Consider the following 216,111-nt stretch of genomic DNA (forward strand, 5'->3'; position numbering starts at 1 on the left):
ACCTGAAAGAAACTGGAACAAATGACAGTAAGCTCGGGGGTGATTGCTGGACCTGGACTAGAAGGAGACTAGTCTGTAAAAGAAGGTTACTGGAACATCTGAGGGTGAGGCTTCATCTGTAATCACTTTTTTTAACCTATTAATTAACCCAGAGTATATATTAATACCTGGGGGGGGGGGCAAACAGCTGTGCATACCTCTCTATTCAAGTTATAGAGGGCAGACAATTTGAGTTTACTCTGTGTAAGCTTTAAAATGGCTTTATTTGGGGTTTGGCCCCCATTGGGAGCTGGGCATCTGAGTGTCAGACAAGAACACTTCTTAAGCTGTTTTTTTTTTTTTTTTTTTTCAGTTAAGCCTGCAGCTGTTGGGGGACGTGGTTCAGACTTGGGTCTGGGTTTGCAGCAGATAAGCGTGTCTGGCTCAAACAAGGCAGGGCACTAAGTCCTAAGCTGCCAGGGAAACAGGCTCAGGGGTAGTCTTAGCACATCAGGTGGTAGTCTCCAAGGGGGTTTCTGTGATCCAACTTGTCACAGAGCAGCCCAGGGAAAATGCTGAGGCATTGACGGAACAGGTCTTAGCCACATAAACAGGGTCTCTGGGTTGGAAGCCAGAGGAGAAGGTGGGTCTTCCCCAGAGGTGAAAGTGGACTAGTACGGCATACCGGCAAGAGCCAGTACACAGTCGACCATACTGGCAGGGAGCAGCTTCCCCAGGCCCACGGTTTAAAGGGCCCAGGGCTCCCGTCAGTGGCTGGAGCCCCAGGCCTTTAAAATCACCGCAGGAGCCCCGGGGTAGCAGAGGTGGCCTGGGGCTCTGGCCACCACTACCACAGCGGAGCCCCAGGCCCTTTAAATCGTCGCCGGATCCCCAGGGCTCCTGGCCGTCGCTGCTACCCCATGGCTCCAGCAGCAGGGCTCTGGTGGTGATTTAAAGGGCCCAGGGCTCCGGCCACCGCTACCGCAGTGGAGCTCCAGGCCCTTTAAATCTGAATTTAAAGGGCCTGGGAATTTAAAGGCCCTGCCTCTTTCAGTTGAGGCCCCGCCCCTTGCTCAGGACTCCAGCGTACCCGTAAGTCCTTTAAGTTACTTTCACCCCTGGTCTTCCCCTGCCTCTCCCGAGACCAGGAGGGGAAGCATGAATGTCAAGAATAAAAAGCCAAGAATGACAAATGTCAGAGACTGAGAGCCAGGCCTGGAAGTTGTTAGATTTTGAGTTTATTTTCTGGACCTCTCTGTTAATCCCCAGCAGGGGGTATGGACTGAGTGGTGACTTGGCGTGAGGGCTAGGCCATGTACAACACTTGACACCAGAATGACCACAGGCGGTGCTTGACCAGAAAAAGCCTGGCAACACCAAACCCAGGCACAGGGAGGTACTCTGGAGGTGAGAGGCATGGTGACTTCCCCTCAGGGACACCTTCAATGCAAATGATTTGGAGCTTATTAAATGATTCTGCTGCTAGAAGGGATAGATGGTGACTCACTGTTGCTTAGCTGGGCTGGCCCTGCAGGGCTCACAGGAGTAAAAAGCAGCAAAAGTGGACTTTTGTCACTAAAGTCAGCTATAGGGCTTGAATACAAGCAGCTGATCTGCTAGGTTAGATGGTGCCATTTTCCCACTTCAGAATAGAAGCACACTTTTAGGCCTTCTTAGCAAGGTTGTTGTGGGGCTAGATGAGAGAGAGAAGCATTTTGCTTGGATGTATAAGTGGATAACTAGAGCGATTACAGTACATGGATAATTCAGTGCACAGCCTGGCTCAGAATGGCGATTGGGCTAAAGGGCAATGAGCCATGATACTGATGGGGCTTCTAGGGAAATAATTGCCTCATTCAGCTGAATGAGGCAATAACCCCAGACTGCTATTGAGAATGGAGCCTAAAATCAGGATTGTTCAGAATGGGCTTCTCCGCAGAAGGCGTAATTCAGTTTGAGATTGTACTCGAGTCAGGCCACCATTAGAAGACAACAGGAGTAGGGCCTGAGTAACGCCCCAGGGTGAACTGGTGACTGCTCTCCTTGTCAATGAGGTGGAGGGTTGTAAAACCCCACATGAGAGGTCCCAGAGGATGTATGCCACAGGGGGAAGCACTCCGCACCACACCCTGAGGAAGAAAATGGATTCAGCACACAACCCCAGCAGACTTCAGGGAGCAGGAGTCCAGCCCTTTGTCTCCTTTGCTGTGGCACCATCTCCCAGCTCCTTGGCAGTTCCCGTCCACTGAAGCTGTCCTGCCGGGAGCTTCCTAGCCAATGCCTACCCAATGGAACTTCCTGGAAAACTGCAGGGTGGAGCAGCTCAGCAGAAAGCTAATACAGAGTACAGAGAGCCACTGTCGCAGAAACAGCTTTCCTACCTCTCCTTTGCTGGGGAGGGGAAGATCCATGTGAGGAAGGTGCTCATGGCATATCCAGGCCCTAAGTAAATGCTCTGGATCTGTCCCTATACACATCTGAATGTGATGATGGCAAAATGTTTATCCTGGAAAATAAACAGAAGTCTCCTAATCAGTGACTTGAGCCCTACAAGTCCAGAATTTCATACACTCACAACTTCTTAGGAAGTTGTTTACTCGCTTGCTTGCTTGTTTATTACACACTGAGTGGACTCTGACCCAGACTCCAAAAGACTGGGTTTGGTATAATTTTAATGGCATTCCGAGCAGTTGAAAATGTCTTTTACTGTGTTCCAGCAGCTGAAATGAAACTGATTAATACTGTTCACAGCTGGTAATAATTTACTGGTGATCAAAGGTCAGCTCAGTCATTTTTTCTGTACCTGGCAGAAGCCAAGTGAGCAAGTAACAAAGGAGTAGGGAGAGAGGTAGACACTATTAATATGTCACATTTGGCTTACACATACCTGCTATTTAACTACAGTCCTCTTCTGTCTCGCACCCTGAGGCAGCAGAAAACTAATAGGCCTGTCATCTGGGGAGATAACACAACACTGATCATTACAACTTCACTAAATGGGTCATTTGAAATTAATTATATTGCACCCTAGTAAGATTAGCTCTGGTTGACTCTTTACTCCTCGTAGATCATGTCAGGGTTGAATACAGTAGTTCTAACCTTGTGCCAGCTTGCAGACGTGCAGCATATAACTAGGGTAGGAAATGGATGAACACTGAGTCCGTGCCTGTCGTACCACCGTGTCACGCTGCAAAGTGCAGCATCTACTGCCCAGAGTGGAGAGAATTTAAAACCCTGGCACCTCTGCAAACTGGCTGAAATCTAGGCAATGATGCCAGTTTATCTAGAGGCCTGAAGGATAATTTAGAGGCGGCATAATCCAAATACAACTCCAGAGTTTGCTACATCCCTCTTCTATGGGTAGGTGGACTCAGCCCCTGTGACAAGTCCGGGGTCTCTTTAATCATGTCTGAGCAGCCCATGCGTGCTGGGGGGAAGAATGGCTCCAGAGGGAGGAGGCCACAGTGCTGAGGCTGGAAGTGGTCTAAAGGGGTGGAAACGAAGTAGCAAAAGCAGATCTTGGAAGGCGCCACGCCATCCCCCACCAGTGTGCTGCAAATGGCAAGTTAACTCTATATCCACCATTTCTACTTCAGAGCTATAGAGTCACATGTGACTGTCCAAGACCCTAAATGTGGCTATCATGGCATCCATTGGTCTGATCAGAACTCTTCTCACTCTGCCCAGAAGAAGACCAGGACACCAGTCACTGCAGAGCTCCCTTAAATATGTGAGAATGCAGAGCAAATTGGACGGCCTCTGGCTAAGGCTTCCATCCAAGAAGAGGGGTGGAGGGGAGCAATGCCTTACCCTATGCATCCTTGAAGGGAACAAGAGGCAGAGAAGAAATGTACTGAATGGAGTTTCAGAGGGTCCCAAACAACCTCAGCTTGGTATTCCAGTTCTGCTGGGTGATGGCTTCATTACTGTTGCATCAGTAGATTATATCATTGAGTCAAGGTGATGCAGAGTCAGAACACCTTACTGCAACGACTCTGTGTCTCTCTGCAAGCACGTTCAGCAATGATATGGCCCAGCAGCTGTTCAAGGCTGGGCACCTCTGCTCTAAACAATAGTGAGAAACTGCTGAGCACAGGCATGTTCTAAAGGATGCTTTCAGATTTGTTCTTTTACCCTGCGGCTACATGGTGCAAGCACTGCACTGGCTGCAAGCAATGCTTCCGCTTTTCTCCCTGGGAGCTGCTGTAGAACTTGCAATATTGCTGAGATAAACGCCTGACCTGGTGTGCTTGAACTGTCTCCTCTCCACTTCAGCTGTTACAGAGGGCAGCATTTCCCTTTTGGATATTCTCCTGGGGAGTCTGTCCTGCCTAACTGAGCCCTACTTTCTTGTCCTCCCTCCCTGTCCTTTTGGGAGGTGGGAAGGTGTTAAACACTGAGCCAGCAGGGGAGGGGAGGGGAGGGGGGGAAAAAAGACCTTGTCCACAAAGATGCAGCTTGAACTCCAGCTACTTTAGTAAACTTTAGCAAAGCCTTTGATACTGTCTCACATGACTTTCTCATAAACAAACTAGGGAAATGCAACCTAGATAGAGCTACTATAAGGTGGGTGCAAAACTGGTGGGAAAACTGTTCCCAGAGAGTAGTTATCAGTGTTATCAGTCATGCTGAAAGGGCATATAGAGTGGGGTCCTGCAGGGATCAGTTCTGGGTCCAGTTCTATTCATCAATGATTTAGATAATGGCATAGAGAGTACACTGAAAGTTTGCGGACGATACCTTTGCAAGTCCTTTGGAGGATAGGATTAAAATTCAGAATGTCTGGAGAAATGGTCTGAAGTATATAGGATGAAATTCAATAAGGACAAATGCAAAGTGTTCGTTCCTAAGTGGACTAATCAGTTGCACATCCAAAAAATGGGGAAATGACTGCCTAGGAAGGAGTACTGTGGAAAGGGTCTGGGGATCATAATGGACCACAAGCTAAATATGAGTCAACAGTGTAATGCTGTTGCAAAAAAAAAAAGTGAACATCCTTCTGGGATGTTCTAGCAGGAGTGTTGTAAGCAAGACACAAGAAGTAATTCTTCCTCTCTCCTCTGTGCTGATAGGGCTCAACTGGAGTATTGTGTCCAGTTCTGGGCACCACATTTCAGGAAGGATGTGCACACATTGGGGAGAGTCCAGAGAAGAGTGGCATCGTTAAAGGTCTAGAAAACATGACCTATGAGGGAAGATTGAAAAAATTGGTTTTGTTTAGTCTGGAAAAGAGAAGATTGAGAGGGGACATGATACGTTTTCAAGTATGTAAAAGGTTAGAGTGAGGAAGAAAAATTTGTTTTTCTTAACCTCTGAGGATAGGACAAGAAGCAATGGGCTTAAATTGCAGCAAGGGAAGTCTAGGTTGGACATTAGGAAAAAAAATCCCAACTGTCAGGGTAGTTAAGCACTGGAATAAATTGCCTTGGGAGGTTGTAGAATTTCCATCATTGGACATTTTTAAGAACAGGTTAGACAAACACCTGTCAGGAATGGTCTAGACAATGCTTAGTCCTGCCACAAGAGCAGAGGACTGGACTAGATGATCTCTCGAGGTCCCTTCCAGTTCTATGATTTCTATAAAACTATTTATAGATGGGCTTTTCCAAGCAGCCCATGGGATTTATCAGAGGTGGGAGGAAATGCGGTGGGGGAAGCAGACTTGACCCATTGCAACTAGATCTGGGCCCAAGACTCTAGATACAAACACCCTAGATCCAAGGGCCTGGACCCAAACTTTATGCTTGGTTCTTGTCTCTAATTAGGCAAATCAAAATGCCAAATCTGAAGAGCTGAGACTCCCAGCATAGAAAAAATTCCAGGCTGGATCCAGTCTTCGCAGTTTGGGTCCTCACACTTGTTCTTGGTTTCTCCTCAGACATCGATATTGACAGCCCTCTGCTAAGCTGGAAGTAGAGTTGTTACTAGAATGGGGTTCTAGACTGGACACTGAAATGATGACTCCATGCTGCAGCAAGCGTTACTGAAGCAGCTGTTACTGTCCCTACTACAGCAGAGAGCCTCTGATATTTGAGTGGGGCTATAGGTTCACATGTGGCTACTGAGCTGATTGGGGGAGAGGGAATGCTGTTAAAGAGCAAAACGTTTTGGGTGTTGTGCTTATTAAGGCCTGAGTGAGAACACTAGTGCTCAATGCACTATATAGACCAGCATATGGTCATGAAGAGAAAGATGGCCTTGGAATTAAGGCACTAGATTAGGTGTCGAGATGTAGCAGTGAGGAGGTTTAGGTTCAGTTCTCCTCTTTGCACAGGCTTCGTATGTGAGTCTGGCCAGGTCACTTAGGCCCAGATTTTTAAAGCTATTTAGGTGTCCCTGCTCTCAGAGTTTCTACACTTAACTGATTCAGGAGCCTCAGTCTCTCTTTCAAAAGGGATTTAGTCACTTAAGAGACAATCCCATTGACAGTCAAATCTGGGCCTTAATCTGTGGGCCTCCTCAGTAAGATGGCAATAATAATATTCCCTTTCACCCGCTCTTCCCTTTCTTGTCTTTTTTTTTTAGTTTGTAAGCTCTGCAGAACAGGGACTGTCTCTTCCTACATGCATGGTCCGTACTATATCCAAAGTGGCCTCTAGGCATGGCTGTAATACAGATAATAGCTGGAATTCATGCAGGTGTTCAGTTTTCAAGAGTACATAAAGCAGAGCAAGGAAGAGGGAGGAGAGCTTAGGACACATTAATTGGGAGGCTGTTCCAGGTGTATAGGGCAACCTGAAAAAGGCCTGGAGTGGGCGAAGAAGATAATGGTACTAATGTTTAGCTGTTTTATAGCACTTAACATTTAAATATCTCCACGTGCTTTACAAACTGGGCAATTCTCATTGCTCCCATTTTACATACATGGAAATTGAAATAGAGAGGTGAAGTAACTTTCTCAAGGTTGCACAGCAAGTCTGTGTCTGGGTCAGGACTAGAGCCCTGGGAATCTCTGCTTTGGTCCCCTGTACACCTGGTAAAGGAGTCGAAGTGACATAAAGGGGCTCTAAAAGCCCCAGATCTGACCCAGGTTGAAGTTCTCTGGTGCTAGAACTTCCTGTGGCTGGCTTGTGAAAACCCCTCATAAGTCCCAGGAGCAGGGGCATCTTGGGGATGAGGCTGGGGATGGAAGGGGTGTGCCGGGGGGGAGGGAAATGTGATGCAGAGATTCTGGGCAGCACTGCTGCCCCAGGACAGCCAAGAACAGATTGCCATAACAGGTTGCATAACATATCAGTTATGCTTGTGCCAGGGAAGTCTGCTTAGGCCCTGGAGCAATGCAGAATTGGGAGAGCACAACAATGGTTTAAAGCCACCGTAGCCCTCCTCCCCCTGCACTACTCCCCCATCCCTTGAAGTAGTACAGCATAGAATCTCGCCCCAGGCCTCCTGAATCTTTTATTGATGGGTTCCAGCTACTAGTCCTACCGCCTCTCTGGTCTAGTGGTGAGAGCAACTGTGCCTTCTCACTCTGCTGGCTGAAAGTTTTGAAAATATCCTGGTGGTTCTTGTTTCTCACTAAGTTGTGAGGCTAAGTGACTTAATGTTTGTAAAGTGTGCCGTGATGTGTACCTGGTAGTGTACCTGGCTAGCTCAGTTGGTAGAACATCAGACTTTTAATTTGAGGGTCCAGGGTTCAAGTCCCTGGTCAGGTATAGAGGGGATTGTATTCCCCCAAGAGCTTCAAAAGGCAGCTCTTCCATACCCTCCTTGACATCTGACAGAACGAGGAGCAGTGGTCTCAAGTTGCAGTGGGGGAGGTTTAGGTTGGATATTAGGAAAAACTTTTTCACTAGGAGGGTGGTGAAGCACTGGAATGTGTTATCTAGAGAGGTGGTTGAATCTCCTTCCTTTGAGGTTTTTAAGGTCCAAGCCCTGGCAGGGATGATTTAGTTGGGAATTGGCCCTGCTTTGAGCAGGGGGTTGGACTAGATGACCTCCTGAGGTCCCTTCCAACCCTGATCTTCTATGATCCTTGGGAGGTGCCATGGAAGTGCAGAGAGTTATGATGTTTGGAAACACTTTATAAATGCAAATTATGAAGAGGCAGAATGTTGGTGTAATAGTTGAACAGAAATAGGGGGGAAACCCAGAATGGTTACGAAGGGTCATAACAAAGTGTTCGGCCTCTTTTACAGATTCAAGAATTCTTTGATTAGGCACGCTTCTTCCCAAAAGGACCTTTTCTTTGCAAATGAAACTGGTGCTCTGTCAGCATGTTACTTGCAAAACAAACACACTGCTGGGAAGGAAGCAGGAGTGAGTTATGGACTTGGGGTGCAATCCTTCCCCAGAGGAAAACTGTTTGTGGTCAGTGTGGGCATGGAGACAGCTAAAAGAGTTGAAAGGTGCAAGGGCTAGTTACAATATGTAAAGGTAGTCGCATGCTCAAATTAAATTACTCTACCTTTATTGCCCAGACCAAGTACAGAAACTTGTATGCCTTACACAGACACATATAATTGAGAGATGCATGATGCCCTCTATGGCAATAGGAAATATAGATACTGGACCTTTATGGTATGACTGGCCTTCTCCAGGCAAGGCACCTCTTACACTTCCCATTAACTGTCACATTTCACGTCTCTGTGTTATCTTAGTGGCGAGGCACAGACAGGGAGGCGTTCCAGGGCTGGCTAAACCCACATGCTGTAATAAAGCTTATAGTGGTGGTGCTGTGAAATAGGGTGGGAGGAGGATTTCTAAGGTGCTGTACTTTCATCGCAGCCCTCTAGTTATGTGGCACCGTGGCTAGGCTAGGAGAACTCTACAGCAGGCCAAGGTGAATTCGCAGGTACTTAAGCCTATGTCTCAAATGTCACCCAGATTCTGGGGCGGCTCAGACCAGTTCAGTCCCTGGCAGAAGATAGAGAAGTCCTCAGAGCTGCCTTAATTTGTGCCCCCACTGACAAGGTCCCATGGGCTTTATGCATCTGCATAATAGTTGAGATGTAGAGATGCCAGGGTCACAGATCTCACTACTCCCCTCTAATTCCCAACACGTTCCTGGAATGCCTCCTGCACAAAAGGTTTCCTTTGCACGAGGAATTCAGCAGAGGGCTGATGCTTTGTGGCTGGTGGAAAGGTGCTTCAGGGCAGCCATGAATGAGACCCATAGATTTTAAGCTTGATCTCGGGCAGTCATTCACTCCACAGAAGGGCAGGCAGGGGGGAAGCGGGCAGGAAACCTTGTCATTGCTCATCTCCTCCCTAAACTGAATGGTACAAATGTTCTTACTCTCTCTGCAGATGGAATTCTTCCCATGCCTTTGATAATCCGCCTAGGATGTAAGAGATGCACAGTGGTGATTAGAGACGTGTGAGTCATGTAGTTTGGATCTGGATGCAGGTCTCAATGGTCTTGTGAAGAATTTGAAAAGTACAGTGCTATGCAATAGCTTCCTCTCGATTGGAGGCCTATATTGGGAAGCAAGTAATCTAATAATACTTTGCAAGTGTATAGTGCTCTGAATCAGAAGAACTCAAAGCTCTTTAGAAATGTCCCATATCTTTGGGGTTTTTTCCCCTGTAAAGCTACACTGTGTACAAGTGCCAGGGGTTGGACTACTATGCAGAATAGCTCTAGCTGGCCACATTCATTCCTAAAGGGATTGGTATTCTGGAAAGGTCTGTGATAGGTCCCAATGCCTCATGTACCAGACAGATTATGACAACCTAGTTGCAAACAAAACAATACACAGTAGGAAGAACTGGTTATTTAAATGGCTTTGTACAAAGGGCTGTATTCACCCTCTGAGACCTCATGAGCTTGTCTAAAAAGAGTGACTGGACTTGTATCTTGTAATATGGAGAGGTAATTGTGGTGAGATTAGTGCAGACTTGTGCTCCTAAACCCCAGAGGACCATAGCATGAGAGCATTATTCCTGGGAGACGTTTTTGTAGTGCAGAGAAGGAGAGTGTAATGAATAAATGGCAGTGGAAAAAACTGAAGAGAGAGGGGAAAGTGTAAGGAATAACAATCAGGAATTGAATTCCTTAAAGGAATAGCTACTTCAGTGCCCTAAAGTACAGCACCCTGTTTAAGGTCACAGTAATTATTCTTTTTTCAAGCAATGTCTTTGCCAATAAAAAGAGGCAACCAAAGTATTCTTGACATAATGAGCCCATTTCAGACCTGGCATAAGCAGTTTCAATTCCACTGATGTCAGAGTCCCACCTGCATATATCAGGTCAGAATTTGTCCCATTATTTCTATGTGGCCCTCCTCTGCCACAGAATTCTGGTGTGATCTTGAGCAAGTCACGTAATTTCTCTCTGCCTCCATTTCCCCCATCTGTAAAATGGGCACTTCATCCCCTTCAGCCAGACTCAATCCATCTTGTTTTGGTTGGGCTATCAGTTTTATTCCTTCCCCCAGCAAAAGGAACAAAATGTTAACCCGGGAGGGGAGGGGGGGAAGTCTACTCTCTTTCTCATCAAGGCATGAGAATTTCATGATATTGGCCCAGTTTAACTGCAAAGAAACAATGACCCAGAATTATTAGGTCTTGGACCAGAATCTTTCAGAGACCTAGTCATAGTGATCATCATTTCAGTCTTCTAAAATATTTAATGAAATTAATTCTTAGCCAATATAGGGAAGAATGTTGCCCAACTCAGTAAATTAGGCTTCTGTTAGAGATGTCCTTTCCAAGAGCTATGGTGCAATGCCTAGTTTCCAGCGCAAATAGAGGTGACATCCACAATGACTACAAATGGTTCTTCTGTCCTTCCTTGGAACATTGGGAATTGCATACCAGAACCATGCATAATACTTAGTTACAATCAAGCAACCTTGTCAGGATACAAGCCTAAAAATGATCATCCAGAGCAAGAGATGGACCAAAACCTTAATGCTTTGAAGAAATTGGACCTGGTTCCAGTTCTAAATTTTTTTTGTCTTTGCCTATGTGTCTTTATCCCTCTGTTTCTATCTCGCATATTGTATCGAGGATCTTAGACACCTGTTGTCATAGTAGCTAAGAGCAGACTTACAGTATTCATCCACATATTTACTGGTTCTTATGGGCTTAGGAAAAGATTTTTTCAAAAGTAACTAGTGATTTTTGGGTGACCAGCTGGAGACATCTGAAAGGAATCTGATTTTAAGATATTGCGTAGTATTTAAATAGGTCTGATTTCAAGAGGGTGAATACTGAGCAATGTCGGAAAATCAGGCCCCTTTAAGATGTCTCCAGCTGGTGACCCAAAATCACTAATTACTTTTCAAAATCTTGGCATTAGGACTGCACCTCTCAGCTTACTCCTTTATCTTTACTTTGCTGCAGAAGAGGAGAGAGGCAACACTGATAAGAAAAAGATTCTCTTGGAATCAAGGTCCAAGTTTTCTACTTCTTACCCTGGAATATGTTGGGACAAGGCAAGAGAAATGGATTTTTCACAGCATCTCACAAGCTTTATGAAGTATAGAGATGGAGCCATATCCTAGAACTTGATGCCCCCAAACTCTGAGTGGGGCTGGGGTTCAAAATCTGAAGCCAGATTGGATCCAAATTTTGTAAATGACCCCTATTTTTTTTTATAATGGGCTAAACAAAAATCCCAAGCCCAAGCACCTCCAGATTTTGGGGTGTTCAAAATTTAGACTCAGATCAGACATTTCATGGGAAGTCCAAATTGAAAAGTCCAGGGGGACTCATTACTGCAATATGCCTGAACTCTCTCACATGCTGTGCACTTAATTTGTGCTTAGTTGAAGGGATCCTTTAGCTGGCAACCAGCCCTACATTCTTAAGTTCATGTTAATCAGCAGCCACTCCGCATGTCGCTGCTGCTTCTCCCATATTTAGACTAACGAGGGCAGAGTTTGCATGGCTTATTAAATGCTTGTTGTCATGTTCACATTCATGTTCTTAGAGAATTTAAAAAAAGAGGCCAAGCAGAGAAGCATTCCGTTAAAAGCTTATGACCTGGACAGGTGCTTTGGACCTGTATTTGACCTGGAAAGGTGAATCTGTGGCTAAATAGCTGCTGGGAACACTAGTCCCAGAAAGAAAGAGGTCACATTCTCTTCTATTATAATGGTGCAACCCTCTCCTGAATTCAATGGGGCTGCAAGCAGCAGCAGGAGGATTTGGTTCATGGTGTGCACAGAATGCTCCAACTGTGGAAATTTCATTTAAAAAAAGAACCAAAAAAATCCCCCTCAGAGCAAGACTGGGTGCAGCATGTCTGTTTTAACTGTTCACATGCTGGGGATGAGAAATGAAAATCCTTTGATTGATCTAGTGCTGTAAGTGTCACATGGTCTCTCTGCCCCCAGGATCTTACAATCAAATCTAGACAAGACAGGACAACAGCTGTGAGGACACTGAGGGGCTTGATTCTCCATTACTCCGCACCTCATGCAGTCACTTACATCATTGCACAGAAAGTGTAAAAAGCCAGCATTCTGACTGGTTAATATTTCACACCCAAATTGCATTGATGCAAATGACACCCCTAGGTTTAGCGCGGTGGAGAGCTGGGCCCCAAGAGTGAGGTGACTGAGACAGGAAGGATTTCTGGCTGGGAAGCAGCTTGACAGAAAAGGAAGATTCGGAGGTGCTTGACAGAAAAGTGGGAGAGAGTCCCAGGCCTAGGGGGAAGCAAAAGTATGAATGAAGGCGTCATTGCTGAGAATGGATGGAAGACTAATGCAAAGAGCAAGCGGTAAGGAGGGAGAACTGGGCGCAATGTAGCGAGAGAGTGGGAGGGAATAAGAGGAGAAATATGACAGTGGGAGGGAATAAGAGGAGAAACGTGGCAGTGACAAAGTCTATGTAGGGCCTCTGAAAGTAATCATGAGGCTCTTGAATTTCTTCAAGTAAGAAATGAGGATGCCAATGAAGGGGCTCAAAGGAGTGGTGATGTGGGTGGAGCAGTGGGAGAGGCAGAGAACTTTAGCAGCAGCCCTTTGGTGAGGAGGGAGGACGCAGAGGAGAAGGGGGAGGATGGAGTGGAGAAGGTAATTTGCTCTCTAAGTCATTCTTCTCTCCATCAAATTCAGGTACTTCTGTCTTCACTTCAGAGGGTGCAATAAGGCTGCACTGTCCAAACCTGCAAGGATTTTCCGTGAAAATACCACATGCCAAACACCTTTTGTGAAGGGAGGCCAAAGAACAGTCTCCAATGTCCAGACTTGCTACAATATATAGCAATAACCCTGACCTTGTAGGATGGTTCTTGAGGTAGCCAGGACTGCGTGTAACCTTCTCTCCTGCCTCCAGCATGAGGGAGTCTTGCTTGTGTTAGTTTGGTGTTTGCACCAGCTTGTTAGGCACTCTCCTCTAGGCAATGCCAGTCCTGTCTTTGCCCAGCAGGTTAACAAGAGGTGCCTCCCAGTCCTAGTGTTCCCCTGAAGCATTCCACTCTGTTGTCCAGCCCCTGACACTGGTGCTCACAGAAATCCCAGATACTCTGCCCCCAAAGGAGCAGTGTGCCCCAGTTTTACCTTCATTCACTGTTCCTGTATAATGTATAGTACTCTGAGCACTTATAATAAAAGAATCTATTTAAGAAAGACTAGAGATTCAATTAGAAACAGGAGAAAGTGATGGAAGCAAATGGTTACAATACAGAACAAAATAATAAAATGTGAACTGCAGCGTACACTTTATCAATCATTACCCTTTCCTCTCTAATAAAGTAGGTTTTCCCCCAAAGTTTGCTCTGTTGCAGAGCTGGCTGGCTTCACGGGAACCAGGATCCAATCTTTAGGGAAACTCCCCTGCTCAACAAGCTGGCTTCTCAGCAAATGGATGCAAAGTGTCTTTTGTGATGGACTGAATCAGTCTTTTGTCTTTATTCACAAACAGGGCAAATCCCTCGTCTGTTATAATGTTCCATTTTATTTCCAAGTGGTTTTGATTGTTTGCAGTTGTCTTTGGTGATTTTTTCCATTGGCTGTTCTGAACCTTGCATTTCATCACTAGCTAACCAGGAAGGGATGACCACTCCCTCCTACTCACCAAGACATATGAGTCAGGTGACCCTTTTACTCCAAGACCATAAGGCATAGTTTCCAGTATAGTCACAATATTCCTTAAATATTACCCATTCACACATCTCACAATGACTGAGTATTGATAAGTTACAAGCTTTCAGTAGAGACCTCACATGCTACCCTTCATGGATAAAAACCATGAAAGTGGTAGTAGGTATAGTGAGTTTGTCCGGTCTAAGACAGGAGTTCTTTGTTAAGAACATAAGAATGGCCATACTGGGTCAGACCAAAGGTCCATCTAGCGCAGTATCCTGTCTTCCGACAGTGGCCAGTGCCAGGTGCCCCAGAGGGAATGAATGGAACAGGTAATCATCAACTGATCCATCCCCTGTTGCCCATTCCCAGCTTCTGGCAAACAGAGACTAGGGACACCACCCCTGACCATCCTGCCTAATAGCCATTGATAGATCTATCCTCCATGAACTTACTTAGTTTTTGGTGAGCACTTTGCTGGCCAGTACCAATGGCCTCTGTGTCCCACTTGGGAGTAGGAGTAACCAGACAAGATACAAAGAAAGTCTGAGTCTCAGTAGCCCAGTGTCTAATTATATTGGAGGTGGGCTCAAGCTGCAACTTGCATCCATAGTTTGAATACTCCAAAGTGCTAGTTGTTTGGATCTGGGGTTCTGGGCAGGCCCATTATAAAGCAGGGGCTATTTACAAACTGTGGCTCCATTCCTATCACCCATAAGGTATGGGATGCTTTCTCTAAATACACTGGATTTAAACAGTTTCAATATAAAATATGAATGCAATTCACCCTTATGTTGTGCTTCAAGTGATCTGAAAAAAGTAGGATCGATCATAATCTGAGAGCAGCAGTTTTGGTAAGACCGTGCTTAAATCGTGCCCCTCAGCGACCCTGCTTTTTGTTTTTTGCTGGGTCTGCAATCCCTTTGCAAAATCTGACCCTCCCCCACTTTAAGCAGTATCTTTATCCAAAAGATCAGCTCAAGGCCTATACAACTAGGGTTTAACTAGGTCTAGATGTAAGTGGTGCACATACCTCATGCTGGCGTCTTCACAGGGAAGCAGTTCTTCCTCTATAAATTACTTAACAGTGTCACTTTGCATGAATGTTCTTGGCTCAGATTTAATGTGTTACACAATGGTCTCTGTGTGATGCAACAATCATCTCTGGCACTTTAAAGCAATATTTCAAGGCCTTCAAAGCTTCATATTTTATTTCACACTGTAACACCTGAAACTATAAACTGTGGGGCTTACTTTCTTATTTCTAAATCAAAAAGCTTTTCTCCTGTTATGCCCATCTGCTCCACTCTTGTGAACCATCAGCACTGTATGATGGAATGGGAATATCAGGATTCAAACCATAGGATTCCTGTAAATTTTTGTAGACTTGTCTGATTGAAAGAAAGGAATGGACAGGCTCAGCAGGGCATTACTGCATGCAGCAGCTGCAATCCAGTCCACACATGGTACTGTGTCTAGATCACAGGTTTAACTTGCCAGCACTGAGAGGAGAGAGAGAGAGATAAGGTGGGTGAGATAATATCTTTTATTGAACCAACTTCTGTTGGTGAGAGAAACAAGCTTTCAAGTTACTGAGAGCTCTTCTTTAGGGCTTGAGAGTAGTCCTAAACTTTATGCAAATGATATGTAAATTATTCAATGTGTTCTGTTTGAGTTACATGAAACCCATTTCTTAATGTTTAATATATGGACTAAATTCTGCTCTCTTACGCTCATGTAAAATCACTGACTCCAATGGTGTAGCTAAGAGCAGGATTTGGCCTTATAAAACCAATGTTTGCTATTGGAATTGTTTCTATAGCTTCATATTTACTCCGAGTCCCGCTCATCTGCCATTTACACTTGCTAATCAGGACACAATGCAACAGTCCTTACTCAGGCAAGCTTCCCTCTGAACTCTAGGGGAACTCTGTATGAGTAAGGATGGATACATTTGTCCCTAAATTTTGCAACCTGCAGAAAACACCCCTACCTCACCTAGACTATAAAACAACACTAACAGAAATCCCTGAAAATAACCAAAGTGGCTGCAGTACAATGACTAATTCCCCTTCATATTGATCACATACAGTAGTAATTTTAATTTGAAGTCACTCTGAAAATCACAGGCAACTCTAGTAAAATGCAGATGCTGAAATAAGATCCACCTCTTACAGCACACGGAAGTCGGAGCTGAACAGGGAATTTGCTCTGGACATCTCTTCCTACACAAAGAACAACTATATACTTTCAGTCTGAATGGCTAGATATTTGTTTCGTTGGTGGTTTTAGATTTAGGAAACCAATAACTAGTAAAATCGTTATGAGAGCAGTGAGTGTGTGTGCGTGTGTGCGCGCGCGCACGCCTCTTCTGTACCAGGCTGCAGTGCCTCTGAGAACAAAAGGGCAGGCAGAGTTCTTAAAACTTTTAAAATTCAATATATGTAAAACAGAGACATTAGTTTTCCAGTTATATGTGCTACAGCATCTTTGCTGCCAGAGAGAAGAAGGGGAAAGGAAAAGGCCAGTGTTAGTTCTGAATTGATCTTGCTTTCATGGTGGTTGGGCTACCTGTGGAGAGGGGCAGCTGGACTCTGTAGGGAAGGCAATTCCAGGGTTAATGGGCTACTAGCCTCTTCCTTACTGAGAATCTCTGGTGCAGCATAGCCTGCTGGCATATGCCTCCTCATGAATAGCTGATTATCACTGCAAGTCCTGGTCAGAAACTGCTGCTTGTTGTTGTTACAATTCAGTGTGTTTTTGTGACAACAGCCCATGTGCTGGAGTGTTATGGGGACTGTTTTTCTTAGCTTTGTAATGCCCTATAGTTGTGCTCTAGAAACAACTGGCTATCAGCAGTCTGAGTAATTAGACCCCTGCTAGGTTTACTCTGAACTAACTAACTCTCTTCTCCTGAAATTACTCCCAGCCCATCTGATCACCTAAAGACCTACAAATTTTGTTTAGCTGCTATAGTCCATTCTTGGTGAGCTGATATATGGAATATTCTCATCCTGAGATCTCTTACCAGACAGAACTAGTGCTGGGATGTTGTACAAAACAGTGAAAGAACTGGATTTTTCTGCATTCAGCCTAAATTCTCCCCTCTCCTGCCAGTACACAGATACCCGTCCGGCTAGACGCACTGTGGTTCTGCTGCATGGGGTGAGGTGTCATGTCAGGAACATGGCAGAGCTGTTGCCTCTTTGTAGAGGTGTTGGGGGCTCACACTGATCCACCCCTCTTCATATCTACTAGCCATTGACCTGTAACTGTGTGAAGAGTTGTAGTGCTCCAGAGGCTATTTTAGTCCTGAGGTATGGGACTCTCTGTAAACCTGCTTCAAAGCACTTTACAAATATTCATAAACTAATCCACACGGCACCTCTACTCAGTCTTACAAATGAGGGATCTGAGGCTCAGAGGTTCAGAAACTGGCTTGTGGTCACAGAGGGAGTTCTAACACTGGCTCAGATTCCAGTGCAGGAGGAAGAGTGGCTCTAGCCATTTTGCTGGCCAGGGAGGATACATTAGCTGGAGAAATTTAGTGATTGTCAAGAGGGCCAGGGACATCACCACATGGAGTGACTCAGCTTCCCATCACAGTCAACCCACCCCAGGGGATCCTCTGTTCTCCCTCAAAAAGAAAAGGAGTACTTGTGGCACCTTAGAGACTAACCAATTTATTTGAGCATAAGCTTTCGTGAGCTACAGCTCACTTCATTGGATGCATACTGTGGAAAATACAGAAGATGTTTTTATACACACAGACCATGAAAAAATGGGTGTTTATCACTACAAAAGGTTTTCTCTCCTCCCACCCCACTCTCCTGCTGGTAATAGCTTATGTAAAGTGATCACTCTCCTTACAATGTGTATGATAATCAAGGTGGGCCATTTCCAGCACAAATCCAGGGTTTAACAAGAACATCTGAGGAACAGTGGGCGGGGGGGGGGGGGGGGGAGAGGAATAAACAAGGGGAAATAGGTTACTTTTTATAATGAATCAACCATTCCCAGTCTCTATTCAAGCCTAAGTTAATTGTATCCAATTTGCAAATTAATTCCAATTCAGCCCCCAACTAAAACCCCTCCAACGCATTATCAAGGATCTACAACCTATCCTGAAGGACGACCCAACACTCTCACAAATCTTGGGAGACAGGCCAGTCCTTGCCTACAGACAGCCCCCCAACCTGAAGCAAATACTCACCAGCAACCACATACCACACAATAGAACCACTAACCCAGGAACCTATCCTTGCAACAAAGCCTGTTGCCAACTGTGCCCACATATCTATTCAGGGGACACCATCACAGGGCCTAATAACATCAGCCACACTATCAGAGGCTCATTCACCTGCACATCTACCAATGTGATATATGCCATCATGTGCCAGCAATGCACCTCTGCCATGTACATTGGGCAAACTGGACAGTCTCTATGTAAAAGAATAAATGGACACAAATCAGATGTCAAGAATTATAACATTCATAAACCAGTCGGAGAACACTTCAGTCTCTCTGGTCACTTGATTTCTGATCTCAAAGTGACTATCCTTCAACAAAAAAAACTTCGAAAACAGACTCCAACGAGAGACTGCTGAATTGGAATTAATTTGCAAATTGGATACAGTTAACTTAGGCTTGAATAGAGACTGGGAATGGTTGATTCATTATAAAAAGTAACCTATTTCCCCTTGTTTATTCCTTTTCCCCCCGCCACTGTTCCTCAGACATTCTTGTTAAACCCTGGATTTGTGCTGGAAATGGCCCACCTTGATTATCATACACATTGTAAGGAGAGTGATCACTTTAGATAAGCTATTACCAACAGGAGAGTGGGGTGGTGTGGGGGAGAAAACCTGGATTTGTGCTGGAAATGGCCCACCTTGATTATCATACAAATTGTAAGGAGAGTGATCACTTTAGATAAGCTATTACCAGCAGGAGAGTGGGGTGGGGGGAGAGAAAATCTTTTGTAGTGATAAACACCCATTTTTTCATGGTCTGTGTGTATAAAAAAATCTTCTGTATTTTCCACAATATGCATCCGATGAAGTGAGCTGTAGCTCACGAAAGCTTATGCTCACATAAATTGATTAGTCTCTAAGGTGCCACAAGTACTCCTGTTCTTTTTGCGAATACAGACTAACCAGGCTGTTACTCTGAAATCTGTTCTCCCTCAGTTATCCTTGGTCATTACTCATGTAGCAATCACTTTTAGTAGCAGAGTCAGTTTCCACAGGCCCCCAACACCCAATCACAGGTCAGAGTCTGGACCTACATCTGAATTTCACTAAGGGTCCCTTTCTCTGTAATGGGCTGGGCCAAACCAAACCACCAATCCAAACACACACCCCATCTCCAGACTTTAGAGTGTTTGGAATCCTGAATGTCGCAGCTAGGGCCTGTCTACCCTGAAAATATCTACTGCTTCTTGTTCCTCTGGGAGGCAAGGCTGGGGAGACAAGGAGTGACAGATGGATGTGCAGTGAAATTTAACAAATGGTCACTGACCTTTAGGAGCCAGGATGCTGTGAAAGGTCTAGCAACCTTGGTGAAATGATAGGCATCCTGCATCTCCTGGGTAATCCTATACAGCGGCCTGTGTGCCAGCTGTTGCCTTTGTCTGGAGCTGAGTGTTTTTTCATTAGATTTTATCTGAATATTCCAGCCTTGATGTCTTGTTTGTCTGCTTCTTCCTCAACCATTATCTCACTTCTTTCCACACCATATTTTACACTTGGAATGCCCTCTCCATAAAATCCTTCAGATACCTTCACCAGACCCACTTCCCCCAGGATGCGCCTATGAAATTAACCAACTAATAAAAGCTGCTGACCACACAGGAGCTTAGTGTAGGAGGAAGAGGGAAATCCCTTTCATTATATGTTTCTCCACTCCTCCTCCCCCCCATCCTTGTGTTACTGTCTTCTTAGGCGCCAATCCTTCAAGTTACTCTGTGCAGGTAAACCCCTGCATCTACCGAGAGCCCCACTGAAGTGAGTGGGGTCTTGTTGTTATGGCCACCTATCCTTTCCATTTCTAAAGCATCCATAACCATGGGATCTTGGCGGCATGGAGGAACTGGGGCCAGAACAAGAAGTTCATCTAACAAAGGGAGCCCAAGCTACTGTAACTGGGTAATGATTTTCAACTCGGATCCTACTGATCTTTGCACTGGTGACCTTCAGGCAAGTTTTTGTATCCCTTGATCTCCTCTGGCATCTGATTTGTGAATTCCCATATGCTCAGGAGCCTTCCAAAGCAGCACACTAGAGTATTTCCATGGGCATGCATGGTATACAATTAGTAGGTTGTCCCAGGGTTCTTGTTTGGGGATGAGAGGGAACTGACACTTTAGCTGAGGTTGATATGGCTATCGTAGATGGGCTGGAGAGGAGGAGCAGACTGGGTTGACCCCATGTCCTGCCTCATCCCACATAATTATCTCTGGATACAGATGTGTTTCTATGGCGCAGCTGCTGCCCTTCTTTGTACTTTCACACAGTATGTACAGTTACTTCTCAGTTTTTCAGGCCCCACTGGATCAGAGCAATCTGGCAGCTGCAGCATACACTGAAGTGAATGCGTTTTTTAGGGATTGTTGCAATTACTCTGACATGCCCAAGTTAGTGGGTGGTCCACAAAGAGGCAAAACAGTGTCGGAGGCCTAGATCCCTGGTTCCAGCATGGCTGCTTTGTGCTGCTGGCAGCACAAAGCACCCTCCAAGCCAATTTAGCTGCAGGTGGAGCAGTTCCCATGCACAGGGGAAACCCCAGGTGGTACAGACTAACTGTAATAGCCCTTACACCACTCCCTTCTGGGCCATCAGCAGAGGTGGTGGGTCCCAAGGAAACAGGAGCATGTCCAGGTCATTTCTGTGCCACAGTGATCCCCAGCTGCAAACAGCCCTGTGGGGCCATCGGCAGCTGGTGTAATAAAGAGCAGTTCTGAGGCTTCTCTACTTTACACCAGGCCAGGGAGGGGCAGAGTGGCCAGACGGCCCCTAGATCAGGAAGCATAACGTTGACATAAAGCTGCCTTTGTCCACATTTCAAGATGCACCAACGACAGGATCTTGGGTTTGAGAATTTTAACACTTTCCTAGGTTAATGCCTCTGTTCCAAATTACCTGGCAGAGGGAGTTGGAAACAAATAGCTGCAGCCAATCCTGCCCCTGAGGTTTTAGTTCCACGTCAGCCCCCAGACTGGAAGGTGCCTCTCTCCTGAACAGGGAGCAATGTCAGGAAGGGGCAAGAATGAATATCAGCAGTGGGCTGCAGCTAGAAGGCACTCAGCTCCTCGAAGGATCAGCTCCCACTGAACAGCTGTGGTAACTTGACTTACCTTGGGCATTGGTTAGATGACCTTAGAATGCACTGTTATACAGATGTGATATTTTTAAATACTTCCTTCCAGGTAGTTACAAGTTTCTGGACTAAAGTAGACAAGCTGTGTAATGCTGCAATATATAATGGCCACTTATTAGGATCACCTCTGTTTCCTATGAAATCACCGGAGGCTGTGTAAAACATGCAGCTCGGGTCCATTATTTGCTCCCCTGGGCAGCAACTAGCTAGAGGTATCGGAATAGCAAAGATTTCTGTATTCATTTAGTCATGCTCATCAGCCTTTACCCAGAGAGACTTGATCTGTGGTGAGGGCCAGGGGATAATTAGATTTCTGCCTGTTCAGGTTTAGGATCTTTATGATTCAGCAGAGTCTGTTCAATTGAGTTGTGTTCGCCTGCTGTTTAGGGACTTCACTAAAGAAAACGCAAGTTTATTATATGAGTGCAAAGTAAAGTATATTACTGAGTGATAGGCTGGGTTTTTCTGCAGTGAAAAGGAATGAAATACCATTGCTCATCACTCAACTATCCCTGTGTTTAGATGTCTGCAATAATCTTGTTTTAAAAGCAACGTTCACTTAACTAGAAAAGCAGGACTTGTGGCACCTTAGAGACTAACAAATTTATTTGAGCATAAGCTTTTGTGAGCTACAGCTCACTTCATCGGATGCATTCACTTAACTGGATCCCAGTGGCTCTGGCTATTCTATTTATCAAGTGATGTGTGCCCTGGGCCATGGGATTTAGTTGTACGTATTTTGACAGAAAATAAATTGGGAGGCAAACCAATGCAGTGGAGGGCGGGAATATTACACTGGAAGAATTTGATGACCTTGAGGACAGGAGTAACAGAAACGGAACAAAATTCAATAATACAAAGTGCAAGATCATGCCTTTAGGGGTGAATAAAAAGAATTTCAGCTACAAGGTGCGGGAGTTATCAGTTGGAAACAACACAAGATCCTAAAGATCTGGATGTATTAGTCAATTAGAAGATGACGATGAGCTGCCAACGTGATGTGATCCTAGGATTGCATCAGATGAGGTATTTCCAATAGAGATAGGAAAGTATTAATGCATTGTACAAGGCACTGGTAAGAACTAGAAATGTGATCCTAGGATTGCATCAGATGAGGTATTTCCAATAGAGATAGGAAAGTATTAATGCATTGTACAAGGCACTGGTAAGAACTCATTCGGAATACTGTGTACATCTTTCTTAAACATGGGTGACCAGAACTGAATTCAAACTAGACCAGGCATGGAGAACATCTACTATGATGATCAGAGGAATGGAGACCCTATCTTATCAGAGGAGGATAAAGGTGGCTTGTTTAACCTAGCAAAACTAAGGCCATGGGGACTATTATGTGTCTCAATAAATAGATTGTGAAGTTTGTAAAACTATTTCACAATCAAACATACCCTTCAATATAGCTTGTCCATTTTCTCCAGGGGTCAAAACACTTCCAGATCCATCTGAAGCTTCATATGTTAGTAGAAAAGCCTGGAAAAAGAGATGTTGAAAGGTGTGATGCCACTGTTGGCATCTTTATGGAGATCTTCTGTGGCGTTTTCTTCAGAAACAAGTGGGTCACTTCAATGATACATAGGCACATAATCCTTCCCCATTGCATCTTTCCTTCTCATCACAGCCAAACTTTTTGCAAAGAGTGCCCCTTATACAAGGCTCAGCCATGCACACCTTGGTCTGGTTCCACTTTGAATAATTTCCTTACAGTTTTTAATATAAATCCAGTCTCCTTTTTCAATGCTTACTGGACAGTGGTAAAATAGTTGTTCTGAGGAACATGGAGCCTTAAATTCTTGCTGTGAGTATAGTATTTAATTTCCAAGCTTATGATTCTAGGAAATTAAAGACATCATGGAGTAATCTTTCCTCCTTGGCTTTCATGTGCACTTCCCAGGAAATATCAGTTCAGATTCTCTGAGCAGCTTTCTTGGTATTGTCTCTGGGGCAATGCTTGCTTTTTTTTTTTCCCCCTTTCTTTCTCTCCTCCTTGCAGATGGAACTCTTCCCTCAGGTCCTTAAATAGGCTAATCCTTCCTTACAGGAAAGTAATGAGAAATTAATTACTGTAGTCTTTGATAAACCAGGCTAGCAGCAAACTTTAGACTGGCGGTGGATACGGCTACACTAAAAGTAGCAGAAGTCAGACTTCCTGTGTACAGTATTAGAGCAGCTTCTCCTCTTACAGTGGCGAAGATCATCCCTTTTTCCTATAACTAATGATCCATGTCACACTTAAAATTCAAACCACAAGGTTTGACCACTGCTAGGTTGGTTTTCAAAATGACTGTTTATTGCAAACAGCTTTGAGGAGGAAGGTAAATTTTGGATAGGAGGGTGGTGACCTTCTCTAGTATTCTCCTCTCCCATGCCAAGGGATTTACATGTAAAGTACCAGTTTTAGCCCATGTTTAAAGCCTTGACCAGGGCAGTGAGAATCCATTTTTTTACCCAGAGTAGATTGTTAGCTGGAAAGCAGGGAGAAGTGACTACTTTTCCTGCTGATGGCATATAGTTTTCAGAGCCTCCGAAGCTTCCTCCTGGCCTGGACCTCTGCAGAGGTTCTCATTGCTGCTCCTGCCTTATGTGACTGTGAGATCTTTACTCACTGTGATTAGCATCGGATGCCGCAAGTAATTCCATTGACTTCAGTAGGACTGCTGATCTCTTGTGTAAGATGTAACACAATGTAATGGTATCAGTTTGGCTCAAAGTAAGTTAACTCAGGGTTTTGGGGGAAGCGGGAGTGGGAATGTCAAAATAGCTAATGGGCAGATCTGCACTTCCATTGGTGGCAAGTATTGCTCTAGGTGCATGACTGGAGGACAGAATTGTTGGCCTGATTCCACTCCCACTTACAGTGGTGCAAATCAGGAATAGCTCCACCGAAGCCAATGGAGTTACATCAGTGTACCAGGAGGGCAAGATTAGCATTAAGCCTGGAATTTGCATGTATATTTTGGAACAGGAACAGTGAGGATAGAAGCATGGACAAGTTTGGGTTGTGGGGTTAATTGTTCAACCCTAGGGACTGTGGGGAAAGGAGCTGAGATGAAATCAATGGGACTACTCACTAATGTAAGTACTTCCCAGTCTGGCCCTAAGTGAACATTACCGAGTCCTGTCTTGGGCATGATTAGAGTAACCCTGGCTATTGTAAATCCAGCCATGGACAGTAATGGACCATCTCTTCACACACTTTCCCCACTGGTAAAGTGAAATTAAAGTCCCCATCTTACTAACACTGCAGGGATGGGAGTATTACAGACTATATCTGGCACCCAGCCAGTGTCCGATACCAAACAAACTGACCCTCTTAACATTCCCATGACATAGTAACACTAGTAAGACCCAGTTCTCCTCTCGCTTAGACCAGTGTGAATCAGGGGTAACTCTAATGGAGTCAGTGGAGTTACACCTTTGTAGTGCTTGCACAAGCAAGAGGAAAATCAATCCTACAGAGAACAAACAAAGAAAAAAGCAAAGATGAAAGCCTGTTAAGAGGAAAGTACTAAGTCACTGCCTCTTCCCGCCTCTGGAAAACAGTTCTTGTAGCTATGATTCACTGTGGAGAGCTAGAACAGCTCAAGTCCCCCTTGAGTTAATTCACAACTGTCTACTGAAAAACATGTTATGTCAACCATACAACAGTGCATCTTTCAGGCTTGTGTGGCATTTGGCCTGGTCTTCTGTCTGCGGCATGTTGGCTGGGCGGAATTAAAAATCAAAAACACCTCAGGCTCTGGGCATTCTCCAAAGCAGCATCACAACTGGCAGTCTCCCAGTAACACCTGCCAAATGAGGTTCTGAATGTCCGTTAAAGAAACCAGAGCAAAACTTAATGGGCCTCATTCTGATTTTAGGCTCACCAGTGTGAATCTGTAGCAACTTTCCTGAAGTAGAAGTATGACCAATGCAAACCCAGTTGAGAGCAGCATCAGTCCTTATAGCTATTTTTTCATGAAGAGGAATTTTTCCTCTGATATTCACAAGTTTTATTTCAACCATCTTCAAACTAAGTGTCCATATTATATTTTTCTAATATCACAGGTTTATAGACATTAGAGATAGAAAAGACCTGGTAAGTCACCCATTCTTTCTTCCTCCCAGTGTACGATTATTACTAGCATTTTAATCAGCCTATCTTTTAAAAGTCCCATGCTATGGAGCTTCCATCATTGCCCCTGAAAGATTATTCCTCAGCCTATTAGATTTTACTGTCAAGAACGTTTTCTGATATTCGTCTTATATTTTTCACTTCATCCCACTGCTCCTAATGATGTTCTCTGGACCACCATAAATTGTTCTCTCTACTGTCTTATAGGCATTACCATGTCCTGCCCTGGGCCAATACCCTGCAACAGCTCAACATGGATGAACCCCCAGTGGGGACAGGGTTTTCCTGTATAGATCCAACTGCAGGATCAGGGCCATAGTCTTCATTAGATAAGTTATATATGTTTGATGGTCTTTACCCTTCCCTCAGGTCCTGCTGCCCTGTTGTAATTTACAGTAGTACTTTAAATTGTGGAAATCCTGCCAGGTTGGTTGGATTATTCCCTTGCAATTCTTTCCAGCTGATGATGCCAGAGAACAGGCACTGCGTGGATCTGAGAAGGGAGAGCGGATCTGAGTAACACCTCACCCTGATTCTTTCTGACTTACGCCTTGGAAATGGATCTTGCCTGAATCTGTTGTGGGGTTTTGTGTTTTTTTTGGAAGTTTCTTCCAAACTTTCCAGCTACACAATTACTGGCTTATACTTATTTTCTGCGGTGGATGACTTCTACCTCTAATACTTTGTATTTATGTAGCACTGTTCAGCCTATAACACCTATACATATATAATATGACAGAGCCAGAAGAGTACCCAGAAGTCGCCTACTACAAGACAGGCCCAACAAAGAAAGTAACAGAACGCCACTAGCCGTCACCTTCAGCCCTCAACTAAAACCTCTCCAGCGCATCAAGGATCTACAACCTATCCTGAAGGACGATCCCTCACTCTCACAGATCTTGGGAGACAGGCCAGGCCTTGCTTACAGACAGCCCCCCAGTCTGAAGCAAATACTCACCAGCAACCACACCAGAAAAACACTAACCCAGGAACCTATCCTTGCAACAAAGCCCGTTGCCAAATCTGTCCACATATCTATTCAAAGGACACCATCATAGGACCTAATCACATCAGCCACACTATCAGAGGCTCATTCACCTGCTCATCTACCAATGTGATATGTCATCATGTGCCAGCAATGCCCCTCTGCCACGTACATTGGCCAAACCAGACAGTCTCTATGCAAAAGAATAAATGGACACAAATCAGACGTCAAGAATTATAATATTCAAAAACCAGTCAGAGAATACTTCAACCTCCCTGGACACTCAATTACAGACCTAAAAGTTGCAATTCTTTAACAAAAAAACTTCAAAAACAGACTCCAATGAGAAACTGCAGAACTGGAATTCATTTGCAAACTGGACACCATTAAATTAGGCTTGAATAAAGACTGGGAGTGGATGAGTCATTACACAAACAAAAAACTATTTGCCCTTGCTAATTTTCCCCCTACTGTTACTCTCACCACCTTGTCAACTGTCTGAAATGGGCCATCCTGATTATCACGACAAACGTTTTTTTTTCTCCTGCTGATAATAGCCCACCTTAATTGATTACTCTTGTTAGAGTTGGTATAGCAACCCCCATTTTTTCATGTTCTCTGTGTGTATGTAATATATATAATCTTCCTACTGTATTTTCTAGTACATGCATCTGATGAAGTAGGCTTTAGCCCATGAAAGCTTATGCTCAAATAAAATTGTTAGTCTCTCAGGTGCCACAAGTACTCCTGTTCTTTTTGCTGATACAGACTAACACGGCTACTGCTCTGAAACCTATAATCTCAGAGTGTTTCACAACCAATTAAGGGTCCCTTCTGAGGTATATATTACAAGTCCAGTTTTACTGAGATTGTTACTTACCCAAGTGAGATAAATAATAACCAATATTGTCTCATTATTTCCTTGCACTCCCCTATTGGTCTATATCTATCTGTTGTCTCTTTAGGGCAGGGACCATCTTTTTGTTCTGTTTTGTACAGCACCTAGCACACTGAGATCCTGGTCCATGACTCAAGACTTTAGGCACTATGGTAATACAAATTAATATGTCCCTCAAAACTGGGACTAAAACCTAAAACTTGTGACTAACAGTCCTATGCTCTAACTAGTAGACAATTTTTTCTCTAACTCTGGAATACTAGACATTAGAATATCCTGCCTGGTTTTCCCCCTTACAATACAAACACAACAGAAACTTGACAGACCACTTCCTCTTTTTAACTCTCCAATTTCATGCAGCTTTAAATTTCCCCTGGTACCTGATTCTGCCCGCTTGAATTTTTATCTTTGCACACTTCCCCCCTAGCAACTATTATTGTACATTAATCTAACCCCCTCAAGAGCAAAGATTGATGCTTTATGTGAATCAAAGCATCTTTTTCATATGGCCAACCTCCACCCCTGTGATTATCCCAAAGACCATGACATCTATGGCTCAACTCTGCTCTCACACTGTTTAACTCCAATAACGTTACTGCTGATTTGCTCCAGTGCCGTGGTCCCCTAGTGTCCAGCAGAAGACTGTCAATGACAATGAAAAATAAACTTCCATTGCCTCCTAAGTTGAGATTGACCTGGGAACGTATTGCTAAATTCTATACTTGCAGCACACTTTTAAACAATATCTACTGTCAATGTTCAACCATGACACTGATGAGACAAGAGGCAGATGCTGGTTACAATCAGTGGGCTAAATCTGGTCCAATTTACACTGGTGTAAATTCACTTACACTGGTGGAGTTCTCCAAATTGCCATCGGTGTCATTGAGAACAGAATCTAGTCTCTTTTATTTCTTTGTTACATCTTGCAGTCTGGTGGGCACATCAAAGGATGGACTAAGTGGAAATGGAAATTGGATATTCTCAGCAGGGACTTTTCTGTTTGTAACCCCAATGCAGGCTCTTATCTATGTTCACTTGCAAAAGTCACAAGCACCAGTATCTGTCATGTGACTACAGAAATCAGTGATAGAAAATTCTAAAGAGTTTAAGACTGATTCTGTTCCTGCTGAAGTCAATGGAAAACACCACCAACTTCAATGGGGGCAGGATCACAGCCCCTGACTGGTAGGCAGAGCAGACAAAGGCAGAATGAAAAGACCTTTGAAAGTGGCTGAAAAGGGAAGCATCTCTCCACCAGAGTAATTAACCAAATGTTTTTCTTTGTATGTGTCTGGTTTTTTTTTTACATCAGGATCAGCTGCGATGTTGATATTTTAAACTAATTAATTTCCCAGTTCTGGACAGAGCTCTGAGCAGCCAATAAACTGGTTTATATAATTTATGATTTATTATATATGAAATTGCCCCTGTCACCACAGCAATCTGTTAGAATTAAATCAGTTTATGTAATCTACAAAGTAAAATCTGTAAATTGTGTGAAAGGTTTGCTTTTCTAACTAGAAATTTAACTCTCCTGAAAAAAGCAGAGATGATAAAATTTTCTGCCAGAGAAAGAGACAGTGTAATGAAAAATGTGCCATGCATCTTTCTAGCTGAACTTTCTATTTTTAAATACTTTTGACAGAGGGGTTTTTTTTCCCCTCATTTTTTACTGTTAGGCCTGGGTCCTGCAATTAGATCTGTGTGGCCAGACCCCTATTCCCTCCCAGAACCCCAACAATACCCACATCCCCCTGCTCAGCTCCAAATACAGAATTGGAGGTTTTAAATGTCTTCACTAGCAGGAAACTAAAACCTCAGATCTATTTTAGTGTAATGATTTCTGAATCTTAGCTTCAGAAGATTTAGAAATAAATCATATTTTGTAATAAACATACTTTATCATATTCATTTCTGAAGGTCCCATCACGTACTAATTGACATGCCTGGGATTCTTATTAACCTTTGAGTAACAATTTTAAAAAAATGTTCCTTGTCTATAAATGTCCTTTGGGTTCTCACCCCTTCCAAAAATCATGCCCTAAGAGTCTGATCCAAAACCCAGTGAAGTCCATCAGAATCTCTGACTTCAAGATCAGCCCTAAGTGAGTGGCTCAAGGCCAAGTCAATGGGACTGATTCTTCATTGCCCTGCACCTTTTGGGTCCTGACTTCCGTACCATGTCTTTGGCTTGCTTTCCCTAACCTGAAATCTTTCCTCAAATACCCTAAGTGCTGCCTAAAAATGTACACGTCTCAAACGTCTGGAGTGCAGTAAATATGGCTGAAGAATCGGATCTATGCAAAAAGCAATGCCAATTCCCTCCAAACTGAACTTTGGGAGAAAAAGGCCATGCACTCCAACATGTTTACATTCGAAGTACAATGAATTAGTGTAATATTCTTCCCACTTCTGAATTGATATAAGTAAAGGTTTTAATTACCGAAATTATGCAGTTGTAAAAAATGATTTAATGAAATTATTCCTCTCATTTACATTCATGGGCTCCCTGCATTCAGACAGTATGACACATGGTAAATTACACTGAAGTGTGGTAGAATAATTACCAATGTTGTAATTCTGCCTGAGGACCCTGCACTTAAATCATTTCAATTCCAAGTGAAATCAAACTGCAGGAAAATAGATCCAACATCTTCTAAGGAGGATTAAATGTGACACCTGGCTTTGAAATTCCTACCCCCTTACTTTTATTGAACTAGGACCTAGACTCAGATTTAATAATGTCAATGGGATGTTCTTGTAGAACTGAATTCTGCTTCCATTGAATTCAATGGCAAAATGTCTATTGAGTTCCATGATGCAGGAATCAGGCCCTAAGCAATCAATATTTCTGGCTAATACATTAATTAAGGTGCCTAATTTGTGTTCTGAAGTGATAGCTGATTTTGCAGCAAAGCCACTTATTTCATTGCTCTTTTTAGTGTTCATCCTCTAGTCTTTTGTGCCTGGATGAGACTGTAAGCTGCTTGGAAGGACTGTGTTTTAGTATAGCACCAAGATCGCTGTCAGTGCTCACTAAGCCATGCATCTGAAGAAGTGGGTTTTTTACCCACAAAAGCTTATGCCCAAATAAATCCGTTAGCCTTTAAGGTGTCACCAGACTCCTTGTTGTTTTAGTGCTCACTAAATAAGCCTCAGGGATGGTGAAATTAATGAAAATACTGTATCGGAGGACCCATGAACTTTGGATCGGGATCAAACTTCACTGTTCATCTCCTGTTACTAATCATGAGCAGAACTAAACGCACTCAACCAAGTACTCCCAACCCTGGGGAAAGTTTAACTCTGAATAGAGCTATGATAGGTTGGACCAAAATTCAGGATTCAAATGTCCCATACTAAAACTTCAAGTGTTCTGTCATTCCTTAAACAATGTGAGAGGAACTTCAATTTGGGAGACACATGCTGGAATTCTCTTTCATCCAGTAGTAACACATCATTAGATTTTCTAAAAGTTAAACTGTGACCAGATAACAGGGAAATGAATGCAAGCCAATATAAGGAAACCAACGGTTAAAGAATATTCAGATAAGTTAGATGTATCCAACACAGCAGGGCCTGATGAAATTCATCCTAGGGTACTTAAGGAACTAGTTGAAGCAATCTCAGAATCATTAGCTATTCTCTTTGAAAATTCATGGAGAATGGGTGAGGTTCCAGAGGCCTCCCCCAGCCCTGATCCTCCTCCTGCCCTCCAAACCTCTTGGTCCCAGCCTGGAGCACCTTCCTACACCTCAAACCCCTCATCCCCATCCCAGAGCCCCCTCCCACACTCCAAACCCCTCAGCCTGGAGCCCCCTCCTGCACTCCAAATCCCTCATCCTCGGCCCCACATCGGAGCCCTCACCCATACCCTGAACCCTGCATTTCAGGCCCAACCCCAGAACCTGCACCCCCAGCCCAGAGCCCGTAACTCCTCCCAACCCCTTGCCTCAGCCCAGAGCCCCCTCCCATACTCTGAACCCCTCAGCTCCACCCCTCAGCCCAGAGCCCCCTCCCACACTCTGAACTCCTCATTTCTGGCCCCACCCTGGAGCCTACACCCCCTCCCACACCCAGGCACTCTGAGCCAGCTTGGTGAAAATGAGCGAGTGAGTGAGGGTGGGGAGAGCAAGCAACAGAGGGAAGGGGGATGGAGTGAGTGGGGGCAGGGCCTTGGAGAAGGGGTTGGGGCCCGGAAGGGGGCCAGGGGCGCTTACCTCAAGCAGCTCCCAGAAGCAGCGGCATGTCCCCCCTCTGGCTCCTACATGGAGGCGCAGCCAGGCAGCTCTGCATGCCGCCGCTGTCCCATCTGTAGGTGCCACCCCTGCAGCTCCCATTGGTCGGGAACCACTTGGGGTGGGGGCATTGTGCCCCCTGGCTGCCCCTATGTGTAGGAGCTGGAGGAGGGACATGCTGCTGCTTCCCAGGAGCTGCGCGGCACAGAGGCTAGCCGGGAGCCTGCCAGCCCCGCTGCGTGGTGCTGCCAACAGGACAATCAATGACCTGGTCAGCGGTGCTGACCGGAGCCACCAGGATCCCTTTTCAACTGGGTATTCTGGTCAAAAATCAGACACCTAGTCACCCTAAGTGAAGACTGAAGAAAAATAGATATTAAACTCCTCAGCTTTCTTGATGCTGTCCTTTATTAGTTCTCCTTCCCTGCTAAGTAGAGGCCCTACACTTTACTTTCTTACACCTAATGTATTTAAAGAACCTCTTATTGCCTTTTATGTGACTCATTTTATGCTGTAGTCTTTCTGATTTTTGTCCCTACATGCTTGTGCTATTGTACTCATCTTTAGCAATTTGTCCATGTGTCCACTTTTTGTAGGATTTTGTTACGATTTTCACGTCATTAAAGAGCTCCTGGTGGAACCATATTGGCCTCTTCTAGTTTTACTTCGCATCAGGATTGTTTGCTGTTGTGTCTTTAATATTATCTCCAAGAAACTGCTAGCTCTCCTGAACTCATTTTTCCCTTAGATTTTCTTCCCATGAGATTTTATCTACTAATTCTGAGTTTTAGTCTGCTTTCTTGAAGTCCGTTGTCCTTATTCTCCTGCTCTCACTCCTTCCTTTCTTTATCATTTCATGATCACTTCATCCAAATTGCATTCAACCTTCAAATTTGCAACCAATTCCTCCCTGTTGTCAGAATTATGTCTAAAATGGCTGCCTTCGTGGTGTTACACTAATAAAAATGATACCAACAGGATCTTGTAAGAGGGACAAGGCAAATTGCCATATTTATTGTAAATACAACAAAATATTCCTATATGCAATTTCTATATAGATCCATTCACACACACAGACATTCACACACAGGTTCTACATAAAGGTTGTTATATTTACCAGCCCAGATGTTGCTCATGCCAAGTCACTGGCCAGGTGGCCTGGATACGAGAGTGCAGCCGAGTCGTTGTCAGATGCGCATCCGATGCTCCTGGAGGGTGGTCGTAGAACCAGACTCAAAGAACACACTCCCTGGACCCAATTTTTATAGGTCTCTGGTTCAATACAAGTCTATGGAAGTTGCTTCATCATGCTGAATTTACAATTGAGATGACCATCAATCAGCTCAATCAGCAGGTGGTACATCCATGACGGCTCCATGATGGCTAGGTGTTATCTTCTTGTTCTTCCTTGATGCGTTTTGGGTGGATTCCGGTTCACCCTCCGGGGGTCATCCAGTTATCTCCACTTTGCATATTCTTCGGCCCATCGATATCAAGGTTGAAATTCTTAGGATTAGGCTGGCAAGAAATACCTCATCTATCTCCTCCTCCTGATTTGGTGGTCTATCATAGATCCCACCTTGCTATGACATCACCACTGTTTTCCACCCCTTTTATATTCACCCAGAGTCTTTCAATGGGTTTCTCTCTCACATCCTTCTGGATCTCAAAACAAGTGCATACATTTTTGTGATCCCAATTAAGTCATAAGATAAATTATGTACTAATACTACCAGTTCTTCCTGTTCAATCCCCATAATCCTTGCATTTGTATATAGACATCTAAGATGTTGAGCAGATTCCCCCACTGATTTTCCTCTTGTTGCTCCTATGACCCTATTGTAATTTTTCATCTCCCTCCCAACATTTAGCACTCTAAGGTCACCTTTTTTTATACCTACATGTGGGCTTTTGTCACCTCTCTCTTCTGATTCTAGTTTAAAACCCTCCTCCCTAGGCTGATGAGTCCATGTGTGAACATGCTCTTCCCCTTCCTGATCAGGTGAACCCCATCTCTTCCCAGAAGTCTTCCTTCCTGGAACAGCATCTTCTGGTCAAGGAAGCCAAAGCCCTGTTGACCCCATCTGTGCAGCCATGCATTCATCTCCACAATGCGTGTGTTCCTGCCTGGGCCCTTATCCTCATCTGGACGGCACCTGTGCCCTCAACTCCTTCAACCTCGCTCCCAGAGTGCTGTAGTCACGCTAATCTGCTCAGCGCAATACCTGGTGTCTACATGGATGAGCAGCATGGGGTAGTGTCAGAGGGACAGATGAGTCTCAGCAACCTTTCTGTAACATTTCCGATGTGGGCTCCAGGCAGGCAGTGTACTACCTGGGACATCATGTCGGACAGCAGAGAGATGCCTCCATCCCCCTCAGGAGGGAGTCCCTGTCCACCACCACCACCACCCTACAAGGGAGGGTGTGCGCACATGCATACTGTGCAGTAACTCTTATCAAACCTGATTTCGTTCTTTGAGATTACAGATTTGGTTGATAAAGGCCACTGCATAGATGTAATATTCTTAGACTTCTGTAAGCCATTTGACATACAATGTGCTGATTAAAAGAATAGCACTATGCAATATCAATTGAACACACATTAAAAGGATTAAGAACTGGCTAACCAGATCTCATATGGGGAGTCACCCTTGAAAGGGGGTGTTTGTACTGGGGCTCTGCAGAGATCTGTACTAGGGCTGACACTAGTCAATATTTTCATCAATGATTTGGCAGTAACTATAAAATTACTGCTGCTAAAATTTGCAGATGACACACAGATTGGCAGAGTGCTAAATAATGATGAGCTCAGGGCAGTCGTACAGAGCAATCTGGATCCCTTGGTAACCTGGGCCCGTTCAAACAAAATATGTTTTAATATAGCCAAATGCAAAGTTATACATTTAGGAACAAGGAATACAGGCCATAATGATACAATGGGGTGAGGGGGCGGGTATCTCTTGGAAAACAGAGACTCTGAAAAGAATTTAGGGATCATAGGGGACAAACTGAACATGAACTCCCCAGGTGATGCTGTGGTAAAAGGACTAATGCGATCCTTAGGTGTATAAACAGGTAAGCAGTGAGTGGGAGGTGACTTTACCTCTGTATACGGCATTAGTCAGACTGTTACTGGAATACTGCGTACACTTCTAGTGTCCACGTTTTAAAAAGGATGATGAAAAATTGGGGAGGATGTAGAAAAGAACCACAGAAATGGTTGGCGGGCTGGAAAAAATGTCTTACAGGGAGAGACTTAAAGAGATTGCTTCGTTTAGCTTATCAAAAAGATTGAGGGTATGTCTACACTGCAATTAAAAATCCCTGGCTGGCCTATTCCAGCTGACTGGGGCTTGCAGGTCTGGGCCTAAGGGGCTGTTTAACTGTGGTATAGAGGTTCTGACTTGGGCTGCAGCCTGAGCTGTGGGACTCCCACATCTTGCAGGGCCCTATATCCTGGGCATCCACACTGCAATTAAACAGTCTGTGACAGGGTGCTATCAGCTGCATCATGATCACTGACAGAGCTGTAGCCTGGAGAAGGCTGCAGGCCCAGCTAAGGGAAATTATATGCTTTCTGGTGGGGGATTGTGAACACCTGTGTGGCAATCACTGGGTTAACAAGGTAATTGGGGAGAATATAAGGAGAGGAAACAGGCTACAAAGGTAGCAGAGGAGGGAGGAAGCCTGGGTTGAGCAGAGAAGGCTGTAGGGAAGCCTGTCCTTTTTATGAGCCTGTGTTATGGGGATGTAAGAGGGAAATAAAAGCACACCTTGGTGAAGAATAAACAGACAAGCCTGTGTTTGTGACTACGGCTAGGGGCTGACGCTGTGGGTGCCCTCCGGGGCTAGAGCACCCATGGGGAAAAAATAGTGAGTGTTCAGCACCAACCAGCCACAGCTGATCAGCTGTGGGGGCCTGGTGTGGGGCGGGGGGAGCAGTCCTGGGGAAAACTAGAAGTCCGTGCTTATGGACTCTGGAACCATCTGAATTGGCCAGATGGTGAGGTTAACCAGGTAGTGACGGCGGCACCCTGTGACACAGCCTCTTATCATGAGACCTGCAAGCCTGAGTCAGTTGGCACAGGCCAGTCACAGGGTTTTAACTGCAGTGCAAACATATGCGGAGTGGGGACCTGATTACAGTATATATAAATACCTTAACAGGGAGAAAATACTGGCTACTAAAGGGCTATTTAGTCTAGCAGAGAAATGCATAATAACAAATGCCTGGAAGCTGAAGCCAGACTAATTCAAACTAGTCTTATTGGGATCCAGGAAGTGCTAAAGGATCCCCCCCCAGCCTTAGAGGGGGGTCCACAGGACCTGGAAAACCAAATGATTACAGGGGACAACTAATGAACAACAGGGACAGGAGTGCGGTCAAAGGGTCAAACAAAGGGAACCGGATGGGGACACCGAGCAGAGAACCTCAGACAGCGCCCACTGCTCCTCAAAGTAGTAACGGGCACAAATTCTTAACAGTGAGGATTAGCCACTGTCACAAATTCCCCAGGTAAGGGTAGGGATTGCCATCTCTTGGTGTCTTCAGATCAAGCCTGGGTGCCCTTCTGGAAGATATGCTTTAGCCAAAAATGTTACGTTTCAGTCATATGTAAGTTATTGAGCTCAATTCAGGTTTAACTGTGAAATTTAATGGCCTTTGATATACAGGAAGTCAGACTAGATTTAATGGTCCTTTCTGGCACTAAACTCTCAATCTATTATCTTAAAAATTTTTCTTGGTCCTATCTCTATAAATCATCATCCTTCCTATATATGCCAAAAATGTGTTTTGTTTGAATATTCTGGGTATATTTATTTCAGTTTCACTTTGTTCTATAGCTGCATCTGAAAAATGTAAAAAAGTAAAACTCCAGTGTAATATAAACAATATTATAGTCCTGGCACCTAATTACAAAAAAATGAAGCACTGAAAATAGCATTCAGTATAATAAAAGGGGAATAAATTAATACTGCAGCAGGAACCTGACAGCTAACTTGTTAGTGAAACTTTAACAGGAAGGATTGGTTTTTCATTAGCAAGCGTAGGCAATGAGGAGGGCGGCTTCTGTGGGAACCTGAATATCTAAAAATTGGGTTATTCAGGAAAAGCCACAACTGGCTCCTTTGGGCAGCTCATGCAACAGTCATATGGATTCCACTGAAGTCTCACGGGATCCACATTCATTGGAGGGTATAATGGGTCTCCTGTAGAGTGAACAGGGAAGCAACAAGCAGGCAAAGGTAGCAGAGCTCCAGCTGCTTTACAGCCTCTATGCAGTAGTGAGTGCTGCTGGCCTTGACTCTTCAAGCTACCCTGAAGTGCTGCTGTCAGATGGCTGCCTTTCTCTCCTTCCCTCTAGCCTAGGGAATGCTGGTTCCTTTCTTACCCTGACTCTCTTTCCTCTGTTAGTGAATGGACTTTCATATTGTAACTGGCTAGGTTATATGCTGCTCTCTACTGCATGGAATCAGAAATACACAACTGTGCGCTGTTGCCATTGGCCCTATATGATTATCTGCTAATGGTGATTCCCTTTTCATTCAAGCTGTGTTTCTGGAGCAGCAGGCTCAACATGCAAGCCCTGCTATTGCTCAGAAGTTCAAAGTGGCCATGGTGTAGTATAGCGATGACAGGTAGGTTCCTAGGTGGCTATGGATTTGTTACAATATCACCTTTATGATAGCTTAATTCTTTCAGGGAAGGCATAAAGGTCGCAGGTGGGAAAACCTAAGCTTATACATACCTCCAGTGAAATGAACAGCTGATGTAATTGGCATAACTCCATTGTAACTAGGCTGTGGATTAACTTAATTCCTTTTATGGCTAGAAGAAAGAAAATGGCTACAGCTGGAGGATAAATAATTTACTGGAAACTAGAAATGGACAAAGATCTGATACTTAATTTCTCCAAAGGTTTGGGGATGTGTGGATCTGGCCGTAATGTTTGCTGTATGCTATTTTTCTTGATGTTTGTTAGAACAACCACTGAAGGAAGTTGCAATGACGCTAGTGTAACACTGATGAAATCACACTTTCATAGTGCTTTGATTGCTCTGCTATAAAATGAAGTCAAATATAAACAAATGTATATGACTCTAGAAATGTACAAATAGATAATTCTGGCATAAGTGAGAGAAACTCCATTGCCTGTAATGCAATTACATCAATTTGCAACAGGTTTGAATTTGACCCATGTGTTTAGAAGTCTGGAGTCTTGGTAATCAATAGGGTAAATTTGACACAGTCCATGCTTTGTTTCATTTCAAAAATGTATCTCTGCTTCTATTTTTATTGTGTAGAAATGAAGTTTTCCCACCAATTCAAATTGTGGAAATAGACTATAACCAAAATGCTGATTTAAAGTTATGTTGATAGAATCAAATCCAAAATCTTAATTATTTGGAATATAATTAGGTGGTGCTATAAAATTATGATACCTTGTGTTATGCTCAAATAAATTGGTTAGTCTCTAAGGTGCCACAAGTACTCCTTTTCCTTTTGCGAATACAGACTAACAAGGCTGTTACTCTGAAACCTGTGTTATCTAGGTATTACATCTTTAAATTTCTAAGAACCCTTGCTATATGCAGACTTAAACAGCCATTTTGTTCTCATAATTGTTGCGACCTGTTGCAGAGAAGGCACATGCTCACTTTGTTCCTTCATGGAGACTTTATCTTAGATCTTCCTTACTGTTTTCCCTTGATCTACAAGTCATTTAGGATGGAATGTACGTGGTTGCTGTTTATGAATGTAAGCTCCTTTTGGGCAGGGATTTTTTTTTTTTGGTCTGTGTTTTTACGGAGTCTAGGAGCTCCTAGGCATTACTGTAATACAAATAATAATGAATGTAAAAATGTAGCATATTGAGCATGGATTTTGTGTTCTCTCTCTCTCTCTCTAGATATAGATATAGATAGATAATTAAAAGCTTTGGAACACACACACAAACTCCCTAACCACTGATGATTTGGTGAAGTTACCAGATTAGACAGCTCTGGAAATGAAGCTCTTCTAGTTATCCATATCATGGGTATAGAATGGGCACTGACAGGGCAAGCTTTCACATTCTGCTCTACCAATACATAGTTTCGTTTATTATTAATGAGAACTTGGAGCATTTCTCACCCAGGGAACTCAAAGTACTTTCCAAAAGAGGATAAGCATTATTACCTCCGTAATCGATGAGGGAAAGTAAGGCACAGACTCAGTCACATGCTGAGTCAGTAGCAGAGCCAGAAATTAAATTCAGGGGTGACATCCTGGCCCTATTGAAGTTAATAGCAAAACTCTCATTAACTTCTCTGGCAGTCAAGATTTCCCCTGCAGTCTACTGGCTCCCAGTCTAGTTTCCTATCCAATGGCTTGTGCTGCCTGATTTCAAGGGACCATCTCTAGGGATAAATGTCTGATTTGGATTATATCCCATTCCATGCTTAGCCATCTGTCCTGAGATGGCAAACAAGGTTGCTGGTTGTGACACAGCCACTTGTCTCCATCCATTTCCTAGTAGACACTCTCATTTTTCCACAAGCCAGCCCTCAGTTAGTAATGAGATTCAATAAGTAATGAACTGGAAACCATGACTTGGAAGTGAAAGGTACTCTATCCTACTAAATATATCCTGAGGTATCCTACACCCCGTGACTTTCACTTAAAAGTTTACTGTGAATCCTAGAAACCTTCATTGTGGGTTCCTACATAATGTTGATAGTTTTCATATTTAGAGTGGTGTTGCAAATCCAATACTGTATATTAAAAAGCATACATACTGAACTGTCTTGTGGGAGTATGAGAGAGGCAGGTATTAATAACCTCTTAAAATGCTTTAATACTGGAATTGGTTTTAAAATGGTGTTTGTTTGTGTGACTGATGAATACTTCAACTGGAAATAACCAAGTAAGGGCTTGCTGTCTCTTCTCACAAAAGTAACTACATCAGTGGGATAACTCCTGCGAGTAGGATTTAATTCTCATCAATAAAGTACAAAATGTAATGTTTTGCTTCTCCAGCTAAAGGAACAGACCTCCTGTTTTAAGCGGTTCAGTTTGCAGTCTGTGCAGGATTCATTTTTGTTTAATTTCTTCTGGGTTTTGTTGAATGAAATAAGAGAATAAAGAATGCTTCGTGTTTACTGAACCTCTCTGTGGCATCAAGATGCTCTCTCAGTTAGGCTTTTATTTAATTATTTAAAAAAACACCAAAGCAAAAGCAGGAACGTAAGTCATTAGTTTAAAAAAAAAAAAGTAGCTCAATCTTGGAGCACAGTCTTCCCTGTGCCCCAAGTCTTTATAATAAAGCTTATTTAGCACTAACTGATAAACACTATCCTGATGCCTAGTTACTCATGCTTGTAGATTGGTCCTAGACCGGGCTGCTTATCTGTAAGTGCTGATGATTCACTGATGAAAAGAGAACCATCCTTTCAAGACTCCTGTGATTACCTTCAAGGACTGAGCACACTCATGGTCCAACCACTATGAATTATATTAATAAAGGGGAGGCCTCTACTAAAGCCCTTTCCTTGTAGGAAAACTGAACACCCTGAACTCCCATTTAAAATTGGTGGGAGCTGAGGTTACCCAGCACTCAGCACCTCTGCAGGATCAGACTCAGCAACTGCAAAACTGCTATTCTTTAACCTTGGTGTTAGTGATTCAAAATTTGTTATAAGTAATAATTGTTGCACTAATTACATACTTATGCTTGAAACCAGGCTTATTAGGCAAGCATCTGTTCCAAGTGACCACCTTAAATGTGCCTGCTTGGAACGATTGCTTTCCATGCAATCACGGTGATTACGGCGACAGCAATCCTCTAAGGAAGAATAAAACAAGAGAACAGGCCTTGCAGGACAGTGGTGAAATCAAGATGGGCAATGAGGAGGAAAAGCCTTTTAGATGACTGCTGTTTTTTAAATTGTACATATGGCACCAAGATATATTATAATTGTATTATAAATGAAATTGATAAGATAAATAGGATGGAAAGGAGATCTCAGAAGGTATGATAAACTTTGAAACCCCTGAATTTCTCAGAGTTTACCCTAATCTTCTGAGGGTTACCTATTACTAATTAGGCTAGCTGGGTTGTTTGAAGGATAGGATAGATACTGGTTTTTTAATGTTTATATAATACCTAAAACTGCTCTAGGCACTTCCGACATTTAAGAATAGAAGGCCTTTTCCTGAAAAGCTTCCATGTATTATTATATGGATTCATAAAGTGCTCATCAGCATAGTATTTGGACACAATTTGCATCACTGAGATTTGGGACTATTAACATTTCCAAGTAAGAGCCGAAAAACATCACACTGCAGATATGAGGATTTTTCTGGAAAATTCTCTGTATATTGAGCTTATAAACAGGTTGAAATAAACTACCAAACCCAGCAACTGACCACAAATTTGTGTGGAAATGCTCAGTCTATTACAAATATAAGAAAATACCTACCATAAGGACGTGACAAGGTGTGTTTTATAGGTCATTAAGCTGACTTGGGGCTTAATGGTCTAGTCTTAGAAATCATTCAGGACTCATATCACCACCCCATTAAACATCAGCTGGATTAATTTAATTTTGTTTTAAATTGTTTCCTTATTTTTACATCTAGGTTTATTTTTTATAGTATTGTCTTTGTTTTTTTTTCCTTGTGGCTCATTTTTTTTTTAAAAAAGGAAGTTGGTTTGTGGCTACAAAGGTCTGAATGGTGTTTGAAATGATGTGTATTTACAGCTTGAAATGATTTTCTGTTGGCCATGGACTAGGAAAGAGATTGGGCTCTTTTTATATTTTAAAATAATTCATCACAGAGGTGACTTCTGAGTGAAACTCTTCGCTTCTCTATTAGATTTACCATCCCTTTACACCAGGAGCGGGCAAACTTTTTGGCCTGAGGGCCACATTGGGGTATGGAACTTGTATGGCGGATTATGAATGCTCATGAAATTGGGGGTAGGAGTGCAGAAGGGTTCTGGCTGGGGATGAGGGGTTTAGGGTGCAGGAGTGGGCTCTGGGTTGGGGTGCGGGGGGGCGATGAGGGCTCTGGGGTGGGGCTGGGGATGAGGGGTTTGAGGTGCAGGAGGGTGCTCTGGGCTGGGATCAAGGGCTTTGGAGGCGGGAGGGGGATTAGGCCTGTGGCAGGGGATTGGGGCATGGAGGGGGCTCAGGGGTGCAGGCTCTGGCTGGCGCTTACTGCAAGCAGCTCCCAGAAGCATGTCCGCCCTCTGGCTCCGAGTCACGGCCAGGCAGCTCTGCGCCCTGCCCCGTCCACAGGCACCACCCCTGCAGCTCTGATTGGCTGGGAATTACAGCCAATGGGAGCTGCAGGGGCAGTGCCTGTGGATGGGGCAGCACGCAGAGCTGGAGAGGGATCATGCTGGCTGCTTCCTAGGAACCATGCTGAGTGGGGCAAGCCCCCAACCCTAGTCCCCAGCTGGAGCGCCGGAGCAGGGCAAACCCCCGAGCCCGCTCTCCGGAGGGAGCTGAGGGATGAATTAATTGGTCTGACAGGCCAGATGCGGCCTGCGGACCGTAGTTTGCCCACCATTGCTTTACACCCATGCCCAGCTGGAACTAGCCTGCAATATTCCCTTCCCTACAATGCTCACATTAGCTCTAACCAAACCGTGTATATATCCAGGAAGGAGTTCAGAAGCATTTGATCAAATAAAAGGTCTGTTTTCAAGCAGTAATCATGCACAGGTATGATATTGTACCACAGATAAAACTGTGTGAGCACACACACGTGTGCTGGAAAGGAGGAGGGAAGAGCCCTTAACAGGGAGCTTCACACAGCATTTTTCGATGAGTTGGCCTATATTTTCTTGAAATGTAGGTGGTCACCATTAATGGATTCCCCTACTTGCAAATGAGCTGGGAGTAAGCAGGAAACAACTCCTCAAATTAAAGCTAAACTGTAATTAAACCAAGACACCTCTGTGTGTTAGAAAAAAGCCAAAAACTACCTGCTCACACCAGCTAGGACAGAGCTGAAAAGCTCCCCCTCCTATCTGGAACGGAGCCAGAACTGCCTCTCACCAGATGGAATCAAACCCAAGCTGCTGCAATTAAGCAAGAATCTCCCTCGGCCTTATTTTATGCATGTTCCTAAATAACAGGAATGTGTTTCTGGGGCAATCAGGCGTGGTACTGTCATTGTTTATCTTGGGTCTGGATGGAGGTGGGTGGCTTTGGTTCGTGGGATGTGGTCCAGCTAAGTCACAAAAGTTCATCCCTTCCAGCATTAAAGTCCAAAAGGAAACAAAACCATTCTTCCATCCCATTCTTGTTAAGAACAGCCCTTCCTCTCAGGGTCCTCTTCCTCCAGCTGTTAGCTCAGATTCTAGCTCTCCTGGGTTCCAGTCAATTCCTTCTTTCCCTTGTTGTCAGGAGCCCACCTCACAAAGTGGTAGCATGCAGGAAACCCAACCCACCCTCTATTACAGGTCTGCAGCCTTGAGACACTAAACAATTGGGTTCTCTGCCATGTGAAATGCCTCCTCTTCTTCCCAGAACTGCTTCCTATATACCCAGCCTAGGCCTCCTCACTGGCCTTTTTATGTCTATTCTGTCATTTTTCAACAGAGTGCTCATTCCTATGTTTGATCTCCCTAGAACCTCACTGAACTTAGGCTTGCACTTGTATCTCCCCCAGCAGCCTCTTTAGTTACATGCTCCCCCTGTGATGTGACCCTTGTACACCTGCTAAGGGGGTTAAATCTGGCACAAGAGAGACTGGTCCCCAACTTCCTTAAAGGGCCCTTTCAGCCAATGACAGGGAGATTCTGGGCTGATTAAAAGTGAATCCAGAAGGATACGTGAGTATTTTGTTTGGACAGCGTTGGTGGATTCATTGACCTGGAATGCCTTCCCTTCCCTAACTTGGTGAACCATATAGCCATCCTCACCTCTTTCCAGCCCTGACTCTAAACATGCATGTGCCATGAAGGCAGTTAGTGTTGTTATGCCACTCACCAAAGGATTTGCTATTTTTAATTTATTAATAAGATACAAAATAAATAGCTGTATCATTGAGTGATAAATCCACTTCCTGATTACCTAGTGCTTTGTGTATGCGATGGGGGTTGTTTGTCTACTTAGGGCTTGATCCCTTAGCCCTGTGCACATGGTACTCTGACACTGAGGGTAGTTGGCTTTTCACAGGATTAGACTTTAAGACTGTGTGTTCCTTGGGGAAAGGACTGTGTATTCTCTGCATTCTGTACAGACATAAGAATACTGGGAGATTCAATAGCAGCTGCCAATGATTAAGCAATAACTGTTTATCAAAAGGGACACTCTTTTCCATTTGTCCCCTCTCCATCCAGAAGGGAACTGTGTTTCTGGGCACCCACCCCAACATGTTGAACTCAGGGATGGAAAAAAAGGGTCTCCTGAATAGAGATAACATAGGAATTGCCATACTGCATCAGAACATTGCTCAAACTACTTAGATATTCTGCCAACTGTATTGGCCAGCACTTGATTGCTTCAGAGGAAGAAGCAACTCCACTGCATTTGTAAGTTACACTTTCACGATTGCACTTCAGTACTTGTATGAGGTGAATTGAAAAATATTTCTTTTATCATTTTTACAGTACATATAAAGTGAGCACTGTGCACTTTGTATTCGGTGTTGTAATTGAAATCAATATTGAAAATGTAGGAAAACATCCAAAAATATTTAATACATTTCAATTGGTATTCTATTGTTATAAGTGTGATTAATTTTTTTTTAATCGTGATTAATTTTTTGGAGTTAATCATGTGATATACTGTGATTAATTGACAGTCCTAATCAATATAGATTCTCTGTTTCGGTAGAAATTGGGGTGAGGAGCACCGGGGATGTACTGCTACCCAATCCCTGCACTATACCCCAATGCATATAGTTGGGTTTGGCTGGCTAGGGCCCCGCTTGGAGAGAGAAACTCCTTCCAGATATGTTTCTTCTTTTGCCCCATTTTCTTCCACTTGCTGTGTCCTGTTACCACCACATAATTTCCAGACTTGTGAGAAAACCCATCAAAATGGGTGAGCTCTGCTACTCTGGTCTACTCTAACTATAGCTTCCTATCTTACCTTAACATGAATGCATTTGTTCAAGAACTTTAGTTGCCCATATGTGCACCATAATCTGCTTCAAAAGCATAGGCTTCCTACCACCTGAGTTGAAGGAGAATCTCTCTTAGTTTGTTAGCAATATGGGGCCTGACACTCAGTTGAGCAGTTCTGACTCTACTCAGTAGAAGGCAGTGTGCACATCAACACTAGCTAACTCAATAAATGTCATCAGAAGATATACAGTTTTCCAATCCTTATTTAAATCCAGACACTATATTTGATTCAGTGATATCCCGTAGTGGTGAGTTCTCCAGACTGACTAAATCCTGCTGGGTACGGCTTCCTAACAGGCAAACTGCTTCAACCAACAGTCCTGATTGCTCTTCCCTCACCCCCCGAGGCAAATACCAGAATAAAGAGCTTTGTAATACACCTTCTCCTTGCCCACACAATCTGTGAGGAATGTCAGGAATGTTATAATATGAATTAATCATGTCTCACATAGGATGTTACATATAATTGGTCAAACATCCCACAGGCTAAACGATATTAAACCCTCAAGGCTGCCTATGTATTTGCCCTGTTTTGAAGCACAAACCAGGTGGAAGAAGACTCTTTGGTTGATATTTAGCAGTCTTTGGAAGTGGCTCATAATAACAGGGATTTCATAAAACTCTGGTCATGCACACAGAAATTGCTACATGACTGTACTAGGCTCCTGTCATGAATGCACGTGCCGCAGAAACTCAGGCCTGGTCTATACTACAGTTAGTGTAAGAGTCGGGGTAAGGCATCTTACACCTATCTAATTACGTCAGCATACACACTACAGCCTTGCTCCCACCAATGTAAGTGCCCTACTATGCCGACATAATAACTGCACCTCCACAAGAGGCGGAGGGATTATGTTGGTGAAGTTAGGGAAATGTAGTGTCCCTGTAGACACTGTGTTACTTACATCTATTGACTGTCATTCTGTAATTACTGTAGTTGCTTGTAAATCGACTTAACATACATAGGTCGACTTAAGTTTATGTGTAGACATGCCCTCGGGCTTCTATGCCTCATGCTGGATGGGGAACATTGGAAGATTTGCAGCAGATTCTCGCTAGCTCTTGATATGCCTGTAGCAAGTGGCACAAGTAAGTGTATTTACTGCATGCTCTGGCCTAATCCTGACATATATTAAGCGTGAGGCAAAGGAACATTTACAGCAGACTCTTGCCTGTCCCTCCTGTACATGCAGCCCAGGGGACACGAGCATAATGGCAACAAATTCGTGTCAGCGCCTGCCCTGCATGCAGCACAGTGTATTACCAAAAAAAAAAAAAAAGCAGAAGACTTTGTCCACTGCTGTCATGTATGCATAATAGGGCGCCCAGGAGGGCTGGCACCCCAGGCTCTTGCTTTCTCCCGCAGTGCCTGCAGAAGCGGAGACCCAGCAGATTTTGCAGCAGCAACCCCTGCTTGCTCCACGCAGCACTGGGGAATGCGGAATGGGTGGGGGCTGCGCGCGCTCTGGGTGGGCGAGGGGATAGAAGGCGGCTCGTGCAGCGGGCAGGTGCAGGCTCGGGCACGGGCTTCCCATTGGCAGCTACCGCAGCCGCTGTAGCCTTGGCTCTGGGGCCGCCCGCCTTCTCCCCCTCCCGCCAGACACAGGTGGGATGAGCGCGAGCGGCGGCGCGCGCTGCGTGTGTGGCTCAGCCCGTCCCCTCCAGCGGGCGGGGGAGCTGCCGCGGCTTACGGCGGCTGTGGTGGCGGCGGCGGCGGCGGCGGCGGCAGCAGCGGGTCGTGCCCAGCTGGGGGCTCGCCCGGGGGAGGCAGGCAAGGAGGCTCCATGCAGGCGGGCAGCGCTCAGGTAAGGGCGCAGTGCGCACCTGGCTCCGTGCGCCGGGGAAGCAGCCTCAAGGGGGAAGGCAGTAAATGGGGGAGTGTAAAGGGGAGCAGCGCTAGAAGCGGGCGCCAGGGGGAAGCCGGGGTGGGGAGTTAAAGGGGGAACCGTGTATTTGCCCCTGGCAGAATTAACAGAACCTGGGGCCTGCATTCAGTAACTCCCCTCCCCCCCACCACCCCTCAGCAGTTCGCTCCTGGGTGGAAATGGGAGCGTTGCAATATTTATAAGATGAGAGATCTAAGTCCGGGGTGGTCTTGGCAAACCGGAGACCCTCGGTGGTTATAATACTTTATCACGGCAGCAAGCTGTGAATTGCATGGAGCAGCACAGTGAAGGTGGCTTCAGTGCTGCGTCTTTGCGTTGAGGCTGATTTGCTGTTGGGAAACTGCATCCCATTCCCAGGGAGTCTTGGCTATTGCAGGGGGTAGAAGGAGAGTTCAGAATGGCACAGGGGTTTCATGTGTATGCAGCATGCAGGCAGGGGATTGCATATTAGGAGAGGGCATTTGGGGGAGTGTGGTTTGCATGTCAGGGAACAGACAGTGGAGGGCGGGATGGACAAAGATGATTATAATAATAATTATTTTATATCCTGTCTTTGGTGTCCATAGCCCTGTCCAGATGTGTAGGTGGCAAGATCCTTGCCCCAAAGAGGTTTCTGTTGCATGTCGGAGCTAGGAGTGGGATTGTACCTTGGAGAAGAGTGGGCAGAGATTTCATCTGGAGGAAGGGAGAGATTGATGCTCTGCTCTGAGATCGCTGGGAGATGGCAAGATAATATTCTCTTTCTTGTTGCAGATTATTGCCCTCTGTGGATAAAAGATGTATCATGGAATGAACCCGAGCAGCGGGGATCCATTCCTAGAGAAGCAGCAGCAGTACCCGTCCCCCCGGAGACTCTTCGTGGTGGTCTTGTGGCTTCAGCTGGTGCTGTGCTTCGGCCCTGCACAGATCACGGGCGGTGAGTGACTAACTCATGTGACTGACCAGCAGCAGCAGCAGTGCCCCTGCAAGCTAGCCAGCGAGAGACGAAGAGAGAGAGAGGCTCTGGCAGGCTGCAGGCAAGCGGGTTCCCCAGTGACGGGGTGCTGGGCCCCCTTGCTGTGTTTAAAGGCTAACTCACTTCTGTCTTATAGCCTCCCCCCCCCCCCTTACTTCTCACTTCTGTTTACATTAAAGCAAGCCACTTGACATTCAGGGCCCCCCTGCGTTTTTCCCATAATTTGAGCACTGGAGACATTCCTAATTTGACCCCATATGCACAAATGCCAGTGTGAGAGACTGTCCTGAACCCCACTGCATACAGACACCTCCTTGCATGAAAGCCTCCCTCTGCATGTGCCTATGCACACACAGATACTGAGATACAAGAACCCCTTCTCTCCCTTCCTGCTCCCCAACACTCAGGCATGCTGACAGGACCCACCCCTGTATGCACATATAGACACCCTCTGCCCACCACCCTTCTAGACAGATGCACACAGAAGTGCTGCCAGGAGAGACTCCCTCCTTATCCCCCTCTTATCTCATCCCCAAAGCCAAACCATGGATACTAATAGGAGAAGATCCTCACACTTCTCTCTCTCCACCTCTCCCCCCCTCCCCTCTTCCCTTTCATAGACACAGACTAGGGAACTGAATCCCCTTTCTCCTGTAAAAATCCCACACATAGATGCTGGCAGGCAAAACACCCCTCCCCACATGCTGAAAGGAGAGGAGAAACTTCCCTCACATGTACACACATGGATGCTGATAGGGTAACCCTCCCACACTCATCTACACCCTGCTTCCCCATCTATACATGTATACAAAAACGGAGAGGAGAGAGCATTCCCTGCTGCCTGCAGGAAAGAATAACCATGTAGGTTGATGTGGAGAAAACTACCCCAGGCACTAAAGTGGTGACAGGAGACAGCCTTGCCCAAATGCTGTCTGGAGAGAAGAAAGTAGTAATAAATATTTCCAGTATAATCACACATTCATTTTTATTTAAAAATAATGTAATGCTTTAATAATGAATAGCAAGAATCCTCTTCTGTTAGCTCTCTTGCTATTCTTAACCTAGGCATCTGGGGAAGCATAGGTTCAGTGTTTTGGGGGAAAAAGCATCTAATGTGGGGCTAAAGAAAGAGACATTAAAATTCAGTTCCATTGCATCCACTTTGAAAAAGGACCAGTTCATGTTTGTCCTTTTTATGATTTTAATTACAATTTTTACACCTTTTTTTATTTTATTGATGCTTTTGAGATATTTTAAGCAGATGTGTTTAATTACCAAATTGCTTGAAACTGATTCCCTAATTAGGTCTGGATTGCAGGAAAAGTCTTCAGTTAAACTGCTGTACTGCAAAGTGAACTTAGTTGGAATAACATTAGCAGCTTCAAAGGATTTCCACCCTAAAATGGTGTTATATTCTTGAGGGGGGAAAATATGCTGATTTGCGATTGGATCACACAATTAATGGCAGACTGAGAGGCAGTGTAAGAGTAGTGTGGGGTTCTTTTCATGCCTCTGAATTACATCAAACTGTTCAAACTTCGGTGCTTGCAGTTAAGCTCATAAATCCACTGTTACTCACCCCACTTCTACTTTTGGTGTTTATGTGCTGCTCCCATTGTCTTCAGAAAAGCTGCCTTATTTTCAGAAATGTATTTTAGGTGCCTAATGATGGATTTAAGAGCCAAATTTAGATACCCAAGTTTGAACATTTTGGCCTGAGTTAACAGGCATGAGAAGAAACTGAAGAATCTCCTACACTGACACACTTTCTCTCATTAATTATGTGGTCCATTTGTAAGCTGGCTTATCTTTTTCTCCTCTCAAGAATATAATGTCATTTTAGAGTAGAAATCCCTTGAAGTTGCTAATATTCCAGCTAAATTCACTTTGCAGTCATACCTCATGTGCTATAAGAGACCCTGTGTTTTTTGGAAGTGCTGCCTTTCTGATGAGACTTAAAAAAAAAATTAATTAGTGTGGTCATTAAACACTGTGCGTCGGTGGCATATTTCACGAGAATAAAGTGTTCACTTTAAGAGCTGGTCAGGACATCAAAGTTTAATTATGTTCTGCCCTCCTATGTTTCCCTTGCAGTTTAAGTTGGACAGGCCAACGTTCATTTTGTGGGCCACCTCCTAAGAGAGAGAATGCCTCATGGATCCACCTCCTATCCCAAACCCCATATCCTACTGCTTAATTAACTGCTGATTAACGGAAGGTGTGTGGTGGTGGATGTTAATAAACAGCTGCTGCATTTCACTTCAGTAGTGAAACCTGATATTGTTTCTATGTCAAACTACATTTGTAAAGCACTTCGGGATCCTTCAGGATGAAAGGTTCAAAGGAATGATATAAATCCAATATATTGTTTCTTAATATGAAGAGCTTTTGTTATAGGCCAGCTTGAGGCAAAAGAGAAATTCTTGTCCAGATTCCAGTGAAAGTTAATGCATTAAATAACTTTCATTAAAAGAACCAGTGAAAAATATAGATTGTATTTCTAAGCAGTATTATTTTCCAATGCATTGTATTGAGAAGTACTGTATATACACAGTCTGCTAAATCAACAAAACTTTCATGTAGTAGAATACATATACCTGTTTTTCTGAAGCGTGGAAGTGGTGAGACAATGGGATTTTATAATTAAAGAAGTGGACTGTGAGCCAGGACTCATCATCTTTATTTCCCACTCTGTTACGGTCTTGGGCGAGCCACTTCGGCCACTTGTTTTGCATGCTTCAGTTTTTTGACTGCTCAACTTGAGACACAGGGTGTGATTCTGAGAAGTGCTGAGCACCGGCTGGACTTTAGTTGGAGTTGTGCTTGCTCAGCACTTTTGAAAATCTGGCTTCAATAGTACTCTAACGTTGAATATCCAGATATTAAGGCATGCAAGATCAGTGAATACTGTTGAAAATTTGGCCATTAATCTCTCTGTATCTTAGTTTTCCCAATCTGTAAAATAGGATCGTCACCAAGGAGGGTGTTGAAACATAACTAATAGTTTGTAAAGAGCTTTGATGATTTTAAATTAAAGATGCTATGCAAGTGGAAAGTATTTATTATTTTGTTTCAGTAGTGGTTCATCTTTAACAACATCAATGTGCTATAAGACAAAAATAAAAACTAACAAACATGTTGAAAAGGGGGAAAATGATGATAGGTTAGACCAGGGGTCTCAAACATGCGGCTGGCCTGTGGAATTATTTCCTTCAGCCCACCATAGCTCCCCTCACCCTCCGCCCCACCGAGCGCACTGTGTCCCCGCTCCTCTGCCTACCTCCCAGCGCTTCCCGCCGCCAAACAGGGGAGGAGGCAATGATGCGGCCCTCAGGCCAATGTAATAGTCCTCATGTGGCCCTCGTGGTGATTTGAGTTTGAGATCCTTGGGTTAGATTTTGCCATAGAAAACTGTTTTCATTTATAGGATGAAAATACATTCTTCCCTTTCTTACCTGAGGGCAGAATTTGGCCCTAAGTAATAATCTTGTCATGACTTGTGTAGCTCCTTCTATTTTATATCTGACTGTTCTATAAACTATATTGATTTTAAGGTTCTGCCAGTTCACCCCAAATCAATATTATTTATAACCCTTCTTTTTTTTTTTCTTGTCAGTGATTTTTACAGCGAATAAATCTGCCTGTAGTATTTTTACCCTCTCAAAAGTGGTTCCTGGAATGATCCATGAGAAAAATCACTCCACAAATGAAATCAAAAGAACAAACTCTTCAAAGCTCAGTAGGCCTAATTCCTCCCTGGTGTATGTAACTACATTCACATCAGAGATGAATTAAACCCCCTTGATGTAAGCTTGGGACTTTCTTCTAGTCACCTGGTATCTTTGCTCATCTTGCGCGTTTTACTGTTAGTCTATAATGAAGAAGTGTTTTTAATAATAGAAATAACCAGTGTTAAGACCTTCAGACACACTAAATGCATAGCTGGTGCTAAAGGCAAGATATTCATTGCACATAAACAATTTACAGAGTTCATGGCTGTACATGTATCATTTTGAGGGGATATTACATATATATTTTTTCCAAATGTTGCAGATCTCAAAGTATTTTTAATTTTTCCAGGAATTCTGAATTTTCTAATAACTGTGGGCAAAGAATTCACCATGTGAAGATTTATTTTAGTCAGTTTCTGAGTTTGGACGTGGGCTTTGGATTTTGCTGTTGTAACAGGAGAGGCACTTGAGCTAATTTCTCTTTTTTGTTTTCTTGGTTGGCTCTGAAGTATTTCTAGTCCTTTGGAATGTTGCCCCCCCCCCCTTTTGGATAGCCCTTTGAGGAAGCTCACTACTGCAATTTGATGGAGTATTTCTGGCGTGTTTGAATGAATGTCAGCTTGTTTGTTTTTTAGTGGTTGATACTTTCTTTGAGCCAGATTATGATACCTTTGCTCACACTGAGTAATCCCATACTGTACAAATAGTCCCCATTGAGAGTACTTATGATATGTATGTAAGGTACTATTAGTTGTGAAGAAGGGTGTTGCATTCTGGCTTCTTGTGCGGTACCCAAACATGCTTTGGAGTCTGTTGAAACCACGAAGAGTAGTGTTTTTGCTTGTAAATATAGGCTGAATTTTTATTGCTCTGTTTTATTGTATTGCAGCCTGGACTGTGCCTGATTCTGGATTTGATGATTCCATAAGAAATCTTTCTCAGGTTGCCAAGCAAAGTAGCCAGATGGAACAGTTCTAAGTCAGATCTTTTGCATGCAGATGACTTGTGTTCGCATTAGGGATGTGCATTGCTTTTGTTTTGACAACCTACTGTCTGTCTTTGGTGGTTTTTGGAGACACAAAACTGTTTGAGATTGTCTTTTTAATTGGTGCATGCAAACTCTTAGATCTTATAAAGAGTCTTTTCTGAACAGACTCCTATTTGACTGACACCCCAATAAATATATCTGTAGCCAGCATATTTTGCTTCTCCCCTTTCAGTATGGCTGCTTCAGCTGACAAGCAAAACAGACAGCACCCTTCTTTTCAACCTGGAATATGTAACTGAGGTTGGTGAAATCATTAATTAGCTTTACAGTATCAGCCTTGGCTTGTTACTTTGTAAGAGCTGGTTTAGGCATTGTCATATCTTTTAATGTATCTGCAGTATAGCTTCCTTTCATATATCTGCTGAGATATGTTCTAAATTCGTTCCACTGAGTAATTCTGATTTAAAATGACAAATTCTTCTACATACCTTGGTAAGACAACAGATAGTTTGCTTAGTGGTGTGTCCACCCACATCCTTGTGAGATGTGGACTTATTTGATAGGCTAATACTGTAGCAGTTCCTCCTCGCAAAGTCCCTTAGCGCTTCATGAGAAGGAGCTTGATCTTGTTGCTAAGGCATGGGAATAAGAATTAAGATCTGCGTTCTGTTCCCAGCTCTACCCCTGACTTGCACTATAACCTTTGGCAAATCATTTAGCACATCCTTACAAAATGATCCAAATTTGCTTTCTTTGCCATGATGATTGGTAGTAATGAAAAAATGAACAATGCTTGGCTAGACTGTAAAATATGATGATTATCCTTCATCCCATGTGAGTGGGTGAGTAGAATTTTGCAAAGATAATTTGATTTTTCTCTGCAGTTTCCTCATTTGTAAAATGGGCATAATAATCTCATATGGAAGATGCTGTGACATGAAAAGTATTTATTATTACATAAAGTAAAAGATTAATCTTTAACATTGTTTGTTTCCCTCAAAGGTTAGAACAGGGATGGCCAACCTGGGGCTCCTGAGCTGCATGCGGCTCTTCAGAGGTTAATATGCGGCTCCTTACTTAGGCACTGATTCCGGGGCTGGAGCAATAGATGCTAACTTTCCAGCGTGTGTGTGTGTGCGCGCGCTCACTGCTCAACCCCCTGCTTTGCCCCAAGCCCTGCCCGCACTCCAACCCTTCCACCAAGGCCCCTGCCCCTTCCCCTGAGCCTGCCATGCCCTCGCTCCTCCCCGCTCTCCCCCCCCCCCCCCCGTAGCCTCCTGATTGCGGTGAGCGGGGGAGGGGAAGTAGGCGCTGATTGGTGGGGGCAGGTGGGAGGCACTGGGGAGCAGATGGGGGGCTGCTGACGTATTGCCGTGGCTCTTTGGCAATGTACGTTGGTAAATTCTGGCTCAGGTTGGCCGCCCCTGGGTTAGTAAGTAAAGATCCCTAATGAAGGTAGAAAGATTTCATCCCTTTTGATTTCTATGGCTTTTCTTATGGATATTTCTCTGTATAGAGCTTTGATCACACACTTTGAATTTTTTTCAAGTATCTACCACCTCTGCCTCTCTGATATTCATATGTTCCTTGTAACAAAATAAACCTTACTAGAAACCATGACTGTTGCACCCTTACAACTCCACTGATGTAAAAAATGTATGGGGTGGTTTTTGGTAGGGCCAAAGAGGGCAGAATGTGACCCCAATTCAGATCTGATGTAAGCGAATGCAACACCCATGAAAGACTCTGAGCCAAATTCAGTGGTGAACATAGGCTACATATCATATGTAAATTGGTCAGAAAATATGTGTAAAGGGTAAAATGGTGGGACTTGCACAAATGTCTTGTTTGGTACACTAATTTTATGTGAAACTTCCACACTGAGGAGGCTGAAGGTTTATGTGTTGCAGGAAATCCAGCTAATTACGGTGCCCAGCTAATTACGGTGCGAGATAAAGTAGCCTGCCTACTTCATTTCACATCTTCCTATTTCTTACTTTCCTTGCCATGTTATATATTCATCAACATGTTAATTACACTTGGTTTACACACCCAGTGGATGTATGCGGTATTGTTGTAGTCGTGTTGGTCCCAGGGAATTAGGAACATTACCGTACCCACCTTGTAGCATTTATTGGACCAACTTCTGTTGGGAGAGTCAAGCTTACACAGAACAACTAGATGTCAGATTGGAGCAAATTGCGGTACTGACACTTAACATTTATTTATACTAGTTTTCTAACCACCTTACACCACTGTTTATGTTGGTGCTAATTTGGCCCCCTGTGTTTGCAGAAGGGGTTCTTGATGCCTTTTCCCCAAACAGCTAGTTGACTCATATGATTAGTCTAAATTGGGGCATTTCTTTTTCATGTATTGAAAACATTAGAACAGTTTGTTAATACCATCTGTGCACACCAAGCACATGCTGACAAAACGTGTCAGACATATTTTCACACTCACGAAGAGTGACCCTGGAATCACTTTTTTCCCTTTATTTAGTCATATCTTCTTAATGATGTAGTGTCCATATTGAGTTGGATTTCTGCTTCTTATTAAGGAATGATACAAAGCGTCCACTCCGTGAGGAAGTTCAAGACTTTATTAAGAGAATTTTTTGGTTGAACAGTTCTCTCGATTGTCAAAATTACTGGCCTTAGAAAGATAATATGTGGAGTTAGTCTGCCAACATCACTACTGACACATTGCTAGGAGCATCAAATTAAAAGAAAAGATTAAACATATTCTAGCAAAAATTGTTGCCTGTTAATAATAATTTAATAATTCATAGCTCTTTGTATAGCCCTTTTTGTCCCTAGATCGCAAAACATTTTACAAAGGAAGTTAAGTATCCTTATCTTCTCTTTGTAGTTGGGAAAATGGGCACAGAAAAGTGAAGTGACTTTGCTTAAGGTCACATTACATTGTCAGTGGCAGAACTGGTAATAGAACTGTAGGAATAGATCTCCTGGCCCAGTGCCCTGTTCATTGGACTGTATTTTTTCCATGACAATTCAAAGGAAAAAATGACTTGCAATTGCAATTTAAAATGGAGGAGCTGGGGGGTGGGCAACATCTATAATTTTCTTTTGATGCCACATTTGTATGGTAAAAATCTCTGATGTATCTTTTTGAACTCAATTCTCTCATCACTGAAGTCAGTGACACAAATCCCATTCACTTTACCGGGAGCAAGTTCAGGCCCTATGTGTTGCCTAAAGAAACTACACAAGCAGACTGTTAATCTGATCTTTCCAGGTGAGATTTATCTGTCATAATACTTCCGAACAGGAGTAGGTATGTGGGGGTGTGTATATCTCAGGTGGCACATGGCATTTTTCCAATATCAGAAGTATCTTTATTTGAATAATATACAATACAAAAGTATTACCCTTGGAAAACCAGCTCGTGCACATGCGCGTGCGCTCTCTCTCTCACTCTCTCACTATTAATGTATTCCTTACTATGAAAAAGTTTAAGAACCCCATCCCGCAGACCATCAGCTCGTTCTAAGGAAAGAGAGAGAGAGAATCTCATGGATATCCCATAGATGTCACTCCCAGTTACGATCACAGGACTTTTCACTGTCATATAACAGTCCTGGAGCAACTACAACAATTGCTTACATGGAAAGATAACATAAGCAAAGTATTGAATGTGTTTGCAGGTAATTTTAATGTGCTTTAGTAGCTGGAAATAAGGAGAGCCAGTTCCATGTGAACAGCCAGCTCTCTGCAAGCCATTGTCAGAAAACAGTACCACCCTTCTCATTTGTTTTGGGATCAGTGGAAATTCAATGGCTGCACTCAAAAACTTCTTCTCTTTCTACAACTGTTTTCTTCCTGCAAATAATGCTGATGTGTGTTCCTTGCATGAAGGGAAAGAAACTGATGAAACAGTTCAATTTAGTTCCTCCCTGTTTCACTTGTTTACACCAGATGGCCATGCTGCTGTCACATTTTGCATATTCTCCTGCTGTAGGAAATGTCCCATCCCAGCCAGGAAGAGGTTAATGATCTCCTCTGGGCACAGTCAGCTGTGGAGCAGGGTGGCTACTTAAAAAGCATGATCCAAACACAGTGAGGGGAGGCACTCCGAGGGAAGCAGAGCTCCCTGAAACCACAGAGCGGAACTGCTAACCTGGAAACTTTCTGAAGGGCCTCTACCGCCTGGAGCGTCTGGACAAATGAAGGGACCTTCTTTATTTTGTTTTCTCTTTCCTTAAAGCCTAGAACACTCAGCCTGCGCCTCACAGACTGATAAGGGGTTAGAGACCCAGCCCTTGCTAAGAGATTAATAGCCCGTTTGCCTTGCAATCATAGTAGGGCAAACCCAGACCGTTTGTGGACTACCAGACTGTTATATTTTGCCTCGATCACTGGGACTGCCGAAGGACTTTAAAAAGAGGGGGAACTGCCTCCCTGGGATGTGTAGCTGGAAGGACATAGCCTTGTGGCAGACAGACTTTACAGTAATTACTCGCAGCCAAGTAAAGGCCTCTGGGACAGAGGAGGTGCCCCACCATGCACTGCGGAGGTGCTCTAGGTTCAGAAGCACAGCCTCCGACATCTCCATTGAGCTGTGTGTGTTATGGAGAGGTGGTAGGTTTAACATAGTTGAGGTTGCATGTGAGATTCTGTTTATAGCCAAATTTTCCATTTTTGGAAAAGCCTACAAAAAAGAGTCAGATCAGCTTGGAAGCTTTGCAGAGAGGACAGGAGTTACAGTAGACTGGGGGAAGTGAAGGTTAGATGATACAAAATTACTAAAGATAGTTAAGATACAGGCAGACTGCGAAGAGCTACAAAAGGATCTCTCAAAACTGGGTGACTGGGCAACAAAATGGCAGATGAAATTTAATGTTGATAAATGCAAAGTAATGCACATTAGAAAGCATAATCCCAACAATACATATAATATGATGGAGTCTAAATTAGCTGTTACCGCTCAAGAAAGAGATCTTGGAGTCATTGTGGATAGTTCTCTGAAAACATCTACTCAATGTGCAGCGGCAGTCAAAAAAGCGAACAGAATGCTCGGAATAATTAAGAAGGGGATAGATAATAGGATAGAAAGTATCATGTTGCCTCTATATAAATCCATGGAATGCCCACATCTTGAATACTGTGTGCAGATGTGGTCGTCCTATCTCAAAAAAGATATATTGGAATTGGAAAAGGTCAGAAAAGGGCAACAAAAATGGTTAGGGATGTGGAACGGCTTCTGTATGAGGAGAGATTAATAAGACTGGGACTTTTCAGCTTGGAAAAGAGACCGCTAAGGGGAGATATGATTGAGGTCTATAAAATCATGACTGGTATAGAGAAAGTAGATAAGGAAGTGGTATTTACTACTTCTCATAACACAAGAACTAGGGGTCACCAAACGAAATTAATAGGCAGCAGATTTAAAACAAACAAAAGGAAGTATTTCTTCACACAACGCAGAGTCAACCTGTGGAACTCCTTGCCAGAGGATGTTGTGAAGCCAAGACCATAACAGGATTCAAAAAAGAACTAGATAAATTCATGGAGGATAGGTCCATCAATGGCTATTAGCCAGGATGGGCAGGAATGATGTCCCTAGCCTCTGTTTGCCAGAAACTGGGAATGAGCGATGGGGGATGGATCACTTGATGATTACCAGTTCTGTTCATTCCCTCTGGCAATGGCCATGTTGGAAGACAGGATACTGAGCTAGATGGACCTTTGGTCTGACCCAGTAGGGCCATTCTTACATTATTATGATCAAGGGGATCCTGAAGTACTGCATCCCAACAATGAGTTGTTTACAAAGATGCTAAATTCTTCTAATGTTGTTTTGCACACATGCAGGAGACACATGAAGCTGGATTCTCTTTGCTGAGATCTCAGACAAAGAACTGAAAAGAAGATCTATGAAATCTAAAAAGGTTTTTCAGACTTTGTTTTTGGAATTAGAGTGGTTAAAATGCAGTGTTGAGGAGATTGTGCAAACTCAACACCAAGGCTCTCCAGTATACTGTGTGTGTGGGGGAGAGTGCGTCGACCATGGGTTCTAGTCTCATCTCTTTCACTGATTGACACTAGCGATTGTATATACTTGACAACTCTTTGTATAAAGACACATACCTTCCTGCCTTCTAAATAGGGGTATCTTTTCCTGAATTTTACAGATACTGTAATGAAAGAGAGAACTGGGAATAGGACCCAGGTCTCTAATGTGGCAAACAAGTTTCATTCGTTTAGCTATATTGCCTTTCAGAATGAATGTGCTAAGTATGTGTCCTTGACTATACTGCCTGCTCTAACCACTAGATTACACTTCATTCCCAAGATCAGGAACAGAAAGAATCCTGATTCCCAATATTCTACTGCTGTCTAACAAATAGTTTTGTAACTCGCTGGCAAAGTGTTCGTTCAAGTGGCAAAGGTCCATGGTATGGATCTAAAAGTTCTGCATTCAAACCTTGCTGCCAACCCATGAAGGAGTCATTAAGGTGATGAAAAAATTTTTTTTTTGAGGTCACTGCTAAGTTTGTTTTAAAGCTAGATTATGTATCCTCCCCAACAGCGATCAAAAGAGACAGATTGGCCTGGTTAGGTCAGGGGGCTGGCAGAGATTCTGCAAGGCAGAGCCAGGAATAGAACCAGGTCCCTTGTATACCAGAGCCAACCCTTATCCCCGTAGGCTGGTGCCTCTCACTAAGTATACATATTTGGCCTAATTTTCCTATGCTGTCTGTACAAAGAGGCTACTCCTGCATACTGACCTCTGAAAGGCACTGTGAACCACACTGATGAATTTGCGTAGTAAATAGTTTCACATGATGGCATTTCTATGTAATGAATGAGGCTGCAGGGGAAAAAACGGATGGTCCTGTGGCGAAGATAATAGACTGGACCACAGGTGAACTGGCTTTTATGTATAGACATCCTTGGCAAGCATTGTACACCAGAATTTCTGGAGGTAGTTACTAATTAATGTCCTTGTGCCTTAGCTCCTTCTCTGTCTAAAATGGAGGTGGTTATTATCTAGGAATGTTTGTCATGCAATAGTCTGGAGCTATGCTAGAAGTGTATTAGAAAGGTGTCTGGAGCATTTCTAGGTGGGGACAAAATGTGGAGGACGTAGAGGTGTATTGGGAGCTTGCAGTCTAATCAAGAATAGTGGGTTTGTAATGGTGGTGAAGTCAATGGAACTAATCACTTGAGAAAATGGTACTCAACATAAGTTCAGCATCAGACCCTCTGACTGTAAGCACTTCATGGCAAGGAATGAGCCTTTTTATGTATGGTTTTTAAAGTTCTGTGTAAACTTACAGTGCTACACCAATGTTTTTGTAATACTAATTAGTATTCAGGAAGCATGGTACTTATGAGTGAAACAGGCATATTTCTCTGCATCACATCTCTCACACAATTGCTACAATATTTGTAAAGATATTGTATGAATACCACACAGTTCAGAGAATATGCAAATGACCCACTCCAAAAGGAAAATAAATAGTAGTTAATTTGGTTGCACATAAATTGGAATTATGAGTACATTTTAAAATAGCTTAATTGGAACTAATTCTTGCTTTAACCTTAAAGATGGTGACCTGAGAACACAAGGGGAAGTACAACAAAATGATGACTATCATGGGGAAACAATAAATGTAGGAATGCACAGGCTATTGGCCTTATCTTGCAAAATTTTCAGCATCTGTCCCTCGTGTTGAGGGCTCTCAGTACCGCTCAGAAGGTGCTCAGTGTCCGAAACTTGCCCACTCCCCCTCTGGAAGGACACCAAATGTCTACACTGCAATTTTATCATACCCCTTGCCCCAGGCTGAGCCCTTGCGAGCCAGTCAGCGGACATGGGCTAGCCACAGGTGTTTTATTGCAGTGTAGACATACTCTATGGCACGCTCCCAGGTGTAGACCTCACATCTGTACCCCTTTCTTGAGATACGGTGCTCTGCTGTGCTGGCTACCTTAAATCTTGGAACCAGCCCTCCTGAGCCCATGGTAGCTTATGCACACTCCCTTGGAGTCCACCTGACTCTGGGTCTGGGCACTCTGAGCTTCTCGATTAACCCCTTCAGGGACAACAATGGTAGGCACGTGGAACGCAGACTTAGCAAGGGAATTGCTTAAAATCACAGGTACTTTTATTCTTGAAACACTTGATAGTTACAAATCTTTGGAAAACCACACAATCCTGAATATGCAGCCCCTTTAGTGTGATCTCACCCCTCTTGTGAGTCCTGGGTTTGGTATGGGTTCATAGGCTAGATGGCCCTTCCACCGGCCTTCTCTCTCCTTAGCCTGGCCTCCTTGCATGTATCGGTGATCTGGCTCCCTGCTCAGACAAAAGCTCACCTTTTAAAACAGTCTGTCCCCCTTTTTCCCATGTGCTTCAGCTGGGGAAATTCCAGAGTACAGCACTTCATGGCAAGGAGTAATTCAAAAATCAGTGGCCCTACCAGTAGAAAATCCATGGTTCCAGAAGAGAAGAGTCAGTCACCATTAATGATCCTTGATGGCTTTCTCACTGTTAGTTCTCTCCAAAGTGTCCCACACCCCTGCATGAGCACTGTTCAGAAGAGACTGGCTGTGTCAGGGCCACGCTGATTTTTGACTATAAACTGGATATCTTATTCCAGCATGGTGAGTACAATTTAGGGTGACCAGATGTCCTGATTTTTGGGTCTTTTTCTTATATAGGTGCCTATTACCCCCCACCCTGTCCCGATTTTTTACATTTGCTGTCTGGTCACGCTAGTACAATCAAAAGTGACCGTCACAATGAAGGTTACAGTCGACAATGGCATTCACAAAATAAAATGGAAAGTTTATGGTTTGACACACAGACGTACCCCCCCAGTCTGTCACACTCAGCATCTCAGAGGAGCTGGGCTCTTTATCACCGGACATGCTGCTTTGTACTAACTGTGAAGGATTTAGGAGGAAGAAACTAAATAAATGGGCACACAGATGAGGAGACGGGTGTGGAGAAAGAGAGAGACTAATAATTACATACGCAAATTACTTTTATGTACACGTGCATGCACGTTAGTCTTAATCTTATGCGCACACGCATGCATGCACACTTGCCATGAAAGTAAAATAATAAACAATGTGGGAGTTGGAAAAAATTTGCTGCTCTCATTAGCAGTCATTTCAAGGTTATCTTCAAGTAAATTAAGCTGCTTTAGTAAGGCTAGGGAGGAATAAAAAGAGGAGAGCAGCAGAGCGGTGAGGGATGGGCATTGCATTCAACGTTTCTATTGGAGTGCCGTCTGTGTGGGTGATGGAGAGGAGCACTGGGGTTGGCATATCCATTTAATTTTTATGTAATACACAGCACTTTATTTCCTCAAATAGATTCCAAATGAAAGAGAAATAGATCAGATAAATTGGGCTCATTGGGGGAGAGAGAGGGATGTCACAAATAGGCTGAAAAATATCTATTTACAGAGACTTGATTTGATGTGTAATCTGTTTTGGATGCTATTGATCCATGCAGTTTCCAAATCCAGGTTCTCTGTGTGTGAAAGTTTTACTCAATTCCCCTAATGGATTCTCTGGAAAATCCTCTGGATAGAACAAGTAAATCCATGGTGTTCAAAAATATCATCAGTCAGCCTTGGTGGGTAAGGGTATCAATCAATAAATGAAGGTAAAATTATTTAAAACATATATGGTTTATAAAAGATAGTAAAATCACTGTTCAGTATTAATACAGTGTAAAAAATTAAGTCAAGAGCATGCTGTTTACTATATAATATTATAAATTAGCCCTGGATTATATTAACTGTTTTTTTCCCCATGGTACATTAGCATCTCAGATCTGAGAATCATATTCTCTTAGAAATGTGCTTTAAAAATGTCTTCATTTTTATACAACATTGTTCTAAATATGGTCTAAAGCATGATCTTATTATGCCAAGGAAACTTTAAAGCAGTAGGTGCTAGATGTCACCAAGCAGTCTACCATCTGATGTTTGTAGTAATTGTATAGGTTCGTTATTCTCAACTTAATTTCTGAAGTTGATTGGATGGGGAGAAAAAATAACCTTGCCACCATAGCAAACAAGGCATATTATAAAAAGCTTTTGTTCGATATGTAGTGGTATTTTTTGTAGCTTTTTATTCTGGTGATCATGTGGTCACAATATTTCTTTTGAAATGCAAAACTAAAGCATTTCAGGCAGCTGAACCACAACTTTGTAGATTTAGTAAGCCCTTCAGTAAATGGCCCCATGTTGTATATGTTAAACTGAAAACTGTGTGTTGGTTTTTGTCACTTTTTTTTTTTTTAAATTAATTTTTGGAATAGGGTTTGGGGATTTTCCTACTGATCATCTTTCCATTCCCCTGCAAGTGTTCTTTCCTCACTCTCAATGGCTTGCATCACAGTGACCTTCCCTCTGGTTGAGAAGCCTAGGATTACGAGAACTACTATCATAGCTGAGGGCTGCAAGGGCAAATTTGGATCTTATGTGCTGTCTGCAAAGACTACCAGATAGCACTCAAAGACTTCATTCTAAGTGTCAGACCTTATCCAAATTGCACAAGAGTTGGCGCTATGTGAAGTATTTATATAATAAGCCAAACAATGAGATTGTGATTCAGGGATACCATTCCTCAGCAGTCTGATCAGAGTAGACGGAGATTTACTTGCTTCCCCACTTCATGAGGTGATGTTAAAGCTGTCTTTCTGAGCATATTATTTTGACTCCACTTCCCTATCTCAATCTGGTAAATCCCTGACTTTTGTAGCATTGTTTTTGCAACTTGAAGAACTGCTCCTGTGTAGCAGAATGAAATCTTCCAGTCTGTTCTGTCTTCCTTGAATAAACCTGCCTGGTACTGTGAAAGGACTAAAAGATGAGAGAGGAACTTCACTGGGAAGGTTGGCCCCAAGCCTAGCCAGTTATTTTTAAATGTAAGTGAAATCATCCTTGGGTTCTTACACTTCTCCCCTTGGACACCCTACCCTACTCCTTTGCAGCACACCTTATTGGGGGATTAGGTTCCAGAAACTCCTTTTTGCTCTCTTTACTTCCCTTAGAGACTGAAGACCTTTTCTGCCTTTTAGAGGCAGCTTGTGTGAAACACTCACATAGTAGAAGTTTTATTGGAAACAAGATTTATTAAAAATAGAAAATCAGATTAAAATGTCATTTAAAATAGATGAAAATAAAAGAAACTGCATAACATACCTCATTTCAGTACTTTCCAAAATCCCATAGAAGCCGGCTCCTCTTCATTTAGCTGTAAGCTCTGTAATGTAGCTGTTCTAAGCTGATGGGAGAGAGCTCTCCTGTCAGCTTAATTAATCCAGTCCCCGTGAGTGATAGTAGGTATGTTGGCAGGAAAAGCTCTCCCACCGACATAGCGCTGTCCACACCAGTGCTTAAATTGGCATAAATTATGTTGCTGGGGGGAGGCTAATTCACACTTAAGCTGTAGTGTAGCCATAGCCTTAGGTATAGGTAGGGCCCTACCAAATTCATGGTCATGGAAAAACGCATCATGGACTGTGACGTTATCTAATTAAAATATGACCATGCAAATCATTGTTGCTACCACTGTTGTATAATTGCAACGATTCTTATACAAAGTGTGACGCATTGCCAGAAAGGGTTAAGCAGGATAAATGACCCAGATTCAACCTTTAGAGGCCTGGTAGAAAAGTATAGAAATGGTAATTAGGACCATTCCTTGGTAGATAGGCTAGAACTTTGAAATGCAAACCTATATTGTTACAATTAGTATCACCTCTAATTTCTATGTGTACTCATATTTTGTTAAATGTTAGCCATGTAAACAGTTCCTGTCTGTCACTATAGCTGTTGATTCAAAGATCGAAACATATTTGGTAATATTAACATTTAGATGAATCTTTTGTGAAATAATGTCATTGTCTATATGTCTCTTTAAAGTTTGTGATAGACTGCCTAATGGATAAATTGCCTTATGTTAATTTGTGTCGCTAATTACTGGTGATGCTTAGGAAATAGGTCTGTTTCAAAGTATCCATAATTGCCTATTGCTCGCCTAAGGACTCTGAGCTGTTAAGGAGGAATGTCTGGGGTCCTGATCCTTTTTATCTCAGATCTGCTTCATGCAGGGGAAGCTTAAGTCTAAGACTGAGATCTCCAGTCCAAAGCTGGAACATCCTGAATATGATCATTGGACAATAACCCATGGACTAATTATGAAAGAACTCTTTGCAACTACAAAGCTTACCATCTATACTATGAATCTAAATCTCAAGAACTGTACTCGTGTCTGTATGTATACTGATCTTTTAACCAATACACTCTTTCCTTTTTTTTTTTTTTAATAATTTTTAGTTTAGTTAATAAGAATTGGCTGTAAGTGTGTATTTGGGTAAAATTTGAAATATTCATTAATTATGGGAGATAATGTGTCTGATCCTCTGGGATTGATAGAACTCTTGTATATGGTGAATAGGATTTTCAGTAATCCTCATCATATTTGACTTGGGTATCTGGGTGGAGGCCTAAGGTTGGGTTACTTTAAAGAACTGTGGTGTTGGCTTCTGGGTAACTAGTGAGGTATTATAGAAGCTGTTTTGTGCTGGCGTGGTAAATCTAAGTATTGGAATATCCACCAGCTTTGGGGATTGTCTGCCCCATTCTTTGCAGTTTACCCTAATTGAGTGACCTCAGTTGGCTCCCCGGGACCCCGGTCATACGAACTGTGAAATCTGGCCTTTTGTGTGCTTTTACCCTATACTGTATAGATTTCATGGGGGAGACCAGCGTTTCTCAAATTGGGGGTTCTGACCCAAAAGGGAGTTGCAGGGGGGTCACAAGGTTATTTTCCAAAACTGTTATTTGAATATAAAACACACAGTTAGGGTTGGTACCTTCCCCAGAAGATTATCTGAGGATGGGGTAAGGTCCTTTTAACAATGCTTAGTATTAATGCAGCCTGCTCAACTACCAAACTCAAGTATAGCATTTCTCAGATCATTTAGTCTGGCTATCTCCAGATTATCCAGGCCTCTTTTTAAAACCTTTTTCAAATGTTTCCTTTGCCATGAAATATAAATGACTGACAGACATTCTGTCACAGGAGGTGAAATGGGACATTTATCTTAGTGATAAGAACTTTCAAAGGTTCGGGTGTAGCTTTGCTTCCCAGGTGGTGAGTAGGTCTGGGCTTGTTTGTCTTACCTGACTCAAGTTGGCATTTATACCAGGTTTATCTGGTGGGCAAGATGCTATACCTGGATGCTGATATTTGAATCGAAGGGTCAATAGATGCCTCTTTTAAAAATGTTCATGTTCTCACTATAATACTGTATATTTGTAAGGGAATGAGTCTGCATATCTAGGCCTGATTGCCCAGGATTTGTAAAGCTAAACAGCAGCAGTTTGATGCTGACATGAGTCACTATTATTTTTAGCTCTAAAGAGAAGACAGTTGGTCCGAGGGCTTTACTTGTCTTGCCACACCAGCTGTCGTTTCCTAAGGATGATCAGCCACCACTGATGTTTTTAACTCCAGGGCTCCCTCTTTAATCAAACTTTTGCAGGATGTACTAATAGCTGTTCAATTTTTTCTTATTACAGTGTCAGTCCTTGAAAGAATGGCTCAGTGAAGTTGGTAGGTGATCTGTTGGTATTTTTTTGCAAAAGGTACTTTTTTATGGTTCTCAAGGATCAAGACTTAGAAACTTGAGCTGCTGTAGTACCTGGAAACAACGTAGGAGTAGCAGAGGCAGGAATTTACCTACAGTAGCAATATAGCAAACATTGCAATAGGTTGGATCATTTCTTTTCTCAGTTCCCATTTTGAAAGTTTATTCCAAATAATAATAATTTCAGGGGTCAAAATTTGTGTAATGATGCTAAAATAAATAGATCGGGGTCAATTTTTTCTCTTTGTGGTCACTGATCCAAGACCAGAGTTTGGAAAATTATACTGGTTCTGAAAGCACTTTAGTAGTCTGCTAAAGCACTCATAGCCCTGGCAAGTTGCATTATATTTAACATACATTTAAGTTAATATTCATACTAGCATTCTCATTACTTCTCCCAGTGAAGTTTGAACAGCCATTATTATTCTAGTCTATTCTGTTCAAGTTTTTTTACTGTGCATGATATGGGGGGGGGGGGGAAGAAGAGCGGTTCAGAATGGATTGGAAGTTCTAAGTCAGTGAAGAGAGAAGGAAATGGGCAATAGAGTAACAGAAATGTCTTAACTGAGTGTGTCTGTACTCTTATGTTCACCCTTTTTACAAGACGATGATAAAGTACAAAGTACACCTTGTGAACTATCATTTGAAAACTCATAATCTACTGAACATTATTGTCCTGGTAAAATGTGTGTAGCAACATTGTATATAAAGTTATAAGATTATACTGTATGACATTGTTGAGACATGCTCCAAGTTTAGAAAAGCAGCCCAAACCAGTTCCTCGGGGACAAAAGGTTAGCCAGCACCTCAGCCAGATGTCAGCATAATCAAGTAGACTATCACCTAGGTAAATAGTCATTCTTTGGCAGGAAGAAGAGTGTGAACAAGACATTTACATTTTGGGCAATGTAACAGTTGGGGTTCCCCATGTGACAGACTGGCTGTCACCTGTACCACAGCTGGGGTCAATCCTTAAAGAGAAGAGAAAGGTATAAGAATAAAGGACACTCAACACAGATTACTGTTCTCCTCCACTCTTCTCCGCTCTCGGCAGCAACAATACCTGAAAAAACCCTGAACTGGGGGAGAGGTCCTGCTGGGAGGCTTTCAGCCAGTAAAGACAGCAAAAACCATGTGGTGAGAAAAACCTTTGCTTTTAATTCATTTAGTTTGCCAAGTTAGATATTAGTGGTGGTTTATCTTTTATTTTCTTTGAAACCAATTCTGACTTTTATGCCTCATTACTTGTAATCACGTAAAAACTTTTTCTGTAGTTAATAAACTTGTTTTATTGTTTTATGTAAACTAGTGTGCTTGGATTGTAGTGTTTGGGAACATCCATTTGGAAGTTTTGTGCATATCATTTTCTATTAATGAAATGACAGACTTTCTAGAAGCGTGTACTGCACAGAATGAAAGAGCTGGGCAGTGCAAGACACGCATTTCTGGGGACAAGTCTGAGACTGGGAATTTGCTAGTGTTGCCCTGTAATGTAATTTGAGTGGTTAGGTATAACACTCTTTCAGTTCAGGAGGGAGTGACTTTGCATGTTAGTGGCTGTGTGAGAGCAGAACCAGGAGTGGTTGCTTTCACAGCGAAGCAGGGTAAAAGACATCCCAGGTTGGTGATTTGAGGCGACGCAGTTGTCCATCTGTCCAGATAGTACCCTGGGGAATTTCACACTCAAGGCGGCCTGTTGGAACAATCATAATCAATGGTGGAATAGTATGGCACAGTGCATTGAGGAAGCTTCTGAAAGACATGATCAGAAATGTGTGTTTGAGATGTCCATTTTTGTGGCTTCCTCCAGTTAAAGATAAAAATGGAGAATACCACCAGGATATCGATGCACAACTTGAGCTTTGGCCTGAGCATTTTTTTTTATTAATGAACTGATCCCTCACCAAGATGAAAATTACAACTTAATCCAAAAGCGAACCCAGCAGAAAACATGCCAGTGACATTAGAAGAAATGATGATAAAGTACCTTGTCATGACCATATTTCATCAGAATGCTAAAGAGTGGGTGCCCAGATTTAGTTAACTGGTTTCATACAGTTGTGTTAAAAGTTTGAGGAAACTGGTCACATTCTAGAAGGCTGGAAAAGGGGCTGCATCATCCCTTGTTTCAAAAAGGAGAGTAATTAGCTTGCGCAAGTTACAGGGGAATAAACCCTGCTATCAGCCTCAGGTATTACTGTAAATACCATACTACTGAATCGACTGAAATATTGTCGGGTTTCAGAGTAGCAGCCGTGTTAGTCTGTATCCGCAAAAAGAACAGGAGTACTTGTGGCACCTTAGAGACTAACCAATTTATTTGAGCATAAGCTTTCGTGAGCTACAGCTCACTTCATCAGATGCATGCAGTGGAAAATACAGTAGAGGGATTTTATGTACACAGAGAACATGAAACAATGGGTGTTACCATACACACTGTAACGAGAGTGATCAGGTAAGGTGAGCTATTACCAGCAGGAGAGGGGAAAAAAAAAACCTTTTTGTAGTGATTATCAGTTTTTTTTTCTCTCCTGCTGGTAATAGCCCACATTACCTGATCATACACATTGTAACGAGAGTGGTAACACCCATTGTTTCATGTTCTCTGTGTATATAAAATCCCCCTACTGTATTTTCCACTGCATGCATCCGATGAAGTGAGCTGTAGCTCACGAAAGCTTATGCTCAAATAAACTCGTTAGCCTCTAAAGTACCACAAGTACTCCTTTTCTTTTTGTGAAATATTATCTTAACCCAAAAGTGAGAGACAACTAATGTGGTTTCCTTACAGACTGATCTACAATCCCTGCTATATATGCTCTGTGGAATGTTATTGAACAACATTTAGAGCAACAAAAGGAAGTTAACGTTGCATTTATAGACTTTACTGCCGATTTTTGGCTCTGTGCATTTATCAGCACTGTGGATACTGCTAGGCCAATGTGGGGTATCTGAGGACTTAGTATGCTGAGGGGAGGAACTGTACCATGGTACTTTTAGCTGCGTGAGGGTCAACGGTTGTATTATCGACTGGTTTTCATTAGGATCAGGAGTACACCAGGGATGTGTTGTCACCTATGTTTTTTAAATATTTTAATAGACTGATGACAAAGCTGATTGAGGCCAAAGTATGGGGTGTGAAATTTAAAGATCTCAAGTATGTGGATAATACTGTCTGTCTTGGAGAGACTACTGACCAACTGATTTTGTCACAAATCGGGAGATACTGAAACGATCCCAGTGAGTTGCAATCTTGCATCAGTTGACATCAAGATGACTGCATTGGGGGGGTCATGTCCAATGTGCAGAAGAAGGTATGCTTTTACAGAAGATTTATAGAGCTGAGATTGAGGGAAGTAGAGCATGGGGCCAACCATGAGTGAAGTTGGACGATGCAGTTCTGAGGGATTTAAGAAGTCTAAACCGTCCCATATTGACTATTGCCAAAGGAAGAAAAGATGGAAGGAACCATTCAAGATGGAAATCCATTCTGTGTGCCACCGTCACTACATCATATCCATGTAAATCTGCTGCAGCTGCTGCTCTTCTACCACACTCATCACCATAGTATCTGAACTCCTTCCAGTAGTGCATTAAGCAGTGTGACTACACATCTGTCACATGTTTGTTCTCTTCTCTTCTCCCCAGAGAGTGTGGAGTGTCTTGTTTTGGTAGTGTTTAATAAATATATCTGTTGCTACATGTGTTCATTAGAGAAGGCAAGGTCTAAGAAATGTGCCTCACACTTGGAATGAAAGTCGGCAGGTTTGTGTTCCTTTGGGAATTCATTCCACAGTCTCGGTCCACCCTCGAAGTTCTGTGTCCCGCACAAATGAGCTTTACTCTTATTGTTGAGAGTTCCATTGTGCCAGAGGAGCGAAGTTGTCAACCACAGTCTTTGTCCTGAAGCTTCAGTCGGTGTTCTAGATATCATGGCCACAGGCTATGAAGTGTTTTAAAGATAAGGACTGAGATCTTGAAGTCTATAGGAAGCCAATGTAGAGGCCAGAGGAAAGGTTCCAGTAGTCCCGTGCTGCCTCAGCTGTCTTAAGCAGTTCTCGTTTCCATTTTAAAGAGGAGCTATTGTAACCCATGCCAGCTTGGCATGGTGCTCTGTCCCCCTCTAGTGGCATCTAGCCCAATTAGAGATTGATGAGTCTGCTGCAGCCTTGGCTAAGAGACATGTGGCTTTTAGCTCATGCAATAGGGACTCGTACACTGAGTTTCAGAGGCCCCAGGTTCGATCCCGCCAACAACCGGGGTCTGTTGCTGTTACACTATGATGGCAAAAATCAACAAAAGTCAGTGGAGAAAATATTGGACTTGGAAAAAAGATCAAAGGTTTAACATTTTAAAAGTACGTGTGGGTATGTCCACACTGCCAAAACAAAAACCCCATTGCAGCAAGCCTTGGCGCCTGGGCCTACAGACTCAGGCTTGCACTAAAAATAGCCCTGTAGACCTTTCAGGCTTCAGAGCCTGCCCAGAAAGTCTACATAGCTATTTTTGGTGCTGTAATATGAGCCTGAGTCTGTAGGCCCAGTCTCTGAGACTTGCTGCCATGGTTTTTCTTTTTTGTTTTGTTTTGTTTTTGCAGTGTAGACATACCCTAAGTGACTTTATTCAGCATTGACCTGTGCACTTGGGACCAGATCCACAAAGGGAGTTAGCTGCCTAAGTAAATGCCACTGTGACCACAAAACCCCTGCTGAGCTGCTGCCTGATCTCAGCCAGTGCCTCAATTTTTGCTGTAAAAGTTCCCTAGACACCTCCTAAATTTCTGTCTCTGGGCATGCAAAATGCTGCCTTGCTCTAGGTTCTGGATGTCTGAGACCTAATGGGATCCTCAAACCAGGTGAAGAACAGCATTTCCCCACTTATCTTTTTGGTGGGGCCCAATCCACATACTGCAATAGTTGTTGGCATTGCAACACCTAAGTTCCTGTGTGGATCTGGGCCTTAGTACCTAAGTCATGTTGACTTTCAGTGAGACTTAGGAGCCTAAATGCCTATGTGACTTTTGAAGATAGATCTTTGGCTCCTGAGTCACTTAGGCACTTTTACAAATTTAACCCAAAGTTCAATTTTTTCCTCGGTGTTCACCACGACCTAGGCTGAAGCTTTCCTGCTTTCATTCTGAAGGACCTTGCATTTGGCCAGGGCAGTTCAGAAGGCTGTAGAGCTGCCAAATTTACCACTGAAGATATATATATGGCAAATAGTTTTGACAGTTCACATCTCATTAGAAAAATGAAACGTCTTAGGTGCTCAAAGCAGCATGTAGAGATTTATCTCTCTAACCTCAGTGTGACTTTACAACTAATTTTACAACAAGCTTTACCTGCATCCGATGAAGTGAGCTGTAGCTCACGAAAGCTTATGCGCAAATAAATTGGTTAGTCTCTAAGGTGCCACAAGTACTCCTTTTCTTTTTGCAAATACAGACTAACACGGCCTTTACCTGTTGAGTAGACCTAAAACCATAATCAACTCTGAAAGTGTAGGGGAAAGCAGCTAAAGCAAGGGTCTACACCAAACAGGTAGACCAACCCCACTACATCACTCAGGGTGGGTTTTTTTGTTTTGTTTTAAATTCCACACCCCTGCGCAAAGTAGTTAAGCCAGCCTAACCCCTGGTGTAGATAGTGTTAGGTCGACGGAAGAAGACTTCTGTTGACATAGCTACCGCCTCTCAGGGAGGTCGGTTAACTACAGTGATAGGCGAACCCTCTCCTGTTGCTGTAGTGAATGTAGTGTGCCGCTGTAGTGGTTTGTGTAGATATAGCCTAAGTTGCTGCTAAATGCTCTTCAGATCCTTGATAACAGTATAACCAAAGCAAAATAGCTTCATTCCGAATACAAGTGTGCTGTGTCTTTGTGCTTCAGAGATAGTAGCTCATGCAGCATATTTGATGAGAAGATTACATCATGTGCATGAAGGTGAAGGAAAGGAGATTTTTTTTTTTTTAGTTTTTCTGAGAGCGTGTATGCACAGCCCCTTTACTGGAAAGACTTAGCCTTGTGTAAGTCTAATTTGAATTTAATTTATAAGGAAAACCTATGGATCAAGAATCTCGTTGAGCAATACTTAGTTCTCTATAATGGGGTTTCATCCTGCTGCATGTGGAAGGTTAATGTGAGTCAAAAAGGGAGGAAGGGGCAGAGAAGGAGGAATAAGGGGAGAATGTGCCCTGTGTAAACAGGGAATCGCAAGTTTACAGAAAGTAAGACAGACATTTTTCAAAGAAGCTTGAAGCTTGCTCCAGGCAGTTTTAACTTTCTCAGCTAGCACTTACAGTGGCTGATAACTCATACTGACAGTCGCACAAGGGTAAGCTCCCCAGAAGGATGAACTATTCTTGAACCGTTTCTCCAGTATACCAGGCACAATCCTGCATTCCTTCAGCATTGATTATGGATGTCTGTTTTATTCCAGGGTCAACATATTGATTGCAGATAATATGTTTGAGCACCCTTGCATCCATTATGTAGTACCGCAGGGCAGCGTGGCGCAGTAGAGCCTCTTGCACCACCCTTATTCTCTTAAATTTTTTCCCTCCGCCATTCCCCTTCAAAGTGCTGTAAAGAGTATTGTTTTGTTTAGTAACCATCTGCCCTATGGTGTTCTGTCTTTGGGGTAATTTAATAATTTCTTCCAGTCTTGTATTAATATCTAGTGAGTGCCAAGTAATCTTTTACATGTACAGTTTCACTTGCACAGGCAGTTTTCAAACATCATAAGTGGCAGCTTTGAGCTGATCAGCATTAGGAGACACAGTCAAGGCAGTTATATTATTTTTAAGCCATCCTCTGTGCATTGGAGGGGGCTGCCTCTTTGCTGCTGAATCACTGTACCTCTTGCTAAATATGCCAGGTTCCGTGGGTGTTGAATGCCGCCTGAATGTAAATCCTTTCTCTTGTAGAGAGCCCTCCAGACTCAAGAATAAAGTGCCACAGTAGGAATGAGGCTTATTTGCATCCTCTCCTTGCAGATCACTGCAGCTTCTGTATACTGAAAGGTCAGCTGGGGACTCGAGACCTATCACGAGTCCTATCCTGTAACATGGAAGGTTATGAATTATGGTCTATTGGAGGGAGACTTTAGTTGTTAGGTTTTAGGAATTAGAGGGACCCTGTTAGGGTTTACAGGCCTTAAATGGCTCTCTACTGTAAAAAAGAGTTGTTGTTTTTTAATATTACTGTGTCCATGATACAGAAAAAAACTTCTTAGGCTATTCAGGACTGTGACTGCAGCAGTGTTAAAATTCTAGGTCCTTTGCTAAGTGATCTACCAACAGCACATAGGGTCAGGGATGCTTTTGTGCATGTTACATTGTTGGTCTGTCTACCTGCTTTCTCTGATCCCCTGAGCTGGCAGAGGAGTGAAATTGACAAGACTTCTGCTCTCCCAGCTCTTCAGGGAGGAGGAGGAATCTTGTCAATTTCAGGACCATGCCTGCTTACAAGAATTCAGCTGGCAAGGAAAAACAGATAGTATCATGGGCATGTGTGTGACTGCAGCTGCAGAAAAACTCTATTACCCAGGTTTTACCAACAGTCCTCAGGCTAGAGAATGGGATTTTAACATTCTTGGACAGCTGCTAATTTTTTTCTGTATCAAGGAGGCATCTAAACAGAAAAAGAATACTCTGGTGGGAGGATTTCATTTTATTGCATCCACCTGACTACTGTGACATATTAAGGATATGATGTGCTAAGAGGCTCTTTCAGAGTGTCTCTCTGTTAACAGCACATGTCACAGTTTCAGGGAAACCACATTTATATTTTCCTCTCCCTGGTCCACTCCAGGAGTTCCTAGTCAGGTCTCCAGCTGTCATCTGTCTGGAACCTTTGTCCCATTCCCTTCTGACTGGGGTGTTAAGGCTGCACAGCTCCCTGCCTTACATTATGGCATCCTCAGCAAACTAGTGTGCCTAAAGGCCAGTGCCTGTGCATTGTTTTCTCTCTCTGGGCTATGAACAGTATATTGCCAGCAGTTCCAAGTGACCACAGAGCTCCTTCTAAGCAAGCACCTTTATTTTAAGGTAAAAACATTACAGAAAAAACATAATAAAAATAGACTGATTTGAACACATACAAAACATACCAGGAGTCACCCATCAGTCTAGTGGAGCCCTAGTAAGCCAAAATCTTTCCAACCTTTGGGTAAGTGTTGGGGCTCCCACTGGACAGAAGGTTCAGTCCGTTTGCAGGATCAGAAAGAGGACCCTGAGTTGGTTCAGATTCAGCCTTTTGATGTCAAAAGCTCTCTTTGTCTATTGGTCTCTGAAAACCTAATTTGAACGGGTATATGCTAACCGCCCCAAGGGTGATATCTTCCTGGAGGTACGCGCAACCTAAGTGATTTACTTTAGTTATCACCCCTTTGTTTTTGATTTCTGGAGGAGTTGTGGTGACCCTCCCCATGGAGTTGTGTTTAATCCCTGGCCCACAGCGATACATAAACTAATACAATATAGTCCTCAAAGATATTGCATGAGATTGCAATATCTGTCACAATTGATTTTTATTTCACAGATGGGACCAATTTCCTTATTGGAACTCAGCCTGAGTTCTGGTTGCTTGCATGTAGTGGGGACTACCACTTAATCAACCACAATGATAAATTACTTAGCACCCAAGGGGTAGGGTGTGGGTGTTTTGCATACAAATGGACCTGCACACATAAAGGCTGTAATCTGTATGCATGTGGTCGTGTGCAAAAATAGTACATGCAGAGTTCTGCAACCACAAATAGAAGCAGTGCTTTGAAAGTTTGGTCCTTAATAAATAAGGGATGAACGCAGATTTGACATGCATATAAGAGTCTCTCAGTCTTTAAATTGATTATAAGAGGGCCAAGTGGAATGGGGATTTGTAATGGGATATGGAGCCTTCCTCCTGCTAAAGGTCATTCCCTGCCAGAGCCATTCCCTGTCAGACCATCCCACTGATGGTGTTTATTGACCTGTGGTCCTAGTGGGTAGGTGTTTATCTTGTGCCCCTTTTGCAATTGACACTAATTTAGCTAGCTTGTTGTCAGTCTTGAGAGAGTGGCTGTGTACTGAATGGGCATGGAGAATGAGTTACCTTCTTGACCTTAGAAGTTGTCAACCTAGAACAGGGTTGTCATAAATTGATAGGGCAGTATAAGGAAGGTAGAAGCTGCTGGTAGGCCATGCTATGTTGCTTCTGGATCCTGTCCTGCTCCATTGAAGTCCATGGGAGTTTTGCCATAGGTTTCAGTGGGAGCAAGATCAGGTCCTGAGTGAATAGGTAGAAGAATTCAGGCACCAGGGCTGCTTGTACGGTACCTTCTAACTTGAAGGTTATTTAGAAATATATAGTTAACTTCATTTGAATTTATTTTAAATCCTAATTCGTACCATTTTTTAATAAAGCGGCATGCTCTTCTATGGAGCAATCTCCTGTATAATTGGCTGACCTGCCATCAGAAATTATTGCCTGTCAGCTCTACATGTGTAACTCACAAAATCAAAATAGGAGGACTTAGGCTTTTAGTCTTTTGAGGAGCTGTATTGTGATGGCTAATCTGTGTGAGCAGATGGCATCTTGCACCGTTCTTAAGACTGCATCATAGTATCTGTCATAAACTCCTATTAGTCAGGAACTTATAAGTCAATTGTACAATTTTTGCTTGGAGCTAAAACTTGACCTGCAAGGTCACAGCCTAAGTGCAACGTCGCTGACCCTCTGAGGTAGAAAAGAAACTCTGGAAGCCACAGCTTTATTGTCAGAGGGACCTGATTTTCCAAGGTGCTGGGCCCTGTAACTCCTGCTGAAATCAATAGGAGTTGCAATATCACAGCTCCTTTGAAAATTGGACCCCAAATCAAGAGACTTACTCATTCGGACTACAGGTCATTTGAATACCATCAGATGGGAACAAGCCCTTACCACTATATTAGGGTCCCTGAATAGTATCCATCTGGCCACTACTCTCCTATGGTAAAATATATTGGCCTTGTTATAAATTAACTTTAATGGCCCAGTATGTTGGCAGTATTCTTGCTAAAGTTGGTCAGCAGAAGTACTGTAAAATAAAAGAGGCTAATTGATTTGGTACTTCATTTTTTGAAACATTTCACTTCTCAATAAAGAGACAGAACCACATATTTAAAAATACATGTTTATATGAACAAAAATATTATTCCTAAAGGGGCATTTATAATTAGGGTCCTACCAATTTCACAGCCATGAAAAATGCATCACGGACCATGAAATCTGGTCTCTCTGCTGTGAAATCTGGTCTTGTGTGCTTTTACCCTATACTATACAGATTTAATGGGGGAGATCAGCGTTTCTCAAATGGGGGGGTCCTGACTCAAAAGGGAGTTGCAGGGGGGGGGTCACAAGTTTATTTTAGGGGGGGGTCGTGGAATTGCTACCCTTACTTATGCACTGCCTTCAGAGCTGTGTGGCCAGAGAGTGGTGGCTGCTGACTGGGGGCCCAGCTCTGCAGGCAGCAGCGCAGAAGGAAGGGTGGCAGTACCACAGCATGCCAGTCTTACTTCTGTGCTGCTACTGGATGCGGCGCTGCCTTCAGAGCTGGGCTCCTGGCCAGCAGCCGCCGCTCTGCAGCTGCTCAGCTCTGAAGGCAGCGCCGCCGCCAGCAGCTGCGTAGAAGTAAGAGTAGTAGTACCTCAGCCCCCCTACAATAACCTTGCGACCCCCAACCCTCTCCCCCACAACTCCTTTTTGGGTCAGGACCCCTACAATTACAACACCATGAAATTTCAGATTTTAATAGCTGAAATCATTCCATTTACGGTTTTTAAAATCTTGTGACTGTGAAATTGACCAAAATGGACTGTGAATTTGGCAGGGCCCTATTTATAATCTATTGTGTAAATCTGCATTTTAAATAGCCCCTAAACACATTTACACAATGAATAGTTCATAAAAGCTGTCAATATGTATTTCATCAGAGAAAATAGTCTCTTGTATATTCTCATGCATTTATATGGCAGAACACTTCATGATAACATATGTTAAAAAACAAAGCAGACCCACACATCATGCACACAAATAATGTTTAAATGAAGTTCAAGTTGCAAAATAAATCTGTTAAAACCAGGAAATTAGTTAAGGCTGACACATTATTAGTAAGTGTTCTGCTGTGCCTAGCTATTACGGACGTCTCAGATTAGTAGATAATTCTATATACTCTGAGATGCAATAAACAGGTAAGACCAAGAGGTTTCTAGATGGAGGGAAATGCATCACTTCAGTGAATTTACTTCTGCTTATGCCACTATTCAAGCTGGCCCTGAGTATCAGGTTTCATTGTGAAATTCCGGGTTTTAATGAATTGTGACACAATCTTTACGTTGCTTTAAGCTTTGTGGTGTTTGTGGGCTTTTTTTAATACATCTTAAATCTGAGGATATAGGAAGTGTTTTTGCATTGTATTCTAGCTACTAATTCTTTTCCAAAGCAAGTGTTAGCGCGCGCACGCTCTCTCTCTCTCTCTATAAAAAATATGGAAGTGATGGGTTGTGGAGGTGGTTTCTTAAATAAAACAAATAACATCAATTTTATATGTTTGCATAAAATATTTTATTAACTCTTCCACCTCTACCGATGAAATGGCTATTCCTGCGACTAAATATTAAGGGTGAAAATCTCCTCCAATGTGCAAGGCCTGAGTAAATGTGAGTATATGGTAGAATTCTCCCCACTCACTCCATAGTTGATATTATAGCTTGCTAAGCTCCACCACTGTGGGTTTTCAGGCAGTGAACCTGTGTAGTTTATGGACTCGCTAGCCATGCTGTTGTCTTTTGCCTGGCCTGCAGTCGGTTGTGTTGCTGCAGAGAACTCCTCTATGACACAAGGAGGATGCCTGTTTGCAGCCTACACACCGGCTTAGTTGAGCCACTGTGTTCTGCTGCATTTTGGGCTTTGCATTCCCACAAAAGAAAGGTAAGTTTTCTCCTTCAAGCAAATGAGTTGGGACCTAATGATGGGCGTACTCTTTACTCCATCGTTATAAACGATGGGTGAGTCTGAATTAGGAGTGCAGTAGCATTTAAATAGCTTATTTAAAATTGAAGTCCTATAGTTGAAACACTTCTCTACCAAGATTTATTTCTATTCACTTTTTTGAAATGGGAGTGTATTATTTCAATGGTGTGTTTCCATTGCCAACTCAGAAGACACGCAAGAGAAGGAACTTTCTGATTAACAGCAGGGATTTTGTGTGTGTGAGATGCTAATCTCAGTCTCTGGCAATTGTGTGTGTGGCGAATGGGTGAGGGGAGTTGGTCTCCTGCCTTCTGTTCTTTGTACCCCATTATAGCTGCAACACCCCCAGTGTCTTTTTCTCTTACTTATTAACCCCCTAAAATTCTGTGCTGTGTAAATCCATCTTGACTTGCTATGGGTTTGAAGGTGGTGGTGGGGGCTTTAATTTATTAAAATCTAAGAGAACATTTGTTGCTCATGGGGGTACTCTTAAAATGCAAAGGAGACTAAAAGCAATCTCAGCCTTTGAGGTGACCTTTCATGAGAATCCCTTCCCACGCTTTTCTCCTCAGTTGCTTCTGCAGGAAGAGAGGCAGAGAAAGCTCTGCCAGCTTCCAGCATTTTCTTTTACTATACTAGATACTGCCTCAACAGTGTGTATACCGAGCCTGTATGTCATTTGGGATCAAATCCTGCAACTTTTTATTTAGCCAGAAAAGGCTTACCGATGTCCATGGAACTCAGTGAGTAAAGGCTAGTGAATTTGATTTGACCCATGTGTTTTAACTGTTGATTTTTAAGCCCCCGCCAACCCATGCATTTCTGTCAAACCTAATCTACAGATAACGTGCTGATATTTTGAGATCTCAGTGCAACCAAAGTCACAAAAAGCAATCAGCTAAAAGTCGCTATTCTCTCCCTTGTTTTAATGATGCACTGAGGGAGGGTCATGTTGGGTAAATTTCCTCCTGCTCCTCCTTGTATTTGTTTACCCTAGAATGTTCAAAGCTGGCACAGTGCAATCCACCCACCCTGCTCTGTCTCTCAGCAATCTGAATGTGCAGGAAGTTATTGTAGGAAAGCTAACTTAATGAAACAGGTCTTACATTTTGTTCTGATGGGGATAACATTAATGATCATCCTGATAGCCTGTGTATGGGAGCTCTACAGAAGTGGGCCATGTGCTGAGACAGCTGCATCCCCAGCATCTTGCAAGTATCACCCTAGACAAGGTGGGTTATAGAATCATTGCGGGGAATGCAGCTCTCATGATTACAAACAGGGAGTAGCTGGGGGTGGTTTCGGAGATAATTGTGGGGCATCCTATTGAAAGTTTTTGACGATGAAAATCCAGACCTTGAATTGGATTTCTGGGCCAGGTGCCAGTGCAGTATGTAGAGCAGTAGGGGTAATGTGTCCTCAGCACGCTTTGCTGGTTAGAAGGGAAGCCGTTACACGTTGGACCCTCTGGAGCTCCTTTGTTCCTCCCCAGGTGCAGTGAGTTCTGGTAGTGGAGCCTTGAGGTGATGCAGATTGTGGCCACCTCTGTTACAAATGGATGTGATTTTCTAGCCTGCTGAAGGGCCACTTAGATGTCCAGGAGCAGTAAAGAATCCAGAAGGACCTCAAGACTGCACATTCAGGATGGGAAGGCATTTACCCTTGATTGAGGGTGGTGTTATGGCTTGGCTGGTTCTCCAGAACACTTTTGTCTTCCTATTAACATCACCTCTGTCTTGGCTTGCGTTTAGTTTCCGACAGCAGCCCTTCATGCAGGTGCATTATTCACTGAAGCACCAAGACTGCTGTGTGAGCGTGCTGCCTGTATTTGATGTGAAGGACATAGATAACACCCATCTTTACATCTACAGCTGGCATTGGAGTCAATAGCACCTCTCAGCCTCCTGTAGGGGTTTACATAGCATGGTATGGGATGGGAGGAAATGATTGAGCCTTGTGGAACTTCACAGATGAGTGATCTCAAAGCAAAAGAACAGCTGCCTGCAGTAATCTGCTTTGATCTATCCTAGAGGAGTGTTCAAAGCCAGCATAGTGCAAGTCCAACCACCCTGTTACAAGGTGTTTCAGCAATCTGAATATAAATATCTATCCATAGCTAAGAGTGCCATCCAGCTGCCATATCCTGGCTTTGAGGAGTCTAGTATTTACTGCTGGAGATGGTTCTTTACCTGCTCCTCAGTTACGTTGCTCAGGAATGGTAGATTTGATACAGGCTGACACATGAAAAATTTTAACACCCGAGCATTAGAATTTGCAGCTACAAAAGCTAGCATTTTTGAACACTTGTGTATGTAGACATTTAAATTCTGAATGTGCATTTGCAGAGGTTTGCACCTGCAAGGTGCAGGTACATATGTGTGTGTGCTATTTTGTATATTGTACATGCAAAATTGTATATTGTGCTGAGTGGACACCTATTTGAAAATTTGGCCTTAAAAATGTTACATCTATGTATAATGGCACCTATCCTCTTGCCCTCCTTGGCTCCCCTCAAGAGTTGCTGTTGGATTGGATCAAGATGAAGCAATTTAGCAACCCTTCCAAGTACAAATTACAAGTGCAACAGAAGGAATTTTGCACTAAGTATAATGAGATAAAAGTAGAGGGACTGAACTTAAGAAATCAAAAGGCCACTTCAGGCTTTATGTAGGGCAATGCTTGTGCATCTGGTCTATTATTTATTATAATTATTATGGCAGACACATTTGCCTTTGTCTGGAACTGTACATCAGCTGAAATTTGGAACAGTTTACTGCATTGTGTCTTTATGAACATGCAACATGACTGTGTGCTGTCTTGGCACAACTAGGACCAAACCATTCGGGGGATAGCTCACATTCTTCAGTTTCCTTGTGTTACAGCTTTTTTACAGAGCAGAGGTAACCTTGGTTGGTTAAATCAAAGATGTGAAAGGTCATATGAACTGGCTTTTATTGGAATGTGCTAGTTATCTCGGCTAGTGGTTGTTTAACCATCAATCTTTGAGAATACCTTTCATCCATTGCACAGATAGGATCAAAGGTCTGGTAGTGCAGGAAGGGAATACAACAGAAAATAAATTGAATGCTTTTAAGTAAGCAGTTCAAAATGACTGTAAATTCAGCACCATATTTGTCTATGCATTTTGAGACATTTCTTGCTTGCTCTGATTCTGATCACGTAGCGACAACATTTTGGTTGAATAATAAAATGACTCTGATGTAGTGGCACCATTTCAGAGCTAGTTTACTTAAAAATTCTGGGGGGTTGGGTAATGGGCTGTAGAAACGTACTGTTTAAGCCGGTTCAGATTCTGCTCCGGTGAATAGTGACCAAGAATTATTGTTAACTGACATCGGATGATCTAGCATGTAAAATAAGTTGGTGCTTCTCAGTTTGGTTTCAGTTGCTCAAGTGTCCACACCTCAGAAGCCATCCTAATTGGCCCTTTGCAGTCTCTGTACGGAGGCCAAGTATGGAATGGACCCTAGAAGCTGTACTCTCACCTTTAAAAGTGCTCTGTCCAGGCCAGGGTTGAAGTGCACTGGGGTGGGGGGACATAAGAGGAAGCTCACGTTGCCAGTGTCTATGCAGTTGCTGAAGGGCATGTCTAGGCAAACACTGCACAGCAAGCTGGGGTTTAAATCTATAGCACTCCAGTGTGCCAACGCACTGTCTGTGTGGACCCTGCTGCCATGCATTAAAATTTCCCTAGTATGCTTTGACTGACTACTCTTTGTTAGTCTCCAGGAGTGTTGATCCAGCACCAGCACAAAATTCACTCTCTTGTACCTAAAGTTTATTTTCTTGATTTTTCACTGCATTTGTACTTGGTACCCTTGTCTATACTATGTGGGATGCAGGGTGCTCTGTAACAAGAACTGTGGTGCATGTGCCAGGAGGTGTCAAGAAAAAGCAAATGATAAGAGCAGATTGTGACGGGTTGGATCACAGAAACCCCCTTGGGGCTGCCAACTGATGTGCCAAGACTGCTTCTGCCCCTGCTTTCCCTGCCAGCTTGGGACTCCAGCACCCAGTCTTCCTGAGCCAGACACGCCAGTCTGCTCCAACACAGACCCAGGGTCTGAACCACGTGCCCCAAAGCTGCAGACTTAACTGAAAGCAACTTAAGAAGTGTTCCTGTCTTTAACACTCAGATGCCCAACTCCCAATGGGATCCAAACCCCAAATAAATCGGTTTTACCTTGTATAAAGCTTATACAGGGTAAACTCATAAGTTGTTTGCCCTCTATAACACTGATAGAGATGCACACCTGTTTGCCCCCCAGGTATTAATACATACTCTGGGTTAATTAATAAGTAAAAAGTGATTTTTATTAAATACAGAAAGTAGGATTTAAGTAGTTCCAAGTAGTAACAGACAGAACAAAGTGAATTACCAAGCAAAATAAAATAGAACACGCAAGTCTATGCCTAAGAAAACTAACGGAGATAAAACCTTACCCTTAGAGGAATTCTAGTCAGCTTCCTTTTACAGACTAGTCTCCTTCTAGTCTGGGTCCAGCAATCACTCACACCTCCCTGTAGTTACTGTCCTTTGTTCCAGTTTCTTTCAGGTATCCGTGGGGGTGGAGAGGCTATCTCCTTAGCCAGCTGAAGACAAAATGGAGGGGTCTCCCAGGGGTTTAAATAGACTTTCTCTTGTGGGTGGATACCCCTCCTTCCCCCTGTGTAGAAGTCCAGCTACAAGATGGAGTTTTGGAGTCACATGGGCAAGTCACATGTCCATGCATGACTCAGAACTTACAGGTAGCAGCCATGGTTTACACGCTACCTTGAACGTCCTCAGGTAGACTTGTTATGTGGATTGGAGCCTTCCAAGATCCATTGTGTGTTAAGTGCTTCTTGATTGGGCGGTTAACTTGCAAATTCCTTTCTAGAGAACCTGACCAAATGCTTTACTAAGGCTACTAAAAAGTCAGGCAAGTACACAGCAAGTATTCATAACTTTTTAAATACAAAAATGATACATGGGTACAAATAGGATTAATAGATTCAGTAGATCATAACCTTTACAGAGATATGTCACATGGAATATGTAGCATAAAACATATTCCAGTTATGTCATATATACATTCATAAGCATATTTCCATAATGCCTTATGGGGGGCACCGTCACACAGATTTTTAAAGGGAGCCACTTCCTCTGCTTTCTCTTTTATTGACCTAGCACCAAATTTGTCTATATTCTTATCTCATTCTGGCATTTATTTCTTGATCACTTGAATGTCTTTTCGTTTTCTGTATAAAACTTGAATAACCGCTTTCATACCTGTGGGTTTTAAGAAAGGTGGGAAATATATCCATAGGGCTCCAAACACATGGGGAAAATCTCATGTAGGGCTGGGAGCCTTTATACCTAAGATAACATTTTTGAAAACATGTTTCTATTTTGATGATTTTGGTCTTGTTTCTGAATCTAAAATTGGTGTCAGTTTTCCACTGATGCCATGTTAAACTGCATTTTCTGCATACAGAATATTTTGCCCATTGTGCCACAGGTGGTGGTTTCTTTCATTTCACAATGGTAGTAAAGCAATGCAAAAGAGTCCGTGTTTTAAAAAATCACAGTTGAAGACATAGGCGTTATTTAAAGTGAAAGGCGCAGCAGAAGTGTAAAGTTTTATTTATTTTATTTTATTTATTTTATTCTGATATAAATTCTTCGCAGAATCTTGTGATCTGAGAAGTGGATCACAGTCACCTGCAGGGAAAGTTTGAGACAAAACCTTGATATAAATGCTATTTCTCAGTTTCCCTCTGACATCAAGGTTGATTCTATAACAAATGACTGTTAGGTCTGAGCTGTGTTGTAGAAGGGAGAGCTGGTAGCAGTACCTATAGTTAAAATTACTAACACCTTCCCATTTAAGAGCCTCTGTTTTCAGTTGCTTATACTTTTGCCAGATTATAAACATTTAGGGGAAAATGTCTGTGCATGCTCTTTGTCTGTGGCTGAACAGTTTTGAAAAGTTTCAGCAAAAAGGACAGCGGCGAGGGGAAAATAGGTAGTTTTGCCAATGTTAAATTATTTTCACAACTGTTACTTTGAAGAGCTCCAGATCTCTTAAAGGTTTGGATCAGGAACTTGAAATTTGCCAGGAGTAAGAGGTGCTTTTTGCTATCCCTATGAAAATCTATCATGATTTGGTCAAGCTATGGGACTTAGAAAAGCACTATCTGTACACGCTCAATAGAGTTTGTCAGAGGCTTGATAAAATCTCTGGACATTCTTTCTGCATGCTTCCACTGACCTTGATCTGCACTGAGCATGCTCCATGGCTTCCATGGGCTTTCCTCTTCTTAGAGACGCGCCATGTTCCCACATATTTTGAGCTTCAGGTGTTGCAAAATAGCAACTGCTCCTTCAGCCTACAGGAAGAGGATATTGGGCTGTAATCCTGGAGGAGATCATGAGTTCTAATCTCAGCTCTTCTGTTGACTGGGAGGGAGGATGGTCAATATGGTTCCACCTGATGGAATTTGTTTCACTTTTTTCCTTTTTAGAAACCTAGAAAATTACATGTAATAACACTAGGTTAAAAGAGCAATAAGGTTGCAAAGTCAAACACACCAAAATTAGGAAGTGCTGGCATTAAGATTGTCTCTGCAAGCTTAATTCTAGCTCCCTTATCCTTTATTCTAACCTAGGTTTTTTGCATGTAGTGTTATATAAAATATGTGGGGAGGGGAAGAACTTTTTAAAAATTATTTTTATGCATGTGATTTCCAGATAGGGGCTATGAGCCCAATTACACAAGAGATGAGAAACCCACATGGGAAATCTCCCATCACAAAGGGCAGGGTTGATGTGTAAAAATGATGCTTTCACCATCTGAAGAGGATCTGGTGAATGCCAGTTGTCTGCATCATCTAGTGAACAATCCAGTGATGCCAGTTGACCATCCCTCCCTGTTTATAGGATGAGAAACGGAAAATTCCCTCATTCTACTCCAAGCAGACCAAAACATGGGTTGTTGTTACTATGGCATGGAAGTCATATTGGCAGTATCCTCCAGGTTAGGGGGATGATAGTTGAGAATGACTGTTCATATACTTTAAATGCCTAACATCCTCTCATAAAAACAGTGTGAACAAGACGCAGAGTAAGCAATTCAGATGTAGGCCAGAGAGTAAGAACAAATTATCATTATTTCAATAAATGTGCTATAAGATAGAACAGTTACTACCTGCTGTCTTGATTGCAAACCATTTTACACTTTAAGGCAAATTCACTTTGAAGGACTGTGCAAGGAATGGGATGCAAAGCATGATAGAGCTACCTTAGTGTTGTTTGTTAGTGACATTTTGAAGGTCAGTAGTCCAGAGAATTAAGGGGAAGATGGTGCAAGATGGTAACAAAAACTGGGAAAGTTCCCTATGAAGAGTCTTCTTTCTTTTCTTCCTTTCCATCCATCTACAGAGCCTTGTATGTAGTTTATCCATGGTGTGTGTTTGCATGTGTAAAAATTTTTTTTTGTTTCATTACAAGTTTGTGTCAGGAGAACTGAAAATTTGGATTCTGTTCTAATATTTATAGTTGCACATTAAATATCTGTGTGTTAGAGGCTGACATTGCTTGTTTGATCTAAATTGGTTCTATTTAGTCCCCTTAAGCTAATTCTTTTTGTTGTGTAGTTAGAACATAAGAATGGCCATACTGGGTCAGACCAAAGGTCCATCCAGCCCGGTATCCTGTCTGCCGACAGTGGTCAATGCCAGGTGCCCCAGAGGGAGTGAACCTAACAGGTAATGATCAAGTGATCTCTCTCCTGCCATCCGTCTCCACCCTTTGACAAACAGAGGCTAGGGACACCATCCTTGCCCATCCTGGCTAATAGCCATTAATGGACTTAACCTCCATGAATTTATCCAGTTCTCTTTTAAACCCTGTTATAGTCCTAGCCTTCACAACCTCCTCAGGCAAGGAGTTCCACGGGTTGACTGTGCACTCCGTGAAGAAGAACTTCCTTTTGTTTTAAACCTGCTGCCCATTAATTTCATTTGGTGGCCCCTAGTTCTTATATTATGGGAACAAGTAAATAACTTTTTCCTTATTCACTTTCTCCACACTACTCATGATTTTATATACCTCTATCATATCCCCCCTTAGTCTTCTCTTTTCCAAGCTGAAAAGTCCTAGCCTCTTTAATCTCTCCTCATATGGGACCCGTTCCAACCTGCTAATCATTTTAGTTGCCCTTTTCTGAACCTTTTCTAATGCCAATATATCTTTTTTGAGATGAGGGGACCACATCTGTACGCAGTATTCAAGATGTGAGTGTACCATGGATTTATATAAGGGCAATAAGATATTCTCCGTCTTATTCTCTATCCCTTTTATAATGATTCATAACATCCCGTTTGCTTTTTTGACTGCTACTGCACACTGCGTGGAGTCTTCAGAGAACTATCCACGATGACTCCGAGATCTTTCTCCTAATTAGTTGTAGCTAAATTAGCCCCCATCAATATTGTATGTATAGTTGGGGTTATTTTTCCAATGTGCATTACTTTACGTTTATCCATATTAAATTTCATTTGCCATTTTGTTGCCCAATCACTTAGTTTTGTGAGATCTTTTTGAAGTTCTTCAGTCTGCTTTGGTCTTAGCTATCTTGAGCAGTTTAGTATCATCTGCAAACTTTGCACCTCACTGTTTATCCCTTTCTCCAGATCATTTATGAATATGTTGAATAGGATTGGTCCTAGGACTGACCCTTGGGGAACAACACCAGTTACCCCTCTCCATTCTGAAAATTTACCGTTTATTCCTACCCTTTGTTCCGTGTCTTTTAACCAGTTCTCAATCCATGAAAGAGTCTTCCCTCTTATCCCATGATAACTTAATTTACTTAAGAGCCTTTGGTGAGGGACCTTATCAAAGGCTTTCTGGAAATGTAAATACACTATGTCCACTGGATCCCCTTTGTCCACATGTTGACCCCTTCAAAGAACTCTGATAGATTAGTAAGACATGATCTCCCTTTTACAGAAACCATGTTGCCTTTTGCACAAGAATTTGTTTGTCTACGTGTCTGACAATTTTATTCTTTACTATTGTTTCAAGTAATTTGCCCGATACTGACGTTAGACTTACTGGTCTGTAATTGCCAGGATCACCTCTAGAGCCCTTCTTAAATATTGGCATTACATTAGCTATCTTCCAGTCATTGAGTACAGAAGCTGATTTAAAGGACAGGTTACAAACCGTAGTTAATAGTTCCTCAATTTCACATTTGAGTTCTTTCAGAACTCTTGGGGGAATGCCATCTGGTCCTGGTGACTTGTTACTGTTAAGTTTCTCAATTAATTCCAAAACCTCCTCTAGTGACACTTCAGTCTGTGACAATTCCTCAGATTTGTCACCTACAAAAGACGGCTCAGGTTTGGGAATCTCCCTAACATCCTCAGCCGTGAAGACTGAAGCAAAGAATTCATTTAGTTTCTCTGCGATGACTTTATCGTCTTTTGTATCTCGATCGTCCAGGGGCCCCACTGGTTGTTTAGCAGGCTTCCTGCTTCTGATGTACTTAAACATTTTATTACCTTTTGAGTTTTTGGCTAGCTGTTCTTCAAACTCCTTTTTGGCTTTTCTTATTACATTTTTACATTTAATTTGGCAGTGTTTAAGCTCCTTTCTATTTACCTCACTAGGCTTTGATTTCCACTTTTTAAAAGATGCCTTTTTATCTCTCACTGCTTCTTTTACATGGTTGTTAAGCCACGGTGGCTCTCTTTTAGTTCTTTTACTGTGTTTTTTAATTTGGGGTATACATTTAAGTTGAGCCTCTATTATGGAGTCTTTGAAAAGCATCCATGCAGCTTGCAGGGATTTCACTCTAGTCACTGTACCTTTTAATTTCTGTTTAACTAACCTCCTCATTTTTTGCATAGTTCCCCTTTCTGAAATTAAATGCCTCGGTGTTGGGCTCTTGAGGTGTTCTTCCCACCACAGGAATGTTAAATGTTGTTATACTATCTATGGTCACTATTTCCAAGCGGTCCTGTTATAGTTACCTCTTGGACCAGATCCTGCGCTCCATTCAGGACTTGATCGAGAGTTGCCTCTCCCCTTGTGGGTTCCTGTACCAGCTGCTCCAAGAAGCAGTCATTTAAAGTATAGAAAAATTTTGTCTCTGCATTTCAAACAGTTGAATCTGTTTGCTCTAGTGTCCTGTGCAAAACTCGACTGGACATGCAGCTATCTGACAGCTTAAAGAAGAAAAATCCTTGTTCTTTTTCTCCTCAACTTTGTTGAAAGGAGCAAATCATACAATAAATTACATCTGCTTTTTCACAAACCCGTGCATGTTAGTAGAACTTGGTCTGAAGTAATAACTGCCCTTTCATAGAATCATAGAATATCAGGGTTGGAAGGGACCTCAGGAGGTCATCTAGTCCAACCCCCTGCTCAAAGCAGGACCAATCCCCAACTAAATCATTTCTTGGAACTTAATTAAAACAATTATAGTTGAGAAGTTATTTTCCCTCTGTCATAATATCTTTCTGTTATATTGAGATTTCAGGGACTCTCTTGTGGCTATTTTAACTTAATATGGTTCAAAAAAACCCCACGCACATGCATGCGGGGGCACACACACTCACAGGACCAGCCTGATTCAGGGGGCACAAACCAAAAAACCAGTGTTCTCATAATTCCAGTCTTTTTGAGGGGAGGAAAGAGATGGCCAGTGATGCAGGTTCATTCAGAATGGGGGTGAGGAAATGCTTTCTGGCAAGAACAGCTGAAGGAATTGCAGCCTGGCCTGACTGTTGGTAATGCACATTCAGATACTGTAATTTATTGATCAGGCACACACAGATAGGATTAGAACTTGGGACCTCCCATTTCAAAGCATAGCTTCTCTATTTGATAAGCTAAAGGAACAGCCTCGTCTTCTCAACTAACAGGAACTATTGTACTTTGTGTCCATTGTGCAGAGTCCAGCTCCCACGTTGGTATGCACTTTAACAACAGATGAGTCGGGCATAGAGCCTTGTTCATATTTATAATGAGAGTGTGTTGGGCACAAAAATATGCCCCTCAGTTTATCAGATTTGTAAATTATTTTTGGAGGTAATTCTTCCAAGTACTCAAACCCTACATAAAATCATTCAATACTTCATTTTAGTCATTAGTATTATCTAAGGAATATCTCTTTGTGCCTCATTATCCCATGCCCACTGCAGCTGGATGGAAGCAGTGTATTAGAGCTATCACAACTGTATTGCGACTCCCACGCTATTTTTCTCTGAGTGACCGGATTGATCGGACCTCACACAGCTGCCGGAACTTGAATTCATTCTTTTCCAACTGAAGAAATGACAAATGCTAGTCCAGTTATCCTCATCTACAACTGTAACACTCTTTTGTGTGGTGCTAGAGATCTGGAAACTTGTTCACGGTGCAATAAAGAGTCTGGATAATTCTCTTGCGAGTCATGTGCTGACCCATATCTTTTTGTTACCAAAAAGATGATGGGTTTTAACTGCTCTTTTCTTTGTCACCATTTCCTTTTAAATAACACCTCGACAGCACAAGAACAAGGCTTCTCCAACTTTTTCATAGAATGGAGTATGTCTTCATGGTGAGCCATGTTCTTTCTACATCCTCTCCCAATCATAACCCCATTTGCAATCATACAGCAAAACTATGTGTCCACAAACACAGGAACTGGGACACTGAGTCCAGGGAGCAGAAACCAGCAAATGAATAGGAACAGGAACAGGGAGCAGGAAGCAATAAGCCAGAGAGCAGCACCCATACCAGTCATCACATTAATGGAATCACTGTATAAAAAGCCCTGGGTGAAAAAGGTATGCTCCCATGCTCTTATAAGACCCACTTATGTGCCTAATAAACACTGAGGATTTCATAGTTCTGCTGAAATAGCATATCAAACAGACTAAAAAGCTACAAGCTTTCAATATGAAAGGAAAGCATGTACTTCACAATGTACTTACCAGGGAGAATATAGTTCTTCACTGTTCTAAATCAAACTAAAACAATTTTCTCCTCCATTTGTGTAAAGTACATTTTGAAATGGGTGTACCCATGTGTGTTTTTTTTTTAGCTGTCAGAGTAAATATGAACCAGAAGCTTTACTGGCACTGATTGGATGACATTCAGTAAATGCTGAGTTCATTCCAGTTTGGAGTGGTTGTGTTTGCTAGGGATGTTAGAACATCACTACCATTCATCGTAAAACAGTTTATAGAGTCAAGACCGAATTTTTAGTGACCCAAGGGATAGCTGATGCAGATCAGATCGAAAATACTTCTAGAAGTAAATGTATTTCTTTGCTGTACTGGAACAATTAGTTCTTACCTTGGAAGTCAGATAAAGCATGGTGTCCCTGTGGTGAATTATGGTACTGTATACAGAGAATATTAGGTGCAGGCAAGGGAAATTCTGCAAAGTACCTGCAGGATTTTTCAAGAAGACAAAACATAATTAAAAGATAAAAAATTTATCAGGGCCATCTTTAAGTATAATCTATGTAGGAGGCCATATAGGGTGCTACATTTAAGTAAAAGGCAAGATCCTTGGTGCCCACCCACCCCTTTCCTCTCCCCCCAGGCCTTACCATCTAACTCACAGGCAACATTTATCTTCACATGAAAAAGTCAGTCCAGTACTTAGTAAAAACAATATGGGAACTGAAAAGGAAAGACTTGGGACAGGCAACCCATTATGCACATGGCTGCAGGCTGCAGCATAAGGATGTAGGTTCTTGCACTTTTTTAAACCCCCTTGCTACATAATTCAGGATAGTGAGGTTTGCTGAGGATGAAGCATGAGTCTGTTTGGAATTTTTGGTCTGATCACTGCAGCATGAAGTTACTGAAAGAACAATCCCAGGTGACCTGCACACAAACAGATCTCGGTATGTGGCCTTTCTCTAGCACAGCATATGTATAGATCTGACTGCATGCACTCTTTTAAAAATGTATGTATGTAAAATAAATCTGATGTAGCTGTTGCGTCAGAAAGAAATACAGCACTGAGGGAGAAGAGGCAGGGGAAATACTTACCTTAAACCCGACAAAGGAAAATAACATTTAAATAAGTTGCTTGTTTAGGTGTCTAAAATTCTTATCAGTACTACTTGAATAAGAACAGTGGACTATATCATTGCTACTTTCAGACCCTTCCTAACTCCTAGCTAATCAGACAAATGATGTAAGCCATAAAAAATTATATAACAGCTGTTTCTTTTTCCACCTCCAGTACTTTGAAATGATGAGAATCTATTTGCATGGCAGCTTAGGATATGAATATCTCTAGAAGAACAGGACAGACGTCTAAAATATTTTGAGCATCGGATATCACGATTAACTGTTTTTTGTGCACATGATGAATCCCATAGTTCCTGATCACTCAGTAGACTAATCATGGTGTGTGTATTTTTGTTACTATATAAATTTTGATTACCTAGGTCTTCACCACTGTCATTGTGCTGCATATGATGGCCACCTCAGTGCTCATTCATGGCAGAAGTGTGCAGTGCAGTGCTGCTGGCTGCAGATGCTCTGCCTCTCTTCAGTTCTCTTCTGGCACCAATGCCACCTCTGCCCCCTAGCTCTACTTCACATCTGTGTCTCTGTCAACATGTCTCTTCCCCACTGGTTCCATGCTACTACCCCAGCCTGCTGCTGTTCCCCATCCTAGAATCCCTCCCCACACTTCCTACTGCCCTGACTCCTCCTCACTCCTTCCCGGCTTCTAATGATGGCTGCACCCAAACTGCTCTCATCGAGCCTGAGGTTTTACTTCACCTGCCCTTTCCAGTGCACCAAGCCTCTCTACTGCTGCTCCAGCTCCTCCCATTGTCATTGCTTCCCCTTCTGCAGCTATCACTTCAACCCCCACCTCCGCCTCCTGCTCTGTGCTGTTCTAGATAGGTTTTTATGCCACTCTCATCATGGGCGGTGGGTTTAATAGGCCAGAGGAGGCTCTGCCTCCCCCGGTGCTGCCACGACCGCCGGACCCCCAGTTGCGGGGTTTGGCAGTGAAGTTTTTGCTTTATCGTGCCCCATGCAGGTTTCAGGGTGGCTGAGGAAGCACATACCGCCTCCTCAGCCAGGGACCTGTATGGAGCATATCAAAAGCATCTTCTAACAGACTCTTTTCTCCTGGGCAGATTGGGTTTGGGGAGGGGAGGCATGGGGCTTCAGCCAGCCCGGGGCTCCTCCAAGCTGGCGGGACCGGAGAGGCTTGGGTCTTCGGCCAGCCCGGGGCTCTTCTGGGTGGGGGGAGGGCCTCGGGGCTTTGGCCAGCCCGGGGCTCCTCCAGCCAAGGGGGGGCACTCTGGGTTGCAGCTGCCCCGGGGCTCCTCGGGGGAGGTGGAGGGGGGCGCTCAGGGCTTCGGCCAGCCCAGGACTCCTGTGGCTGGGGGGAGGGGTTCCAGTCATGGGGAGGGTGCGGGCAGAAGGGGTGGAGCCGGGGGCTAGTCTCTCCAAAGTGGGGCTTCAACCACCACCCATGACTCTCATCACTGTCATATCTGAGTGCCTTGCATTAGTGTACTAAACAGTGTGACTAACATCTGTCATGTGAGGTCTGTTGCTCATTTTCTCCCAGGGGGAGAAATGTGAACACTAGACTGTTTTGTTTTGGTAAGTGTTTTTTTTTAATATATCTGAATATGATTCCTCCCCTCGCTGTCAGACATCCCTTTTAGGGTATGACCAAGGCTCCACCATACCTGGCTATGCTGGGCCGCTCTTTGCATGTTCTCTCTGTTAAGTCCAATAAGTTTTTCCTGTCTAAGTACTGTTCAATGAAGGAATTATTTCAGTCGGCCCCTTCTGAGCACTCCTCCAGCTATGTCTACAATGGCAGATGTTCTGGCTTCATTGTTACCTCATGTCCCAGGTATTTCCATCTTCTTTTCTGGATCATTTGGAGAAAAGGAATTGTTGAACTCTCTGAATCTCGGCATTTGTTAAAAATGTGTTCCATTTCACACCAAGTACTTCCTGAGGAGGGCCGTCCCTACCCATACGCAAAGTATGCAGCTGCACCAAATTTCCTGGTGCCCTACGCAGCTGCGTGCTGTTCTAGCACCTGCTCTGCTCCAGCCCTTCCCCTAAGGAGTGCCGCAGGGGTGGGGTGCCCTGCACTCACCAGGTGCTGGTAAGTGGAGGAGCGAACCGGCCCCAGCCCCCTCCGCACTGCCTCCTAATACTGGGGGGTGGTTCCTCCCTTTCCCCCCCAAGCCTGCTCTATCCCCACCCTGCGGAGGCCTGTTGCCACCCCTCTCCCCCCCGTGGGGTTGCTGCATAGGGCACCAAAATGGTTAGGGATGGCCCTGTTATGGAGCGCTTGCTTTTGAAGGCATTTAGACATCTGTCTATACTTTTTGATGGATTTCCAGTTTTCACATCCACATGTTAAGGTGGAAATAACATTAGAGTAGAAAATGTGTAGTTTGGTCTGTGAGTTGTAGTTTTTTGTTTTTGTTTTTGTTTTTTGTTCTTGTAGCTGCTGCCTTGCCAATTCATGACATTTTCCCCTTCTGGATATCCCATTTACCTTGCAAGTTACTGCTGTGATATGTAAATCGACTCACCTTTGCCGTCTAACATAATGCTTGAATTGGAAGTTGCTGAGGTTCTCGTTAAAATTGTCTTTTTCCGTAACTCATTATTAACCCTGTCTTTCACTCTTTGCCTGCATGCTGGTTCAGCTGTCACTTAGAAGAGCTGTGTTGTCCACAAAATCTAAATCTTCTAGTGTACTGTTGTGAAGCAATGCGTTGCCTGTATGTACCCATGTTGCTATGTGTTTGTTTAGAGCAGGCAAGTCAAAGAAAAGTGCCTTGTACTTGGAGTGGAAGGTGGTGAGGTTATAATGATTCTTAGTTCCTGTGGGTTTTGAGTCGACATAGTACAACTAGCTCCCGAGAAGTCTCTGTCTCCTGCACAGAGAAGCTTTATCCTTATTGTAGAAAATTCCATTTTGTGCTGGAGGAGTGGAGTTGTCCACCACAGTCTGCATACAGGAGCATTAGTTGATCTTTGAAGTACCATTGTCCCAGTTCTATGGAGCACCTTGAAGACCGTGATCTAGAACTAGAATTTGACTCAATATTTATGGGAAACCAGTATAGAGAGCAGAAGACAGATCTGATGTGCTCACAGTAGCCAGTGTAATAGAGGAGATGTGCTGCAGCATTCTGTACCAGTTGGAGTTTCCTAAGTGCTGGAAGGTGCATGCGCAGGTATATCTCGTTGGTCTAGTCCATCTGAGAAGTGATGAAAGCACGAACAACAGAGGCAAATCAACCTCATGGATGGGATGGAGTCTAACCAATCAGAGATGGTAGAAAGCATTACACTCAGATTCTGCTGTGAGAGAGCTTAGCATTGATGAGGAATCCAAGAGCACTTCTAAACTGAATTAACCAATTGTGGGTGCATGCCATTAACCAAAGGAGACGCTTCATGGCTGCAAACTCTTTAAAGTGTTTCTTTGTGCGCAAGCGTCACTTCTCTTTTGCTCGGTTCACCTTCAGCTGGGTATTTTTCATCCATGAGCAGATGTTGTCCAGACACTGGGCCATCTTGATTGCAGTGGTATGTGGTGATAAGTAGAGCTGTATGTCATCTGCATATTTCTGGAACTTGAGTCCATGTTGTCTGATCACTTCATCTGGTGGCTGCATGTTAAGTATTGGATGGGACTGGAGAGAGAATTGAACCTTGTAAGACTCCACAAGTGACGGGTGTAGAGGTGGAGGTGCAGTTTCTCATCACTAGTCATAGGATGTGTCCCTCCAGGAAAAAACACAATCCATTTTATTGCATTATCCAGGGCCCCTATCACGTCTCTCAGGTAAGGCAGCAATATGATGGCTGATATTGTTAAATGCTTCAGAGAAGTCTAGGAGGATGAGAATGGATGTCTGCTCTCCATCTGTTGACAGCATGAGGTCATCCATCTATGCCACTAAAAGTAGTTTCAATTCCATGTCCTGTCTTGAATACAGATTGTTCTGGGTCTGCAATATTAACCTCAATTAGATTTGCTTCAAATTGGCCTTTGGCTAGCTTCTCTATGAACTTGCTCAGGAATGGGTGCTCCAGCCACCCTTTCTGCCAACAGCTGCTGCTGCTCCCCACTGCCATCTGCTTTTTCCATACACTTCCCGCATCAACCACCTTCCTTCAGCACCCAGATGGAATCACAGGTGTTTCCATCTTGTGCAAATTATTTCTGGAACGGGGTTAAATATGAATCTCTTTTGTGACTGGCATGATACAGCTATTCAAAACAATTTCCATGATGCTCAAAAGCTCTTTCTTTCCTGATTTAATGTCTTAACTTGCTTGTTTCCTGATTATATGAAGCATTGTTGTAGCAGTGTTGGTGTCAGGATATTCGAGAGACAAGGTAGGTGAGATAATAATTTTTTTTTATTGGACCAACTTCTGTTAGTGAGAGACACACACTTTCGAGCTTACTCAGAGCTCTTTTTTGGTCTGGGAAATGTACTCAAGAGTGTCACTGCTAAATACAATGTGAAACAGATTATTTAGCCTAAGTAGTTAACACACATTTCAAGGGACCATTCAAGGTGAAGTGGCCCATTAACACTCTCCAGTCATGGGGGGGGGGGGATTAATGGGTATAGGTTCTGTCAATAAGTCATAAACCCAGTGTATCTGTTCAGTCCATGATTTATATTGTCTAGCAAATTTATGAGTTTAAGCTCCCAGGCTTGTCTTTTGAAGTTGTTGTACAGAGTTCTTTTGAGGATGAGCACTGAGAGGTTGGATATGGAGTGATCACTTTGTGAAAAGTGTTCCGCCATAGGTGATGTGCTGTTTTTGTTTTACCATTTTTCTGTGTGATTGTCTGGTTTCACCCACATCGTTGTTGTTGGAGCATTACGTGCACTGGATGAGGTATACCACATATTATGATAGGCATGTGTAAGACCCATGGATCTTGAAAGGTGTGTTGTGGGGGGGTGTTGATCATTGTAGCAGTGAAGAGATGGCTGCAGCTTTTGCATCTGTTGTTCTGGCAGGGTCTGGTACCGCTTTGAGTGTTTGTATCCTGGTTTGTGGAGAGCTTGTTTCTCATGATAAGCTTGAAGAGGTAGGGGGGCTGTTTGAAGGCCAGAAGTGGGGATTCAGGAAAGATCTTTCAGGAGGGAACCCCATCAAGCATGGGTTGCAGTTGTCTGATTATACTCCATAAGGGTTCCAGTGTGGGGTGGTAAGTGACAACCAGGGGTGTGTGGTCAGAGGGGGTTTTTATTTCTGTATTGACGCAGGTTCTCTCAGGGTAGTTAAGTGGCCCCATTCCATGATGCAGACTACTTCTCTGGTGGAGTACCCTTGTTTGATTAAGGCAGTTTTAAGTGTATTAAGGTCTATATCCTGGACTTTCTCCTTGGAGCATATTCTGTGGTATCTGCAGATAACAGATTTCTTGGTGTGTTTGGAGTGATTACTGGATCTGTGAAGGTAGGTGTGGTGATCCCTGGGTTTCTTGTTTATGGTTGTCTGTAGGGTTCCATTGCTGAAGCTGAATGTGGTGACCTGGAAGCTGATGCTAGTGTGGGAGTGTTCTGGAAGGAGTTTAATGGACAGGTATTGATGGTTGAATTTGTGGTGGAAATATGAGGAAGTTTAGGTTATTTGTCCAGAATCAAAGCGGCGCCAGACCCTGCCAGAACAACAAGATGCAAAACCTGTAGACCATATCTCCACTGTCTGCTATGATGATCAACACCCCCACAACACACTTTTTGAGATCCATGGGACCTACACTTGCTTATCACATGTGGTACACCTCATCTAGGGCACTAAATGCCCCAGCAACAACAATGTGAATTAAACCAGACAATCGCTCCGCACTCAAATGAACTCTCACAGAAAAGTGATAAAACACAAAATCAGCATATCACCTGTGGGTGAACGCTTTTCACAAAGTGATCGCTCTGTCTGACCTCTGTCCTCGTCCTCAAAGGAAATCTGCACAATGCCTTCAAAAGACTAACCTTCTAACTTTTAGACTCTAAATGTCATGGACTGAATAAAGACACTGGATTAATCGCTATTTACACAATCTGAAACCCGCTACTCCCCCCCCCCCCCAGCTGCCTTCCCTCCCCCTTAATTTCCTCCTATGACTGAAGAGTGTTAGTGGGCCACTTCACCTTGAATGGTCCCTTGAAATATGTGTTAACTACTTATGCTAAACAATCTGTTCCACCTTGTATTTAGCTGTGACACTCTGTGTACATTTCCCTGACCTGAAGAAAAACTCTGGGTAAGCTCAAAAAGTTGTCTCTCTCTCACCAACAGAAATTGGTCGGATAAAAGATACTACCTCACCCACCTAGTTTCTTGATAGTCTCACTCCTGGGTCATTGATGAGTTACTATTTGTCACTTTAAAAAAAGGAGGACTTGTGGCACCTTAGAGACTAACAAATTTATTTGAGCATAAGCTTTCGTGAGCAGTGAGCTGTAGCTCATGAAAGCTTATGCTCAAATAAATTTGTTAGTCTCTAAGGTGCCACAAGTCCTCCTTTTCTTATTGCGGACACAGACTAACACGGCTGCTACTCTGAAACCTGTCATTATTTGTCACTTTGACAGCCTCCTTGTTCAAAAACAGAGGTTCACAGATTTTAGAGAGGTGCTTATAAGAGTATTTTAATAGTGACTTCCCTAGAATGGAATGCTTTCCTAAGAGGTTTGAGGTCTTTACTAAGCTGTCTAGACTGTATCTGGAAGGAGTATAGAAGCTTTAGGGGCATTTCCCTTCCGTATTGTGGAAACTGTATTGGAAGCAATTTTGATTCTAAAGGACAGGAAGAAACAAGGGTTAGAAACCCACTTCTGCATTTTGTTATCGTAACCTACTTCTGATTTTTACAGCCTTTTCTTCATGAATAAGATGACTCATTATATGACAGAGTATTTATAATGTATAATTTCACTAATACAGCCATTTCATTTTGATGATGGTTGTTCATTATCTACGCTCAAATAGATCTCTGCTTCCTTTGTATTCAGTTGTTTCATTTTGTATCTATTTCTGAAAATAGCAAGCAAACTTGTCATTTGTCTCCAAGGAATGTACACTTGCTAAGGGAAACCACAAACTGAAACCTGTGCTGGATGTTAATATTAGTGAAGCGTAGGAATATATGGTCAGTTCTCAGCATGGAAGGAGGTTAGTAGAAGAGTGCCCCAAAGATCCATATTAGGACTAAAATATTGTTTAATGTATTCCTTCAGTGACATGGAAAAGGGGATGAACAGTCAGGTGTCAAACTTACATAAAATACACAATTTTTAACAGTAAGTTAGTCAAGTTCAGAAAAGACATTAAGGAACTCTATTAACAAAGCTAGATGGCTGGGCTAGATGATGGTTGCATTATGAACTACATCCACTCCGGAAAAGAAAAGAAAACTCTGGGTGTTTTAAGCAGCTCAATAAAAGCTTTTGCTCATTGTGCATCAGTAATAAAAGAAGCAAAAAAAGTTAGCTTGTGTTAAAGTTATAGAGAATAATCTGAAAATAGGATAGTGCTTATTATATACATTGATGGTATGCCATCATTTCAAATACTGTGTTTAGTTCTGGTACCCCATCTCATAAAGCATATAGCAGAAATGGAAAATACCAAGCAACAGCAAAGAGAATGATTTAGAGCCCTGGAAAGACTTTGATATAAGGAGTGATTACAAAGATGAGGAGCTATTTAGCTTAGAGAAGAGACTAAGAGGGGACTTGTTTTAAAGAAGGTCAAGTTTGTGATCATAGTTCTCCTCTGGGGAATGACACCCAATGAAATTAAAAGGCAACAAATATAAAACGAATAAAAAGGAAACTCTCTCTTTCAAATGCAGTGCATAGTTAACCTATGGAGCTCATTGCCACAAGATATTACCAAAGCAGGTAGCTTAATAGGATTCATATATTTTATATTTATATGGATACTAAGAATATATGTGGTTACATTGGATAGGATAAAAATGTGTTGAGGTATTAACCTTCCAGCTTCAAGATGTAAGCCAGACTTTAAGTGCCTGGTCTTAAGAAGAAAGTCCTCCTATTGTCAGGTTAGACCATAAATGTCTGTTAAGAGATGATGCTTCCACCTTTCTTGGAAGAATCTGGCTACTGTCAGACAGGATGCTGGACTTGGTGGGGTCTTGGTCCAATTTGGTACTTTTTCTTTATCTAATCCTTTTTAGGGGAATACTTATACCAAGGGGTAGATACTCAGGTTCTGGAAGTTACTTCATTGATGTCAATGGAGCTATGATAATTTACACCAGCTGAGGATCTGGCCCACATCTTTGAAAGCACTCTTTGCTGGGAGGGAATATTTCACTTTTAAAGTTGTGCGAATGGTATGTTAAATCACTCCTACAGATTTCAGCTTTGGCAATTTTTAAATCTAAACTCCTGAATGATAATAGTAGTTATTTTTTTTCCATACAGCTGAAAAATGTATGATAAACACAACAGCAACACTGAAATGAATATGAAATATTTTTTAAAAAATACCGTAGAAGAAGTAACATTCTGATTTTCTTTATTTTACTTCATGTTGCATACCTAAGGGTATATTCTCACAGCAAGAATGTAGAAAACTCCCTGTTAAGCCCATGAGAGCTTGTGTAAAATTCCAGCTCGGACATAAAAGATGGAAAATATACTCCTTTGACAGCTATGCTGAGTTTTTATAACTGAAACATAAGCTGTGTTGGTGTGAGCTAAATGCTGTCAGAACTACTACTGGCAGATTTACTTTCTAAATTTTGTCTTTTATTTAATTGATGCAAAGTTCAGAGAATCACACAGTAGCATGTAACATTTGTCATTTCATAGGGATTAATAAATTATGCAGTCAAACTTGTTAGCTTTAAAAACAAAAAGAGGCTGGAAACAAATGCCTCTGGCATTATAAATGAAATGGCTTATTTGTAAAGAGGCATATATATACTTTAATTGTAGGAGGAATTTATGATTAGGGAGACAGACTGATGCTCTTTAAGATATTTATTAGAATAAACATACTGCTCCAGGAAGAAACAATTGCATCTTTTAAAATTTTGTTTTGGCCATATACGTAAATTAAAGATTTGATGATGATGGTCTGAATTGGACCTGATATGTATGTGAATCTACTCGAAATCTGCATATTTGGATTTGACAGTTCCTGACCCAGCTGTCACTTTGTCCCTCAGATTTCACAAAATGCAGACAAAAGTATAAATAGCAGATAAATTAACAAGATTTAGGAACTGATCCTGCAACAAATTTTGCTTGGGTAGACCCCTGCACCTGTGCAGAGTTGATTGAAGATACAGGCCTTAATTTTTCATATTATTTATATGGATTCAAATACACAAATGTCCTTCAGTATGGAGGGTAGTTTTTTGAGAAAAGACCCTTCTTTCTGCCCCTATTCAGCCTTTGTGGAATCTTTTTGAAGGGTTAAAATGTTTCTTGAAAATTGTTTGAACCCAAAATCCTCCCAAACCTTACACCCCCTTTCCTGGGGAAGGTTTGATAAAAATCCTCACCAATTTGCCTAGGTGAACACAGACCCAAACCCTTGGAGCTTAAGAACAATGAAAAAGCATTCAGATTCTTAAAAGAAGAATTTTAATAGAAGAAAAAGTAAAAAGAATCACCTCTGTAAAATCAGGATGGTAAATACCTTACAGGGTAATCAGATTCAAAACATAGAGAATCCCTCTAGGCAAAACCTTAAGTTACAAAAAGACACAAACAGGAATCTACATTCCATTCAGCACAGCTTATTTTCTCAGCCATTTTAAAGGAATCAGAATTTAACGCATATCTAGCTAGATTACTTACTAAACTCTGAGATTCCATTCCTGTTCTGTCCCTGGCAAAAGCATCACACAGACAGAGAGAGACTTTGTTTCTCCCCCTGCTCCAGCTTTTGAACGTATCTTGTCTCCTTATTGGTCATTTTGGTCAGGTGCCAGCGAGATTATCCTAGCTTCTTAACCCTTTACAGGTGAAAGGGTTTTTCCTCTGGCCAGGAGGGATTTTAAAGGTGTTTACCTTTTCCTTTATATTTGACATACCCTAAGAGTTATCTTCTTGTCACATAGGTGCGGGTCTTCGATTGTCTAAGTATACTTGAGGGTTCTCTTTGCCTACGAACCTTTAGGAACTGCCACATTGGATTAAGCCAGTGGTCTCTAGTCCTGTATCCTGTCTCTGATATGGGCAGCACTAGATGCATCTGAGGAAAGTGCAAGAAACCTGCATTAGGCAGTTATGGGATAACCTGCCCACAGGATTTACTGGAGCCCCTAAACCCCCCAGATCCCTACTCTAGTCTTTTACTAGAACAAAGGGGGATGGGAGGCTGCACTGAAGGAGGTCCCTTTAAACAGCCACATAGTCACCCAACATTCAACTCTGTGCACATTCACGTACACACACACTTGATTTCTGTCTAAAACTCACCCCTACGTGGGATTTTCTTTTATACTTAATTTAAGAATAGCAGATCTAAATACTACCATACTACCTCATCCCTTGCCTTCAGACTCTCCCTCAGCCTTTTTTCCTTCTGAGTTGGTGGTGATGAGACCCAGCTGGTCTGCCTGACAGATGTGTCAGCAGAATAATCCTGTATCTCTATTTATTTTACTTTATATTTTATTTAAATTTAAAATAATTAAATAGATGCCTATCCAAGGCTCTCAGCACCCTAGCATATTAATAATATAGGAACATCCCAGCAACATTAGTGTAATCGTTACAACTGGAATTCGACCAGCCAAGCATCTTCAGAGACTTATTTCTACCCCTTTGGCATTGTAGGAACTATGCCCTTAATGCTTTACAAACGTCCTATCGAACAGGTGCCTGTTGCAGAGTGCCTGGAAGGTCATCAAATTCGGGCTATTTTGAACCAAGTTGGGAAGAGAGTTGCAGAGTCATAAAAACATAAGATTAAGTGTGCTGTGTCAGACCCAGGGTCCATCTAGCCCAGTATCCTGTCTTCTGACGGTGGCCAATGCCAGATGCGGCAGAGGGAATGAACAGAACAGGGAAATTATCAAGTAATCCATCCACTGATGTCCAGTCCCAGCTTCTAGCAGTTAGAGGTTTAAGGACACCCAGACAATGGGGTTGTGTCCCTGACCATCTGGGCTAATACCCATTGGTGGAGCTATCCTCTGTGAACTTATCTAATTCTTTTTGAACTCAGTTATACTTTTGGCCTTCACAACATCCCTGGCAGCGTGTTCCACAGTGTTCCATGCGTTGTGTGAAGAAGTACCTCCTTATGTTTGTTCTTAAACCTATTACCTATTCATTTCATTGGGTGACCTCTGGTTCTTCTGTTATGTGAAGCGGTAAATAACACGTCCTTATTCGCTTTCTCCACAGCATTCATGATTTTATAGACCTCTATCCTATCCCTCTTACCTCTCTTTTTTCCTAAGCTGAGCAGTCCCCTTCTTTTTAAATCTCTCACATCTTTTTAATATGGAAACTGTTCCATACTCAAAATCATTTTTGTTGCCCTTCTCTGTACCTTTTCCAGTTCTAATATCTTTTTCTGAAATGGAGCAACCAGAGCTGCATGCAGTATTCAAAGTGTAGGCATACCGTGGATTTATATAGTGGCATTATGATATTTTCTCTTATTATCTATCCCTTTCCTAATAGGAGTCTCTGGGATGGCCATTGGGATAGTTGATTCCATTTTAATGGGCCATAAACACATGTCTGGCTGGTCCTGATGTAAATCTGTCTTACTGGGTGCTCCTTTGCTGCCACTGAAAGACTGGCTATGGACATCTTCCACTCTCCCAACATATTTCAGTCACACATACGGAGTAATACTTCATAACTTCAGATACAATGGTAACACACACAATTCAACAGGATAGTAATGTTCAGCAATCATGACTTTTCAAATGATACCTCACAAGGCATACCTTGTACAAAACATACCATATCACAGTGGTGAATATGGGGGTTTTAGGATGCTATTTTGAGGTAGTATCTCAGTGGTAACAGCTAACTTAGACCCCATCGTTGTATAGTTAGAATTATTTTTTCCAATATGCATTACTTTGCACTTATTAACATTGAATTTAATCTGCCATTTTGTTTCCTAGTTACCCAGTTTGGTGAGATCCCTTTGTATCTCTTTACAGTCAGATTTGGACTTAACTAGCTTGAGTAAATTTGTATCATCTGCAAAGTTTGCCACCTCACTGTTCACTCCCTTTTCTGAATCATTTATGAGTATGTTGAACAGCACAGGCCCAGTAAGGGTCCTTGGAGGACCCCACTATTTACCTCTTTCCAGTGTGAAAACTGACCATTTATTCCTATCTTTTGTTTCTTATCTTTTTGCCAGTTACTGAACTATGAGAGGACCTTCCCTCTTATCCCGTGAATGCTTACTTTGCTTAAGAGCCTTTCTCAAAGGCTTTCTGAAAGTTCAGTACCATATATTAACTGGATGACCCTGGTCCAATGCTTGTTGACACCCTAAAATAATTCTAATAGATTAGCGACGCATGATTTCCCTTTACAAAAGCTGTGTGGACTGTTCCCTAACATATCGTGTTCATCTGTGTGTCTGATAATTCTGTTCTTTACTGTACTTTCAGCCAATTTGCCTGGTACTGAAGTTAGGCTTACCAGCCTGTAATTGCCAGGATCACCTCTGGAATCTTTTTTAAAAATCAGCATTACATTAGCTATTTTCCAGTCACTTGGTACAGAGGCTGATTTAAGCGGTAGGTTACATACCGCAGTTAATTGTTCTGCAATTTCATAGTTGAGTTTCTTCAGAACTGTTGGGTGAGTACCATCTGGTCCTGGTGACTTATTACTGTTTAATTTTTCAGTTTGTTCACAAACCTCCTCTACTGACACCTCAGTCTGGATCAGTTCCTCAGATTTGCCCCCTAAAAAGAATGCCTCAGGTGTGGGAATTGCTCTCAGATCCTCTGCAGTGAAGACTAATGCAAAGAATTCATTTAGTTTCTCTGCAATTACCTTGTCTTCCTTGAGATGTTCCTTTAGCACCTCAATTGTCCAGTGACCCCACTGATTAGCAGGCTTCCTTCTTCTGGCGTACTTACAAAAATTGAATTTTTTTTTAATCTTTTGTTTGTTGCTCTGCCTAATTATATTTTTACACTGGACTTGCCAGAGTTTATGCTCCTTTCTATTCTCCTCAGTAAGTTTAGACTTCTTCCAATTTTTAAAGGATGCCTTTTTGCCTCTAACTGCTTCTTTTGACTCTGCTCCTTTTTTGATTTTTTGATCTTTTTTCCTGTTTTTTTTTCTTTTTATTTGGGGTATAAATTTAGTTTGTTTCTATTATGGTGGGTTTTAAAAAGTTTCTATGCAGTTTGCACTTATTTTCACTCTTGTAACTCTTCCTTTTAATTTCCATTTAACTAGCTTCCTCATTTTTGTGTAGTTCTGCTTTTTGAAATTAAATGCCATTGGGGCAGGTTTCTTTGGTATTTTCCCCCTACAGGGATGTTAAATGTAATTACATTATGAGCGCTGTTACTGAGCGGTTCAGTTATATTCATCGATGTGACCAGATCCTGTTCTTCACTTGGGATTAAATCACAAATGGGCCTTTCCCCTTATGGGTTCCAGGACAAGCTGCTCCAAGAAGCAGTCATTAACAGTGCAGTAGAAATTTTATCTCTGTGTCCCATCCTGAGGTGACCTGTATCCTGCCAATATGGGTATAGTTGACATCCCTATTATTACTGGGTTTTCTGATTTTATTTGTAGCCTCTCTGATCTCCCTGAGTATTTCACTGTCATGATTTAAATCACTAGTCAGGAAAACTCAATTTAATCATGGATTTCTACATAAAAGTGCATTCTTGTTGGTTGTTATAACCTTAATACATATTCTTCACAACTCAGTGATAGATGAGATAGATGAGGCCCAAACTAGGTCTCTTTTATGGCCTGCTGCCATTATAGGTTTTCCCTTCTAATGAGAGAATCTTATGGTAGCTCTCAAATCAGTGAAGGCTACACTCAAAAAGACTTCAAGACTTCTGGAATATGCTGCTCAAACAGCTTCACTTTTTTGTTTCTACTGCCCGTCCCTCCCTTCTCACATTTATCTCCAGACTTCTCCTTTTCCAGATCTGTTCCGCCCCCAACAATCTTCTATTCATTGAACTTCTTGAAACTTTTTTTAGAGAGAGGTAAGGGATTGACTCTATGTACACAAATTTGCAGAGGGACAATAGAGTTGAGAGCTGTTATTTCTCACTTCTATATATTTATTTAAAAACATTTTTGCTGTTAACAAGCATGTTACCTCTGGAGACACAAATCCACAATTTGAGAACTGCAAAACTAAGCGCATCTGGTGGTATCTTCTAGACTGAGCACTGAGTCCCATTGGGTAGATAGAAAGATTAACTGAAATAATCTATACAGAAGCCTCTGGAACCCCATAAGATTGGGTCCCTAATCCATGAACTATTGGAACTCATTTACAAAACTTTTCTTAAACATTACATGAATATATTGTCTCCTACTATAAAATTAGAATTTATAATCCCTATTCTATGATGAGATATCTTTGAGCTATAATGTATCTTAATTAAGGCTATCTTTAGATAGGTTTTTTCCCTCAAAAAGCATTTTATAAAAAAAATCTGATTTAAATAAAAACATTTTTTTTTAATTTAATTTAATTTTTTTTTAAAATAATTGATTTTTACCCACCCTGGGAAGGAGAGTCCCAACTATGGGATCATTTCCCTCTGTTCCAGCTTGATGATCTTCTTCCCCGAGACTTCATCCTGTTGAACAGCACAGAGGCTGTCAGATTGTGTGTAGGACTGCTCTATGTGTCCGAGAAAGCTCTCTCAGAGAACATCCTGCCAGCTGCCCCTTCTCTTTTGTAATGAGGGGAGAATCCAGCTTGGGTGTCCCTGTTGATTGCAGCTGTGGCAGTGTGGCCTGGGAAGAGAGGCAATCTCTCAGGTAAACTGATCACAGACCATTTAAGTACATGTAACTATCTTGCAAGGCCAGCTACAAGAGTGCCATGCAAATGCCTGTTTTCACTTTCAGGTGACATTGTAATTAAGAAGTGGGCAGCAGTATCTCCCGTAAATGTAAACAAACTTGTTTCTCTTAGTGATTGGCTGAACAAGAAGTAGGACTGAGTGGACTTGTAGGCGCTCAAGTTTTACATGGTTTTGTTTTTGAGTATAGTAATGTAACAAAAACCCCTACGTTTGTAAGTTTCACTTTCATGACAAAGAAATCACACTACAGTATTTGAATGAGGTGAATTGAAAAATACTATTTCTTTTATCATTTTTACAGTGCAAATATATGTAATAAATACTAAAGTGAGCACTGTACACTTTGTATTCTGTGTTGTAATTGAAATCGATATATTTGAAAATGTAGAAAAACATCCAAAATATTTAATAAATTTCAGTTGGTATTCTGTTGTTTAACAGTGTGATTAATTTTTTTAATCACTATTTTTTTAAGTTAATCACGTGAGTTAACTGCAATTAATTGACGGCCCTAATAATGATTACTATATCCCCAGTCCATTTAAGGATCAGACATTCTCTCGTGGCTTATTGCCTCACATCTGCAGTTCTTGTATCTTCGTTTTGTGTTGTGCTTGGGAGGTTTTGGTGCCTGTGGATTGCAGTGCACAGTGGTTCCTTATTTTTCTGCCACCCCACTGTAGGGTTAGGTGAAGGAAATTGTTGCTTAATAATCTTGGTTTCACGGATCAGTTTGTGGTTTAAGCCCTCTCTCTCACACACACTCTCACACACCCCGCCGAGTGTGTTTGCTATTCTGCTTCTCCTGCGTAGTAATTGGAACACCAGCCTTTTTTTCAGTGGCTTGTTACGCTGTTCTCGATAAAGTTGTACAGTGTGAGAAGCAGGAGCCCTCAACAACGTCGTGAGCTGGGAAGCACTCTGGAAAAATAGCAGATGAGATTGGGAATCATGTCTCAAGCAGGGCTGGGTTTCACAGAGCTGCTGGTGCCTTGAGGAAGCCCAAATAATAGTGATTTAAAGGGATTAGAGAGAGGCTACAATTTTAGCAGGGATTTCACTTATGAAATTACAGGTTTATAATTCATTTCACTTCTTCCAAGGGAAGATGCTATAAGCAGATCCTTCTTTTTCTGTAGTGTTAAGCAGATGATTCAATTAACGTCACTGATTATGAAGAAGCATAAATAGCCCGAGGCACAGAACTCTGCATGGTAAAACAGAGGCACTTAGGGTACTGATTGTTAAAGGGACAGAAATGACTTTTTTTTCTTTGCAAGAGACAAACAAGCCCTCAGCATGTTTGCACTTGTGGCCTCTTCTTGTCGTTTGACTTAAGGTAATGCTGCAGCACACACAGATTGCTTTTCAGAAGTGTGAGCTGGGGATCCAGTCCCACTGTAAGCCACAAAGTCTCTGCTTCCTGACACTGTAGAAAGACAGAAAAGACCAGCCAATTTGGTAAACCCAAAGATTAACATACTGGGTTGAGGGAAACCCACATTCCAACCTAATGTTACAGCCAAAGAGAAACACTGCAAATACATTATAATGTTAACAATACCGTACATTTACATAGCACCCCTCCATCCCTCTAAAATCATAACAAATTTGAAATACAAGCTTTGACAAGGGATTGCTTCATCCAGCACTGAAATGCAGCCACCTTTGGGATGACCTGCATCAGATGTTTAACAATGTAATATTACACAGCAGTTTGGAAGGGAAGGAATCTGCCATCTGCAGATTAGAAATCGGATCATCAGTAGCATGAGCTAGAAATCTTGAGTTCCTGGGATCGGGGATGGATGGACTCTAATTTAGAGCTGTGGAATATGGGAGGGGAGAAAATGGAAGAAACCAGATGAGGAAGGGTGACTGCAGAAAGGAACATTCAGAAAAGAAGGATGAAATGAAGTGTGAGGAAACATTCTTTAGACATCTGACATTTTAGGTCTTATCTAAAATTCAGCCATGTTGAAAATAATTTTCTTTGATCATTGATTTATTCTTGATTTTGCTCCCTAACTTACGCGAGTACTTGGGTGCTACCTGGAATGTTCCTAGCAGTTGAGATAAAATTAGGGTTGCCAACATTATATTTCAAAAATAAGGGACTGTTTTCTTAGCATCCCCACCTCAGCCCGCCTCCCCATATTGTCACAAATGTAATTAATGCATTCTTTTTTTAATGAGCGTTATCAGTATGTATAGAAGCATGTCCTCTGGAATGGTAGCCAAAGCATCCAAGGGCATACAAATGTTTAGCATATCTGGCATGTAAATACCTTGCAGTGCTGGCTACACAAGTGCCATGCCAATGCCTGTTCTCACTTTCTGGTGGCATTGTAAATAAGAAGAGGGCAGCATTATCTCCTGTAAATGTAAACAACCTTGTTTGTCTTAGCAATCGGCTGAACAAGAAATAGGACTGAGAGGACTTGTAGGCTCTGAAGTTTCACATTGTTTTGTTTTTGAGCTCAGTTATTTAACAAAAAAAAATTTGACATTTGTAAATTGTATTTTCACAACCAAGAGATTGCACTACAGTACTTGTATGAGGTGAATTGAAAAAATACTATTTCTTTTGTTTATCATTTTTACAGTGCAAATATATGTAATCTAAAATAATATACACTTTGATTTCAATTACAACACCAAACACAATATATATGAAAATATAGAAAATATTTAATAAATTTCAATTGGTATTCTATTGTTTAATAGTGCGATTAAAACTGCGATTAATCATGATTACTTTTTTTGAGTTAATTGCATGAGTTAACTGTGATTAATCGACAGCCCTAACAATATTATTGTGATAAGGGACGTCCCTTGTGATAAGGGACTGTTGACAATCCTAGATTAAATGTCCCAGGATATACTAATAGTTTACTCCAGTGGGGACATGTGCTACATTTATTTTTATCAAGGAGTAATCTGCCATTTTTACAGGCCTCATAAAGTCTGCATTAGGAAGCAATTGCCTGTGAATGGAGATGTCTATGTTAAGGAGTGTTTTATTAGGGTTGTCCCTATAAAAAGCTTTAAAACGTGGAGCAAATCCTATCCTGAGGTGTCCTAACAATATGTGGCAGAGGGACTTCCAGAAGGTGAGTAATTTTGAGGGTAGCTAAAATTCTGGTTCAAAATTGAACTTGGTTTGGAAACCTCCAGACCTCTGTGAGATAATTGACTTCTGCTTTTTCAGGCTTTTCATCATGAACAAGATGAATCATTGTATAACAGACAATTTAAAATGTAGAATTTCAGTAGCACAATCATTTCAAATGGATTATAATGGCTCATTATCTACCCAAAACAGAGCTGCTTTTTTTAGTCTTCTGATTGATTTTTTTCATCATATATTTACCCTGACAATACAAAAGTAATTTAGATAGAATGAACCTGAATAAAATGCTCTCTCAATCATGCTGTCTTATCCATGTTGGGAGAACTGCTATATCTCTGTGATCACAGTTTGGTCCAGTAGTAAAATGCAGCCTATAGCAAAAACCCCTTCTGCATCAGGGACACATCTTGTTGCTGCCAAGTAACTTCCTCACCCCTGAGCTACAGCAGAATGTGTTGTTACAGGGCTGTCAATTAATTGCAGTTAACTCAGCTGATTAACTCAAAAAAATTAATCACAAATAAAAAATTAATCATGATTAATTTCAATTGCAATTAATCAAATATTTTTGTTTTCTACATTTTCAAATATATTGATTTCTATTACAACACAGAATATGAAGTGTACAGTGCTCACTTTATATTTTTTATTAAATATTTGCAATGTAAAAATGATAAACAAAAGAAATAGTACTTTTCAATTCACCTCGTACAAGTACTGTAGTGCAATCTATTTGTCATGAAAGAGTAAGTTACAAATGTAGATTTTTTGTTTGTTACATAAACAAAACAAAACAAGGTAAAACTTTAGAGCCTACAAGTCCACACAGTCCTACTTCATTTTCAGCCAATCGCTAAGACAAGCAAGTTTGTTTACATTTACGGAAGATAATGCTGGCTGCTTCTTATTTACAATGTCACTTGAAAGTGAGAACCGGCATTTGCATGGCACTTTTGTAGCTGGCATTGCAAGGTGTTTACGTGCCAGATATGCTAGACATTCATATGCCCCTTCATGCTTCGGCCACCATTCCAGAGGACATGCTTTCATGCTGATGATGCTCGTTTAAAAAAAAAAAGTGTTAATTAAATTGGTGATTGAACTCCTTGGGGGAGAATTGTATGTCTCCTGCTCTGTTTTACCCGCATTCTGCCATATATTTCATATTATAGCCATCTCGGATGATGACCCAGCACATGTTCGTTTTAAGAACACTTTCACAGCAGATTTGACAAAACACAAAGAAGGTACCAATGTGAGATTTCTGAAAATAGCTACAGCACTGGTTCCAAGGTTTAAGAATCTGAAGTGCTGTCCAAAACCTGAGAGGGACGAGGCCTGGAGCATGCTTTCAGAAGTCTTTTTAAAAGAGCAACACGCAGATGCGGAAACTACAGAACCTGAACCACCAAAAAAGAAAATCAACCTTCTACTGGTGGTATCTGACTCAGATGATGAAAACAAACATGCATCGATTGGCTCTGCATTTGATCATTATCAAGCAGAACCCGTCAGCAGCATGGACACGTGTCCCATGGAATGGTGGTTGAAGCATCAAGGGACATATGAATCTTCAGCACATCTGGCACGTAAATATCTTGCAATGTCTGCTGTAATAGTGCCGTACAAATGCCTGTTCTCACTTTCAGATGATGTAAACAAGAAGCGGGCAGCATTATCTCCCGCAAATCGTAACCAAACTTGTTTGTCTGAGCGATTGGCTGAAGTTGGACTGAGTGGACTTGTAGGCTCTGAAGTTTTACATTGATTTATTTTTTAATGTAGTTATTTTTTGGTTCACAGATCTACATTTGTAAATTCAACTTTTATGATAGAGATTACACTACAGGACTTGTATTAGGTGAATTGAAAAATACTATTTCTCGTTTTTTACAGTGCAAATATTTGTAATAAAAATAAATATAAAGTGAGCACTGTACAGTTTGTGTTCTGTGTTGTAATTGAAATCAATATATTTGAAAATGTAGAAAACATCCAAAAATTTAAATAAATGGTATTCTGTTATTGTTTAACAGCATGATTAATCGTGATTAATTTTTTTAATTGCTTGACAGTCCTATTATTACAGATAACTCTACAGGATAGGCCGTAGAGGTGAAACAGTACATAGACCTAACAAGTTGGATTAAGGATGGAGTTTTGATCCTGAGAGTGAAGGGTGGCTAGAATTTCATCCTTAATTCTGCAGTCTTTACTTCTGTGGGTTTAAATCAGAATAGTAACAACATTTAACGTCGTTATAGATGGTCCAACTTTACTGTTTACGCTTTGGATTTCCCAAAAAACTGGTGGAGATACCCTGGTGTAATTGAGATCAGAATCTGGCTCTGCATCTTACAATCATAACATAAGAATTGGACATCTTAATTTTTTCCCCTATAATGGTGGTATGATGTTGCTCCCCATAATGCTTTATAGAAATATGCTTATGAGTGTAAATATGACATAACTGGAATATGTTTTATGCTAGATATGCCGTGTAACATATCTTTGCAAAAGTTATGATCTACTGAATATATTCATCCTATTTGTATGCAGGTATCATTTTTATATCTGAGGTTATGAGCGTTGGCTCTACGCTTGTATTTCAAGTGTTTGCTGTAGGAAGCATGTAAGACAGATTTGGTCAACATAGTGTGAAGGGGTTATTCAAGTAATTGGGAGTACTTAACTAACAATGGACTTTGGGAGATGCCAGTTCACATCTGAGCTTTCCTGGGAATGTTCAAACTAACATAAAGAATGGTGTTGGCCTGCAAAAAGGTGAATCATTCATAGACATGTGACTTGCCCAGGTGGCTAGAGACCCCATTTTGTGGCTGGGATGTTGCACAAGAGAGAAAATATAAAAGGCCCTGGGAAACCCCTCCATTTTGTCTTCAGCTGGCTCAAAAGATAGCCTCTCCACCCCAAAGAGATGCCTGAAAGAAACTGGAACAAAGGACAATAACTACCGGGGGTGGGGGTGGGGGTGGGGGTGGGGGTGGGGCGGGGAAGTGAGCGATTGCTGGACCCAGACTAGGAAGGAGTCTAGTGTGTCAAAGAAGCTTATTGGAACATCTCTGAGGGGGAGATTTACCTGCATTTAGTTTCCTACTGTATTAGGCTTAGACTTGTGTGTTTTATTTTATTTTGCATGGTAACTTACTTCGTTCTGTCTGTTGTTACTTGGAACCACTTAAATCAGAGGTGGGCAAACTATGGCGCAGGCCACATCCGGCCCATGGGACCGTTCTGCCCGGCTCCTGAGCTCCTGGCCCGGGGGTCTGTCCCCTGGCCCCTCCCCCGCAGCCTGAACTCACTGCGCTGCCAGCACAATGCTCTGGGTGGGGAGGCTGCCTATATTACTGTGTAGCTTGTGGGAAACGCTTCGAAGCAGGGGTTTGGGAAAGTTTCAGGGAATATAATTCCGCTTTCTCCTTGCTCTTCCAGTTCCCTCCTGGAAATTGCAGTGTGCGCGCATTGTCTTCACACACACATTGTGTCTGAGGTGTGGACATAGATTAAGAGATCAACATTTTGCCAAAAGTTCCTTGAGAGGAGTGAGAACCTTGAGTTGCAAGAGGTCATTGGAAAGGCGGCAGCAGACAGAGTACGTAATTAGACTGCAGAAGAAGAAAACATTCCTGCCCCTTGTACTCCAGAGTTTCATGATAAGAGGCCAGGGCAGCTGTAACTTTGTATACTTGGCTTTAACCAGTTCAGGAATATGCTTAAATTGCTTTTTCCTCTATAAGTTGCATATGATCTGGGCACCATTGTATCCTTTGTCGCATGATTTCTGAACCAGACAGTGTGCACCTCTCTCCCTTGTGCAGTTAGGAAGCTCCTTCAGGAGATGGCAGACCTTCTGCAACACTACCATTCACATTTAAATGATGCTAAAATTCAAGATATCCTTGGGTTTGGATGGAGTGTAAGGGCAGATTCTTTGAGTATCCAATTGTATTTGGCCAGTTCTGCCTTCACAGATGCAATGTGTCACCAACCAGTCTAGGGTTTAAATGAGCTTCTTCTCCCTGAGCAGATCTGCTGTTCCTGCGTGCAGACTGGGATATTTGTTTAGAGGTTGTTTTTACGCTCCCCTGCCCTTCAGTAGGTTGGTTCTATGTGCAGGAGGCTGACACGCCCGTGAAAATGGCATGACTTTTCTGGTCAGGGCCCAAAGAGAGACAAGACTACCTTCTTCCCCTCTGTATTGTCCAAGATAGCTTCCAAGCCCCTCATCCTTTACTGAGAGAGACCACGACTGGCCTCAGTTGGAGGGTTTTGCTTCTGTGGCTGGCAACATAAGGAGCTCTCTTTGAATCTCAGGTAATGAGTTTAACCCCCTCTCCATAACTAAGACTTGTATGAGGTATATAACCCCGCCAGTGTAATGAATCCATGACTGCACAATGGTCGCATTTGTTAAAGTGGTGGAGGCATGTGTACTGTATTTTGTGCACTAGGTTCTGAGTTATATGATGTCTGTACTGTGTGTAGTTGTGGGAAGGGAGCCAGCCATGGATTTGTTTCACGGTATCATCACAGACGAGACTTAAACTCCTGTGAATCTTTGATGCTCAGGATGAGCTTAATGTAACGGGGGGTGGGAATATGTAGGGTGAGAGTCTGTGGCTTGTTCTGCTCCCCTTATGCTTCTCCAGCAATGCAAAAGAAGTGGGGACTGGCTGCATCCCTCTAGCTGGGGTTCTTCATGGCATAGGAGAACCCCCCAGGGTGTAGATCTAGTTGAGCCAGTTCCTACACAATTCCTATTGCAGCCCCTGGCAGATGGGGTCTGTTGGGAGTAGGGAAGTGGCTCCTGGGGGTGTTATCAGCTGGTGGAGTTCAGAGCAGCCATGGAGCCTGGACTGACTGTACAGTGGAGGCACTTGAGGCTTACCGTACAGGAAATTACTGAGGCCCTACGATACTTTCCTTTTAAAATCAAAACATTAAATCTATAGTTTGATGGTTTTCAAATTTTTCCAAGCATCCCTCCCATTGGCTGATTGCTCCCCTGCTGATCTTGTTGCAGAGCTGTTTGCTTTTTCATAGCATATTCATATTCAGTACCACATTAAACCTTAGTTGTTTTTCAGCACAAAAAAAGCAACATTTTGTGTAAGACACTGTATACATTGTAGTGAGCTTGAAAAAGTGCTGGACACTCATTTTGTGATTCCTGGCTGTTTGTTTTTGTTAGTTAGTTCTCTAAAAGCAAATGTCTTAACATAGTTCCTCCCGGTGGCAACTCCTGCTAGTGGTCCTCCACCAGGGTTTTACCAATATGTGAACTGACCCACAAGTCAGCTTCATTGTGACATCTCATTTACCTAACATAGAAAGTCACTTTTCCCTATGTACTGACACTCCCCAAAATGCCCATCCTGTCCCCAGCCAGCTCAGCTCCTAGATTGGCACCTGATTCCTTGGATTGCAGCTAGACTTCATGCCCTCTACGCTTTCCTTTTCACTCTCCCTTCCCATTCTCCCCCCTTTCTCTTTTTCTGTTTCTTCCTCCCTGCTTTCTTTTGGCTCTTCCAAATCACTCTGGTCCCCCAGCGCCTGTAATGAGCTACAGATATGTTACCCTGCTTTGTTCCCTGCAGACATGTGAGTCAGGTCTTTATTGACTTTGATTAGATATTGAGTGGCTAGGCTGACATCGTTTCTACTTCTAGTTCAATAAGTGTGTGGCTGGGGGTATGAGAAGGGGCAGAGTACCTCAGCACCTGGAATTTCCTACTGGAGATTGGGGGTGGGTCATTTCCAGTGGAGATGGGTGCCCTAGAATGCCCCTAGTGATGAGCTTACTGCCCGGCATTAATAGGAGGCTTATGGGTTCCCATACGCTACAGGGATTGCAGTGGGTGATTGTTGTGTCACTATCCTCCACTGGCTGTTGCTGTTTTCCAGAGCCTGTCAACATGGTGAATCCTAGAAAAAGGAAGACTGCAATTATTTGAGTAATAAATGAACATAATTGACTTACATGTTTGTTGACATAGGATTTGATGACCTCCATGCTTGTGCTGATCCTGGAGTCCCTGAACACGGATACAAGACACCCAGTGCAGGTGTTTTCTTTGAAAGCGCTGTAGTCCAGCTTCACTGTCGAGAAGGATACAGGCTTAAGGGTCCTTCAAAAAAGATTTGTGTGAGACGTTTTAATGGCTCCTTGAGCTGGAAACCAAGCGATAAACCTGTGTGCCTACAAGAAGGTAAGTTAATTTTGTTTAAACATTTCACGAACCTAAATTGTGATCACTTACTTACATACATACCATTATGTCTCCCTGCAGAGTGCAAAAGTCTGGAACCCGTTTCATAGGATTACATTCAATATGTGTTTTAATTTCTGAAAAGTTTTTATCCAGATAAATTAGCTAGAACATGCCTGTGTGTGTTGTCAGGGCAGGAACAGGGGAAGTAAATGAATCCTAGCCATGAAAGGAATAATGTCCCATTACAAATAGATTTATCACTGCTTTTGTCAAAACAGAGAGAATACTGCCACTGATAATAGTAACATTATTTATTACCATTACCGTTCACTTAGTGATCCTTTCTGTCATATCTTACTATAAAAATATAATTAATTTCTAATGATACTAAAGATGTATTTTAATCAGAGGCTTAAATCAATTATTATTTATTACATGTACATAGTTCATAATTAGAGGATGAAATAGGCAGAGCAATCAGTAGTTTATTGGTACTGTATATGTTTACTTTTACGTAATTCAGACATTCATGGGGTAAAACCAACATGATTTTTGTTATATGTAAATATGGTCTGTTTAAAAATGTATTTGGTTTTAAGTATTTGAGAAACTGCTACTTTTTCTTCTAAGATGTTTGATGGAAGCAGGATTAGACTATCAAACCGCAAACATTAATTCTGGCCAAAAATGTGTCCAAGTAGTGCATACTATTCATTTCACCAAGTATATTAAAACTATCACTTCTTTCTACAATTGATTTATTTTTGTTCAGCAGAGATACTATAATCAAGAGACATAAAAAGTATCAGCCGGACTTAGTGTGAATGCTTTACCTCTGTGAAGCTTTATAAATAATATTTAGCTGGGAGTGTTATCTCTCTATTATATTAAAAACCGTGCGGCAGATCCTCAGCTGGTAGAGTCATGCTGATTGACTCCCACTGAACAACTAGTCCTGTGTATCTGAGAAGAATTTTTCTTCTGCTGTTTGTTATTTTTAATCTAACTGTATACCTGTTGTGTTTTAGGGCCTGCTTTTGCCCCCCCTTAAAGTCGGTAGCAAATTAGCCATTGACTTCAGTGAGATCAGGGTCAAATTTTATTTGTTAAGGCTCCCTTCATGTAAAAAGATAAAATACCATTAGCTAGATCTACACAAGGGTGTAGAGTTGACTCAAAAGAAACAACTGAAGGCTATGTGACTAAGACTTAGCCCAATGTGTATAATAACTGCAAATATATTGTGAGGGAAAACCCCTTTTATATTTTGTCAGTTGTTATGAATCACATCTTCTAAGCATGAAATGTACAGAGGCCTTTGGGTTTGGATGGTAAAATTGTATCCTGGTGGCATGTTCTTTCTGAATCATGATAACTGAACCTTTTGCAGTCATAGTCTGTTTCTGGTACTTTTTCTTTCAGTAAATCTCATTAATAGTATTGCTTGTTTGTTTTGTTTTAATTTTTAACAGGGTGACATGAGAGTTTTGCTTTGTTCCATTCCATTGGCAAAGCAGGAAATTACCACCTTCCCAGGACAATTCAATCCCATTTTGCTGTTCCTGACAGCGATGCTTCTATTATACAATGCTTTGCACATTTCATGCTGTGGCACTAATAATCTGTAGATCGGGGCGGACAAATTTTTTGGCCTGAGGGCCACATCGGGTTTCAGAAATTTTATGGAGGGCCAGTTAGGGGAGGCTGTGCCTCCCCAAACAGCCAGGCGTGCTCCGGCCCCCGCCCTCTATCTGACCCCCCCTGCTTCTCGCCCTCGACGGCTCCCCCGGGATCCCTTCCCCATCCACCCCCCCCCCCCCCCCGCTCTCAGTCCCCTGACTGCCCCCGGAACCCCCACCCCGACTGCCCCCTGCTGCCCCATCTAAGCCCTCCTCTCATTCCTGACTGCCCCCCCGGGACCCCTGCTCCATTTCCCCCCCCCCTCCAGCCTGACCCCCCCCCCCAACTGCCGCCTGCCACCCCATCCAACCCTCCTCCCCCCGCCCTTCCTGGCTGCCCCCCGGGACTGTTGCCCCCAATCAACCCTCCTGTTCCCCACCTTCTGACCACCCCGATCCCTGTCTACACCCCTAGCTGCTGACCATGCCCCGAACTCCCCTGCCCTCTATCCAACCCCCCTGCCCTCTTACCGCGCTGCTTGGAGCACTGGTGGCTGGCAGCACTCCAGTGGAGCCAGCCACGCACTGCGCAGTACAGAGCGTCGGGTCAGGCCAGGCTCTGCAACTGCACTGCCCCCGGAGCTCGCAGCCCTGCCGCCCAGAGCATTGCGCCCACAGCGCAGTGAGCTGAGGCTGCAGGGGAGGAAGGATAGCGGGGGAGGGGCCGGAGCTAGCCTCCTGGGCCAGGAGCTCAGGGGCCGAGCAGAATGGTCCCGCGGGCCGTAGTTTACCCACCTCTGCTGTAGATATAGCACAGTAAAATAGTAACTTTTTTGTTTTAACTTTACTGTCTTATCACCAGCAAAATAGTTACAAAGAAAAAATCTGCCACATTTTAACAGCACGTGTGTGTAATGTTCACATGCTTACGTATTCCATTCACCTGGCATTGACATCCATACTCTCTAACCAAATGAGTGTTGGTGAAAAAATGAAAATGGAACGACAATGGAAACTATTATGTTTAAAATAAGCAGTAAAACTAGGGGAAAAAGACAAGTTCTTGTAAAAACTTATTTTCTTTTAGACATTGCTAAGTGTTTGCTTGGGGGCTTTTGCATATCTCTGAGCAAATATATGTGTCACTTGTTGCAACTGTTACAATGAGCATTAATGTGTTTTTATTGTGTTCACACAAAAACAGTTTGTTAGAATCCATGGATGAAATTCTGCCCCCATAGAAGTCAATGGCAAAACTCCCATTAAGTTTATTGGGGGGTCAAGATTTCACCCCATGTGTAAGGGATGGTAATGTGATGGGCTGAGTGCCCAACAATCTAACCAGAGGCGATCATTAACTTGCACCGTTGGGCATTGCATAGCTTTGCCTGTCAAGGCCTTAATCCAGCAAAACACTTAAGCATAAGATTCACTGTGAACACGTGACTACTCATGTGTTTAAAGCATGTGCTTAAGTGCTTTTTTGGATTGGGACCCAAGAGAGTAAGGCCCTGATTCAGGAAAGCAGCTAAACATATGCTTAAATACTTCACTGGTTAGGGATGCTTTCCTGAATTGGGGTCTAAATACCGTACTACCAAAAAAAAAAAAAAAAAAAAAATTAGCAATAGAAAAGTGATTTAGATCATATAGTTCATCCCCCTGCTAATGTATAATATAGCCCCTGGTTCAGAAAAGCACTTAAGCGCATGCCTAACTTGAATCGGTGGGATTTAAGCAGTTGTATACATGCTTTCCTGAATAGGAGCCTTTGTCATGAAGCAGGAGAATTATAGATTGATGGGCGATATAGAAGCATGGCACATTCGAAGTGTAGTTGGGAAGGAGTTGGAACACCTTTTTGGGTTCTCCTGGCATCTGTCAGAGGTTTAGTGACTTACATAAGTCTGCATCTCAGACAATTTCTTCTTTAATGATATGTGTAGAAATTTGGAGCAATTAGTGGTGAAGCAGGCTTTTAATATTTTAACATACATCATAACCCATCAGAAGGTGAAATAATCTTTGTGTTACAAGCACTACTTGACTTTTAAAGACAGACGTTTGTTATATTTGCCACTATGCCTTATGTAAATTTCAGGTACTACCAATTGGATCATTAAAGTAGCTGTTTTTAATATGACGAACATTAGAAAACTTGAGCATTAAAAACCATTAACATACCACAGTTATTTGCTAGAACAATCTAAAATTTATGTTTGCTCTATAATTTCAGGGTATTAATGCTATTTAAAAGACTATGAAATGTCCATCTATATAAAAAGTTCTTAATTTAAAAATGAATAAGATTACCAGGAGATTTTCAGTCAGTTGATTTGATTCCATTTCCTGTTAAGGTGCAGATGACTTAAGTGTCAATGCAAGGACAAAGTCACACAGCACAACTATATACATGATAAATGTACTTGTCAAAAATCTGTTTACTTACAGTTATAGTCTCATATTGCTCTACAGTGTGTGATGCATGTAACTTCTAATGGGGTTATGCACGTAAATCCTGAGGCATCAAGGTGAGAATTCCGTATTTACTGTTTAAGAATAAGTGCCATGTTTTCTACACCATAATCTTCTCCCGCTGCAATATGTGGCTGCTGAAACTACCAGACTACTTGGAACAAGAGCTGCCTCCTTTCAGGCTGAGTCTACAGTTACGTAGTCCACTTCAGGATGCTCTATTGTCCTATGGGCTGAACTCTCTCACTCCCACTCTCCAAGGCTGTTTGTTACTGTTGAGTTCTTTCACTGCCCAGCTGTCCCAAGGGGAGAAAGGATGGCCTTGTGGTTAACTCAGGAAATATAAGTTCAGTTTCCACCTTTACCACAGACTTCCTGTGTGACCTTGGACAAATGATTTTAGTCTCTCTGTGCCTCTGTTCCCCATCTGTGAAATAAAGATATGTTCTTCCTCCCATCTTTTTTCTGTTTTGTCTATTTAAATTGCAAGGTTTTCAGATCTGGGACTGTCTCACTGTTGGTCATATTAAAAACAGCTATTTTAATGATCAGATGGCAGTATCTGAAATTTACATAAGGCAGAGTGGCAAATATAACAATCAACATCTGTCTTAAACAGTCAAGTAGTACTTGTAACACAAAGATTGTTTCATCTTTTGATGGGTTATAATGTATGTTAAAATATTAAAAGCCTGCGTCACCACTAATTGCTCCAAATTTCTATACATATTATTAAAGAAGAAAATGTCTGTCTGTACAGTGCTTACCTCTATGGGGCACCAGTCTCAGTTAGCACCTCTAGGCACTGTTGTTATATAACTAGTAACAATAATTAACAAAGAGCAGGAATCCTGATGTCTCCAGAAATATAATCTTTTTGCCGTCCGCAGAATTATCATACCAGCCTAATTCTGCCAACTTTATTTTATAGCACTCGCAGACCAAGTTTTTCCATAGATTACAAAAGTACAACTTAACGAATGGGAAAATATAGATTCTTATATTTGTTTTTAAGAGGACACTGTCAAGATCAATTAACCCAAAACTGAGCACCATCTTAATAATACCATTCCTGTTATATTTCCCTCCTAATCCTGGAAGACCTATATGTGCCCCTTAACAAGCACTGCAGCATAGATAAAATCCAAGCCACTCTGGTGGGCAACTCTACAGTAACACACCTGGAGCACTGTATTTCTTCACTGTTGTGTGCATGTCCTGTCATCCCTCTGAGCTGCCTTTGTGCACTCTTGTAAACAGGAAGCAGTTAAGAAATAATCCCTGAAATCTTAATTCAGAAGAGGTCGTGTATGTTTCAGTGTCACAACAGAATGGAACAGACAAACATGGGCCTCAGTATGAAAGATGAGCTCCATTTACTGCCATTGAGCCTCTGGAAGTTCACACAGGTGTCTCACAGGGAATGGTTTGGGCTCCCCTTCTTTCACATTGACATATTGAATCTAAGTGGAGCAGGCAAGTAGAATCCTTTGCTCTGTAATGCTGGTAAAAGATCACTTATTACATGCTATGTGGTTTACATGTTCCAGAAGATTTGCTGAAGAGTGCCTAGAAAAAGAGTGCCTAGTGACGAACACATTTTATTTTGTCTGATGAAGAAGTCTTTCAATTCGGTCACTTACTCTCAGCTATTCCAGGTGGAATCTGTGCCAGCTCATCCAGTTAATGGAGGGGAAGACTACAGCAGTTTATTCTTTTATTTAAGCCAGCCAGGGTGTAGTGGGCTAATAATGGTACAGTGAGCAACTGTCACTGTATTCTGATAACATCCATCTGAGTAAAATGATTCAGTCTGCAGCCATCATTTGCGATAATAGGAACAAAGTCACTGTAATAGATCATAGTTACAGGATCAATTTTCTCTGCTTTGAAAATTTCATATTTCATCTCCGTGTATAGTTTGCTCCTTTGTTTATGTAGCAGCAGGACACCATTATCCCGAGAGTAAGCTTTTCATCAACATGATCTCTTGCCATCTGTCCTGAGCTTCCATCTGCCTCAGGCTAGGACTCGAGATCCCTGTCAATCATTCCATCCCTGAAGACTTCAACTGAAGCCCCTTCACAGCAATATTCAAGACTTGGCGTAAGGCTTTTCTGTTGAGTCAGGACACCATTTTTTCACTCCCATGTTCACTAGCTCTCCCTTTTATTTTTTGGGGGGAGGTGTGGGGGAAGGTTTGGCCAGTTTTTTGAGGGAATGTCTAGGTTTTGAATATGGCGTGGGTTTAACTTTTTGTTAGTGTACACATCATCTGAGATCTGGGTGCTCTGTACATTAATAATCCCTCTTGCTGCTGTTCCCCTGCAACACCTGCCATCATCCATTAACACTCCAGTGGACAGCTGGTGCGCTCTGCCAAATTCAGCAGTAATGAAATAGTTAAAGGTACTGGGAAATTGTCAAATCTTTGACTACTAATTGTTTCCAGATGACATTATAAAGTCTACTAAGTAAAATGTAATCCAGAAAGGACAGGTATAAATTGAAAACACAGAGGGATGCGTTTTTAAATTGGGGCAAGGCACAAAACTCCAATTTAAAGTCAGTGAGATCTGGTGGCTGAAAGGATCATCGAACAGAAGATCGTCTGGTTCATCTGCGTGCCACTGCTAGAGCTTTATCTAGTCTAGTTCTAAATGTTTAGGCCTTGCTTAGAAATTGTGCCCCTAGTAAACAAACAGCTTGAAAGCAAGATGTTGCCATTTTTCTTCTTTGTGGATGATAGATTGATTTATAAATTGTAAATTTTAAAATATACTATCAGTGAAAGTGGCAGAAGATTTCTCTTGGTTCCCTAAAATTTGCAGCTCCCAAGTGTTTTTCAAAACATGGTAGTGAGGCTCTTTGTGTAATAGGGTTGGTGATTGTCTCTTGGGGGAGAGATGTTTGTAAAGCAGCACAAAGATTTTTTTTTTTGAGCCCTTTATTCTCCTTATGTTTTCTGGTGTCTAGAGATTCTTAACTGGTGTCTCTGACACGAACTGGTTACTGGCATTCAGACAGATGATTACGTGGACATATTTCTCCAAGATTTCCTTTATTCCTCTTTCTAATCTTATTTTATATTTATGAGGAGGATGAACTATCTGAGTCATATATACAGTTCTCTCATTAATTTACCTGGCTGTTAACTGTTAGTGTTAGTAGAATTTTTCTGAATCTCTTTGTCCTCCCTCACTTTCCAGCCTATGTTTCATCTATTTGTGTATTTTTTCACTTTTGCTGCTTTGGCACCAGTGTGTGTCTGTGCCTGCATATCAGTTCTCCACCATTCTTCCTCATATTTCATATAGTGAACACAGGATTTTCAAAAGTGGCTATCTGATTTTGGGTCAGCTCAGTTTTTGGGTACCTATATGGAGGGCCTGATTTTTCAGAGGGAAGTTTCAGACAGTACTGAGCAAATCCCTTTTAAGGCATATCAGTTGGGGCACCAAAAAACTGAAGCATCCAAAATCGCTAGTAACTTTTGAAAATCTTGGCCAATGATCACACACTCGGCCTGAGTCTCTACTCCTGTCAGGGTTCCCTCCCCACTCTGAACTTTGGGGTACAGATGTAGGGACCCGCATGAAAGACCCCCTAAGCTTATTTCTACCAGCTTAGGTTAAAAACTTCCCCAAGGCACAAATTCTTTCTTGTCCTTGGACGGTATTGCTCCCACCACCAAGTGAGTTAGACAAAGATTTAGGAAAAAGACCACTTGGAGTTCCTGTTTCTCCAAAATATCCCCCCAAGCCTCTTCACCCCCTTTCCTGGGGAGGCTTAAAAATAATATACCAACCAAATAGGTAAACAAGGTGAGCACAGACCAGACCCTTGGGTTTTTATGACACGAAAAACCAATTAGGTTCTTAAAAACAGAACTTTATTATAAAGAAAAAAGTAAAAGAAGCACCTCTGTAAAATCAGGATGGAAGGTAATTTTACAGGGTAATAAGATTTAAAGACACAGAGGATTCCCCTCTAGGCAAAACTTCAAAGTTACAAAAACAGGAATAAACCTCCCTCTTAGCATAGGGAAAATACACAAGCTAAAACAAAAGATAAGCTAATGCATTTCCGTGCTATTACTTACAATTTTTGTAATCTTGGATGCTTATTTCAGTTAAGGTTTTAGGAGATGGCTTTCTCCTGCCCTGGTCCCTCTCTGTCCTGGAGAAAACAGCAAAAGACCACACAAATAAAACCTCCCTCCACAGATTTGAAAGGAGGTTCTTCCCTTATTGGTCCTTTTGGTCAGGTGCCAACCGGGTTATTTGAGCTTCTTAAACCCTTACAGGTAAAGGAGGGATTTTATGCTACCCTTAGTTGTATGGTTATGACAGCTCCTTTACACCGTTTTACATTGCTGTGACTCCATTGACTTCAGCGGAGGCACACTGATGTAAAACGGGTGTAATGCATGCAGCAGAGAATTAGCTCCATCCTCTCTGGAAAGAGGGAATTTTTCTTATCCTTTGAACTAATGCCTCACATGCAGTTTACACGTTTTTACAAATAGACATTATCAGGGCTTAAATTCTCATAGAGTATTTCTGGGAGGCCCCCCCACCCTTGCTATAAAAACTCCAGAGGGTTGAAAATATTTATTGGAACTCTGATTCAGACAGCTCCGACCGAATTTAAGCCCTGGACATCATCCTCAATTGACAGATTTCAGAGTAACAGCCGTGTTAGTCTGTATTTGCAATTGATTTACCTTATTCAGCATCTCTGCATTATATACACAGTATGCAGCCTGGGAAGGTTAAGTATGCATGTGAATTACAACTTCGTGGCCTCTTTATGGCCAGCCTGTGGACAGATGTCTGCAAATGGATAACATGATATGATCTCTTCAGCTATGTGTTTTTTCTGTTTTACTGTCTGTGAGTGATCGTAATGTAAATCACTAAAATGAGCAAACTGAACGCTAGTAATGTGGGACTTGCTATTGGCTAAACACTGACCGTGTGTAAGGACAAGTATATCCATATGCAAACCCCATCCTACAGCTAGATTCATAGCAAGTAGATATGAAAGGCAAGCAGAGTGGGATGATAGTGTGGGGTTAAATTAAGTCTCCTGCCCTGCTGGTATACAGATTCACAGGCAATGGGCAGATGTGCCACTGACCACAGAAATGTAGTCATTAATACTGTAGCGGAGGACTTAGGGTATGTCTACACTATGAAATTAGGTCGAATTTATAGAAGTCAGTTTTTTTAGAAATCGTTTTTATATAGTCGATTGTGTGTGTCCCCACACAAAATGCTCTAAGTGCATTAACTCGGTGGAGTGCTTCCACAGTACTGAGGCTAGCATCGACTTCCGGAGCGTTGCACTGTGGGTAGCTATCCCACAGTTCCTGCAGTCTCTGCCGCCCATTGGAATTCTGGGTTGAGATCCCAGTGCCTGATGGGACAAAAAACATTGTTGCGGGTGGTTCTCGGTACATGTCGTCAGGCCCTCCCTCCCTCCGTGAAAGCAATGGCAGACAATTGTTTTGCCCCTTTTTGCCTGAGTTACTTGTGCAGATGCCATACCACAGCAAGCATGGAGCCCGCTCAGCTCACTGTCACCCTGTGTGTCCTGGCTGCTGGCAGACACAGTACTGCATTGCTACACTGCAGCAGCAACCCATTGCCTTGTGGCAGCAGATGGTGCAATAGGCCTGATGACCATCGTCATCGTGTCCGAGGTGCTCCTGGCCGCCTCGGTAAGGTCGGTCAGGAGCACCTGGGCAGACATGGGCGCAGGAACTAAATTAAGAGTGACTCGACCAGGTCATTTTCTTTAGTCCTGCCGGCAGTTCTGTTGTACCATCTTCTGCCGGGCAGGCAGGAGATGAGGATGGCTAGTAGTCCTACTGCACCGTCTGCTGCCAGCCAAAGATGTAAAAGATAGATGGAGTGGATCAAAACAAGAAATACACCAGATTTGTTTTGTATTCATTTGCTCCCCCCTCCCTCCCTCCCTCCATGAAATCAACGGCCAGCAATCGTTTCGGTGTGGTCTGTCGGGGCACCTTGAAAAGTTTAATGGAGATTCAGTCCTGCCTGAAATACCAGGGGAAGGGATAGCTCAGAGGGTTGAGCATTGGCCTGCTAAACCCAGGGTTTTGAGTTCAATCCTTGAGGGGGCCATTCTGTGTGATAGTTGTTTTTCTTTCTCCTTGATGTAAAGCCACCCCCTTTGTTGCTGCTAGGCAGCAGTTCTGCAGAAAAGGACCTAGGGGTTACAGTGGACGAGAAGCTGGGTATGAGTCAACAGTGTGCCCTTGTTGCCAAGAAGGCCAATGGCATTTTGGGATGTATAGGTAGGGGCATTGCCAGCAGATCGAGGGACATGATCGTTCCCCTCTATTCGACATTGGTGAGGCCTCATCTGGAGTACTGTGTCCAGTTTTGGGCCCCACACTCCAATTTTTCCACTTCCTTCTTGTAAAGAGTCCAGCGGAGGGCAACAAAAATGATTAGGGGACTGGAACACATGACTTATGAGGAGAGGCTGAGGGAACTGGGATTGTTTAGTTTGCGGAAGAGAAGAATGAGGGGGGATTTGATAGCTGCTTTCAACTACCTGAAAGGGGTTTCCAAAGAGGATGGATCTAGACTGTTCTCAGTGGTAGCAGATGACAGAACAAGGAGTAATGGTCTCAAGTTGCAGTGGGGTAGGTTTAGGTTGGATATTAGGAAAAACTTTTCCACTAGGAGGGTGGTGAAACACTGGAATGCGTTACCTAGGCAGGTGGTGGAATCTCGTTCCTTAGAAGTATTTAAGGTCAGGCTTGACACAGCCCTGGCTGGGATGATTTAGTTGGGGATTGGTCCTGCTTTGAGCAGGGGGTTGGACTAGATGACCTCCTGAGGTCCCTTCAAAGCCTGATATTTTATGATTCTATGATTAGTTTGATCCTCCAGCAGCCTTAGCATTGAATCCTGCTTCCTCTCATCACACTGCCACCATCTTTCAGCTTCAGCCCGCCACTTACTCTCTTCAGCCCGCCACCTCTCCTCCCGGTCATTTTGTGCTTTCCTGCACTCTGACATTGTCTGAGCATTCGTCTGTGCTCTGTCAGTGTGGGAGGAGAGCATGAGCTCAGAGTGCGTTTTTTTTCACCTTCTAATCTTCACTAGCCTCTGGGAAGGAGAAGATCCTGTGATCCTTGAAACACATGCAGCTGGTGGAGGAAAAAAAAAGGGACAGTGGTATTTAAAAAGACACATTTTATAGAACAATGGGTACACTCTTTCATGGTAAACCTTGCTGTTAACATTACATACATAGCAGATGTGCTTTCGTTACAAGGCCGCATTTTGCCTCCCCTTCCCCCCTCCCCGTGGCTAACAGCGGGGAACATTTCTGTTCAGCCACAGGCAAACAGCCCAGCAGGAACGGCCACCTCTGAATGTCCCCGTTAAGAAAAGCACCCTATTTCAACCAGGTGACCATGAATGATATCACTCTCCTGAGGATAACTCTGAGAGATAAAGAACGGATGTTGTTTGAATGCCAGCAAACATGTTCTGCAATGATTCCTGAGTACGTGCGACTGGCCTGGAGTGGTAAAGTGTCCTACCATGGTGGACAGAATAAGGCTGCCCTCCACAGAAACCTTGTGCAAAGGCTTTGGGAGTACATCCAGGAGAGCCACGAATGCCAGGGCAAATTAATCATTAAACACGCTTGCTTTTAAACCATGTATACTATTTTAAAAGGTACACTCACCAGAGGTCCCTTCTCCACCTGGCGGGTCTGGGAGGCAGCCTTGGGTGGGTTCGGGGGGGTACTGGCTCCAGGTCCAGGGTGAGAAACAGTTCCTGGCTGTCGGGAAAACTGGTTTCTCCGCTTGCTTGCTGTGAGCTATCTACAAGCTCATCATCGTCATCATCTTCCTTGTCCCCAAAACCTGCTTCCGGGTTGCCTCCATCTCCATTGAAGGAGTCAAACAACACGGCTGGGGTAGTGGTGGCTGAACCCCCTAAAATGGCATGCAGCTCATCATAGAAGCGGCATGTTTTGCGCTCTGACCTGAAGCGGCCATTTGCCTCTCTGGTTTTCTGGTAGGCTTGCCTCAGCTCCTTAAGTTTCACGCGGCACTGCTTCGGGTCCCTGTTATGGCCTCTGTCCTTCATGCCCTGGGAGATTTTGACAAATGTTTTGGCATTTTGAAAATTGGAACGGAGTTCTGATAGCACGGATTCCTCTCCCCATACAGCGATCAGATCCCGTACCTCCCGTTCGGTCCATGCTGGAGCTCTTTTGCAATTCTGGGACTTCATCATGGTCACCTCTGCTGATGAGCTCTGCACTCACCTGCAGCTCGCCACGCTGGCCAAATAGGAAATGAAATTCAAAAGTTCGCTGGCCTTTTCCTGTCTACCTGGCCAGTGCATCTGAGTTGAAAGTGCTGTCCAGAGTGGTCACAATGGAGCACTCTGGGATAGCTCCCGGAGGCCAATACCGTCTAATTGCCTCCACAGTACCCCAAATTCGACCCGGCAAGGCCGATATCAGCGCTAATCCCCTTGTCGGGGGTGGAGTAAGGAAATCAATTTTAAGAGCCCTTTAAGTAGGGAAAAAAGGGCTTCGTCGTGTGGACGGATGCAGGGTTAAATCGATTTAATGCTGCTAAATTCGACCTCAACTCCTAGTGTAGACCAGGGCTTACTGTACCTGCAGTTTAACTTGTGCTGAGATGGAAGGGGAATATTAAAAGCAATCTAGCTATGCTCTCCATCTGCTTGTATACAACAATTGGAAATACATACTCTCATTATAACACACCAGACTCTACTGTCATACAATGGATTATGGTACTGATGAGTGACTAGGAAAATGTATATTAACTGAATTGCATTTTGTGCTGTGCAGACTGCAAACTGTTTAACCAGAACAGATGTATTATGGGTTAACTTTGCTTAAGAGCTTGACTACTGAGCAGCTGGCCACAGTTTTTTTTTGTAACTAAATTAATAATACACAATTTTTTATTAAGTCACAGATTGCCTCGTTCCACATGTTGAAGATGCAGAGGTTCATAACAAGACATACAGGACTGGAGATAAGTTAATAATCAGTTGTCATGAAGGATTCCAGATCCGTTACCCTGACTTAGACAACATGGTTTCAATATGTCAAGATGATGGAATGTGGGATAATCTGCCCATTTGTCAAGGTATAGTGCACCAGAATATCTTACTGTATAGCTCTTACACCTTGTAATCATTTACCAACACTTTTTTCTGCAGCTAAAGAGAATAGCAATAAGATGATAGATCCAGCTGTATGGTATTTCTGCAAAGGCTTTTGGATTTGCTTGGCCCCATTATTCACTTTTGGAAGTAAAATTCCACATTTCAGCATAGCTTTATTTTAAAATATTATGTTAAATGGTTTTTTGTTGTTGTTGTTTTTTGCTAGTTTAAAATCTGAGGTGAGCATGTCTTCTCTTTTAATGAAACAGGTTGAAATTCACCTGTTAGGTCAGCACAAGGCCCTTTGGACGACCTAAATCTGTGCACTACTTCATTTAGTGAAAGAATTAGGTTTTTTACTGCTTTTCACTTCGTTAGCCCTGCAGAGCTCATGCAACTAAGAGAGAGCAAGTTAGTCTATTCCATCTTGTTCATTATCAGCTGAATGGTGTACCATGTTTTAAATCAGTTACACCCATGGATACTGACTGAACACTGTGTAGTTGCACGGGGCCTAATTTGGCCAGCAGAGCCATTAGGGCTAGTGACGGTGTATGAGAAGGAAACAGCTTGAGTTTGTCTAGACTTGAGAAGAGTGATTGAGGCTAGGCTGCCATTAGTGGACATGTGTTAAATACCCTGATCTAACCACAACCCTTTTCTCTTGCATGGGCACAGATTAGCACCTTTAACCTCAATTTAGCTAGTTGAGATTGATCCTAGGCTCCCCTGGGGTTAGTCTTGACCATTTTAGTCAAGACAAAAGGTGTTAACCTGCATCTGCACAAAGGGAAAGATTAGGATTGGCTAACCTTGACCTCTTTTCCTTATCTAGACAGGTCTTCTGTGTATAATACAATTTAGGAAGTATGCTGTCATTTGGGGCTTGGATGTGAGAGTGCTGAGCCCCCTTTGAGTTGAAATCCAGTGTGAATCACAGATGCCCAGCCCCTTTCAGGTTATTTGCATAAATTTGGAACACATCTGGGAATGCAGTGATGAACTATTGTATTTTTAATGGCGTTGGGGATTGTAGAAAGCATTGAACATTATGACTTGTCAGCATGGTGCAAATGTATTTTATGTCAGTTTGATAGTTCCTATTATTCTGTAAATCTTTTAAAATTCAGGGAGAGCAGAAAAATAATCAAATTTCACTTAAAACAGACAGTTCCTAAATATGCTGTGGCCAAATAGAAATAAAAACAACCTTTGAGTGATTAATTTTGGCTTTATTTTTTTTTTAATTTAACATGCTGCAGAGTCTCTACATATTTCACAAAGAAAGGTCTTATAGCTGCCATGTGGCACCGGCATGTTGAAGTTAGGCAACTGTCATAGCCCAGTATTGCTTTGTACATATCTTAGAGATTAAATAAATTGTATCTGTAGATGCTAGCAGAAAAAGCAGAGCCCTTCAGAAAATATCTTTTCCAGTCAAAATGGTGAATGCACTTTGCACCATTGCATGCCGGTGCAAAGGGCATTTGTGTGTAGTGGTTTTAAGTGCCCCTGCCATTTTTAAACAAACAATGACAGACTCAAACACTTTTGCACTTAGCGGACGTCCTCGCACAGTTTACAGGTGGAATTTTTCTGGGCTATTATTCAGATGAGCAGTACTATCCCTTGCTTTCCTCCAGTGTGATATCAAAGCCATGGAACAGAAGACAACTGCTGCTACACGCACCTCAGCTGCAGTGGATTGATATTGCCTCCTAAACACAAACCTCAGTTCTCCTCCTGCTTAATTCAACATTAACCACATTTTAAAAGTAAATTTAGTGCAAGTAAGTGGTACGAGATCAACAGCATTAGTGTGAAATCTGGTATCTACGAAACAGGTACAGTTCAGGCAATTACAGTGCAGGTTTCCTTACATTGCCCTCCAGTGGTTCTCAAGTCTTGTTGTGGAGTTAGCAGCTGTTCCGGGTCCGGCTGGTCTGTTAGGATTGCAATCACAAGTGCTAAATATGAGGTGGGCACTTGTCCACTAGGACATAGACCACCAACTCATTTTACATAGCCCACCACTTACTGTGGACCTGATTCTCATTATGCTAAGGCCCCTTTCAAGTTGTCAGAGCCGTGTAAAGAGGTCTTGGTGTAAATGAGAAACGAGTCCAATGATTTGAGGCTTTAGACAGTACTGACAGTAACGGACCTGGGATGGATCTAAGTTAATTAGACGTGAATGGCATTGTTTCCTAATACCAACCCCCTCTACACCTCTATTTGTTTGCCAAATTAGCAATTTTAGCAAAGGAAAAAACAGTGAAAAATTGTTAGAGTAGATAAACTTAATTTGTTTAAAAATAGGGGGAAATGTATATGATCTTCTAATTGTATTTTTGGGTGAGAGAAGGTGAGCCTGGTAACTAAGGCCAAGATCCTCAGAGGTATTTCAGTGCCCAACTCCCATAGATTTCAGTTAGGTGCCTAAATACCTTTGAAGATCAGGGCCTAGATGACAACAATCCTTGAGTGCAACGCATAAGTGTGGCCCATAAATCTGATCACATCTGACTTTGAGGATACCTACCCTGGAGCTGGAGGTGTAACTGTCAGTTCAAGTAGACATACCTGCACTAGCTCTGATTGATTGAGCACGCTAAAAATAGAAGCGTCGCTGTGATGGTAGAAGCGGTAAGATAGGCTAGCCACCTGAGTACAAACACATCCAAGATGTGTCCTCAGGGCAGCCAGCACCTCCCACCACATGCGCTGCTCTGGCTACACTTCTATTTTTAGGGTGCTAGTATCGGTATGTCTACTCAAGCTGCAATGACACCTTCAGCTCCAAAGTAAACATACCCTTCAAGAGTGCATTTGTCTGATGATTAATAACACAGACTATATTTTTGGGTTGATTTTGGAATTACATACTCCTAGTTGCTGAATGACAGGATTTTAGTTATGTATTAAAGGGGAAAAAAGGTTTTCTGGATCACTAAGAATTGTGAACCACTGGAAGATGCCACGAAAGCTTATGCTCAAATAAATTGGTTAGTCTCTAAGGTGCCACAAGTACTCCTTTTCTTTTTGTGGAATTAAAGTTTCCAAGCTCCTGGTGAAAATGGGAAGGTCCTTGTTTCTGGATAGACCTTCATTTTACTGTATCAGAAGATTGATTTTTTTTTTCATACTTTTTTACATATGTGAAACTTACATATTGGAGGGGTCCTCCCTCCAAACTCTCTTACCTCCAGAAATGGGAGACCATCTTTCTGTGAACCCAGTTTAAATATCTGAGGAAAGGGCAGGTTAGATTTACTATAGCGCTGTGAACTGGGTGCTTGTATGTAATATGATTTTCTGCACGTCATGTACAATCACACAAGGAATTGTAACCAGGCTTTAATACTACATTTCATAATGTACTTTTTAAATTTGCATTTATGCAGTTGTCCGTTGGGGCCTGTGCATCAGAGCTCTGTCATCTTTATCTGGAAATCCAGACAAAACCTTGTCTGAACTTAGTCACGTAGGACCAGATTGTCAAAGGTATTTATTTAGGTGTCTGATGCATATAGGCACTTAGCGGGATTTTTAAAGCACCTATTGAAAATCTCACTAGATGCCTACCTTCTTTAGGGACATAAATACCTTTAGAAATCTGTCCAGGAGGCCAAATTCACTCTGGTATAATTCCATTGAAGGTAAACTTGCCCCATTTATATAGTCTGTACTCTTTGTCTGCAGAAGTACATGTGTTTTATATTTGGTACAGAAGAGGAGGTAATAGCCAATAAATAGGGCCATTGTGGCTTTATTTGAGCGAAGGGGATTCATGAACTAGTAAAACTACTATTAAAAGCCGTTGTGCTGAACGTGATGCAACAGATTTCCATCCCCTCTCCCCCTCCCCCAATAGCTGGAGCCCTGAATTATTCTCCTGCCTTTGGACTAGTTAGAAGCTGTTTCTTTAAAATGGTGGCTGAACATCTCAAGAAAAGGGAGTTGCAGGACATACTCAAATTGGAATATCTGGCCTGTAGCTTTTATTTTGATAAAGTAAGACTCTCTAATTTTTTACAGTTTGTATAACAAGGCTTGAAATTATGGGAATCCACGTGACCTTCCTTCTGGAATTCCTGATAGTGACAAGAGCCTATTAATGATGGTTGTTGCCACAACAAACAGCTTATGTTAGTCTCATAAATTTTCATAAAGCTTTTTTCATTCCCAGATTGCTAATCATCATTCCTCAAAATCATTGCAAGCTAAAAATCAGCACCATTAGTCATTACCAAGAGGGTCATTTTTAAGGCGGTGAGCAAAATAATTCTAGTTTATTTCAGTACACAACTTGAAATCTCAAGTCTCAATATCCACTCAGAACATTGTTTGCATACATGTGAATCAAATATTAGAAAGTCGTGAGTGATTATGTAGTGAATTTCCTTTTATTCCAAATGTCATCTCATTTGTGAAGCCAACTGCTGTCAATTCCCCCTCTAGGGTGCCAAAATTACAAAGTCTGCCTGGAGTTAATCACTCTGGGCCAAACTCATCTCTGGTGTAACTCTACTGAAGGTAAATTTGTCCCTTTCTCGATCAGCTGTGGCCACTGTTCTCAAAAATGACTGATGAGTTTACGTGCCTCCATTTTTGGGTGCCCAATCTGAAACCCCTTGAAGGGCCTGATTTCCGGAAGGTGAGCGCACTGAGCACTTTCTGAAAATCAGGCTCCTCTAAACGATCTCAAATTGGGCTCCCAAAATCACTACTCATTTTTGAAATCTTGGCCTCTTTTGCTGCTGTGCATATCTTGTAACAGCATCAATTTCAGTATTAAACATAACCTCTGTGACTGCCTGTTTGAGGAGAAGAATAAAACCCAGGGTTTTGTATAGGTGACCGTCTTTATTTATTAAGAATTCCACCTCGTAATAAGTGACAACTGCTAAACTGGTGAATGTGTGGGTGTGCAAAACGAAACATTACAATTGTCATTAATGCTATTTTGGGTTTGCAGATGATAATATATTATCTTAGCAGAATGTGTGGGCTAAGCAATAAAAGAACTTGAAATGAGGTAATGACACTTGAGCATCTAAGAGAAAGATTAAGCAGGAATGCCATTCACTGTGGGGAGGATGGGAAATATTGTGCTTCTCAACTTGGGAACCATAATCAAGATGTGTTACAATGACTAAGACAAGCGCCTCATAATAAAAGATACCTTCCTCTTCTTAATTTGCAGGTTGCCTGAGGCCATTGGTTCTTCCTCATAGTTACATTAACATATCTGAGTTCGAGTCCTCCTTCCCAGTAGGAACAGTGGTATATTATCAGTGCTTTCCTGGATATAAAGTAAAGGGGACAAAGTTCCTTGAGTGCATGTATAACCTTATCTGGTCACATAGCTCACCTAGGTGCCTTGATGTGGAAGGTAAAACAGCTTATTTGTTTTTAATTTTGGACAATTAACATGATATATTTTAATTGAACTTAGGGCTACAATTTTTAGCTCCATTTTGCCCACTGCCTCCTGAGGACGTACAAAGTGCATCCATTCAAGCTCCTGTTTTGTTGTACGTATACTGTGTAATCTGGAACATCGCATAGCTTAATTGTTAAAGTTACTTACATAATGTTTGCTCTGTCAGTATCGTAATCATACTAGCTGAAGTTTGTAACAACAAAGACTGTTTATACTTAAAATCTAAAAACTATGTAATCTGCTGTCTTTCTAATGAAATGCTGAGAAAGTTAATGAATCTATATTCACATAAGGACAACCTGAGTAGCTGAAGATTTCAGCAACATACCATTCTGAACTAAAAGCATTTGTAAATACTATTAAGTATCAAGTTTCATTTCAGCCTGCATGCCAGGTGTATGCACAATCTAATACTGCATGATTCTGCATTAAAAATTATTGGATGTTGTACCCAAAAGTACTGGAGTGTTTCTTATTTTTAATTAACAGTCCAGTTTTCAAAATTCTAAAAGGTCTTTGCAGTGTAAGCGTTCCACCTTCAGGAACTGACTTTCTGATCTAACATCCTAGAAATTTAACCACAAAACAGCCCTGCATAAATCATCTTTCTTTTTATTTTTTGTAGTACATGAAATACATGTTACAGATAAAATTATTAGAAAGAGACTGCCTGTCGGATGTCATAAAAGAAATTACAAAATGAAGCAGGATTAGCCAGAAGTAAGTCTTTAATGTGTTAGATAGGAGCATTAAAACCGACAAACACAAATGTATGAAACCTGAAAATTTTGTATGTGTCATTTCCCTGTGCTCACTTAACACAGATGACAGTCTGAACTACCTGTTCCAGCTCTTGTCGACGTACATAGCAAAACTCCCATTGACTTTAATGGGGGCATGTATCATTTGTATTATATTAGCACCTAGAGCTCCATTGTGGTAGGCTTCTTAAAAATATACAGAGAGTAAGAGAGAATCCCTGCCCTGAAGATTTTGCAGTCTAAATAGACACGTCAAAGAAAGGGTAGGAGAGGCAAAGAAGTAGTCTGCCCAATTCACAGATGGGGAACTGAGACAGCGATTAAGTCCCTTGCCCAAGGTCACACTGGACGTTTGTGGCAGAGTGGGGAATTGAACCTAAACCTCCTGAGTCCTGATCCAGTCCCTTAATCACAAGCTCATCCTTCCTTATGATCGCTTTTGGCACAGGGCTTGTTCTGTTGTAACATTAAGACCAATTTTTTCCCTGGTGATTACTTGGAGAAACCCTGTATATACAGGTGATGGACAAACCACAAATGTTTCAGATAGTACAAGAATGGGTTATCTTGAGATTTTAGATCCTTTCTTTTTCCATATGGGTAGGACAGAGTCTTATAGCTGAAAACTCCATGTCTCAGGTGTCATGTGGGACCGGTGTAACTGGAACACACAGAACTTGTAAAGTTCCATCCAGCACCTGTAAAACAACTTAGGTATTCACATTTGAAAATGACAGGTTTCAGAGTAGCAGCCGTGTTAGTCTGTATCCGCAAAAAGAAAAGGAGTACTTGTGGCACCTTAGAGACTAAACACATTTATTAGAGCATAAGCTTTCGTGAGCTACAGCTGAAGTGAGCTGAAGCTGTAGCTCACGAAAGCTTATGCTCTAATAAATGTGTTTAGTCTCTAAGGTGCTACAAGTACTCCTTTTCTTTTTACATTTGAAAATGTTGGCCTAAGTGACTTATTCAAGAAGAGTCAGACTCCAGGGGTCCTGTCTCCCATCTAATTCTCCAACCACTGAACAGCACTCCCACCCTTTTTATCCAGTATTATAGAATAATAGAAGTATAGGGCTGGAGGGAACCTCAGTCATCAAGTCCAGTCCCTTGCTCTGAGGCAGGACTGAGTAAACCTAGACCATCCCTGACAGGTGTTTGTCCAACCTGTTCTTAAAAACCTCCCATGATGGGGATTCCACATCCTCTGTTGGAAGCCCATTCCAGAGCTTAACTATCCTTATGGTTACAAATCTTTTCCTAATAGCTAATCTAAATCTCCCTTACTGCAGATTAAGACTATTACTTCTTATCCTATTTTTAGTGGATATAGAGAACAATTGCTCATAGTCCTCTTTAGTACAGCCCATAATAATGTGTTGAAATATTGAAGACTCTTAGCCAGTCCCCTTTCAGTAGTCTTTTCTCAATACTAAACATGCCCAGTTTTTTTAACTTTTCCTCACTGGTCAAGTTTTCTATGATTTGTATCTCTCTTTTGTTGCTCTCTTCTGGACTCTCTCCAATTGGTCCACATCTTTCCTTAAGCATGGTGCCCAGAATTGGACACGATACTCCAGCAGAGGCCTCACCAGTGCCACATGGAGTGGGACAGTTACCTCCCGTGTATTACATACAACATTCCTGTTAATACACCACAGAATGATAATGAGCTTTTTTTGCAACTGCATCACATTGTTGACTCTCATTCAGTTTGTGATCCATTATAACTGCCAGATCCTTTCCAGCAGTACAGCCACTTAGCCAGTTATTCCCCATTTTGTAGCTATGCATTTGATCTTTTCTTCCAGAGTGAAATACTTTGCACTTGTCTTTATTGACTTTCATGTTATTGATTTCAGACCAATTCTCCAGTTTTGTCAAGGTCCTTTTGAATTCTAATCCTGTCGTCCAAAGTGCTTGCAAACCCCCCCGCTTGGTTTCATTTGCACATTTTATAAGCATATTCTCCACTCCATTATCCAAGTCATTTAATGAAAATATTGAATAGTACCAGACCCAGGACAGACACATGCAGGACCCCAGTAGAGATCCCTCCCAGTTTGACAGCAAACTATTGATAACTACTTCGAGTACAGTCTTTCAACAAGTTGAGCACCCACTTTATAGTAATTTAATCTAGACCACACTTCCCTAATTCACTTACAAGAATGTCATGTGGGACTGTGTCAAAAGCCTTACTAAAATAAGATACCTCACATCTATTGTTCTTCCCCTCCTCTACTAGGCCAGTAACCCTGATGAAGGAAATTAGGTTGATTTTTGTCATGATTTGTTTTTGACAAATCCATGCTGGCTCTTCCTTATAATCCTGTTATCCTCCAGATGCTTACAAATTGATTGTTTAATAATTTGTTCCAGTATCTTTCCAGATATCGAAGTTTAAGCTGATTGGTCTATACTTACTGGGGTCCTCTTTGTACCCCTTTTTAGAGATAGATATTATATTTACCCTTTTTCAGTCCTCTGGAACCTCATCTGTCCTCCGTGAGTTCTCAAAGACAATTGCTAGTGGTTCCAAGATTGCTTCAGTACCTTAAATACCCTATGATGGTTCCTAAAGTACCATATGATGAATTTCATCAGGCCTTGCTGACTTGAATGCATACAACTCATTTAAATATCCTTTAACCTGTGCTTTCCTTATATTGGCTTGTGTTCCTTCCCCCATGTTGTTAATATTAGTTGAGTTGAGTATCTGTCACTATTACCGTTTTTAGTGAAGACTCAAGCAAAATAGGCATTAAACACATCAGCCTTCTTGATGTCATCAGTTATTAGCTCTCCTTCCCCGTTAAGTAGAGGGCTTGTGCTTTCCTTTGTCTTTCTCTTGGTCCTAATGTATTTTTAAAATCTCTTATTCCCTTTGATGTCCCTTGCTGGGCGTAACTCATTTTGTGCCTTTCTGATTTTCTCCTTACATGCTTGTGCTATTCTTTTGTTGCTCCTCCTTCTGCACCTTGCAGTTGAACTTAGCAATGTCAGCTCCGCTTTACAGATGCCTATCATATATCACAACTGTATTCATATTGCAGTATTACCCACCAGCATTTTTCATAGAGGGGATATTCAAATAGCAAATTAGTCTCTTTATTTATTTCCATGATCAATATTAAATGTATTCTCATAACATTACCTGTTCTGGTCTTTTAATGAGAGATTGATTAAAAGCAAATAGTTGTTAGGAACTTTTACCAAATCTTTATAGTGCTCATATTTTGCTGTAAGCAGTTTTGCCTGTAGCTTCCTGTTTTTGACATACATTCTTCTCTAGACTCCAACAATATGCAGATTGAATTTAAAAAAAGAAAAGCTATGGGCTCTTTAGTAAACCTTTCTCCACAGTGGTACCAGACTTCATAACGATGATTGTTTCTAATTTTGGAAAATATTGATGTAGAAGTGTTCCAGGAGGGCACCAAAAATTGCTCTTTCTGCTGCACACTTGCCTGGGCAGTTTCTGTGGTTGCATTATATTTGATTCTCCATCTGAACATCAAATTTCAGATCATATGGAGCCTGGCATCAGAGTAATCACACAGATGATATCTGTGAATCTTATGAATTTTGCCTCTTTCTAAACTGTTTAGTCCGAATGCATTGCTGGTGTAACTCCAGTGAAGTCGGTGGAGTTACACAGGGAAATATTTGGCTTTTTCTTTCCTTTCTGCTGCTATAACTGTAGCATGAACATTTCTAATTAATACTACACTATAAAATTTACTTAGTGCTATAGCTGTGGGAATCTCAAAGCATTTTAGATACTTTACATATAGAATCAAAGTAACTGGAAATGGAAAGAAACTATTAGTTCATCTAATCTATCTTCATACTGCTAGTGCAGGATTATTCCCTACAATACACTTTTCCAATGCTTAATCCAGTCTAGTTTTAAATGTTTCCAGCGGAGCTTCCACCACATCCCTTGGGACACAGTTTCACGGCTCTGGCTGTCGGAGGGAGATTTTTCTTATAATTAACCTAATTGTTCCTTTTCATATATATTGTATGGTAATTCCTTTATCCAGTGTTGACATGCAGCCACCTCTGTGGAGGGATGCAGCAGCTGTTTAGGAACTGTTTTGTATTTTACACACACACTGTTCATCTGATCTGGAAACTTGTTATAGGCAGAGCAGGGTGGTAATGCCATAGTTAAGGTTGCTCAACACTCGCCATTATAAGATTCTATTTTCAGTTGCTTATAATTCTTCTTCAAGTAATGGCCCTATGTGGTCCCACTTCAGGTGCACATGTGTCTCTCAAGCCCTTGATTGAAGATTTCTAGCTAGCAATGTCCGTTTGGCCTGCGTAATCGTCTTATGCCTCTTTATGGCAGACACTGAGGCTATATAGGGGTGCGCAGGGGAACTGCCCTCACTTCCTTCTCTGCTGCCTCACCAGTGTGCAAAAGGACAGATAAGTACTACGTACCCCTTAAGGATTATGACTTTTTATTTTCCCATCCCCCACCTAACTCCCTAGTGGTGGATGCAATGAATGAACGGGGTAGGCAGTACTTTTTGAGATATGACAAGGAACAAAAGTGGCTAAATCTCTTTGGAGGAAAGTCTTACTCATCTGCAACCCTGCAGCTCCGGATCGCAAACTATCAAGCAGTCACCAAATACAACCTTACTAATTACAACAAGCTCACAGCCTTTATTGAATAGCTGCCATATGACTGCAGGGAGCAATTCCAGTCTGTAGTTGAGGAGGGTCAGCTACTAGCCTGAATGGCTCTCCAGACATCCCTAGATGCTGCTGCCAGATCCATCTCTGCGGTGGTAGTTATGTGCAGGGTGTCATGGCTCTAACTTTTGTGGTTTCTGAGGGAGGTTCAGAACGCTGTAGAGGGCCTCCCCTTTGATGGTCATAGGCTTTTCTCGGAGAACAAGAATGATGCCCTGCACACATTGAAGGACTTCAGGGTTACCCTATGTTCCTTGGGCATTTACACAGCTACGAGCAAGAAGTGTTTTAGTAGCTCATGCCCTGTTCAGTTCTTGGGGTACCACAGATCTGCAGAACCCTCCAGAAAGAGACACAGGTTTCAGAGGATGAGGGCCCCCCAACCACCCACATGACCACCCAGGTGTCATCTAAACTGCAGTTTTGATAGGCTGGTCAAGAGTTTGAATTCTCCCACTTTTCTGGATTTACAGTTGTAAATCTCCCTCGCTTTGGAGACTGCCGTATCCATTTCGTCCAGGCTTGGGAGCAAATCACCATGGACCAATAGGTCTTGGAGGTCATGACATCAGGCTATACCATCCAGTTTATGTCGCTCCCTACCTTCCACTCCCCTTCCCCAGCCTTCTTTAGGGACCCCTCTTACAAGCTTCCACTAAGGCAAGAGGTGGAGTCTCTCCTCCAACTAGGAGCAATAGAACTGGTCCCTTTCCAGGGCAGGAGTTTCTACTCAAAATACTTCCTGGCACCCAAGAAGGATGGAAGTTGGAGGCCAATCTTAGATCTAAGACAACTGAATAAGTTTGTGATGCCTCAGAGGTTCAGGGTGGTAACTCTGGCAACTATAATTCCTTTACTAGAGAAAGGGGATTAGTTTTCAGCCCATGACCTACAAGAAGTCTGCTTCTATACATCCATCACACAGGAAGTACCGATGATTCGCTACAGGCAAAGATAGTTTCCAGTACCATGTGCTCCCCTTCGGCCTATCCTCAGCCCCAGGGGTGTTTTCAAAGGCTCTAGCAGTAATGGCAGTTTACTTTTGGCAGGTAGAGATCCTGGTCTTCCTGTACCTTGATGAACGGCTACTCAAGGGCTGTTCCTTTGAAGCAATGTTATTGTCTACCCAGAAGGCCCTCGCTCTGTTCCAAGAGTTGGGCCTCCAGCTGAACGTAAAGAAATCCACAATAGTACCGGTACAAAGGGATGCAGTTTATAGGGGTGTTCTTGGACTCAGTGACAGCCAGAGCATATCTCCCTTTAGACAGATTTGTGACCTTGTCAGGACTGGTAGCGACAATTCAGGGAAGCTCTCGGACCACAATAAAAAGCTGTCTTGAGCCATGTGGCAGCTTTTACCTTTGTGACCAATTACACAAGGCTATGGCTCTGCTGCTTCCAGGGTTGGCTCAGAACTGCCTATGCTCCAAACAGGGACACCTTGGACAGGGCAGTGATGGTCCCTTTGCATGCACAGAACTCCATATCTGTGCAGGTGTTCCTTTCTGTCACCCAAGCCCATCAATGACTCCAGCAATCTCATTGTTAAGATTGGGTGCCCATCGCAATACCCTCAGGGATCAGGGCAGATGGACAGTCCATGAAACCAATCTCCACATCAACGTGTTGGAAGTCAGGGTGGTCAGGAACTCTTGCCTCCATTTCCTAATGACAAAGCATTCAGGGTCATGATGGACAATGTTAGGATATAGATATTCAGGCCTGTCTGTAAAGGCCTGTACTCTAAGAATTTAGGTGTATTCTTATCACTTGGCTAGTTCTAGAAGTATAAAAGAAAGAATCAAAATCACTGTCTGCTGGTGTAAGGGCCTTCTCTTACTGTGACAGTCTGAGGCCCTGTGCTTAGGCTAAGGCCTTTGGCTAAGCAGCAGAGGCAGCCATAAGCTGGGAAGCGAACGGTCACATCCTCACATTCCAAACTAGTCACATTGAAATAAGGTGCTATTGGGCTGTTAGGAATACAATCCTGTCCTGAATACAATCCTGTCCTGATAATGCCTATCACCTCCAGAGAAAGGGAAGTGCCTAGAAAATGTAAAAGGAAACAGCATCCTGTCTGGCAAGAACTCACTTATCAATACTGGGATGTGAAATCCTCACTTCTGTATTGTTTTGTCATTACAGTTCCCACTTTGCTATTGTTTGTCTGTATAATCTCTGTCTGGTTCTGTGATTGTTCCTGTCTGCTGTATAATTAATTTTGCTGGGTGTAAACTAATTAAGGTGGTGGGATATAATTGGTTACATAATCATGTTACAATATGTTAGGATTGGTTAGTTAAATTTCAGGAAAATGATTGGTTAAGGTATAGCTAAGCCGAACTCAAGTTTTACTATATAATCTGTAGTCAATGAGGAAGTGGGGGGGCCTTGGTGGGAGGGGGTGGGTGTGTGTAAAGGGGGAAATGGGAACAGGGAATGAGGGTAAGGAAATTGGAACCATGTTTTGCTAAAGGGGGAAATGGGAACAGGGAATGGGAGTAAGGAAACTGGAATCCTGTTTGGTTAAAGGGAGAAATGGGAACAGGGACACAGGTGTAAGGCTCTGTGGTGTCAGAGCTGGGAAGGAGGATACTAAGGAAGGAAACTGGAATCATGCTTGCTGGAAGTTCACCCCAATAAACATCGAATTGTTTGCACCTTTGGACTTCGGGTATTGTTGCTCTCTGTTCATGCGAGAAGAACCAGGGAAGTAAGTGGGTGAAGGAATAAGCCCCCTAACAGACACAGTGTCCTGCATGTTTTACATCAACAAGCAAAGAGGAACAAAATCCCCTTCCTTGTGCACCAAAGCTATAAAGCTCTGGAACTGGTGCATAGCCCACCATATCCAGATTTCAGTGATCTACCTCGACTATGACTTGGAGCTGGACACTCAGGTTCTCCACAGCATATGCCAGAGATAGATATTTTCACCACCTCCGAGAACAGGAAGTGTCCCCTCTTCTGGTCAAGGTCAGGGGGCCTGGTTCACCACTCCCTGCGGGACGGCCTTTTTCTACCTTGGAGGAAGGGTCTGTTCTATGCCTTTCCCCCAATGCCCCTAATTCTAAGGGTATTGAACAAGATCAGGCAGGACAAAGCCAGAGTTATTCTCAGAGTACCTACCTGGCCGAGACAAGCTTATTACCCTTACCTGCTTCAACAAAATATCCAACCGTTAATCAAGCTCCCAACCATTCCTCTTCTCCTGTCTCAGGATGTGGGTTGCATGCTTCGCCCCGGCTTGGTGGTTCTACACCTCAGGGTGTGACTCCTGGATGGCTCTCAGGAACAGAGGTTTCCTGCTCTATGGATGTGCAGCAGGAGTTATTAAACAGCAGAAAAACGTCAACCTGCACTTCTTCCCTGCAGAAATTTTTTTTAAAAATTGTCCAATGGTGCAATCCATTTGTCCATTGCACCTCTAGCTGGAATTGGTTCCCCTTTCCCTCATCCTAGATTACCCATTGGATCTGAAGACATCTAGGTTGTGCATCAGTTCAGCCAAGGTACACCTGGCTGCCATATCAACCTTTCATCCCCCAGTAAAGGGATTCTCCATTTTTGCTTACCTGGTATTGTCCAGAATTATTAAAGGTCTGGGTAATCTCTTCTCCCACATTAGACATACCACCCTGTCTTGCGACCTCAACCTGATTCCCAACCACCCAGCAAGGCTTCCATTCACACCAATGGCGACCTGATCCCTACTTCATTTATCTAGGAAGATGGCCTGGTTAGTTGAAAAACGTAAAGGAAATGGTGCTTCTTATTTTTAAATTAACTGAATCTACAATCCTAATTTGGGGAAAATGATTAATCTGTGAAACAATGTTATTACATTTCAAATGACTGCACGTTCTTCGCATTGAAGAAATGTTTTTTCATCTTCATTGTCTTGAAGTTGATGCACCCTGCATTGTTCGTAGCATTGCAAGAAAGGCAAAAGAACAACTTATTCATAGATTCATAGATCCATAGATATTTAGATCAGAGGGGACCATTATGATCATCTAGTCTGACCTCCAGCACAATGCAGGCTACAGAATTTCACCCACCACTCCTACAAAAAACCTCACACCTATATCTGTGCTATTGAAGTCCTCAAATCATAGTTTAAAGACTTTAAGGAGCAGAGAATCCTCCAGCAAGTGACCCGTGCCCCATGCTATAGAGGAAGGCGAAAAACCTCCAGGGCCTCTTCCAATCTGCCCTGGAGGAAAATTCCTTCCCGACCCCAAATATGGCGATCAGCTAAACCCTGAGCATATGGGCAAGATTCATCAGCCAGATACTACAGAAAATTCTTTCCTGGGTAACTCAGATCCCACCCCATCTAATATCCCATCACAGGCCATTGGGCCTATTTACCATGAATATTTAATTACCAAAACCATGTTATCTCATCATACCATCTCCTCCATAAACTTATCGAGTTTAATCTTAAAGCCAGATAGATCTTTTGCCCCCACTGCTTCCCTTGTAAGGCTATTCCAAAACTTCACTCCTCTGATGGTTAGAAACCTTCGTCTAATTTCTAGTCTAAATTTCCTGGTGGCCTGTTTATATCCATTTGTTCCTTTTTTGGTCTTTTACTATGACATTCCTATGGATCAAGTTGAAACAAATCACCATTTTACACCTGCTGTGTCACCTGCATTCTTTGCAGAAACTCCTTAGCCTTTCCCAAATCAGCTAGACATCAGAATTTTCATGAAACCATAATTTCCTGCCCTCATAATTCACATTTGTCCACAGATGGATGATACATTTTATCCATGGTGTTGCAAATGTGTGAAGGATTAGACAGGGGAAAGCAGATCAAGTTTCTCCCTCAAGGCGGTCTTATATTGAACTTTTAAATGTTATCTGACAGTGCACCTCTAACAGAACAAGAGCACTACGCTATGTCACTGGAGAGAGAAATATTACTTTGTGCATCAAGGACATATTTATTGATTTACAGTCCACTTACTGCCATCACTGGGCCTGCTCCTCAGCTAGTGGAAATCGGTGCAGCCCCTTTGACTGCAAGTCATTGAAGTTATGCTGATTAGCACTAGCTGAAGATCTGGCCCTCTCACTATGCCTATAGAATCTAAAATATATATTGCATGCTAAATTGGTTTGTTCGCTTTTCAGGCAGGAGTCAAAGGTTCAAACTCAACTAGTTAATAGAGGAGACTATAAGCAAACAAAGGGCTGGAATTAGAATTATGTCACTAGAACTCTGATATTACCCTGGCCTTGTGTGGTGATGTCACATAGAGATTACTGCATTAGTCTGCTCTGGTCTAATTCTAAAGCCCAAGCCAAGCACAGCCGACCCAAGAGTACCCAGGTCGTTTTCAGAACTGACCCAAACCTGACATCTTCCCCAAATTTGTGTCAGAGCCACCACCTCATCCTAGAGGCTCAGCCTGGTGGGGACTTCCCATGCCCGCAGTCTGTCTCTGACCCACTTCTGCCTGTGGAATTGGCACAGCAGTGGCTGTGTGCCCCACTCCTGCCTTGCTGCATTGCATATATTGTGGAGTGACTGGCACTGCGTCAACACTGTGCTCCACAGTGCAGGAAGGCAGTGGCAGCCAGCAGAAGCAAGGCACTTAACCTCTGCCACCCAAACCCCACAGGCAGGCGGAGGTGATCGGAGCCTACCTGACCCAAGTCCAAGAGGTTCAGGTTGTTTTCAGACCCAACACTTGTAGTCAGATTCCGTCAGGTTGCAAGGCTCTGAGCTGCACCTCTCTTTCCTTCCTGGTGTCTCTGAGTGCATTCCTCAGGCCTTGTGCATTTACCTCTCCTGAGGCAGAATCATGCAGTCCTCTACTCTTTGATCAGATCCTGGACTACAGTACCCTGTGCCTGAGTCATGCTTACTCAGCAGATCTGGCTGGGTTCAGCACCTGTGGTCCTTCCCTTAGGAACTCTGACCACTAAGGTATATAGTGACCGGTAGGTTTCTTAAAACTAAAGCACTGTTTATTTCACTAGGTAGGAACAACGCATTTAGAGGAAAAAGGATTTAAAACCACAGTCTGCACAGGTCAATATTCAGCATTCATAAATTATTTCAGCTCCACATCAATCACGCATGGCAGAAAGCACTGGCCCAGAAAGATGGGCTTCCTGGAATATCCTTTTTGACATCAGTAGCAAATTAAAGGCCTGATTTGGAACAGGGCTCCAGTCTAGACTCCTGCCTATGATTGTGGATGCAATTGATGTTGTTTGGACACCTAAGTACGGTAGCTGATTGTAGCTGCAATTCAGGTAGTGAGATGCCTAAATGACATCAATTACACATGCAAATAATTATGAATATCCAGTTAAACTCAAACCCACAAATTATTTGCACCAACACATTTTGAGCCTGAATAGCAAGACCAGGTATTGAATGTCTGGCCCTGGAGGTTTTAAAGAGACCATTAATGCATCATCGTTCGGAGAGGTACTGAGTTCATTGGGGTACATGTTTAAAGAAGGGAAAAAAACCCACAGAAGGTAAGTAATGTTGTGACCAACTAACACAGTACTTACTGTAATTGCAACCCCAGTGCTCCAAACAGCCATGCGCTCCTAGCACAGCATAAATGTATTCAAACATGATTCAGCTCATTTCTCTTAAATAAATAAATGGGCCCCATCTTGCAAAGTGTTGTCATCAACTCCCTAGCACCTCAGCAAGATCATGACAAAAATTTGTTGTTTAAATGAAAGCTGCACTTGTTTAGGTTATCACCTCTGTGCAAAATATCAGGAGGAGTGTGCCTTGCCATGTATAAACTGAAATGTATTTGAAACTACAGAGTTTGTTTAAGATCAGCATTTCTCTGGTTGCTCTTCTGTAAATGGTTGTATTACTAATGATTGTGTCATAACCATACAGCTAAGGGTAGCCTAGAATTCCTCCTTACTTGTAAGGAGTTAAGAAGCTCAAATAACCTGGTTGGCAACTGACCAAAAGGACCAAGGGGGAAAGAAGATACTTTCAAATCTGGGGAGGGAGAGGCTTTGTTTGTGCTTTTTGTTGGGTGTTCTCTCTCCTGGGACTGAGAGAGGCCAGGCCGAAATTCATCTCCTCCAGCCAATCCTGAACCAGTCTCTAATATTACAAAAATAGTAAGTAAAGCCAGACAAGGTGTATTAGATTATCTTTTGTTTTAGCATGTGAATTTTCTTGCAGGAAGTTAACTACCCTGCCCTCAGGCAGAGAAAAAGAACAACTCCAGCTGCTCTCAGCTTAAAACCTCCTTGCTTCCAAGCAGCCAAAAGGAAAAAAAAATTTTTTTGTCCTTTTAAAATCCTAAGCTCTGTGCTTTTGGTTCAAAATGATCCCACTGCGCTGCCACCAGGTCAGGGTTCCCTCCCCACTCTGAAATCTGGGGTACAGATGTGGGGACCTGCATGAATGACCCCCTGAGTTTATTTCTACCAGTTTAGGTTAAAAATTCCCCAAGGCACAAATCCCTTTTGTCCTTGGGCGGTATGCTGCCACCACCAAGTGATTTAAACAAACATTCAGGAAGGGCCACTTGGAGCCCTATCTCCCCCCAAAATATCCCCCCAAGCCCTTACACTCCCTTTCCTGGGGAGGCTTGAGAATAATATCCTAACTAATTGGTTACAAAGTGAGCACAGATTTATTCCTCCCCCCCCCCCCCCCCCCGGTCTTAGGACACTGAAAATCAATCAGGTTCTTAAAAGAAGAATTTTATTTAAAGTAAAGGTAAAAGAATCACCTCTGTAAAATCAAGATGGAAGATAACTTTACAGGGTGACAAAAGATTCACAAACACAGAGGAACTCCCTCTAGGCTTAGTTCAAAGTTACAAAAAACAGGAACAAACCTCGTTCTAGCAAAGGGAAAACTCACAAGCTAACACAAAATATAATCTAACACGCCTTGTCTGGCTTTACTTACTATTTTTGTAATATTAGAGACTGGTTCAGGATTGGTTGGAGGAGATGGATTTCGGCCTGGCCTCTCTGTCCCAGGAGAGAGAACACCCAACAAAAAGCACAAACAAAGTCTCCCCCTCCCCAGATTGGAAAGTGTCTTCTTTCCCCCTTGGTCCTTTTGGTCAGGCGCCAACCAGGTTATTTGAGCTTCTTAACTCCTTACAAGTAAAGAGGAATTCTAGGCTACCCTTAGCTGTATGGTTATGACAGACGACCATAGAGGCCAGTCTGAAAGTTCAGTGGGAGTTTTGCCTGAGTGGGGACTTGCAGAACTGAACCCATTATTTGTACCTCCAGTCACAGGGAAGGGGAGTGATTGTTAAAGGAGGACTGAAAGTTATTTCAGTGTGAAACTATTATAAAAACACAATGGGAACCGGTTTTGTAATCTTTCACTTAATCTCATACCGTTGGTGTCACATTGATACCAATTTTCAACAAGAAATTTGTTGGAGGCAAACCAGAAAAGCAGGTTTTCATTAAAAACTTAATTATTCAACTCATTTCGCAGTTCCTGCAAGGTGAAAAATGCTGCTCACCATGTGAACTCTCAACTTGCTGTGCTGTATTAATGTAGCTAGTTTTTCTCCGAATCTTACAATTTGTACTCAAACAGATGTTCTTGGAGATTACACAGAATTAAGACATTTTGGTCTAGTGCCTAGAGGAAATAGCTGGGTGTCAAGAGACCAGGATTCTACCACTGATTTGCTGTGTAACCCTCAACCAGTCGCTTAACTCTTCTGTGTTTCTTTTATTCAACTGTAAAATATACACACAATGTTGTAAGGCTTAATTGGCTGGTGTTTGTAGGCGCTAGAGAGATCTTAGGATGAAAGGTGCTATCCAATTGCATATTATTCTTGCATGTTCAGCCTTCTGTGATGGAATTTACTACTCACTGCTGCGGTGCCTTCTTGTGGCTCATCGGGGGATTAGCTGTTGACCAGTCTGACACCCCCTCCTTCAGTTGCCCATCTGTAGAGTGAGTGTGTGTGTGTGTGTGTGTGTGTGTGTGTCTCTCTCTCTCTCTCTCTCTCTCTCTCTCTGGATTTGGGGTGCTCTCTCTTTGTGGCTTTGTCCTGGGGGTAGGTCACTATAGAGTGCCCCTTCCGGTGTATCCCTCTGGACAAACGGTCTCAGGCAGTCTTCTGATCTGCTGGTCAGACTGTGTCACTTCCTCAGTGGCTCATAGGGGAACCCAGACCCCCCCAACACTATTCCGCATTCCAGCCCAGGGACTCTATGCCCAGCAACCACTGTCTGCTCCTGCTCCGACTTGTTGCTGTTTCCCTGGGCTCTTTCCTACTTTTCTTTTCAAACTCTGGCTCCCAGGGGTTACCAGTGGAGCTTCCTCTACTCCTTGTGGCTATTTCACCCCCTTTCGGGTTCTTGCCAGAGTCTATAGTCCAAGGGAGGATTCCAGGGTTTATTCTCCTCCTAGACCTTCTCCTTGTCTTCTGCCAACTCCCCTCCCCTGCAGGTAGTGACTGCAGAGCCTCTCCCTGCCATCCTCTTTCTTTATGAGCCTTGCCCAGCTCCTCCCCTAAGTGAGCTTCATCAGTCCCTGGCTCTCCTCTAGGTGCAGCCTTTCAGGTTAATTGGCCCTTTTTAACCTGCTCAGGCCTTGTCTGGGGTGGAGACGCCATCATACACTCTGCAAGATTCTTCTTGGTGCCTGTTAACTGCTTCCCATGATCAGTGTGATCACCTCATACCTCTGTCACTTTAAGTTGTATCTGAAGTCTTTATGCTATAGCCTTTACTGTTTGTGGTGATTTATTTGTTGTTAGGGATTAGTTTCATTCAGTGTTGTTTTTGCTCTGTCGGGGACGGACAATCTGAAAAATTCCTTGAAAGCACCTCTTCAGTGTCAAAGCACGAATTCCACAGGCACAAGAACTTTTCAGTTTGTCCCGTTGTAGCTATTACACAGCTGTGTGTACACTGGAAATGCATTCTGGGTACTGGAATGCAAATGAGCCCCACTTTGCATCTGGAATGCCTACTCTTAGTAGAGACTCTTTTTGTGACCCTGGCAGTGTTTTCCATTTGCAAATAGGAAATTGTTAATTTATTGTCATGATTAATAGGAACTTTAATAAATCTTCCTGCTCTAATCCTGTTTCATGAGAGACTGATTAGAAGTAAATTATGGTTTATGAAGCTGTTCTAGATCATTGTGGTTTTATAGTACTTGTTTTTTAAGCAGTTGGGCCTGCGGTTTCCTCTGTTCTCCAGCTCTCAACAAGTTGCAGACCAGCTGAGTCTGAGAATAAATCTGCTCTCCTACCAGTGTCAGACTATGTAGTGAGTTGGGGAGGGACTTGTATATAATTTGAGATATTTTTATTTTGCAGGTGAGAATGAAAGATGTTTTAAATTTTAATTAATTAAATCAAGCGGAGTGCCCCAAGTGTCGGTCCTGGGGCTGGTTTTGTACAATATCTTCATAAATGATCTGGAGGATGGTGTGGATTGCACCCTCAGCAAGTTTGCAGATGACACTAAACTGGGAGGAGTGGTAGATACGCTGGAGGGTAGGGAAAGGATACAAAGGGCCCTAGACAAATTAGAGGATTGGAACAACAGAAATCTGATGAGGTTCAACAAGTGAGAGTCCTGCACTTAAGACAGAAGAATCCCATGCACTGCCACAGACTAGGGACCAAGTGGATAAGCAGCAGTTCTGCAGAAAAGGTCCTAGGGGTTACCGTGGACGAGAAGCTGGATATGAGTCAACAGTGTGCACCTGTTGCCAAGAAGTTAACGGTATTTTGGGCTGTATAAGTAGGAGCACTGCCAGCAGATCGAGAGACGTGATCATTCCCCTCTATTCAGCATTGGTGAGGCCTCATCTGGAGTACTGTATCCAGTTTTGGGCCCCACACTACAAGAAGGATGTGGAAAAATTGGAAAGAGTCCAGTGGAGGGCAACAAAAATGATTAGGGGGCTGGTGCACATGACTTATGAAGAGAGGCTGAGGGAACTGGGATTGTTTAGTCTGCGGAAGAGAAGAAATGAGGGGGGATTTGATAGCTGCTTTCAACTACCTGAAAGAGGTTTCCAAAGAGGATGGATATAGACAGTTCTCAGTGGTACCAGATGACCGAACAAGGAATAATGGTCTCAAGTTGCAGTGGGGGAGGTTTAGGTTGGATATTAGGAAAAACTTTTTCACTAGGAGGGTGGTGAAGCACTGGAATGGGTTACCTAGGGAGGTGGTGGAATCTCCTTCCTTAGGTTTTTAAGGAGAGGCTTGACAAAGCCCTGGCTGGGATGATTTAGTTCGGGATTAGCCCTGCTTCGAGCAGGGGGTTGGACTAGATGACCTCCTGAGGTCCCTTCAAACCCTGATATTCTATGATTCTATGATTTTCATGATCCTATAACTTAAGTGGTGCAAAATAATAGAAATAGTGCACTTTTTTGCTTATTTATACTGCATAAAGAATTTCCGTTCCTCCCCTTTCCAGCTCTGAAAAAAGATATTTTTTCATGCTTGTTTTTGCATTAGACATATTAGTTCTTGGCTACTGATTTTTCTCCAGAAGTCTTTGTGGAGAACTGGTTGAATGATATCATGAGACTAAAGACTAAAATTGAAGTAACTGGCTGTTTTATTTTTTGTTTAAAGCACATATCTTTTTTTTTTTTTGTTCTTGTTACCACATACTCCTGACAAATTCTTAGAAGCAAAAAGGCTCTTTATGAAAGATTGACACCTATGCCCCTTCCATTAAATATGAAGATATAGGTACTGCAGTAATTTCTGTAGTGATATGTTATAATAGGGGAATATGAGGTTGGAGTTAAGGCTTCGTGTTGTAGTGCAAGTGTGAGTAATACGATGTGTGTGGGGGGGGGGGCACATGTTGGAGGTTCATGGTAGTTATTTGTGGAGTAGCCGAGTCTGTCAGATAGACTAGATACTGGATTGTGCAGATTTGTTAAAGAATGATCCCTTCACTGGGCGTTTGACTGAGTGGAGGTGGCACTGTTGTTAGTGAAATGTTTTTTAGTGGCAATATTCATAAAGAAGCAGAAATGGGCACAAACATCATATTTTGTTTCCTTTATAGGTTACCTTTAAAACCTTATTTTTCAAATTGTGCAGATGTTTACACTGTGATGTGGGGTAATTGCCTTTGAGTCAGTATTTAAGAGACACTTTGCTCTACCAGCATCCTGGAGCCAACCAAAAGTGGGTGGGGCCATTCTGGAGTAATTGGATCAGGCCACCCGGGAGAGAGAAGCTCCTTCAGCATCACTCCTGGGTAGATTGTATCGGCACTGCTCCCCACCCCAGCCACCCTTTCCGGGCAGAACCCCAAGGGGAGAGCAGCAATGGCAGCACCATCTGCCCTCTCTTGAGTGAATGCCTCTTTGGAGCAGCTGCACTCTACGCTCACTAGAGCCAATCCACCCCTACATTGAAGTCTGATATGCAGGGAGGCTGGGATGGGGCAAAACTTCACACTGGCAGTAATGGTTCTGAGTATCCTGGTGAAAAATGACTAGATCTCCTGGCTCAAGTCTCCTCTCTAGTGGCCAGCCGGGGTATTGCTAACACTAACCTTTCAAGGGGCCACCTGCTTCTTGTCTGCTGGGGACTATCATTAGAGAGAGAATTAATGGGCCAGGATGAAGAAGATGGGAAAGATTAGCACATTGCCTCTCAAATGCTCCTCTCAGGGAGGTCAGAGTCCCTCTTTCAGGATGGTAGATTAGAGGAAGTCTGTATTGAATAGCCCGCTCTCATTTCCTGTGAATGGGGAACTAATAACTTCCATTACACTCTGGTAATGTGGACCAATCTGGAAGGTAAGTAATGCTCTTCCTCCTTGGTTTCCAAAGCCTATGACAGGATGATAAGCCTTGGGGAAGGTAATGGAACATATGTTTAGGAGACTGAGGTTTTCTGTGTGCCTCCTTCGCGATAAAATAAATAGTGATTATCTGGTCATTGCGGAACAAATGTGAAAATCACCTTGTTTTTCTGTTGCCATCTGCTTCACATTAATTATAGAGAGGGAAGGAGTTTTGCTGACAATACAGTAGTAGAGTAGTATCTAACATCAATTTAGTTAACATGAAGTCTGGTTGCCTTTCCCGTACACTGGGGAAGACTAAGACTGCTCGTGGAAGGGAAGAAATGCAGATGGCTGGATTTCAAGTATCCAGCTTGTTGGTGTGGCACAGTGTGTATGAGCATGACAAACAGGAGGGGCAGGAGAGGTTCTTCTCTCTCCTGATTTGTGCACAGATGGTATGCACTTTGCAGGCATGCCAGGATGTTTCAGATCTCCATTATTATCTAAGCGAAATGCGAAAAAGTGCTTTCCCTGCTCTTTGCCCACTGCAGCTTTTACTTGCACTGGCCTCGTTATAAAGACTGATCTTAATTCTTTTTCATCCTTTAAAAAAAAAAAGCAGGGATGCACAGCACATCTAGAACAAATGCTATTTTTGTTAAAAGCACCTACGTTTTGATGATGTGCCCCATATGAAACATTAAAAATCAGGCCATGCGCAGGGATGTTCAGAAGGTAACCTAGCACAGACAGAAAAGCAGCTGGTAGTCTGACACAGGAGCCAGGCTGCTAACTAGAGGAAAAACATATTATTTGATTCAGATTCTGATTTGAAGGCAGAAGATGGGCTTCTGAAATGCCCTGGATCAACAGATAATAGTGCTCTTTTTGTCAGTCTCGAGTGTGAAAGTCAAGGCAAAGCTTGAATAATTTTTCTGCCATTTAGCAGTAGCCCAAAGACTAAGCATACCAGCCAGGATGAAAAATAACTGCGTGATCATGCCCACAAAACTCTGACCCCTGCAGTTTAAGGAACTAAATTGTTGTGTTCTGTTAATTGTAACATGTCAGCTTCCAGTCTGTAACTTTAAAAAACGTAACACTACATCTCTCTTGCTTCCCCGTTAAGGTTACTTGGAGTTATGTGAATGCCCAGAATCCCTCCTGAAGTTAGCAATGCCAAAACATAGGAATAGGTTAACATCCTGTGGGCAAATCCACTTGTCCACAATGAGTAGGAAGCTGTTCTGAGTTAATACCATCAACTTCTGTAGCGTCTAAGCCAGGGGTGGGCAAACTTTTTGGCCTGAGGGCCACATCGGGTTTCCGAAATTGTATGGAGGGCCAGTTATGGGAGGCTGTGCCTCCCCAAACAGCCAGGCATGGCCTGGACCCTCCTCCTTGTCCCCTGACCACACCCGGACATCCCGCCCCTGACTGCCCCCCCGGAACCCCTGCCCCATCCAACCACCCCTTCTCCCTGACTGCCCCCAGAATCCCTGCCCCTGACTGCACCCCGCCGCACCATCCAACACCCCCCCTCCTTCCTGACTGCCCCCCAGGGACCCCTGCTCCCATTCAACCCCCCTGTTCCCTGCCCTTTGACCGCCCAGACCCCTGTCCACACCCCCACGCCCTGACCACCACCCCAAACTCCCCTGCCCTCTATCCAACCCCCCCCCCTGCTCCCTGCCCCCTTACCGTGCTGCTTGGAGCACCAATGGCTGGCGGCGCTACAGCCGCGCTGCCCAGAGCACCAGGACAGGCAGCCGTGCTGCCCGGCTGGAGCCAGCCCCGCCACCGCGCAGCACAGAGCACCAGGTCAGGCCACAGCTCTGCAGCTGCACTGCCCAGCAAGAGCTCGCAGCCCTGCCGCCCAGAGCATTGCGCCGACGGCGCAGTGAGCTGAGGCTGTGGGGGAGGGGGAACAGCAGGGGAGGAGCCGGGGGCTAGCCTCCGGGGCCAGGAGCTCAGGGGCCGGGCAGGAGGGTCATGCCCCCCTCTGGTCTAAGCTGTAAGTGGCCCCATGCTGCAGCTGCTCCTTGGAAGGCCCTGAGGTGGGGGAGAGGGGTGCAGTTGAGAGCAGGCATGGTTTTTGTGTACACTTTAAAGTGAGATATATATTCTGCCCTCTTTCTTAAAGGGGTGCTCTGCCCAGAGCCAGCGTATGAGTCTCAAGCATAGATGCCAACTCCCATGGGTGTTCTGGGGCTGGAGCACCCAGGGGAAAAAAATAGTGGTTGCTTAGCCAATCAGCTCCTCCTTCTCCCCCCAGCACCTTCTGCCCACCAATGGGCCGCACGGATCAGCTCCTCCCCCACCCCCACCCCAGTGCCTCCCATCCACCAATGATGCTCAGCGGCGTGCAGGAGGCACTGGAGGGGGAGGAGCGGGGGCAGGAAGAGGTGGAGTGAGGGTGGGGCGCACTCAGGGGAGGGGTGGGGTGGGGATGGAGTAGGGGTGGGAAGAGGCAGGGCAGGGGTGGGGTCTTGGGGGAAGGAGTGGAGTGGGGGCGGGGCCTGAGCAACCCCCAGGGAAACAAGAAAGTCCGTGCCTCTGGTCTTTAAGTACTTCCTATGAGTTGCTGAACACCCTCATTGAAATCAATGGGAGTTGGGGGCACTCAGCATATCTCAGTTTATGGCCAATTTCATTTTGTTGGATCTCTGCTACACTAGTCCCAAGGCTTCAGTCTGTGGATTACAAACATAGCAGTAACGGGTTTTTGTTTTCTTTTAATGTGCAATGGAATTTTTCGTTTTAGTTTCATGGAAACATTGCTATTTGTCTTCAGTTTGGTAACCTAAATTTGGGGCCATATTTGATCTGGTAGTGTCTGTTTAATCTGTAGAACACCGGTGTGATATACTGTACTAGTTTCTAACACACATGAGAGCCTACAAGAAACAGAATTTGAATAGCTGCAGAGTTTCATAGTGTTTTAATTATAATTAAGGTGTCAGAAATTTAGGGCCCAATCCTGTGAGGTGTCTAGTGCCTCCTGCTGCATTCAGCTCTCTCTTCATTGGGAGGCAAGTGTGTTCAGCAGCTTCCATGGTCAGACCCTTAAAAATAGTGCTGTTTTAGGGCCTGCTCTAATGCACATTTGTAGTTCCTGGGAATCTTTCCATTGACTTGGATGAAGCTTTTAGTTATTTTTTATACAAGGTGGCTTGTGGAGAGAACTGGGAGTATGACAGGCTGCTCCGTACTCCATAACTAATTGATTGAAAGGGGTTGCTTGTAATGTAGTTTGCTTGCTTTGATTTGATAAAGACTTTATAAATATGAAGGGTTTCAGAGTAGCAGCCATGTTAGTCTGTATCCGCAAAAAGAAAAGGAGTTACTTGTGGCACCTTAGAGGCTAACCAATTTATTTGAGCATAAGCTTTCGTGAGCTACAGCTCACTTCGTCGGATGCATTCAGTGGAAAATACAATGGGGAGATTTAAATTTAAATTTTCCACTGAATGCATCCGATGAAGGGAGCTGTAGCTCACAAAAGCTTATGCTCAAATAAATTTGTTAGTCTCTAAGGTGCCACAAGTACTCCTTTTCTTTTTATAAATCTGAAGGTTATTGATTACACCAGGGGTAGTCAATAGGTGGACCGTGGGCAAATCCAGACCACTGGATGCTTTTGAACGGACCACAAAATCTTTGTTTACTTATTATCGTTGTTGTTGGTTTTTATATTCTTTTTTCTGGAGTCTGGACCTTGACTATACCTTGACCAAGAAATTTGGACCTTGACAAAAGTAATTAATTACCCCTGGATTACAAGTATCAATATCTTAGTTTACAGACTTAAATATAACCATAGGCCTGTGTGCTATGCAAATTTTGAAGTGCATTGAAGATTCTTTAGACTGGATTAGCATAAAATTCATTAGTGAGACATGCCTGAAGTGAGGGAAAAGCCCTTATTCTCTTGGGTAACTGAAATAAGAATAGAGTACTGCCTAAATTAAGTTTAACTTGCTCATTTTCTGCTCCACTCTTTCCCCATCTGTTGCCCATAATAAGTATTTTAATAAAAAGAGCCATTGGCAGGCAAGAGTGTTTAAAACAGGTTCGTTTCGTTTCATTTATTACCCAAGACACATTTTCCACAAAGATAAAAAGAGGATTGTTTACAAAAGCTCTCGGGCAGCAGCAATATGAGTTTCCCTTGAAACGTGGAGGATGTTTACAATGGATGTGACACCGGCTTCAATTTTATCATTAGGAAAATAGAACACACTAAGATTAATGCTCCTGTTTTCAGGATTTAATAAAATATGTCTCCAATATAAGCAGGCAGTGACAGTATCATAGCTGAGTTGAGCCAGCAATGTACTCTTTTTAATCTTGCTGTTGAAAAATGCTTGGTTACTGGGCCAACACAGAACGCTAGAAAGCCAGTATTGTGCCTCCTGCATTCAGAAGATTGATGCAGCCCCTAATGTCATGGACTGGGGATTCTGAGTACCAGGAGAGGCAGCAGGTGTCATTACTTTAGATTAGAAATTTTCTTCTCAAAACAGTTGATCCCTGTGATGAGAAGCTTTTTATTTTGCACATTGCTGGAGCAGTACTTTATATTGACATATCTCTGGCAGCCTGTTACAGCTTGCAAAGCTTGCTTTGAAACCAGCTCTAAAGAAGTTTAGATAGCAGGGGACTATCGAAAGATGGCAATAAATGTATGTAATAAAACATACCATGTCTCATGGTAGTGGACTGGGATTGTTGCTTTCATAGATTGGTGCAGTGAGATTGTCCATGACATAGATAATAGGCATCTTCCCTTGCCATCTTGGTGTCCCTCCTTTGAGCCACACTTAGAAGAATTGTTTTAGGCAGAAGAAGAGAGAGCTCTTCAGACCTTTTCTGAAGTTCCTAATAAACATTCCTGCTTCCCCTAGGTTTAGTCCACTTTGGAAAGTATGCAAAGTATTGCCTTTGGTGTGAATCACTTGTTCTGGGTTTCACATTATTATTAAGCCTTGCTAGCGAAAATGCAAACAAAGCTTGTCTTCAGGGTATGGGGAGTAGACAGTGCTGCGCATTGTAATCAGCCGCTCTTGAAGTTTCGTTTAATATCTCGTTGTGGGCTTTCTTTCTTTTTTTGTTTAAGCGTTTAAATCCATTATTCATGTAACAAGATTCACAGAGAGAAGCAACTGAATTGTGATTTCAGTGGAGATTCTGTTTTAGAGAAATGGCATTTTCATTATTTAAATCTATGCAGTGAGTCTTTACTGCATAGCAGATGCATGAAATTAACAAAACAGCCTGTTCATGGGGCACTGATCCTGTTGGTTATTTCCTCTGAAGGGAAATAAACTGACCCTTTTAGCTAATTCAGACGCTTTAGGCTCTCAGAATGCTCAGTTCAATATTGTAGTCATTTTATTAATCACAACAGCAACTTTGAGAAACAGTGACCAAACCAGTGGTCAACTAATCTTATTTCTCATTTTTGGTAAAGAGGCTTCCTCTGCTATACAAAAAAGCAATGCATTCAAACACTTCAGCTACTGCTATTTTCTAAAAATGTTCCTTCATTTAATTCGTCCACCCAACAAAGTGATTTTTTTCTTTCAATGTCTGTTTTAAAGCATGTTTATATTGCAATTCTTTCTTATTTGCATAGCCCTTTGTAGTCTGCTTTATTAATACAGGGCCAGATTCTATCACTGTTGCATTTAATTCCTTACTTCCTGAGCAGGCGATTGAAATCAAAGGGGCTGCTCACAAAGTGAGGTGCTACTTGACTCGAGTAAAGTCATCAGACTCTGACACCGGCTTTAAAATAATATATTTTAGGGGCTTTAATTGCTTTAGCAATATTACCTGTATTGTATCTATTACAGTATACTTTACAACAACTGGTTTCGTAGCATAAGCTGTTTAAGAATGGAATTATTGTTTTTAACTATTTCATAGTGTTAATGCTATATGTATTAACAGGACCTTAGGACTGAATTCCAGCTGCCTAGTAAAGGTGTTTGGCACAAAACCTCAGGGTAGAGGGGGATTACAGAGTGGTAGGTTTCTGCTGTAATTAGGATTTGCCTCCTTTCACTTTTATCATCCCCCCACACACAAAAAAAAAAGGTCCCACAGAAAGACCACATCTTAGGCCACATCATCATGATAAATGCCACTGAGTTCTCGGGAGGAGGTCTTGAGGTATGGCCTGCACATTTCTACACATTTTCTGACCTAGCTATGGACATCACATTCCTTCCCCCACACTGCACCAGAGACTTGTGACAATGGTCATTCATGGTCAGAATTCAGGCTTCTAGTAGCTTTAATATGGTTTGGGGTTCAGTTATATAGGGGGACAGTATTTGGTCCTGTGTAGAGTGTTGTATCAAATCCATACACTGAAGATACTCTGTATGAAATGGTTGCTGCTGTTGTTGAGTCTCTTTTTTTCTTTTTGCCCAAGTTTGTCCACTACCTCCAATGGTGATTCATGGAGATTATATTTGCCATCCGCGGCCTTGTGAGCGTTATAACCATGGAACTGTCGTTGAATTCTATTGTGATCCTGGTTATACTCTTACCAATGACTACAAATACATCACGTGCCAAAAAGGAGAATGGTTTCCCTCAGCTCAAGTATACTGTGTCAAAACAGGTAAAAATAGCACTAAGATCACAACTTCTGAGGGAGTTTACCCTTTATTTTAACAGTATAATCACAGGCTGACATTGCCTGTCAAACTACATTTGTGTCATGTTTTAAATTTTACAGGTTCATTTTGAAACATTAGTAAGATGTAGTTATTTTCTGCTTTTATGATCTTGAATTTTCAGTGGCTAGCTCCACAAATGCTAAAAGGTGCATATTAAATGTCTGCTAGATCTTTATTTTGTTTGTAAATAAATCCAGATTATAAACACATTAATAAAAATAGCATGGAAGACCCTGAAAGTAGGGATTTTGTCTCTGTATTTATACAAAACCTACGGCCCTGATCCTGATTGGGGTCTCTGAACATTACTGCAATATAAATATGAAACAACAATAATAATCTAATGCAACTATTTTATTGCCCTTTTGCTACAGAGCAAACCTGGCCAAATACACAGGAAACCCTCCTGACTACATGGAAAATAGTGGCATTTACTGCTACCAGCGTTCTACTGGTACTTCTGTTGGTTATTCTAGCCAGGATGTTCCAGACCAAATTTAAGACGCATTTCCTTCCAAGGTTGGTACTGTAGATGGAGGGCTTTAATTTAGTTATTTCACTGAATGGAGAGGAAATAAAATGACATTGCAAATATCTTCTTTTCTTGCGTTGAACAATAAATAACAGAGGGAATTGGGGGGGGGGAATAGCTAGACAACCCATGGAGTTGGGACCCCTGGAATTCCATAGTACTGTTCTGGCCTTTTCTAGGGCAAAGAGGAGAGGCAAAGTTTGCCAGATTCACTTTGGGTGCGATTATAATAATCGCTAAACTGATACTGAGAGTATTGTCTTTGATCGGATATACTTACAGGTAGAAGCCACATATTTTAATGTGTCCATTTTGGGAGTTGGGGAGTAGGTTCTTTTAAATATATTGGGCTTAGTAGTGTAAACTTCAAAAACACTTTTTTTTCCCTCAATGGAAATATTTTTTTAAAACTTCATTGAGGTCTCCATTGAAACCCCTCCAGGATGTTCATTAACTAACTCTCTCTCTCACTCACCACTGTGCAGACGTCACTTACCTGCTATTAATGCTCATGCTATTCCTTGAAAGACAGGGAGGTAAATATTACCCTTCCTTTACAAATGGGAAAACAAAGGTTAGTGGGTTAAGTGACTAGACAGGTCTACATAAGTGAGTTGGTGTCATACCTTAGTTCAGAATTTCTGGGCCCAGGCCTGTGCTTAGACTGCTAGACAACATGTTTGTCTGTCTGTCTTTCTCTGTGTGTGTTTCTTTTTTACATCATCTATAGGAATGAGAGATGGGAAATATATATTAGGTCAACTAGTCTGTCCCTGTTCCAGTGTAGGTGATGGACTAGTTAGCCTGAATTATACATACGCAAGCAAGAGAGCCTCTAGATTTAAGAGGCTGCTCCAGTGGCAGGTGTCCTGGCCTGTATTCCTCTGACTTGCTGAAATAGGCTTCTGTCTTCCTCTTTCAGATGTTCCCATATCCTAAAAACACGTGGGATCCTGGTGGGACTCCATTGTAATCTAATTCACATTTTTGAGATTAACAGATCCAAAATTGTATAGCCTGAAAAAAGTGGTTTGCTTGAAAATATCCTCTTAGTAGTGCCGGGGGGTGTTGGGGAATGTGCATCATTCCAAACTGAGGGCAAAGCGAGCTCAAAATCTCAACCCCAAAGCTTGTGTCATCCAGCAATTATCAGCTCAGTATAGTTTTGCATGTGCTGCAAGTACCCTACCCCTTTAGCTCCAGTGCTGATCTCTTTAGGGATTCACACACTTATTGATTCACCCCGATTCTATAGGATTCTATATCCCTGGTATTTACTCTGCATGGGACAACAGAGAATGCTCCTTATCGCTGCCTCAGACCTGTTTTCCTTTCCTTCTCTAAACAATGTCTTGGTTCTGGCTTTGTTTATCTCATCATAACAAATTGCACACACCTATCAGTCTGAGCGGATTTCTGCAGATCTGTGAAGCGGATATTCCCGTGAATGTTAACGACCTTGTATAGCTCCATTTCATGCGATTAGAAAATATTACATCTTGAAGCGGTTGCTTCAAGATGCTATTGAAATGTTCAAAGACTCCATGATGATCTGTCTTTGTTTGATGTAGAGGTGCCCAGGAGAGTTCCACCAGCGACCCCGACTTTGTGGTAGTGGATGGTGTTCCTGTCATGCTCCCTTCCTATGATGAAGCTGTGAGCAGTGGTTTGAATGCCTTGGCACCGGGATACTCGTCTTCTGCAGCCCAGGGGCATGTTTTCCAGGCAGAAGATCAGAACCCTCCAGCTTATCCTGGCCCAGGAGAGACAGACACATTACCTGCTGAATTTGAGAGCTGTGATAGCATATCAGGCTCCTCCGAACTTCTCCAAAGTTTATATTCATCTTCTGTGTGCCAAATGTGCGTGCATCCTATTTCAGATAGAACTGAGGTGATCAATAGCACCACTGGGGAGGCTGCATCCACAAGCCCAAGTATCGATATTGCAGATGGTAAGTTTTGCTTGGATATGTTACGTGGGATGTGTGTCAAAGGTAATGGTCAATAAATACAATCCATGTGCTTGTGCTTCAGAGCAGGAATTAAGCAGGAATTTTTTGCAGTATACATGTTATTCTTTATGCTTTCTTCAAAACAAATTCTTCAGTACTTTTAGGATCTCATCTCCCCTACCCCACCAGGCTAAGCCCTAGCCAGGTTTGTGGCAAGGGGGGTTGGCTCTCCAGGAATGGAACAGGGAGGAATCTTCACCCCCAAATCACACATTGGCAACAAAGCCACTCCTTGGAGAGTTTTTCCTTGTTTGTTTTGGAGTGAATGGAGGTTTAGTTGGCTAATTCCAGGCATCACAATAGAAGCGGGTCTTGAGGAGGGATTAGACTGGGGATAATATTGTATATTTTGCTCAGGTACAGCCTTTCATCATGCACTATTTGTATGACAGATATCGTCAACTGGTAGGTGTGAGATGGCATTCTGCAGGCAAATAAATTGACCTATGCAGTCTACAAGCTAAAGCCAATAATTCTTTTTTTTTTCCCCTAGAAATTCCATTGATGGAAGAAGACCCTTAACCAGCACAAATTTTGTTCATTATATGATCACACTGGGCAAAATGAATCATGCACATATATATACATACAGATAGAGAGAGAAAAAGACTATTTAAAGATTGGAAGGAGGGTATTTTTCCTATTTTTTGATCTTCCGTGTGATGATGTCACCAGATTGTGTGCACATCTCAATCAACTGTGTGGTTAACAGCATCAGCAATTGAACAGCAGGTTTGTGAAATGAATCCTGGGGATTTGATGAGACCATTTGCCGAAAAAGAAACATTAATTTCAGTTCCAAGAATTCATAGATCTCTGCATTGCAGGAAGTTGGATAATTCTGTAGAAACACTGTTGAATTTTGATACAAGTACTTACTGCCTCATAAAAGCATGTCAGATTGTGTAGATTTGCTTACAAAGGCTGCTCTATACTATCTGTGGACCCTGGTTTGTGAAGGATTATTATAATTTTTTAAAAAATCAGTGTTGAAATCTGAAAAAAGAAAACAATCTCCTTTGAATATCCTGTATTAACCAGGCTTTTAAGAGGAAGCCATTGTTTTTTCTTCCTAACATCATTTCAGACCTTGTCTGCAGAAAACATAACAGAAGAGATGGGACTCATATAAATTTTGACATTATGATAACAAATATAAATATATGTGTATATATATATACACACTCTTTTAAAGAAAATTAAAAAGAAAGGGAAAGACATGATCTGGAGATTTTTTTAAAGTAAAGTAGGATTTATATAATATATAATGTACAAGGTAAAGTATCAATATTTGTATTTATGCAGCACTTATATGTTACATTTGATAAACCCTGTTATGTTATGAATGGATTTAGAAAGTGTTAAAATAACAAGGTCATGATGAAGGAGGTGTTGAACTACTGTCTTGTTTCCCCATTTCTTACACCATCCCATACATATATATATATAGGTTATTCTACGGCCAAAGCACTACAGTGTCCCTACTGTATGGGGTAGTACTCTGGGTCATTACTGTAGAATACTATAGTACTTTTTTTTTCTTTTAAAGGGGCATTACCTGTATTTCAGTCCTTTTTTTTTTTTTATTTACCAGCTTGTATCCAGTTGACCTTCATAGAGCTTGTTATTACTAACCAAGTGCTCTGCTACCATGTTAGCTTCCCTGCAGGAATATTTGAAAAGAAGGAAGGACAACGCAGTCAGCTTGAAATGCACTCATCACGGATACAAATAGACAGAGTGATATTGTTTTAAAGAAAATGCACAGTGCTCAGAGTGCTGTTGAAATTTGATTTCCTCCTTTGCAAGAATGGAATACCATGCCTCATGGTCCACTTGTGGCTCCATTTCTCTCCTCCTCCTCCTCATGTGGAGCTGGGGCACAATCTAACCACTGCAAACAAATCCTGTATCTACGGTATGTTCCTGGGAGGATTATTACATTATTTGTAAGGAATATTCCTCCCTGCTTCAACTTGGCTATTCATTTGCCAAGCAAATTTTCCATCTCGTTTCGAGCATTGCACACTTGAAATAAGAACCTTTTGTTAAGTTTACAGTGGTTTAAACCAGGGGTCTCCAAACTACGGCCCATGGGCCGGATCCAGCCCGGGGCTTCCATTTGTCCAGCCCTCCAACCAACGGGGAGAGGCGGCGAACAGCTGAGTAGGCACTCCGAACAGGCAGGGGGAGGGCCGCCAGCAGCAGCTCACGTGGGGCGGCAGCACATCTGAGCTGTGGGGAGGGGTGAGTGTCTCTGGGAGCCAGTGTCCCCCCAAAAGGGGAGACAACTTAGGGGAGAGTCGTTCCTGCAGCTGAGCAGGCACAGACCCCTGCCTTAGAGTAAAAATACAAGCCAGATGCTTGGAGTAAAGAAGATGGATAATTTCATAATGGTTAAATTTTAACTACAGCACTAATAGAACCAAACAGTCCCAACCAACAATGGGAACCTGGAGCTTCTCTTACCAAAGTACAGCCAAACTTTCAATCCTTTTGTCATTTTCTTCAGCAGAGCAGGCACGCCTAGCAGGCACAGGGAGAAGGGAGCAGGCAGGGGGCACAGCAGACCCAAAAAGGGGAGCCAACTTACAGTACCTGCATCGATTAACTTTTATACCTGATTTAGAATTTAATACAACACTGACACAGTAGAGTAGTGTTGTTTTTTTAACAATTTTGCATATATTTAATTTCTTTCACAGTTGCTTCGGCCCACGAAGCCCCTTCAAAAATCTAATATGGCCCTCATCTCATAAAGTTTGGAGACCCCTGGTTTAAACAATAACTCACTGTTGTCTTGACTGAGACAGATTATCTGTGTGGGCTAGTTGAAAGAAAGAAAGCAATATAGCAATAGATTCTAGTTTCAACTGCAGTAGAACATATCAGGAGTATTTCTGTTATCATTAGTCACTCCATATTATACTGTTGTTTTTGTTCATTTATTTATTTGTGTTGTGAGAGCAGCTAGAGGCCCCAGACATCAATCAGAGCCCTATTGTGCCAGGCACTGTACAAACATAGAAGGAGGAGATGGTCCCTGCCCTGAAGAGCTTACAGTCTAAGTATATGATGAGACAATAGGTGGATACAACAAACAGGGAGAGGCAGCAGAGTGTAAGATTGAGACAATGATTGTTATGATCTCGGTTGCCCCAGTCTGAGATCAGAATCTCTAAAGTATGATGTTGAAAGGTAAGATGCATACAGTATCATCTTTCATTGTTGCTTAAATGAGACCTGCAAATTGCTTTGACGGAGTTCTCTCAGTTGTATCAATATCTGAGATTTCCCCCATGCGCAGGCCATGAGGACATTCCCACCATGTCCAGCTGTGCTTGTATTGCCAATTCCTGGTTCAGTTTGCCATCCCAGCATATATACTGTGTGGGTGATGTGATATCAAGCAAGGAAGACCCTCTGGAACACAGGGTTAATTAAATGATTTCGTTTTATAGTATTGTTGCACAGATTTGCAAAATATTAACCATATTACAATTATCCTATAAAATATAGTGAAATCTGTTCTTGCTGCTATCCACAGTCCCCTGTGTTAACAGTTTGCAAAATCTCAATCCTTGTGAAATTATTTACTTCCTGTATGTTAACTCCTACTGTGGTAGCTGCCTGGTTAATGTATGTCTGCTTGTCCGCAGACTGCCATTGCTCTGTCCATTGTATTGCAGTCAGCCTGCTGAGGTGGTCAGAAAGGGCAGCTGGTTCCAAACTTGAAAATTTATTTTTCAAATAAAGAATTTAGCTCAAAACACTTTCAAAGTATCAATAGAGAGTTATGGTTTATTGGACCATTTTTCTTTATAGACCTGAAAATGCAATAGAAAACATGTATAAGTGAAAGCTGCCAGTTAGTCTTTTGGTAGTGGTGCTGTGCTGTATTAAATGTGGCCCAAAAGAGAAAAAAAATTGAGTTTGTCCCCCGTTTAATTCTTTATGATATACAAGATAGCCTGAAGGATTTTTCCAGATGTTTTGTTGCTTGCTTGCTTAACATTTTGTTCTTATTGTTTACATTGGAGTGGAATTGTAAAGAGAGTTATATGCAGCAGTGTTGAGCATGTTTGAAAATTCCCCCCTAGAAATCCAGGTCTTATGTTTTTTCTTGAAGACACGTTAGGTCACTGGAGAACTGGTAAGATGATACTATGCTTACCTGGCAAGTGAAAGCAGATTGGGAGGGTAAGGTATTCTTATTGTGGTTAAAGATTCTGCACGCGAGCTCCTTCATTTAAGGGTTAAGAGCTCACAACCTACGTTTCTGAGATCTCCAGGAAAACCAAGAAAGAGCAGACTTGACATTCCTGAAATTTCTAAGGTGAAAAATAAGCAGGAAAAAATATATGTTGTAGAGAGGGCGAGAGACAATCATTTCTTCTTTGAGGTGTGTCCCTATGGGTGCTCCGCTGTAGGTGTCTGCGCCCCTGCGACTTTAGTCGGAGATTTTTGGTAGCACTGTCCGTTGAGCCCGCACATGTGTTCTTCCCCCCCCACCCGCCAGGCTATCTAGCACTGCACCGGCGAACCCCCCTCTTACTTCCTTCTCAGCTGCTGGCACTGGAAAAACATGGGCTCCCAGTCGTTGGCCAGGCCAGCCAGAGGGGTTCCCCGGTGCAGCCACGTCGGTAAGGCACCAGCAGCTCCGAAGTATGGTACTCAGAAGAGCTCTGCTGTGAGCTCTACTCTCTGCCACATCGGCTGCACCACCTGGAGACAGACAATTACCGTACCATCTCTAAAAGAGCAGCACAGAAAAAACCTTTGGTACCAGGTGCGACAAAACTCCATCATCGTGGACGTGGTTAATGCACGAAGCAAGCAACATCATGCCAAGTCGACTCCATATGATTGGGCTTGGCAGGATGGCATATTTGTCGGCAACATTACCATTTAGAGTCACGAATTACCAAACTCTCATGGCCAAATACAATTTTATTAATTATGGGAAACTAAATGCGTTTCTGGGACATTTACTGGAGACACAAAATTAGCAGTTCCAGACCATTCTTAGAGAGGGTCATTTATTAGCCAGACTGGTGCTAGAGGCAGCACTGGATGTAGCTGATACAGTGGCCTGCCCGGTCTCCTTGACAGTGGTACTGAGGCAGGCTTCTTGGCTACACTTTTCTGGGTTGCCCAAAGAGATGCAGAAGACTTCCAGTTTGAAGGGCCGAAACTCTTCATGGAGAAGACAGATACTTCCCTCCACATCCTGAAGGATTCCCAGGCCACATCACACTCCCTAGGAATCTGTACTGTGAGACAGAAGAGAAGATATACCTCTCAGCCACAGCACAGGTCACAACCTCCTCAATACCCACCATCTCAGCACTGTTAGGACCTGCAGCGTAAGAAGACGAGGGCTCAAAAACAGAAGCATTTCGCACCCCAATCCATGACTGCCTCTCAATCCGCCTCCTTAAGCACTTTTGACAGGCTGATTGAGGGCCTGAACAATTATATCTTGCAACATCAGCTGCCATCTACACACCTGTCACGCCCCTTCAGAAATTGCCTGGCCCTTTTTCACAGCAGTTGGGAGAATATCACCTCTGACAGATGGGTCCTGGAGATTATTTCAAAGAGTTACACCATTCAATTCATGTCCTGCCCCCATTCCAACCCTCCTTCCCCGTCCCCCTTCCGTTCTGAGAAACCCTTTTTCACGAGAACCTACGTCATCAGGAAATATATAATTTGTTATGCCTAGGGCCACAGAACCAGTCTCAGTGCAATTCAGGAGCAAGGGGTTTTACTCTCATTTATTTCCTGATCCTCAAGGCGAAGAGAGGTTGGAGGCCCATTCTAGTTATAAGGGCATTAAACACTGGAAGGCACAGACGTTCAAGATAGTGATGCTAACCACCATTATTCCAGCTCTAGAGCAAGGAGATTGATTTCTAGCTCTCAACCTACAAGATGTCTACTTCCATATCTCAATATAGCCATCGTACAGGAGATTTCCTACAGTACACCTGCTCTGCCTGGAACTGCTCCCTTGATGCTGGAGACACTAGTTCCTTGCTGGGTTGTGGACTTGGGCTTAGTCCTGCTGGAAGTGATGCAGGTGATAAGGGTGTCTCTGTCGACTGTGAACCACTCTCCGCTGGTGCACTAGGTGGTATTTGAGGCTCCAGTTGAGCCTCTTGCACCAGTTTAGCTGCTGCTGCAGGTGCTGGCTCCCCTGACTCTGGTGGGGTTGCAAGCACGGACTCTGGTGCTGACTGCTCCGCCAGGTCTGATCCTTGGACTGGCTCTGGCTGGGTCCCACAAACTGGATCTACAACCTCTGCTATAGACTCTGGTCTGGGGTCTGGTTCTACCAATTCTGGCTGGGTCCCCGGGCCTATAGTATCAGGGGACACAAACTGGGTCCCTTTAGGAGGCTCAGGAATGGAGTTAGGTGTGGAGGCCTGTTTAGCCTGGCTGCGGGTGACCATCTGTACCCTTTTTGTTAGCCTCACATGGTTAGTTAAGTCTTCTCCCAGCAGCATGGGAATGGGATAATCATCATAGACTGCAAAGGTCCACATTCCTGACCAGTCCTTGTCTGTAGGCAAGTTAAGAGTTGGCCTTAAAGGGTTGCACTGTCACTTGGGCCTCTGGGTTGATGAATTTGGGGTCCACCAGGGATTGGTGGCTAGCTGACATGTGTGCTCCAGTTTCTCTCCACGCTGTAATCTTCCTCCGACCCACACTCAGTTTCCCTTCGGTCTGGGGGTATTTGCGAGACATCTGGGCCTGAAGGCTCTTGGTGATGAGTTGCAGTCAGCTAGTGCTCTTGGGGCAGTAGGCCTTCACATGCCCCAGCTCGTTACATTTAAAGCATTGCCCAGCTGAGTGTGGGCTGGGGCGAGGTGGGTGATTGGAGAGTGGGGTGGTAGGACGATAGGGCATCTGGGGTCTCCCTGGCTGTGTGGAGGGCTTCTCCTTGTGAGATGGGGCCTTGGGCTCATTCCGATGGTGGGTGTCGTCTTGGGTTGCCCCTTCTGGTACCCCCACCAACTGCTACTAGTTATCTTCTTCTCTGCCACCTCCACCCATTTGGTTCCGATCTCCCCCACCTCGATTACAGTTTTGTGCTTCCCATCTAGGATGTACCTTTCTATTTCCTCAGGAACACCCTCTAAGAACTGCTCCATTTCCATTAGGAGAGCCAGATCTTCCTGAGACTTAACACTTGCTCCTGATATCCAGGCATCCCAATTTTTTACAATGTGGTAGGCGTATCAGGAAAATGCCCTATCTGGCTTCCACCTTAGGGCTCTGAACCACCGACGGGCATGCTTGGGGGTTAGCCCCATCCTAATTCTGGCCTTGTGTTTAAAAAGTTTGTACTCGTTCATGTGTTTTTTAGGCATTTCAGCTGCCACCTCTGCTAAGGGTCCACTGAGTTGTGGCCTTAGCTCCACCATATACTGGTCTGTCGGGATGTTGTACCCAAGGCAGGCCCTTTCGAAATTTTCTAAGGCCTCTGTATCATCGCCTACCTTGCATGTGGGGAATTTCTTGGAATGGGGAGCGGTACCTGGAGGAGGACTATTAAGGCTACTTGGCTGACCCAGCTTAGCCCTTTCCAGCTCTAAGTGCTTCAGCTCTGTCTCCGCTTCTAAACGCTTTGCCTCCATTTCCACCTCCAAGCGCTTCATCTGTAGGAAGAAATTCCTGTCTTCCGTAGTTAGAACTCAGTCTGGGTTAAGGGCATCCCTCCATCTTGGCACCTGGATCTCGAGTTGGGGAGGGCTGACCATTCCCTCTGGGGAAAACTCCAGTCCCCCATCCCCTCCCTGCATTTCTGTCATGGAGCTGGATGTCTGGGCTTGATCTGGGTCTGTCTTCTCTGTGGCGTGCCGGTTTGGGAAGACTGGTTGCTGTAGGGTTTCAGTGCCTGACTGCAACCTCATGCACAGGGCTGCCCTACTCTAGCCTAGCTATTTCGTTGCCACAAAGCTAGGGAAAAAAAATAAACTGCTTGTTGGACTCCCTGGCTTTGCAGGCTGAACCCTTTGCATGCCTGTTCCCCCTCAGGCAGCAAAGAAAAGAGGAAAAAAACTCCCTGGTTTTGCAGGCTGCCAAAAGGAAAAATGTGTCCTTTTAAAATCCTGAGGTCTGTGCCTCTGGTTCAAAATGATCCCACGACTGCAACCATGTCAAGGCTAATTCCCCACTCTGGCACTATGAGTGCAGAAGGTGGGGGTCCACAAGGATTCTAAAAATTAATAAAAATAACGAGGAGTCCTTGTGGGACCTTAGAGACTAACAAATTTATTTGGGCATAAGCTTTCATGGTTTAGAACCCACTTCATCAGATGAAGGGAGTGAAAATATAGGAGCAGGTATAAATACATGAAAGGATGGGGGTTGCTTTATCAAGTGTGAGGTCAGTCTAACGAGATAAATCAATTAACAGCAGGATACCAAGGGAGGAGAAATAAATTTTGAAGTGGTAAGAGAGTGGCCCATTACAGAGAGTTGACAAGAAGGTGTGAGTAACAGTAGGGAGAAATTAGTATTGGGGAAATTAAGTTTAGGTTTTGTAATGACCACTAGAGGTTCCCAGAGGCTTTGGGGCAGAGATGCACTATAAGTAAGTATTGTTTTGGTACAGGTGTGGGAATTTTGCAAACTCAATTTTATACTCACTTTAAAGAAATAACATCAATGTTGAAATCTAGCCAGTTTCAAAAACTAGTTAAAAGTAGTTCCAGAAGCTACAGCTCCTCTGCAGTCCCTCTGCCAGCTTCCATGGTTTGATGATGTCCTGTTTTGAAAAAAATATGTTTCTCTCCTGTGTCCATATGTGAAAGACCCACCTAGCGGGAGGAGGAATGCTGGAGCAGATGGCACACACAGTGCTGCCAAATGTAGACTGAAAAAACAGAAACGTGTTACTGTCATCTCCAGTATCGTCCTCTTGAGTGGTAGTTGCTAACCATTTGGAGACAGAAGTGTAGTTGCCTATAGCAGACAAACCTCTCTGTAAGGATGGTGGGTTACTCCTCTCATATTGCAGCGTACATTGGTACTGATGTGTTAAATGAGATGCCGACCTTTAACATAGAAGTATGAACAGGAGATCCAACAGGTTTGGTCAGAAAAATGTAAACAGAGGTGTTCTGAGGCCTCATTCTGAACCAGTGGGCATCTGTATCTTTGCTGATGTCACATCTGCCCCTGAAAAAAAAAATCTCAAAAATAACAGTGTCAGGCAAATTTGACTGGCCAACTCTCAGACGTTTCCAGAAGTGTGTCAGATGCACTGGCTCAAAGGATTTAGGAGAAATAACTGGGCTTAGCCCAGTTCCCATCATTTCAGCCTGTTTTCAGTGTTGTTTGTATAGGAATGTATCCTGTGCATTGTCTTCTGGCATGTTCACCATCCCTTTGGTGTTTATACAGATTCCAGCCAGAGCTGTACTCCAGTTCAGCAATGGAAGTATTCCATAGACCTGGACTCCACTAAGAGCCTCTGAGTGTAACCCGAGCCCCACTGCTGCCAACGGGAGCTTTGCCATTGACTTCAGTGGGACCAGACTTTCACCCTAAATCAAATCTGAGATTGTGTTAATCTGCTCTTCACTTTCAGTTTTGGTTGTTCAATAGGTGCAGGGCTCTTTACTGGAAACTCCCTGTGCACTTTGTGAGGTTATTCACCCTCCGCATTTAGCTGAAGACAACAGTTTCAGAGTGCAGAGCCACAGTGAAGACAGCAGTTAGATTACTGAAGTGGTCAGATTATTGTCAGGTTTGTGCAGAATGTTCCTCCCCTCAGCATTGTTCTGGTTCCAGAAAAGGAGTTTCATAAGGCTGCCCAATCCTCTCTGCTTCCTTATGCAGAGGTTAGCCAGTATGCCACATTAAAGCCAAACCTGGACCGAGGGGAGAGCAGCACACCTGTGGCTTTCTAAACATGGATCTCCTGTCTTTTGGTCTCTTTTGGATTCTGGGGAGCAGACAGGGAGGAACCAGAGAGCAGCTTCTCTGGATCTCCAAGGGCACATCTGCTCCAAAACTAATACTGGTTGAACCAGTAGCAAATCCCACTGTGCATCTGTAATACCCACCCCTTGCAGGCTGCTTCTGGGGGAGTTATGCTTCCATGGCAGAAAGACGGGCCTTGCTTTGCCCTGTCCTGTTTCAGGTCATTTTATGCATGCTCCTTCCCTCTGCAGGTAACATGAGGGAGCTAACCTAGAGTAACAGCCTCGTCCTTCCGCTTTCCCATCTGTGCCCCAGAATAATTGGTAGAAAACTCCTCAGTAGGAACTCCTGTAGTATCCTTCATGCTCGTTAGGGTTTTCCCTATATGGAAGCAATGTGGCCCAGACTTTCCAGATACACCTTTTCCATGAGTGGAAGAGACAATATTTAACAATAACAGAAAATGCCCCCACCTGCTGGCTAGACTCTGTGTGTGTGTGTGTGTGTGTGTGTGTCCTGCACATTAACACAGCTGAGACTCAAACTAGGACCCTTGTGATCTGATGGTGGCAGCTTTCCTTTGCGAGTCAGAAAGAAATCCCCTAATGGACAAGGCAGAATGAGCTGGGCTAAGATCCATGTAGTGATTATTTGATAACTACAGGAACAAGAGATCCATACAATAACTTATTTGAAGCAGAAGCCTGCAGAATAGATGGGTTAAAAGCAAAGAAGACCAGTGGAAACACCCTAGCAGGGCGCTATGGGAAGGCCTTGGGACTGATTCAAAATGAAATAAAGGCACAAAGAGAAAGAGATTCTATGAGAATATGCTTCAGGTACCTTGGGCGGATTCAGTTCTTCACTCTTGCCTCTGCACTTCATGGTGCATGAATTAGCTGTGCTTGCAGCAGTGATTCTTGTCTGCCATGGATGAGACTTTCTTTGTGCTCAGATGAATTTCCTCCATCTTTCTAGATTTGCTTTTTCCTTCCCCTCTGCTTTTTTCTTCTTCTTAGTCTTTCCTCTTTGCTTTCTCTATCCCCTCTTCACAGTGTTACTTCTCTTTCTCAGACAAGATGCTGGGATGTGAAATTAGTTTGTTGATATCAGGCCGTTTCTAGAGGCAGAGTTTCCCCATCACAGCACCTCATTGACATTCTCAGAAGAGAAGACTGAATAGGTCATGGAGACTGAATGACCCACTGCCCGAAGAAATGCGCCATGGAGATCATGGTTGAAGCACAGTGAGGGTTGCTTGTGTTACGGCAGCCCATGCTTTATCTGGTCTGATGCTGTCAGTCCCCTGGCCCATCAATCCATGTGAACGTATACGCACAAAGAAGTATTGGCCAAGATTTTCAAAGAGTGACCAGTGCTTTTTGGGTGCCCAACGTGAGACACTTTTCAAGGGGTTGATCTTCAGAAATCTGCAAATCAGGCTTGAAAAGCTTGGCCACTGGACACAGCAGAACAGTCCATCCAGCTATATCCTATTGCTGCTTGGTTCGTTTCTTAATAGAAGAATAATTGTGCTTTTATTACAACAAGCAGCTGAGAATTTGTTAGTTACTATGTTGTTACGTTTACATCCAACTTTTGCCAAAACAAGACTAGGTTAGTTTTCTACTGCTCCTTGCCCTCAGCCTCTGGCTTCTGAGAGTCTAGTGCTGGATGAATGCCACTCTTAACTCTGTGTCTCAGAACCCACACCTGTTCTCTCTAGAGTATTTACACTTCTCACCTTTGTCCTTGTGTTATCTCTCTGGCAGCACATTTGCCCATCTTGATCTTGCTGCTATCTGATATTTTAGTGGGAATGCAATGTCAACTGATGTATTTTTTTATAACCATATAATTACTGCCTCTCAACAAGGTGCTTGGGGCAAAAGGTCTTTCTTAGAACATTGGGATGATGCAACAGTCAAGAATTTCAGAGTTAGCATTCCAAAGGGCTGGGCAGTTTCTATTACAAATATGTTTCACTGGTGGTTTGTGGTATGGGTGGCTCTCTCTTTTATGGGGTGGGGAAAGAATTGCTGAGCAAAGCTGTGCTGGTCTGCATCCACACCACTAGGACACAGCTTGATACCACAAGAAATACCATTAACGGTGCATCTTCACGCAATAGATTTCATTAGTCTGTAGATCTGATAATACCTGCAATTTTAAATCCAGTTTTTATAGGAAACAGAATTGCTACAGTCTATGGCTCCACTAGGAGGAAACCAAACAGGGGCTGAGTGCCGTTCTCCACTGACCATGTGCTGCTCTATACTGTGTCACTAACACTGCTTGTTTAATAAATGGAGTGTTACAATCCCCAGTGAAATTGTTCATTTACATTATAGTCTATGGCTGAATTGCCCTCCCCATTCTGTGATTCCTTCTAGATCCTTTTTCCTGTGCTGCCTGTTTAAATCTTGCATCAGAAGTTCACTGCACCCTCATCAACAAATATGCTATGAAGGATTCTTCAGGCCAGTCCTACAAGGTGCTGAACGCCTTCAGCTCCCATTGGTTTCTCAGCACCTCTAAGGAGGGCCCTGAAATTGTTACTTCATTTAAAAAAAACTAAACTGCACATTAGACATTGAGATTGAGCCTGATCTTCTTCCTATTCTTTTTCATTTGTTGTTTAATTTTAAATTTAAAAATTAATATCAACACATTCAAGAAGTAGCTAAGGAAGCCAACTTTAAAGCAGATCAGACTCATGGTCAAAATTAGAGCCCAGAAAGAAAGAGTCACTCGTTAAGAAGAGTCAATACTAGCCCATAACTACTGAAATCTGAAAGCTTAATGCAAGCTGTATCCCTACATTAATTGCTAGTGTTTATAAGTGCTTTTGCTGGAAAGATACAACTTCTGCAATGTAGTTACATATTTATACTCTGTACAATAGATCTGTACGCTTACAAAGGTGGGCCTGTGTCTTTGGCCACCAGTCAGAAGGGAGCTGTGTGTAATATTCACAAGTGCAATACAAATAAAACACATTTGTGAACTTTGACATTTGGTGAATTTTTTTTCTTTTACAGAATGACAAGAATGACTTAGATCTTAGAGGAAAATGAGTCAAGGCATTAGTAGTGTCAGAGAGAGAGGGTGGAAATAAGAGCAACTGTGTGGAGGGTGGTAGGTATGTTTTGAAGGATGTTAGAGGTTCTGTCAACTTGGATTTTTTTTTAACTACATAATTTTAAAAGCTGGGTTTATGATAGAGCACACTTTAAATGGCTTGTTTAGTTTCTTTAAAAGAAATTACTTGATTCATCTGCATCCCTGCAGATCCGTATCACTTACAACAATCTTTGTTACATTGGTGTTAAAGTTGCTGCCATACAACCGTGCCTTCTGTTCCCTATATCATTCTGGAACATGGGACTTCTAAATCCCAAACCAAACAAGCTAAGGTCTCCCCACATATTCTGAAAAGAATATTTAGTTACATAAGAACAAAAGAACGGCCATACTGAGTCAGACCAATGGTCCATCTAGCGCAGTATCCTGTCTTCTGACAGTGGCCAATGCAAGGTGCTTCAGAGGGAATGAACAGAACAGATAATCCTCAAGTGATCCATCCCGTCGCCCATTCCCAGCTTCTGGCAAACAGAGACTAGGGACACCATCCCTGTCCATCCTGGCTAATAGCCATTGATGGACCTAGCCTCCATGAACTTCTCCGGTTCTTTTTGGAACCCTGTTGTAGTCTTGGTCTTCACAACATCCTCTAGCAAAGAGTTCGACAGGCTGACTGTGAGTTGTATGAAGAAATACTTCCTTTTGTTTGTTTTAAACATGCTGCTTATTAATTTCATTTGGTGACCCCTAGTTCTTATGAGAAGGAGTTAATAATGTTTCCTTATTTACTTTCTCCACACAAGTCATGATTTTATAGACCTCTATCTTATTCCTCCATAGTCTCTTTTCCAAGCTGAAAAGTCCCAGTCTTATTAATCTTTTGCACTGGTTTTACACTATTGCAGCTCACATGCACTGGGGGTTGCACTGTGTAGCAACATCAGTGCAAAAATTTCAATGTAGACAGACCTTAAGGGTCTTTTGCCAGGAGAGAAAAATGGGTGGGCTGAGAGTAACACCACCAAATGTGTTTGCCCCACTCCCACCTTCCCCTCTGTGCACTCCTCTGGCTGCGGCCTCTTCTCTTTCAGCTTTGCTGCTGCAATTAGTTGTAATCCACCCTTGTACAGAGTAGTTGCATGAGGCAGGGAGGGCAACTAAGCATCAACATCACAATGAAAGTGACTCTACTCAAGCTCTCAAATGCACACAGTAAAGAAACAAGTAGCCACCCAGATCGCTAATTTAGTAATAGCAGGCACATAATTTTCAGGCAAGTATGATTTCCAAGTTGATGCTGACTTTTAAAATGATAGTAGTTATCTGTCCAGCGGAACTTGGGCTCCATGGTATCTCTCATGACCCCAGTCAAGCCTCTACAAGGCAACAGGAGGAAATGGAACAGATGTGAGCAGTGTTTGTGGGGCTTAGACTCATTGCACAAAGGGTATGTCTACACTGCAATAAATCACCAATGGCTGACCCATGTCAGGCTCGGGCTGTGGGGCTATAAAATTGTAGCGTAGACAATCCGGGTTTGGGCTGGAGCCTGGGCTTTGGGACCCTCCTCCCCTCCAAGGACATCTACGCTACAGTTTTATAGCCTTGCAGCACAAGTCAGCTGACATGGACCAGCCGTGGGTGTTTTATTGCAGTGTAAATATACCCAGAATCTTCTGAGACTGGCAGCAAGCCCCAGACAGAGTCGACCTCACTCTACAGTGTAGGGCAGTTGCTGGAGCATGCTCCAGTCTGGCTCCTTGGAAACCATCACTTGGGGGCAAAGTTTACAACAGCTTCCAGGCTACTCTAAACTCAGATGTAAGACTGGCTCCAGGATCAGGGAAACGACCACCTTGGTGCCCCAGCCCACCCCCCACGTCCTGTTCCCAGCAGAGATCTGGACCACCATCTTCATTTTACAGTCTCATGAGCTCTTGCTCTAAGTATACCTGATCAGTGATCACTCACTAAAATATCAGAACCTCCGGAAGGGAGAGGGTTGGTGTTTGCAAAGGTGGTGCTTAGTGGAGGGATCAAATGGACACTGGATGGCATGGAAGGAAGTGAAGCCCCAGAAGGGAGAGGGCTGAATACAAAAGCCACAAAAGTGGACATGAGGCAGTGCTGTCCTTCCTGCTGAACTTTTGCGTGTAAATCCTGCTTGCTTATGGATGGAAATGTGGTTTGGGAGCTACACAAGGGAACTGGCAGCCAGGACTCCAAGCCTCTATTCTGAACTTTGCCAATGTGATCCTTGGCAAGTCCCTGTGCCTCAGTTTCCTCAGCTCTAAAACTGGGATAATGATACTTAAGTCACTGCAGTGTTATGAGGCTTCATTAATTAGAATTTGTAAAGCACTAGATAAAAAAGAGGAACTGACGTGCCAAATATGACCAGCTCTGCAATTTTTGTACTTTTTGTACTTTACATGTATTTCGTACATGTACAAAATGTTACTACTTCTGCTAAAGTACAGCGTCTCCTCCACTATTTCCACACTTGAGGAAGTTGTCTGAGTGAAGCAATACAGCCTTACCAGTGGGCTGTTTTTCATAATTACAGCTCTCCTCAGTGACCCATGAGGCACAAGGCTGTCTTGAAGGTGCTGAGTTTAAGCCACAATTGCACTGGAGTTCAGCATGTGCCAGTGTGTGCAATTTATAATTTGTTTCACAGGGCATTTCTTTTGGTGTTACTGGCAGGTTGGCTTTGATCTTCATCCTTCCTTTTATTTGCACGCTGCTAATGTCACTAGCTGGCTTATTGATACTACATAAAATGGGAGATTCAGAGAGATGCAATGTTCAGGGACCAACAGGTCAGTCTAGCAAGCTGCTAGACACACCGATATGATGAAGGCTGTTCCAGGCAGATTTAATAAAGGTTAATCAAGCTTGTATGTTTAGAGTAGTTTAAAAATAGATATAAGCCTGAGCCGCCAACTTTTAATCACAGGAGTAATTCCACGGAGACCATTTTAAGTTGGGAGTATTGGGCCCTCCAACGTTAATCCTTATCATTTCCCTCCCTCTTTCTTAGTCATAAGGATAGTCTTTAAAGCATGATGACTAAATTCTGAGCCATTTTGCCAGGATCTGATGGTAACTCAAGTAGCTGAAACTTTGGTCAACCAGTTGCTGCTTCAGTTTTCCATAATCATAATGTAGGTATTTGCAAGTCAAAATAAAACATGTTGAATTATTCCAGTGTCCAGTGCTGGGAGCTCCAAGTCTGATGGAATGCTGTACTTTTTGATCAGTGAGGTTATTTGGTTTAATCAGACTGCACTGTCCGACTGTCGTAACTTTTCTGTTCCTTTGTTCATATTGCCATTGAGCCAGATAAATCCCCAGTGTAACTTCATTGTGCTGTGGTTGCAAGATTTTTGACCACATAAGAATGAGAAAATACATTCCTTGCAGTTTTGGATTTGATTCAGAACAAAGCTCACAGAAACCCATTTGGAGCTGAATCTAAGCCATCTGAAATTGGAAGGTGTTGGCTTGGAGGATCATCTTTGGGCTCACCTCTACTTTCTAAGGGAAGAAAAGATGTCCAAGCGCATACTGTAATTTCTTTTTTGTCACTCCATCATTTTGGTGAACAAACTGTTCAGTGTGTAGCTTTAATAAAAGCTTTCCAAAAAGCAGTGAAGGATATCCAGGAGTCACCTTCCATTCCCCTCCCAGCTGCTGTGTACACGTCTGGGTTCTTTAGAATTTGTGACTTTATTGAAAAGTGAACAGATTTGTCCATACATCCTGTGAAAATCAGCTGGAAAAATTCAAATACTTGGTATTTTAAAACCTTTTCCAGGCTGGTCTTTTAAATGCTGAGACTCAAGGAATAACAGGAACTGTGCCTTATTATTACTGGAACATATCCAAATGAACACAATTCTTTGCTTCTGGTGTCCTCTCTAGGGCTGCACCATAATAATGGCTTTGATCTTGCATGGTTGGGGGCCTATTATAGATGAGATCACTGTGTCCCACAAGAACATTTTACCCGTCTGTTGTACAGTATGCGAGAGTCCAAAGGTGCAATAAGAAATACATTCAGTCAGTGCAATACATGAAATAAATTATCAATTTAATTTATGAATCACCAAAGTGCAATTAGGGGACTTCACTTAGAAAGTATTAGTCGTTCACCTTAGATCTCATCCATGGCTATTCACATTTCGTGGATTCTGTTTGGTTCATTTTGGCCTGATCTCAGCTGAGGACAAATCCTTTTTGCAGTATAAGTCCAGCACTAGTCCTAGTTAATAACTTTTTTTTTTTTTCATGCATGCATGGGTCGTCTTTTTGGGTTGTCTTTCAGCAACTCTTATGGTCACACTTTTTATATGAAGGTTCCATTTATAAACGGCTTAGCAAGGCTTTGTACATTATTGATGCATGTTATAGTCATATTACAGACCTGAGCAGTATCAACAGTCAGCGTTATAAGCCATGGTAATAAACAACCTATTGACCTGTTGGAGACTATAACAATATATATAAACAATTGGTTAACCAGTCATTAATCGTTTATTGACTCTTTATAAACATGCAACCAATAGCCTTAATGTGGTTTTCCTCCTAAATTACAAATAATTATGTATCTTATTGTTGTACCTCAATGCTTTAATTGATCAATGCTTCAACCAGGGACACACAAGCTTAATAAAGGAAACTCCACAAATAGGCTTCCTCTTTAAGCTTTTCAGTGTTTTTCACTGGTGTGGGGGAAGTACCCGTGGTATTTCTGCTGTAGTTGCAGTGGAAACCACAATATGGCATTTTAGAAGTGGCAGATTTGTGGTCACAAAAATGTGCCTGTAACTGCATGTGAAAAGCAGGGAGTCGCATGCAAGAACAGCCAGCCAGGGGTCTAACTCACCATTTGTGTGGGCCACTGCTTGAGATGCACAGATAAATGTAGCAACTGAAACTACACGGTGGTTGTCCAGTCACTGCCACAAAGGCAGCTTCTGGTTTAGCTGCCACCATCTCATGTGTATCCTTGGAGAATGACAAATTAATACAAGTAAGTGATTTTTCTTCTTTGTCAAATACAGCAGCTGCAATATAGCCTGAGGTGATGGTGCAAGTGTTAGTTTGGTCATCAGTGTGCATCTTCTCCTACAGTAATCTGGCACTAATCACCCTGGATTTATCTTGAGGCCAGCAGAAACTTTCTATTGAAGTGTCCCATATTCATAACCTAACATCATCCCAAAATAATTATCATGTTAGAAGCATCTCCTTTAAAAAATGCTCAGATGCAAACTTTAGGAGGGCGTCAACTATGTTATACGAGGGATATAATTCAAGGTGAATTTAGAATAGGATCAGAAACCGCAATGATATTCAAGGAGTATGTCCCAGCCTGGCTTGTAAACAGCATCCATACAACAGATAAGGAAAAGATAATGGACTAATATTCAGAAGTGCTGAGCACCTTCAACTCCCATTGGTTTCAATCCCACATCAGTTTCAGTAGTCATTGTGAGTGCTTTGCATTTGTAGGTGAAATGCAAATCCATTTATCAAACACCTTTCATGTAAGTATTTTAAAATACTTCACAAAGAGGCAAGGAGAGGTCAAGTAACTTGTTCAAAGCCATAGATCAAGTCTGTGGCAAAGCGCAGCATAGAAACCAGGTGTGCCAATTCACAGTCCCCAATTATTGCAACTAGCTCACAGTGCGTCTCCTACGCAGTGTAGCAGTTAGTAGTTTCTCCTTTGTAGCATGTTTATACAATCACATTGTTAGGATGGGGTGCTTCTATTATACCTTGATATGCTGGTACCCGTGTACTGAAAGCACTGTTATGTATGTATTTTAAAGATGGAGCTGCTTAATAATTAATTATAAAGTTTTTATTCAGCAGAGGCTTTTCAGCTGTAATAATAGTTTGTGTGGCTGCTGAATATCTTCTGTTTATTGTTCAGCGACAACCTGATATCTTTGATTTATATATGGCAGGTTTACACACACACACACAACCAACAAAGGCTTCAGATTGAATGTGCTGTCATAATCTGGGAAAGGCTTTTATAAAAATCACTTCTGTCAAGTAGAGTTCCTTTGTTAGACATTGGAAACTGATCATGCAACTGGAGACTCATGCTCTTCTTTCCTTTCTGAGTCAGAACTCTGTGTCCTGTACAGGATGTTGCTTAATGCTGTCTTGTAGGGGAAAAAAAAGTCCAGCTATAACTGATATTTGCAACAGCACCTGATGCAGAAGGCTGTACTCAAAGGCAAACGGTGACATTTTAAAAATCTCTCCTTTTGCAATGACAAATTAGCTCTCGCCTTTGCTCAGGTCCTCATCACCAGGTGATTTATGATCAGAATCATGTCAGCCTGCAACAAGTCAGCCTTGTTTGTTAGCCTTCACCAAGTAAGTAAATAAAAGTAATAATTTACATGTATTATAGCACTTTTTATCTCTGGGTCTGAAAGAAATATACAAAGGTTGATTATTTGGAAGCGATTGTTGGCCAGAACCTTAAGCTAATGTAAATCAATGTAGCTTTGTTGACATGGCAGTCTTGTACTTAGAGGTGATATTCATAGCGCAGCAAGCCCCATAGTAGGTGAGCCGCCCTGGATTTAAAATCACCACCTGCTGACAACCCTGGTGAGAGCCTGAGGGCAGGGAAGTTGGGGATAGTTGACGTGTGAGGGAGTGTGCTGGGAAGTGTAATGTGCATATAGCTACAGCAAAACTACTTGCTGGGAAGTGTGTGTGTGTGTGTGTGTGTGTGTGTGCGCCATCACTCCTATCTTGCCTTACTGCCTGCTCCCCCTGGCTTGTATACATCTCCAAGGCCTCCTAAGGGCTGTCACAGCCTGCCCCTGCCTCCTGCCTGGCCTGTGGATCAGTGGGACCTCCCTTAGTCTCTGCTGCTGTCTACTCTCTCCTGGCTGAGGCTGCATGTCCAGACTCTGTGTGCATATGTGTGAGGCCAGGTCTACACTACAAACCTTTGACGGCATAGGTATGTTAGGAATGTGATTCCCTGACTGACATACCTGTGCCAGCCAAAGCCTCTAACATAGACACACCAGTTTATACTGTCAAAATTGTGCTTTTAGCAGTATAGCTGCAGTTTTGCCAGTATAAACTGCATCAACACGAGCATCACTTGGCTGGTTTAAACTTGTCTGAGTGTGTAAATGTAAGTAATTTAGTGATTATGGGAGGGTCAACAGTGGGCCATGGATAAACCTGAACTGGCCCTGCTCCCATCTACTCTTACCTACGATTTTCTTAGACCAGGAATAAATCCCACAGGAGCAGAAACCATATTCCATCTGCTAATCCTAATGATCTATTAATTAATCAGTAACTAATCTAAATCATGCTAGTGCTCTGAAATAGCACAGGCTGCCAACTGAACCAAACCCACATTTCACGGGTACAGATGTGCTGCTAGTTTTCGCTATTTCTGATCTGAAATATTTTGTGTTCACATAAACTCACCAAATTCTCTTGGACCTCATATTCCCCCAGTGTGAAACTACCCTGGGGGTTGGGGGAGAGGGAGTATTAGCAGCAGGATCAAAAACTAAGGTAGCAGAAATGATCAAAGGCAAGCCTCTGATGAAAAGAGGACACTGCAGGAGTCATTGAAGATACTTTTCTGCTGAACATTTACACTGAACAATCTGGAGTATTTTCAACAAAACAGCTGGTATCCTAGTGTGGCAAGACAGGTGAGGTAATATTGTTTATTGGCCCAACTTCTGTAGGGGGAAGAGACCAGCTTTCGCTACACCGAGCTCTTGCTGTGTGTTGGTCCAGTAAAAGATATTACCGTATGGTCCGTACTCGCCTTGTCTCGCTTTAATATCCTGGGACCAACAGAGCTACACCACTGCAAACAACAGGCGGTATTGTACCCAGATGTATACATTGACACGGCTGAGTCACCAACTATTTGCAGTGATATCTGGCTTGTAACCAAGATTGAGATAGCTACACAATGGCCACACTTTTCAAAAGTGTCTACTAATTTTGAGTGCCCTAGTTAAACTGACACCGCTCCCCCGCCCCCAAAAGGAGACCCCTAAAATTAAGGGACACTTGAAAAGGCAGGGGTTAAACGGCTCTAACCCTGGCAGGCTCTAGCGCACCAATCAGCCTAGGAGCCGCTCCTGCTAGCTCAGCCGTCTGCTCCAAGGGGGGTGCCATGTCGTTTTAGCCCTGTCAGCCCCGGGATCTTAGCCAGCCAAAGCGAGGGAGACAGCTTTGGCGCCACACGGAGGCGACTCTTCGCTGGCAAGCGTGTCCCGCACCACCCGACCCTGGGTCAGCAAAGGCTAGTCCCGCGCCCGCCTTGTCTCGCTCCTAGGACTGGGGCTCTTTCCCGGGGGCTCGATTGGCTGAGCTGCCCGCGGAGCAGGACCCGGGCGGAGGTAAGCGGGAGGGAGGCGCTGGACGCCTCGGACCCCAGGGGCAGGAGGGGATGGGCGCGGGGACGCCTGAGCTCTGTGCCAGCCCTGCCACGGACTCCCCGCCGGCAAGCGGCTGCGCCCCGCGCGAATGCTCCTGCTGGGCGCGGCGCAGGGGCTGGGGCCGGGCGGCTCTGCGTCCACAGGGGAGCGAGGGGGCTCCCCGCGCTCTTGAAGCATCGTTACTCCCGTGCCAGGTGTTGGCTCCGCCGGGTACTACCGGGCCTGGCAGGCGGACAGCTGGAGCCTGATGCAGCTGGTCTGAGTGCCAGCTCCGGTCTCTGGGCAGGTGCAGGTTCAGCTGGGCTCTGGCTGAAGCTGACAGCGTCCTGGGAAGTCAAAGGAACATATTTGGGCACCTTCCAGCCACAGCACCTTTAAAAGAGGCAGGCTGAGATTTTTCAAACGCAGGTTCTGTCTGGACAAATTTGTTCACCTGACCTCAAGAGTCAACCCCTGTTGCCAGGGGAGCAGAGGGAGCCTAACACTACTTGCTTTTGGAAATTCCAGCAGAATTATTTAGTCCGATTTAAATTAAAAAAATCAGATTTTTAAAAAAATTTTTAAAAAATAATTGATTTTTATCCACCCTGGCATCTGGGCATGGAAGAATTCTGGGCACTCTGCTAGCTCTTTACTAAATAATGCTTGTACATTGCTTTGAAAAATGTAATCACTCCTTCCTCCACCAATGTAAATATTATTATCCACCTTTTACAGAGGAGCAAACCCAAACCCAGAGTGCCAGTCCTAGAAATCAAACCCAGGCGTTCCTGTGTCTTAGTCCTGCTCTTATTCTACCATACTGCCTTTTTAAATCTTTGTTTGTTTATCCCATTTTTAATCTAGTAAATAAAGCCAATTAGAATATATGGTTTAGCTAAGAAAGGCATGACAAACCATTATTCACATTATAAACACTGAGGGAAGCATTCTTAAAAGCACTCAGCATTGGTCAAACCCTGCTTCCACTGACACCAATGATAAATCTCCCATTAATTTTAATGGGAATAGTTAACCCATCACTTCATGCTTTCAAAAATTCCACTCTTAATTTACTTTTTCTTTATTTACAGACTGGGAACGGTTAGGTGAACCTTCCTCCTCTCTGCCCCTACTCCTGGGAATGCTGGGGCTTCATGTAAGATGGAATCTGGTTTGAAACCAGCTCAGGTATGAGCATTACTGAGAGGAGTCCAAACTAAAATTTTACAGCCATTGATTAACCTTTAATTGGATTAAAGATGATATCTAATTGACCTTCACTATTGGCTCCCTTTCATATGCAAAGCTGCCTTTCATCCTGGTTATTCAACTATCATGTACAGCAGCTGCCTGTTATAGTAAAAGCAAGTAAGTTACATGTACATAAACAACTGATACTATAAATTCTGTAGATAATTGGGATTGGGAAGATTTCAAATCTAGACAAAAGCCTCATTGTTTTAGTAAATTGATTATGATGTTTAGTGGAAGCTAGAAAGTATAATGAATAGGGAATGAAACATACAGATAATCCTGAGAAGCTTGTCTATCAACTCACTGGGGAGATAATTCAGGGGAATGCATACTTTTAATTCTAGAAGTTTAATTTTCAGTTATATGTTAATTACAGCCTCCAACTGCACATTTTATTTGATGAAGAAACTATAATAAACTTATTTTTATAGACAGCCATTTTTCAAGTCATCATTGCTGAGGTGTAAGTGGAGGATTTGATGTCAAAAAGATTTATTGATGCAAAGTCATCTTCAGGGTACCTTGGCTATCTCTGAGGCAGAAACTGTTGAAACTGAGTTTTCTGTATGCAGTCTTATTCAAGGGCTGAGAAAAGAGCTAGGGAGGTTATCTGGTGCCGGCTCTTTGCTTTAGAGAAGGGGTTTTCAAACTGGGGGTTGGGACCCCTCGGGGGTCACGAGATTATTATGTGGGAGGTCGCGGGCTGTCAGCCTCCACCTCAAACCCCACTTTGCCTTCAGCATTTATAGTGGTGTTAAATATGTAAAGAATTGTTTTTAATTTTAAAGGGGGGTCGCACACAGAGGCTTGCTATGTGAATGGGGTCACCAATATAAAAGTTTGGGAACCACTGCTTTAGAGATCGACTACATGAGGGACAGGCTCAAGTGGTCATAAGTGGATGATAAACAATAACAGTCTGTCTCCAGTGGATGAAGGCATAGCCTGTAAAAAGGAACTTATGTCAACATCAGTAAGCGTTCAGGCAATATTGCTCTGAAAGAGAATTAGTTGGTTTTGAGGATAGGCTCAGTTAGAATGGCTTTGCAGGGGTAGTACTGGTTCTCAATTAACTCAGGTTAAAGCAGAAACATACATGTGAGTCCTCTGGGCATGCCCTGTGTTGTGGCAGGAGAAGAGTGCAATGTGCTTCACCTAGCCCAGCCAGATAGCTTCCAGCTGCTGGAGTGAGCACTGGGGAGCCTCCTGCAGCCACCACCACCGCCCCAAAGTCAGAACATTTCCCTAAAATGTCTCATCTTGGTGGGGGGCAGCAGTTTTGACAAAGGCTTAAGGTTTGGCCAGGGTTTTCTGTGAACTCCCTGGAATCTAGTGGCCCTGTTTGTAATTTGGTGCAAGACTTCGGAACCTGTAGAAAATTGGCTACTCCCCAAGCCTATTGCGCTCCTTCATTTCTTTTGTCTGGCATCTTCCTTATATCAGCTAGTTGAATTTCTTGCAGTGAGTCTATACTGCCACAAATATCTTTTTATAGCATGTGAGTTGACTTCCTTTTGCAGAGGGTGAGTAGAGATACATGTTTATCTGTCTCTGTAGTTAAGATTTATAAACTGATTGGCTTAAAAATAATCAATTTTTTAAAAATAAGACCTTTTGGGTCTTTTTATTTGAATTGTAAAGTTGGAACCTTTGGGTGGGGGGATGTCCCAGTTCTTCAAGTGCTGGTCCCTGTGTGTATCCCATACATGGCTATGAATGTGCATCATGCGCCTGAGTCTGGAAATTCTTCAGAGCAGTATCCATTGACCCGCACATGTGCAGTAGTTTCACTCGTGCTCTTGACCGAGGGTATACAAAGCAGCGCAGGTCAATGCCTCTCCAGTTCCTTCTTTCTGCTGCATGGCCTGAGTCGGAATTGTGTCCTTCTGTGCATAACCTGTAAACTCAACTCTTTGTAAATAGCTTTATATCTAGTTTAGTAGGTTTAGTTAGCATAAATTTATAGTTAGCATAGGATAAGTCCCCCTTACCCCTTATTTGGGGGACAATCCTCCCCAGTCCCAGGACTATGCCCAGAGTCCCAGGATTCAAGAATTGTCTCCTGCTCTTGCTCCTTCTCCATCAGTGACGGGCATCAACGGTGCCTGTATTGCCTGGGTGAAGCACGTATATCTGCAAAGTGCTGTATCTGCTGATCTTTTCCACCCAGCGAGGCATGAGAGCTCTGTCTTAGGAAGTTTCCGATGGAGGAGGCTATAAGGCCTCACTCCAACCCTGGGAATCACCCCTGTATAGTGGCCTCAACTGACTAACAGCGGCCCTCCAAGCATGGGCCTTGGAGCAGGGCCGTTACCACCAAAGCCCAAAGACTCCTCCTACAGGGCTTCCCATGAGAGTAAGGGGAACTCTCATGGGCACAAGGATAGATCCCCACAGAGGATAGATCCCCACAGTCGTTCATAAGAAATGCATTTCCTCCCCGAGCCGGTCCAGGTCAGGTGAGATGTCACAGATGGAACCCACAGAACATGCTACACCAAAGACCACCCAAGGTTGGAGGCATGAAAAAAACGGGATTGAGATAGTTCAGGTAGTTACAGTTGGACCAAAGTGAAAAGACAGATACTTGCCAGTCCATCAATGAATGCAAGTCCAGACCCATCATCAATGCAGAGCCATTTATCCAAAGACTGAACAATAGCATAGACAATAACAAAGATAGATCCCCACAGTCGTTCATAAGAAATGCATTTCCTCCCCGAGCCGGTCCAGGTCAGGTGAGATGTCACAGATGGAACCCACAGAACATGCTACACCAAAGACCACCCAAGGTTGGAGGCATGAAAAAAACGGGATTGAGATAGTTCAGGTAGTTACAGTTGGACCAAAGTGAAAAGACAGATACTTGCCAGTCCATCAATGAATGCAAGTCCAGACCCATCATCAATGCAGAGCCATTTATCCAAAGACTGAACAATAGCAACAGATGAGCCAGGTTCTTCAGGCATCCCAGCTGGAATTCACTGGACCCTTGGCCCTACAGAGACCTTCATAACCCCGAAGGATATATTTGTCCATTATCCACTGTCTCCGCTCTTCTTGGGCTTTGCTCTCCTGAGTGACATCCTTAAGCCTGGAGGAGGAATTGTGCCACCGCTACCAGTGGAATTGGAATCAGAAGAGCTAGAGGAGATGGAGGCATGAGTATCTCAGAGAAAGCACAGGAGTCCTGACAGGCACTCAAGAGGCTACCTACCAGCACTCTGGATATGAACCCCCAGAGAGATCTGTTACAGATTGGGACCACCAAGGCTGATGGACCTAGGGTGACCAGACAGCAAGTGTGAAAAATCGGGACGGGGATGGGGGGTAATAGGAGCCTATATAAGAAAAAGCCCCAAATGTCAGGACTGTCCCTATAAAATCAGGACATCTGGTCACCCTAGATGGACCCCTCCTTCTGGCCTTATTGGGGCCCTTGGGACCTTATGGCAGACACCCAGACCCCTCTCAGGTGTCATACCACTCCTCTCCCTCTCAGCAGCTGGCTCCGTTGGTGTGTGAGGAGGAAGAGCCGGAACTGGTTCCAACAGTACCAACAGTTCTGACGGGGACTTCCTTATCATCCCTGGACGATGCTGTCACTCCTTTGTTGTCCTCTCTGCCGGATAACCATCAGCAATACCAGGAGCTATTGCAAAGGGTTGCTAGTGATCTACAGATCCCATTGGAATTGGTCCAGGACCCTCAACACTGGCTCTTGGACATTTTACAACCACAAGACCCAACGAGAATAGCTCTTCCAATTAATGAGGCTATATTAGATCTGGCCAGAGTAGTTTGGCGCATACCTGCATCTTGTGCTCCTATGCCAAAAAGATGCTACTTTGTTCCTGCAAATGGAGCTGACTTTATATTTTTCCATACTACCCCTAACTTGCTGTTGATACAGGTAGACATGGAAAGAACTAGGTCACAGAAATCCATTCTGGCAGAGTAGGGCCCAAAGAGACTAGACCTCCTAGGTAAGAAGGTCTTCTCTGTAGGTCTGGAATTTCATATAGCTAATTACCAAGCCTTATTAGCAAAATATGATTTCAGCACTGAAGAGACTATAGGAGCATCTCCCAACCGTCTCCCACGAGTTCCTAGTTTAAAACTCTTTTAATCAATTGTGCCAGCCTCCATCCCAGAAGTCTATTTCCCTCCCTCCTCAGGTAGAGTCCATCTCATGAGAACAGTCCTCTGTCTGTGAATACTTCCCAGTGGTCAAACATCCCAAAGCCTTCTTTATAGCACCGCTGCCTGAGCCATCTATTGATCATCATAATCTTGTTGCTTTCGTTCTTCTCCTCTAGGGACAGGCTGAATCCCACTGAAGATCACCTGAGCCTCCATTTCCTTAAGCATCTTCCCCAGTCTGGCATAGTTTCCCATGATGCATTTCAGCGAGAATCTAGCTGTGTCATTTGTTCCCACATAAAGGACAATCAATGGATTCTTTCCTGCTCCCATTAGGATCCTCTTCAGCCTCAGGTCCACATCCGCTATCTTAGCTCCTGTCAGACAGCACACCCTTCTGTTCTCCAGATCAGCTCTGGTGACAGGCCTGTCTGTTCTTCTTAGTAGGAATTCACCAGTCATGTAGACCTACCTCTTCCTGGTGTAATTCTCCAGGTTTCCTCCTGTTCTTTCTGACTGAAAGTCCTCTTGTCTTTTGTTCTTATTTGCAATCTCTGCAAGTTCACCTGCATCCTCCTGGGGCTCTGAACTTTTCCCATCTTTGACGCTTCAACTCTTCTTGTAAGCCTAGGCATTCTTCTCTTCTTCCCTGTCCTTCCACCTTCTGTTATGGCCTGCTGTGCCCCTTCTTCATTTTCCAACTCCGAAAATCTGTTCCTGAGCTCTATTTCTCCTTCAGTAGCTAGTCTTTTTCTCTACCTGGTTCTTATAGTCATGTGCTTCCATTGGCCACTTTTCTCACCCAGCAATCTGTTTCCCCATAGAGTTCTTCAGTCCAGCTTGCATCTGCAAGTCTTGATTTTTCCCTTCAGTCTCCTCTTGCCTTCCCTCCATCATCTGTTCAAATCTCCTTTGAAACTCAACCAGAATTTCCACCTGCATCTCTAGACCTTGGATCTTCTCTTCCATCAGCTCTATCAGGCACCACTTCATACAAACGAAGCTACCACAGGGTAAAAACACACCTAGTTTTGTCAGGGAAGACCAGACACTCACTGCTTTGAAGAATTTCCGCACTTGGGTGCGTGGTGCGCATGTGTACCCACGTGTGGAATACAGATGGGGACCACACATCTCGAAGAACCTTCAGTTACAGTAAGTAACCTCTCATTTCAAGTTTTTCTCTGCAAGCATGAGAGAACGAAATTTAGGGTGGTGGGGTTTTTTACCCTTTTCTGTACTCTCTCAGTATTTCTTAGCCTCACAACTGTGCACCATGCTACAGGGGTCATCCTGTCAGCTCCTTGTGCTCTTTTTCTGTGAGTGATACAAACCTCTGTTCTCTTTGCACTCTTAACTTCTCCCAGACATTGAGAAAATGGGGTTTAAGCACCTCTTCTCTATCAGTCCCCAGCCTTTTTTCTCATCAGGGTCTTGCAATCTTTTATTACCTTGAATATCTCTCTTTTGCTGTTTTGCTGTCCTCTCCTAACTGCTTTGCATTGAGTTGCATGAGCCTCCTCAACCCCATTTTTCCTCTTTACCTGTAGAAGTAGATACCTTCCCCCTTGGGTATTAGATGTCACTCTTAGTTCTAGGCGCTGGCCTGCCTATTCCTTTTGCCAGTTCCTTGATGTATACCATGAACAAGATAAGCTCCAAGGAGTGAGTGTTGGTCCTAACATGTCACTTACCTCCTATCTGATCTGTAGCCATTCAATGCTGGTCTTCCCTGACAAAACCAGGTGTGTTTTTTACCTTGTGGTAGCTAATGCACATTAGCTATCCCACTGTAAAAACATAGAGGAGACGGGGCACTTTCATTTTATTGAGGTAAACTAGGCAAAGTCAACCATGGGTCAGGCAGGTGCCTTGTCTCCATTTAGACTTTTACAGCAAATTATCTGTTGCATGTTGGTTATCTTGCTGTAAAACATCACTTTGTTAAGCAGTGAAGACAAAGCCTTAGCCAATGTTCTCTGGCTTCTGTTACCAAGCCAAGTTGGTTAGGGTTTTTTTTAAGTCAACTCATTTCACCATTATACTTGTGAGTTATAAGTTATACTTAACTTTTTACGAACTGTAACCTTGACGACAATACTCTGTTGAAACTCTGCTTGAAGCTCTTGCGTACATTCTTTACATTACTCACCATCTACTCTTCACTGCCATTTCCTCAAAGATTTTAATCAGTTTTGTCAACCCTGACCTCCCTTTTGTAAATAACGGCTGTCTCTAGCCAGCCTGTAATTGTCCAAGTTCTTTCCTGTTACTTTTCTGATCCTTTCAGGTCAGAGTTTAGGTCTTGGCTGCATTTCTTATTAACTTGTGAGAGTACCTAGCGACCCCTCATCTCTGTTCTAAATGCTGCTTTGTTGGAGACATGGTTCAGAATAACTACTAATGTTCTTGGTTGTTCAATGACTAGATAAGAAAACATATTTAAAAATACAGACTCTTTCTTGTGGCAATTCCTATTCTAAACAGAGCAATTAAAATTCTTCTCATGTGAGAGTTTTCAAGGAATATTGAGAGTCAACACAGAATTAGTTTGGGCTTGTGAGCCTGGAGCAACTGAGCGCTAATCCTGGTTCTGTGGCTTTGGGCAGAGGTAAAATGAGGGTAATACTTGTCTGCACAGGAGTGTTGTGGGGATCAATTAGTTGCCTTAAAGGGCTTCAAATGAATCACACTGATACTATTAGCCCTTTTTAAAAAGGCCAGATTCTCTTTGACTTCATTGCTCCTTTGAGAAACACTAGCAACACAAAGGGGCCGTAAACTGACCCATCTGGTCTCCTGAGAAATTTCCGCACTGTGGCAGAATCCTCAGCTGGACTAACCAGAAGAACCAGCTCCTTCATCCAGTAGAGGGGACATGCCAGTGATGGGAAGGGGCTGGTTTGTGGTTGGAACACTCAGACTATGTTCAAATGGTGGATAACTCATCGGCAGCTGTAAACAGCCGGTATGGCTTAGAGCAGTGGTTCTCAACGTTTTTTGGGCTCAGGACCCAAATGTTTATGGCATGTCGCAACCCAGTAAATAGTCAGGGAGTTGAGGCCCTGGGGTGGTTTCAGGCAGGTCCTGCCCCCCATGGAAGGGTTGGGTCCTGCCCTGCACTCACCCCACAGTGGCAGCTCCTGTGCTGTGGGGCTGGCTGGGGTTGGCTCTCCACTCTGGGCGTTGCACCTCCGGGGTTGCAGCGCTGCTCAGATTTGGCCTCGCCCCCCTGACTGGACTAAATTTGTGTGAGTGGAGTTGTGACCTGGCTCATGGGGTTTCAGTGCCACTCACTCAAATTTGGTCTACTTGGACTTCCATCACGATGGCTGGGCCAAACCTGAGTGGCTCTGGGACCCCCAAATTTTGCAGTGGTTGCAGTGTCTGTAGCAGGGCGGCGAGCCCAGCTGGCCCCGTGGGACAGGAGCCACAGGAGCTGCCATGGAACTGTTTGAAACATTCTGGTGACCCAATTTTGGGTCCCAACCCAACAGTTGAGAAACCCTGGTTTAGAGCATCCACCAGTCTGGGACCAGCCTGAGAATCAGGGAGCCAGGACCAACCGTCTTATGCTTATTCCCAGCTTTTCTGCTGTCCCCAGTTGTAGCAACCAGGCAAGGTACTAACAAACTTCAACAGGACTTTATTTTTAAAGTGGTAACCTCTTTACCAAGCTGCTGCTGCACCCTCAGTAGCTCTCACTCCTCCTCCTCAACTCCCCCCCTCCCCTTCCTGTTTCCTGTGCTTTCAGACTCCCAACAGCCAGTGCTCTGGTTCTAATAATTACAAGCAGCATCTGAACACTACATTCCCTCCTCTCTTAAGAAACTCTCCCAATTAAAATAAACATTGTTGTTCTAACCACAGGAACAAATATGAAACAAGACACTATACTGTTGGCAGAAATATTACACAGAAAACACTGTAGATACTACATAACATAGTCTCTAGTCCAGACAGGTGGTCATCTGGGTCTGACAGGCCGTCTCTCAAGCCCCGGTTCCAGTGCAATGTCTTGTGTTGATACCATGGTGAAGTCATCCAATGAAGACTGGGTGTTGGCATAATTTCCTCTTGGTGCATAGGCAGGTGCAAGATAAGAAGCATTTCATACCCACCCATCAGAAAGTTGATAGGTGTAAGGTCCCTTCTTCTCTATGATTTTAAGAGGAGCTGTGAATTTATGGTCCCCTTTGCGTAAAATTCCAGGTTTTCATATTGTAATGAAGGAACAACACTCAAACTTTGGTTCCTTAGCACCCTGCCGCTTGTCTGTGAAAGCCTTATACTTTGCTTGGTTCTGTTCAACTATATTTCTCACATCATCCTCGGCTGGGGCATCAGGTCGTGCATTTAACAATCCAGCAATGTTCAGTTTAGTAGTCATCTGTTTCCCATGCAGTAACTCTGCAGGTGATCTTTGCATTGTGGCATGTCATGTAGCCTGGTATGCTTGCAAGAAATCAATAGTGAAGGTTATCCACAATCGCCCTTCCAGTTTAGCCGTTTGCAAACTCTCTTTCAAACTTCTGTTAAACCGTTTGATTTCCCCATTGGCTTGAGGGTAATATAGGGATGACCTTCTGTGTAAAATGTTCCTCTCTGCTAGAAAAGTTTCAAACTCCAGGGAAGAAAATTGGTTACAATTATCTGAAATCAGTTCTTTGGGGTTACCTTCCCTGCTAAAAACTAAAGAGAGGAACTTAATTACTGTAGCAGAAGAGATTTGCGATGTAAGCGCTACCTCGGGCCTGTCAAGGTTCCTTCCCCACTCTGAACTGTAGGGTACAGATGTGGGGACCTGCATGAAAACCCCCTAAGCTTATTTTTACCAGCTTAGGTTAAAACTTCCCCAAGGTACAAACTATTTTACCTTTTGCCCTTGGACTTTATTGCTGCCACCACCAAGCGTCTAACAAATATATAACAGGCAAAGAGCCCGCTTGGAAACGTCTTTCCCCCCAAAATCCTCCCAAACCCTACACCCCCTTTCCTGGGGAAGGCTTGATAAAAATCCTCACCAATTTGCATCGGTGAACACAGACCCAAGCCCTTGGAGCTTAAGAACAATGAAAAAGCAATCAGGTTCTTAAAAGAAGAATTTTAATTGAAGAAATAGTAAAAGAATCACCTCTGTAAAATCAGGATGGTAAATACCTTACAGGGTAATCAGATTCAAAACACAGAGAATCCCTCTAGGCAAAACCTTAAGTTACAAAAAGACACAAAAACAGGAATATACATTCCATTCAGCACAGCTTATTTTATCAGCCATTTAAACAAAACCGAATCTAAAGCATATCTAGCTAGATTACTTACTAAGTTCTAAGACTCCATTCCTTTTCTGTTCCCGGCAAAAGCATCACACAGGCAGAGAGAACCTTTGTTTCTCCCCTCTCCGGCTTTAAAGTATCTTGTCTCCTCATTGGTCATTTTGGTCAGGTGCCAGCGAGGTTATCCTAGTTTCTTAACCCTTTACAGGTGAAAGGGTTTTTCCTCTGGCCAGGAGGGATTTTAAAGGTGTTTACCCTTCCCTTTATATTTATGACAGGGCCATTTACTGAAATAGTCTATTAAAGTAATGGCATAACGGCAGTCACTTGGAGCATTATCAAAGGGTCCTACAATGTCAATCGCCACTTTTTCCCATGCAGATTCAGGAAGAGGAACAGGCTGTAATGGAGGGGTACATGTCACTGCTGTCTTATCATGCATTTGGCAAGTGACACAGGATTTTATGAGTACTTCAGATTGAGAGTCCATCCCTGGCCACCAATACAGATCCCATAGTCGTTGTTTGGTTCTGACAATTCCTTGATGAGTATCGTGTGCCAGGTGTATGAGTTTTGACTGTAATTCTTCTGGCACAAGTGGCCGGTGTGTACCTCGTAGCACACAGCCATCAAGCAAAGAAAGTTCATCCTGAACTCTAAAATAAGGCAGCAAAACTGGGTCAAGGTTTTTAGGGTTACTGGACCATCTCTTTGTCAGAAATTCCCATAGTTTCTGTTGAATTGGACACGCTGAATAAGCAGCTTGAAATTGTTCTTTTGTAACTGCAGTAAGAGTGCTTGTAATAAGCTCAACTACTACATCCTCATCCTCCGGTGGACCATCTGGTGAAGGCAAAGGCAGGCGAGAAAGGCAATCAGCTACCACATTTTGGTTTCCAGGCTTATATTCCAGTTCATGATTGAAAGAGAGTAGTCTTGCAGACGATCTAGCAATATGATATTCTGCTCTTCCAAGTCCTTTCGTGGCGAGCAACGTTGTTAAAGGGCTGTGGTCTGTGTGCAACTTGAACATGCTGCCCCACAGGTAAGTTCTCCATTTTTGAGTAGCCCAGACACAAGCAAGTGCTTCTTTTTCAACTGTAGAATATTTCCTCTTATCATTACTTAGTGTCCTTGAAGCAAATGCAACAGTCCTCTCTGTGTTGTCCTCATGAAGTTGTGTGAGGACAGCCCCAAGTCCATAATCAGAAGCATCAGTAGTTACAATTGTGGGCAATGCAGGAGTGAATAGTGCAAGTACTGGACTATGTACAATTAAGTCTTTCACTGTTTCGAAACTAGCTTGTGCATCCGTTGTCCACACTAAGGTTGAACTTCTCTGTAGTAATTCTTGTAACGGTTCAATGACAGAAGCATAATCGGGAATGAATTTTGCATACCAGGAGGTAAGACCCAAGAAGGAACATGAGGTTTGCAAATCTGTTGGAGGAGGAGCATTTGAAATTGCCAGGATATGATCTGGATCCGGTTTTAGTCCAGCCTGTGAAATTGTATGCCCCAGAAAGGAGAGTTCAGTTTGTCTAAATTTGCTATTGGGCTAGAGGTCTGCTTTGCTGATGCAGTTTAGTACAGACTTCAGGTTATTGTCATGCTCCTCAAAAGTATTTCCAAACACGATAATATCATCGAGATAGCACTGAACTCCATGTTGATTCTTCAGAATCAATTACATCATTTTTGGAAGGCACTTGGGGCAGATGTGAGACCGTATGGAACATGTTTAAAATGAAATAGTCCCTCATGTGTAATAAATGCTGTGAGGTCTCTGCTATCTTCATGCAACATAACCTGGTAGTATGCAGTCTGCAAATCAAGAGTAGAAAACATCTTTGCTCCATGGAGTTCTGCAAATACTTCTTCTATGTGAGGAAGAGGATGGCTGTCAATCACAATAGCTTTATTTGGCTCCCTTAAGTCCACAGAAAGGCGAATGCCTCCACCCTTCTTCTGCGTCACTACTATAGTTGAAACCCATTCCAAGGAGTCAATCTCTTCAATAATGTCCTTTTGAACAAGTTTTCTAAGTTCCTCTGAAACAGCTTCCCTGACTGAAAATGGTAAGCACCGTAACTTCTGTCATACAGGCATCACGTTATTCCACATTTTAACTTTATGCGAAACCCCATAAGCACAACTGAGTTTCTCCTCAACCTGTTGGATCACAGCTGAAACTGGTGTGTGTACCGCAAGAGTGCTTTGCTGAGGAAGATCAATTTGTTCATTAACTACCCTGAGATTTAAAGCAGCCAATAAATTTCTGCCAAGGATAGGAGTGCCTTTGTGGACAATGTAGAACTCTGCAATTACACAGCAATCACCAAAAGTAACTATTGCTGGCAGGCAGCCATGTAGTGGAATATGGTTTTTCAAATAGCATACCAAGAGACATTTGGGTTCAGTAAGAGGCACATCTTTAAAGTAATGCAAATAGATGGAATCAGGTAGTATAGATACTGTTGAGCCAGTGTTCAACATTAGCTGAATAGAGTGTGATTTGCCTGAGGGTTTGGCAGAAATGTTTGCAGTGCACTTTATTTGTTCTGGAATATGTGCAATAGTGGTTTTGTCCACGCTTAGCACAGTAACATCTGGTATTGTAACTGCATGCACCTGTTGATTGAACTGGCTGCTGCGACATACTTTAGCAAAATGCCCAATCTTTTTGCAATGATTGCACTGAGCTACTTTTGCTGGGCATCCTGTGTAGCTCGCAAGGTATTGTGGGGATCCACAGTGAAAGCATGCTTTTACTGTATTTTGAATTTGCTGATTCGGTGGTTTTCTATTAGTTTTCCTCTTGTAATCATTTTTCTGCAGCGATAGTGAACTTTTCTGCAAAGGAGTCACAGCCTGGACAGTGCCTCCTGTATCCATGCTTATTATTTTGGCTTCAGCTGTAGCTGACTCAATCTGAGTAGCAATGGTTATTGCTTTTTCTAGTGTAAGCTGTGGTTCTAGAAGTAAGCGTTCTCTTACACGAAGCATGGTTTTTTTCTCAATGAGCTGGTCTCTAATCATCTCATCTGCCATATTCCCAAAGTCACAAGTTACAATCAGACTCCTCAGGGAAGCAATATACTGCATTATCGTCTCCCCTGTTTTCTGCTCACGCTGGCGAAATCTGTAGCGATTAGCTACTACGTTCACTTTGGGCACAAAAAAGTTCTTTAATGCAGTGAGTGCTGTCTCCATATTTATCATCTGCAAGGGGAAAAGTGTAAAATATATGCTACCCTTCTGCTCCAAGGCAGTGGATTAGCAGAGCATGCTTTCTTACTTCAGAAATCTCTGTAGCACTGATTGCAAGCAGATAAGTCTCAAACATATGGATCCAGGCAGTAAAAGCAATTGGAGGCTCACCTGGGCTTTGCAGAAAGGGTGCAGGTGGGTTCAGAGGCAGAAGATCCATCCTTGTCGCCAAAATGTTGTAGCAACCAGGCAAGGTACTAACAAACTTCAACAGGACTTTGTTTTTAAAGTGGAAACCTCTTTACCAAGCTGCTGCTGCACCCTCAGTAACTCTCACTCCGCCTCCTCAACTTCCACCCCCCCCTTCCTGTTTCCTGTCCTTTCAGACTCCCAACAGTCAGTGCTCCCAATTCTAATAATTCCAAACAGCATCTAAACACCAAACCAGTGCCCCCTGAATTTCCTGGTGCCCTGCACAGCTGCATGCTGCTCCAGGCCCTGCTCCAGCCCCTTCCGCGCCCTAGCCCCACTCCCAGCACTCACCAGCAGTGTGGCTGAGGCTGGGTCACTGCACTCCTGCTGCCAGTGAGTGCAGGCCCAGCCCTGCCCATGCTCCACCCCAGCTCCGCCCCCACTCCCCCGCGCTCTGCAGCCGGACTGGGCCTGCACTCACCGGCCGCAGGAGTGCAGCGACCCGACCTCAGCCATGCCAGTAGTGCTAGGGGGTGGTTCCCCACGCGGAGGCCTGGGGTCCACCCCCCCGCTCGTCCCGTGCAGAGGCCTGGCCCGCCCCCCGCAGGGGGGCTGCATAGAGCCACAGAATTGCTAGGGACGGCCCTGCTAATGGGGCATTAGCCCTGTCTGGCTTTTCCATTGCTGTATCTGAAGGACTAGTTGTGGGTGACATCCAGAGTAGCACATTTGAAATAGATACATCTAACTTCAGATACAGAAATGATACAGGCATACAAATTGGATAATTAAATTCAGTAAATCATAACCTTTGCAATGATATCTTACATGAGTTATCTTGCATGAAGTAGATCTGTTATGTCATATCCATATCATAAGCATATTTTCATAAAGAATATGGAGTGAAACATCACACCTTCTGCCTGAGTTTACTGCCAGAGGGTTGGTCACTGACCAATGCGGAGGCAGTATATCTAAAATCCCTTTTCGGCTTTGGCTATTGTTGACCTGAATTTAATGGGTTAGTTTAATGGCTCGCATCTGACCAGAAGATTTATAGGTATCCAATTCAGGCTACAGAGTTCGAGAACTCAATGAGTTCTATAACAGGAGAGGATTCTCGGGGTGCTTAACAAGAACAAGTACACTGAGGACAATACCAAATTGATAAAACCTTTATTGAAATTAACATAAAAATAAGAAATGCAATGAAACTTATAACTGCAAAACAGTAAAAGAATTCCAGAACTCCTGGTGGTACCATTTCTATTATTAACCTTAACCTAACATACTCACACCCTTCCTTGAGGACACGGTAATAGGAGATGAAGGACCAGCCTCGCTCCTGGCATGCCCAATTACGCGATGGTGCTGGCTTCCCCAATGGTTAGGAATGTTGAGTAGTTATACAATACTGCGCAAGCTAAGCTAATAGCGTGATAGACGATTGAATAGATAGCTAGATGAGAAGATAGTCTATAGAGTATAGGAGAACTGAATGGAATGAATGAATGAATCAAAGGAAGAATTTTAGAATAGAGTCAACTCCCAAAGAGCTCTCTTACAAGGTATTTTATAGGATCCTGACCTATGTAATTTAGGCCCAACCTACTATACCCAAATCTTATTTCCATACCCTAAGAATTTTATGGGTACCCTTCTCCTATAGGTTAGTGGATTATGACACTTACTTACTTTCTAAATATATTAATAAGGATTATCTCATTCCCCAAACTGCCAGCCTAGGCTCTCTTGATGACCTCCAAGTTGTGGTGTACCCTGTGATTACCAACCAGTTGTAGAAGTCAGATAAACCTATGATGTGATGTGGATAGTTCCTCCCTTGGGTTCCCCAAAGTTCAGAGACCATTCTTATCTGTGCCAAAGGTTGCCAACTTTTATGCTGACATATTTATAACTGATTATACTTTTTGCTATATAGCAGATCAGGATCTTACAGACCGGTAGGCTTCTTGCATTTCAGCAAAACTTATTAGGAAATACATGCCTCAACATATCCTAAATTCCAAGGAATTAATACTGATAAAATAAAATGGATTAATTTCAGAAAAAGAAATATGTTAATTGATACTGCCAGCTGGATTAGTAAACTATAATAGCTAGCAAAATAATCCTATGGACTACAATATACAACCTCCAAGTGTTACCAAACACTGTAATGTTATCCATCGGCATTTTTGCAAAGTTCTGGGTTTCTGTTCCCAGGTTGCCTGAAAACATTGTGGTGTATAGCATTGTGTAAATAATGCAGATATCAATATCTTTTAAAATGTCTTGGCATTTAGCCGTTAATACCATGAGGCGATGTGCCTCAGTTTCCCCTTCCACACAGCAGTCAAGACTGGTTATGCTTTCTTTACTGTTCCAGGCTCTAAGCCTGTCTACAGGTACTAGCTGAGAAGTAGACTCCAACGAGAAACTGCTGAGCTTGAATTAATATGCAAACTAGATACCATTAACTTGGGTTTGAATAGAGACGGGGAGTGGCTGGGTCATTACATATATTGAATCTATTTCCCCACGTTAAGTATCCTCACACCTTCTTGTCAACTGTCTAAATGGGCCATCTTGCTTATCACTACAAAAGTTTTTTCTCCTGCTGATAATAGCTCGTCTTAATTAATTAGCCTCTTACTCCACCTTTTCATGTTCTCTGCATGTATATATCTATCTTTCTATCTTCTTACTATTTGTTCCATTCTATACATCTGATGAAGTGGGCTTCAGGAGTACAGGGGTACTTGTGGCACCTTAGAAACTAACAACTTTATTTGAGCATAAGCTTTCGTGAGCTACAGCTCACTTGCTCAAATAAATGCCTTAGTCTCTAAGATGCCACAAGTACTCCTTTTCTTTTTACAATACAGTACTGTATTTGCTTTTCCCCCCAGCTCTGCTGTTGCCTGATTGCGTACGTCCAATTCCAAATGAGGTGTGTGATTATCCGATCAGTTCGTAACTCTGGTGTTCATAATGCTGAGGTTCTACTGTATAATAGAGCTAATCTCAGTATTATGATGCCCATTTAAGAAGAGAGTAGGGGATCACATTCAGTACATAGCCCAAAACACTGTTAAGGCCAATATTTTTTTTCAGATTGTAATTATTGGGATGAAATTCAGCTCCAGAATATTCAGAGCAATTTAACAATGTTAATGCATAGGTGACAGCTCAGAGGGGGGAAAAGAATCTTGGCACTTTATTTTTGTTAATAAATAATTGAATCTGGCCTAATCCAGATGAAAGCAGCAATGCAATTAGTCATGAGGGCAAAGGTGTCGACAATCAGGCTTTTCTTATCTGGCCAATATAACAACCATGCTTTTACTGTAAATTGTACCTTATTTTCAAGAGCTTTACTAGAATCATAGAATAATAGAATACCAGGGTTGGAAGGGACCTCAGGAGGTCCTCTAGTCCAAGCCCCTGCTCAAAGCAGGACCAATCCCCAACTAAATCATCCCAGCCAGGACTTTGTCAAGCCTGACCTTAAAAACTTCTAAGGAAGGAGATTCCACCACCTCCCTAGGTAACACATTCCAGTGTTTCACCACCCTCCTAGTGAAAAAGTTTTTCCTAATATCCAACCTAAACCTCCCTCACTGCAACTTGAGACCATTACTCCTTGTTCTGTCATCTGCTACCACTGAGAACAGTCTAGATCCATCCTCTTTGGAACCCCCTTTCAGGTAGTTGAAAGCAGCTATCAAATCCCCCCTCATTCTTCTCTTCCGCAGACTAAATGATCCCAGTTCCCTCAGCTTCTCCTCATAAGTCATGTGTTCCAGTCCCCTAATCATTTTTGTTGCCCTCCACTGGATGTTTTCCAATTTTTCCACATCCTTCTTGTAGTGTGGGGCCCAAAACTGGACACAGTACTCCAGATGAGGCCTCACCAATGTCGAATAGAGGGGAACGATCACGTCCCTCGATCTGCTGGCAATGCCCCTATGTATACATCCCAAAATGCCATTGGCCTTCTTGGCAACAAGGGCACACTGTTGACTCATATCCAGCTTCTCGTCCACTGTCACCCCTAGGTCCTTTTCTGCAGAACTGCTGCCTAGCCATTCAGTCCCTAGTCTGTAGCGGTGCATGGGATTCTTCTGTCCTAAGTGCAGGACTCTGCACTAGTCCTTATTGAACCTCATCAGATTTCTTTTGGCCCAATCCTCTAATTTGTCTAGGGCCCTCTGTATCCTATCCCTACCCTCCAGCGTATCTACCTCTCCTCCCAGTTTAGTGTCATCTGCAAACTTGCTGAGGGTGCAATCCACACCATCCTCCAAATCATTTATGAAGATATTGAACAAAACTGGCCCCAGGACCGACCCTTGGGGCACTCCACTTGATACCGGCTGCTAACTAGACATGGAGCCATTGATCACTACCCGTTGAGCCCGACAATCTAGCCAACTTTCTATCCACCTTATAGTCCATTCATCTAGCCCATACTTCTTTAACTTGCTGGCAAGAATACTGTGGGAGACCATGTCAAAAGCTTTGCTAAAGTCAAGGAACAACATGTCCACTGCTTTCCCCTCATCCACAGAGCCAGTTATCTCGTCATAGAAGGCAATTAGATTAGTCAGGCATGACTTGCCCTTGGTGAATCCATGCTGACTGTTCCTGATCACTTTCCTCTCCTCTAAGTGCTTCAGAATTGATTCCTTGAGGACCTGCTCCATGATTTTTCCAGGGACTGAGGTGAGGCTGACTGGCCTGTAGTTCCTAGGATCCTCCTCCTTCCCTTTTTTAAAGATGGGCACTACATTAGCCTTTTTCCAGTCATCCGGGACTTCCCCCAATCACCATGAGTTTTCAAAGATAATGGCCAATGGCTCTGCAATCACATCCGCCAACTCCTTTAGTGCTCTTGGATGCAGCGCATCTGGCCCCATGGACTTGCTCGTCCAGCTTTTCTAAATAATCCCGAACCACTTCTTTCTCCACAGAGGGCTGGTCACCTCCTCTCCATGCTGTGCTGCCCAGTGCAGTAGTCTGGGAGCTGACCTTGTTCATGAAGACAGAGGCAAAAAAAGCATTGAGTACATTAGCTTTTTCCACATCCTCTGTCACTAGGTTGCCTCCCTCATTCAGTAAGGGGCCCACACTTTCCTTGACTTTCTTCTTGTTGCTAACATACCTGAAGAAACCCTTCTTGTTACTCTTAACATCTCTTGCTAGCTGCAACTCCAGGTGTGATTTGGCCTTCCTGATTTCACTCCTGCATGCCCGAGCAATATTTTTATACTCTTCCCTGGTCATTTGTCCAATCTTCCACTTCTTGTAAACTTCTTTTTTGTGTTTAAGATCAGCAAGGATTTCACTGTTAAGCCAAGCTGGTCGCCTGCCATATTCACTATTCTTTCTACACATCGGGATAGTTTGTCTCTGTAACCTCAATAAGGATTCTTTAAAATACAGCCAACTCTCCTGGACTCCTTTCCTCCTCATGTTATTCTCCCAGGGGATCCGCCCATCAGTTCCCTATGGCCTAGATCAACATAATAAACAATCTCCTTGTCAATAGCCTTACTAGCCATTTAAAAAAAGAGAGATTAGGTTAGTCTGGCATGGTCTGTTCTCTGAGAAGCTTTGCATACTTCCTTATTACATATAATGCCGTTGTCAGCTTTTGTCATCAATGTCTTATCAAGTTCTCCAGAATTTTTTTTGGGAGTGGAGTTAGATTAATTATATTATAATTTCCTGGTTCTCCATTTTCTCTCTTTTTTTTTTTTTAAGCAATGGGAGTGTCCTCCAGTCCCACACTGAACAGCAAGATGACGTTGACTATATAGTGGTAGCAGAATAGGAAGATCCTTTAATATTCTGAAAAATAAAGCAGCCAGGATTAGGAACTGAGTCAGATTCAAGTTCTGTGAGCACAGTGCTGGTGAGGATGCTATCATTACCCTCTCCTGGTACATTCGTGACATTGATTTGGAGACATTCACCGTCTGGTCACAGCATCGTAGAATTTGAGAACTTTATTTAATTCCCCTCAGTTCTCCCTCCCTCCTGCTTTGGCTCAGAGCTTCTTTGATTCACTAGCCTCGGAGGTCACGTGACTTGGTCTCACCAGGTCTGTTCCGCTCTCAAAATAACTCACCAGCACAGCAATGAATCTGTCCCTCTGTTTTAGGTACTTTTAGGGTGATCATCATGGAAGTATTAAGTAACTCAGTTTTGCATAGGGTTGTCCACCGTGAACTCAGCTCTTTGCCTCTTGTAGCTTTTGCAGCTCTGCTTCAATGTTTTTGGGCTTGTCCACTCAGACTCAATAGAGAGAGAAGAGGGAGCAGGAGTGGTTTGAGAAGTAAGGCCTGGAAGCAGGCTGCGGGGAAGAACATTGGGGACTGAGTTTATTTATCTTCCATCTCAGTCTCAGTTTAGGAGCTCAAAGGTGAGAATACATAGCCTAAGCTGTGTATGAACTCATGCAACATACTCCTGGACCACTTCTGAGTTTGTCTGTCAGCCTTCATTGCCCATCACAGTTTAGCCGTGTGGGGATTTCTAACCATTTCTAATTTACAGCACAATGCCAGTAATCTTTACTGCGCTAGCACGGTGCGTGGATTGTTTCTTTCTTCTTTGTTATTGCCCAACTCTTGCATGTTACCACAGCCCCTGCCAGGCTGCTGCAACTGACCTTTCTTCCTTCAGCTCAAACATCTTCCTAGCAATTTTAAGTTCCTTATACCCAAGTTAGCCCAATATGTTAAAGATGAAAAAAACACCTGAAACATCGTCCCCTATCTCCCCTTTATCTGTAACAACCTGGGATGTTTTTCATACAAATGCCCCAGTTACAGCAGCATTCATGCAGCTTCAGGACAAACTCACAATGTGTCTAGCATTGGAACTAAAGAAAAATCTTCCAAGCCGACAGTAGGGCTAGGGAGACAAGGTTGGTGAGGGAATATCTTTTATTGGACCCACTGGTGTTGGTGAGAGAGACACATTTTTTGAGTTACACAGAGCTCTTCTTCGGGTCTGGGAAAGGTACTGAGAGTTTCAGAGCTAAATACAAGATTGAACAGATAGTTTAGCATAAGTAGTTAGGTTTCAGAGTAACAGCCGTGTTAGTCTGTATTCGCAAAAAGAAAAGGAGTACTTGTGGCACCTTAGAGACTAACCAATTTATTTGAGCATAAGCTTTCGTGAGCTACAGCTCACTTCATCGGATGCATACTGTGGAAAGTGTAGAAGATCTTTTATACACACAAAGCATGACAAAATACCTCCCCCCACCCCACTCTCCTGCTGGCAATAGCTTATCTAAAGTGATCACTCTCCTTACAATGTGTATGATAATCAAGTTGGGCCATTTCCAGCACAAATCCAGGTTTTCTCAGCCCCCGCCCCCACACACACACAAACCCACTCTCCTGCAAACTTTTGAACAAATGCTTTGGTTATAAATAAGATGCTTTTTTAAAAGAAGGGAATGATGAGTGCTTTGCTTCAGCGAATCTAAACCTTTTTTTAGATTAGCTAGTGCTCCTCTCAGTGTCCCTGCCCTTCTCCCCCCAGTGGGATTTCTTCATTCATCAGATGCCCTTAGGAGAACACTGAGGTTCTACAAAGCGCCCAGCATACTGCAAAATTCACCCTAAAACAACAGTCAGCAAGAGTGTTTCCTTCTGTCTACACTGGGAAATCTTCTAATCAGTTTTAAAACCAGTTCACCTAAAATGAGGGTTTATCTACACCACTGTGGGGGGGATCTACACCCCTCACTCAGGGGTGTGAAAAAACACCCCCCTGAGCACAGCAAGTTACAGCGCTGTAAAGCACCAGTGTAAACAGTGCCCTCCCAGCAGTCTAAGCTAATCCCCTCATGGAGGTGACCACACTCACAATTCAAAGCGCTGCCATGGGAATGCTCCCGCGGCAGTGCTTTGAAGTTTTGAGTGTAGCCATGCCCTAAGATATGCAACTTCAGCTACATGAATAGCGTAGCTGAAGTCGATGTACTTAGATCTACTTACGTCACTGCGGTAAGTCGACAGCTGATCCGCTCCTGTCGACTCCACTTGCGCTGCTTGTTCTGATGGAGTACCGGAGTCGACTGGAGAGCGCTCAGCAGTCGATTTATTGTGTCTATACTAGGCATGATAAATGGACCCCCGCTGGATTGATCGCTACCCACCAATCCGGTGGGTAATGTAGACAAGCCCTGAGTTTCAAAAACTGCTTAGAGCTGTAGAGTAGGCCAGTTTTAGGCTAAGGCAACCTGATCTGTTTTTACTGAGCCAGTTTAACCCCTGCTGAGAGGGAACTCAGAGCCTGGAGCCGGAATACTGAGATGAAGCCTCAACCTACACACTCATTGGTTGGTCATAGGGGCAGGGGTAGGTGAAGCTCCACTTCTCATTATAGAAGCTCCCTTCCTGTTACACGGAGAGCAGTATGGTGGGAGGACCCATCTGTTATAGCTAAGGGTACATTGCTCACTACAGCATGGCCTGGGAGTCACATGAACCTCCCCATTCCCAACTCCCCTGGTCTCAGTTTTTTCTTTATTTCCTTCTGATGCCTAGGCAGGAAAACAAAATGAAGTTTGGATTCAAGTCTCTAAATCCTGCAGCCATGGATCTGGAATGTTCAATGCCATGGGTCTCAATAATATATTAATCCCTCTTCTCAATAAGGCTGGTGTGGATATATAGCCCAAGTAACTGTCCCAAGTACTGAGGATTTCTGCAAGGTTATTTTGGCGCAGGCACATGTTTGCCCAAAACATCTTGGGTGCTCAGATACTATCCTGATGGGGTCATATAAGCGCCCAAATGGATTTTTTTAGGTTAAAATTCCATCTGTTTTCAAATCTCACTTTAGAGACATGATGGGTCCCTGGCTTCCTTCTAGCCCTGTGTAACCTCATTATACGGATTGGTGTGGTGAGCATTGGTCTGTCAGTAAGTTCTACATACACTAAATCTTCGGTCAGTTCACATTGCGCCAGTAAAGGGCAAAGAATGGATTCTTGTTTCTGCTTCAACAACAGAAAGAGTAGCCTGGTTTACATTTGGAAGTTGCACCAGTATAACTAGCTCAGTTAAGGGTGAGATTTTTTTTTCAGACATAGTTATACTGGTATATCCCATATTCTGGACACAGTCATACTGCTATAAAGGTACTTTACACTGGTAGAACTTATTCCCCTTCCACTATGGGAATTTATTCCCCTTCCAGTATGCTATATCAGGGTATGACTATACTGCAAGTGCTGCAGCATAGACACTAGCTACAGCAATGGAAGGGTTTCCCATCGCTGTAGTAAACCCACTCCTTTGAAAGGCTGGAGCTAGGATGATGGAAGAATTCTTCCATCAACCTTGTGATGTCTATACCAGGGCTTAAGTTGGCTTAACTGTGTCTCTCGGATTGTGAATTTTTCACACCCCTGAGCAGAATAACTAAGTTGATCTACGTTTTAGGTGTAGATCAGGCCTCAGTATATGCACATACATGCTAGGATGTCGTACCAATTTAACTATCACAGTATAGTTAAAGCAATACAAGTTTTATCTGTAGACAAGCCCAGAGAGACAGAACTTCCCATGCTGTGCTATCTTATTTCCACTCCCCCCCGACCCCACTCATGCATACTTTTCAGCTCCCTATGGAGATAAAGCTGATGCTGCCATTCATTTAAAAATAGTTGGACTCCTAGTGGAATTTGCAAAACGCTGTGGATTTTCAATTAAACTTGCTCCAGCAACACACAACCCCAGTCAGTTTTATGGCTAAACAAATATATTTTTACTGATCCTCTGTGCAGTTTTCCATGTTATATTGTGTTAAAGAAATGCTATCAGCTACTTCTAGATTTAGATTATGTAGATTGTTTTGCTAATAGAAAGAACCTCTGGTGCAAGGAGTGGTTCTGAACTGCTCCCTGTGACAAGAGTGAATGGAAAGGTCGCTTATTGTCATCACTCTTGCAATTCCACACAAAGGTCCAAGTTTTCAGGAGGACACTGGTCCCATGAAAATATTGAAGGAGCAAACAGTTTATCCATTAGCCCCTCACTGCAAGCAGACTCAAGATAAAGGCATGATTGTATGAGGACACATGGCCTGATGGATACCTCCTTAACGTCTGATAGCTTGGATAAGCAGCCAAACTATAAAGGGTTGGAAAATTTTTCTGATGTAAAAATGAGATTTCTTTTTCCATCAAAAATTGCCCCAGTTTCCCTCCATTTTCTGAGATCCTCAATCTGAACCTGTTGCAATTCACCTATTGCTAGGTTCAGCATAGAATCTTGAAATAATTTACTCTCCCTGTGATGCTTCTGGGCAATCTGTGCCATTAGTGAAACAGTACAGTCAATCGATAATAACAATTAATGGGATTGATCTACTTGTTAATTACTGGCTCAGGGCCTCCTTTTTCTCTATAAAGTAAATTTATTTAGCAACCACTAGATGGCCAGGAGGGATTTGGTTTGACAAAAACTTATGCTTATTAAGTTTGAACACATTAGGCTGTAGGGTACAAAAATTCTTACTCTGGTTGTCAGCCAAGCAAACATTTCAGTGAATGCTTTTAGAAAGGAGAGGCAGGTAGTTGCAATCTTAGTAAATATATATTTTAAAAAAGCATGCAAGTAATCCTTTTAGTGCAGACAACTTGCTCTGTCTTATGCAGCAGGCAACAATAAGGACAGTGATTGCTCTGAAGAGATTACAGTTTAAAAGAGAGATGTTTAGATGACAGGATGCATGAAGAAATCCAGAGTGGGGAAAACCTCGAAGTATACATCAGTTAGATGCATTCGTTACATTCACGCATTGCTATGCAAAATCTGACTGTCCACAGTACATCAAATGTAACCTTTTAATAAGCAGTAGGCTATAAAGAGTAGATTTGTCTCACACAATAAATCAGTGACATTAATACCATATGCTAGATCTCTTGTGAGCTTCATCTGTACTGGAGAATATTTTAAGATGACTAATAGCAATAAGAATGATTTGATTACTAAGGACTATTTAATTACGATATCCTCCTCATCAATCTCTTTCCTGTGTATGCTTTTAAAGCATTGCTCCCACCATAAAAAACAACTTCACATTACTAGAATAGTCCCAGAGATTCTGAAACTCCAAATGGGCCTTTTCCTTTTAAACCTCCATGGCTGAATCAAACTCTCCTGTGTTAAATTCAGAGTAACTCCACTGATGACCAGAAATCTCATGGGTGCTCCAAAAAGAAAGCACACCATTTTTTAAAATACTATTTCTGGAAGGGCCTTGTCTGTGACACTATTGTGACATGTCATTGTTAGCCACTGGAATTGTCTGACCTAGCCCTGCTAGCAATGAGGAGTGGGGAGGAACATGGCAGTGATTACACTGTTCAGAAGAGTAGGTGGATATCTCAATACTTGTGTTAACCTAAAGCCTCTGACCATACAATCCAAACTTTTAAAAAACAGTCTGGCTAACTTCGAATAAGGAATGAGTTTCAGGCTAATGTACCATTGTTGTCACATCAGTGGTGCAACTGTTAAATATTTGGACCAAGATTTTCAAAAGTGACCAATGATTTTTGGGTGCCCAACTTAAAATACTTTGCATGGAACTTGATTTTCAGAGTGGGTTGCTCACCATTTTCTGGAGCCCATCCACTGAGCATCAGATCCCTTGAAGGTGTTTCAGACTGTATACTCAAAAACACATGCACCCAAAATCCCTCATCATTTGAAAATCTTGGCCTTGGTCTTTTATTCTGTTGCATTAAAACTTTGCTACAAAAGTTTATTGGTCAGACAGCCAATTTTATATTTTGTTCTTACAACTTTCTCTCTCTCTTTTCATGCAGCATCACAATGTTACATCATCTAGTATTTCTCTTAGGAATGTCGCTGGTAGCCAAAGAAATATTTGCTACAAGCTGCTGTTCCCAAGGCCTAAATGCTTTATGTTATTTTTGTAACCTCACCGAGGTTCCACCTGTGCTCAGTGATACAGTTGCACTCCTGCTAAGTTTCAACAAAATCAGGCAAGTGAATGCATCCTCTTTCCCTCTGCTGGAACAGTTGCAGATTTTGGAAATTGGAACCCAGTTTGTCTTTCCTGTTACCATAGGGAAAGCAGCTTTTAGGAACCTGCCAAACCTTCGACTCTTAGATTTAGGAGACAATAAGATACTTCATCTGGATCCTGATGCTTTTGTGGAGTTGTCAAATGTACATACACTCCGGCTATATCACAACAGTCTTGAGGAGTCCATTCTGGAAGAAGACTATCTTCGAGATATGATCTCCTTAGAATATTTGGATCTTTCTGGAAACAAGATCAAAAGCCTTCGCCCTCATCGCTTATTTTACCATCTAAAATCCTTGCAAATTGTGGACCTGAAAAACAACAGGATATCCAGCTTATGTGAAGGAAACCTTGATAGCTTCCAGGGAAAATTCTTCATACTGTTTATTCTTAATTCTAATAAGTTATATTACTCAATTTCTATGGACTGGGCCAAGTGTGGAAATCCTTTCAAAAACATAGCCCTGGACACCCTGGATCTTGGCGGTAATGGCTGGGGTGTAGATATAATGCAACACTTCTGCACAGCTGTGAATGGGACTTCAATTGTTTTTCTGAAGCTTAGCTATCACATAATGGGTCCAGGATTTGGCTTTAAGAACCTCCAAGATCCAGACCAAGATACATTTGCAGGGCTAGCAAGAAGTAGCGTTCGCTTACTGGATATTTCACATGGTTCTATTTTCTCTCTCAATCCTTATGTATTTCAGAGCCTTGGTGATCTGGAATTGCTGAATCTTCACAATAACAAGATAAATCAGATCCAAAAGCAAGCATTTTTTGGCCTGGGAAACCTAGGAACTCTCAACCTGTCATATAACATTCTGGGGGAGCTGTACGATTACACTTTTGAGGGGCTTCAGAATGTGATGCATATTGATTTGCAACAAAATCATATTGGAGTAATTGCTGGGAATTCGTTCAGGGATTTAAGAAGGTTAAAGATGGTGGATCTCCGGGACAATGCCATTAAAACTCTCCCTTCTTTCCCAGCCATGTTCACTCTTCATTTAAGTGACAATAAGTTAGTATCTGTAGGTAACCAGAGAATAAGTGCAACATTCCTTAACTTGGAAAGAAACAGATTGGACAATCTGGGTGATCTTTATATTCTTTTACAAGTTCCAGATGTGCAGTATCTCTTGTTAAGAAAAAATCGTTTGTCTTACTGTGTTAAAAGTGTTGATGTTATAGAAAATAACCAGTTAGTCTACTTGGATCTAGGAGAAAACATGTTAAAGCTTGTGTGGGACAGAGGTTTATGTTTGGATGTGTTCAGGGCACTTTCCAAACTAGAGGTGCTCCACCTGAATAACAACTACCTTACTACCCTTCCACAGGATATTTTTAGTGGTCTAACATCATTAAACCGACTTAACCTAGCCTCCAACCAGTTGTCTTATCTTTCTCCTGGTGTTTTCCCTGAGAGCCTAAAGACACTGAATATGTCTGAAAACCAACTTCTTTCACCTGCCCTTGAGCTCTTCATGACTTTGAGTGTCCTGGATATAACAAATAACAGGTTTTTCTGTGATTGCACTTTAAACACCTGGACAGCATGGTTAAATCAAACCAATGTGACCTTAGCTGGCTCAGAAAATGACACATACTGTGTACTCCCACCGGTTTTCACCAGGGTTCCACTTTCTTCAGTGGCACTTGATAGCTGTAATGAAGACGAACTCCAGAAGCCTCTACAGTTCTCACTGTTCATTTTCACGTCAGTCACTCTGATAATGTTCCTAACAGTAGTCATTATTTTTAGTCACTTTCGGGGGACTTGTTTTGTCTGGTATAAGACCATCAAAGGTGCTCTGCTAAAAGAACGTAAGCAAGCAATAGATAAAAGTGCATATAAATATGATGCCTATTTATGCTACAGCAGCAGAGACTTTGAGTGGGTCCAAAATTCATTGCTAAAGCACCTGGACTCTCAGTATTCTGAGAAAAACAGATTTACTTTGTGCTTTGAAGAGAGAGATTTCCTGCCTGGGGAGGAACAAATCACCAACATCCGTGATGCCATTTGGAACAGCAGGAAGACTATTTGCATTGTGACAAGGCAGTTCCTCAAGGATGGGTGGTGCGTGGAAGCCTTTAATTTTGCCCAGAGCAGATACTTTTGTGACCTGAAAGAAGTCCTCATTATGGTTGTGGTTGGGTCACTTTCTCAGTATCAGTTGATGAAATACAAACCGATTAGAGTCTTTGTGCAAAGGAGTCAGTACATGCAGTGGCCTGAAGACCATCAAGATATAGACTGGTTTTTAAATAACCTTTCTCACCAAATTCTGAAAGAAAAAAAAGTGAAAAAGAAATCCAGTGTTATAGAAATGCAAACTGTAAGGACAATCTCGTAGTTGGGAGGGTTGTTCATGGTTCGTATTATTAGTGCTATAAAACAGACTTTTGTAATTACATTTTTACTTGTGGCTTGACAGTTACTTAAATATTCTAAATCCATTTCCACCTGTGGCATGGCAGGAAAGAAGTATGGGCCATGCTTCAGCTTTCCCTGACAAATGGGTAGAATATAACTTCCTTGGTTTAAGTTTTAATAAACATGGTGTCAGCTTTAAAGTCACCAGCAAATGCAATTAACAAATTCAGTCACTCTAGGAACTCTGGCCCATATTTTCAAAAGAAGCCACCAATTATGGGTGTCTCAAATTTTCGGTGTTCAGATTGGGACACCATGGATCTGATATTCAGAGATGCTGAGCGCTCACAGGTCCCCATGACAATGGGAGGAGTGGGTACTCAGCACTTACAAAAACCAGGTGCATGTTATTGCAAGTTAGGCACCAAATTTATAGGATACTTGAAAATTTGGGTCCATGTGCTGAAAACCCCCACTAACTAAACTGAATGGGCACATTAACTGATGGCAGTGCCACATTAAGGTCTTGCAATGTCTAATCCTACCATTCATCCCCTACTCACAGAATGTTTTAGTGATCATCATCCTTGCTTGTGATGTTGCATGATCAAGATGGTGTAGGTGTGGGTGTGGGGGAAGTCATGTAAATGTCGCTCACATACACACACACACTATTGGGTACCATTTTTCACAGAACAACAACATTTTGTAAAGCCACACCACATAGTGTTCATTTTTTTTAAAAAAAGGGGGATTTACCTCTTCCTTAAAGCCAGGCTTGGAAGGATCACATTTTTATCAGTAAATGTCACTAAACATCAATTTCACCATACATGTACAAACCAACCCAACATTTCCATTAATAATAAATGACATTTAGAAATAGGCCAAGAAAGAAAAATGCTGCTTGAGAACTTAATAGAGTTTGATTTAAGGATATTTACTTTGTATATTTTGACGTGTGATGTTGATATGTTTGAACAGTTATAAAGCTTTAATTTTTTGAGATCAGTGACTACTGTCATTAAATAATTATTGCATGTCCCACCCAGTTATCTGATACCCTCCCAATTTCCCACTACTGTGAAAATTTAAATGGATAAAAATAGAAAAAAAATGCTTAAAAATAAACATTGATATTGTCCATCGAAATTATAAAAACAAATTCTGCCACCCCTACTTATAGCAGACACTGAAGAAATAATATATAGTGGTAACTAAAACCTTAGACACTACATGAAGGTCATATTCTAATCTTGATCTTTGGGCACATATCCCGCTGCCATCACCGGGAGAGTCTCTGTGGCTTGAGGGTAGTGTGTATAACCCTACGTTTATAGCCCCACTTGGCCATGAACTCATTGGTTGACCTGTTCCTGGACCTTGTGCTTTCTCAGCTCTATGACCTTTTAGCACCAATTTCAAAGATGCTTTGAAATGTATCACCTTTTGCCACTGTAATTGCTGTAGTATGGTTCATGTTTACTTTTTCCCATGTGATAAAACAACAAGCACAGTTTGCCTAGGACTTTGAGATTTAGCTGGCACACACACAGCCCTGGATTATTACATACCTTAGACTTCGCCTCCCCCAATATGCTATTTCTGCTCAGTTGTAAAACTACTGTAACTGCCCTAAGTTACAGCTGCTGCTGTTTTCATGTGAAGATTCTTCAGCTTAGCTGCATCAAGGACTGAGGTGGATAAAGACCTTAGAGAGATTTGAACATACAAAATCACTGAACAAACTGGAAGCCAGTCTTCTGTGCAGTCTACCTTACTCTTCAGGCAACTGTAAGGGAATGCCTTGCATTGGATGGCACGTGGAGCTCCTTACTTTATCACAACACCTACTTTACTATATTTCAAACAGCAAACTACCTCAGTGACATGAGCGTTGTAGTCAATAGGCATTCTACAGGCCTCCCTGAAGCAGGCGTTCCCAGCCTGCACCCACCTTCTGAGAAGGTGAAATAAGGATCTTTTCAGTATCAGTTGAGTAACTGTTTGCACATCTGTTTCCTGATCAGCTCTGAGGCTGCTTCTGCTCCTGTTGAAATAGTCGGCTCGACTCACTAGGACCTGGAACTGACAGTATGCATTTAGAAAACCAAATTTTAGAAGTGATCAGTTTGCATGATTTCAGCATTGTAAGAATTAAGGCTGGGGTTCTCAAATGTGTCAGAGAGCGTGAAGAGGCCCAAATCCTGTTCAAATTCAGGAGGGCTAGGGCTGCATTTCCCTAAAGAGCCTTTGAAAAATCCCAGACTAAAATAATTCTTGTCTTTCAAAAATTATAAATATTTCCAAATGCTTGATTTGATCGGCCAGTCTGCAGGGTACATTACAATGGCAGGGTGACCCTAGGTGCATTGGTATGAAAACTAAGCCTTTCTTTTGAGTGTGAAGCATTTCAAAGAGAGAGAGTGTGTGTGTGTTTGTTTGTACATTAATTCAATTACAATGAACAAAATGAAAAATATCATTATGGGCCGGGGAGAAACAAACCTTTCATTATTGGGTTATGAAGAGGCTGGGAATGGATTTTGCTTCATAAACTGATTGGTCAGTTAGGCCTCATCTGTACACAGAAGTTGTGCCACTTTAATTACATTGGTAAAGTTAATGCAGTACAATCCCCTAGTGTGGATGTGGTATAAAGGTGCTTGTGCCAGTACAGCTTACGCCTATATGGGAAAGACTTTTATACCACTATAACTGTGTCCACACTAGGGGTTATACTGATATAAAAACTTTGATTTAAAAAAAAATCACACCCCTAGCTGACCGTCATACTGGAACAAAACCCGTGCGTAGACTAGAATGGTAGAGGATTTTTGTCAGTGAGAAAAAAGCTGGTGAAAGTAGATCGTGAATTAGGCTCATCATCCTCTAGGGGGCATGATTGGACTGGATAACATCTAGGACTTAGGCAAATTGTACCTAGTCAAAAGCATTGCACAGTAGCTGTTTGCATGTAGGACTGAAGAATTTTCATAATGAATGTGCCACATAAAAAGACTTGAAAAGGAGCTTGCTGCTCTGGCCCGTCACAAAACCCTTTGTACTTTCTACAGCACCTGTGCCTACACTTAATTTTGTTAGTTGTACCGTTCTTGTAGTGCCCTAAACTCATCTGACAATTTTTTTAGTGAAATATTTACAGGTCTCCCTGTGAGGTAAACGTTATGCCAAGAAATGTCTCACATTAAACTTTGACTACAGCAATCTCACGGGCCAGGACATTCTTCTTTCTTTCCCTTATCCCACAGCTTTTCACTTCCAGCTCAAGTATTAGGAGCAAGTTTGAGTCTGTACCACCAAATTCATATCCAGGTCTGGTCTGTGAACTTCCACAGATGGTGGGTAAGTAGAAGGGTTGGATCTGGAAATTTGGATCAGCCCATTGTAGAGATATCTGAGAAATTCATATTCAGGTTTCTGTTCCGACACCCTATGAAATTTGGGGGTTGGATTTTGGTTCAGAGCTATCTCCAGTTAGGCCATTGTTAAGTACTTGTAAAAAGTATTTTTCATAAGAATATCCCAGCACTTGAGACACCTGCCCGTTGCAGCCATCCCATCATTCACTAGGCTTGTGGGTTCTACCCCTTCGCCCACCCTCTGCCTGTCTTGTCTGTTCTGATTAGAAGCTCTTTGGAACAGGGATTGTCTTTGTGGTCTGTGTTTATACAGCATCTAGTGCCATGGGGTTCTGGGCCTGGATCAAGTTTTCTAGGTGCTATAGTAATACAGATAACAATTGGCAGGCGTGGACATGACATGGGGTGGGACCTCCCAGAGCCTTTCCACCTCTTTTTCTCAGCTTCTCTGAAGTGCAAGATTCTTGATTGTCTCATCTCTGTGCATGTCCTGCAGGTCAGAGGTGGACACACAGCACATGGATTTACTTATCACTCTGGCTTTAGAAAGAGAAGACTTTTAACATTTCTCAGAAGTGCTTGAGAAGGTAAAAGCCCTTGGGATAGATTCTGTCTCTCGCCCCGGCCCTTATACACCATTCCAGCAGCACACAGGAATTTGAACTGCATTACTAAGAGCTGGAAGAGAAGTTCTTCCATCATAGGCATAGCATAGAGCTAGCATAAGCAGCCCTACTTTGGCCACTCATAAGCGCCAGTGCAAGGGGTGTGCTTGGGGTCAGAAGGGGGTAGCTGTAGCACATGCTGCTTTTGAGATTCTAAGCTGCTCCAAACTGTGGTGCATGCCATAAGCAGCCCTCAGGAGGGTGCTGTAAATTAGAGCACAATCACCTTTGCCCTGCCCTTCCCCTGGGCTGTAATTCTGTGCTGCACCTCCCCAACATCAGTCCAGGGCAGTTCTCTTTGGCTTCCGCCACCCCCCTTGAATTGTATACTACACCCAAAGCAGAAACGTTTTCCTGACAAAGTTTTTGTGGCCTTGAGTGCTTCGGGTTCCCTTTGCACCTTGGGGTGTTCCAAAACTGGAAGTGGCTGATGCCAGGA

General features: G+C 42.8%; 2 protein-coding genes and 1 non-coding gene across 6 annotated transcripts; all 3 read left to right on the plus strand.

Moving 5' to 3' along the window:
- Positions 1-7,561: 7,561 nt before the first annotated feature.
- TRNAK-UUU (transfer RNA lysine (anticodon UUU)) lies at positions 7,562-7,634 on the plus strand. The gene has a single exon. It is a non-coding gene; the product is annotated as a tRNA-Lys (tRNA).
- Positions 7,635-37,099: 29,465 nt separating this feature from the next.
- SUSD4 (sushi domain containing 4) lies at positions 37,100-163,195 on the plus strand. Of its 4 annotated transcripts, none has more exons than XM_074949203.1 (9): positions 37,100-37,230; positions 47,357-47,519; positions 115,159-115,371; positions 128,476-128,655; positions 133,881-134,069; positions 158,817-159,008; positions 159,441-159,585; positions 161,170-161,552; positions 162,106-163,194. In XM_074949203.1, exons 2-9 carry the CDS (start codon positions 47,381-47,383, stop codon positions 162,132-162,134), a joined length of 1,470 nt encoding a protein of 489 aa, XP_074805304.1. In that variant the 5' UTR covers positions 37,100-37,230; positions 47,357-47,380; the 3' UTR covers positions 162,135-163,194. The 4 variants fall into 4 exon arrangements, with proteins under 4 accessions (XP_074805304.1, XP_074805305.1, XP_074805303.1 ...); XM_074949204.1 differs by lacking the exon at positions 37,100-37,230 and adding an exon at positions 46,391-46,522 and having other exon boundaries at positions 128,482-128,655; positions 162,106-163,195; XM_074949202.1 differs by lacking the exon at positions 37,100-37,230 and adding an exon at positions 46,391-46,522 and having other exon boundaries at positions 162,106-163,193.
- TLR5 (toll like receptor 5) lies at positions 162,206-212,667 on the plus strand. Its single transcript, XM_074949201.1, has 3 exons — positions 162,206-162,344; positions 163,207-163,530; positions 209,021-212,667. The coding sequence occupies exons 2-3, from the start codon at positions 163,433-163,435 to the stop codon at positions 211,602-211,604; spliced, it is 2,682 nt and encodes an 893-aa protein (XP_074805302.1). The 5' UTR covers positions 162,206-162,344; positions 163,207-163,432; the 3' UTR covers positions 211,605-212,667.
- Positions 212,668-216,111: the final 3,444 nt, after the last annotated feature.

The sequence above is a fragment of the Natator depressus genome, chromosome 3 (assembly GCF_965152275.1).
Source record: "Natator depressus isolate rNatDep1 chromosome 3, rNatDep2.hap1, whole genome shotgun sequence".
In the NCBI taxonomy this organism is placed as follows: domain Eukaryota; kingdom Metazoa; phylum Chordata; order Testudines; family Cheloniidae; genus Natator; species Natator depressus.

Bases quoted from the DNA above. Each gene is read 5' to 3' on its own strand.
- SUSD4 (XM_074949203.1), top strand. From the start codon at position 47,381: ATGTATCATGGAATGAACCCGAGCAGCGGGGATCCATTCCTAGAGAAG. The intron at 47,520-115,158 runs GTGAGTGACTAA...TTGTTGACATAG, and splicing joins CCCTGCACAGATCACGGGCG to GATTTGATGACCTCCATGCT. The intron at 159,586-161,169 runs GTTGGTACTGTA...TGTTTGATGTAG, and splicing joins AAGACGCATTTCCTTCCAAG to AGGTGCCCAGGAGAGTTCCA.
- TLR5 (XM_074949201.1), top strand. From the start codon at position 163,433: ATGCCTCATGGTCCACTTGTGGCTCCATTTCTCTCCTCCTCCTCCTCA. The intron at 163,531-209,020 runs GTATGTTCCTGG...CTTTTCATGCAG, and splicing joins AAACAAATCCTGTATCTACG to CATCACAATGTTACATCATC.